The sequence below is a fragment of the Stenella coeruleoalba genome, assembly GCF_951394435.1.
Source record: "Stenella coeruleoalba genome assembly, chromosome: 7".
NCBI classification, from domain to species: domain Eukaryota; kingdom Metazoa; phylum Chordata; class Mammalia; order Artiodactyla; family Delphinidae; genus Stenella; species Stenella coeruleoalba.
In genome coordinates, this window is record NC_137153.1 from 116,967,086 (window position 1) to 117,241,402 (window position 274,317).

The window sequence follows — 274,317 nt, forward strand, 5'->3', positions numbered from 1 at the left end:
ATTTTGCTTTTCCACCTGCAATGAATGAGAGTTCTGGTTCCTCTACCTCCTCACTAGCATTTGGTATCGTTGGTCTTTTTTAAATCTTGTTTTTCTGCTAGGTATGTAGTGCATGTCACAATGGCTTTAATGTGCATATCCCTGATGGCTAATAATATTGAACATTTGCCTTCTATATGTCTTCTTGGGGTTGTTTTCTTACGGTTGGGTTTTCAGAGTTCTTTATACATTCTGGATACAAGTCCTTTATTGGGCGTGTGATCTCACAGTCTGTAGCTTGTCTTTTCATTCTCTTAACAGTCTTTCACAGAATGAACGTTTTTGATTTTGATGGAGTTCGTCAGTATTTTCTTTTCTGGATTGTACTTTTGGTGGTATGTTTAAGAACTCATTGCCTAGCCCTGGATCATGACTATCTTATCCTCTTTTTTTTAAGTTTTATAGTTCCATGTTTTTTCATATTTAGATCTATGACCCATTTGAGTCAATCTTTGTATAAGATGTGAAGTTTAGGGCAAGGTGTTTTTTTTTTGTCATTGTTGAGTTTTTGCATATGGATATCCAATGGTTCCAAGACCGTTCATTGAAATGATTATCCTTTCTCCATTGAATTGCCTTTGCACCTTTGTCAAAAATCAACCGGCCATAATTATGTGTGTCCATATCTGGACTTCCTGTACTGTTCCATTGATCTATGTAGCTCTTCCTTCACCAGTACCACACTGACGTGATTGATAACGTCTGCCGTATAGTAACTCTTAAAACTGAGTTTTGTGAGTCTGTCCACGTTAGCCCTCTTTTCCAAAATAGTTTTGGTTATTCTAGTTTCTTTGTCTTTCAGTATAAATTTTAGAACTGGTTTCTTTATGTTTTAGAGACTGCTAGGATTTGTATCGGAATTGCATTAAGTCTATAGATCAGTGTGTGGAGGATTGACATCTTTACTCTATTGAGTCTCCAATCCATAAACACAGTATGTCTTTTCATTCCTTTAGGTTTTCTTTGCTTCCTTTCATCAACACTTTGTAGTTTTCAGCATATGGATCCTATAGATGTTTTGTTAGATTTTTACCTAATTATCTCATTTTGGGGAGATATTGTAAAGCAGTATTAAAAAAATATTTTTTTGATTTCCAGTTGTTCACTACTATTGATAGAAAAATAAGATGAATTTTTGTGTGTTGACCCTGCCACCTGGGTAAACTCACTTATTAGTTCTGGGATTTTTTTGGCAGGGGGTAAATTCATTGGAATTTTCTATTCTGACAATCATGTCATATGAAAAGAAAGACAGTTTTCTTTCTTTCCAGTCTATAGCCAGCTCTCTCCCCACCCCCACCCACTTTTTTCTTGCCTTGTTATACTGACTAGGACTTCCAGTATGATGTCGAAAAGGAGTGGTGAGAGTGGACATTGTTTCCTTGCTCCCAGTCTTGGGGGAGGGTGTTCAGTCTCTCAGCAATAAGTCTGATGTTAGCTGTGTGTTTTTGTTTTTGTTTTGTAGTTGCCATTTATCAGGGTGAGTCAGTTCACTTCTATTCCTGTGGCTGAGAATTTTTTCAAGAATGGATATTGCATTTTGTCAAAGTCTTTCTCTGAATTGATTGATATGATCATGTGGTTTATCTCCTTTTTTTTTTAACATCTTTATTGGAGCATAATTGCTTTACAATGGTGTGTTAGTTTCTGCTTTATAACAAAGTGAATCAGCTATACATATACATATATCCCCATAACTCCTCTCTCTTGCGTCTCCCTCCACCCTCCCTATCCCACCCCTCTAGGTGGTCACAAAGCACGGAGCTGAGGGGCTTCCCTGGTGGCGCAGTGGTTAAGAATCCTCCTCCAATGCAAGGGACATGGGTTTGAGCCCTGGCTCGGGAAGATCCCACATGCTGTGGAGCAACTAAGCCCGTGCACCACAACTACTGAGCCTGAACTCAAGAGCCCACAAGCCACAACTATTGAGTCCACATGCCACAACTACTGAAACCTGCATGCCTAGAGCCCGTGCTCCGCAACAAGAATTAGTCCCCGCTCACCGCAACTAGAGAAAGCCCATGCATAGCAACGAAGACCCAACACAGCCAAAAATAAATAAATAAAAACACAAAAAAACAAACAAAGCACGGAGCTGATCTCCCTGTGTTATGCGGCTGCTTCCTACTAGCTATCTATTTTACATTTGGTAGTAAGACAACCCTCAGAATGCCAGAAAATATTTGCAAATGAAGCAACTGACAAAAGATTAATCTCCAAAATTTACAAGCAGCTTATGCAGCTCAATATCAAAAAAACAGACAACCCAATCCAAAACTGGGCAGAAGACCTAAATAGACATTTCTCCAAAGAAGATATACAGATTGCAAACACACACATGAAAGAATGCTCCACATCATTAATCATTAGAGAAATGCAAATCAAAACTACAATGAGGTTTTTCTTCTTTAGGCTGACCATATGGTGGGTTACACTGACTGCTTTTGAACAGTGAGCTAGTCTTAAATTCCTGGGATAAACCAACTTGGTCTTGGTGTATTATTCTTCTTATCTATTTCTGAATTTGGTTTGCTGATGGTTTGCTGATGAGTTTTGCATCTTTGCTCAGGAGAAATATTGGTCTGTAGTTTTCTTTGATTGTTTGTCTTTATCTGGTTTTGATATCAGGTTGTGTCATAAAATGAGTTACAAAGTGTTCCCTTCCCTTTTATTGGGTAGGATTTTCTCCTCTCTTTAAATATTTGGTACGATTCACCAGTAAGTTATTCGGGCAAGAAACCTTCCTTTTTGGAAGGCTTTTAAACTATAAATTCTATTTCTTTATGAGTTATAGGATGAGTCAGGTTATCTATTTCACCTTGGGTGAGTTTTGGTACTTTGTTGTTTCGGAAGAATTTCGCCATTTCATCTGAATTTTTGAGCTTATGTGCACAGAATTGTTCTATTCCTTGCTATTCTTTTCATGTCTGTGTGCCTGTAGTGACCTCTTTTCTTTCATTCCTGATGTTGATAATTTTTTTGTTTTCCTTTGTCGGTTTGTTGGCAGTTTATCCATTTTATTGATCTTTTCAAAGAACAAGTTTTTGGTTTCACTGATTTTCTCTGTCATTTTCCTGATTTCAACTTCATTGATTTCAGCTCTTATCTATTTCCTTCCTTATGCTTTGAATTTATTTTAAGTCTCTTTTTCTAGTTTCTTAAAATGGAAGCCTCGATGATTGATTTGAGACCTTTCTTTTCTAATATGAACATTTAATGCTATAAACTTTCCCCTAAACACTGCTTTACCTGCATCCCAAATATTTTGATACTTTGTCTTTTTCATTTTTCTTATTGATTTCTAGTTTAATTCCACTATGGTCAGAGAACATACTTTGTATATTTTAATTCTTTTAAATTTGTTAAGTTTGTTATGACCCAGGATCTGGTCTGTCTTGGTCTCCTAGTTGCAATCAAAAAGAATGTGAATTCTGAAATTGTTGGGTGGAGTGTTCTATAATGTGGCACAAATGAACCTAACTACAAAACAGAAACAGACTCATAGACATAGAGAATACACTTGTGGTTGCCAAGGGTGTGGGAGAGGAAAAGGGATGGACTGGGAGTTTGGGGTTGGTGGATACAAATTCTTACATTTAGAATGGATAAACAACAAGGTCCTAATGTATAGCACAGGAAACTATATTCAATATCCTGTGATAAACTGTAATGGAAAAGCATATAAAAAAAGAATGTATATATGTGTATGACTGAGTCACCTTGCTGTACAGCAGAGACTGGCACAACATTGTGAATCAAATATGCTTCAATTAAAAAAATGAAACGAACAACAAAAAGAGTTTGAAATGTCAGTTAGATACAGGTGGTTGATGGTGGTGCTCAGTTATTCTGTATCATTGCTGGTTCTATCAATTACTAAGAGAAGCTGAGTCACCACACGTAGCAGTTGCTCAAGTAGGGGTCAAAATGGCACTTTTGAAGGACAAGATGCCTGAGTCCTCACGGCTGCACTGGGTTGTTCATTGCGCCATCTTGGGAGGCAGACACACATGGGTTTGAATCTCCACAGTCCCCCTACTTCCTAAGGGAGAATTCATGGTTAACAGCTGAGTTTCAGACGTCACCTATGTACATCCAAACACACATATGCCTAGAACTAACTTTTCATTTCTTATGACATTGTTGAGGAAGGAAGTTTGATGGAGTCTGGGTATTCACTGCCTTTCCCCCTCTCTGACCTCCTAATAAACGTTTTGTTGTTTTCTCTGAGACTTTGTGGACTGATAAGGAGTGATGGTTAGAGAAGTTGGGATAAGTCAAAAGGGGCTAAGTTAAGTTGCATTTAAAAAAGAGCTCATTGCTATGAAGGAGAAAATACTTGATTTGGAAGGGAGTGAAGAGGAGAAATTTAGAGGCGCAGCTGTGAGGATGAGAGGGCTTCAGGGGAGACGTGTTGAAGGGGGACTTTTAGGGAGCTGAGCAAAATATCATGAGGTGTAATTTCCCCTCTGCCAGTACTCCAAGAGTCTTCGGTAAAGACTGACTTGACTCTTTGATGCCTTTGAGCCGCACTTGTGTTTCTTCGGGCTATGACGTCTTGCCGAGTTGGGCCTGAAGGTCAGACAGAGGCCAAGCTGTCATTCAACGCATTAATTTGTGGGACACCCTAAAGGAGCTTGGGGGAGTAGGGTTTCTTTCTTTCCAGGCACAGGAGGCACGGAACTATGCTCCCTACGCCAGCAGGGGAGAATTGGCCAGAAGTTTACACGTTGGAATTCAGTGAACTCCTTAATTTTGAAAGAACTGTATTTAAAGTGGATCACTTCCTCCAAGAGCAGGTCATCAACTCCCTCTGAGCACAGTGGTCTGGTTACTTCAAAAAATATATTTTTCCCTTTGTCAAGTTCACAGAACTAGGAGGAACTACTTGGTGGTGGTGGGAGTGGTGGTGGGGCTTTAATTAGAAATGTTTGGGGGAAAGAAAGGGGAAACAACCCATCCCAGACGTTGAACCCGCTCCCTCCAGTCACTTGCCCCCAACTCTCTGAGTGTTAAATGGGAAGGAGATAATTAGAACCAATGATAATAATAGCTTGTTGTACCCAGCAATTATTGAGTGCTTGCTGGATGCCAGACATTTCACATGCTGAGAAAGTGCCTAGGCCGGGACCTGACATTAGGAAGATGCTCAACAAGTATCGCTGACTGACTGACACTGGCCTATTCTGCCAATGATGTTTCAGTGCTCGGGGATTTTGTTCCTTTTAACTGTAAGTCAGCCGCCATCTCAAGAGAAAGGCCCATGAGGCCATCTCCTGAATAAAGCAACACTTCTCCACCTTCAATATTTCAGACTTTTGTTATAAATGGCAGAAACGCAACCCAAAAAGCCTAAACAAGAAAAGGGAACTTATCAGTTCATATGATCACACCACAGAAAGCAGGAACTTCTCTCTCTTCCTCCTTCTGCTTCTTGTCTGTGCTGACTTCATTCTCTCCTAATGCAGATGGTCTCCCCCCTGGGGGTGGGGAACATGGCTGCTGGCGTCTCCCCAACTCACAGCCTCTGAGTCTTGTTAGCCTGGAAACATGAAAGATTCTTCCCCAGTAGAAATATCCCAGGGAAGGATGTTGATTGGCTCCACTTGGGTCACGTGCCCATCTCTAGACCAATCACTGTAGCTGGAGAGATGGGACAGTATGATTAGGGTCACGTGACCCTCTTTGCTGGGGGAAGTCTGTTGGTATCCATTACCTGAAGGAACGGAGCAGTGTTCTTCATTGTAGGCAACAGAAGCTAACTTTTGCTGATTTAAGCAGTGCACCTGGGTGCTCACACGCGAGCTAGGGATTCATGCTTGGTGCTAACCAGGTGGAAACCAGCCCCCAAAGCCATCGCAGCCCCAGTCTGATAACTATAGGCTGTGGCTAGCACCACTGCCCCACCACGCCGGGAACGTGATCTTGTTGTCACTGCCACCAAGGGGCCAGCAGCTTCTTTGTCTGGCTCTGGACCCAAAGGCCAGCATGAGTGTATATGATGGGTGCAGCCCATGGCACCCACGCTTCAGCTGCAAGGGAGGATAGGAAGTCACGTCGCTGTATTTTAGTATTGTGGGTGGCCAAAACTCGAAACAAACGTACACCACAGGGTATATATTGTACATTTGTGCGCAGCCACTAACCACTTTGTTCCGGGGGATTTTGTTCCTCCAATGTAGACCTGTTTCTACTAAATGTCAAATGAGAGGTAACCAGATCTCCTTTTGCAGTGGAGTCCCCACCGCATTAAATCTTGGCACTTGCAAGTGGCTCCTCTTCATGCTAAGAAGGTCACGACTTGATGTCTGGGCTGGCGAGCATCATTTCTCTCTTTCAGATTTTCCAAACGGGCTTTCTTGGGAAGCAGCTCCAGGCATCATTAATTTAAACATCTTTAATCTGATTGCTTTTGCAATTCTCTGCCTTAATCAGAGGTCAGCTGTCACAGCTCAGTTGTTAAGATGGGTCAGTTTCCTTGATGGACATCATTTCCGTGACACCTTGGATCCTCTGCTGGAGGTTTCCTGAGGGCAAACTGAATTGGCAGGAAGTGAAAGGAGACACAGGGGCAGGGGTCCAGGGTGGTGGGAGAACTCATTATCCTCACTGCAGCGGCTGAGCTCAGCTTCACTCAGAGGCAGAGGGAGGCCCTGGCTGCCCTCCCCAGATCTCCTGGTCACTGGGAACGCCTTACTCTGCTTTTCCATCCACCCTCCTCAGGCAGCCAGGCCCTGCCTTAAGAAAAAATCTTTTTATTGTGGTGAAATACACATACCATAAAGGTCGCCATTTAAATTTCTTAAAAACATACAGTTCGGTGACAATTTGTACATTTACAATGTCGTGCAACACCACTACTGTCCAGTTGCAGAACATTTTCATCACCCCAAAAGGAAACCCCATACCCACGAAGCAGGGGCTCCCCCCTCCCCTCCCCCAAGCTCTGGGCAACCACAGACCTGCTTTCTGTCCCCATGGGTTTGCCTATGGTACTTTCTGGATATTTCCAGATTTGATGCATGTGATTCCACATACGTGGACTCACACATACGTGGCCTTTCGTGTCTAGCTTCTTCCGTAATGTTTTTGAGGTTCATTCATATTGTAGCAGGAGTCAGTACTCCATTCCTTCTTCTTATTGAATCATATGACATATTTTGTTTATCCATTTATCTGTGATGGACATTTGGGTTGTGTCCACCTTTTGGCTAGTGCGAATAATGCTGCTGTGTTGGTGTACAAGGTTTTGTTTGAACACCTGTTTTCTATTCTTTGGAGTATACACCTAGGAGGGGAATTGCTGAACCACATGGGAATTCTGTGCTTAATTTTTTGAGGACCTGCCAAGCTGTTTTCACCGTGGCTGCCCCATCTTACATTCCCACTGCCCTGCTCTTCCTGACCTGGCGTCTTTAGATGCTTTGCAGTGACTTTTCTTGGCTGTCACGCTCCCCTTCCATTACCCTGGAGACAGGCTTTCAGAATCTTCTGGTTGACAAGAGCCAGTCTGCTGAACAGTCCAAGCTAATGTACTGGGAGAGGGTTAGGGATGTCTTGTCTGAGCCAAGTGCTGTATCACGGGGTCTTCTGGAGTGTATCCCTTCATCCGTGCCACTTAACACAGAGGAACTGGAGCTGACAGTGGGCATTTAGTCCTGGTAGGAGGGGAACTGTGGCTGTGACAGGAGTGGGGGGGGTGTCCCGATTTGGGGGCAGGTGGGGTTTTATAGAATCGCTGGCTTTAATGACCCTGTCCCCAGTACAAAGACTGTCCAATTCTGACCTTGCTCTACAACCACCTGGGGGAAATTATTCAAATAATGGGAGAGTATAAATTAAGGCGAATTACTAAAGAAACCTGGATACAGCTCATGGTGTTTTAAATGTACTGATTAAGCTCGTGAGTTTATCAAACAATGAATGAAAGGGCTTGGACTCTTCTTGTTCTATCCATCCATTCACACGACACTTATTTATTGAGCTCCTACTATATGCCCGTGTGTGCTAGGGTTTGGGGACATGAGTCAAATGTGGTCCTTGTCCTTTGGGGGACACTTTCTCGTGGGTCACTTTCTACAGTGGACAATCACAGCTCTTTCCTCAGGACGCCTCAGCACCTCCTCCAGGGGCTGGATTCCAAAGGCAAAACGTAAGAAGTCTAGGTATAGAAAAATTGTTTGTTGATTCCTTTAACTACTCATGAAGATCACTGTACATGGGTTTTTTGTGTGCTGCTTGAGTAGAAGTAGTTGGGTAAAGCTGTGCACCATATGAGGGGAAACAGAAGGACAGGCACGTCACAGTGAGAATGCTTTTGGCTGCAAGTAACAGAGAATGCAATGCAATTGGCTTAACTCTGAAGGAAAATGCGTCATCACACGTGACAAGAAAGGCATACATAGGGCAGCTCCAAAGTTGTCTTCTCTTTGCTCTTTTCTTCTCCCCAGGCTGGCTTTCCTCATGGTTTCAGGCTGCAAAGTTCCAGGGGTCCTATGCAGACACGACATCACTGAGTGGAAGAAGAGGGGCTCTTTCTTCCTTGTGCCTCTTTTTCTAGAAGCTTTATAGCTTAGCTTTTACACTTTAGCCTATGAGTCATCTCAACTTAATTTTAGTGTATGGTGTGCGGTTGGGATCCAGGTTCATTTTTTTCCATACAGATATCCAACACCATTAGCTCAAAAAGACTTCCCTTTCCCATTGGCACCTCTGTCAAAACTCAATTGCCCAGGGATGTGCAGATCTATTTCAGGACTCTTTTCTGTTCTATTGGCTGATTCATCTTTCTTTTTGCCTATGTTACTCTGTCTTAATTACTGCTGCTTTAGAATAAGCCTTCAAATCAGGCAGTGTAAGACCTCTGACTTTGTTCTTTTGCGTCTCTTCCGGAGACACACTAGCAGGGTTCCTTCATGTCCCATTGGCCCGGACAGCCTCAAATGCCCATTCCCAGCTCAACCACTGGCCAAGGGACTGGGACCACACGGGTGACCTAGCCCATCAGAATTTCCCTTGGAGAGGGGAAATTCTTCTTCAAATCATGTGGAAGGATAGTAGACACCTGAACCCGAAAGTCAGGGGGGAAAGCCAGGCTTTCCAGGGAGAAGTGGGGAAAACTTTAGGGTAAGAAGCCAACAGTGCCTGCCGAAATGCACAAAGCGGTTCAGTGGAATTTTTAATTATAGGAGAGAGAGAGAGAGAGAGAGAGAGAGAGAGAGAGAGAGAGAGAGAGAGGGAGGGAGGGAGGGAGGGAGAGAAAGAGAGAGGGAGAGAGAGAGGGAGAGAGAGAGGGAGAGAGAGGGAACAAAAGAATAAAAGGGACATACAGTAAACCTCAACTCAGTCTGGGTGTTCTTCCCAGCCACTGACGACAATGACAAAGGTGACATCGTGGCCATAAGTGACAACAAGGCTTAGCATACAGCACAGTGAGCAACGACCCCTGCCAACGAGGCCAACGAGGCGGGCTCCTTCTCCCCCGACGACAGAATCAGGGGCCTGGCGACACAGGAGCTCCATCCCGGGGATGACAGGCCAGGTCTGGGTGGTGGAGAGCGAAGTCTTTGAGCTCTTGGCTCTGCCTTAGCTCTTGTCATTGTTCGTTCTTTTTTTTTTTTTTTTTTTGCGGTACGCGGGCCTCTCACTGCTGTGGCCTCTCCCATTGCAGAGCACAGGCTCCGGACGCGCAGGCTCAGCGGCCATGGCTCACGGGCCCAGCCGCTCCATGGCATGTGGGATCTTCCCGGACCAGGACACGAACCTATGTCCCCTGCATCGGCAGGCGGACTCTCGACCACTGCGCCACCAGGGAAGCCCTCATTGTTCGTTCTTGAAGGCATGGGGATGAGTAACAGCTCCTGTGACTCTGGAGCTACTCCAATATCTCTTGGGACCATCTCAAACCATTCCTTATGGTACATGGAGGGTGGTCCCGCGGAGGGATGGCTTCAGCAGTCAGTCACTCAAGTGCCTGCACACAGTTGTGCCGAGTCCCCCCTCCTTATCCTCAGTAGCTCCATCTTCCCAACTTATTTGTCAGCTCCTTCGACTCGTCGCTAGTCCTGTCCCCCGGGGCCCTCATTTAATTCTTCAATTCCTTCCAGAAGAGAGAAACAAGGCTTTGAGGCTGTTCCTACTTCTCAGGCCCTGGGCGTGTGACCACAGAAGGACGGGCAGACTTAGCTACACCATTGCTTCTCTCCTTTCGTTTTCCCCAGGCACTTTGGTGAGACATGGTAGGATACGACTTTACGGCATTTCAAAGGTGCTGAGGGTCTGAAACTTGAGTCCAAGTCCAGCCCGAGGAGCTGCCCAGCCAGGTCCACGTTAGCTCTAGAACTGCTGCTTGCTGGGAATCCTGTACAAATCATCCCCCCATGTTTCTGAAGCAGCTGATCATGGGTCCTGTAGAAAGGCAGGCGTGGATGCCAAGTCCAGCCTGGACACAGGACTTCACCTCTCTGAGCCTCAGTTTCCCCACCTGTCCCACGAAGGGTAAATACTGACCTCAGCAGAGATCTAAGGGGGCGTTTGGCAGAGTGTTTGGCGCTCGATAAGCATCTGGCAGCCGCTATCCATCATTAGTTTTCTTACTCTTTCAGAGGAATAAAGCAGTTTCCTTCAGGGAGAGGGCTAGGGCGGGATGAGGTGAGAGGTGGGTGTTAGAATCACAGAGGCTCTGATATGACCGAGAATAGGACGCCTTTAGGGAGTGGGACGTGAGGAAGTGAAAGGCCCGTTGGTTGGGAGGGGCCGCTTTTCTGGGACCAGCCAAGTATCTAGAGCCCTGGGTTCTGATCCAGACGCCCAGCTGGTCTTGGATCCCAGTGTAGACACAGTAGACAGGCCTGGATTTCCAAGCCAAGGCTGAGAGCAGGTGACGGGTGGGGGAAGCCATAACAATGCATGCCTCCTTTAAGCTGATGGGCCAGACCCACGGTGCTCTCCATAGCAAACACGTGGTATGCTAGGAAACAACTCCGCTGAGACCACTCCTTCTGGAAACAGGCGGAAAATGTGGATGATCTCGAGTTCAAAAATGTGGGCTCCCAGGAGGTCTGTAAAGTCGAGGTGGTGGGATGGAAGTTGGTCGATGAGGTTCGGTTGTGTTTTCTCTGGCCTCCCGGGCCTCCTGTGCTCAGGCTTGGCACTGTGGGCCTTGTCACTTGGGTGACTATGTTTACGTTCTTGGGAGCATTGAGTGCCAGGAAAGGCTCAGCTAGGCCATCCTGGACGACAGGTGCCTGCCCAGGGCTCCCTTCCACGGCAACTGGGGGAGGCTTTGCTACCATGAGCGCAGACGTTCCCTTGCATCCTTCTTGTGTCTCCAAGGGACCCCGGAGATGGTTCTAGAGTGGGGGAGTTGCAAGAACCACTGGGGGCCGTCTTGTCAGCCCCCTTCCATCTCCCAGATTCTACAAATGAGGAACCAAGACAAAGAGGGCGAGGACCTCGCTCAAGGTCACAAGGCTATTTGGGGACACAAATCCATGGTCCGGCTTGTTCTTGTGATCAGCCTGAGGAGAAGCATCTTGCTTTCCCTGGGACCAGTTCTGCCCTCAGCTCCTCAGGAAGAAGGTTTATGGCTTCGTGGCATCTACAGGTTGGACCCTCTGAACTTCGACCTTTTCTGAAATGCAAATTGGGACAGGTTGCTTCCTGAGGGACGGTCTTCAGTAGCTCCGCAGGGCCTCTGCAGAAACCCCAGGCCCTCTGTAAGACCCGCGGGGCCCCTCAAGATCTGGCCTCTGTCCTCTTGTCTGCCGTCAGCCTCCAGTCGCACGGGCTAGCAGTGGGTCTCTCGTGTCCTCCTGCCTTTGCACATCCTGTTCCCTCTCCTCGAATGCCCTTCCCCTCTTGTTCTTGAAGGCTTCTCAGGCTCACTGTGGCCTCTTCTGGCTCCTGGGCTCGGCCACTCCTTCCTCTGAGCTCCCAGAGCTCTTGGTAATTCCTCTATTAGCACTTAGCTCATTGACTTAGAATTATTTGTTTACATGTCTCTTCTCCCCTGGGTAGGAAGCATGTCTTACACATCTGTATGTCCCCCCTCCCCCAGCAGGGCCTGGCAGAGTGCTGGACACCCAGCTTAGGCCCAGCCAATGTATGTATGCAGAGTGAATGACCGAAGGACTCATTTGTCCTCAGAGGTCCCCTGCACGCTGCCTGAAATGTCACCGTCTGTCAGCCCTGCCTGGCTCCTGGCTCCTGTTCGCCTTTGCCTTCTCACAGCTGGGGCCTCTTTTCTGTCTCCAACAGCTGGCCCAGCCCTGCCCAGATTCTGGGGCCAGCCACAGCCTTCGCACAGGAAGATTTAAAGAGCCAGTGTTCAGAAGTGCAGGTGACTCAAACTCCCACGAGCTGCACCGTGAGTTCTACTGTCACCTGGGTCTAGGCACTTGGTTCCTACCATATCCCATGAGACAGGCAGCTCCCCGGAGACCATTTTCCCTGGACCCTAATCCTTCTTATCAAAGGTCCTTGCCCTGGTCTAGAACTGGGTCCCTGAGGATGTGTGTCACTTCTTCCCCATGGCCGGCGCCCAGACATTGGGCCTCTCTGATACCCGCTGACCCATTTAGGTGGCAAACCTTCATCGGGCGCCTACCATGTGCAGGTACTGGGTCTCTGCTGCCCCAGAGCTCAGAGTCAGGGTGGGAGGGGCAGAGAAGACACTGGTGATCAGACAAGGGGCTGTGGGGTCACAGGGCAAGGTGCCAAAGTGACCTCAGAGGCGGGGTCTGAGCTGAGATGGAGGGGGAAGGAGAAGTTATGGGCAGGAGGTGGGTGGGTGGGGGGCGCTTCCTCCTGGTGAGGGCTCTGGAAGGGAGGGGCTGGAGAAATCCACCCGCCCCCGCCCCCCATACAGACCCAGAACTTTCAGCCATGTCCATGGGGCTGCCTGTCCCTGTCCTGGGAGGATAATCTTCTCGGGGGAGGGACTGAAAAGTGAGAGGACCAAGCTGGGCTCCCTCCCGTGTTTCTCAAAACCAGGCAGGCCCGCAAAAGCTGTCTCTTCTTTATTTATTCAGTCAATATCGAGTGAGTCCCCACCACGTGCCAGGGACTGGGCTGGGGAACTGGAGGCTGACTGGGGGAAACAAGATGCAGCCCTGCCCTCAAGGGGCTCCTAGGCTGGTAGGGAGAGAGACGCAGAAATAAGCTATGAGAGCACAGGCTGGGCTGAGCAGTGGTGGGGTGCCCGACCCTCTCCAGGTGGTGGGAGGGAGCAATGTCTGGGAGGGGACGGCTACAGGCACCCAGGCAGCACCACTAGCACCTCACATGTGTCCCAGAACCCTCACATGGGATCCAGGGGACCTAGCGAGGCAGGTGGGCAGAGGGGCATCCCCCATCCTCTGGAGTCATCAGATGACCTTAGACAATGTCTGATAACACTTCAAAGAGGCAGCAGAGCCCAGGGGCTTCGGAAACTTTCTAGAGCTGGCTTCTAATCGACTCTCTACTACTTGAGAGCTGAGTGACTTTGGGCTAATGACAGCTTCAGTCTGCTCATCTGTAAAATGGGTTTAGCGTGAGTGCCTCCCTCTAGGGTTGCAGCGAGCACGCGAGGAAATAATAACTATGTGAAAGCGCTTAGCCCATAGTAGCTGCTCAACTTCCATTGCTTGATTATAATAACAGTAATAGACAATAACCGGGAAGCACAGACTCCTGAGGAAAGAAAGGGAGTTACTGTGTCTGTGTGTGTGTGTGTGTGTGTGTGTGTGTGTGTGTGTGTGTGTGTATTGGGGGGTCGGTTTTTAGGGGGCTGGGTGGAGGGAGCCACAAAAGCCAGGGCCCGTGGGCAGCCCTCCAGGGCAGGGGCAGCGTCTTTCCCCCTCCCTCTCCAGCCCCCGCAGCGAGGCGCGCGGTCGGCGGGAGGCGCAGGTGTCCAGGGCCTCCCGTGCGTCCCCATCCCTTGCGGCTTTGGCCGAGGGCCCAGCTCCCTTCTGCCGTCTGCCCCGCGTCCTCCCCTAACCTCGGGTCTGGACTGGCGAGCAGCGGGGCCGGGAAAGTTTGAGTCACAGTGAGGGGAGCGGAGGAGGCGGGGCCCGTGACCCTGAACGGGGTGGGCTCTAAGACCGCCTCGGTCTCCCGGCAGGGGGACCACGCCGCAAACCCACGTCCCGCGCGCACCGGCCGCGGTCCGACGGAGCGAGGCGCCGCGCTGCAGCCGTGCGTCGGGTGGCCGCTGGGTGCACCAGGGCGGTCGCGCTCTCAAGGCCCCGCGAGCCTCCACCGCGGCAGCCGCAGCCCCTCGGCCGCGCTCAGCAAAGATGCCCCGGGCGCCGCTCCTGCGGCTGCTGCTGGCGGTCTCGGCAGCAGCGGCGGTGGCCGGCGAGCCCGGGACGGCGCTGCCCCCTACCACGGGGGATGCCACCCTGGCCATCGTCTTAGACGTTACCGGCTCCATGTGGGACGACCTGATGCAGGTGATGCACGGCGCCTCGCGCATTTTGGAGCACAGCCTGAGCCGTGGCAGCCAGGTCATCGGCAACTACGCGCTGGTGCCCTTCCGTGATCCAGGTAGCGACCCCCCGAGCCCCCGGCGTCCGCCGCGCCCCTGGCCCGGTGTCCTGGCGCGGTGCGCTCACCCGCCCGCATGGCGCCCCGGGCGCACTGGACGCCTGCAGGCTGCACCGCGGCCCGGTGGGGGCGCCTTCTCGACGCCTTCACTCTGCCCGAGGCCGGCACCTGGGGCAGGCCTTGCAGCCGCCGGGTCCTTTCCCTGGGAACCTGCTCTCCCCTTCTCCCGCGTCTCCCAGCTTGCGTCGTCAGGCCAGTGACGGAGAGGCGGGGGCACTGCGTTCAAATGCCCCGCAGCCACCTCCTGGCTCTGCGACTTCAGCAAGTGACCTCACCTTCCGGAGCCGCACCTTCCCCCTTTAGGAAGCGGGGCGAGAACTGCCTCCCAAACTTGCTGAGATGTTGAAATGGGTCCTTCGTGTCCAGGGCCTGGCGCGCATGAGCCTCCGCAAGGTTTGCGGATTTGCCTTTGTTCATTCTTCAAATTCGCTCCCGTCGTGGGCTTCGGGGGCCGGAAGAGCCACCCAGGCGGGAGAGCTTCGCGTCTTGCCCCTCACCTGTTCGCGCGAGAAAAACAGCAGCCGCGTCGCCTCTACCCGCAGTATCCTCACTGCCAGGTCCCGCCACCTAACACCTTCTACCCTGCAGACAGCACCTCCTGGCCCGCAGCCCCCTATCTTTCAGCTAGGTGTTAGGGGCATGTCCTTGAAAAGATCCCTGGGAGACCCCACTGTGGGGAGTTTCAGGGAAAACAGCTGTGGAGCGTGCTTGGACTTCCAACTTTCTGAGTGGCAGGACTGCTTTTTCTCCAACATTTTTAATGAAAAACTTCAGACTTACAGCAAAATGGGGGTGGGTGGGAAATACATAAACACCTGTCTGCCCACCACCCAGATCCTGTGATTAATTTTACTCTGTTTTATCACGTTTCTCTCTATTAGTCACCTCTCTATCTAGTAGGATAGCTTTATAAAGCCAAAAAATAAAATAAAAATGGCAGATTCCTTGCAGAATTGCTCTGCAAAGTGTTCTTGTGCTGAAAAAATACACAATGGCCCAAGGCTGTATGAGCTAGTAAGCCCTTTTAGAAGAATTTTTCTTTATTAATCACAGCATCATTACAGATATTTGAAAAATGGGCCGCAGTCGGTGTACATAATCCCATGCAGCCCTTAGGCTGAGTGTGGAGTCCCTCTGCTTCCAGGAGTTCTGGGCTCTGTAGGGCTCTGCAGCTCAAATCACAGAAGTCAGGGGTCTAGAAAAAGTTTCCTGGGAACATCAGAAGGACAGCTCCCATCTGGGGGTCAGGGGGCAGCAAGGCTGGTGGACTTGTGAAGACGTGGGGTGTGAGGTGTGTCCTGGGGGTTTCAGCTCTGACGCAGTTCACCCTCTACCCCCCTAACTTTCTCACTCCCTTTCTGGGTCATTCTTGGGCTTCCAAAGATATTGCATTGAGAGAGCTTGGGATCATTTAATCCAACGCTTCTCTTACAATTGGAGAAACTGAGGCTCAGGACATGGATGGGACTTCTGCAAGGCCACCTGCCAGGCTGATGTAATTTCTGATTCATAACCCATATTTGTCTCTAAAATGCTTGGCTGCAGTTGTAGGGCAGGAGAGCAGCCTGTTGGAACCAGACATAGTGTCCCGGGACCCATAGTGTCCTCACTGCCCCCTCTCTGGCCATCGTCTTCATGAAGCCCTCGTGCCATCCCCAACCTCTCCTCTCTGGGCGCCGGGCACGTGCATGACTCTCCAGCCTTCACTCCATCTTCTATGAAACAAAAAAATCCCATCCTTCTCCCCGCCCCTGCTCCCCAAACCATACTCCCTACAGACCCCCCAGGTCCAGTGGAGGGGGACCTCAGCGTTTATTGAGCCTCTGCTGTGTGCCCGATCTTGTGAGGCTTCCAGTGTGAAGGGGGCAGGGTTCACACCAAGGAGCCGGCAGTCTGCTGGCGACGGCAGAGGGTGGAAGGTGTCACTCCTGACGGCTCCTGACTCGGCTCGCAAGGGAAAGGACCAACCAAAGCTCTCTGAGGAAGCATCACTGGAGCAGGACTTGAAGAAGATGAAGGGAAACTTAGCAGCTTTGGACCATTTGTCAATGCTAGGTGCCAGGGATGCAGTGGGACAGAGGTCTCCCTGAGCACATGGAACTCGCTGGGTGGTGGCTGACATGTAGGGGCAGGTGTGTGTGAGTGTGGAGCCAGGGCGTAGGAAGGGTGAAATGGGAACGCGGGGAGAGGCGAGATTGGTCCCGACCGTGACTGTGGAACTGAGGACGGAGCACTTAGATTTCCTTCTATGGGCTGCGAGCAGCCACTGAGGGCTTCTGAGCAGGGATTGGATCTGTGGTTTAGGTTAGGCTATGTCTTTTGAATCAACCAATGGAATTCCCTTTGGTGGAAGAGGAGCTGAGAGTCAGGGGTTTTAGCGGACAGTTCAGGCCCCCCCAGGGCTGCGTCCTGGGAGGGTCTTCTTAAAGGAACCCCCTACCTTCAACCCCAAAGACCACGCTTTGCAGGGCAAGTTTCAGTGGTTCTGGACTGCACATGCTTGGAGATAAACCAGAACCTGTGCTTTGGAAATATTTTTAAAAGTTTTTAAATGAAAAAAAAGTGGGATGTTCCCAAACTGCAAAGTTAGACTTTTGCTAATCGTTTTATTTTGGCTGAAATTTAGGTTGTTTTCGGTTTTTCTCTATTAAAATGTTGCAAAAAGCACTCTGGTGTGTAAATCTTTGTCTGCATCTTTGATTGGTTTTTTTCATTGGATTAAGATTTTGGAAGTGGAATTCCTAGGTCATTACAAACACACTGAGTGGGTAGGCAGACCTTCAAATTGTTTTCCAATGTTTTGGGAGTTTTAAACTTCTATCAGAGGCATTTGAGGGGACTGTTTCAGAGCAGCTGCCCCCAACTCTAGGGATTAGGATAACATTTTTTTTCCTAATTCAAAAGATGGAAAATGATATCTTCTTATTTTCATTGCTAGTGAGGTTCAGTAAGTTCTCAAGTGTTTACTAGATGTTTCTGTGTGTGAATTTCTTCTTTTGTAAATTGTCAGTTCCTTTACTCATTTTTCCATTCGGGGTTTTTAGTGGTTTTCTTATCAGTCAGTATGGGGACTTTATATTGATGATATTAGTTGTTTTTTGTTATGTGGTTAGCATTTCCTAGTCGTTTGTCTTTTAATATTTGTGATTCGTGATGTTCTGAAGTTTTAAATGTTTATGCAGCAAAATCTATTGCCTTTTTCCCTTTGTAATTTCTTCACTTTCATTCTCAGATTTTTTTCTATCACAAAATCAGTTAGGTACATGTTCTAGGTTTTTTCATTCGTTTTCTTTTTTTTCTCTTCATATTTAATTTTTTAACCTGGAATTAAAAAAAAAATTGGCACTGGTATTAAAAACAATTTGATGTAATTCTTCTAGAACAGGATAATTGATGGTACAGTTACATTTTATCAAATAATCCTTTCTTTTTCATTCATTTAGATCCTGCCTTTATCCAAAATTACTTTATATCTATTAATTTACCTGGGCTTTCCATTCTGTCCCATTGTATGACAGTTCTTGTTCCAGCAGCACATTGTTAATTATTAATTAACATTAACATTAATTAACATTAATTAATTAACATTAATTATTTGGCTTTAGAATAGGGTAAATCCTTCCTCCTATTCTTAAAAAAATAATTTACCCCCAGCCTTATTGAAATATAATTGACACATAATATTGGGTTAGTTTAAGTTGTCCAATGTATTGATTTGATACATTTATATATTGCAAAATGATTACCACCATAGCAGTTAGCTAACGCCGCCATCATGTCACATAATTACCATTTCTTTTTTTGTGGTGAGAACATTTAGGATCTACTTTCTTGGCAATATTCAAGTACATAATACAGTATTATTAGTGATAATTACTATGCTGTACATTCGATTCCAAGAACTTAGTCATCTGATAACTGTAAGTTTGTACCCTGTGACTAACATCTCCCCATGTCTCCCACTCCCTTATTCCTGGAAACCACCACTCTACTCTCTGTTTCTCTGAGTTTCACTTTTTTTTTTTTTTTTTAGATTCCACATATAAATGAGATCATACAGTATTTGTCTTTCTCTGTCTGACTCATTTCACTTAGCATAATGCCCTCAAGGTCCATCCAAGTTGTCCCAAGCAGCAGGATTTCCTTCTTTCTCGTGGCTGAATAGTATTCCATTGTGTATATAAGCTGTATCTTCTTTATCTTTTCATTGGTTGACAGCTTTAAAATTTTAATAAACTTTTAATGAGAACAGGTTTTTTTTTTTATAATATATTTATCTTTGGCTGCGTTGGGTCTTCACTGCTGTGCGCAGGCTTTCTCTAGTTGCAGCGAGCAGGGGCTGCTCTTGTTGCAGAGCACGGGCTCTAGGCACACAGGCTTCAGTAGTTGTGGCACGTGGGCTTCAGTAGCTGTGGCTCGCGGGCTCCAGAGCGCAGGCTCAGTAGTTGTGGCGCACGGGCTTAGTTGCTCCGCGGCATGTGGGATCTTCTCAGACCAGGGCTCGAACCCATGTCCCCTGCATTGGCAGGCGGATTCTCAACCACTGCGCCACCGAGGAAGCCCTAAAACAGTTTTAAATTTACAGAATTATTGCAAAGAAGTTCCCGTATACCCAACACCCAGTTTTCCCTTTTATTAACATCTTATATTACAATGGTACATTTATCACAATTAACAAACCGGTACTGATAGGTTGGGGTTTTTTTTTAAGATTTTTTTTTTTGATATGGACCAATTTTAAAGTCTTTATTGAATTTGTTACAATATTGCTTCTGTTTTATGTTTTGGTTTTTTGGCCTCGAGGCATGTGGGATCTTAGGGATCCCGACCAGGGATCGAACCCGCACCCCCGGCATCGGAAGGTGAAGTCTTAACCACTGGACCGCCAGGGAAGTCCCCATGGGTTATTATTAACTAAAGTCCATTACTTTTTTTTTTTTTTTGGCTGCATTGGGTCTTCGCTGCTGCGCGCGGGCTTTCTCTAGTTGTGGCGAGCTGGGTCTACTCTTCGTTGTGGTGCGCGAGCTTCTCATTGTGGTGGCTGCTCTTGTTGCAGAGCACGGGCTCAAGGCGCGCAGGCTTCAGTAGTTGTGGCTCACGGGCTCTAGAGTGCCAGTAGTTGTGGTAGACGGGCTTAGTTGCTCCGCGGCATGTGGGATCTTCCCAGACAAGGGCTTGAACCCGTGTCCCCTGCATTGGCAGGTGGATTCTTTTTTTTTTTTTTTTTTCCGGTACGCGGGCCTCTCACCGCTGCGGCCTCTCCCGCCGCGGAGCACAGGCTCCGGACGCGCAGGCCCAGCCGCTCCGTGGCACGTGGGATCCCCCCGGACCGGGGCACGAACCCGCGCCCCCCCGCAGCGGCAGGCGGACTCTCAACCACTGCGCCACCAGGGAAGCCTGGCAGGTGGATTCTTAACCACTGCGCCACCAGGGAAGTCCTAAAGTCCATTCTTTTTTTTTTTCTAAAGTCCATTCTTTATTCAGACTTCCTCAATTTTCCCCTAACATTTGTTCCAGGAGCCCATTCAGGATCCCATTTAGTTGTCATGTCCCTTAAGGCTTCTTTTGGTTGTGATGGCTTTTCAGACTTTGTTTTTGATGACCTTGACAGTTCTGACGAGTATTGCCCAGATGTTTTGTCCCTCAGTCATGATTTGCCGGTTGCTTTTCTCCGGTTAGACTGGGTAATGGGAGGAAGACCACAGAGGAACAATGCCATTCTCATCATATCATGTCCAGGGTACATGCCCTCATTATGACTTATCACTGCTGACGCTGACCTTGATCACCTGACTGAGGTTGTCAGGTGTCTTCACCATAAGCGTCCTCTTTTCTTTCTCCTTTTCTGTACTGTCCTCTTTGGAAGAAAGTCACTTACACGCAGCCCACACTTAAGAAGTAGGGAGTTGTGATCCACCTCCTTGAACATGGGGTATTTACATAAATTGTTTGGAAATCTTCTGCATGAGAGAGTTGATTCTTTTCCATTTATTTGTTTATTCAATCATTTATATATATATCAGCATGGACTCATAGTTTTATACCGTGGGTTATAATCCAATACTGCTTTATTTTGTTGCTTAAAATTTTCCAACTTCAGTCATTGGGAGCTCTTCGGCACACACAGTCTGTGTGCCTTTGACATACCCCTATTGTGAATTTTTTTAAAGTACTTTCTTACTTTCCGGCACTACAGGATATTTCAGACTCATCTTATGTATTTCCTGCCCCAGTCCTAGAATTAGTAATTTCTCCAAGGAGCCCTGGTTCCGTTGATTGAAAAATGGTATTAGACACCAGCATCTGAGTGCTAGGTGTGCTTGTTGCTACTGGGGTGTCACCGCTTCTGCATCTTTAGCTGACAGAGCAAGGAGATACATGTTGTATATGTAACCTTTGTGTATACCCATATCTATAAATATTTCTCTGTTTGTCTGTATCTGTAGTAAGCTGAACATGAGTTCATTCTGATGTCTCCAGCTCTCATTGATTACCACGTGGATCCTTCCAGCCTCCTATTCTTGCTTATCTATAACCTCCCACTCTGACAGTGACTAACCTGGCCCTCACCCTTCCCCACTCACTCGTCATTTACTTAATTTTCAGTTCTAGTCCACATTTATAGTGGTTTTAGCATTGCTAACTTGCGCCCCGTGGAAAACAACTTTGTTCACTAGAGTACAGTTCTTTTGCCTTTAGTCTTATAGACGCAACTCATTTCCAGAGTTACTTAGCCCTGCAGCTTCTTCATGTTCTTTTTATTCTTCTTCATTTTCAAAATATTCTTGAACATGTTTTCTTTTCAGATGAAAAGTAGAAAATGTAGTCAACTTCCAAAAAAGAAATTCCTACTGTGAATTTGCTCAGAATTGTGTTAAATCTTGATCTGGGGAAGAATTATCATTTTAAAAAATTTCATTGTTTTCCTCTAGGAGACCACTTCCTTTTTTTTTTTTTTTTTTTTACATATTTATTTCCTTTTGTAAAAAACTTATAGGTTTTTTTTTTTCCTTATAGGTTCTACCCATTTCTTTTTAAGATCATTTCTAAATATTTTGGGTTTTGTATGACTGTTTTGACCAGGAATTTTTTTCATTACCTTTTTTGCAAAGGAGTATTGCTAGTATGTTGGAAAGTAATTTATTTTCATATATTTATTTTGTTTCCAACTTTCTTCCTGAAGACTTTGTAAAGAAACTAGTTCTAATTTTTTGGGGGGTAATGTCTTGAGTTTTCTAGGTTGACAATCACAGCCTGTCCAAATTGTAATATTGTCTCCTCTTTTCCAATCAAATTTTTTGCTTGTTTGGAATGTTTTGCGGTATTTAGCACAGTGTTAAGTAATGGTGGTAGCTGAAGTCGGTCTTGTCTTGCTTCTGATTGTATATCATTGTATGATACTGGTTCTTGGTTTGAGGTTTTCTTCATCAGGTGAAGGAAGATACTTTCATTCTTAATTTTCTAAAGGTAGAAAAAAACACCCCCAAAACAAAAATCCCAAATGGGAATGGTGCTGAATTTTAGCCAGTGACTTTCTGGCTTTGTTGAGATATTTGTAAGATCTTTCGCCTGTTGACCTCTGGATGTGATTCCTTCATGTTAAACCATTTCCACATTCCTTGCATAAGCCCTACTCAGTCATTGTGGATTATTCTTTTTTTTTTTTTTTTTTGCGGTACGCGGGCCTCTCACTGTTGCGGCCTCTCCCGTTGCGGAGCACAGGCTCCGGAAGCGCAGGCTCAGCGGCCATGGCTCACGGGCCCAGCTGCTCCGCGGCATGTGGGATCTTCCCGGACCGGGGCACGAACCCGTGTCCCCTGCATCGGCAGGCGGACTCTCAACCACTGCGCCACCAGGGAAGCCCTGGATTATCCTTTAATATACAGCTGGATTCTGTTTGCCAGTGTCTCCTTTAGGAGTTTTCCATTTATTTCAATATGTATGATCAGTAAATGATATTCTTCCTTTGTGCTCTTTGTCAAATTTGGCACCACGGCTTAGCTCTTTCAGTGAATAACTGAAATTATTAAGTTTCCTCAAAAAATTATAAATTTAATACATGCTTGTTAAATGTTCGAATAACACGACTCTCAAGAGATGCAAACACTTTTAATCATTTTGTGTGCTTCCAGACCGTGTGTGCGTGTCATTCACTTGTATACATATATACCCTTAGTTTTTTTATTATATAAAAGACGGGATTATACTATGCAAACTGTTTTGCAACTTGTTTTTTCTCCCCCACATGCTATATCATGGATCTCTTTTTATGTTAGGAAATATCGATCCCCTGCATTGTTTTAATGACTACAGAAGGTGTTACAGGAGGGATCTTAATTTATCTTACCTCGATTTATCCGCCACTCCCACATTATGAAAAATAATTTGCTTTCAGTTTCCTTACAATATACACACACATTTGCAAAAACGTATCTATAGGAACGGGACTTCCCTGGTGTTCCCAGTGGGTAAGACTCTGTGCTCCCCATGCAGGGGGCCCGGGTTCGATCCCTGGTCGAAGAATTAGATCCTGCATGCATGCCACAACTAAGAGTTCGCATGCCGCAACTAAAGATCCCGCATGCCGCAACCAAGACCCGGCGCAGCCAAAATAAATAAATATTAAAAAACCACAACATGGCTATAGGATAGATTCTCAGAATTGCAACTGGTTCATTGTTAAAGCATATGAACATTTAAAAAATTTTAATTGGTATCAGCAAACCGTCCTCCAGAAATGCTATACCATCTAACCCTCCTACCAAGAGAGTGTGAGACTGCTTTTTTCCCAAACACTTGCTGGCATATGGGGACGTCACTCTTCCCTTTTTTGCTAATTTGATAGGTAAGAAATGGTAACCTGTTTTAATTTGCGTATGTCTGATAGAGAGTGAGTTTGAGCATCTTCTCTGGGTCGCCAGGTGTGCTGTCAACTTTCCCCAGGGAAGAGGTGGTTTTAGGGCCTTTCCTAGTGGCGCAGTGGTTGAGAATCTGCCTGCCAATGCAGGGGACACGGCTTCGAGCCCTGGTCCGGGAAGATCCCACATGTTGCGGAGCAACTAAGCCCATGCTCCACAACTACTGAGCCTGTTCTCTAGAGCCTGCGAGCCACAACTACTGAGCCCGTGCTCTGCAGCAAGAGAAGCCACCGAAGTGAGAAGCCCGCGCACCGCAATGAAGGGTAGCCCCCGCTCGCTGCAGCTTGAGAGATAAAGCCCGTGCAGCAACAAAGACCCAAAGCAGCCCAAAATAAAAATAAACAAATAAATTAAAAAAAATAATAAAGTATGTTCTGCTATTAAAAAAATGTTTATTAAAAAAAAAAAGAAAAGAAAAGAAACGGGAGGACTGAGTTCCGGAGAGGGGACGCAATTTGCCCACAATGGTGGCAGATGGTGAGACCCTGCTTGGGGCCCCTGCAGCGGGAGGAGGGGGTATGTGCACACCCAGAGTGGCCCCAGGGTTCAAGCCCTGCTTTCAAGGAGGTGGGAAAGGCAGGTTCGGGGAAGAGTCCTGGACGTGAGGTCTTTCTGCGACTGGCTCTCTGGCGCCTGGCTGTGACCGTGACCACTGGGACACACAGACTGGGTGACGGAATGGAGGATCACCCACGTGAAGGGCCGGGTGGTTCTTCCTGTGCGTGACCCTCATACGTCCTAGAGGCTCCACCCCCTCGTCTTATCAATGGAAAATATTTCCCTATGGAGAGGTGGTTCTGGGCCAGGCTTCTGGGGCTCATATGCTCAAGGGCAGCACAAGTGGAGACAAGGTCATGGGTTTAATCATCCCTGCACCTGGCAAGCCCTGCTCAGAGGGAACCCACGCCGCATCTGCCCAGCTGTTAGGCAGGTGCCCACCTTCAGTCACGAACCTCCCGCCCCCTCCAGGAACAGGAACGAGGGGCTGGGGAACAAGGGCCATATGTCTGCAGCTTCCTGCATGGTTGAGAGCTTGGATCTGGGGTCAGACGGACCCAGGTTTGAATCCTGTCTCTGATGCTTCCTCATTGTAAGACCTTGGGCAGTTTGCTCTACCTCGCTAGCCCTCAAATTCTCACCTATAGGGCTTCCCTGGTGGCGCAGTGGTTGAGAGTCCGCCTGCCGATGCAGGGGACACGGGTTTGTGCCCCAGTGCGGGAAGATCCCACATGCCGCGGAGCGGCTGGGCCCGTGAGCCATGGCCGCTGAGCCTGCGCGTCTGAAGCCTGTGCTCCGCAACGGGAGAGGCCACAACAGTGAGAGGCCCGCGTAAAGCAAAAAAAAAAAAAAAAAAAAAAAACCCCATTAAAACAACGATAGCTGTCATCATCATCATCACCCTCATTTTTGGAGGCAGTATAGCCAGTAGCAAATAGAACAGGCTTTGGAGCCAAATATGTGGACTTGGACATTATTCTAGATTGAACAGTGTCGTCACAGAATTCCTGTCCTTCCTAGAGCTTCAGAATGTGACCCTTTTTGGAAATAGGGTAATTGAAGATGTAATTAGTTAAGATGAGGTCATACTGAAGTGGAGTGAGCCCTTAATACAATGGGACTGGTGTCCTTATAAGGAGAGCAGAGGCACAGGGAGAAGGATTGGGGTGATGGTGTATTTACAAGTCAAGGATTGCTAGTATCACGAGAAGTGAAGAGGAAGGAGGCATGGAGCAGATTCTCCCCAAGAGCCTTCAGAGAAAGCATGGGCTGCTGACACCTTGATTTTGGACTTCTAGCCTCCAGGACTCTGAGAGAATGTATTTCCATTGTTTAAAGCCACCGGGTTTGTGATATTTTATTACGGTGACCACAGGAAACTAGTACAGTTATTGACTACCACTTGCTAGCTGTATATGACCTTCAGCAAGGTCTTGGCATCCTCAATTCTAACAGGGAGCTGTTAATAGGACTGAGCTAAACACTGTAGAATAGTAAGTACTCGATGCATTGAAGCTGCTGTTAGCATCATCACCCACGTCTACCTCCACCACCACCATCATCATCATCACCATCAGCATCAGCATCAGCATCACCATCATGAGCATCAGCATCATCATCACCATCATCAGCATCATCATCACCATCACCAGCATCAGCATCACCATCAGCATCACCATCACCATCAGCAGCAGCAGCAGCATCACCATCACCATCACCATCACCATCAGCATCAGCAGCATCGTCACCATCATCATCCACATCAACATCATGCTAAGAAGGGCTTTTTATCCAGATCCAGTCCTTCCTGGACCGGGTGAAGGAGGGAGATGGACAGCGGCTCAAGGAACCCCTCTCAGTGGGCAAACTCACATGGGGACATGTCAGGTGTCCTGCCCTGTCCTGGTACCTCACTCTGTCCTGCCGGAAGACAGGTCTTGAAATGGTTACCCTGCTGAAAACACCCTGTCCTGGGGAGCTTTGGCATGATGAGAGATGATGGTGCGGTAGGTCCCAGGAATGACAAATGAAGCCGCGGACCAGCATTAATTAACGACAAGAAGGCATCTATCTCTGTCTCACTGCCTGGAGCTGTAGATGGATGGGTGGGCAGGTGGACAGTCGGACAGCAAGGAAGACAGATGGAGAGAAGACCTCCGTGTTCCCAGCCCCGTCTGGGCATCTTGAAAGCTGGTCCAGCCCTGGAATGATGGGACTGGTCAGTAGCAACCAGCACCCAGAGCTAGTTTGGGGATTATCTGTTCAGTAAAAGGAAGAAATCAGACTAGTTTTTGCACATCAGTGCGTCTGTGTATGTAAGTGTGCTCTCCCCTGAGAGCCTTCTTTGTTCAGGGCTTGGGGCAGAGCTTTTAAAATGCCCTGCCCTGTAACTCAAGAGGAATCACAAACACTTTTGTCCATCTGGCCAGCTCTCCCTTAATACGACCAACCCCTCTGCATGCCCCAAATAACCACATTTGGTTTTCTGCCTCATTTTGGATCTGTTTCTCTGAGTGATGGGCAGTAGCGTGCTGTGGTGGGAGCGCCTGGGGATCAGGCAGGCTTGGCATTCAGGAATATTTGCTGGGTGTTGATTGTATGCCTGGCATTGTGCTGGGCACAGGATATAAAGATAAAGGGTCCTGGACTTACCTGGTGGCGCAGTGGTTAAGAATCCTCCTGCCAATGCAGGGGACACGGGTTCGAGCCCCGGTCTGGGAAGATCCCACGTGCTGCGGAGCAGCTAAGCCTGTGTGCCACAACTAGCGAAGTCCACGCACCTAGAGCCCATGCTCCGCAACAAGAGAAGCCACCGCAATGAGGGGCCCTTGCACCGCAACGAAGAGCAGCCCCGCTCATCACAACTGGAGAAAGCCTGCGTGCAGCAACAAAGACCCCATGCAGCCAAAAATAAATAAATAAAAATTAAAAAAAAAAAAGATAAAGGGTCCTGACTTGGAGCTGCTCAAGCAGTATACTCAAACAGTATTTGTTATGAGTAAATAAATGTTATTCATTTACTCATTTGAACAGTATTTATTAAGCACTTACCATGTGCCAGGCGCTGAGGTGGGCAGGAGTTCTGTGACGATGAACAAGAGAAGGGGTCACTGTTGGTGTGATGTAGCCGATCAACTCTACTGCCAGATCTTCCCATCTGACCTTGAAGGACTCTCTTCCCCTCTCTGGCCTCAGTTTCCCCATCTTTTTAAAGGTGGGGCTCTTCGGATCTCTTCATTCTCAACATTGTTATGTTTGGCACATAGGTTTGTAGTCAAATCATTTTTTTCCCCAAGCGCATTCCTTTTTTTTTTTTTTTTTACTTTTTATTTTATATTGGAGTACAGTTGATTAACAATGTTGTGTTAGTTTCAGGTGTACAACAAAGTGATTCAGTTATACATATACATGTATCTATTCTTTTTCAAATTCTTTTCCCAATTAGGTTCTTACAGAATATTGAGCAGAGTTTACTGTGCTATAAAGTAGGTCCTTGTTGGTTATCCATTTAAAATATAACAGCGTGTACATATCAATCCCAATCTCCCTAACTATCCCTCCTTCCACCCTTCCCCCCTGGAAACCATAAGTTTGCTCTCTAAGTCTGTGAGTCTGTTTCTGTTTTGTAAATAAGCTCATTTGTATCATTTTTTTTTTGGATTCCGTGTATAAGCGAGATCATACGATATTTCTCTTTCTCTGTCTGACTTACTTAGTATGACAATGTCTAGGTCCATCCCGGTCAATTAATCTATGACAAAGGAGGCAAGACTATACGATGGAGGAAAGACAGCCTGTTCAATAAATGGTGCTGGGAAAACTGGACAGCTACATGTAAAAAAAAAATGAAATTAGAACATTCTTTAACACCATACACACACAAAAAACTCAAAATGGATTAAAGACCTAAATGTGAGACTGGACAGTGTAAAACTCTTAGAGGAAAACATAGGCAGAATATTCTCTGATACAATAAATCACAGCAATATCTTTTTTGATCCGTCTCCCAGAGTAATGGAAATAAAAACAAAAATGAACAAATGGGACTTAATTAAACTCAAAAGCTTTTGCACAGCAAAGGAAACCATAAACAAAACAAAAAGACAACCCACAGAATGGGAGAAAATATTTTCAAATGATGTGACTGACAAGGGATTAGTCTCCAAAATTTATAAACAACTCATGCAGCTTAATATCAAAACAAACAACCCAATCACAAAATGGGCAGAAGACGTAAATAGACATTTTTCCAAAGAAGACATACAGGTGGCTAAGAGGCACATGAAAAGATGCCCATTCTTTTTTTAAAAATTTATTTTATTGAAGTATGGTTGATTTATGATGTTGTGTTAATTTCTTTGATACAGCAAGTGATTCATGTGTGTGTGTGTGTGTGTGTGTGTGTGTGTGTGTAGGACCTTGTGTTTTATCCATTCTGTATATAATAGTTGGCATCTGCTAATCCCAAACTCCCAATCCTTCCCTCCCCCTGCCCCCTGCAACCACAAGTCTGTTCTCTATGTCTGTGCATCTGTTTCCGTTTCACGGATAAGTTCATTTGTCTTGTATTTTAGATTTCAGATATAAGTATAGCATATGGTATTTCTCTTTCTGACTTGCTTCACTTAGTATGATAATCTCTAGGTCCATCCATGTTACTGCAAATGGCATTATTTCATTCTTTTTTATGGCTGAGTAGTATTCCATTGTATATATGCACCACATCTTTATCCATTCCTCTGTCGATGGACATTTAGGTTGTTTCCATGTCTTGGCTATTGTGAATAGTGCTGCTATGAACATAGGGATCTAAGCCCATTCTTGAAGGAGACAGGATGGTGGAGGCTATGATAGGCAGGAAAATGCCCCCCCGCCCCTGCAGATGTCCAGAGAACCTGTAAATCTCATACTTGACATGGCAAAAAGGACTTCGCAGAAGTGATTAAGTTAGGAATCTTGAGATGGAGAGATGATCCTGGATTGTCTACTTGGGCCCATTGTGATCACAAGTGTCCTTTTAAGAGGGAGGCAGGAGGGTCAGAATTAGAGAAGGAGATGTGATGACAGAGGCAGAGGGAGAGGGAGATATTTAAAGATGCTACATTACTGGCTTTGAAGATGGAGGAAAAGGACCATGATCGAGGAATGAAGGAAGCTTCCAAAAGCTGGAAAAGACAAAGAAATGGATTCTCCGCTCGAGCCTCTGGAAGGAACACAGCCCTGCCGAGGCCTTTATTTTAGGGCTTCTGACCTCCAGAAATGAATGTGTGTTGTTTTAAGACACTGAGTCTGGGGACTTCCCTGGTGGCGCAGTGGTTAAGAATCCACCTGCCAATGCAGGGGACACGGGTTCAAGCCCTGGTCCGGGAAGATCCCACATGCCGCGGAGCAAATAAGCCCGTGCGCCACAACTACTGAGCCTGTGCTCTAGAGCCTGCGAGCCACAACTACTGAGCCCTCATGCCACAACTACTGAAGCCCGTGCGCCTAGAGCCCGTGCTCCACAACAAGAGAAGCCACTGCAATGAGAAGCACGCGCACTGCAACGAAGAGTAGCCCCCGCTTGCCGCAGCTAGAGAAAGCCTGCGTGCAGCAACAAAGACCCAACACAGCCAAAAATAAATAAATTTATTTAAAAAAAAATGACACTGAGTCTGTAGTAATCTGTCCCAGCAGTAATAGGAAACTAAGACAGAGTTCTTAAAGTCCTTTCCAGGGTCCTCCAGCCCAGGGGCTTCTCCAGGGCTTCTGGAATTTCCTGCGTCCTGTGTTTGCATGCAATCCCTAGTCCTCAGCATGTGCTGGCCCAGTGCTTGGGGTCCCAGGAGGTTGCATGAGGCGGTAACTGTTGAGGAGCATTGCTGAGAGGTGTGCGGGAGTTGGAATTGGGCAATTTCCCAGAAGAATCTTCCTCCCTCTCAAAGCACAGAATATGTCAGAACGGCTTTGGCAATGGAAGGTCAGACCTTAGATGCTACGTCTGGCATTCTCCCCACCTTCCACCACAGGGCTGCTCATTTTGGGTTTCTCAACCCAACAGAGTCATTTTTTTTAAAAGCTAAAAGAAAAGAAAAGGGGGGTTGCAGAAAGCCCAGAGGGAGCTGACATAGGTGACTGACATTTTAACACCGTACACAAAAATTGTAACACCATACACATAACATTTTAACTTGTGAAGCCCGCTCTTCACTAGAGAAAGCCCGTAGGACCATGAAGAGAATCAACTCCCTCTAGCTGTTACTGTTCTGAGCGATCGTCCGCTCCCCAAGCAGGAAGCAGATGCACTGAAGAATAAAGGGTGGTCCTTCCAATTGGAGCACATTTACTTTATGATAACCCAGTTTACCAACTTAATTTTTCTCATGTTGCTGTGAATGGGAGAGAATGTGGTCAGCCTAGCGCTGGTCCAGCCTTGGGAACAGTTGGGTCGTCTGAACCTGTGATAGATTGTGATGGGAGAGGGCAGGGCCATCCAGATTCAGCACTGGGTACTGCGGAGGCTTCTCTCAGTTTCCAGGCAAGGAGAAGTTGCTGTCGATTTTTGAGCAGGGGTGATGTGGGCAAAACTGGCCCCAAGGGCGGCTTCTCTGGCAACGACAGGTAGATGGGTCAGAGGCAGGAACGTCTGGGGATGAGGACAATTATGAGGTTACTGAATTTGCATCCAAAGTCTTTACAAATGCCCTTACCTTTGGCCCAGCAATTCTGCTCATGGGCGTGTATCCCAAGGAAACAATGGAAGTAGTGCTTGAATGTAGCGGATATAAAGATGTTCTGAATAACATTGTTCATTATAAAAATTGGAAACAAAACACTATGGTCAAGACCACTATTGGTCATTTATACAAAGGAAATACTTTGTAGCCATTAAAAATTATTTTGAACTGAGTATTTGACCTTCTGGAAGGATGCTTACAATGTGTTGTTCAGTGAAAAGAGTCAAATTTAAAATAGTATGTTATTTATATTTAAATAGAAATTCTGCTTCAAATAGTGTGCACTTATATAAGATTTACAAATATGCATGAAAGTTTTGAAAGTTATATATAAAAATAAGAGTATTTCTGGTTGGTAGAATTCCCTTCTTTTTCTGCATGTGAGGAATTTCTATGTACAGTTCACAGAGAGCAGTTGTCAAGAGCTCAGATTCTGGGACTTCCCTGGTGGCTCAGTGGTTAAGAATCCACCCGCCAGTGCAGGGGACGCAGGTTCAAGCCCTGGTCCGGGAAGATCCCCCATGCCGCGGAACAACTAAGCCCGTGCACCACAACTACCGAGCCTGCGTGCCACAGTTACTGAGGCCTGTGTGCCTAGAGCCCGTGCTCCACAACAAGAGAAGCCACAACAATGAGAAGCCCGCTTTTTGCAACTAGAGAAAGCCCACGCGCAGCAACAAAGACCCAATGCAGCCAAAATTAATTAATTAAAAAAAGAAAAAGAAGAGCTCAGATTCTGGAGTTGTACAGACCTAAGCTAATATTCTAGCTCTGCTGCTTACTGACTGTGTGTCTTTGGGCAAGTTACCTAGCCTCTCTGGGCTTTCATTTCTCCTCTGTAATATGTGGGTAAGAGTTGGACTTAACAGGTGGGAGGGAGGATTCAGTGAGCTAATACACAGGAAGCATCTCAGCACATAGGCTGGTACATAGTAAGTGCTTAGGAAATGTCAGAATCATTAATGTTATATATTTTTTAATGAATGTATATTATTATGTAATAAAGAAATAACCAATGTTGAGTAAAATTATTACTCTCCTCAGTCAAACTAGTATTTGAGGACCTCATTGGAGCAAAAGACTGTCTTTGCCTGTCTGCCTTGTGTGAGATTGCCCAGCAATTGTGTGTTCAACCGACCAGAATGGCCATAATTAAAGTCTACAAATAACAAATGCTGGAGGGGGTGTGAAGAAAAGGGAACCCTCCTACACTGTTAGTGGGAATGTAAATTGGTGCAGCCACTATGGAAAACAGTATGGAGGTTCCTCAAAAAACTAAAAATAGAACTACCATATGATCCAGCAATCCCACTCCTGGGCATATACCGGGACAAAACTACAATTCAAAAAGATACACGCACCCCTATGTTCATAGCAGCACTATTCATAATAGCCAAGATATGGAAACAACCTAAATGTCCATCAACAGACGAATGGATAAAGAAGATGTGATATATATTTATATATACAATGGAATACTACTCGGTCATAAAATAGAATGAAATAATACCATGTGTAGCAACATGGATGGACCTAGAGATTATCATACTAAGTGAAGTAAGTCAGAAAGAGACAGACAAATACCATGTAATACCACTTATATGTGGAATCTAAAATATGACACAAATGAACCTATCTACGAAACAGAAACAGACTCACAGACATAGAGAACAGACTTGTGGTTGCCAAAGGGGAGGGGGGATGAGAGAGGGAAGGACTGGGAGTTTGGGATTAGCCGGTGCAAACTAGTATATATAGGATGGATAAACAAGAAGGACCTACTGTATAGCCCAGGGAACTCTATTCAATATCCTGTGATAAACCATACTGGAAAAGAATATATATATGTATAACTGAATCACTTTGCTGTAAAGCAGAAATTAACACAACATTGTAAATCAACTATACTTCAATAAAATTTAAAAAAAGAAAAGGAGAAAAAAAAAGCATTGTACGTTCAGATCAGCAGGGCCAACTCCTGCTTGCTGAGCCTTTGCTCTAACCCAAGCGAGGTGTTTCCTTCCCTGCGTTAATGGATTCTCACAATGATGGTTCTCAGCTAGGAGAAATGCATCATTTTACAGGTGGGGAAACTGAGGCTTGGGCCGGTGAAGAAAGCTCTGAGAAGCCGCACGACTGGTGGAGGGTGGAGCCAGGATTCCAGTCAGCTCTGCCTGACGTCAAAGGTGAGGGTTTGGCTGAATTAGTCACTGCAGAGTTCAGGAGGAAGCCAGTGGAGAAGGCTTGGTAAAGGCCAGAGCAGGTGCGGAAGGGGCCGTTGGATGTGGGAATAAATACAGAGCAGAGAGTCAGGGTCCTCCAGGTGGTGATTCTGAAAGTATACAGCAGAGGAGCTGGTGTCCAGACCCTCCCTTGGTAATGGTGGATGAATGCCGGATAATTCCATGTGCTTCCTTTTCTAAGAAGGACTAGGTCTGTTGACGAGTTGCCAAGTATGGGAATTTTTCTTAGGGTGACTGGAATATAGAATTTTTGAACTAAAAATAGTCCATTACTAGAGTTCACCAAGGACTCAAATGAAATATTTCCTGAAGAAATCCGATGTCCACATCATCTTGCAAAACCCGCACTGTGCACATGTCCACATGGCGAGTTGGAATTCTGGCCGTGTTCTCAGTGCACTGGTAGCCTTGTCGTATGTTAGCTGTGGCTTTCAATGACACTCTTGAATAAAAAACTATTTATTCGGGAAAATTTCAAGCATATACAAAGTAAGCAGAATAGTATAATGAATTCTTATATCCCCCTCGCCCAGCATCACCAAATATTCAAAAAAATCTGCCATTCTTGTTTCATCTGTATCTCCTCCCACCCTCCACTCCCCCACTCAACGATGATCATTTTTTACGTTTCTTTTTCTGTGAGGTAAAATTAACATACGTTGAAATGGGCAAATCTTTGCTTTACACTTTTGACAAACGGATACACCCGCGGAACCCACATTCCCATCACAATATAGAGCGTTTCTGCCTTCCCAGACAGTTCCTTGGATCTCCCTATCCCACAGACAACCTCCGTTCTGAGTTTTTTCACCTTTGATTAATTCTGCCAGTTCCAGAGCTTTCTGTAAATGGAACCGTATAGTAGGCACCCTTCTGTGTCTGGCTTCTTTCGTGCAGGATGATGTCTGCGAGATTCATCCATCTGGTTGCCTGTATTGGTAGCTCGTTCCGTTTTCTGGCTGGGTGGTATTTGATTATACGAATGTACCTCAGTTTGTTTATTCATTCACCAGTTATGGACATCTGGCTTGTTTCCAGTTCTGGGCTATTGTGAAAACAGCTGCTATGAACATTGGAGTACAAGTCTTGGTGTGGACGTATGTTTTCATTTGTCTTGGGTAAATACCGAGGAGTGGAAGGACTGTATCCTGTGGCAGGTGCACGTTTAACTTTGTAGAAACTTCCGTTTGTTTTCCAAAGCGGCTGAACCATTTTTGCATTCCCACCGGCAGTGCGTGAAAGTTTCAGTTACTCTGTATCCTTGCCAACATTTGGGATCACAGCCCTTGTAATTAATCCTGCTCTTTTCAAGTGAGCTAATATATGGATGCAGTTTCTGGAAGGTTTAGCTTCTGTGGGTCAGTCTGCTGTTGGCCAGTTGCTCTGTGGTCCAAAACTTTATTTGCTCAATTCTCTGTTTCTTTGTCTTCCCAGAATTCCCTTCCCGCTGATGCAGGGCTGGGTGGGCTGGTAGAGGGGAGGTTTCTAGGGGAGTCATAGTCACAAAAGATCAGGAACTGTGGGTCTGGGGGCAAGACTGGAGGTTTGCCCCCTGCTCCATCTCTCTGCTCCCCTGGAACTCTGGGTCCAGTTTGGAGTGGGCAGAGGGCCAAGTGGCCTGACCTCCCTTCCAGATCTGACCCTGGCAGCCCTGGGAGCTGCTCCCCTACCACTTCCCCATTTGTTGAGGTCTCTGAGGTCCAGGCCTCAGCTCCTCTCCCCTCTGATGGTGACACATCATGCAGTTGGTGCCCCAGCCCACAGGGGCTATGCTTCCGGGGGTCCAAACTCACTTGGTCCTCTCTCTCTTCCCTGCAGATATTGGCCCGGTGACCCTCACGGCCGACCCAGCGGTGTTTCAGAGGGAGCTGAGAGAACTCTACGTGCAGGTAGGCCGCCCCGCCCCTGGCTGCTGGCCCTCTGTGTCCTTCTGCCCCGTCCCTGCCAGAGGCCAAGGTCTTTGCCCCACCTGGGGGCCAAGGTGGTGCTTCCTGCAACCGCTATGACCTGCCTCCCAGCTCTGCCTGGGGCTCCCCCCCAGCTTGGGGGTCCTGCAGATTTTGTACTTTGGGGGGTTCCTTCCTTTATTCAGTGAACCAAGTACCTACAGGAGTCCCTGAGCCTGGCATGTAGAAGGTAGTTATTATTTACTGCATGGATTCAGGCTTGGAAGGAGGGGGTATGTGGCAGCTGAGGGAGGATTCAAGAGGGGTCAATTCAGACCCCCCAAAACCTGGCCCGAGACTGGGTCAGATGTCCCATGGCCTCCTCGGCTTTTGGGCCACACTGAACACCCTGGTTCAGCATACGTCTCCCCCACCCAGCTTCCTGCAGGCAGGGATCCCACGGATCGGTCTAGCTCACCGCCAAGTCCCCCAGGGCCCAGAACAGGGCCCGGCACACGGAAGGGATGAGTGAACCAAAGAGGGAAGCGTTTCCTGAAGTTACCGTGTGCACACCCTGCTTCCAGTGCTGGGTGTGCGAACCTGGGGGGCAGAGAGCTCCTGGCCGGTGGGCGGGGAGGGGAGGGCTGTGTGTTTATGTGGAATCGGTTCCAGGGCGGGTCACAGAGAGGATCTGAGGAGGCGGCTTTGAATGTTTTCCTCTGCCCACCCCTCACCTCTCCTTCTCCTGGCGACCCCTCTACCCCTGTATCCTCCAAGCCTTGGCTAACACGTGGCTTCTCTGGCGTATCTGTTTGATGTCCCGGTGGCTCCCATCCCTCTTATTGCACTGGTAGCACTCCTCACAATGGTAACTAAATGCTTGTGCTGTGCTTGTTAATGTAAGGTCTGCCTCCCATCTAGACTCTGTGGGAGGGACCGTGTCGCTCGGGCATGGGTGAGTGAATGAGTGAATGAATGAGTGAATGAAGGAATGAGTGAGTGAATGAAGGAATGAATGAATGAGTGAGTGAATGAAGGAGTGAGTGAATGAATGAGTGAATGAAGGAATGAGTGAGTGAATGAGTGAATGAGTGAATGAGTGAATGAGTGAATGAATGAGAGATGAAGCGGATTGGATGCTACACTGTGTCTCAGGGAAGGGAGTGGCTGGGGCCCTGGCCTGACCCTGGATGGGCAGGACAGAGGCCACTGGAGGGGACCCCCACCTCCCTGGGTGGTGCCCACGGCGAGGAGGTGGGCGGCGGCCGCTGACCCGCCCTGTCCTGCAGGGAGGCGGGGACTGCCCAGAGATGAGCATGGGGGCCATCAAGGCTGCCGTGGAGGTCGCCAACCCCGGCTCCTTCATCTACGTTTTCTCGGACGCCCGCGCCAAGGACTACCACAAGAAGGACGAGGTGCTGCAGCTGCTGCAGCTTAAACAGTCACGGGTGAGCCACCACGAGGGGGTGCTGGGGAAGCTGGGGTCTCCGAGGGCCGCCCCAAGCCCCCCTCCCTCCCTCCACCCCCCACCCCCCCTAACCCCCCGCCGGAGAGCTGAGCTGCTGCTTCTCTGGGTCCAGCCTCCGCCAGGAGTGCCGACCAGCCCACTGACTAGCTGGGCTGTGAAGTCCAAGTGTGTTCTCATGCTCCTGCCCCGTCTGCCAGGCCGCAGGCCTCCCTGGCGAGACCCATTTTTGATAAAGACCACACCGCCCTGCTCCCTTCACACCCCGTCAGAGCCCGGGCAATCCGTCTTCCTCCTGGCGTCGCCTCTGCATTGTCTAAGGGTCTGGAAGACGTGCTGGGGTTTTTGCTTCTTGCTTTCACAGAGAGGGGTTGGGAAGGAGATGTGTGCAGGGAAGGAAGGAGGGCCCGCCCACTGGAATCCTTGGGAAAGACCTCAGGGGCTGGGACGCCTCTCTGCTCTCCCCTCTGGAACAAACTCGGGTTCTCCAAGGTTCTTCTAGCTCTGCGGCCTCCAGGGGCCACTTGGAGCACAGTCGGTTTCCATTCCCTTCTTTGTAGATTTGATAACAGCTTGCATTTATCGAGCACCTACTGTATTCCTGGCCCTGTGGTGAACACGTGACCTGCATCAGTCCTGACCCCCACGGGGCGGGAACTCGTATCATTCCCATTTTACAGATGCATCGCCTGAGCCCAGAGAGAGGAAGGGGCTTTCTCCAGGTCACTCCTCCCTGGTTCTGGCCTTGCTACTCATACCTGTAGAAGGTGGCAGAGGAGCCATGAGCCAGGCTGCCTGTCTCTCTTCTAGGTGGTCTTTGTGCTGACGGGGGACTGTGGTGACCGTACCCATCCTGGCTACCTGGCCTACGAGGAGATTGCTGCCACCAGCTCCGGGCAGGTGTTCCACCTGGACAGGCAGCAGGTGACCGAGGTGAGCCGGCCCTGGCGTGCTGCATCTCTGGGCGGCTCGGCCCATGGGCTGGTTGCCATCACGCATGAGCGGTGCCGAGCGCTCTCACCACAGCAGGAAGCGCAGGAAGCCCGGTGCTCAGGGGTTTTGGGCATCATCTGGCCAAACCCTCTCGCTCGCCCCCAAAGCAGGTGCTGCGGGTTTCTCAGTTTCGCCTGTAAAAAGATTGGGGCTTGAAGGAGCACCCCGGGTTTTAGCCCGGGTCCCCCAGGAGGTCCAGGCTGGTAGGATAGATCTAACAAAGGCTGGCAGAGCGGGGGGGAGCTTCTCCTCAGAGTCGAGGAGCCCAGGAGTGGGTGGAGGAGCATGGGGGCGGCCATCAGATTTGGGCTGTGTTGCTGGGACAGGAAGTCGAGCTTGGGGACTTGGCAGGGAGAGGATTGCTTGGCCCTGAAGCCTGACGTGCAGGACTGCTGATGCCCCAGCGCTGACCGGGTGTCTGCGTCCTCATCTCGGTCTTGGACCAGGTGCCTGCCCTTCCTCCCCTCCAGGCTCCATCAGTTGCTCAGGTCTCTCCCCGCTTTCCCTCTGCCCAGCACGTCCATTCCTCCCCAGGAGCCAGAGGGATCCTTCCAGTGGCATGTTGGTAAATGTTTCACAACCATCTCTCTCTGGAAGGAACAAGAATGCCCGCTTCCATGGTTTAAATACTCCTACTTTGGCTGGTTTCAAGCTGCCGTCATGAAGTCACAGAGCATGGGAAGTGATGCTCATAATTGGCTTTCTTGAGCCTGTATGAGCCGGTCCTGCATCCCACTGGACCCTCTAAAACAAATCTGACCAACAGGTCCCGCCCCCTTGTCCCCTGGAACAGGTCCAGACCCTTATCTGAGCTCTGCCTCTCGGAGCCTATCGCCTGTGTTCTCCCCCTTGCCCGCTGCTGCCGCCCTGCTGGCCTCTCTGCTCTTTCTTCAGTGCCCCGTGTCTTTCCTCCCCCAGGGCCTTTGCTCGTGTGGCTTGTTTTTCCAGCGTCTCCTCCCCTGGCCCCTCATCTTCCCAGTCTTAGCTGAAATACACCTTCCTCGATTTCCCATCAAATTAAGTCTCCTATCATACCCTCTCCCAGCTCTCTGTACTGCTTTATAGAAGCATAGTTTTGCAGCTGTGCGATTATTTAATGCCATTAGGCTGTGAGCTCCCTGAGGGCAGGGCCCTTAAGTTCCTGTCTGCTACGGTATCTCCAGCACCTGGTACAGCCAGCAGCAGGGAGCAGGTGTTTGGTAAGTAGCTGGTGAAGGGATGACATGGAGTCCCTTGTGCGTGAGGAAGAGGAAGATGAGAGGAACAGCGTCTCTGAGGCCACCGCGGCCCCGGGCCAGCCCTGCTCTTGCCTCCGGGAGAGGGTATGGTGTGTTGTATGTTTATGATCTCCAGGGCCGTGTTTAGGTTAGCGCCTTCGCTCCCTGTTGAAAGATGGCGTTTATGCTTCTCTGCTACACAAGAGGATTTATTTCTTTTGGCGTGTCAGCGTGCTCTGGTACTAAGCCACCCAAGCAAGGGTGGGAGGCATTTCACAGTGGAATGACGGCTTGGTCCCTGTTTTGGCGGTGTCCTATCTGGGCAGTTGCTCGGGAACTGGGTTCCTGCTGGGGCAAATCAGATGTCAGGCATCTGGGTGGGTCGGTGGAGGACCGCTTGCTCAGGTGTGGGGCTGGACTCTCCTAGCCTCTCCCTCGAGCCATGGCACCTGGGGCGAGCCCCTGGCTCCTGGCCGTGATGCCAGCCTTCTGCCGTGGCAGCCTGGCCGGGCAGGACACGTCTGATGTGGTAGGACATCCGATGGCCAGGATTGGCTGCCCCTGGCTAGGGGCCTGGATCCCGCTCCTCCCTGAATAGAGATCTGTCATTCGTTAGCTTCATGCCTTGTACCTGGCCCCTTCCAGATGTCCCCAGACATTTGGCAAGCCTGGGAAGGTAGCCGGGGCAGCCAGGGCCGTGGTCATCCCCCCAGGAGAGGGAACAGTGTCTTTGCCCAAGCCAAGGGGGCTCCGGCTAGAAGAAGTTGCAAAAGTCCCCCAAACCCCGCCTGTGTAGTCAGTTCTTTGACCATTTCAAAGTGTGTCCAGTATGGCAGGAAAGACACATAGAGTGCGTTCCCTCTTCCCTTCATTTACCGAGCGCGTTCTCTCTTCCCTTCATTTACCGAGCGCGTACTGTGCACTGGCGCAGCTTTAGGTGCTGGGCGCCGAGAGATTATCCATCAATCTTACATCTCTGTGCTTTCGGGCGTTTAGCTTTTTCCACCTTTGAGATTCCAGCGTAACTAAAGGAGGGTGAAGATCCTGTCGCCCTGGGAGGGGTAACCTGTAGCTTTTGCCATCCTTCAGCGGACAGGGGAAGCAGGCAGCGTGACCCCTTGGGCCTGTCCCAGAGGTGTGCATTTTTAATTAGGACTTAGCTAGGTCCAAGAACCTCCTTGCCCCAGCACATCTTTCCCACAGGCTTCCCCCCAGCTCAGACCCAGCTCAACGTCCTGTCCCCAGGTCCAACAGAACGGTCAGAATTTCTGGGAGAGCCCATCATCCTGAAGCCCTCTGGGGTCCTGGGAAGTCCCACTCTGGGGGCTCAGACCCTTTCCCTGTCCAGCACCAGCAGGTACAAATATGACAAATTGCTCAGAATCTGGGCATTAACCAGGGGAAAGGTGAACTGCCCTCTAAGACAGTAAGGGGGAGGGGGAGGGGAGGTCAGATTAACAGGTGGTTTGGATTAACAGATCAGGAGACACAGGCCCTGGAGATGACCTCATCCTGGACCCTTCCCAGAGGAGGTGGGGTGGTAGGGGGTTAAGGTCACATGCTGTCTTCAGACCCCAGCTCTGCCACCTGTCTGCTGTGTGACCTTGAGCACAGCACTTAACGTCTCTGGGCCTTTGTTTCCTCAGCTGCGCCGTTGGGTTATGAGGGCTACTGCCTGGAGAGATGGTGACAAGGGTAGGAGGAAGACCTCTGCATGAGGCCAGGCACCAGGGAGCCCTGGGGGAGGGTTAGTGGTGGCCGTACCTCCAGCGCCTGCGCTTCTGTGTGGAGCGCAGAACACACACACCCCAGCTCTAGCGAAGCCCCCTCAGGGGTAAGAGCTTTCTCTGGAAAAGGTTCTCAGGAAGGTAGAGGCTGGGCCCAGTGCCCCGTGGTGCCCAGTTGTCAAGGGCCCTCAGTTTTCTGATCTGTGGTTCTCGAGGCCCATTTGACGCCCCCGGCCCCAGCTTCCCCGCTCGGTTTCCTCACCCCGACTGTCAGATGCTTTGGGAGGAGACTCGGGGGATGATTTATCTGCTGTGAACCGCTGAGCGGCAACCATCTGGCCAGGGTTGCAGCGCCAGATTCTCTCATTCTTTCCCCATCAGCAACAGAGATGAGCCCCAGTGCATTGCTGGCTCCCAGGCCCCCCTGTCCTGCTAACATCTGGAAGCCATTACCTTCGCAAATAAACATTGCTCGATGAAGGCTGTCTGCTCAGAAGTTTCCCTCGATTCCTCTCTGAGTCCCCGGGCCATCGCCAGGCCCAGAAGCCTTTGCCCCCAGGCCTGGGCCTGCAGCCGCTTGGCCTTGCTGTGGGCAAGAGGGTCAGCTCCCCCAGCTCTGGAGTGGTGATGTGCTTACAGGGCAGCCCTCGTGGGCGGGCTGCCTCCTGACGGGGTCGCTGGCCTCCTGTCTCCTCTCCGTGCAGTAGCCTGAGCTCTTGGGCATCTTCTCTCCATCAAAAAATCCTAGAAAGAGCTTGTAATGACAGTTGCAACACAGTAGCGGGTGTGACCCATCTGGGTAATTGTCAACGAGTGCTGCCACCCCCTTCTGGCAGCTTTGCTCATTTCTGATTGCCTCCTGACCCCTGAGAAGGCCTGGCCCCGGGGGGAGAAGGACAGTGGTCACAGAGCTGTTGCTTTGCTGTCGGGGAGCTGCCTCGCTTACCTCACCAGCTTCTGTCTGCCTTTCTAGCTGGGAGCCTTAGCTGCTGCTTCTGATCGACCTCCACACGGACGAAGAGCCTTGTCTTCATTTCTTAACCAAAATAGGTGGGATCTTTTCAAGAGAAACATCCCTTAGAAAGTTAGGCAGAAACAGAAGAATGGAGTAGCTCCAAATAAAAAAACAGAGGAGTTTTCAGAACACAGAATTCTCGTCCAGTGATAACTGAAATCTAGCTGTAAAATCTAGGCGCACATGTTCTAGCTCAGTCTGACCAAAACACATTCATTTTCCAAATCTCGAGCAATTCTTCCAATTCCCTTCTGTACCCTTTCCCTTCCACGGAAGATCACATGGCAGGCAGAGCTGGAGGACTGTCGTTTAGAGCAAGGATGGCCAATGTGCAGCGTGCCAGACACCGCGTTCTAATTCCAGATCCACGGCAGACTTGCTGCTCGATCACAGACCTTTTTCTAATTGCGGCTGAACGTGGCTTCACATTTCTCAAAACAGTATTCCAGGAAGTCACTTCCTGTTGATTAGAACTGGTAAACGACAGGATACCCCTATGGTGGCTCGGGTATATTCTAAAGTCATGCTTGTAAAGGCATACTTGTTCCTTTCAATTGATTTTTGCTTAAACATTTTCTGTGAGAAGTGTCAAAGATATAGAAAAGTAAAAACAGGGACTTCCCTGGTGGCGCAGTGGTTAAGAATCCGCCTGCCGATGCAGGGGACACAGGTTCGGGCCCTGGTCCGGGAAGATCCCACAAGCCGCAGAGCAACTAAGCCCGTGTGCCACAACTACTGAGCCTGTGCTCTAGAGCCCGCGAGCCACAACTACTGAGCCCAAGTGCCACAACTACCGAAGCCCACTCGCCTAGAGCCCGTGCTCCGCAACAAGAGAAGCCACCACGATGGGAAGCCCTTACACTGCAGCGAAGAGTAGCCCCTGCTCGCCGTGACTAGAGACAAAGCCCGCATGCAGCAACGAAGACCCAATGCAGCCAAAAATAAATTAAAAAAAAAAAAAGACTCCAGTGTAACCCACAACATCACCTGATAAAATGACTAGTACTTTGCTAGTATCAGCTGATGCCAAGCCCGTATTCAACTTTCCCTACTTGTCCTCAAAATGTCAAATCAGGATTTAATCAAGGGCTGTGCATTTCATTGGGTTCTTATGTCTGTTAAGTTTCCTTAAATCTGAAGTAGTCCGCCATTTTTTCATGCCACTAACTTGTTGGAGAGGTATTGCTTATACAGTGTCCCGTGTTGCGGATTCATCTGATTGTTTCCTTATTCAGGAAAATAAGTGGGATGGTATTTTGGAGAGAGAGTTACCTGTTACCTGATTTTCAATGGGACCTGTCTGAAAGAGGAAGATTTTAGAATGAATAAAAGCAGTTGTAGAAACAAAGGACATAAGATTTCTCAGTGTTGTGACAAGGGTCAGGAGGGGGCTGTCTTTGCTGTCTGCTTAGAGACATGGTCCTGCTTAGAGAGCATGGTGTCCAGGTGAGGGTGTGGTCTGAGGCCCCTTGGGCAGGGGGTGGTGAACCACATGGCTCTGGGAGAGATTCCGGATCTCCAGAGTTCATCAGTGTGTAGGAGGCATCAGGAGGGCTTCCTGGAGGAAGTGATGGGTGTCACAGAAGTTGGCCATGTGAGGAAGGAGGGAAGTCTTCCCAGCAGAGGGCACCCTTTGCTCCTTCTGGCCCAGCTGAGTCCTCTGGATGCCTTCATTCAGGTGTCACAGTTCTGAGCCCACAGGCCAAGAGGGTAGTGACGTGTGAATCGGGCAGTGGGGAGTAGGGTGGCCTCAGGTGACCTGGAAAGCCTGTATGCTGCCTAAAAGCCACTGGGGGACCGGATTTTGCACACAACTGGCAGCGTGTTAGGGACCCACCTCCTGTGGGCCAGGCACAAGCAAGACATCACGGGCACCTGCTAGTGTCAGCTTCTCACACCTGCCTTCCAGGTGCTGAAGTGGGTGGAGTCAGCAATCCAGACCTCCAAGGTGCACCTGCTGTCCACGGACCACGAGGAAGACGGCGAGCACACGTGGAAGATCCCCTTTGACCCCAGCCTGAAGGAGGTCACCATCTCCCTGAGTGGCCCGGGGCCCGAGATCGAAGTCCAAGACCCGCTGGGTACGTGCGCCCCAGGGCTGGCCTCCACCTTGGCCCTGAGACTGAGCTGGGAGTCCAGAATGGACAGAGAGAGAGGCCCTGGGGTGATAGGGGGTTTGGACATAAGGCTCCAGGAGCGAGGAGGGTGGGGGGAATGCCAAGTGAAGGGCAGGGAGGGTACCCGTGGTAGGTGAGGAAACAGGAAGGCCGTTAGCAGCCCGGCTAAGGGGAATTAAAATGATGACAGTTCCTGAGCTTCAAGGATCACATGGCATCTTCCCCGTGTTCCCTCAGTGGAGCTCTTCGGTGGCCTGGAGAGTCAGTGGGGGCAAGAATTAGTGGCACATCGTAGAGATGGGAAGCTGGGGCTCCGGGAGGTGGAGTGACTTGTCGGGTCGCCCAGGGTCAGTGTGATTTGGACCCGGTCTCCTGGCCCCATGGTGCTCTGCGAATGTCCTGAGTATTCAGGTCCAGAGGCCAGGGGTACAGCCGGCACCTGGGGAGGGATGAGGATGGCGATCAGGGTAAGATAGAGGCCCGGGTACCACCGAAGGCCTCTTGTCAGTTCCTCTAGGAAGCCCGAGGCTGGTGTTTGGAGCGCTGTGGGTTCCAGGGGACAGGGTGGGCCGCTGCCACCCCCAGGAAGTGGCTGGGCCGCTGCCACCCCCAGGAAGTGGCTGGGGACTAAGCGGTCCTTGGGGCTTCCACAGGGAGGATCCTGCAGAGGGACGAGGGCCTCGACGTGCTCCTCAACATCCCTGACTCGGCCAAGGTTGTGGCCTTTAAGCCTGAGCATCCTGGGCTGTGGTCCGTCAAGGTAGGGGGCCTGGGGTTCCTGGGGTTGGGGAGACCAGCTTCACCAACCCGAGATACCACCTCCCTCTCGCCGGGCGCTGCGAAGCTGAGAGCTGGAGCGTGGAGTGAAGTGGGCATATCAATAGAAGTAAAGGGTCAAGAACAGAGGAGGAGTATTCCGCCTTGCATCAGTGAGAGGAAGTGGAGCGGTTTGGGGTTAGTTAGGGAGCTTCTAAGAAAGGCTCACAGAAACCCCTTGAGTGTCCAGGTGGGTGACTGAGCTGTCCTGTGAAGAGTGCACGGAAGCAGCAAGGGTGACCTTGGGCTCAGAGGGACAGGACTGGCAGGGGGAGCAGGGTCTGCTGTAATCGGCAAGGTGCTGGGGGCAGGCTGGGCTCCTGACAGAGTATCCTGGGACGGGGCAGGCTGCTGCTTCAGGAGGATAGGACTCTTGCCGATCAGGCAAACATGCACGAGCCCCTGCTGGGCGCCAGGCACGGTGCTGTGTGCTGCAGGCACCGCTATCCTTCAAACTCTGAGCATCTTTGAGCCAAGAGCTCTCATGCCAAGGCAGGGGTTAGACGTGCAGGGGGACAGACCAGACCCGCGGGAGTTGGGGGCGGTGGTCGTGGGAAAGGCAGGGCAGCTTCGAGAGTGCTACTCAGGACAGTGCCCTAGCTGGGTTTCTTCCACTTCATTTGGGGAGCATCGTGCTGGGCCCCCAGGGAGCAGGTAAGTTGCCCACCTGTATGCAACGGCGGGAGAATTCCAGCTGCCGACTCCAGGCCGGGTCGGGTCGCCCGCCTCCTGCCTGGAGCTGGGGTGCTGGGTTCGGATGCCCCGGTGACGTGGGCCTGGGCCTGTGCTAGGTCTATAGCAGCGGCCGCCATTCGGTCAGGATCACGGGCATCAGCAACGTCGACTTCCGAGCTGGCTTCTCCACTCAGCCCTCCCTGGACCTCAGCCACACCATCGAGTGGCCCCTGCAAGGTACCGTGCTCCTGGCCCCAGGGCGATGCAGGGCCACCTTCTGCGGAGGTGGGGCTCGCCTTTGGGAAGTGGGGGGAGCTCTGGGGGGAGCCATGACTGTGTGACTATGGAACGGGCCTGCAGAGGCTGGGTCCAGCCTCTCTGTCACATCACCGTGAACTGCGCCCAGGGCCAGCACTCCCTCTGTCGGCTCCAGCCCAGGTGACCCTGGGACCGTTTACCTTTAGAACTTCCTCCCTGCCCCCCAAGGCCTCCAGGACCTCACGCAGTCCCGCTTACTACTCCTTCCCCTTGCTCTTTGTCGAGACTTATCTGTCCAGAGCCCCACTTCTTCCAGTGAACATCAGGCTGGTCCAATACTTTCCGAGGTGCTTGAGTGGACACCTTCCCCGAAGGGGGAACCAGTGTCTCACTCCAAGGGAACGAGCGTCCTGATGGACATTTAGATGCCCCTGGAGGCTGATAGCCTGGGGGGACGTTGGAGGCGTAGGATCAGTTTTCCAATGAGAAGCCGCGCACTGGGTTCCGAGGTTGCCTACGTACCCCATCATGACTCCACCTGGAGGAAGCTGGACCCCAGAGCAGGCAGAGACTTCTAGCTCAGGGTGCCAGAGCTTCTTGCCAGAAAATACCACCTGGCAGCCAGACCAGGGTCCCCATTTATAGTTTGGAAAATACGGTGTCTTGCCCCGGGTCCATCCGGGGGATTTTGCGAGGACCAGCTGAGCAGGGATGGGGACGACTAGACCGGGTCAGGCTAACTTTGGACCACAGAATAGTGACCCCCAAATGGTGTGTGCTGGATCCTTAGGGATTTCTTTCTAGTCTGTATCTCCTCTAATGTCTGTCATTCTTGTCAGCCCTTGTAGGTTTCCCTGCCAGGACCAGCAGTAATATCTTCAAAGTGAAAAAGGGGTCTGCGTGCTCATGTCCTGTTTGTTTCTGCCAGTGGGAGGGAGGGCCCGAGGCAGAGAAACTTAGCTCCTATTCTAAAGCCAAGAGAGAAAAGAAATCCTACATGAAGTGCTACAGTGGGGATTGAAAACTGGCCAGTCTCCAGTGGAAGAGGGTGAAGGGCGTGACCCTCTTTGGTTTCTGCTTCTGATAAAGATGTGGGTCCCAGACATCCAAAAGAGACAGAGAAACAGCAGGGCAATTGCAAATGATAAATAGCGATTGGTCTCAGTGCCAGGGGCACCAGGGAGTGGGCGAGGCTGTGGCTAACTGGACAGTGGGGGTCTGGGCCACAGCTGCTGCACGCCGTTGGCTGCTTCTTGCAATGCGGGAATGGCGCCCAGCGCTGACACATTGATTTTTCAAAGGAATCTGGTCTTCTAGATTTGTATGTGCCCCTTCCAGGTTGTTTGATACTTTTTCAAAAATGTGAAGACACTTCCTGGACCACATCCTCTGGTCCCTGGTTTATGATCAGTGAGAGGAAAAAAACAATGAAAAGCCACCTGCCAAGGGAGCGACCTGACTGTTCCCACATCAGCTTAGGAGACTATAAAACCCAAGTCCAGTTCTGTCTGTCCTGGGATAGCGTGGAAAGTACATTTCAACAAGATAGAAAAGGAAACCAGAGGAAAGATGAGCATGGGGAAAGGATGGGCAGGAGTCAGCCTTCCCAAACCGGGGCGTGTGTCTCACCTCGGCCGGTCCCAGAGCCTGCCTGACGACAGCCAGCAGTTAGTGGTGGGGGCAGGGGTGGGGGTACCCCTTCCCAGTTCTGCTCAGTGAGCGCCCCAGTCTGCACAGTAGAGGGGATGTAGCCATGGGAAGCCGTGGGTTGAAGGGACACTGGTGTTTCAGGACCACGGACAGTAGCAAGCCCCCCCCCCCCCCCCCCACTTCTCTCCTTATCCCACCCAGCATTAGTTAGACCAGGGAAGAGAAGGTGAGGGAGCGGGAGAAGGTCAGGCAAGCAGGCTGCTCTCTGACTGTGGTCCTAGAGCCCCTGCTTGGGGAGGATCGTGGAGCCCGGCGCAGATGGCAGCATCTCCTTCCTCGCCCTTCCTCTGCAGGGGTGCCCATCTCCCTGGTGATCAACTCCACAGGCCTGCAGCCACCCGGCCACCTGGACTCAATGGAGCTCTCACACAGCTCAGGGCGGTCCCTCCTGACTTTGCCCATGCGGCTCCTCTCCAACGGATCCACCCATCAGCTGTGGGGTGGGCCGTCCTTCCGCACCCCCCAGGAGCGCTTCTACCTCAAGGTGAAGGGCAAGGACCATGAGGGAAACGCCCTCCTCCGCGTCTCTGGAGTTTCCTACCGTGGGGTGGCCCCAGGTGAGTGATTGGCTCTTACCACCCCCAGCTCCCTTGTTCCCTTGGAGGCTTATTTCTTTCCGGAAGGCTCTTCTGATTAGATTAGATTAAATTAGATTAGATTAGGAAATATTTGTTCATTAAACTTCTCTGGGCAGCAGGCTCTGCAAGGCATTATGCCAAATACTGAGATCTTCAGATGTAGCTTTCAGCTGAAGGATTTGCTGCAAAGTCATCCACCCATCCACGCATCCGTCCATGCATCCATCCATCTATCTGTCCATCCATCCACCTGTGCGTTCACCATTCCTTTTGTGTCGGTCATGGTACTAGGCACTGTAGACACAGCAGTGGGCAGGGCAGTGGGTATGGGTATGCCCTTCCCTAGTCATAATTGCTATCATAGTCGAAATCATGGTAATACTCATCTAGTCACCATTTTGAACACTTTCCGTGGGACAGTCCTGGGCCAAGCGCTTGCCATGCATTAGCTCACTGAATGCTTACACAAGTTCTGAGATGTGTCCCCATTTTATAGCTGGGGAAGCCGAGCTCACCCATTTTATAGGGTTGCTCGAAGGGTTCCGTAAGCTAATGCACATAACAAGACGGCTCTTGGGTATTCAAGAGGCTGCACACAGGACGTGGGAACTGTGGACCGGGACCCTCCGCACAGCTGCTGTTACTGTGACGTCATTGTAGGTCATGTTGTGTTGGTTCCCATGTGTGTGGCTTTTGCTGGTTTCCCGTGTGTCCCTGAGGTCTCACCATCTGGGCTGGAAGCTCCCAGAGGGCAGGGCAAAGTCTTTGGCTTTCCAGATCTGCCTCTGGTCCTGGGGTGGGGTGGGGTCTGAGTTCACTGGCCATCGGCCTCCTTATTGGGCTTCGTTCCCTCTTCCAGCCCACTCCCCCCTCCCCCGGCAGTGACCGGGGAGGAGTTCAGAGGTGGATGACACTGGCACTCCATCATCAGCTCTGCTGGGGGTCATCTCACTTCATTTAAGGATGCAGGGAGGGTGCCAATGTGCCGGTGGCGACGTGGAGGACCTGGCGGACCCGAGTCGGGCAGGGTGGGGTCGGGGGCTTGGGACCCCTTCTTTCCGTCTCCTGGCCTCCACTCCCCTGCTGTGGCCCCTGGGCTTCTCCTCCCTTGGCCTTTTTTTACAGCTTTGAGGAGGAATTTTCAGGAAGCAATTTCAGCAGCCTCCGTTTCTCTCTCCTGTTCTTTCAGATGGCTCCCAGAGTTTTGAGTTTAGAGCTGGCTTTTGGTCTCCATGTCAGCTGTAGATTAAAGTGTGGAGGCGGGGTTGGGGGCGGGATGTGCCTCCCCTACTTTCCGGGTCTGGGAGGCTGGGAGTTTGACTGAGAGAGAAGGAGGCTCTGGGTTTGGAGACATGGGGGTGGGGAGGGCGGGGCCTCAGGTCCCTGGGCTCTTCGAGCTCAAGGAAGAGGGAGCCGGAGTTGGCCCGGCAGAGGCTTCCAGTGCGTGGGGGTGAGTGGTGGCTGCTGGGCACGCAGCTGAGGACGTGGCTGGATGGGCCAACGCCCCTCTCCCCTGGGATGTGGCAGGGAGCCTGTAGCATGATGTCACCAGCCACCCTCCCACCTCCAGCTCTATGCTCAGAGGAGGTCTGGCACATTGCCTCAGCCTCGGAGCATTTCTGGTGGGGATGGGGGAGAGGGCAGCGCGAGGGTTCAGCACACGTCCGTGATTGCCCAGTGAGGCATGGACAGTCCAAGACTGACCCTGGGGGACAGTTCTCAAACTTTTCCACTGAAGTAATTCCAAGAGCCAGGGAGAGAATATGTATCACCCCAAGGCCAGGGTCAGGCGAGGGGGGCAGTGGCATCTGATGGGGTTCCCAAGAGGCTCATCCCAAGCTGTGGGATTTCGTGGAAATCTCTTATTTTATCTCAAAAATGCATGTGAATTTTGTATTCACAGCCATGCTCCAAGTATGCTTACTTTTCAAAAAAAAAAGGTTTCCCTCCCACAACTTTGGGTAAAACTGACCCTCCAGGCAGACGAGCAGCCTCACAGCCCTACCCACACCCCCGGGGAGTCCTGTCTGGGGAGCATTTCGTCAGATTTCAGGGCTGGTTTGACTTCTCTGCCCCACAGACTTGCTAAAATGGTGGCACAGGCTGGTCCGTCCTGGCCAGGCTTCTCACAAACCATAAAAACCCCATGAGTTTTCATTGACGGAGCCGGTCCTGCCCCATGCATGTGCCAGGTGCTTCCCACGCCCCATCTCTCACCAGCTCCTCACAGCAACACGATGAGGTCAGTCACCCAATTAACCCCATTTTACAGAGGTGGAAACTGAGGCTTCAGGAGGCGACGCAACCTGCCCTTGGCGACCACTGGATGGTGGTGCCAGAGATTGTATCCCGGCCTTCTTTCCCCGGCTCATCCCTGTGGGTCTCTGTGTCACTGGAGGGATCCTGAGTGCTGGTCCTTGCCCACAGGTGCCCCCCTGGTCAGCATGCCCCCCAGGATCCACGGCTACCTGCACCAGCCCCTGGTGGTCTCCTGCTCTGTGCACAGCGCCCTCCCCTTCTGGCTACAGCTGCGGCGGGATGGAGCCAGGCTGGGCGAGGAGAGGCACTTTCAGTGAGTGGCTCAGGGCCAACCGTTGTTCCCAGCCCCAGGGCTCCTGGGGGCCTGATGCCCTGGAGGGATCTAAGGGGAGTGGGTGGCAGGAGTGGGACCTTGGTCTCAGTCATATTGCCCTCCTGGGCACCTCCCAGCTTGGCCAGGGATGGGGGAGGGTGGTTCCCTGAGGCTCCCACTGCTGCTGGAAGAGCCATGGGCCTTCCTCAGCTTCTGAAAACTCAACCCATGCAGGCCCAGCTCTGTGCTGGTCAGGGCAGGAAGGACCCTCTTGAGAACCTCCCCGCTATGGTTGGAAGTCCAGGGCTCAGAGAGGGGAAGGCACTTAGAGTCACATAGCATATCATGGGATTTGCATGTCCTTGGCCGTCTGCCTCTTCTTACCGAGTCTCCAGGAGGATTTGCGACCTCCCTTCTGGGCAAGATTCAGGGGACCAAGCCCCCCAGTGTCTGGACGAGGCTGGGGGACCGTCTCCAGCTGTTCGTTGTCCACAGGGGGTCAGGGAACAGCAGCTGGGAGATCCCGCGGGCCTCCAAGGCTGAGGAAGGCACATATGAATGCACGGCGGTCAGCGGGGCTGGGACCGGACGAGCAAAGGCCCAGATGGTCGTCACAGGTCTGTCTCTTTGGGCCTGTCCGCATATCCCCTCCCCACCCACTTCCTGATTTTTCCCTCTAGGATTTCCTCCCAGGGTTTCTCCATCTGTGGGCAAGCATGCCAGCCAACTGCTGGGGCCTGTCCGTCATCCAGAGTCTGATGCCCACACGGCACCTGCTTGCTGGCTCCCCGCCCCCCCCTCCCCGTTTGGGCTGTTTCACCCATGAATGGCCTGTGAGTCTCAGCTGCAGCTTGGACTGTGTCCGCCGCCACCAGCCTCAATCCCATCCCTGACCTCTTGGCCAGGCCCTCACAGGGGCCGCCGTCCATCCCGTCGTTCCCAACCCTTAACCTGCTTCCAGGTCCCGCCGCCGTGGCACCATTGAGCTCAGGGAGGCTGGCAATGCCACAGACCCTCCTAAAAATGAATGGGCTTTATTTTTAAAATAATGAACCTAAGCTGTCTTGAAGAGGAGAAAAGGGGCCCGGGGAGAGATCAGCCGCTCTAAGTGGTCCTAAACTCACACAAAATCACGCATGCTCCCTGCAGGAAGACTGGAAACTATAAACCAGCAGAAAAGCTCGGAATGACCTGTGATCCCTCTGTTCTAGAGATGACCTTGATAGCATTTTGATTTACTTTCTTTCAGACCTTTATCTATGTGTGCATTTTAACAAAAATGGGATAATATTACACGTTCTTAAAACAGCCTGATTTGTTTTCATCTAACACTGTAGCGGGTCAGCAAATATTTTACTATAAATGGTAAGTACAGAAAAGTAGAACAGTATAAGGAAATTTGCACGTGTATTTATTAGACTTAATGATTGCTAATCTTTTGCCATACTTGCCTTTTCATTTGATGGCCCAACTATTTTATTTTAAATTTTAATTTTATTGGAGTGTAGTAGATTTACAACGTTGAGTTAATTTCAGGTGTACGGCAAAGCGATTCAGTTATACATCTAACTGAATACATTCTTTATCTACATATAACTGAATATATGTATATTCAGTTATACATATATTCATTCTTTTTTTAGATTCTTTTCTCTTGTAGGTTATCACAGATATGGCTAAACTCTTTTAAACTAAATTGTAGGCATCCTGACATTTCAGTATGTATCTCTTTTAAAAACATAGATTTTCCCATATAATAGATTCTATGATTACACCTAATAAAATGAATAATAAGTAATGCCTTAATACTACTTAATTTTGTCTGGAGTCAAATCTCCCCATTAGTATCCTTGCACATCACGGTCATTGACACGTGGATGCAGCTTTTTGCCTGCAGGTCCTGCAGACTGTCCCTGGATAGACGGTCTCTGACCTGTCTCTTCTTACGACCTTTTCTTGTTGAGAGGGAGGGTTTCTTAGCTCTTTCCTCCTTTGGGGCAGTGGCCTTCCTTAGTTCCACATTTGGCTGCTACTTGTACAGAGAATCGCTCTGTACTTGTTACTCTTTCCCTCTTGAGGGTGATTTCCGAGGCTTTATCCCCCAGGGCAGAATTATTGGTTCAAAGGGTGTGAAGAGTGGTGTAGCTCTTGCTAAATATTGCAGTTCGGTGTTGTGTGGAAGGTAGGCGCGCGCGCGCGCGTGCACATGTGCGTGCGCGCGCACACACACACGCACGCGCACGCACGCACGCACGCATGCACGCAGCCTCCTCGACCGTGTGGTGGCGCCGTCCGGGCATGGTGAGCAGATGCTGGTGAACTGCTCTGCTGGCTGATGTGTCCTGAGGAATGCGGTGGGCTCCGGGGTCTGGACACCACCAGGGCATGCAGGATGGCCCCCTCCCTGTGTCAACCCCTCAGTGCCTCCTGTACTCCTGTTCCTGCAGACCCCCCGCCGCAGGTGGTCCCTGTCCCCAACGTGACCGTGTCCTCTGGAGAGACCGCCATCCTGTCCTGCCGGGTCCTGGGCGAGGCCCCCTACAACCTGACGTGGGTCCGGGACTGGCGAGTCCTGTCGGCCTCGACGGGCAGAGTCACCCAGTTGGCCAACCTATCCCTGGAGGTCAGGGACATCACCCCCAGTGACGGCGGGCGGTACCAGTGCATGGCCAGCAACTCCAACGGGGTCACGAGGGCGTCCGTCTGGCTCCTGGTGCGAGGTGAGGCTGCCGTCCTCTCAATTCAACACAATACCTAGCATTTCCCTCCAAAGTCCATCAATCCATCCCTCTGCCCAGACATCACCTCTGGCAGGCAATGTCAGCCCTTTCAGTGTTTTCTCAACCTTCAGAGGAAGAGGATTCTGTAGCCTTCCAGCCTAAGTGTAGTGGTTCTCACTGTTGGGAAGTTCATCCTCATATCTGACCTAAATTTCTACTGCTGTCGGCCAAGCCAATTTCCTTGAGTCCTGTCCTCTTCCCCTGCCATGGAACACCTCCATTACCTACCCCTCTCAATATGCAGGACAGAGATGGAACAGTGGAAACTTCCGAAAGCCCAGAGATCAGACATGCTCGGCAGGGGTCGGGTAGCGCCGCCCAGATGGGGGTGGAGGAGGCAGTGGGAAGAACCCACGTCGGGAGTGCTGGTGCCTGGATAGATACTAACCTAGGATTTAGGTCCACCCAGGATTTAGACAGGTCCTCCTCCCTGGGGTGCTATCTCCCCAAGTGTAAAAGTGAGTGTGTTGGAACAAGTTTTCTCCCTTATGCTAGTGACTTTTGATTGACTGCCTAGAGTGTGTTGAGAAGGATTCTGAGGCCGTATCTAGGCCACTGGTATGGGAGGGGCGTGTTTGCCATGTCTAGATGAGATGGCCCACGACGTCTGTTTGAGCCTGACAAGTCTGCTGCGCTGTGAGCTTTCCAAAGGCCAGGATAGAACCTACGTTTGCAGCCAATACTTGGGCAGACCTTGAGGTCCACTCAGGTCTCCAGCCCTGGCATCTCGACAACTCCCTAAGCCTCTTCAAGGCGCTCAGCTCAGAGCAGAAATCCAGGGAGCTCAGGGCTCCCACTGCGGGGGGTACTGGGAATTCAGGTCCCCGTGTGGCCTGCGGATGTGCCTGGGAGGCTGCCTGGCAACACTCCCCAGTTCCCCAGCAAGCCCCTCCCAAGGATGCAGGCCCCTTGGGACCTCTACTTCCTTTGTCTACACTGGCTGTGGCTGCCGGGAGGGGCCGGGGGCCCAGGGCTGGGTGCCTGGGACAGCACAACTGCTCTGACAAACTCCTCCCCACCTGTCTACTCTCTGAACTACAGAGGCCCCACAGGTCAGCATCCACGCCAGGTCACAGCGCTTTTCCCAGGGCATGGAGATGAGGGTCCGCTGCTCGGCCTCTGGGTACCCTGCACCCCACATTTCCTGGAGCCATGAGGGTCATGCCCTGCAAGAGGACAGCAGGTGAGGGCTCAGGGCTTGGAGGTCTGGGACTGGGAACAGGTGGACTCCCAGGGGAGCTCTCTGAGCCTCAGTCTTCTTAACTATTAATATAAATGGGGGAGTAGCATTTGCCCTGCCTTCTCCTGGGCTGATTTGAGGCTGAGGAGACACATCACTTGGGAAACATAACAGTGTGGACTCAGGGGTCAGGAGCTACAGCTGCAGAATCCAACAGACCTGTACTTGAATTCTGCCTCTGCCATTCAGGCTGTGTGACCTTGGGCAAGTCACCATACCTTTCTGAGCCCCACGAATGAAAAAAGAACATACGTAAAGTGCTGAACACACAGCCTGGCACAGAGCAAGCGGTCAGTGTAGAATGGTGTCGCCAGTGATGTCGTTAGTTGATTTGTTATTAATAAGGACTGGGGCAACCCCATGTGACCCGACCTAACCAGCCCCTTGCTGTTGAACACGTTTCATGGCACGACTCCAGAGTCCGCGTGGATGCCCAGGGAACCCTGATCATTCAGGGAGTGGCCCCAGAGGATGCTGGGAATTACAGCTGCCAGGCTGCTAATGACATTGGCACAGACGAGAAGACGGTCACCCTCTACTATGCAGGTACTCGGGTCGAGGGTATCTGCAGGAGAAGGATCTCCAGCCCATCCTCCCTCACTCCCTCCCATCCCCAGATACTTACTGAGCATCTACTTTGTGGTAGGCACTGGGGCTACAGCAGTGAACACAGGGTCTCCATCCAGGTGGAGCTTATATTCTAATGGGGAGGCACAAAGCAAACATGCAAACAGATAAATAAGGTACTTTCAGATGGTGAAGATACTAGAACGAGCGCAGAGCAGGGTGGTGGGATGGAGTGACGTGCCCCTGGGCAGAGAGGGGAACGGCTGGTACACACAGGACCAGACCCTTGCCACAGATGGGAATGGGAACAGCGTTCCAAGCAGAGGGATCGGGTGGGGCAAAAGCCTGGAGGTGGGAATGAGTCTGGGCTGCCCAAGGGGCTGCAAGGAGGCTGGCTGGAGTGAGGGGGCGGGGGAGGGGCAGGCAGCCCCTGTAGGGCCTTTAAGAACCTTGTAGGATTTCGGCTTTTATCTCAAGGTCAATGAGGAACAAAATGGGGGTTGGTCCCGGGAGTAACTGGCTTTGTAGAAACCAGCGGAGGCTACATCTTTCTGGGGTGACTGTCCCGGTTGGTGGGGGTTGGGGAGGAGGCAGGTGCTCAGCCCCACCTTGTCCCCGCCGCCCCTCCCCCAGCTGCATTCTCTCTCCAGGGAGTCTGTGGGTTGGTCCCCAATTCCCCATCTGCTCCCCACACAGACCCACCGTCCGTCTCGGCCACGAATGCCGTGGTGCTGGCCGCCGTCGGGGAGGAGGCTGTGCTGGCGTGTGAGGCGTCCGGGGTGCCTCCGCCCCGGGTCATCTGGTATCGAGGTACACTGGGTGGGGGGAGCGGCCCGTGGGCGATCCCACTGGGGCCCTGGAGGGTCAGCTTTCCAGGATGGTCGTGGGGGGCACTCCGAATGGGGTGTCTGGAGAGAGAGGACCGTTTCTGGCAGCCCCACTCCCATCCCCAGGCCAGCGTCCACGCAGCTAATGCAGGTTGGCTCCGTGGTTAGGAGAAGGATCTAGAATAGACCTCGACTTGAATTCTGGCTCCCCTGGGTGACCTCAGACAAGTGACTTGGTATCTCTGAGCCTGCTTCCTTAGCTGGAAAGTCAAAGATAGGTGGTTGGACGAGGATTAAATGAGTCCACATGTGCAAATTGTTTACCACGAGCCTGGCGCACGGGCGGGGCTCAGTGTTCTTAATGATGGTGACGATGGCGATGTGGTTATCTGGGAGCTAGCAGTAACGTTAAGAGGGCTGTTCTGAGGCTCTCCTGAGTTAACGAGTGTAGAAGGTTTGGTCTGTGCCAGACGTTGAGCCGGAGTTTGAACAGGCGCTGCTCTTGCGCCCACACCAGTGGACCTGGGTCCTGGGGCTCCCGCCTCAGACTTTCCAGGGGCAGAACACTGGGCTCCTTCTCAGGCACAGGCACCTCCCACCTGGATGCACTCCAGCCTTTGCAGCACCTGTCTGTGATCTTGTCAGAGCCTCACCTTGACACTGACAGGCAGAGTTAGCTCAGAGTTTGAGCATTTTGTCCACGGTCACCAGCTAGCAGTGGCAGAGGCCTCAGGACTCCTCACTCTGTGCTCAGGTCACTGCCTGTGGTGGCTGAGAGCTCTACCAGCCCAGCCTGGGAGCCCCTTTATAAAGGGGGGATCTCTCAATGGAATGTTGCTCAGCCTTAAAAGGGAATGAAATTCAAGCCGTACAATGATGAGAATGCAGTTACCGCTAAAAAATGGTCACGATAATACATTTTATGAGTTTTATTTAAAATTAAATTAAATTTTTTCTTAATTTGACTCCTATGGCAAAGAAAAAAAAAAGAATGAAAAAAAACAAAAACAAAAGGAAAAAAATCAGGCTCATAGCAGCTGCTGTGTAGAAATTTCCCCCTACTTCTAATTTGCCGAATGGAGAAAAAAATCTTTTATTTATGATATTTTCAGAGACATTTGCTCTAGTATGGTGTATTTAAGTAGTAAAAAAAGTAAAAGAAAAAATTTTTTCTTAATTTGGAAAAAAGCAATGACTTTTTTTTTTTTTTTTAGCAATGACGTTTTGACACAACACAGATGAACCTAGAAAACATTATGCTAAGTGAAATAAACCAGACACAGAAGGACAAGTATTAAATGATTCCAGTTATTTGAGTGGAATCTCATCTATGAGATGCCTAGAATATGCAAATTTATAGAGACCGAAAGGAGAATGGTGGTTGCCAGGGGCTGGGGGACGGGGAAATGAATGGGGAGTTAGTGTTCAATAAGTAGGGTTTCAGTGTAAGAAGATGAAAAAGTTTTGTGGATGGGTGGTGGGAACGGTTGCATGACAATGTGAATATACTTAACGCCACTGAATGGGACACTCAGAATGCTTTAAATGGTAACATTTTGTGTTATGTATATGTATGTAGCCAATTCTAAGTGTAAAATATTAAGTTGTAAAAACAGTTCAGACTCTGCGTGGTCCCTCAGGCCTCAGGAGGGGGAGGCCTGGAGTTGGGGTGGGGGAACAGTGCACGAGGGAAATGAGAATAAGGCCTCAAAGAGGCGGAACTGGGGGGGCGAGTGGTCATCTCCGTGACCCTGGGCTCCTCCCAGAGCTGATCCGAGCCTCCGTCTGCACCTGAGCAGAGGGTGGGGATCCAGGAGGGAGGCCCAGGTAAGGAGCTCTTGGGTGATGAGCCTGTCGCATTCGGGGGAACAGGCTGAGACTCACTCGTGGTCAACAAAGGGGCTCAGGGAACTGGACCCAAGGGTGCTGACTTTAAAATTGTGATAAAATTCGCCTAACGTAGCATTTACCGTCTTAAGCATTTTTAGGTCTACAGTTCAGTAGCATTAAGTATATTTACATTGTTGTACAGCCGTCACCACCATCCAAAACTAAAAATCTGTACTTATTAAACAATAGGGGTCCTGATTCTGGGGGGAAATCCTTCCCTCACCCACACCCCTCCAAGGTCCCTGCTTTGTGGAGTTGCAGGAACCCAGGGTCAGGAAGGCAGCCTGATCCCCTGGCCTCCTGTGGTAACCATGGGTACCTGCCTGATGTTTCCTCATCTTTGGTCCAGAGGGTCTCGAAATGATTCTGGCCTCTGAGACCTCCAGCTCTGGGAGGCTGCGAATCCCGGTGGCTCGGGAGAGGGACGCTGGCGTCTATACCTGCCGAGCTGTCAATGAGTTGGGCGACGCCTCTGCAGAAATCCGGCTGGAGGTTGGACGTGAGTGTACACCTTGTCCCCACTTGCCCTGCCCCTCCTGCCTTCCCCCTTCCCCATCCCCCACCACCTGCCCTATCTCTGAGCAGGGAGGAGAGGGTGGTACCACGTAGCTTGCCAGTGGGGAGTTTGCATCGTTTGGATCCAGAGCACGTGGGATGGGGATTTTAGAGGGAGTTGGTGTATGTGTTACCTCTTGCTGTGTAACGAACTGCCTTAAAACTATGTGGCTTAAAACAATAAGCATCTATTGTCTCATGGTTCTGTGACTCTGGGAGTGGCTTTGCTGGGTGGTTCTAGCTCCAGGTCTCTCATGGGATGGCAGGTAATACCTTGGCCGGGGATGTGGTCATCTGAAGGCTTGACTGGGGCTGGAGAATCTACCCTAAGTTCACTCATGTGACTGTTGGCAGGAGGCCTCTGTTCCTTAGCCAGATAGCTTCTCCAGAAGGCTTCTTGTGATGTGGGTTTTCCCAGAGAAAGTGAGTCAAGAGGGATAGAGATAGAGATAACGTCCAAGGTGGAAGCTGCAATCTTTATAACCAGTCGCAGTCTTGGAAGTGACATACCATCACTTCTGCTGTATTCTGTTGGTCACACAGACCAACACTGGTATGTGGTGGGTGGGAGGGACCACTCAAGTGTGAGAATCCCAAGAGGCCGGGGTCACTGCCCATCACAGAGGTAGTTTGGTTCCAGCATGGGTGTCGTCATCCCTGAGACCTGAGTTCCAGTCTCGTCTTCATCACTTACCATCTATGTGCTTTGGTCAAATCATTGACCCTCAGTTTCCCCATCTGTAAAATGGAGCTGACCACACTACTTCCTTTGTTGGGTGGCTGTGAGGCTTCAGTGAAATCAGATACACAATGCTTAGCACAGGGTTTGGCCCATTGTAAGTGCTTAATAAAGGGAGAAGCTATTATCCCCTTTTTACAGATGGGAGGTTTGAATCCTTCTGCGGCTGGTACATGGCCTTGGCTGTGATGGTCATGATGTCTAAGTTCCAGGCCTGGATCCTGGGCACTGGGAATTGCTCGGAAGTTGTGGGCACAGCTCCTTGGTGTGCTGAGCCGGGGCAGATTGTACCCTGAGGGTTGACTGTGGCCATGACGGGAAAGACAGGTGCTGGGAGTTCTAGGGAAGTGCAGTGAGGCTCAGTCGGGAGGGTCTGGCCCTGGGGGAGATGGTGCCAACTCAGGCTTGGGGATCCTCCCCCTCTGTTCCATCATCTGTTCCTCCAACATGTGGTCACCTTGTAGCCAGGCCCTGTGCCCCAGACCCTGTGTTGGGGCTACAATGGCATCTGCCTTTGTGTTGTTCTCGGTGTCCAGAAGAGAGATGGTAAACAGACCATTAGAATACTCAGTGTACTGAGAATTTGGAAGTGGCATCCTTGGGTCCTGTGCCCAGAGAAGGGGGCTAAGCCAACAGTGGAGGCCGGGAAGGCTTCTTGAAGGAGGTGATGTCTAAGCTGAACCCAGAAACAGTCAGGTGACGAGCTGGGGAACAGTGTTCCAGGCAGAGGGAACAGTGTTCCAGGCAGAGGGAACAGCATGTGCCGATCTCCCCATGGCAAGAGGAGTAGGGCAGCGAGTGAGGCATAGAGAGGGTGGGGAGGGGATGCTGGGGCAGCTGCCCAGTTGTGGGTCACTCCCGGCCTTGGGCTAGGGCGCCTGGTGGAGTTTGGGCTTTGTTCTGTGGAGGCGGTAAGAGGTTTCTAAGGAGGAGACTGATGTGCTCAGACTTTCCCTATCTAGAGTGCACTGTGTGGATGAGCTCTTGGGTGGGGTGGGTATGGAAAGCCACAGGCCTAGAGCCTGATAATAAAAATATAATAAGTCTTCCATGAAATCTGCCACGTGCCGGGCCAGCTCTAAGCACATTTCATGTACTAGCATATAATCCTCATAACAACCTTTTGAGATGGGTTCTACATTATCCCTTTTATAGATGGAGAAAACGAGGCACAGAGAGGTTAAGTGCCTTGCCCAAAGTCACACAGCTGCTGAGTGGCAGAGCTGAGATCTGAACCCAGGGTCCGGGCCTTTAGCCCCTGGGCTTGGTCCTGATGCTCCCAGCAAGGAGGGCTTGGATGTTGCTTCCCCACTGTGAGCCTCGGGCTCCTCACCTGCAAGATATTTCTGGATGTTGTGTGAGTGAGAGATAAGAAAGGCCTCGGACACGATGGGCTCTGAAAAATGTCACTGTCACTGTGATTAGTCAGTAGGTTCTGGGTGAGCAGAGAGGGTGCTCCAGGGAGGGCTGCCCTTGGCATTGTTACAAGCAGTCATCCTTTGCTCTGTGTCTAATCTCTGTCCAGCAAAACCTTATGTCTTTGGGGCCCAGGCTGACATGCCTGTTCCTTCACCTGTTAGCCATTGGTCTTGGGGCCATTTCCCCAGGTGAGAGGTGGCGGGGCGGGGGATGGCTGGCATCCCAGAGGCAGGCTTCTGGGGCACGGGGCCACTGGTGGCCTCTGGCCTTGAGGTCAGGGACGGCATGGACAGTGGCCCAACACCTGTGTGTCTGGGGCGAGCTGGCCTGGCAGCAGTGGTGGGAAATTCAATTTCCTGCCCATCTGGGTGGCAGCTGTGTTGCAGCCTTCCTGGCCAGGCTGGCAGAGCCTGCCAGGGCTGAGAACGCGTGGGCGCTGTGCCCACTTCCTGCTGTTCAGCTGGGAACTGGCTTCCTGGTGGTATTTGGGGCACAGGGAGGACGACAGCCTCCTCCTGTACTGCCAGCAGGTGCCTTGTTTGTGGACCAAGCCTGCGAGGTGATTTTGCGTCCCCTCTGGACCTGGCATGTGGCTGGTAAGAGTCCTGGATCAATGTCCTGGTCTTGCTGCTTGTCTGGCCAAGTTATTTACCTTACTGAGCCTCACTTTCATCATCTGTAAAATGGGGATGATACTGATAGCGGCTGTTCACAAGGTCCTTGAGAGATTTAATGAGATAATGTGCTTCCCTCAGGGCTTGAATAGAATACCTAATCAATACACGGCCTGTGGGCTGGACCAGGCTGACAAGGGCCTGACGAGGTAGAGTGAGGCGGAGTGATTATCACACGGCTGGTGACTGGCCTCCACGGTCCGCACCCGCTCCTGGAGCTCAGTGCTCTAGTACTTTTTTTTTTTTTTTTTGGCCACGCCACTCAGCGTTCGGGATCTTAGTTCCCTGACCAGGGATCGAACCCATGCCCCCTTCAGTGGAAGTACAGACTGAGTCTTAACCACTGGACTGCCAGGGAAGTCCCACTCTTTCTATTACTTCAAAACTGCCCTGAGCTAAGTTCCCTTTACCCTGCTGGATTTCTCTCTAAATGGGTGTTCACTCAGCCCTCTTTCTATCCTCTCATTTTAGTCTCTGCTTCTTATTCCCAACTCGGAAGCCCCTGATTGCTGGGTGAGTGAGCAGGGGAGCTGGGGGTGTGTTTTTGTGGGAGCAAAGACCCTCTGGCTAGCCTGGGGGAGCAGGAGAGAAGCAGAGCTGGGCTCTGTGGCCAGTGTGGTCAGTATCTGGGTGGCTTCTCTATCAGGCACAACAGGCAAGGGCCCAGAGCCTGTGATACTTTTAGGGCTGCTGGACAGGGCTCTGATTTTATTGCCATCAGAAGAAAAAAGTGAAGAATAATAAATAGATTAAAAACGAATCCGGATTGTGTTTGTCTTTATAAACAGTCATAAAATATCAGTTAAAATATTTTTTTAGGGGGCTTCCCTGGTGGCGCAGTGGTTGAGAGTCTGCCTGCCGATGCAGGGGACGCAGGTTCATGCCCCGGTCTGGGAAGATCCCACATGCCGCGGAGCGGCTGGGCCCGTGAGCCATGGCCGCTGAGCCTGCGTGTCCGGAGCCTGTGCTCCGCAACGGGAGAGGCCACAACAGTGAGAGGCCTGCGTACCGCAAAAAAAAAAAAAAAAAAAAAATATATATATATATATAGGGAGTAAAGTCATCCTGTAGCCCTGGCCAATGGGGCTATGGCTCCAGGCTCGACTGAACGATCTTTCTATGGGGAAAGGAGTCTTCCCGGGAGGTGGATGTGGAGGCCATCCCCAGCGTTGTCTCATTCACAGATGCCCTGGAATTCCCTCTAAATGCAGGGCAGGGCCTGAGGCCAGCCTCTCCCGTGGCCACCCTGCCCGGCTACACAGACTTTGGGCCTGAGACGCCGTCCCTCTTCTGACCGAATTGAGTCAGGACTGATTGGAGCTCTCCTTCCTGAGCTGGTGCATCCCCTCCAGCTCTGCCCCAGGGCTCTGAGCCACAGGAACTGGGGGGATGGTGGAGGAGGCTGCGGGGCTACAGGGTCTCCAGACAAATAAGGAGTCCTGGAACTTTAAGATACCGGAGTCAGGGTAAAAACGGTTACCTCTTTCTGGATGGGGAACTGAGGATCAGAATGGTGAAGGGGTTCATCCGCGGGTGTCCAGTGGGGCAGGGGCAGCAGGGGGGCCCTGCCCAGGCTTCAGGCTTTCAGGCTGGTGTCCCTTGCCCTGGGGCCCAAGTAAGAGGCAGGGACGGCATCACCTCTGTCGATTTCACTTTGCTGGGAAATCCCTGGGGGTGGAGGGAGTGGCCCAGCAGTGCTGTTAAACGAAGTCTCAGCTTTGGCCACACCCTCCTGTCCTGCCCCGTCCCAGCCTGGTGGCTGGCATCCTTGGCGGGGCTTTTCTGTCTTCTGTGGTGTTCCCGGTTCCCCCGCACAGAGCTGCGTCCCCGCAAAAGCGCTGCAGCTATCAGGTGATGAGACCTGTGCCTCTCCAGGGAGCGCGGCAGCTGCTGTGATGTCTGGCTGTCTCTGGGCACTCGCAGCTCCTGACCCAGAAACCTGCCCAAGGTCAAGGCAGAAAGGGCTGTGCACGGGGAAATCCGGTGGCTGTGAGGCCAGCTCACGAGCCCTCCCTACCGAAGGTCACCTGAGTCTGTGAGGAGGGGTCTTCGAGCCTGAAAGCAGAGGCGGCTGAGCCTCGCGATGGGACCCTGGAAAGGGCGTGGGGCTGGGAACCCGTCCCCACAGGATCAGGGTGGGCCCCGCCCCCGCCCCCGCCCCGCCCCTCCCCTCCCTCGGGCTTCATTCTCCCATCTGCACAACGAGGACACCAGAGGACCTTCAGCTCTGGTGTACAGGGTTCTGAGGTCCCGCCTTATTTGGGGGACTTCAATGAGGAGCAGGGGGATGGCTGCACAGGAGACGGAGTCACAGTTTTCTGGGCAGGATGTGAGTCGGGATTCACCTCTGAAAGAAGATGGAAGAGATGCCAGGTTACTGAGTACTAGTGGGTACGGGGGTGCGGTGGCTGAGAGCCTGGGTCTTAGCAGCAGCCAGACCTGGGCTCTGATCCCAGCTCTGCCACTGACTTTGAGCTGCACCGGGGCAGGTTCCTTAATCTCTCTGATCCTCAGTTTCCCCATCTGTAAAATGGGGTTGTGAAAATACCCACTTCATGAGTTTATTGAGGCCATGAGTGAACTCTAAAAGCACCATCACCATGCTTGTCACTTAGTAGGTTTTCCAAATGCTACCCTTTGTACATGTTATTTGCTTACTATTATAAGTCAGCTGTCCTCTCTCAGGGGAGGAATTCAGGACGAGGCCTGCCTGGAGGAGGGAGGTTTGAGCTGTGCCCTGCCGTGGGCTGGGCAGAGCCGGGGAGGCAGGCTCTGGGGGTACCTGGCCCTGGAGCTGAGCCACGGCTCTGCTCAGGATGGGAAGAGGGGAATAGCAAAGCTCTGCCCCCAGGGCCAAGGTTCTGCAGGACCAGTGACGCCATCTGAGGCACCTGGATGGAAGACTTTCTTGGATTCTGAGCCGAGGCAGCTGCCAGGCCCCAAATGAGGAAGAAAAGCAACTCGCGGGTGGTGTCTGAGGTTGGGTCCAAGACTGTCTTCCTCCTTGCAGTGATTTTCCAAGTTGTGCTTGTATCTCCCTGGAACTTCCCTAGTCCCTGAGGCCAAGAGGGAAATTTGATGTCATGATTTGGACGGATGGGGGAGATTTCAGGGGAGAGACAGCAAGAACAAAAGAGGTGGAGGTTTTTCCACAATGCTGGACGCAATGGGTTCAAAACAGGCCGGGGACCTTCCTGGTTGCGGGTCTGGGGACAGGGACCTGAGGACAGTGCCCAGAAGCCACAGGGAACAGGGCCTGGACCTGTCTGGCGTTGGACCTGCTTCTGGCCAGCAGAAAGGTGGAAAGGATCGTGAGCTTCTGTTTTGGGAAATAACCTATTTCCATGCCCGCCCCCCCCCCCATCATAAAAGTAAGACAATGCTTAGAAAAAAAGTTTGGAAGAAACACTACAAACCATTAACCGTGGTTACCTTGTGGAAGGTCACGGGATTTAGAGTGTGTGGAGCAAAAGTTAAAGAAATAAATCCTCGTGTGTTGCTTGGATTTTTTTTTTTCTTTTTTTTTGCTTGGATGTTTTATAACTCAGGTGAGCAGGGCTGCCCTTGTTTGCATCTGTTATCCTGGTGTAATTATTAATATGGCTCTTTTCACTCTTAAGTGTCCCATTTGGACCATAAAGTATAAGATCAAGTTCTTTATAGGCTTCTTTTGATGTTGTAGTAGAGATTTATGTGCTTCTTACAACATGTTCAACAGCAGAGAAGGATGAAGCATGGTAAAGATGAGCTAGAACCTCCCCATGAAGTTGGCTCTTTGGGAAATGGTTGCCGGAGTCTAGGAGACCCGTGAAAGGAAGCCCCCGTGGCCCAGGAAGAGGGCAAGGGAGGTGACGCGCAGAGCTGGTGGGGCTCCTGGGGCGGAGGGTGACTTGCAGCCCCTCTGAGGTGGGCTTCCCAGGAGGTGCAAAGAGCAGAAGGAGGAATGTTGCTCCCCCGTATGGCTGAGCAAAGCGGGGTCCCTGAGACCCCACGTAGGGTGTGAGGACTTCACCCTGCCAAAGGGCACTTGCTCTCCTCCTCATCCTCAGGAGCGCTTCAGGGTGGACCTGCCAACCTTAAGTTGGCCCCGGGAGCCCTGGGTATGAGTCAGGTTCGTGAGGACGCGGCTGGAAGAGGGAAACGCCCCCAGCGACCGGAGGGGAGGCAGAGGCCTCGGAACAGTGCCCTGGGGGCTGGGTGAGGCTGACTGCTCACCTCCCTGCAGATGCACCCCAGCTGACAGAGCTGCCCCAGGATGTCACCGTGGAACTGGGGAGGAGCGCCCTTCTGGCGTGCCGGGCCACGGGCCGCCCATCCCCTATGGTCACCTGGCGCCGTGGAGATGGCCAGCCACTGGGGCCCGGGCGGGGCAGCACGACTGGGCGGCCCGATTCAGGAGTGCTATTCTTTGAAAGTAAGAGATTGGGGCTGAGGAAGGGTGGGCTGGGGAGACAGAATGGCTTCTGACACCCTCAGCCCCCAGACTGGGTGGCCGGGAGCAGGGCCCTGACCCCCAGTGCTGACCATAGGTCAGGCTGTTGCAGGGTCATATTTCAGTTGGGTGACTCTGGTCACGTCATCCCACTACTCTGCACTGGTCACAATAGTGATAATGACAATACGTACCACCTGGGTTTAATAACAGGCCACCTTAAGGAGCTATTGCGTGAATAATACACGTAAATCCCTTAGCACAGTTCCTGACACATAGTGTCATATGTGGTAACCATCATCCTCACCATCACCACCATCCTCCTCACCATCCTCACCATCCTCACCATCCTCACCATCATCCTCACCATCCTCACCATCATCCTCACCGTCCTCACCATCCTCACCATCACCAGCATCCTCACCGTCCTCACCATCCTCACCATCACCATCACCATCACCACCATCCTCATCATCCTCACCATCCTCACCATCACCACCATCACCATCCTCACCATCACCACCATCCTCACCATCCTCACCATCATCCTCACCATCCTCACCATCCTCACCACCATCACCATCCTCACCATCATCCTCACCGTCCTCACCATCACCATCACCACCATCCTCACCATCACCACCATCGTCCTCACCACCATCATCAGCGTCACTACTACGGCTCCTATTTACTGTGTGCCAGGCCGGTGCTGAGTGCTGTATTTGCATTTCTATTGACCCCTCCCAGTCACACTACAGCGTGCAGTTATTGATAAGTTATCCCCATGCTACCCATGAACAAGCTGAGGCCTTCTCACCCTTCCAAGGACTGGCTGTATCCCCCAGCCCTCTCCTCCCCGCCATCCCAGCCCTCCTACCTAACCTCCGCAGGGCCAGACTGTGACAAGGGCGCGTCTGCACCTGGGGAGCTGGAGCCTGTGGGGGCTGGAGCCGTGATGTGCTCTGACAGTCAGGCCTGCCTCTTTCCTGCCCCTCAGGTGTGATTCCTGAAGACCAGGCCCCGTATGTCTGTGAAGCTCAAAATGTCTTCGGGAAGGTCCAGGCAGAGGCCCACCTCCTTGTGACTGGACATGGTTCGCTGGTGGATCTGGAGAGGAGGGTTTGGGGGGGACACCAGGCACCCTCAGAGACACCCTCCCCCCCATGACTGCCCATCCTTTGGGACAGGTGTGTCCACAGCCAGGTTCTCCAGGAGGAGCATCTGGACCCCTACTTCCTGGGCAGTGTGCCCCAAGAAGTGTGCCCTTTGACCCTTTAGGGTCCCCAATCCTGATGCTTCCACTGGTTCCCTGGGGAGGAGACAGTGGGGAGTGGGGGCCTCTGTCCCCCAGATGCCCACCCACAGGAGTCTCGTGTACCCACACTGTCTCCTCTCCCGATAGCACCTCCACAGATCGCCAGCAGTGCCTCCACCGTCCGGGTGCTGGAGGGGCAGCCCGTGTCCCTGCCCTGCATCATCCTGGCTGGGAGGCCCCGCCCCGAGAGGCGCTGGCTCAAGGCCGGCCAGCCCGTGAGTGCAGGGCCCCTCTGGGTGCAGGGGAGGAGGGCGCTGTCACGTTCACACCTCGGTCTCTGCTTTGCGGTTCCCCTGTTTCGGAATGTCCTCTTCCTTCCTGCTTCTTTCCAGAACCTTCTCTGACAACGCACTGATAGCATCCTTGCCCCTCTAGAGTCCTTGGCCAGAGGGGCTTGTGCATCGTTAGTGCTGTGGGCGGGGGCACAGACGCAATGCATTCGTCACCCCCGTTCGGATGACTCCAGGGCAGAGACGTGACCCGAGCGGCTGAGCATCTGCCCGGCTCCCTGGCACACTGCTGGGTACACAGGGGCTGCTCCGCCCATTCCCATGCATTTGGTTTTCTTTTTTTCCCTCTATTTCCTTTCTGCCATTCACTCCTTCGCCTCTCCCTTTTCCTCCATCCTTCTGGCCTATCCTCAGACATCCCGCGGTCCTTGTGTCCTGGAAGCTATAGAAGAGGTGCCCTTGTCCCAGCAGACAGCAGACGCTGGACACCCGGAGAGGCAGTGACTATGTGACCAGGTGGCTGCCCTGGTCCCGGGCCTGTTGTTCCGGTCCCTGATGCGGTGCAGACAGGGTCCAGCTCCCGGAGCAGGGAGGCTTGGCCGAGGCAAAGCCTGTGTGATTAGATGTGACCCCGAGGAGGACTGTGCCTGGGCACGGAGGCTGGGGCAGTGAGGAGCCTTCCTTAGTAGAATCTGACGGGCACGTGGGGAGGGGTGGCCCTGGGCCTTGTCCACACCAGGACAGGAAGTGGCTGGAGACACAGAGCTCGTTTAGTTCCGTGGGGATACTGGGTGGACCTGCGCCTGGCCAGCTGCCGAGTGCGAGGAGCACAGCCCCCCTCGAGCTCACTCAGCCTGAAAGGGCCTGGTACCGAGACAGCCCAGGAGCCTCTCCCGGTTCGGAGTGCAGAATGTGCGGTTGGGTTCGTGGAACAGGGACAGGGAGGCTTAAAGCGGGCTCAGGCCTGGTGGAAAGGTTTTGGGGCCCCTCACCAAGGATGGACCGGCTGGACATCTTTATAGAGGTTGCCCCAGGCCCCATTCTGGACCAGCGCCACCTGCCCCACCCCGGTCCTGATGGGGACAGACGTGGGCACCCATCAGGAGTGGCTTTCTCTGCTTCTCTCTCTGGGACCGCATCTGATGCGGCCACACCTCTGCTCCGCTCTGCATGGCTCTGTTCTCTCCCCACAGACGGGTTGTCCTTCCTCTCTGTGGCCTCAGCGTGCGAGGGCCTTGGAGCTTCAGCCCCGACTTCGTAAAGGCTCTGGCTCCAACCCTGCACTCCGGGGGGAGGCTCCCATCAGTCCCCTCGGGTCAGGTGTCTTGCCCTGGACCAGTTGGCCCTGGGAGAGTGGGGTCAGCGGGGGGCCGGGGGTCGGGCCCACCTGGCCCTGAGGGTCTGCGGGGGGGTGGATGAATATCAGGAAAGGGGTAGGAGCATCACCGCCCCCCCCAGATTCCCCCACCCTCTCCAAACACCTGGCCTCTTGGGCCAGGCTGCTCCCTGCTGGCCTGGTGGGCGGTGAGGTTTCTGGGGTGCTCTCTCTCAGCTGGCTCTGAGTGGGGCCCTCGGCCCAAGCTGGTGCTTCCTCGCCCTCACCAGCTCCCACCGGGCAGCCAGCATTCCGTCCGAGCAGATGGCAGTCTCCACCTTGACCAGGCACTGTTGGAGGATGCAGGGAGGTACACCTGTTTGGTCAGCAACACGGCCGGCTCTCAGCACAGGGACGTGCAGCTGGTTGTTCAGGGTGAGTCCCGGGGTGGTGGGGGCAGGATGCGATGGGGGAGGGCACCCGGGGGGAGCTTGACCTTGAACATCTCTGTTTAAACAAATTGCACAAATAGTACATATTCACTGTAGGAAATTTAGAGATTGGACAACCCCCCGCCTCCAAAAAAAAAAAAAAACCCCAAAACAAAACCAACCAAACAAAAAGCAACCTCCCTTAATACTAGTAGCTAAGAAGAACCAGAATAATTTTACGTTTGGGTGTGTATCTTTCATACTTTATACACACATGAGTTTGCACATGTACGTATACACACACTGTATATATTTATATAATATATACATTATATATACTCTTTAGATATGTTGTATATAAATTATTTTTGCATGATATATATTCTTTATATAAATTAGGTATAAATCCTTTGTGTACACATACATAGAAATAGTTAGAAACCAACTGGAACCAGGTAATATTACTGTCTTGCAACCTGAGTGTTTCTTGTGACAATATTTTATGACTCTTTTCTGTCAGTAATACTCAGAAGCAGTGGTTCAAGGCTGCATGTCCCCTGTTTGGCTGAGCCAGGAGTGTCTAACCTGTCCCCTAGTGTCCTGTTTCTCACCAGCATGAACACCTGGGGATAAACATCCTCATGCTTGGGCTTCCCTGGTGGCGCAGTGGCTGAGAGTCCGCCTGCCGATGCAGGGGACACGGGTTCGTGCCCCGGTCCAGGAAGATCCCACGTGCCGCGGAGCGGCTGGGCCCGTGAGCCATGGCCGCTGAGCCTGCGCGTCCGGCAACAAAAAAATCTTCATGCTCCGCCTCTGCCCACGTGACCAATTCTTTCCCTAGGATAAACTATGGTTGTGGAATTGAGTTTTGACTCACAGAGCTTGCACATTTTTAGGGCTTTTCGTGTATTTTGCCCAGTTACTTTCCCACCCACAGCGTTGGAGAGTCCCTGTTTCCCTTCACCCACCCAACTAGGTACCACTGTTCTTTTTAAGGTAAAACAAGAAGTTTAAACTAAGTCTGGTTATGTTTTGTCATTTACCGCATATGTTAATATCCTCTTTTTGTTTGTTTGTTTCACTTGTTCTATTAAAACCCCGAGGGATGAGCGGGAAGAACCCATCATTCCCCGTTTTGTAGAGGAAAACTGAGGTGCAGAAGAGGCTGGGTTTAGAACCCAGCTGTCCTGTCTCCTCGTAATTCCAATTAATAAGAGCGATCAAAGGTTGGGCTTGTGTCATGTGCCAGACCTCTGAGAGGTTGTGTGCAGGTTTCACTTAATTTCCCTAACTGCTCCAAGAGGTGGGTTTAAAAGACTCCACGCTTCTGTGACGTTAAGGAAGCTGAGGCTCCGGGATGGAGGTAACTCACCAAGTCACAGGATCAGCAGAGGCTGCCTCTGTAGAAAGCCTCACGCCCTAACTTCCCACCCTGCCGCACAGCCTCCTCTGTGCAGTGGCCATCGAGCCCGTCTCTCTTGGCTAATTTCATTTCCGTTCAACAAACGCTAATCGACTTGCTGGCTTTTGCCACCTGGGAAAATCCAGAAGGGCATTTCCCACCCTAAAGGAGCTGAGTGTTACCGTCAGAGCCCTTGGCCTCTGGCTTTCCCTCCCGGTTCTGGTTTTTCCATGCCCGTTTCCCCCTCCCCTGCTCCTCTTGGAGACATCCCCCACTCCCACCCTGTTTTAATGCCTGCAGCTCTGGATGGCGCCCAGGACAGATTTTGCACTTGTTTTCAAGTTCACTGTGTCCTGTGAACACTATTTTCTGCCGTTTCTCATCCGTCCATCCCCAGAGAGTGAGCAGGGAATTAGGGTTAATTTAGCTTTTTAGCTGACCAAGGAATACGGGTACCAAAAGATTAAGTGGTTTATCCAAAGTCCCACAGTTAAGAAACGGCACAGCTGGTTCCTAAACACAGGCTGCCCTATGTCTGGGGCATGAATTTACAGCAGTGGTGGCTGTCTTCTTCTGTTAAAATTGTTTTGTTTTTTTTTTTAAATCATGATAAAATAGGGACTTCCCTGGCAGTCCAGTGGTTAAGACTCTGTGCTTCCACCACAGGGGGCACGGGTTCGATCCCTGGTCGGGGGACTGAGACCCCACATGCCACATGGCACGGCCAAAAAATAAAAATATTTTAACAATCATGATAAAATATACATAATATAAAACTTGCCATTTTAACCATTTTAAAGCCTACAGTTTAGTGGCATAAATTAAGTGCCGTAAGTGGCACTCACATTGTTGCGCCGCCAGGTTCGTTTGCCCAACGCACAGCAAGCCAAAGGGCTGAGACGCCGAGGTTTGCGGCGGAGAAAGGATGTGTTCACAAGGCAGCCAAGCGAGGAGACAGGAGAGCAAACCTCAGGTCCACCTCCCCAAAGGCCGGGGACTTGGGGTATTTACGGGATAAGGAAGCAGGGTGGTCTTAGGCGTGGGGAAAGGTGATCGCAGGTAGGGAAAAGGTGAGGTAATTAGTGTTCTGTGCAGGCGTATCTGGGTTACATCCTTCTTCCTGGGATGCATGTTCAAAAATGGAAGCGCCTAGCATGATCTGAGGGTGGGGTCTTTGGCCCTCTGATGTCAAAATGTCATTCACCAGATACCTGTGCAGGCCCAGTTTTAGGGTCTGTGGTCCCAACCAGTCTTAGCTGGCTTGAGCTCGAACTAGACACCAAGTTCCTGGAAAACAACTCAGACAAACATCTTATTATTTAGGCTACATGAAGCTTGGAGGGTCTGCAATTTGCAACAAAACAATTAAGCGAACTTGCTAAGTGAAGGTGGGGCTCAAGCAGAGGGGTTTTTAGCAAGCTGTAAGACAAGCCAGGAATTTCTGTTAATCCCATGGGGCACAGTTTCAGGATGGGTTTTTTTAACCCTGTACGGCACGGTTTCACAACCATCACCACCGTCCATCTCCAGAACTTTTTCACCTTCCCAAACTGAAACTCTGTACCCGCCAATTCCCCATTTCCCCCTCCCCTAGCCACTGGCCACCACCCTTTTGCTTCCTGTCTCTATGAATTTGCCTGTTCTAGGTATCTTGTGTAAGTGGAATCACACCGCATTTGTCCTTCTGTGTCTGGCTTATTTCACTTAGGGTAACATTTTCAAGGTTCCTCCATGCTGTAACGTGTGTCAGATGCTTATTCATTTTTAAGGCTGAATAATATTCCATATGGACACACCACACTCGGTTTATCCATCCCCTCTGTTTGGATTGTTTCCACCTTTGGGCTGTTGTGAATAATGCTGCTATGAACTTTGGTTTATGAAACTGGTTTGTTTTTAAAAGTGCCACCTAGAATCCAGCCCACGGCCACCCACCATATCACCAATGAAGGCGTTCCGGCCTCTCTCCCCTGTGTAGCCTCAGGAGTGCCCACCCCTACCGTCACCTGGACCAAGGTAGGTGAAGCCTGTTACCACAAAGGTAACCAGAGAGGTAGGCCCAGTGCATCATGGGGAGAGGAATGATGCAAATCGCCGTGGGGTGGGGGCTCTGCTGATGCCACCTGTGACTCTACCACAGGAAACCAATGCCCTGGCCTCCAGGGATCCCCACTACAATGTGAGCAAGGATGGTACCCTGGTCATCGCCCGGCCATCTGCCCAGGATGCAGGGGCCTATGTCTGCACAGCCACCAACGCCGTGGGCTTCTCCAGCCAGGAGATGCAGCTTTCTGTCAACAGTGAGTGAGGGCCACCCCTGTCCTGGGAGAGGGGCTTGCCAGGTACTGAGGCAGGGGCATGGACAGTCTGACCTCACCTGCATCCTCCTTGCATCTCATCAACCCTGCCTCTAAATTCCTCACGTCTGAAGGGCATGTAGACCAAAGCTGTCCTTCAGAGCACTGTCCCCTGTAGTGTGGGCATGCTCTAAGAGAGGTTCCAACTCAGCCCTTTGCCACCGGATGGGGGGAAAGTGTCACATGAACAAGGCTGGAAAGACCCAAGGCCCTACACTGGCCCCCCTCCCATCCTGGCAGCCCCCTTCGCCCACCTTTCTCCCCAGCGCTTTGTGCCCAGACCCTTTGGCCTCCTTTCAGTTTCTTAAATGATCCATCCTGCCTCAGGGCCTTTGCATGTGCAGTTCCTTCTGTTGGACTGCCCTTCCCTTCCCTGGTCCAGCCTACTTCTCCCGTCAGTCAGATCTCAGTTCTCTGATCTCTGAGGCTGTGTCAAATCGCCTTGCTGTGAACTCTCTGGAATGTCCCTTTCTTAGTGCCCATCACAGCTGTGATTAAATAACTAACTGTGTGTTGAACTGTTTGGAACCAGTGTTTCCCCGGGGCCCTTGGCACAAAGGGAGACTGGGCATCATCTGATGGTTAATCCCGTTTATTCCTGAGAATAAGGGAGAGAGAGGAGAGGGAGGACAGAACCTGCCAGAAGGTCCCCAGGGAAGGGAAGCAGGATGGAGAGAAGCAAGAGGGGGACACTGGGGCAGGAGGGACCATGTCAGGGTCATCAAAGCAAGATGAGCTTCCAGCGGGAGGATGGGGTAGACATGTGGGGTGGGGTATGACTAGGGGAAACCATTGGATCCGAGCCCACCCTGAAAGCTACACTCTGCCATTATAATAGAGCCCACCCACCTTCTGCATCTCTGGGGTGGCAGTGCCACCTTGGCTTCCTGGGGGAGCCGTGCTGGTCCCCTCTGGGCCGCGACCCCGGACTCCCTGCTCTGTTCACACCCCCTGCATGATTCTACCTACAGCCAAGCCCAGGATCCTTGTGAACGGGTCATGTGACGCAGACAAGCCGCTGAGTGTCACAGCCAAGGCCAGTGACGAGGTGACCCTGGACTGCGAAGCCCAGGGCTCTCCACCCCCCCTGGTCACCTGGGCCAAGGACTCCCTCCCTGTGCCACCCGTCACCGACAGGTAACCCCGGTTGTGGGGCCTTGGGTCTGGGGATGGACAGAGCTTGGGGTTTGAGGAAACTGACCTCCAGGTGACCAGTGACCCGGCCAGTGTATGGGACCCTGTGGACACCCCCAGGGGCATGCAATCCGATTACACACACGGCACTTTTGGCCATTGACCTTTAAGGGAGCACGGATGCCCTTCAGAGGGGGAAGCCCTCTGAAATAACACGCACGCAGCGCTTCACGCACGGCCGAGGGGCGCTGCGCGCAGGATCGCCTTCCATCTGCTCAGCAGAGCAGAACTGAGCGGAACTGAGGCTCAACGATGTGGGGTGACCTGCTTGTGGTCACTCAGCTAGGAAAGAGTGATGCCACGGTTGAGACAGCCTCCTGAACGAGACGCGTGCGCCGTCCTTGCCGGCGCCGCGGACCAGGTGTCTGGCAGCGGGGCTTTCAGGGAACCTGAGAGTGGGCAGAAAGGGAGGAGGTGCTTGGGCATCCTTCAAAGCCTGGCTGCACCTCCCCAGGCAGGGGTGTCAGGTGGGGTGGTTCCAGACAAGAAGGCCTCAGACTCCTGGGACCCTTGACCCTCGAGGAGTGGGGCTGTGGCGAGGAGGCAGCTCTGGCCGGTGACCTCAGCCCTGGCGGGGCCTTTGAGAAGTTCCAGATGGAGGAGGTCTCAGAGCAGCCTGCTGTGCGAGATCCCACTCCTGACACCCACACGTGGGTCTCTACCTCTCAGAACATCTGTTTGGTGCGCCCTCCCGTCCTCGAAGCCTGCACGCCTGCACGCGGCTGGGGTCCTGGGGCTGGGCTGGCGCTGTGCTGCCCCCATCCGTGCACCCTGTGGTGTCTCTGCAGCCCAGGTCGTAGGTGTGGGAGGGAGTGGTCGTCTGGGGAGCCTGCATCTCTCCGCAGAAAGCCTGGTCCTGGCTCCTTGCCTGGGCAGCTGCCTGGCGGGTGCTTGTTTATTTATGGTTTGTTCCTGAAATGGCACACACCGCATTTCCCATTTGTTCACCCCTCCTTGTGATGCGTTAATAGATCAGCCGGGAGCCGTAAATCTGTGAGAGCTGCTTCTGCCATCCTGAGTTTTGCTCTGTCCCTTCTCCCCTGGCCCCCTCCACTTCGTGCTGGCTTACGGCTTTCTCTTGAGATTTCTGAGATTCCAGGAGTTCACCTACGTGAGGTGGGAAAATATGCCTGGAGGGTGGGGCTGGGGGGAAGGGCTCAGAGCCTGGAGTTCGTCAGACCCGAGTGTGGATCCCGGCTGGTTCTGTATTAGTCGTGTGGCCTCAGGTGGCCGCTGGTTCCTCTTGGACCGTTTCTCCATCTGTGAAGTGGACGAGGTTGAAACCCTGTTCTCAAGATACAGTGACGGATGTGCGATGCTTCGTACGTTGTCAGTGGTGGAAAATCACTTCGACGGCATTTTCCTCCTGCTGCTATAAACTAACGCATCATTTCCAGCTTTCAAAAATTATCATCATTCTATGTGTTATTTAATTCCCACCAACTCTTTTCAGTGGAAAAGCTTTATTGAGATATAAATGGCATGCTTTCCAATTCTGTGTTTTTAAGTAAATTCTGAGTTGTGCAACCGTCACCACAATTAACTTTAGAACATTTCCAGCACCCTCCTGCACAAAAGAAATCCCCACACTCATTGGCAGCCGCTTGCCATCCCTGCGCGACCCCAGCCCAGCCCCCGGCAACCACTCATCTGCTCTCTGTCTCTGGATTGATCCGTTCGGGACGTCTCACGTAGATGGAATCGTGCGCTCTGTGGCTTTCTGTGTCCGGCTGCTCTCACTTAGCATCGTGTTTTTGAGGCGCCTGCATGTTGGAGCAGGGGTCAGGGCTTTGGTCCTCTTTGTGGCTGAATAATATTCCGTTGCCTGGATAGAGCACCTTTTGTCGATTTAGTCACCAGTTGATGGACCCTTGGGCTGTTTCCACTTGCTGGCGATGGTGAATAACCTCACAGACCTTTGATTGTACTGACGCTTCATTTGCGGGCTCTGGGTCCCCGAGGTTCTTTGGGCCTCTCCCTGTGGCATCTGATAGCTTCCCCACGCAGAACAAAGCTCCCTTTTCTGCCGGACACACGGTTCCCCTTAGTCCCACAGCCGTTCAGACAGAAGATGCAGGTTTTTAAAAACCCATGGGAAACACGCAGGGAGCAGTGGTGGTGCGGGGGTAGCTTTGCTGTCTGTCTTCTCCCCTTCCCCTCTACCTCCTCTGTCTCTTCCTCTTCCTTCTCCGAGGGACCCCCAGGGCTCAGCTTCAAAGCTGCCGTTCTGGAAGCTTGAGAACTTCTTCTGATGAGTCGTGGGTGTTCGTCTACCTCCAGGTTCTGTGCTCCTTCTGCCTGGCTGAGCTGCCCCCTCTTCTGTGGTGGCCCCCTTCTCTGTCCTTAGATGGGGGAAGGCCTGAACCTATTCGGGGTGCCCGGGGCCTCTCTCTCCCGAACCTGTGCCAACCTTGGCCAAGGGCTGCGGTCAGGGTCACCAACAGACCTCCAGTACTGGTGCTTCTTCAGAGCTCCTCGGTAACTCTGGTGCGATCAGGGTTGAGAACCACAGCGTGGCCGAGCCTCTGAGGCCTCCTGCATCTCTGTTCGGGTTGGGGGGTGGCCCTCTTCTCCTGTTGGCCATCCTGGAGGTGGGTGTGTTGAGTGGCATCATGCCTAGTGCCTTGAGGGGGAAACAAGCCATGGGGTGTGGGGAACTGGGATCCTGACCTCACTTCCCGGGCTGGGCCCTAACGTGCACACCCACACACCCACAGACACACATAGACATGCACAGACATAGACAGACATGCACGGACACATATAGACATGAATACACATGGACAGGCGCACAGACAGACACAGACACACATAGACACACGGCCACGCACACTGACACAAACACAGATACACACACATGTGGACTTGCACACAGACACAGCAGAGATGCAGACATGAGAACACGTGGACACACACATATCTGGCTTCTGGGCCGAGGTCGGGCAGGCCACTGCTCTTTCTGGAGATTCTAGAGGATATTCTGAACTCAGGGAGCCTTGACCTCCGGAGTCAGAAAGTCCTAACGCAAAGAAAACATAGTAGGAGCTTGAGTACCCATGAAACTCTAAACCACCCACCTGTGTCCACGACCCCTTCCAGGGTGTTCTTGTAGATGCTTCCAGAGAATTACATTGAGTGCCTCTTCCATTCTGCCCTTATCATTGATATTTTTCCACATTTACCCATTTTCTAGATTCATCCTGGCCCACGTCATTGCTTTCCATTTAAAGGGCAAGATAACATTCCAGGGCGTTCAGCCCTCATCGTTGCTAAGCTTTCTCTGTTTGGGGCAGATGCTCCGTTGCCAGTTTTGGGCGGTAATAAATGGGGCTGTTGGAACATTTTTGCACAAATGCTTCTCTTTATCTCCTGGGTCATTTCCTTGGGGTATAGCCCTGAAAGCCAATGGCTGAGTCCAAGACTGGGAATGGTTATCGGGTGCCTCTTACCCTGTGGGACTGCTGTTTGTGAAAGGACCATCTGAGTTGTGAATTCAGAATTGAAGTCCGCAGGATTTATTGAGCATCTCCTGTGCCCAGGACTGTGCCGAAACTGTCTAGGAGACAGAAGACATGGGCTCCGGCTGTGTGTGACATCAGGTAGCAAAAGACCTAGGGTCCCATCCCAGCCTTGCCCCCAACTCTCTGAATGAACCCGAGCAAGACCCTTCCCCTCTCTGGGCCTCAGTCTTCCCGCCTGAGAAGTGAAAGGGTTGGACAGGCGATGGTGGCCAGAGAGTGCCTAGTGGCTCTGGTCCCATGATTCAGCCCAGGGATGCTGGGGCGAGGTGGTGTTGCTAGGCAACAATGTTTGTTTCTGGTTCTGATGTGTATCTGGGACAGCTGCGAGTACTCCTGGCTTCAGCACTGGCTCCCGGGGGCAGCCGGCCAGGGTCCCGCACAGGGCCAAACCAGCCGCATCCGGGGGAGGGGAGGGGACAGGGAGAGGATAGAGCACCCCGAGGATGCTGCAGGGCCGTCGGCACACCCCCTCCCTCTCATGGCCCAGTGGAGAGGTGGGGGGCTGCAGCTGGGTTCTGACGATGCAGGAGAAAAGCTGCTTCCTCCTTAGAAGCGAGTGGCATGGCACGGACTGCCCAGGGGCCCCTTGTGGGGTCTTTACCTTGGGGGATCTTCATAGCTCATCTGATTCCTGGCCTGGTGGCTGGGTGACCATGGACAGCGGGACTTCATCTCTCTGGGTCTCTGCAAAAGGGGTGATGATAGCAGGATCTGCGGTTTGGCTGTTGAGGGTTTCAAGTGACAGTGTGCACGGAAGTGCTTAGCTGTGCGGTGGCGCATAGGAAGCGCTCGAGTGTAGACAGCTGTCACCTGTTAGCACCTCTGGGTTTATGTTGCACGGGCTCAGAGGATGTGTATTCTCCCCCTCGCTCACATATTGTGCTTGGCCCTTTCCTTGATATCGGGCCCCTCTTCCTAAACTGCTCCAGCTTGGGGTTTCCGTTTGGGGCTTCCTTATAAGGGTCTATGGTGTGGGTCAGGGTCAGAGCGGCCACTGGTGGTTGAAGGTGCTGTCCAGGCTGACTGGTGCTGGGGGCAGGGGGGCTGGGCAATCCCTGCTGCAGCCTCAGATCCCACCCTGGCCCGGCAGACAAGCGCCCGGCATGTGTCTGCACGTGGCGGACGTCTGCTGAGCGCTGTTGCTCTGCCGGCTGTGGTTGAGGATCAGCTTCTGGTGGGCTTGGTTCTGCAGGGGGTGCCGTTCATTCACTTGACAGCCTCCGCCCAGAAGGCTCTGCTCACACGGTGAGGTTGGACGGGCCCTCTAGAAACGGGGGCAGCAGGGGGAGCATGGGACACAGCAAGAGGGCCTGGGCGCAGGCCAACCACAGATTCTGAGCGGCCAGAGGACGGGGTGCATTTCTTTCACCCCCGTGGCCCACCTGGAACCCAGTGGCTCTTTGTCACATGAGTGAATGAATGAATGTACGAGAAATTAGCTGAACTCGGCTCCATGGAACTCAGAGCAGGGGAAGTGTAACCTGCCTGCGCTCGTCAGGGAAGGGTTCGTGGAGGAGCTAGAGGCTGTGCTGCCTTGAACGGGGTCTGGGGGCAGGAGAGCAGCCTTGAGACAGGGTGGGGTGTGGGAAACAGTGTGAGCGAAGGTGGGAAGGGGTGCGTGTGTGGACAGGGACAGCTGGGATTTGCCATCAAATATTTATCAAGCACCTGTTGTGGGCCAGCACCTGTGCTAAGCGCTGGGAACATGGCAGGAACCACCTGGGCAACCTGGCCGCTCCCTTCACGGAGCCATCAGACAGCGACAGGTGATTACAGGTGTGTCAAATGCCGTAAAGCCTCCAGGAGTGTGTAAGTGAGAGAAGGGGTCTGGCTGGGGCAGCAGGGGCAGCTTCCCTGAGCCACAGAGGAGCTGGAGAGGGGACCCCAAGCTGGGTTACAGCGAAGGTGTGGCCTGGGATTTGCACTTTCTATCAGATGCCCTTTGGTCTCTCCAGGCAGATACATCCCCCTTGGAGCTCATAGGACCAGGGGGACACGGCAGGGAAGGTGGGTCTCCCTCCCCGTCCCCCGTCATCTGCGTGGCTGTGTGACACTCACAGCCAACAGTGAAGCCTCCAGTGCAGCGGAGGTCATAAACAGGAAATTCCCCTCGAACCTCTCCATGTTTTCATCTTGGCGCCACACGGAGCCATCTGGCTGCTCTCGCCTCAGCGGGGAGGCTGCTGCTAATTACACCACAGGCACGGGGCACACGGCAGCGCTCTCCCCGCTTCCTCCCACCTCCCCCCTGCCCCTGACATCTTTCCCGGGGCTGCAGCCCCCAAACCCCAAGGAGCCTTGGGAATGTGGAGAGAGAGCGCCCCGGGGCGTGGGGCGGGGGCGGTGCAGAAGGGCTGCCCCGCAACCTCTAGACCTCTAGGTCCTGTTTGGTCTGCCCCAGGCCCCATACCTTTTTCCTATATCTGGTCCGAGTGGGGTTTGCTCTGTGCCAGGTCTGGGCTAGGTTCTGGGGATACAAAGGCAAATAAGATGGCTGGGGATGTGTCCTCTTAGGGCCCGCAGGTGACAGGTGGTCACAAGCCGGTGCGGTGAGGGTTGTGATGGGGAGGGCTCTGCAGGCCTCAGCTTGACCATTTATAAGATGGACTTTCCATTCGTTCCGTTTCCTCCTTTGTGGTATAGCGAGCAGCTTTCCCTCTCTAGGAAATGACCTGGGGGTCATCATGAGAAAGACAAGATGCCTACATTTATTGTTGAGAATTATTTCCACTTTTGGAAGTTTCTTTCATTATTTTTTTTTAATCCCAGAAGCTCCCACTTCCTATCCTTTTAAGGGCTTGGCGAGGGAGGAAGCAACTTCTCTAAAGTTCTTAGAAGACCTAGAAGGCAACCTCTGAGATAAAGGAATTCCAGAGCAGCCTTTTCAAATATGAAGAAATTGGGGTTCAGAGACGTTGTCTGCCCTGCCTGGGCTGGCTCAGCACGTCTGTAGCAGAATTGGACCTCAGATCCAGAACTCTGGTGCTCAGCCTAGACCTCTTTTTGCTGTCCCATGCGTGCCTGCTTGGCTAGTCGAGGTTTGCAGCAAAGTCCCCTGAGGGAACCGTGTCCCTGCACCAAGTGTGACTCAGTGTGTATGTTTCAGCCTCAAACTGATTTGGCTCGTGTTTGGTGGGTGTCAACGTTATTTAACTTAAAAAAAAAATTGTGGATGAGAAAAGCCAAGCCAGGGGAGGGGAGCCACACAGGGGAAATGTTTCCTTGTCACTGAGACAAGAAAGCATCTGTGTTGTTTTTTCCTTTTTTCTTCCACTTTGGAAGATTAAGGGACCTACTTAGGGCTGCCCAGCTGATTGGGGGCTGGGGGGCGAAACACAGACATGTTGAGGGGGGCGTGGTTTTTACTAGCAGCAGGGCTGTTTATCGAGCACTTACTATGTCCCAGGGACCATGGGCTTTGTGTGCACCATGTCACTCCATACGTGCCGTCTCCTGTGATCCCAGGTGAGGGCACCGGGGCTCAGGGAGACGGAGTCCTTGGCCCAAGGTCAGCCTTCAAGAGGCCGAATGGCGGTGGATGCAGGGGTCACTTGCTGTCAAAGCCCTGTTCCCATCTGCTCCGCCGGGCTGCTTCTCAGGGCAGGGGCACTTCCCTGTGTCCTGGGGCAGTACTCCCAAGGAGTGGTCCCCCTGAGGACCTTGGTAAGACCCCGATTCCAGCCTCCCCCCACAGATCAGAGTCTCTGGACGGGGCCTGGGAATCTGTATGTTTCACATATAGCTGGAGGATTCTGATAAGAAGCCCTGCTCTACAAGGGGGAATGATGGACTCTACCCGTGAGAGCTGATGGTGTGTGAGCCTGTGGCGCCGGAGTCCTGCTCCTGTGCGTGGGGACACATACATCAGTGTGCAGAGGACTCTGGTGGTGAAAGAAAGAAAGAACGAAGGAAGGAAAGAAGAGAGGGAGGGAGGAAAGGAAAACCTGAATGTTTAAATGCCCACCAAAAGGAGAACAAATTAATCCCATTGTGGTACGATCACACAACAGACTACTATACAGCAGTGAAGAGTGAATGAATTAGCCCCACGCACATACACGTGGTACCATTTCTATAAGAGTTTTAAACGATGCAAAACTGCATTGCGTATCGTTATGGATCCACTGTCGTCACCATGATAACAGCTGACCTTTGCTGAGTACGTCTGTTCCAGGCACTGTGCTGTGAATTAGGTCTTTCCGTTCTCCGGACAGCCCTATGAGGGCTAAGTACCACTGTTGTCTCTTTTTTCCAAAAGGAGACAACCGAGGCACAGAAAGGTTAAGTGACTTGCCCAGTGTCACACAGCAAGCACGTGGCAGAACAGGGTCGGACCTAGTTGTCCCAGCCCAGTGCCTGGGCTCTAGAGACCCCTGCCTGGTATATCACTCACAAGTGTCCTCAGAGAACTTGCCCCAGGTGCCTGCTGGAAGCTCAGGGCAAACTGGACGAAGGGTTTGCTGGGTAGGGGGATTACAAGCCCACTTTACATATGGGGAGACGGAAAACCAGCAGAGCACAGCTAGTCCCCCGTGGTTGTCCAGAGAGTGAATTGCCAGCAATGTCGACCTGTTTAATAAGTGCACGTCCAGCACTTGGCCTGCACCTGCTTGGGAGATGGGGGCTATTGTCATCCCCGTTTTGCAGAGGAGGAATCTGAGACTCAGCAGAGCGGGGAGTGGAGACCGGGACTGGAGCCCAGCTGTACCCTGATGAGCATAGGCGGGGGAGGGGCTGGCCCTTGGAGGTTACCACCCCCACTCCCCGCCCCCGTGCCAGCTGCTTGCACTTGGGGCCCTGCTGTGGCCACTGGCCGCAGCTGCCCACTCAGTTCTACGGGGGCAGGGACTGCACGGAGCCAGCACATGTGGGCTGGTGACATCATATCTGCAGAGGCCCCCTCGGGTCCAGCCCAGCTGCAGGAGCCTGGCTGGGGGTCCCAGATCCCTGTGGGATGGGGGCCGGGTGACTTCAGCAAGGTGGGCCAGGTTGGGGAGCGCAGCGATGGGGGACCTCTACAACTTCCTCCTGAGGGCCCAATACAACGCCGGACAACAGGACACTGAAAAGCCCTGGGTTCAGAGCATGGCCAGACCTGGCACTTAGACGCAGAGGGTCTCTGGGCTGCAGCTTCTCCCTGGAAGCCATTGAGGGGGCCTCCAAATGAGGCCTCATCCCCACTCTCAGGGCAGGGTCGAGGGACGGTAGGCATGTGCATTAGAGGAGGAAGAGTTACTGGCGACTAGGTACCAGGCCCTGGGCTGAGCCCACGCGGAATCTGTTCACCAGCCTCGGCCACAGAACTTCTTAATATGCCCATTTTACAGATGAGGAAATGGAGGCTCCAAGAGGTGAAGGGACTTGCTTCATCCAGCTGGGAAGGGTTCAAAGTTAAACCCAGCCAGCGGACTCCTAGCCTAGTGCTCTTTGTCTGTTACGCAAGTTGGAGGGGACATGGCCTTGGCCTGGTGGTTTGGGGGAAGTGGAGGCAGGGCAGGGGGAGGAGTGAAGGGTGGGTGGCGGACACTGCCTCAGTCCTGGCAGGCTGCCTGGAGGAGGCAGCTGGTTCAAGTTGGGTCTTGGGCCTTTCTGGCAGAGGTGGGGTCGGTTGGGGTCTTACCAGTGCCCCTCACTCCCACAGGCATTGCCTCCTCCCATCAGGCTCCCTGCATCTGGCCCAGGCCCAGTTGAGTGACAGCGGCCTCTACGAATGCACAGCCAGTAACCCTGCGGGGTCCGCTGCTCGGTACTACATCCTCCGGGTGCAAGGTAAGGTCCTGGCTGGCAGCCTCTGTCTCACACCGTTCCCCCCAACCCCCATCTTCCTTAGGCCTCTCGTGCCCCTCCCCCATCTCCACTCCAGGCTTTGTCACCTCTTCATGGTCCTCCAGTGTTTCTTCCATCAACTCTATTTCCTGTCTTTTTCAAGCCTTATCTCTCCTCCTCACCCCCCTTCTTCCCCTCTCCTGAACCCCTTGGTTGAGCCCGGAGAGTCTGTTCAGAGGCCCCCTGAGAGCAAAGGGCAGGGCCCCGTGGCGTTGGAGACTTGGGCGTTGGAGACTTGGGCGTTGGGAGGGGGACCCGCGGAGGGAGTTCTGGTTCCTGGCTCAGGTGGGGGCCCAGGAGTGCATGTTCACCTGGGTGTCCAGGTTCCATTCACAGAAGCCACCCAGTGGAGTCACTCCACCAAAGAGGCGGGGACCTTGTCATCTCCAGGAGCACGGGGATGAGTTGTCTGAGACAGGGGTCCTCTGACTGCAGCCCTCAGCCACTACTGACCTACATGCCGTTTTCATGTGGCCCACGAGTGAAGAATGATGTCTACATTTTTAAACGATTGGGGGAAAAAAGGCAAATAATGTGACATATGAAAATGATATGGAGTTCAGGTTTCAGTGTCCGTAAATACAAGCTCTACTGGAGTGCCACCACACACGTTCGGTTACATAGCGTCCGTGGCTGCTTTCACGCCGTAATGGCAGAGTTGGGTAGTTGAGACAGAGACCATCTGGTCTGCAAAACGTTTTCAGAAAAAGCCCTTTCCAGGAAAAGCCAACCCCTGATCTAAGCTGACTCCCCATTTTACGGGTGGACAGGCTGAGGTTCAGAGAGGGAGGGGCTCAAAGCTTCGCTATGAGTTTGCGTGAGCATGGGAGAGAAACAGAGAAGCAGGAAGCAGGGTGATGAGCAGGGCCTCAGAGTCGGCAGAGCTGGGTTCGAATGCTGACTCTGTCACGGACTGGCTGTGTGACCTTAGGCCAGCTGCTTGGCTTCTCTGAGCCTTGGATTCTTCTTCTATAAAGTGGAGGTAATAACGCCTGTCCCATAGTTGTCAGAAAGGGTATTGATGACATCAGGCACTCAGCACGGTGGAAACTGCTGTTGTTTTCAGCAAGTGTTTTTAGGGGGGTAGTGGGCAGGGCATGTACACCCTCGTGCTCCTAGACAGTGAGGCTCTGGGCTCCGGGTGGGGGAGCTGATCTCTGCCCAGGGGCCAGCTTCCATAGATGGTCTTATCTTTGGGCTCCTACTCTGAAGCTGGGAAGGGAATGGGTGTCCTCAGCTTCCCCCGAGGGCCCAGGACACTTGTCCTCGTCTTTGAGAATTCTCCCAGGCTCATCCAGTCTGGCCCCACGGAAGCCACCTGGATTCCTGGTCACACAGACCCAGCCTTGGGGCCGGTCCAGCTCCTATGAGCCGACGCAGTGGGTGACTCTGGTCGAGTCACACAACCTTTCTGAGCCTCAGTTTCTTCATCTGCAAAATGGACATAGCATCACCCACCCCATAGGAGGGACCAACTGGGATGGAGGATGGGAAAGTTGCTTGAAAAACACAAATGCAGAAGAAACAATACCCACTATCCTCCCCAAGCCAGGAAAGGGGAAGAGCGAGCTGGGAACCCTGAGAGTGAGTCTAGCCGCGGTGTTTTAGGCGCCGCTGTGGAGCAGGCTCCCTGCTGGCTGCTCTAGTCCTGCATCTCATTCCATCCCAGGGCTTCTTTGTGAGGAGGGGAAACCGAGGCCCCAGCCAGTGCGGGGTCCTGTGGCCGAGAGGGACAGGGCTGGGATTTGAGCCTCCCCTTCTGTACGTGCTGCCGCCTGGGCTGAGTCAGTCCCGCCGCCCCCTGGGCCTCGATGTCCCCATCCAGCACTGAGCTGGTGTTTCCCAGCTGGTGGTTCTCAAATGGTGCTGGGTGCAAGCCTGGGGGTAGGGATGGGGGTGGGGGCTGGGGGGAGAGTAAGCTGAGCACGGAGGAGCGATTTTTTTTTTTGCGGTACGCGGGCCTCTCACTGTTGTGGCCTCTCCCGTTGCGGAGCACAGTCTCCGGACGCGCAGGCTCAGCGGCCGTGGCTCACGGGCCCAGCCGCTCCGCGGCATGTGGGATCTTCCCGGACCGGGGCACGAACCAGTGTCCCCTGCATCGGCAGGCGGACTCTCAACCACTGCGCCACCAGGGAAGCCCGAGGAACGATTTTTTGATGGCAACACGTGTGTTCAAGGGAAAGGCTGATTCTACTCTTGCGGGGGGGCGGGGGTCCACACGGGATGTCCTACTGTCAATCGCCCCCCACAATGACGATTTCTGCTGGTTGGCGACGGCCAGGGGTGTGGGGAGCCCTGCAGCAGGCCGGGCCCTCTCTGTAAGTCTGGGCTCTGTGACTCCCCCCACCCGGGGCCCCTGCCTTGACAGCCCTCCCCGTGGCCCTGTCAGTGCCCCCCCAGGTGCAGCCGGGCCCGCGGCTCCTGAAGGCACTGGTGGGGGAGGCTCTGGACCTGAACTGCGTGGCCGAGGGCAACCCGGAGCCCCAGCTGACCTGGTCCAAGGATGGGGTGGCCCTGCGGGGCGGGGGGCCCAATGGCTCCGTCCACTTCGTGGCCATCCGAACCTCGGACGCTGGGACGTACCGCTGTGAGGCCTCCAGCAGCGCTGGGGTGGATGCCTGGGAGCTGGAGCTCAGGGTGCTGGGTGAGTCTCCCCTGAACCCCAGAGCTTACCTCCCCACTCCTTCCCCAGCAGCAGCTTGGGCTTCTGAGCTGCTGGACCCCTTCCTTCCGCCCAGCCCCCAAAGCCGTGTCGGGCCGCTTTTGCCAGCCCGGGGGGGGCTCCGTCCTCGGGGTGGGGTGCAGGCGCCGTGAGGTGGTGATTGAAGAGCAACGGGCCAGCTCCTCCCACTTTCCTGCTGGACAACCATCGGCCAGTCATTTACACTCTCTGACCCTGTAACATGGGTCCAGTAACATGTGAGGGGTCAGTGAGAGAATGCGTGTGAAGTGCCCGGTGCATAGAAAGTTCTGGATCCCTGGTGCTAGCATTTTCACTATGATGAATTTGAAACACACTCAGAGAAGGCAGGGCAGGACGATCCTGAGCTCAGCCCCCCAGCCCGCGGGGTCGTGCGTGGCACTGTTCCGTGGGCCACCCTGCAGGGGGTGAGCTGGTGCCACGGCCCTGACTCTCCCCGAGGCTGCGGGCTGGAACGCGGGGCTTGTACCCCCTTATTCCAGCTGGGGTTCTGGATGGGAATGCCCCCTCCACCAGCCCTGGGCTCCTGGTCGGGGGAGCACCAGGCCTTGGGTTTGGGTGTGTGACTGTGGCCGCGTTACCTTCCACCAGAGCCGCCGTACTGGGGGGCCGATGAGACCAGTGGCCTGCTGGAGAGGGTAGCAGGAGAGAACGCCAGCTTGCCGTGCCCTGCCAGAGGTGAGGCTGGGCCCTGGGCCCTGGGCTGGGAGGGGGAGAAAACCCACCCGTGTTTCAGCGCCCGCGGTCACTGTGGGCAGTGCGCGTGGCTGTGGAGGCTTGTGGGGTCCCCGCTCCTGTCCAGGACCATGCCAGGAACTCCATCCCATCAGCAGCCCTATAGGATGGGTATTAGCATTAGCTCTTTTTTTTTTTATTAGGGGCAATTTAGGCCCAGAGCGGTTAAGAGGGTTGCCTGAGGTCACAGCCAGAAGGTGATGTAACTCAGGGAGTATAATCTGCTTTAACCCCAGCCCCGAGTGCCCGTTAAACCCTGGGCCCCTCTGCGCCTGGGGATTGTAACAGCTGGGGCTGAGGAAGGCCCCAGGGTCCTAGGATCGGTGCTTGGTGGCCCCTGCCTCTCCCCAAGCCCCAGGCTTTCTCACAGGGCATGGATTCACGCAGTCCTGGGCAAACCAGTCCTTTGGGACCCCCTTTGGGCTACAGCACAGTGTGGGATGGAGGTAGCCACCCCGGGTCAATTGCCCGGTGCCGGGCAGTTCACACCTCCTTTCTGAGCCTCAGTTTTCTCAGCTGTCCAGTGGGGTCACACCTGTCCCTCCGCACAGGCCCAGTGGGCCCAGTGGACGGCAGGAAGTTTAGGCCCCAGCACCGTGCCTGGCACATAGTAGGAGCTTGCGGAAACGTGTGGAATGGATTCTACTGTTCTGTGAAATCTCGCTGCGGCACCCGGTGGATCCCACTGGCTGCCAGAGTCGCTTCTGGCTGTGGGTCAAAATGGCCAAAATGTCTCCCCTGTGCATAGATGATGCTCTCTAGAAGGGCAGGTGTCTGGGTGTCTAAGAAGCAAGTGGTAGCTTACAAAAAGCCTGGCAGGAGCCAGGAGAGCTGGTTGTAGTCTGCGCTGCACCTCCTCATGCCATGGGATCCAGGGAAGCCCTTGGAATGGGACAGAGCTAGGGCCAGGTAGGAGGCAGGTGGGAGCAGACCACCTGGAGGGGCCATCGTCCCGCTCTTGACCAGGGCGCCACCTTGTGTCAGTATCTGGTAACAGCAAGGAACCTGTAGGGCCCTCCCGGGACGTGGGAGGTAGGAGGTGGGACCACCAGCCCCGGCCTCCTGCCCTGATACCCCACAGTCACTCACAACCCCAGCATCAACCCTGGTCAGCCAGGGGCCTGTCCTCTGAGCCTGGCTTCAGCCAAGTCAGCATAAGCCAGGTCCCCTCCATCACAACTGCCTGTCCCCGCCCCGCGTCCCACCCCACCCCCCTTGGCCTTCTCTCTTTCAAGCAGGTGGCTGCCCGGTGGGCAGTGTTGGGCACTGGTATTCACCAGCCATGTGACCTTGGGCTCGGAGGGCTCTGAGGGAGAAAGGAGAAAGCCTGGAGCACAGAGGGCGTGACCCATGGGAGCCCTGGTACCTGCAGTGGGTGGCGCTACCCGCCTCCTCCTCGTGGGGTGGGACAGAGGCCAGGATTTTGGACATTGTTCCTCTCTTGGTCTCTGTAAAATGGGAGTGGAGGCAAGATGAGGGGTTTTTCAGCAATAGCCCTGAGTCCCTGGAGTCTTCCCATCACAGAGCAGTGGTGCAGTTCTCTGTGGTTAGAGCTCATTTAGGAGTTAGATGTTTGCATTAAAAAAAAAAAAAAAAAGCTTCCAGGGTTCAAAACTCAATACCCCTCAGGGCTGGCAGCTCTGAAGTCCTGGTCTCTGGGTGGCGGGAGCACGGGCTGGGGCCTTTGGGAAAAGATGAGGAACTGGGAGGGGCATGTGTGTGTCTGTGGGCTGTATGTGTGTGTGTTGTGTGTGTGTTCACACCTGTGTCTCCATGCTGGGGAGCAGCTGGGACACTCCAGCAGGCATCCTGGGCAGACACAGAGGAAACGGCAGAGGGTTCTATGAGAAAACAGACACAGGGGATTAAGTACCCAAAGATCGCAGAGCATGGGTGGCCCTCCTTTTCCCTCAGGGCCAGCGGGCAGAGCCCCCAGCACTTAAGCAGGAGCAGTCAGTACAGGGTGGGGGGGGGCAGGGGCCCTCCCGAACGAGACGACACCCCGGATGCCCCGGATGTGCCGCATCTTGATCGCAGCCCCATTCCCCCCAGATAGGGTGTCTCACCCCTCCCTCCAAAGGTGAGGATAAAAGAGCAAGTGAGGCAGAGAGAACGTGCTTATAGAGAGCCCCGAGCTGCCAGGGGAGTCGGCAGATCAAGTGGGGGTGTGGTGCGTGATAACTGGTATTTAGCAACGATTATGACCCCAATGGGGAGTGATGGAAGGGCTGCAGGCTGCCTGCCCTGCAGGCAGGGCAGTGGGTAAGGGCTGCCCTTGTCCTGAGATCACTCAGCAAGTCTGCAGAGTTGGGGCTCACGTGACCCAGGCCCCGCTGCGACCACTGGGCGCCATGCCTCATGGGCACGTGTGCTGCTTGGAATGCTGGGTCATTCCTTCAACACCGATCTGAGGACCTACTGTGTGCCCTGGCCCAGTGGGGCAGCTGTTCATCCCGCACCCACCGTGCGCAGGGCCGTGTGAGCCGACAGCCTGGTGGCAGAGCCAGACGCTGCACAGTCCGACGTGAGGAGTGTCGGAGAAGGGCCTCCAGGGGGACTGCGGCGCTCACGGTGGGGCTAGGGGTGTGTGGCCAGCGGTGTCCGCCTCATGCCTGTGAGGGGAAGCACAGGCCCGGTCCACCTGGGGCCTCCACCGTTTATGCGCGGATCCGATGGGACAATATGGGTACTGAGCATGGCGGACTCATTCATTCAGGTAGCACCTGCTGTGTGCCAGGCGCTGGGCTTGCAGCTGGGGGTGCAGCAGGGAACAAAGCAAAGACTTCGGACCTTGTGGGGGGAGACAGACAATAAGCCAAAAAAAAAAAAAGCCTAAAAAAGTGCATCTTATGTACATTAGAAAGTTGGAGATGGCAGGCAAAAGAGAAAACACAGGGCAGGTGAGGGGGTTGGGAGTGCAGACGAGGTGGGGCCTCTGCGAGGGGAACCAGAAAAGGCTCTGGCCCCTGTGCCTGTGGCCCTCGGGTCGCTGGGAGGCCACGTGGACGCACAGCACTGGGTGGGGAGGTGGCAGGTGTGTGAGCAGCTGCTGCTCCTCTAGCCTGGGGAGCAAGGAGGTACCTGAGACCTCCCCCGCACCCCGAGGGTCAGCATCACTTGCACGGGGGTGGGGGCAGTGTGGGTGTGGACAGGGAAGGGGACAGGCTTTCATGCTGATGACTCTGTGCCCTCTCAGGGACGCCCAAGCCGCAGATCACGTGGCGGAAGGGCCCGTCCTCGGAGCCCCTGCGTGGCCGGCCGGGCCTGGCAGTGCTGGATGAAGGCTCTCTGTTTCTGGCCTCGGTCTCTCCCACCGACGGTGGAGACTACGAGTGTCAGGCCACCAACGAGGCGGGCTCCGCATCCAGGAGAGCCAAGCTGGTAGTCCATGGTGAGCAGGGACCCCAGAGCTGGGGAACGGCTTGTACACACCTCCCAGTGGTACGCATGGATGCCTGGGTGGGGCAGCGCCAGCTCCCCAGCCTGAGAGCTCACCGCAGGGGAGGCCACAGGTCCCTGCCCTCCCCGACCCCGTGCTTGTTGGGGAGGGCTTGAGGGTGTTAGGAAAGTGGCAGGTTGCATGGGCGTCCCCTTCCCCAGAGAGACCCCCACGGATACAGTGTAAGGAGAAGAACCTGGAACTCCACAAATGGCTCTAAAATGGTCTAGTGAATTTATTTTAGAAAGCTCACTGAGGGCAGATGAGAGTCCCAGAGCCCACCTCCCACTGAAGCTGCTGAAACTACCCAAGGTTCCTGTTCTTCCCTGCAGCAGGAAGAGCTTCCCACAGCTCCCGCCCCTGGTGCTGTGTGCAGGGGGAGGGGAGCCCTTCTCCTCAACACGGGCTCAGGGAGGGGATGGGAGAAGCAGTTTTATGGTTCCCGGGAAGTTTGTTTCAAAGACATACCTAGGCCCCATCTTCAGAGATTCTGACTCGGGGCGGGGGAGGGTACCCCCCTAGGTGACCATGACAGCGGTTTGGGTGTACAGCCAGATGGATCCCCGGGGGTCCCGCATCTTACAAAGCTGGATGTCAGAGCCCGTAGACAGTTCCTGGGCACGACCAGCGCGAGGTCCCAGGGCGAGGCCGCTGTGGCCATTCCCAGGTCCGCGTGGCTCCTGATGGCCACATCAGGGGCTGGGGCGGGCATCCTGGAACCCCAGGATCTGGGGAAGGGCGGGAGTTGGGGCTGCCCGTCCAGGTGGGGAAGAATGCCCCAGGAGGGGTCCGGGTGGCCGTGGCTGTCCTGGGAGGGGGCAGCTCCTCTGCTTCTCTTTGCTCCCAAGTGCCCCCCAGCATCCGGGAGAACGGGCACAGGGCCAACGTGTCAGGCATGGCCGGGCAGTCCCTGACGCTGGAGTGTGACGCAAATGGCTTTCCAGCCCCCGAGATCACATGGCTCAAGGATGGGCAGCAGGTGGGTGTCCCCTGGAGTGGATGGGCTGTGGGTGGGATTTGGATAGGGTACAGACCTTCTGGACGGGTTCCTGCATGTGCCAGGTGTGGCGGGGAGGTGTGACAAGTGGCAGTTGTCTTTGGGGATGCACTGGGACTCAGGGCCATGGAAGACCGTGGGCCCACGATGAAGCCTGAGGGGCTGCCTGGTGGAGAGGGCACGGCACCGTTATGGGAATCAGAAACCCTGGGTTCCGGTCACCAACCAGCTCCCTGGGCCTCAGTTTCCTCATTGCTGATGGGGGATGCGGGGTAGCCAGACCCCACTCACGAGCTCCCTCTGCCCTCTTCTGCCCAGATCCCCGAGGTGGGCAGCCACCGCCTCCTGGACGGGGCCCGGGCCCTCTACTTTCCCAGGATCCAGGAGGGCGATTCTGGCCTCTACTCCTGCAGGGCCGAGAACCAGGCTGGGACTGCGCAGAGGGACTTCGATCTCCTTGTGCTCAGTGAGTGAGGCCGAGCCCTCCCAGCTCCCAAGTGTGTCTGGCCCTGCAACCCCTCCCCTTTTAGGCGGGGCGGGGGAGGGAAACTACCGGCTGGGAGCCGGGGGCATAGAGGGGCGCATGGCAGACCTGGTCCCTGTCTTCACATAACTATGGGGGCAGACATTGGACAATCACATCATTAGCCTTGTAATGACATTATGCATTATGATGTGCTGCGAAAGAGCGCTGCCGGCAGCTGAGGACGCACAGAGCAGGGGCCGATCCAGCCAGGGGTTTGGGGGAGCTTCCCATGAGGGCCGGGTAGGAGAAGGGAAGGGTGACCAGGCAGGGGTCCTGCACGTGCAAAGGCCCTGCAGCAGGCGGGGCTTGTAGGGGTTGAGGATTTTTCTCCCCCCACCCTTTCTCGCCCCCAGTCCCACCTTCCGTGCTTGGAGCCGAGGCCCCTCAGGAGGTGCTGGGCCTGGCTGGTGTAGGGGTGGAGCTGGAGTGCCAGACCTCGGGGGTCCCCACGCCCCAGATGGAATGGACCAAGGATGGGCAGTGAGTGACCCCCGACGGGTAGTGTTGGGGTGGAGCCTCGGCCTGGGCTGGTGGAGAGGGCCTCTGGGGAGAGGGAACTCTGCAGGGTTAGAGCTCGACAGGCATTGCACGAGCCAGCCAGGGCCCAGGCAGAGGGCGGTGTGGGGCACATCCACCCCCCAGCCTGAGATCGCCCAGGTGAGACCCTGCTTTCAAATGGCAGGGTTTTCTCATCACTTAGCCAGCCTTCCTTTCACTTCTAAAATGTTTTCAAAGGTGTCTTTTAAGGTATTTTAAATTTTAAGGAATCAATATGATGTTTACCATTCCAAAGTGCACAATTCAGTACGCTGTGTTCAGTACTAAACACAGGTACATCCACAGTGTTGCGCATCCGTTGCCTCTATCTGGTTCCAGAACATTTCATCACCCCCACAGGAGGCCCTATACTCATTAGCACTCACTGCTCTGTTCCTCCCTCGCCCCAGCCCCTGGCAACCGCTAACCTCCGTCTCTGTGAACGTCCCTGTATTTCATATAGATTTCATGCAGTCATACGTATGTAGTCTTTCGTGTCTGGCTTCTTTCACCTAGCACAGTTTTCAAGGTTTTTTCATGTTGTAGCAGGTTTCAGTACTTCGTCCCTTTTAATGGCTGAATAATATTCCGTTGTAGGGATGAACCACTTTTTGTTTATCTGTTTATCCATTGATGGGCACTTGGGTTGTTGTACCTATCAGCGACTGTGAATCTTCCAGGCTTCCGTTTCCCAAGCAGCAGGCTCCCCTCTGTGTAGCCTGCCCCTGCCAGCTGGCCTTACTGACAATCTTGACCATCTTTCCAGACCTGTCCTTCCGGGGGACCCTCGAATCCAGCTGCAGGAGGACGGCCAGGTTCTCAGAATCACCACCAGTCACCTGGGGGATGAAGGGTGGTACCAGTGCGTGGCCTTCAGCCCAGCCGGCCAGCAGGCCAAGGACTTTCAGCTCAGAATCCACTGTGAGCCCAGCCCCTTCCCGGCCCCCACCACGGGCTGCCCACTGCATGGAGGGAAGACGAGGGCACAAACGGGGGCCTATGAGGAGCGAGCCCCCGGTTCAGTAAAGCTGGGGGGGGGCGGTGGGGTGGGGTGGACCGGGAAGAACAGAGGGAATCCGGCCCAATGTTTCCCAGATCCCACTGTCCCCATCTGAGCTTCACAAGTTTTCCTATTCCTGATACCACTCAGAATGATTGTTTAAATCAAGTCACTTTTCTTTACACCGAAACTCATTTATGTAAAAGGATGCGTAACACATCAAAGGGAAGTAGGAACCAGGGCTGCTTGGCCTTCGTGGGAGGAAGCTGTGAAAACAAATGCAACCAAAGAGGGATTTTGGAAACCCTTAGGCGTGAGCTGCCTGCATGTGGTAAAAAGGGCAGGGTAGAAAGTTCTAGAAAGGTTACGAACATAGTCGCAGCAAACGCACCAAACAGCCTTTTCGTTTGTCGTAATCAGGCAGGAAGGAGATTTGGGGAGGGTGTAGCTGTTCTGTTACGAGATGCATGCCCACATGCCCTGAGGGTCGGCTTGGGTACCACCCATGGTGTGTGACCTGCCCCGTAGGAACCCCGGGTCCAGTTCGGCCCCTCGTGTTACAGATGGGGGGACTGAGCCCCAGAGAGGGGATGTGACCTATGCGGGTCATACAGCGAGTCAGAGGCGAAGTGGGGTCCGGAGCCTGACCTGTGGCCCTTCCCCCGCTTTCTGCGCTTCCTGTGATGGCCGGGCTTGCCCCCCACGTCAGCGTGTCCCTGGCCAGTATCTCCTGTCTGTCCCCAGAACCCCCCACCCCTCCTCCCACCCCTGCAGTAGAAGCCTGTGACATGTGCGGTGCTTGTGGCCCACAGACAGGTGCATGGGGCTGCAAGGGATGGGACACCAGCCACCTCGGTGCTGGGCAGGCTCCCTGTGATTGCCCCCCGCCCCCCATTGTCCTCAGCACCTCCCACCATCTGGGGCTCCAACGAGACAAGTGAGTTGGCCGTCATGGAGGGCCACCCCATGTGGCTCCTGTGTGAAGCCCGAGGAGTGCCCACGCCTGACATCATCTGGTTCAAGGATGGGGACCCCCTGCTTCCAAGTGCCGGGGCCGTCTACACCAGGGGCGGCCGACAGCTGCATCTGGAGAGGGCCCAGGGCTCGGACACTGGCATCTACACCTGCAGGGCCAGCAACCCCGTGGGGGTCATGGAGAAGGCCACCCGGCTGGAGGTTTTCGGTGAGCGGCCCGGGGTCACAGCAGGAGCAGTGGTCAGCTGGGGCGAGTGGTGGGAGGGAGTCTGGGCCGGGATGGCCTCCATCTGGCTCTAAAGGTGGGTGAAGGGAGCAGACAGAGGCCCAGGAAAATGCGAATGAGGGGTTACCCAGGGAGAAGGGTCATCTCAGCTCGTCCAGCCTTCCTCAGGCGGGTGAGGAAACCGACGCCAGGGGAAGGGCCTGTCTCGGGGCCCCAGCGGAGCCGAGTGGAGAATCCAGGTCTCCCCCTCGTGGTTTAGGACTTCTCAGGAAGTTGCGCCCACACCCCCACGACCACAGCTAATAACTAACTGCTCTTAATTAGCCACTCAGGTGGTCCAGACCCCCTGGGGCTCGTCACAGCACTAGCTAGTTTAATCACGGCACAGGGACTAGGGCCCTGGTCCCCCCACTCATGGGTGAGCGTGGTGGGCTCTGGGGCTGGCCCAGGTCACCCCGCTGGGAGGTGAGAGGACCCAGTTCCTACCTCGAGGGTCTGACTTGTGCTCTGTTAACCTCAGCGTTGGCCTGCCTGGAGGGGCTTGGCTCTGAGGACATGTGAAGGACTCAGAGGACAGGGTGTGTGTAGGAGGGCAGGGATGGGTCTGAGCAGATGAAGTTTAGAAGGCAGAGTGCAGCCTGGTGGGGTCATTCTGGTTCCTCTCGAGGAATCAGCTCCGGAGCGCTGGTCCCCAAAGATACAAAGGGCTTGGATGCTGGAGTCCTGGGGACCCCAAAGGGAAGTTGAGGTGTGTGGGGTCTACGGGCAGCAGCCAACTCCGGGATTCTTATTCAGGGATCTGAGAACCTCCTGGAAATGGATGGAACATGCACGTGTGTGTTTTCATTATATTTTCAGTGGGGCTAGTGACCCAGGCAATGTTGAGAAGCCCATCCCGTTCCCTCATCGCCCCATGTCTCCTGGCAATGACTCTGTGGGCTTAGCAACCTGGGGGCCCTCCCCAAGGGGAAGAGAGAAGCCCCCCCTCTGGCTACCCCCTTGGCCATCACTGGCTGAGTTAGGAGCCCCCAGAGGCCGGGCCATCTGGGCTAGGGTCTGCTCGCCTCCTCAGGCCAGGGAGGGGACCAGTAGTAGGAGTAGAGGCTCTGGTCTTGGGCTCTGGGGAACCCATCCCTTTGGGTTCAGCAGATCTTGAGACCTACCGTGTGCAGATACTGGAGACGCACAGAGACAAGTGTCGTTCTGCTCAGGCTGAGGTCACGGGGGTCGCAGGGTGTGGAGAGAGGATGCAGGCAGTGTGGGGGGGGGGGGTGGGAATGACACCAAGGGGCAGAGGAGGGAGAGAGTGCTTCCAGCCAGGGCGCCGGGGGAGGCGCCCCAGAGGAGGTGATGTCTGAACAGGGGTTCCAGCTAGTGGAGGGGAGGAGAAGGCATTTCACATGGGTTGGGGTCTGTGAGGGACTTAACCAGGCTGCTGGTCCCTGAGCACCCCCTGCCTCTTCCCTAGTCCCACCCACCATCGAGGGCGCTGGTGGAGGGCCCCGTGTGGTGAAGGCCGTGGCCGGGAGGCCCTTGGCGCTGGAGTGTGTGGCCAGAGGCCACCCAGCCCCCACCCTCTCCTGGCACCACGAGGGGCTACCCGTGGCGGAGAGCAATGGGACGTGGCTGGAGGAGGGCGGCGGCATGCTGAGCCTGGAGAGCCTGGGGGAGGCGTCTGGAGGCCTGTACAGCTGCGTGGCCAGCAGCCCCGCCGGGGAGGCCGTGCTGCAGTACTCCGTGGAGGTGCAGGGTGAGCCCAGGCCTGCCCCACCCGAGTCACCTGGGCGTGGACCCCTCCTCCCACGCCTAGCCTGCTTCTTCCATTTCACGGACACTTCACAGCCATTAACCCTGGATAAGGCAGGGAACAGGGAGACGGGACTCCTGAGCCCTGGGTCTGGTGGGAAGACAGTGAATAAACAGACCGATCCTGTGGGGAGGCTGAACTTGGGTGGTCCTAGAAGGCCTTCTGGACAAGGGGCCGTTTATGGCAGTGCTTGAAGGGTGAGCGGAAGCTTGGGCCCGGCTCTGGCGGCACTGGGACTTGGGAGGGCTGTAGGCCGGGATTTCCTCAGCTCCAGACACCCAATGGTGGCCCCTGCCCGCAGTGCCCCCGCAGCTCCTGTTGGCTGAAGGCTTGGGCCCGGTGACCACCCTCGTAGGACAGCCCCTGGACCTTCCCTGCCAGGCCTCAGGCTCCCCAGTGCCCGCGATCCAGTGCGTATGGGGTGGTGGAGGCCAGAACTGGGGGGCTGGGGGACAGGCAGAGAGCATGCTTTGGGGGTGGGTGGGGAGGGGAGATGCTTCCCCTCCCAGGAGCATGAAAGAGGCCATGGAGCCCGGGATGTGAGGACAGGAGAGAGATGCTGCCTGGCCTCTTGGCCTGTCCTGTTGCCCCTACCTTCTCTAGCCTCAGGCTGACCCGTTCCCCTCCCCACACACCTTAGCTGGCTGCAGAATGGCCGCCCAGCCGAGGAGCTGGCCGGGGTGCAGCTGACCTCGCAGGGGACCACACTGCGCATCGACCACGTGGAGCTGGACCATGCGGGCCTCTTCGCCTGCCAGGCCACCAATGAAGCGGGCACTGCAGGGGCTGAAGTGGAGTTGTCTGTGCACGGTGAGGGCGGCCTGGCGTTCTGGGGTAATGACAGCCCGAGATGCCGGGGTGGGTGAAGCCAACCTGACAGACATGGGAAGGGCATGGAGCTGGTCTTCTCTGGACAGCATTCCTGGTCTGTACTTGCCAGCTCCCCAAAGAGACACAGGTGTGAGAGGGTGGTCTCAGCTGCTCACCACACTTGTCTACGGGCCTTCGATCCCCTCCCGAGCTTCCCCCCGACCCCAGCTCGCTCTCTCTATGCTGACCACGCTGAACTTCATTCAACTGTTTAAATACGTTGGCTTTCTTACCTCCAGTCCTGCAAATGCTGTTCCCTCTGCCTGGAACATTCTTCCTCTTTGCCTGATTAGCTCCTCCCTATCTTTCAGGTCTGTCCTAAAAAACACCCCTTCCTCCAGGAAGCCCTCCTTGATTCCACCATGGTTATAATCTGCACTGCCCAGCCTCTCGTGGCCATAACCCCCCACCTACTGTATTGGGACTTCTCGTTTGGCTGTTCATCTCCACTGCCCAGCTTGGGAGCTCTGAGGGCAGCACAGAACTTTCTCTGCTGTGTCCCTGTGCATAGTGCAGTGTGGGACACAGAGTAGATGCTCAGTGCACATGTGGATGGATAATGGATGGATGAGTGATGGATGGATGGATGATGGATGGATGGATGATGAATGGGAGAATTTGAAAGGGAAAGACTAGCTCTGCCGGCTCTCAGTCTGGTGCTCTTTACCCTAAGGCCAGGTATCTGGAGGGTTGAGTGGGGGGAAGCTAGAGGCCAGCCCTGCAAGGCCACTCCCTCCCTCCCCAGGCATTGAAGAGGTTTCTGGGTGCCCACTGCACCCCTCCTGACCCTGACTGGGCCTCCCTGCCTCTCCCTCTGCCCAGAGCTCCCGTCGGTGGTCATAGTTGGGGGTGAGGACATCACAGCCCCTTTCCTGCAGCCTGTGACCCTCCAATGTGCAGGGACTGGGGTACCTACCCCAAGCCTCCGCTGGTGGAAGGATGGTGTGGCCCTGGCAGCCTCAGGGGGGAACCTGCAGGTACGTGCCAGGGCCCCAGGGCTGCCAGGCCAACCTTGCACAGGGGGAGGGGCTGCTTTTTAGCGGCCCCGGGGAGCCCAAGCGGAGCTCTGGCAGCCTGGGGACAGGACAAACAGAGTCCACTCATCCTAGAAATGCTCAGTGGACCTTGGGGTGCTGGGTCTGAAGAAGGAAGGGAACCCTAAGCCTAGTCGAGGTCCCCGGAGTTTGAGCTCCCAGAGGGAGAAAATGGGGGGAGGGGAGTATCCCCAAGACCAGAGGGATCCCCTGGGATCTGAATGTGTGGCTCAGAACTCCAGCCGGAACCACGCTTATGCCCCTGCCTCACTTCTCCTGCGCTGGGGTCAGCAACAGCCCGGCCACTTGCCACGTCCGTGTTGCTCTGACCCCAGGCCCCACCCACATCCTGGCACACACCTGCCTTTCCTCCTCTCCACCAGATCGAGAAGGTGGACCTGAGGGACGAAGGCATCTACACTTGTGCTGCCACTAACCTGGCTGGGGAGAGCAGGAGAGACGTGGCGCTCAAGGTGTTGGGTGAGGATGTGGGTGGAGGCGGAGCCTGGACCTGGGGTGGTGGGTGATTGAGGGCCCGCAGGGCTGCCGTGGGGGGTTGGGGACGGCTGGGGGGTTCTAAAATTAATGTCACGTACTTAACTTCAGAAGTAGAAAATCATTTGCTCCGTGGTCGCTTTTGGTTGTTTTCTGCCGGATTTTCAGTGGACAGCCTTGTTCTCATTCATATTTATCTTTGCTTGTTCTCTTCATCTGGGGGCTCATTTAGGTCCTTGTGTATATGGGCAAATCCTTGCCCTTGTCGCTCCTCATGACTGTCTGGGGTCCACCTCCCCGGTGTGTCTGATGCTGGCTGTTCCCGGGGGGTCAGGCACCTTGGGAGGGCTGGGGAGGGGCACTGGGGAGGCTGAGATGAGCCACCCAGAGCCTGTACCCCCTCCAAGCCGGGGCTGTCCTCGTCTCCCCTAGTGCCCCCCAATATCGAGCCGGGCCTGGTCAAAAAGGCAGTGCTGGAAAATGCCTCCGTAAACTTGGAGTGTCTGGCTTCAGGTGTACCCCCTCCTGGTAAGTAAGACCCCTCCTGTTGGCTGAAAGCCACCTCCAGCCAACCCCAGTTCCCATCCAAAGAGGCGGGGCAGTGCCACAGGCACCACTCTGGCTGTGGACAAAGCAGGATGAGATCAGCAGGCCTTCCCCTTCCCTCCCCAGCGTTCCCCTCTTCCTTGTCAGCAGCCGTTTATGCAATGCCCATTACATGCCAGTCACTGCCAGCGCCCAGAGCCTTTGCACTGGTGTCTGAAACAAACCTGCCGGGTTTCTGCTGAGTTTGTGGCTTCACGGGGCCGCCCCAGGGCTGGCGGTGAGAACCAGGACCTGGAGGGCCTGGGCCTCTTCTCTAGACCAGCAGTTGAGCAAAGGTCTGAGAGCTACGGCTAGGTGTGGGTGCCCGGCAGACAGGATGGGCCCAGGAAGGGGGTCCGTTTCCTGTCCCCCATCTGAGCCAGCTCAATCCTGCTTTGCCTGGGGTGGTGAGCCCTGGAGGTATTTGCCCTCTGCCATGGGGAAACGCTCTTCTGGGCTGGACCCTGGCAGGAGGTAAGGAAGTTGAAGATACAATCGGTCATTACTAATTTATTTATTATCTCTTTATTAACTTTATTTTTTAAATTTATTTTTAAATTGAAGTATATTGGTTTACAATGTTGTGTTAATTTCTGCTGTACAGCAAAGTGATTCAGTTATACATATATATATATATATATATATATATATATATATACACATTCTTTTTTAATATGCTTTTCCATTATGGTTTATCATAGGATATTGAATATAATTCTCTGTGTTATACAGTAGAACTTTGTTGTTTATCCATTCTATATATGATAGCTTATGTATGCTGACCCCAACCTCCCACTCCGTCCCTCCCCAACCCCCTTTCCCGTGGCAACCACCAGTCTGTTCTCTGTGTCCACGAGTCTGTTTTGTAGATAGGTTCATTTGTGTCATATTTTAGATTCCACATATAAGTGATATCATATGGTATTTGTCTTTCTCTTTCTTACCTCACTTAGTATGCTAATCTCTGGTTCCACCCATGTTGCTGCAAATGGCATTCTTTCGTTCTTTTTTATGGCTGAGTAGTATTCCATTGTGTATATGTACCCATCTTTATCCACTCCTCTGTCGATGGACATTTACGTTGTTTCCATGTCTTGGCTATTGTGAATAGTGCTGCTATGGACATGGGGGCGCATGTAGCTGTTTATAATTGGTCCCTATTTATGAGGCCGCTGTTTTGGGGTATACCGTGTTCTCCTCTAAAGATCTCCCTCATGGGTGGTCTCCTGGCAGGGGGAGGACGTGAGGGGCTGGGCTGACTTTGACTCTCCTTGCTCCTGGCTGCCCCAGCCTGCATCCCTCTCTGCCTTCGGTTCCATCTCAGACAACGCCGCCCTGTTCTGCCCCGCCCCCCTTCCTGGGGAACACTGGCTTCCTCCAGTGCCTGAAATAAAGGCACAGCATGTGGCCACCCAGGAAGCCTCTCCTGGATGCCCATGACACAGGGCACAGTCTGAAGGGCTGGCAGGGACCCTTTCATCTCTCTTCTCTTCACCAGATATCTCCTGGTTCAAGGGCCACCAGCCTGTCTCTGCCCAGAAGGGAGTGACGGTGTCAGCTGATGGGAGAGTTCTCCTCATTGAGCGAGCCCAGTCTTCTGACGCTGGGAGCTACCGCTGTGTGGCATCCAATGTGGCAGGCAGTACAGAGCTGCAGTATGGCCTACGGGTCAATGGTGAGCTGCCCTGAGACTAAAGGGATCCTTGTCCCCAAAGTTGTCTTCCATCCAGTTGTCCCTCAGTCTGTTCATCCATCTGTGTCCATCCATCCTTCCTTCCGTCCATCATCCATCCATCCATCCTTCCTTTCATCTTTCCTTCCTTCCACCCATTGATAATTTACCCATCCATTCTTCTATCCGTGCATGGAAACACCCAACTGTTCTTCCACTGATCCAACCACCCATCCAGTCCTCTGCCTATCCCCCCATCCATCCATCTAACCTTCCATTTATTCAAACACCAATTCCTCCGTCTGTTGAGGACAGGCGTACCTCAGAGATACTGCAGGTTCATTCAGTTCCAGGCCACCACAATAAAGCGAATATCAAAATAAAGCAAGTCACATGAATGTTTTGGTTTCCCCTTGCATAGAAAAGTTCTGCTTACACTATACTGTAGTAACTGTGCAGTAGCATTATGTCTAAAGAAAGTACAGACTTTAATTAAAAAGTATTTTATTGCTAAAAAAAATGCTAACCATCATCTGAGCCTTTGGTGAATCGTAGTAGCAACCTCAAAGGTCACTATAACAAATAGAACAGTAAGGGAAAAGTTTGAAATATGGCGAGAATTACCAAAATGTGACGCAGAGACCAGAAGTGAGCCAGTGCTGTTGGAAAAATAGCACCGATAGACTTGCGCAAGGCAGGGTTGCCACAAACCTTCCGTTTGTAAAAAGCACAACATCTGCAAAGTGCAGTGAGGCGAAGCACAGTAAAACGAGGTGTGCCTGTACGTGCCCTGGGCAGACCCTGGGGCTGCAGCCCTGAGCAAGACGGACCCGGGAGCTTTCAGTCTAGTGGAGGATGCGGTAACTGGATACTTACCCAGAGTACTGTTTCATGACGATTGTGATAAGAGCTAGGAAAAGTGAGGTACAACTGAATGCCTGGAACTGGGGCGCTGACCTGGCCTGGGGGGTCCCAGGAGGCATCTTGGAGAGCTGGATGCCTAAACGGAGACCATGTGCCAAATGAGAAACTGAAAGGAGGCTGGGGGCTTGGAGCTTACAGAACAGTGAGAGGAGGGGCCGGGGTGGTGCTGGGGACCAGATGGAGGCTGGAGAGATTGGGTCTTTATCCTGACAGCAGTGGGTAGGGAGCTGGACAGGAGGCTGGGACCCTGGGTGTCATGGCTCATGCCTCCCAGATACAACTGACTCTTCTGACCATTTTCTGCCCACGAGGGGCTGTCTGGAGGCTGATACCTCTGAGTTGGAAAGCAAAACCTGCCCAGGGATTCTCAACCCTGGTTACCCCTACACCATCCCCCTAATGACCTCGTGCTGAGCAGAAGGCCCAAGTTGAGGCGCTGCTTCTGCCAGTTCCTAGCTGGTCAGCCCTGGGCAGGTGACTTCCCTCTCTGAGCCTCAGTTTCCCATCTGTGGAAGCCTCATGATGGAGTTGGAAGGGTGAGATGAGCAACCTCAAGGACTGTGGAGCGCTGCGCCCATGTTGGGAGTGGCTGTCCCTAAGCTTTTGTTTGTGGCCGTGTGCTCCCGTGTGGGTACACAGCCAGGGGCCCTGCCTGCTTCACCCCCAGCGGGGCTCAGCCTGTGCCCTGTGCCGCCCTCACCCTGCAGTGCCTCCGCGCATCACTCTGCCACCCAGCCTGCCGGGTCCCGTGATGCTCCACAGCCCGGTTCGGCTGACCTGTAACGCCACGGGAGCCCCCAGCCCCATGCTGATGTGGCTGAAGGATGGAAACCCCGTGTCCACTGCAGGGACCTCTGGCCTCCAGGTCAGTAGGGGTGGGTGGCCCTGACTCGCCTCCTGGGTGCCTCAGTAGGTGCTGGGAGCAGAGGTCAGGGCCTGGGAGTGCTGCGGGGAGAGGGAAACAGTGATGGCCCAGGATGGTCGACTGGAGGGAGGAAGGGGAGATGCTGAACGGAGTCTAGAGCCAGGTGGTCTCCAGAAACGTAATGCACACCACCAAGGTGAACCGAATATGTAATTTAAAAATTTCTAGTAGCTGCATTAGGAGGAATAAAAAGAAACAGGTGAAACCAATTTTAATAATGCATTTTAAGGAATTCCCTGGTGGTCCAGTGGTTAGGACTCCTTGCTTCCACTGCAGGGGGCACGGGTTCGATCCCTGGTCGGGGAACTAAGATCCCAAAAGCCTCACAGTGTGGCATACATAAATAAATAAAAGTGTCCTTTGGCTACTTTATTTATTTATAAATAAATAAATAGTGAATATTAAAAAAAACTGCTGTATAAAAAATACATTTTAGTTCACCCAGTATATCCAAAAAGTATCATTGCATCACGTGATCAGTATAAGAAATCATTAACCAGACATTTTTGTACAAACTCTTTGAAATCAGTCGTGCATCTTACACTTGGGGACCAGCCCTATCTCAAGGGCTCCCGAGCCATAGCCCCACTCCAGGGGACTGTTTCCCAGGACAGATGTTATTCCCCACCAGCCAGCAGAGGTCCTGGGGTCTGGGTAGAGCTCGGGGTTCCTCTGCATTGTGGCGGGCCCCGGGGGTCTGGGACAAGCTGCCCGCTGTGCCTGCTAGCAGGGCCGGACCTCACGTGGACTTCCTTCTGGGCCACAGGTCTTCCCTGGGGGCCGGGTCCTCACGCTGGCCAGTGCCCGGGCTTCCGACTCCGGCAGCTACTCCTGCGTCGCCGTGAATGCGGTGGGCGAGGACCGCCGGGACATCATCCTGCATGTCCACGGTGAGTGTCAGGCCCTGGACTTTGCCGGGTGCAGGCCACCGGCTCAAGAAGGTGGGGCCGGGCCATCCCCGGGGGTTGGATGTGGGAGGTCTGGCCTGGGACTGTGTCTGCCTTCATGTAGGGGTCAGTTGGACCCCCAGAGCCCTCTCCTAGAGTGTGAACTCCCCTGTTGTGGACAGGTGGGGGGGTGGGCCCTTCCCTCAGTGGTAACATCTGGTACAACTAAAGTACAAAATCATATTCAGACTATTGATGTTGTTATAATGCACCATCCTCTTCAGGTTTGGGGGCCTCCTCTGAAGGTCATCAAGGGAGGACGAGAGGGCTGCAGCTCAGGGGGTGGGCCCTCATCCTAATGGTGACTTCCCATCCCTGGTGGTTGCTCCCGGCTGCTGAGACAGCCCCTGCCCCGCCCCCTCCCGCAGTGCCCCCAAGCATCCTTGGAGAAGAGCTGAATGTGTCCGTCGTGGCCAACGAGTCAGTGGCCCTGGAGTGCCAGAGCCACGCTGTGCCCCCTCCCGTGCTGAGCTGGCGGAAGGACGGCCGCCCCCTGGAGCCCCGGCCTGGCATCCGCCTCTCTGCAGACAAGGCCTTGCTGGAGGTGTGCGGCCTCCCAGGCCACCAAGGGGGCCCCCACTGTGAGCAGAGCTGAGCCCTGAACAGGGCGGGCTGAGGTGCCCCCGTGAGCACAGTTCAGCTCGCTGTGACCTGCAGGCCCCGCCCGTCCCAGGACCCATCAGAGCTGCTTCCAGCCCCAGGACTGAGCCCTCAGTGGCGGGGCGGGGGGGCACTTTCCTCAGGACCCCCACGAGTTTTTCACTCCTTGTTCGAAAGCCTCCTTGCCTTTGGGCATTTAAGGCCCTTCATCTGACCCGGCAAGGCAGGGGTTAATTAGGGTCAGGGCCTCTGGAGTCACAGCCTGGATTTAAAGTTTAGCTCCACGTCTCCGGACTACTGCCCCATTGGGTGGTCGTGTTCTCACCACCCTGGCCTCTGCTCTCTCACCTGTGAGCACCTGTTGCCTTTCTTCTGGGGTGGCTGGGAGAGTCCTAGAAAATGCCTGTGAGGCCCCACCTGCCCCAGAGCACAGCTCGTCCATGTCAGCTGCGGGAGGGACGTACCTCTCCAAGGCGCGGGGAGAACCTCCACTCCAGCCTGTTCCTCTTCCTCCCACCCCTCTACATCTTGTGATGTGATCATCCCCAACTCTGAGCCCCTTTCTTTGGTTTCCTCTGCCTGGAATACCCCCTCCTCCTTCCCTTCATTCTGCAAAGCCACAGCCTAGCTCCCTCACCCCCCTAGGTCAGGATCTGACCCCCGAGGACAGGGTCCCCTCCGCCTCCTCCTTGGAACAGCACTGGGCTGTGGATGTGAAGTGGGGTGAGGCTGGCAGGGCCACCATTTGTGCCCGGTCCATGTCAGGCCACCAAGGCCCTGGCTTCCAGAAACTTCCCGGTACAAGAGGCGCAGCAGGTGCTACCACTGCTCCGTGGTTCCGGGTGGGAGGGGGGACTCAGCAACGTAAAGTGACATGCCCAAGGTCACACAGTCTGTCCGGGCGTAATCCCATCTGTGCCGCCCCCGCTGATGGGTTGCTTTTGCTCTCGGCCAGGTGGACAGAGCCGGGGTGGCGGACGCAGGCCGCTATACCTGCGAGGCGCGGAACCAGGCAGGCTGCTCGGAGAAACACTACAACCTAAATGTCTGGGGTGAGGTTCTCCTGGGCTGGGCTGGGGTCCCTCCCCCTGCCCCTGTGAGGGCTGGCTCTCAAGCCCTGGGGTTGGGGCTGCCTTGAGTGGGCTCTAGGATACAGCCCTCCTCCACCCCACCCTCTCCCCCACGGGGCCCCTTTCTTATCCCAGCCCACAACTTCCTGCCCACCTCACCTCCTCTGTTTCACTCAGTCCCTCCAGTGTTCCCCTCACCAGAGCCTCGCACCCTGACTGTGACCGAGGGGCACCCCGCCAGGCTGTCCTGCGAATGTTGGGGCGTCCCCTTCCCCAAGATCTCCTGGAGGAAGGACGGTAGGACGGCTGACCTCGCCCAGCCCTACCCTCGTTGCCCCACCCAAGGAGGCTGCTCCCTGCCCTCGCTGGGTGCCCCCATTCTAGCTGAGTTGGAGGTGGGTGGGCTTACAGCCCTAGGGGGTGTGGGTGCTGGTGACAGAAGGCCCTGCAGCCCCTCCTCAGCCAATGAGAGCTGGATTGATCCTCAGGCCTCACTTCAGATGTCTCTTCTTCCAGGAAGCCCTCCCTGACCTCCACCCCAGTCTAGGCTTCCTTGACGCCACCCCTGTATGTTAGCTCATCATATTACCCACCTTAGTCCTTCAATGTCTGCTTCTCCGTGAGCCCGTGAGCCCTGGGAGGCACTGTCTGGGAATTCAGCAGTGGCTAAGACAGTGCCCGGTACAAAACAGGTGCTCAATAAATATTTGGAATTCATTCATTTAACCAGTATTTGTTGAGAGCCTCTCGTACCAGGCCCCATTCTAGGTGCTGGACGTATGGCAGTGGATTGAGGCAGTCAGATAATAAATGAGAAGTTAGTATAGGCCTACCTCGTTTTATTGTACTTTGCTTTACTGAGTTTCGCAGATGTCATGTTTTTTATAAATTGAAGGTTTATGGCAACCCTGCCTCCAGCAAGTCTATCGGTACCATTTCCCCAACATTTTCCAGCATTTGCTCACTTTGGGTCTCTGTCCCATTTTGATAATTCTCCCAATATTTATAACTTTTTCATTATTATAATTATGTTTGTTATGGTGGTCTGTGATTAGTGATCTTTGATACTACTATTGAAAAAAGATTATGGCTTGCTGAAGGCTCAGATGATGGTTAGCATTTTAAAGTATTTTTCATTAAGTTATGTACGTTGTGTTTTTAAACATAATAGTGCACACTTAATAGACTAAACATAATTTTTATATGCACTGGGAAACCAAAAAATCACGTGACTCACTTTATTTCGATATACGCTTTTTGCATTTGTCTGGAACTGAACCTATGATATCTCCGAGGTATGCCTGTAAATGACTTAATACCTGACATGATAAGTGCTATGGAGAGAAATAAAAGCCAGGAAAGGGGAGAAGTCGTGAGGGGGGAGGGAGGTGGGATTTGCAGTTTTAAGTTGGGTGGCCAGGGACATTTGACCAAGCAGATGTGGAGAAGGTGAGGGATGGGCATGAGGATATTGTAGGGAAAAGCTTTCCAGGCAGAGGTGATGGCAGGTGCAAAGGCCCTGGGGCAGGGATGAACCAAGCATGTTTGAAGAACAGCAAAGAGGCCAGTGGGGCTGGAGCAGATTCAGCAAGGGGACGGTACCAGGCGATGGTCACCTGTGCAATGGGGGTGGATCAAAGGCTGTAAGGATCTCAACTTTTACCTTGAGTGACATGGGGCTTCTGGAGGGGTCTGGTTTGTACTCTAGATGGTTCCTACCAGCATGATGAGAATAGAGCATTGGGAGCAAGGGTGGGAGCAGAGTGGCCAGTGAGGGGGCTCCTGCAGGGACTCTGGGCAAGAGATGCTGGCACGTGGACTAGGTGGGTATCCATGAGGTGTTGGGGTGGGGGCCGTAGTCTCGATGCATTTCAAAGGTGGTGCTGGCCGGATTTTCTGACGGCTGGGATAGGGGGCTAAGAAGAAGGAGGGGTCGGGGATGACCTTTGGCCTGGTAGTCAGGAGAGTGATTCTGCCATCACCCAGATGGAGAGGCTGCAAGGGCAGGTCTGGGAAGAGAGGTCTGGACTAAGAATAAATCCCAAAGTGACAAGACAAGTCGCGATCACCAGGGGAGAGAGCGCGGACAGAGAATAGAATGTAAGAGCGAGGAAGAATGTCCTGTGGCCACCTAGTCTCCTCTGCCTGCGGGGACACATGCTGACGGATGGCCAGAGCCCAGAGGGCCGCTCTGCTGTGAACAGGTGCAGGATGTCGGAAGTTAGTGTTGAATCCAGTGCCCCTTGGTTTACAAAATCCTTCCCCGCATCGGGGTCTCCTTGCTGCCAGGTGTGCCAGCTGCTTGGTCTCCCTCCCCCATCTGTGTAGCTAGATGGATGGGTCATTCATTCGATAGCCTTCACTGAGCGCTATTATATGCCAGGCCCCAGAGAACCTCTAAGGATCCCAGGGGGAAAGTGAGGCAGGGTCTGCCGTCCAGGACAGCCCACGCCAGGGCAGGATTCGGACGTGCCACCTGCAGGCTTATCTGTGTTGGGGAGAGGCTCAGTGTTATGGGAGCTCAGAGTGGGTTCCGGGATCAGATTTGGTGCTCAGGGAAGGCTTCCTGGTGGAGGTGACATCTAAGTGGGCACCTGACGCATGAGCAGGAGCTGGCCAGGATGGATGGGAGGACAAGTACTCGAGATGGAAGGACCAAGGACCAGGGGCTTCTTTCTCATGCATCCAGGTCAGCCTCTGCCCATGGACGGGGCCGGCCTTGGGCAGCTGTCAGCTGTGGGGCGGCTGCTGTATCTAGCACAGGCCCAGCCGGCCCAGGAGGGAACGTACACCTGTGAGTGCAGCAACGTGGCCGGGAATAGCAGCCGGGACCAGCAACTGGAGGTGTTTGGTGAGTCAGGCTGGGACGACCTCAACCAGGCGGAAGGGGCCAGGTGGGGCCCAAAGGGCGGGCAGCCAGGTGCCCTGGCAGGGCAGACCTCACCCCAAAACCCAAGCAAAGACAAAACAGGGCTGATGAGAGCACTGTCCTGTTACCCCTTAGCTCTCTGGCCTTTCAGCTGCCCCCTACCCCCAGCCAGCTTCTTACAGCTCCTGACCTCAGCGTGAGAGAGGGGGCAGCGTGATCCCAAGAAGCCCCCAATGGTCCAGAGGGGGAAAAAAACACAGCTTGGAGTAGTTGGAAACTAAAGAAATGTAAAATTGATACGAAGCTCCTATATGTGATGGAAACGTAAGTTTCCATCTACTTGTCCTGCCGGGATGAAATGAAATATCTCAACCTTGTAAAAATCATTCTAGAAAATAAAACCAAAAAAATGCTGTTCAGCATCTTGGGGAGAACCCCACCTGTGGAATAATCCCTCACCCTCGGCCAGTCCTAACAGCTGTTTAAGTTCCGGGAAGCCTCTGGTTTCTAAGGAAGAAAACCCCTCACAAATCTTCAGGGCTGTTCTGTGAGCTCGTTATCCGAACGGCGGGCCTTCCTGTGATTCACAGGGTGTGGGAGAGGGGGCCATGGGGTACTTTTCTGACCCCATTATACAGATGCAAAGTGGAGGCCCAGAGAGGCGAGGTCACCTGGCTGAGGTCACCTGGCTAAGGTCACACAGCCAGCAAGGGACATGGAAGAACACAGGCCAAATGGAGGCGAGCCCAGAGCCTGGCATGTGGCGCGTGTTTGGTGCCCGGCGGCCCACTTTCCCTGACGTGCTTTCTCCCCATGCCAGTTCCCCCTCAGATCGCGGGCCCCCGGGAGCCCCACACACAGGTGTCCGTGGTCCAGGACGAGGAGGCCACTCTGGAATGCAACGCCACAGGGAAACCCCCGCCCAGGGTGACGTGGGAGCGGGACGGCGAGCCAGTGGGGGCCGAGCCTGGCCTGCGGCTGCAGAGCCAGGGTCAGAGGCTGCACGTGGAGCGGGCTCGGGCTGTCCACGCCGGGCGCTACAGCTGCATGGCTGAGAACATGGCCGGGAGGGCCGAGAGGAGGTTTTCACTCTCTGTGCTGGGTGAGGACCTGCGGCCTGCTGGAGGAGGGCAGGAAGGGGACCAGATTGGAGAAGGCAAGGCTGCTTCCATCCCCAAGCTGTGCTCCTGGGGCCACCCCCTTGTTCTGCCAGGAGTCGGACCCCTCTGGGTAGGGCTCCTGTTGGAAGAAGCTGCAAGCACTGCTTTCAAAATCAGGACTGGTTCCAAATGGCCCTCATTTCCCTCCTCCCTGTCTCCCGTGTTTGCTGTTCCCCTCCTCTGTTCCGGGCATTCTTTATCCTGCATGACTCGTATGTGATGGGGGAATTCGGGGGTCCCCGAGAGATCAGGAAGATCCTGACCACTGTCCTGGGAAGTCAGGGCAGCTTCCTGTAGGAGGTGACCTTTTAGCTGAAATGCAAAGGCTGAGTAGGGGTTCGTCGGGAGCCGGGGTGAGAGGAAGAGTGCCAGGCATAGGGAACAGACTCTGCAGAGGGCTGGGGCACGTTCACGGGGGCTAGAAGAGCCTTGTGCTTCCAATCTCTTACTGAGCTCCTACTGCATGCCTCAGGGTGGAGGCAGGGAGTGGAGAGAGACAAGGAGGGAGAGGTGGGCAGGGGTCCTTTAGGGAGGACCCTCTCATGTCTCCATCATTGCTGGGATCCCCAGCCTCGCCCACCTATCCCTGCCTGATAGGGTGTGGCTTCCTTTCTGAATGGAACTCTGCTCTGTGGATTTAGGGACCCATCTGGTGTTCCCCTTTGCTCTAACTCCCGTCTCGTTTGCTCAGTCTTTGCTCCGTGCCAGGCCGTGTGCTGAGCGCCCTACACATGTCCTTGTCGAATTCTCCTGGCATTCCAACGAGGGGTCGGGGAAACTGGGGCCCAAGCCTGTTACCAAAGCCCAGCCCGTGGCCATCACTCACGCCCTTCAGTGGGAGCAGCTCTGATCTTGTCGCTTCTGCTCCTCAGGCTTCCCTGACTGGGGGGCGGGGGTCCTCGGCGAGGGCATTGGTGGGGAGACAAGCAGGAGCGTACAGCCCCCGTCTGCATCCTGAATGTGGCTTCTTCTCTGTGTCTAGTGCCCCCAGAGCTCGTTGGAGACTTGGACCCACTGACCAATGTCACGGCTGTGTTGCACAGCCCCTTGACGCTGCTCTGTCAAGCCACAGGCATCCCGCCTCCAGGGGTCCTCTGGTTCCGAGGGGAGGAGCCCATCAGCCCCGGGGAGGACACCTACCTCTTGGCAGGTAAGGTGCCGGTCAGGGGAGTATCTGGTTATCGGGTCTGGCCCTCTACGTGTGTCCATCACATGCCTGTGACCTCTGATCCTGCACTGCCAGGCTTGGTTGGGATAACCGTTTTAGCTGTTGGTCCCCTGAGAGTGCACCCAAAAACACTGGTCAGGTGAGGTGCTCCAGGGAAAAAAAATCAGATTTAAATCAGTTTGGAAAAGGCTTCCTGTTCTGCTCTCCTGGAGACTCACAGTGACCATCTGTATAGTCAAGGTTCTGATAAGTCCTGCGGAAAAAAATTCTCACGGCACCTATGAAACGTAGCATGGAACGGTAACAAACTTTGGGAAATGCTGATCTAAGCACTTTCTCCTTTGAATATTCATCTTCCTCACAGAGTTGGTTTGTGATGGTTCTTGCTGGAATACAAATGGGGAAACTGAGGCCCAAGAGGCAATATCCCATCAGAATCTTTCAGGGACTTCCAGGCCCCCTGAAGCTTAGCTTCAATGACCCGTCAGTTGTTCCATGCAGCCAAAGCTGGGATGGTAAATAAGTTTCCCCTGGTGCACCACTTCTGAGCACTTGGTGGGGGCCGCCAGATTCAGTGTGATGATATGAATTCAGAGACTGCATCTGGGCCCAGCAGAAAGGAGAGTGGCGATCAATTAGTGATGTCTGCCCTGGGTGCAAGAAGAGCAGTGATGATGTGTATCTACCTTCCTTGGGCTGGTCTTAGGAGATCCTTGCATTCCTCTGAGAGGAGCTGGTTCACCTCTGAGAGGTCCCTGGGAGAAGGTGGCCTTTTACCAGGTCCATCAGAGTCGAATGAGGGTTCTGATCTGAGCCAGGACTACATAAACCATTGCTGTCCTTTTAGCCCCAGCCAACCCACAGAAGAGAGGGTAGCCAGGTGACAGATCCTTCTTACTAGAACAGGGTCCTCAAGTCTACCCTGGTGTAGGTCTAATGTCCAGGGGGCTCCATCTATCTGTTTGCCCTCCTGGGCCTCAGTTTACCCGTCTGAGGAATGAACATTGTGGGAGGCAGACACCTCTACCTCTAAATATAATGCCTGGCGTGCGCCTCTTCCTGGCGGGCAGCCTGGGCTCAGCTTGGGACAGAAGGCTGCTCATAGCTGTGCGTGGAGCCCACTCCCCCCCTCCCCAGGTGGCTGGATGCTGAAGATGACCCGGGCCCAGGAGCAAGACAGAGGCCTCTACTCGTGCCTGGCAAGCAACGAGGCTGGGGAGGTGCGGAGGAACTTCAGCGTGGAGGTCCTGGGTATGTCACCGCCCCATTCTCGTGGGCACCCACCAATCCTTTCCCTCCGGCCTGGGAGCTTCTGGAGGTGGGGTCTGGCACCGGCAGGAGGGAGAAGCCAAGCCTTGTTTTCTTTTGCCTCATCAGCACCCTCTTCTCTGAGGCTGCCATAGAACTTTCCAGAAACAGCTGGAACTAACCCCAGATGAAAGGGGGAAAAGATTTTCAATACCACCCAACTGCCTTCCTCTGATCAGGGCCTTCTCCCAGAGGCACTGGTACTTCCCTCAGCCAGCTGCTGAGGGTTAGGGTTGGGGCTTATTAAACTCACAGCCCCATGGAGGCAGACGTGAGGGGATGGGGAAATGGAAGAGAGGTACCATGGGCTCTTAGCTTCCTGCTCCGTGGTTGTTCAGCGTGGTCAGTTAGTGTCTGTCTTCCCTGCTTCTCCCAGTTCCTCCCAGTATCGAGAACGAGGACCTGGAGGAGGCAATCAAGGTTCCCGAGGGGCAGATGGCTCACCTGACGTGCAATGTCACGGGTAAGGGACACACGCAGTGAACTGGAAGAAGGGTAAGAGGCAGCTCTGAGAAGCAGGGGGACCCCGGAGATCTCGGCTGCCTGCCCCCAGCCCTACTGCTCCCCACGGAGGGTCTCTCACCATCTTGGCCTTTGCACTCTCTGTGCCTCTGCCCCGAACACTCTTCCCTACTCATCTGACTACAGAGCTCAGCTTCCAGGACCCTCCACAAGGAGTCCTTGGCCGACCCTCTGGGCCCATGGGCTCCTACAGGTCCCAGTACTCCCCTATCCCAGCACTGACCACACTGGACCATAGTGGCCTTGTGATACCTGTGTACCCCAGCCAAGCTCTGAGCTCCTTGAGGACCAAGGGCTGCCTTGTCACCATGGTTCCCCCAGTGCCCAGCAGAGTAGGCTCCCATTAATGCTTGTGGGCTGGGAGAGATGGATGGATGGCTGGGTGGATGGATGGAAGGGATAACTTGCCTTTCTGTCCTGCCTGCCTGTACCAAGCCATTCCTGCCCACAACCTGGGTGAGGAAAAGGCAATCAAACCACATAGGAAAGGGCCCAGGCCAGGCCTGGTGGCTGCTTCTGTGTCTTGCCCTGTTACATGGGCCTCTGGACTAAGGTGGAGAATGGATGTCCCCTAACCCATCTTGGAGCAGCCTCTGACCTCTTGTTTGAAGCATTTCACTTGCCTCTCCCCTCTGCATACAGGCCACCCACAGCCCAAGGTCACATGGTTCAAAGATGGCAGGCCCCTGGCTGGCGGAGATGCCCACCGCATCTCTCCAGATGGAGCCCTCCTGCAGGTCCTCCAGGCCAACCTGTCTAGTGCAGGCCACTACTCCTGTATTGCGGCCAACGGCATAGGAGAGAAGACCAGACATTTCCAGCTTAGCGTCCTGGGTGAGTGCTAAGCATCTTCTGGCCGCCATCGGTGCCGGCAGGCTGGTACCCAGGTGACCAGCTCCTTACAGACAGCTTCCCACAAAGCACTTTACTATTTTTTCTTCCACGTCAACAACAACAACAATAATAATAACAGCCCTATAGGCTGAACCTCTACCATGGGCCAGGCGTTTGGACAGGCCTGATTAGCTGAATCTTTTCAACAACCCTAGGAGGTGGGAGATGTGCTTGTCCCCATGTCAACAATGAAGCCCTGAGGCTTAGAGAGGTGACAAGACTCCAGGCCCCAGGGTCGGGGCTCACACCCAGGCAGGCAGTCTCCCAAGGGCCATCAGCATGAACTGTCTCGTTAGGAGAAACAGGGGTCTAGAAGTTGAGAGGAGCACAGATCTATTTCTTAAAATGCTGTTGGTAAAAGGGAGGGTCCCCAGCGAGAGCTGAAAGAGAAAATGTGGAGACCAGTGAAAGCAGAGCTATTCTACCCAGCAGGGAGTGAAACTCCATCCGCACCTCTGCTCAGAGAGTGGTAACAATTGGAACCACAAACAGAATTGAGAAGGCTCTGGTTAAATGAGCAGATTCTGGATGTTAAGAGACTATTGGGGAAACTGAGGCACAACTGACCAGCTTCCCCTGTGGTGTTGCTTAGTGATGGGGAGCCTGGGCTCTGGGTCGCCCAGGCCTGAATTCAAGCGTGACCACACGATGCGTGGTTCCTCTGAGCCTCAGTTTCCCCTCTGTGCGATGCAAGTAGCAAAAGCCAGGCACCAGGGTCTGAGGCTCTTCTGGGTCCTTGGGCCCAGGGTGGGGGATCTCCGTTCACGAGCACACTCCCTGCCCCACCGCAGTGGTTCCCACCATCCTGGGAGTGAGCGAGGACGGTGCTGACGAGGAGGTGACCGTGACCATCAACAACCCCGTCTCCCTGATCTGCGAGGCGCTGGCCTTTCCCTCCCCCACCATCACCTGGATGAAGGATGGGGCCCCGTTTGAGGGCTTGAACAACGTCCAGCTGCTCCCAGGTGATGCCCTCGGGGTGGAGAGGAGGGAGACAGGGGGCAGGTGACGCGTCATCGGGCTGGGTCAGAGGAAGGGAGCCTAAGTGAATGCCTGGGGGTGGCCCGCTGCCCCCCGCCCCCCAAGCAGGCACCCACGGGCTGCAGATCCTGAACGCCCAGAAGGAAGACGCGGGCCAGTACACCTGCGTGGTCACCAATGAGCTTGGCGAGGCCATGAAGAACTACCACGTGGAAGTCCTCAGTGAGTCAGGGACCCTCCAGGGCACCAGTCGGGTGCCCTCTGATGGTCACTGGCCAGCCAGGGCCGGCTCAGTCATTTTAGGGCCGAGGACCTAGGAGGAGGGAACCAGTGAGCTAGGACTTGGGCCACGTGGACGCCCAGAGCCACGCCAGTCCTGGCTTCCTTCTGCCACTCACACTGTGGTACAACCAGAGACCCCACAACTTGAGACCTGGTACCCTCAAGAGAGCTCCCAGAGGTCACCCCAGGAATCCCCCCACCTCAGACCTGACCTGTGCCGTAACCATCTCTCCCCAGGAGCGGGTGGGTTTCCAGAGTTCCTCCACTCTCAGAGAGCCAACACCCCGTTTCTGGGACAGACCCGGGGCCAGGGGGAGCGCAGGGTCTCAGCACCTCTCCTGCGGGCCTGCTCCTCAGACTGCTTTGTGGTTTTCAGTTCCCCCTTCCATCTCCAAAGATGACCCCTCCGGGGAGGTCGTCGTGAAGGAAGTGAAGTCCAAGGTCAATAGTACCTTGACCCTGGAGTGCGAGTGCTGGGCCACGCCCCCACCCACCATCAGCTGGTACAAAGACGGACGGGTGAGCCCGGGACACCCTGGCGGCCTCAGGCTCTCAGTCTGGTCCCCCTCGTCTGCTTGGAAGCTTCCAGAAAAGGCAGTCAAGGCATCAGGCCCCAGAGCTGGCCTGGGCCCCACCCCACCCTTTGTATTTTAATAAGAAATTCAACTCTTTATAGGAAACAAGTCTCACGAACATTAAACCCTCACTGAATTCTCTTCTAATTTTTAAGTTGTATGGATTTGGTGGTACAAAATTGTCGGAGTGTTCTTATCACTTTATGTTGTATTCCAAAAATTGTGTGAAAATAGAAGTACACTCGTCTGGGGGCTTTCTGCCCCTCACTTCTGATGTCTGTTTCCGCTCTTTCCACCCTCAGCCCGTGACCCCCAACCAGCGTGTCCACATCCTTGGTGAAGGACAGCTACTCCAGATCCAGCCCACGCAGGCCTCGGATTCTGGGCGATACGTGTGCATGGCCACCAATGTGGTTGGCGAGGATGACCAGGACTTCAACGTGCTCATCCAGGGTGTGTAGGGCCACAGGGAGGGGTGGGGCGTGGGCCAGTAGGACTGCGAGGCCGCATGGCTGGGGGTGGGGAGTGTCAGTGCTGCTGGGGTGGCCTGGTGGGAGGGCTCTGTTCTTACCGCTGTCTGTATGTGTGGCCCCCAAGCCCCTGGCCTGGGCTCTTTCATGAACTGACCTTGTGACACAGACATTGTTGCCCCCCAGGCCTTGGTTTTACCTTTGTAAAATGTGGGTGATCAAATCAGGTGACCTTGAGGGCTCCCCCAGTTCAAAAAGCCAGTGATGAGGGGCCTCTGTGCTCCAAGGCATACACTCTGGCTAACGCTTAGAATCTGGCATTCTCCTCTGAGAAATACCAGCGTGTCACAAGACTGAGTCCACTAGACACGAGCTCCAGAGAGAGGAAACTTATCCTAGTGCCCAGCATAGTAGTTGCTCAGTAAACACTGGTTGAAACAGTGAGTGAATTTAAAAACTGCCTTGGGGCTTCCCTGGTGGCACAGTGGTTGAGAGTCTGCCTGCCGATGCAGGGGACACTGGTTCGTGCCCCGGTCCAGGAAGATCCCACTTGCCGCGGAGCGGCTGGGCCCGTGAGCCATGGCCGCTGAGCCTGCGCGTCCGGAGCCTGTGCTCCGCAACGGGAGAGGCCACACAGTGAGAGGCCCGTGTACCGCAAAACAAACAAACAAACAAAACAAACAAACAAACAAAAACTGCCTTGACTGAAGGATTTGGCTCAAACGGTGGAATTTCTGTGCCTGGGGAGGGGCTGGGACGGGAATCTCTTTGAGCGGTTCATCCCCGTCCCTCAGCTGTGGGTCCTAATGGCTTTGTCCCCCACTCCCCAGTACCCCCCATGTTCCAGAAGGTGGGAGATGCCGGTGCAGCCTTTGAGACCCTGTCCCGAGAGGAAGAGGCCCGGGGTGGCGTGACGGAATACCGGGAGATCGTGGAGAACAACGCCGCCTACCTGTACTGTGACACCAACGCGGTCCCACCCCCGGAGCTCACCTGGTACAGGGAAGACCAGCCCCTCTCCGCCACAGATGGGGTGTCTGTTCTGCAAGGTAGGCCAGGGCTGCAGAGAGAAGCAGGGCATTTGCAGGCAGGCACCAGGGTCACACCCACATCAGAGCTGGTCTCCTCTGCCTTTCTGTAAGTCCTTGAGCTCTCCTGTGTGCTGCTTGCTGTGTGACCCCGGGCAGGGCACGTGACCACTCTGGACCTTAGCTGCCTTTTGTAAACCGGGGCTAGAAGTTCTTTACCAGTTTGAAGGCTAGAATGGGGTCCCTTTCTGCCTCTGGTTTTTAGAACAGAGGTTCTTATCTCGGCCGTGCCCACCTCTGGGCTTCAACATCTGTAATGTCCTGGCCCCTTTCTCTGGAGGTGTGGCCGGTTCCTTTATTAAGACCTTGTGACCCCAAATGCTGAAGAATCTCTCCCTGGGCTCTGATGACCACCCAGAGTCCAAGCTCATGGCTTATGTGACCTTTTAAATTTCTTCTTACAACTCTAAATATTTCTTTAAGGTTATTTAATTTTTGTAAACAACTGCTTTATTTCAGAATAGTTTTTTGTGGATGACTTTGAATTAAAAGGCTCCGGGGATGGGACTTAGAAATGCCTGGCTTCCCTAGGGTGGCCCACAACTGGGAGGTATTCGAGACACAGAGCCCGGATGGGGTCCTGCCGGGTCCTGCCAGGTCCTGCCTGGTCCTGCCAGGCTTGGGCCAGTTGTGGCGCTGTCCAGCAGAGGGGGATGATGTGGGCTGCAGGATGAACAGGGTCATTCCAGGGTTTGTACTTTGGTACTTGCAGAAGAAGGTTGCCCCTTGGAGATCTGGGAGAGGCAATGCTTACGGAAAGCTCGATTGACCTTTAACCTGGCACTGCCCTCTGACCTAGGGATGCAGTGAGCTCAGTCACATGCTGATTGGCCTCTGACCCTGGCCACTGACCCCTAATCCTGGGTACACAGTGGTCACAGTCACAGCTGACTTTAATTCTGGCCCTGATCACAGATTAACCTCATGTATCGAGTGACCCCTCCCCCAGCCGTGGCCGCTGCCTCCCCAAATCCCGGGTGCTGTCTCCTGGCTCTGCACATAGTGAGCCCCTGGTTCTAACCCTGCTCACAGCCCACCACATCCTGGGTCAGAGATCCCCCAACCCAGAGTCCTGAGCACACAGCGACCCTAGCCCAGCTTCCACTAGAGACCAGCTCCAATCCCACAGATGCCAGGCTCTGGCCCTGGCTGGCTCTTGTGCACAGAGGGTCCCAGGTGATGCACCCCAGTTGCCCCCACGCCCAACCACTGCCGCCTCCTGAGAGCCTCTGCCGACATTTGCCAAGCTCTCTGCCCTTCCCTCTGCCTTCGGTGAGGAGCTGGGCTCAGCACTGCTGGGCACTCTTTTTGGGAGCCTCAGTTTTTCCATCTGTAAGATGGGAGTAGTAACAGCACACGGAGTCAGAGGCCAGGGAAATGCTCAGCCCAGGGCCTGGCACAGAGTAAGCTGCCACTGCGCTTTATTTGATCCCCTTGACCTGTGACCTGAGCAGAGCAGGCGATTCTCTGCGTTTCACAGATGAGGTGGGGGAGCGGGAGTGGCCGGGGGGAAAGTGATGTGTCCCAGGTCCCCTCCAGGGGGAAGAGCGGGTTTCCTCGCCCTGGATCAGGCCTCTGTCCCCGCAGGAGGCCGGGTCCTGCAGATCCCCCTGGTGCGTGCGGAAGATGCCGGGAGGTACTCTTGCAAGGCCTCCAATGAGGTGGGCGCGGACTGGCTGCACTACCAGCTGCTGGTGCTGAGTGAGTGGCCCGGCCTGGGGGCGGGCGGGCGCGGCGTGGGCTCATGGCTACAGGTCCCATGAGGGGCCCCCTCCCAAAGGGGGTCCAAGTAGAGAGCATGTTCAGTCCTACTGTACTCGGAGGTTGGTACGGTAGGGGTTACGAGCTTGGGCTCTGAAACCAGACAGGACTGGATTCAAATTGCAAGTGAGCTGCTTCCTAGCTGTGTGACCTTGAGCAAATCACAGCCCTCTCTGTGCCCGATTCCTTAGCTGCGGCAGGGCCTGGGAGCGCTTGGTGGGCAGGGTTCAAGGAGCCCCAGCCAGTGCCCGGCACCAAGCGGTGTTCTTGCCTCGACGCCCGCCCCCCCAGGGACCTTTCCCAGGGAGGCTGCCCGCTCTTCACCCTCTTCTCCCCCCGACCCAGCCCCACCTGTGATCCCGGGTGCCACAGAGGAGCTGGTGGAGGAGGTGACTGTCAACGCCAGCAGCACCGTCAGCCTACAGTGCCCGGCCCTGGGCAACCCTGTGCCCACCATCTCGTGGCTCCAGAACGGGCTGCCTTTCTCCCCAAGCCCGTGGCTGCAGGTCCTGGAGGACGGGCAAGTGTTGCAGGTCAGGGCGACCCCCTGCTTGGGCTGAAGGCAGCGGCTGCTGCGACGCAGCGCTGCTTGTCTGAGGACCGATGAGCTGACCACTCTCTGGGCCAAATGAGGCTCTTTACCTGAAACCACGTTGGAGCCCCTGGGATTTAATTCAGCCCACCAGATAATCGTATGTGAGCAGCCTTGCTGGGCTACGCATGGCGCCTGAAAAGGACGCACAGGCGTGCCACACTTGGAGCCCAGCACGGCACAGGGCAGCCGTCCTCGGGAGTGCCATTGGACGCTTACAGAGCTGTGCCCAGCACCTAGGACCTCGGGCAGCTCCTCGGCCACCCAGTGTCCAGACACAGCCCCACGGCACCCCTGGAGTCCAACACAGCACACAGCACCCTCCTCGGGGCTGGGGGAGGGGACTGTTGTCACCATCTAGTTTACTACAGGGAATCATCCGTCTGCTTCGCATGCCCCCAGGTGTCACAGAAAGCCCTAGATGGCTGTGGGGTGAGCCCCTAAGCATTGCTCCGTGTAGGCAAAGGTGGTTTTCCTGGTCCCTGCCGTGCCTGGAATGGGTGGGAGGAACCCTCACACTAGTTCCCGGTGGGACCCAGAGCCATCCGGCCGGTGGCATGCCCCCACAGGTGTCCACGGCAGAGGTGGCTGACGCTGCCAGCTACATGTGTGTGGCCGAGAACCCGGCGGGCTCCGCGGAGAAGCTCTTCACCCTCAGGGTGCAAGGTGAGCTGGGCTGAGCAGGAAACCCCCTGGGTTCCCCAGCTGAGGAGGGGCTGGTGCTCTGGGTCTGCCCCACGCGCTCCGCGGACTCACCGTGCAGGGAGACACAGCGCCTCGGTCCTTCCAGTGTCCTGGGCTCTGGGCCAGTGCCAGCCGTACCCCAGGAGCGCATGTGGGGGACCCTGATCACTAGATAATTTTAAGCAGCTTCGGGGGCTGCCAGAAGAATGGATCTTCTGAGGCCTTACAGCACCATGATTGCGCATTTGCTGTGTACCTGGCGTGGGGCTGAGTACTTTCCCCGGACTCATAGCTGAGAGGTTAGCCCAATTTTAGGGCTGTGGAAACAGACTCAGAGATGTCACCCAGTGGGGGTCTCCCCGCCCTGGAGTCGGTCGGCCCTCTCCACCTCTGCATTCTTGTGACACATATACACCTCAGTGGCCATGAGCTCTGCCTCCAGATGTGGGGCAGCTGTGGCCTCGGGGCGGAGGGATGATGGTATTACTCAAGGTCTAGGACTCAAACCTGAACTGATATTCTGGCTCTGCCACTGAGCAGCTGAGTGACCTTGGAAAAGTGACTCTCCCTCTCTGATCTCTAAGCCCCCGTGTTCGCATCTGTAAGATGGTTATGACAGATAGGAGCTGCTGCACAGTGAGGTTTGAAGCTCCAGGAGCTAGTGAAGGCCCTGTGTCTCACTCTGTGGCCATCCGCTCCCTGCCGGTATGCGTCGTCATGTGTCTTTCTTTATCCTGGTGGCCGCGGGGACAGTCCCACCACGAATCGCGGGTCTGAACTCGGAGCAGGTCACCGCCATCCTCAACAGCAGTGTCTCCTTCCCATGCGAGGTCCGCGCTCACCCGAGCCCTGAAGTCACGTGGTACAAGGACAGCCGGGCCCTCTCCATGGGAGAAGAAGTCTTCCTCCTGCCTGGTGAGTGAACTGAGGCTGGGGACCCAGCTCTGAGGCTCTGTGGGAAAGCAGAGCTGCCTCCCCAAACCTGGGACGGGACTGGATGTCGGGGAGGGCTTTAGGGCTGTGGGCGTGGGGGCTGGGGGCTGGGACCTGTTCGCTGGTACCAGGGGCATATCCCCCACCCCGGCAGGCACCCACACGCTGCAGCTGTCTCGGGCACAGCCGTCGGACTCTGGAATGTACATGTGTGAGGCCCTCAATGCCGCCGGCCGGGACCAAAAGCTGGTGCAGCTTAGCGTGCTGGGTATGTCCTGTCTGTCCCCCCACCTGCACTGTCCCCCACTCCTTCAATCAGCCCTCACACCCTCAGACAGCACAGCCAGGAGAGGGGCAGCCGGCCCTGGGGGAGCCTGGGATGCCCTGTGCCCTCTGCTGCAGTGGTATCAGGGGGGCGTGGTGGTTAAGATCCTAGTTTTTAGCGTTTGGACATGCTTGGGTTTGAAACTCAGCTGTCCACTTATTTGCTCTGTGACCTTGGGCAAGTCACTTCCCCTCCCTGAGCCTTGGGTCTCTCAGCTGTAAGGTGATAGTTGGTATAAGGGTAAGATGATGGTATGTGAGCCCTTAGCCCAGTGCCTGGTGCCCCGTGAGCTGTGAAGCTGAGGAGGGGACAGCAGGATAACAGCCAGAGCTGGTCCAGGAAGGGCCCTTCCCAAGCCTGATGGATCACGAAGTTCTCCGCATGGAACCTTCTGGGGGGCTTCTGGTCTTCTGAATCCTCTTGGGGAAAAGCTGGCCCAAGATGTCATGAGCCAGCACTCCCTGGAGGGTTCTTTCAAGCCCTGGGGCAGGTTCATTCATTTGTGCCTGTTCACCTACTGTGCGCCCGGCACCATGCCAGGTCTTGTGGGCTCACAGCTGGGGTGGGAGCTTCTGCACTGGTTTGCTGGAGGGACATGGGCCTGTGGACCCGCATGGAGGGCCCTAACCTAGCTGGGGCCTGCCCTGTGTAGGAAAGAGCCTAGGAGGGTTGTCGTAGCATCTCCCCCGCCTGGGAGGCTGAACCCAGAGAGGGCAAGAGGCTTTTCCCAGGTCACCCAGCGGGCCCTTGGCATGCTGGCCTGGCTTCTCTTCTTCCAGCTCCCTGGGTCTGTGCCATCCCCTGCGGTGGGGTCCACTGCGTGACCTTGTCTCTCCATAGGCTGTTAGCCTGCGGCTGGGGCCAGGGAGGACACGGGGAAGGCCACGCCCCTCACTCAGCTCATCTCCTTCCCCAGTTCCCCCAACCTTCAGGCAGGCTTCCAGTGGCCCCCAGGGTGTGGTCCTGGTGAAGGCGGGGGACAAGGCCGTCCTGAGCTGCGAGGCAGACTCACTTCCCGAGCCAACCGTGACCTGGCACAAGGACGGGCAGCCCCTGGTCCTGGCACAGAGGACCCAAGCTCTGCTGGGTGGGCAGAGGCTGGAGATCCAGGACACCCAGGTGAGATGTCTGGTGGTGCGGGCAGCCGCGGGAAGCCCTGGGAATGTCACCTCCTGGTCCTGGGGAGCCGAGGGTGGGCATGGGGGGCAGCTGGGTGGCAAGATGGGGGGGCTGCTGCCTCCTTGGCCTGCAGGATCCCAATCCAAGATGATGAGCAGCGTCCGGGGTGGGAGACGTGGGAAGAGCACGGGGCCGCAGATCGGGCTCCACACTGACTCACAGAATCACTTGGAGCAGATCCGCCTGCCTGTTGCCCCAGAATCCAGAAGCCTTTGCAGGCCCCTCTGGTTGTGACTTCCTGGGAGTCTGTTCCACCTGCCCACGCCCCTCCCTGGGATGGATTAGACACTCACAAGTGTTCTTTAGATGAACATTTGCTGCTCCTCTCGAATTGCACCTGGGTTCTGTCTCCTGACTCAGCGCCATCCCCACAGTGAGGGAACCTTCTCCTCCAGGCTCCACAGACAGATGTGCAGCCCCAGGGAAGGGTGGGGTCTGCATCCTGTGCACTCACCTTCCATCGACCCTCCTGCATCTTAAGGCTCTTGGGAAAGGCCAGAGGGTCCCATCTCCCCTTTGGCTTCCCAGGCAGGACCAGCATATTTGGGGAGTCCCTGCTGTGGAAGGTTCTGGGACCTGGATGTTTTGGGGGAGCCGTAGGTATCCCCACTGCAGCCGCACACTGTCTTCATGTGCTCTCTCCGTCCCAGGTGTCGGATAAAGGTTTGTACAGCTGTAGAGTCAACAATACAGCCGGGGAGGCCGTGCGGACCTTCATCCTCACGGTCCAGGGTAAGCTGGGCACCAGCCTGCCAGCGTCGCTGCGGTACCCCTAGCAGCACAGGGAGTTGCCAAGGATGGGAAGGGCCACAGCTGGAAAGGGAAGGTGTGGCTGAGTGTTTAGGGCACAAGATCTGGAACTGAAAAGACCAGGATCCGAATAGGACTCTGCCAGTGACTTGCTCTGTGGGACTCAGTAGAGTGACTTTACCCCTTTGAGCCTCAGCTTTACCTTCAGTAAAAGGAGCTAAACGTGGTACCTGCCTGTGTGGCACCCAGGAAGTGCTCCATCTGTGGTCTGCCATGACTGTGTCTAGAAAGTGCTGGGCCCGGGGCCCGGCGTGGAAGCACTGGGACAGGAGCCCTAAGAGATCAGACCCTCGGAGTGCAGGGGCCATGTCACCCCCGCCTGAGCCCTGAGGTGCCTGCCCCAGCAGCCCAAGAATGGAACACAGATGGCATTTCATTGGGTGTAGCTCAAGCTGGGGATGAGGGAGAGCCTGTTGGAGCTGCCTAGGGAAGCAAGGGATGAAGGCTTGGCCAGATTTTCTCAGGATCAGCTATTGTGTCGGTTAGGGAATAGACTCATCTGGGTAACAAAAAGACCCCAAAATACAGTGCATCAAGTAAGAGAGACGTTTACCTCTGTCATCCAAAAGCCCAGAGGTGAGTGTCTAGGCTGGAGGGTAGATCTGTACCTACCAAGTGGTAATTTAGGGACCAGGATCCTTCCATCCTGTTGATCTCCCATCCCCTGGGGGTTGTCCCTGTCCATGTCGCATCCTGTCCCAGCCCACGAAGCAGAAATGAGCAGACGTAGAGGGCAAGCATTTTTATTTTAAGTGGGTGATGCAGAAGTTGCATCTGTCCCCTGTGCTTGTATCCCATGAGTGAGAACTTTGACAGCTGGCCACAGCAGGCTGCAGGGGAGACTGGGAAATGTAGTTTCTACCTGAGTGACCCCGTGCAAGATCGGATGGACAGTTTGTGGGGACACCAGCTGTCTGCTGCACATGCCAAACCCTGTAGCCTCTCCAAAAGGGGGACAGTGGATGGATTCAACCCTGAGCCATATTGAGTACCAGTGTTGAAAATTATTGACACCAGGTCTGCTGCTCAAAGCCCATAGCTTCTTCTCCTGGTGGCCACCTTAATGAACAGTGGGGAAGGGAGGAATGTCTGGTCCTTGAGGGAGAAGATGTTTCATCCTGAGCACAGCTATCTCTTTTCCACTGGTAGTGGCTACCTGGGATGCACGACTTCATCCTGGCTGAGCAGCAGAGAGTGTTGGGATCAATTAGTGATGTCTGCCCTGGCATAGTCTAAGGTCTGCTGGTTCAATAGCCATGAAATTTACCATCCTTGGGCTAAGTGGTCCCCGCCTGGGCTCTGCTTTGTAAATGTTTTGAAATAGCCAGCTGCTGGTTGTATTTACATTTGCGAATAAACCAACTCATATCATCATCAATGGCAAGGCATAAAATGTCAACTCCTAACCACAGGGAAGGGCTTCTCGGGCATCCCTGATCCGCCTGAAAGGAAGGAAGCAGGAGGCAGGGTCTTAGGATTCTGGGAATCTGGCTTCTCTCCTGCAGTGGCCCCAACGTTTGAGAACCCCAAGACGGAGACCGTGAGTCAGGTGGCTGGAAGCCCCCTGGTCCTGAGCTGTGACGTGACTGCAGTCCCTGCACCTAGTGTTACCTGGCTGAAAGACAGAATGCCTGTTGGTGAGTGCATTAGTCCTTATCTTGTTGGCGCCAAGTAGTCCTTTATTTAATGAAATGGCAGTGAAAACAGAAGGGGTAGTTGGTTGTTAACGGTTCTTACTTGGCAAAATCAAAAGCTGGCAGTGCCCTGTTGGTCCCATCCCCCCCGATTTGTCTTTCAACCCTGTTGGCCTTGAAATCCCAACACTGAGAACCATCTGAGTGGGGGCTCAGTGGCTTCTTGTGTTTGTGTCCATAGTCAGCTCCCACGGGACAGAAATGCAGAGTGTGTGCTGAGGGTCTAGCTGGCCCGACCCTGGGCCTGGCGTTGGCCCCGAAGCTGCTCCTTCTCCAGTAACTCAGCTCCATTCGGCCCAGCGGTCGGTCACCCCCATCCAGGCCTTCAACCTTGCCCCGCTCTCTTCCTCTCCCCCGACCCACCCACCCATCGGTCAGTAGACACCTCGTCTTGTCAACATAAATGCCTCTGGTGCCAGCACTGCTCTCCATCCATAGCCTGTCCCGTTCCAGCCACCACTGTCCACACCCCTGGGTGAGGGCAGCAGCCCCTACACTGGTCTCTCGGGTCTCCTCCATGCCTCCAATGCAGGCTCCACCGGGGCAGAAGGGATCACAAAGTGCAGCTCTGAGTGGGTCAGTTGTCTGTTGAAACTGAAAATCCTTTCGTGCCTGGAGTCCTCAGAACCACAGCCCAGGAGGCCCTTCGGGGCTGGGGCCAGCCCCCCTCTCCCTGCCCTGCTGCGTGCTCCAGACAGACCCAGCTGCTCTTGACTCCTTGCATATGCCTATGTCTGTCTGTCTGTCTCTGTCTTTCTCTTTCTCAATAACAGCCTTATTGAGATGTAATTCACATACTCTACAATTTACCCAATGAAACCATCTAAATCAATTCTTTTTTGTATGATCACAGACCATCCCCACAATCAACTCTGGAACATTTTTTTTCCAACTGTATATTTTCTTTTTTAAAAAATTGAAATATAGTTGATTTACAATGTTGTGTAAATTCTGCTGTATAGCAAAGTGATTCAGCTTTACATATATTCGTTCTTTTTATATTCTTTTCCATAATGGTTTATCATAGGATATTGAATATAGTTCCCTGTGCTGTACAGTAGAACCTTGTTGTTTATAATTTGGGAACATCTTTATCACCCCAAGCGAAATCCCTTACCCATCGCCTTCACTCCCAGCCGCCCCGGCCTTAGGCAGCCACTAACCTACTTTCTGTCTCTATAGACTTGCCCGTTCTGGACAATTCATATAACACGTGGAATCATACAACACGTGACCTCTTGTGACTGGCTCCTTCCACTTAGCATCGTGTCTTCAAGGTTCATCCGTGTTGTAGTATGTGTCAGTTCTTCATTCCTTTTTTAAGTTAATTTTTTTCTTTCTTTTTTATGGCTGAACGTTCCACTGTGTAGATATATCATGTTCTGTTTATCCGTCCACCAGCTGATGGACATTTGTGTTGTTTCCACCTTTTGGCTATGGTGGACAGGGTGCTGTGAACGTTTGTGTACAAGTGTTTGTGTGGCGTTTGCTGTCCTTCCTCTTTGATATATACCTGGGAGTGGAATTGCTGTGGACCCTGTTCTCTCTCGGCTCCAGCTCTTGGCACGCGCTGTTTCCTCCCTGAAATGCTCATCCCAGGCTCCCCGGACCACCTCCACTTTCACCTGGCTGATTCAGACTCACCTTCAGGTCTCAGCTGAGACTCACCTCCTCCAGAAGCCTGGCCTGGTCTCCCCATGCTCCGTCAGGGTTTCACAGGGCTGGGCACACAGGATTGTACCTGTGTCACTGTCTCTGATGTATTTTGAACTCCTTGAGGACAGGGACCACGTTTCACTCATCTTTGATTCCCGAGCTCTCTCGCTGTTGGACACGTAGGAGTTGCTCAATACATTTTGTGTTGAAAGACTGGCTGGACAGATGAGGATCTGGGGGAGGGCAGACCAGTCTGGACTGGTGCAGTTAGAGAAGGCTTTGGGGCAGAGGTGCTGCTGGAGAACACGAGGGGGAGGCATTCTAGGCTGGGGGAGGGGTGCAGCTTGAGCAGAGGCCCAGGGGAAGCCCCACACTGGACTTACGTTGGAGTCAGTGAGTGGCTGGTTCACCTTGATCAGTGCGGAGAGGGAAAGGTTGGAAGGAGGGTGGGAGATGAGGGCTGGGCCTGAGCGTCCACAGGAAGAGGAGCAAGTCCTGGACTCTAAAGGGAGTGGCGGGGGGGCCACTTCCCTGACTGTCCAGTGGTTAAGATGCCGAGCTCCCAATGCAGGAGGCGCGGGTTCGATCCCTGGTCGGGGAACTAGGATCCTGCCTGCCACATGGCATGGCCAGAAAAATAAATAAAAATAAAAAAAATAAAGGGAGTGGGGTCCCTTGGGAAGAAATGTCCCCAGTGAGGGAAGTAGGGAGGGGTTGGTTGTAAGGACCAGAGCAATCAAAGGAGTCCAGGCTGCGGAAGGCCGTGACGTAAACGGCTAGAGGCCCTGCCCACATCTGGGCCCACGTCTGGGCCTCAGTTTCCCTATGAGCCTAGGAAAGGGCTGGGTGATTCAAGGGTTCCCAGGGTCTTTCCAGCCTGAGTGTGGGGGTCAGGCGCCCTCTGCGGGAGTCACGAGACTTCTCTGTCTGGGCCCAGTGGTGGCAGCTGGGGCGGTGGGTCTGAGCAGGTGAGGTCCTGCCACACCCCTCCGTCCCACAGAAAGCAGTGTGGCACGTGGTGTGGTCTCCCGGGGGGGCCGCCTCCAGCTGAGTCACTTGCAGCCAGACCAGGCTGGCACCTACACGTGTGTGGCCGAGAATGCCCTGGCGGAGGCCCGCAAGGACTTCGTGGTGGCCGTGCTGGGTACGTCTCACCCTGCGCCCCCCGTGTCCCACCCCCATGCCAGCCCCAGCCACCGCCCCGGGCCTCACCACACCCACTCTGCCACAGTGGCCCCCCGGATCCGGAGCTCGGGCGCCACGCAGGAGCACAGCGTCCTGGAGGGGCAGGGGCTGCGGCTGGACTGCGAGGCTGCCGGGCAGCCACCACCCGACGTGGCCTGGCTGAGGGACGGGGGCCCGCTGGGCCAGGGCGCCGGCCCCCACCTCCGGTAAGACCCAGCCCGGGACCTCCCCGCCCCAGGAGGCAAGCCCGCAGGCCCTCACGCACCTGCTCCCGGCTCTCCCTCCCCGGGGCAGGTTCTACCTGGAGGGCAGCTCCCTGGTGCTAAAGGGCCTGAGGGCCTCGGACTCGGGGGCCTACACCTGCGTGGCCCACAACGCGGCCGGTGAGGACGCCAGGCTGCACACCGTGAACGTGCTGGGTGAGCAGCTGAGGGGCGAGGAGAGCCGGGCCGCCCCACCGTCCCAGGGCGGCAGCAGCCTGGCCGCCGTGGGGCCTCCACTGGGGCACCTGGAGGGCGGTGCCAGGGCCCGGATACGGGAGCCCTGGTGAAGCCCCAGCCGTGCCCACTCCGTGAGCCAGGCCAGCCTGACCTGTCCGGGCCTCTGCCCCATCCTCAGACTAGGGGCACAACTGCGACAGCCCAGGGGCGCAGTGGGGGAGTCGGGATAAAGGAGAGACCCACACCCCCAGGCAGTGGGCTTCATCGTCACCTGGGTGGGGCGCGGGCCTGAGACCCACGTGATGATTGCCACACAATGGCTGCACGTGGCAGAAGTCGAGGTATCGGCGCCACCTCCTGGGACTTCCCTGAGAGGAGCCCCCCTCCCCACCCAGGCCCCCTCACTGCCCCCGTTTTTCCTCTCTGCCCACCTACCAGTGCCTCCCACCATCGAGCAGGGGGCAGAGGGCGCAGGGACCCTGGTGAGCAGGCCTGGGGAGCTGGTGACCATGGCGTGCCCTGTCCGGGGCTCCCCGCGCATCCAGGTCAGCTGGCTCAAGGATGGCCTGCCCCTCGCGCTCTCCCAGCGCACCCACCTCCACGGCTCGGGCCGCACCCTCAGGTAAGGGAGCGGCTCCCCTGCCCGCCAGCCAGCGGATGGCAGGCCCCAGATACACTCTTCAGGGAGCTTGGGCTTAAAAGCACGTCTGAATGGTTTTTAGACTAAAAATAACATAAACATACAGAGGGTTTTGATGGGGAGAGTGGGAGATGAAAGGGGCCTCTGCCCTCAGGCTTTCACAACCCAGTGGGGGAGGTACAGATCCGGGTGATGACATCTGGTGGCACCTAACTCAGCCTGGCCCCAGGTAGAAGAAATCTGGGAAGGCTTCCTGGAAGAAAGTGCCTGAGCAACGTCTTCATGCATTCAGCAGCACTTAACGGAGTGCTTGCTGTTCCAGGTGCAGTTCCAGGTACTGGGATGGAGCAGTGAGCAAGATGGAGCCTTTGCTCCTGCAGCTTTGGGGAGGGAGGGGAATGGAAAATAAACAGATATAAAAGTGACATGTCACAAGGGATGTGTGCTCAGAAGAATAAAGTAGGGTGAGGGGATGGGAGGTGGCAGTGGAGGGTGCTATTTTAGGGTGGCCAGCAGTAGGCACTCAGATGAGGTGACACTTGAGCAGAGATGGAAGGCGATGAGAAGGGGAGGTGAGTGGATTCCATGGCAGGAAGAATTCCATTCCTTCCAGTCAGGAAGAGCAGGTTCAAAGGCCCTGCGGTGGGCGTGTGGCTGTGTGTTCTCGAAGACAGAGTTGGAGGGTCGGTTATGAAGGGGGAAGTCAGGTGACACAGGGCCTCGTAAGTCCTTCAAAAGACTTGGGCTTTCCTAAGGAGAGAAGGGAAGCCCTGAGAGGGTTTTCAGCAGAGAAGTCACATCATGGTGTGACTTAAATTTTGTGTATGTGGTAAAAACACATAATAGAAAATTTACCATTTTAGCCATTTTTAAGTGTACTGTTCAGGGGCGTCAAGTACATTCACATCGTTGTGCAACCTTCACCATCTCCAGACCTTTTCATCTCCCCAAACGGAGACTCTGCCCCATCGAACACTAATTCCCCACCCGCTCCCCAGCCCCTGGCACCCAGCACTGTACTTTCTGTCTGTGAACCTGCCTTATTCTGAGTACCTCAGATAAGTGGAATCATGCACTCGTTGTCCTTCTGTGACTGGTTTATTTCACGCAGCATCATGATTTCATCCATGTTGTGGCATGTGTCAAATTTTCCATCCTAATTTTTAAGGCTGAATAATATCGCCTGGTATGTGTAGAACACGTTATCCTTTCACCCATCGAGGACACTTGGATTGCTTCCACATTTTAGCAGCTGTGATTAATGCTGCTGTGAACACGGGTGTTGGCTTATCTGTTTGAGCTTCTACTCTCATTTCTTTGCGGTTGTGACTTAGGTTTTTAGACGATCCTTCTGGCTGCAGTGTGGACAGCAGGCTGTAGGGCCCAGGGCAGAGTGGGAGGGCATTTTAGGGCTGCGGCCACAAGCCAGGTGAGACGTGGCGGGGCCTGGATCAGAGCCACGTGGTGGAGGTGCTCCAGCTGGCGGTGTTTGCGGAGAGACGGGGAGGGGTTGAGCAAGGCTCTGGGGTCTCTATCTGGGAACCCGGAAGGCTGGAGTCTGTTTTCTGAGATGGGTCCACAGTGGGAGGGGCAAGATGAGGGGTGAGACCGGTGTTCTGTTCCAACCTGTTGGTTGGAGAGGTTCTTGGACGTACAGGGAAGATGGAAACCAGGCATTTGATACTCCTGTCAGGAGTTTAGGAGGTAGATGTTTGGAGATTGTCAGTGAACAGGTGGTGTTGGAAGCCAGGATGGGCTGCGGGCCCCGGGAAGTGAGCGTGGACTGAGCCTGGGCTGCCAGCGTTAGGGTGGTTATAACAGACGTTTCAGTGTCACTGGGGACGTTGACAAGGGCGGCTCAGGAGGAGTGGTCGGGGCAAAAGGGGGTTTGAGAGACAGTGAGGGTTCAGGCAGTGGAGACAGTGAGTAGAGACGAGTCTGGGAGTCCTGAAAGCTGAGAGGAATTGTCTAGAAGAAGGGGGTGGGAGTACAGGCTGTCTGGGGGTGGGCCAGTGGAGCTTCCAGAATTTGGGAAGCAGGAAGTCTGGCTGCAGAGTGAGGTGGGCAGAGAAGGCAGCAGGGGTGGGGGGTGAGGTGGGGACTCTCCCTCTCTCTCCTTCTCTCTCCCTCTCTCTCTCTCTCTCTCTCTCTCTCTCCCTCCTTCCCTCTCTCTCCCTGTCTTTCTCTCTCCCTCTCCACCCCTCTCCCCCCCCTTTCTTCTTGTCTCTCTCTCTCACTCCGTCTCTCTCTCTCATCCCCCCCCTTTGCTCTCGGGCTTCAGGATTTCCCAGGTGCAGCTGGCAGATTCCGGCATCTTCACCTGTGTGGCTTCGAGCCCAGCGGGCGTGGCCGACAGGAACTTTACCTTGCAGGTGCACGGTACGGAGCAGGGGAGTGGGTTAGCGGGTCCTTCGGCCTTAGGGACGAGAATCAAGGCTCTTGTCCCCTCCCCTCTGCCCATCTGGGTGAAACCAAGGGTTGGCCCTCAGGGATGTCAGGGCAGGGCAAATACTCAGTCTCTGATTCATTCGGTCACTCATTCATTGATCTCACAAGTAGTTGTTGGACACTAGTGTGCCAGGGCCTTGCCAGGCACTGGAATATGGCAGTGAGCAGAGGTAGCCCTGACACCAGGAAGTCGGTGAGGGAAACAGCTCTGTAAAATTAAAATTCCACGCAACTAGTGATACCAGGGTAAGGAGAGGGTGCCACAGGAGCTCAGAGGAGGGCACCTCACCTGGCCTCGGGCATTCAGGGAAGGCTTCCTGGAGGAGGTGAGGTCTAAGCTGAGGACTGAAGATGAGAAGGAATAGTCCAGGAGAAGGGCATTCTGGCCCATAGTTACAGTCTGTGCAAAGTCCAGGGGCGAGGGCCACCTGGCATTGGATAAGTTGGCTCGTGCCCACTCTTTTGCCCTGTGCAGTGCCCCCTGTCCTGGAGCCGGTTGAGTTCCAGAATGACGTGGCGGTGGTCCGTGGCTCCCCGGTGGTCCTCCCCTGTGAAGCCCGGGGCAGCCCCCTGCCCCTCGTTTTGTGGATGAAGGATGGGGAACCCTTTTTGCCCCGGAGCCTGGAACAGGGGCCTGGCCTACAGCTGGAGACAGCGGGAGTTGGCGACTCAGGGATCTACTCCTGCGTGGCCGTGAGCGAGGCAGGGGAAGCGAGGCGGCATTTCCGGCTGACGGTGATGGGTGGGTCACCTGCCCCCAGCGCCAGCTTCTCTGGGCCAGGGACGGGATGGGGGCCCTCGGGGGGCGATGGAGGCGGTGAGAGAGGTGAGCACCCTGGAGGCTTGGGGCTTAGGGAGCAGGCCTCGCCGACCTGGCTGCAGGGGCTGGGGGCCAGGACACTTCATTCTCCTGGGGCTGTGCCCCTCTGTCTTGTCCTTGGAACCTTGTAAAGCAGGAACAAAGCCATCGAAATCTTGGGGCTCTAAGTCTGAAGCACAAGATTTTGCAAGTGTGCCCTACTGGAAAGATGCGTTTCCCTCCATACTGTATCCTTGTTGTTTTTTTTTTTTGTTTGTTTTTTGTTTGTGCGGTACGCGGGCCTCTCACTGTTGTGGCCTCTCCCGTCGCGGAGCACAGGCTCCGGATGCGCAGGCTCAGCGGCCATGGCTCACGGGCAGCCGCTCCACGGCATGTGGGATCCTCCCGGACCGGGGCATGAACCCGTGTTCCCTGTATCGGCAGGCGACTCTCAACCACTGCACCACCAGGGAAGCCCTCCTTGTTGGTTTTTAAGCGCAAATCATTGTCCCAGGCAGATGGGCCCAACGTGTTTAGGACCCTCCAACACAATCACCAGCTTCCTGTTTGCAGGCCCATGTACTGTCAGCATCTGGATGGTGGGGGAGGGGAATGAACCCCACATCCTAGTGTTCTGGCCATGGCCCCCATGGCTGACCCAGGGCGGGGTGTCTTGCAGATCCCCCTCACATCGAGGACTCAGGCCAGCCTGCAGAGCTATTGCTGACCCCCGGCACCCCCTTGGAGCTCCTCTGCGATGCCCGGGGCACCCCCCAACCCAGCATCACGTGGCACAAGGATGGGCAGGCCCTGAACAGGCCGAAGGACAGCAAGAGGGCCGGGCGGGGGCTCCGGGTGGAGGGTGTGCAGGTGCTGCTGCCCCGCCTGCTGTGGCATGAAGCTGGGGAGAGGAGGGGAGGGACCCAGTGGCACTTGGCAGGGTTTGCCCAAGCTCCACTTTTATTCGGGGTATGAGGATGTGAAGAGGACCCCCCACCCCGGCCCCGGGCCATGCCCTTGGGAGCTCCCAGTCAGGTCAGACCCAAGGCTGATGCAGAAACCAGATAAATCCCTAACCCCACCAGAAAAGAACTGGTACAGTCAAGGGGGACTCCCTGGAGGAGGCAGACTCTGCCCTAGCCCTAAAGCAAGGGTGAGCCAGTAATAGGGAAGAAACATCCCAGAGAGGAGAAGGGGTTGGTGGGAAAGACAGGATGGCTGACTCAGCAGGCCTGAGGCTAAATCCTGGGTCCTCAGCTGTGTAGGAGGGAAACCAGATCAGGAGGTGGGCAGGGTGGGGCCGGAGGTAGCTGCTCACCCTGCCCCATCCCCAGGTGGGTGACGCTGGGCTGTACACTTGCCTGGCCCACAGCCCTGCTGGTGAAATCGAGAAGAGCTTCCGGGTCAGAGTTCAAGGTAGGGGGCTGCCAGAGTGGGGGCAGGAGAGGGAGGCAGGATGGGACCTGCAGGGGTGGGTCCCTCTCTCATGTCCTCCCTACCCACCTCACCAGCCCCCCCAAATGTCATTGGGCCCCAAGGCCCCCGCGGTGTGGTTGGCCTGGCCCCGGGACAGCTGGTTCTAGAGTGCTCGGTGGAGGCAGATCCCGCACCGGAGATCGAGTGGCACCGTGATGGCATCCTGCTGCAGGTGGGTGCCAGGCTGGGGACCCAGGGGCACTGCTTTCTGTTCCTCTCAGGCCCCAGACCCTGACCAGACTCGATCCCAGGCGCCGAGGGCCTATTCTGTGCCGGCCCTTTGCATACCTGCTCTCCTGACGTTTTTCCACCCCTGTTACTATTGTCACCCCCATACTGTGGATGGGGACACCGAGGCAAGGCTAAGATTTGCACCCCAGGGCTTCTGATGCACATCTGTGCTGTACCTTTGAGCTGTGCTTAGTGGCTGTGTGGCTTGGGGCCAGTTACTGCGGTTCTGTGCGCTCACCCCTGAAATGGGGCCAATTTGCTTCTGTGGACCCAAGGACTGTAGATCTGGTGGAAGCTCCAGCTCCTAGTGTGAGCATGGGTCCCCCCTGCAACGTGCCCGACAGGCAGAGCTCCAGGGAAGATGCTCTTTCCCTCCCAAAGGAGCCTATTTCCCCAGAAAGTCCTCAGCTGCGCATCAGTTCAGGGGCTGCAGGCCGGCCCAGAATGAATGGGGCAGAGACCACTGTCCGGCCCCGCTGGTTCCTTGGTCTTGGTGCGTGGGGGGCTGGCCTGGCCCAGCCCAGCGCTGATGAGGGTCTCTCCACCCTGGGGGTCTCTACAGGCAGATGCCCACACCCAGTTCCCAGAGCAGGGCAGGCTCCTCCAGCTGCAGGCCCTGAGCACGGCCGACAGTGGCAACTACAGCTGCACAGCCCGCAATGCTGCAGGCAGCACCAGTGTGGCCTTCCACGTGGAGGTCCACAGTGAGTGGCCCCACCCCACCCGCCCTGCCCCCCCTCCCTGAGAGCGACAGGGTCCCAGCACCCGCCCCCTCTGTGCCTCTCCTCCAGCGGTGCCCACCATCCGGCCGGGACCACCTGCAGTGAACGCCTCCGTGAACCAGACGGCTCTGCTGTCCTGCAAGGCAGACGGTGCGCCCCCGCCCCTTGTGAACTGGCGGAAGGATGGCATCCCTCTGGATCCTGAGAGCCCCAGGTGGGAGCTGGTAGGGGAGGGCATCAGGGAGGGGCTCAGGTACCTCTTTACGGGTTGTAAACGGAAGCCCACCTGGGCAGTTGGAGCAGAAAGGACATGGGTCTTCTCAGAACCCAAGGACATACATGCCCATTCGTTAAGGGCGTGAGAACCCCTGGTGGCTGCTGTCTGTCTGTCTGTCTAGTTTTGACTCTTGGTTGCTAGTCTGTTTCTGTGTGTGAGGGCTTCATGCCTCTCTCTCTCTCAGACCAATTTTCTACACCTTCTTTCTCTAAGAACATGGCAGGACGGCTCCCCACACACACCTCCCCCCGCCCCCCCCCACCCCCAGCCAAGTTATAGTTGCTGTGTTCACACAACCTGCAGACCCTGGTGAGCTGTCTGTGAATCCCAGTTCCAAATTCCCAGGGCAGAGAATTCCATTGGCTCAGCCTGCATGATGTGTCCATCCCCCGTCCAACCGGCTGTGGCCAGGGGCGGGGTCACACAGTACAGACATGGCCCCTGGGAAAGGGCATTTTCCGACCTAATTGAGGGGCTGTTCTCAGAAAGGGTTGGGGTACCACTGCCCTCTGGCTCTTGGGGGGAGGCTGGGCCCAGGTGGGAGCATGGAAGGCCCGAAGCAGCCCCTCTCACCCTTTCTGATGCTGGGTTGTGGTGCAGGTTACTGCCCAAGGCTGTGGCCCCATGCCCCACCCCCCCCACCGACCTTGGCCTCACAGATGCAGGACTCCTGAGTCAGCATCCTCTCGCTCAGAAAGCCAGGGACCAAGGGGAGGGTCTCGCTGGAGACACTACCAGGGGGTCCAGCTCCTCCCCAGGGACTTGCTGGTCTGCCGGTATCCATGGCAACCCCTCCCTGTGTTCCAGGTTTCAGGTTCTGCCTGAGGGTTCCCTGAGGATCCAGCCAGTCCTCGCCCAGGATGCCGGCCACTACCTCTGCCTGGCGTCCAACGCCGCAGGTTCCGATCGGCAGGGCCGCGACCTCCGGGTCTTCGGTAGGTAGAGGAGGGAAGGTGTGGTTTTTTTGCCTTCAGCGTCCACCCCCTGTCTGGACCGGGTCCTGCTCAGTTTCTGGTTCATCTTAGCTATCAGGAGCCAGGAGCAACGATCTCCAAATATTTTTGACCATGAATCCTATTAATAAAAAGTTTTGAGCATGTACACTCAAAGATGCATATTGGGGCTTCCCTGGTGGCGCAGTGGTTGAGGGTCCGCCTGCCGATGCGGGGGACGTGGGTTCGTGCCCCGGTCCGGGAAGATCCCACATGCCGCGGAGCGGCTGGGCCCGTGGCCCATGGCCGCTGAGCCTGCGCGTCTGGAGCCTGTGCTCTGCAACGGGAGAGGCCACAGCAGGGAGAGGCCACAGCAGTGAGAGGCCCGCGTACCGCAAAAAAAAAAAAAAAAAAAAAGATGCATATTTATCTTCATGCATACATTATATGCACTTACTACTATGCTATTCTACTGCATGAGAAAACATGCACGAGCTGTAGAACCCTCAGAATCACTGAGCCAGGTGCTCTGATCTGCTCTTCCATCCCATTGATCACCTCGGTGGAGGCTGCGCTGCTGGGCCCTGGCCTCGGGTGGGGCTGCCGGGGAGTTGCGCCCTGGAGGCCCCATTCAAGGAGGTGTAGTTAGGGGGATGCCAGCCTCAGGGGTGATCAAAGGCCCCATCGCCCCAGCTTTGGGAACCCGTTGGAAGATCCGCTCGGGGAGTTTCTCCTGCCTCCTCGCTCCTGCTTCCTCGGGGATGGGCTGAAGGTGGTTGGAGTATCTCCTGCTCCTGGGCTTTACCTTAGAGACCCCCGCCCTGCCCCCACCCCACACCCCGTCTCCTGATCACTGTTCTCTCCCCAGAGCCTCCAGCCATCACCCCCGGCCCCTCCAACCTGACCCTGACTGCTGACACCGCCGCCTCACTGCCCTGTGAGGCCAGAGGCTCTCCCAAGCCCCTTGTGGTCTGGTGGAAGGATGGACAGAAGCTGGACTTCCGCCTGCAGCAGGGAGCCTACCGGTACTGAGATGGTCCTTCTGGGAGCGTCATGAGATGCCTGGGGTGGGGAAGGGCGTGCCTGTCTCAGAGAAGGGGAGCCAGGCCAGAACTGAGGCAGGGGCACGCTCGGGTCTCACCAAAGCCAGCACCAGAACTTGTGTCCTGACTTCAAGGGGCCAGGAGGGTCTTTACACTAAGATACCTGGTCGGAGGTGGGGACATTTGGGACATACAGCCAAATGGAAAATATATGGCCTTTGCAACCACTTTAGTCACTATTTAAGAACCCACGTAGAAGCCCAAGTTCATGCCGGTTGAGCCTGGACCCATGGCTCCTGCAGGAGCCTCGGTCTCCCCGTTTCTCAAATGCAGCTGACCCTGAAATGATCCCTGGGAGTATTAAGAGGTCAGTTCACCAATGAATTCACCAGATATGTGTTGTGTTAGGTGCCAACTCATCGTGGAGCTTTGTGACTAAGCAGGTGTTCAGTGAACACGAGCAGTTCTGATCAGGGCTTTGCATATGGTTACTACTGCAGAAGTTATCATAGGTGGTGACTGTAGGAAATTTTTAGGATTATGGAGAAACCCAGAGGCAAACATTAAAATTGCCCACAAACTGAACAGGTAGACCTTGGGAGGTAGAAAATTCTAGGAGAAACTTCTAGAGTCGAGGCTAGGGGCCGGTTACAGGCAGGGAAAATAGTCATGAAACACATCCCTCGCCTCCAAATTCCCCGGGTAGGGAGGCCACGCTGGCTGGTTTCAGGTCAGCCCAGCCAGTCACTTAGCAGACAACCGTCCGTCTGTCTGTGCAGGCTCCTGCCCTCCAACGCCTTGCTCCTCACAGCCCCCAGCCCTCAGGATTCAGCCCAGTTTGAGTGTGTGGCGAGCAATGAACTGGGCGAGGCCCACAGGCTCTACTGGGTGACGGTTCACGGTGAGTTCACACTCAGGAGTGACTGTTCACAGCGAGGGCAGATGAGGAGGCCGGGATGGGGACAGTGCCTCCCTCTCCTGGGCGCTCTCTCTGCCTCCAGGGACCTGCACGGCTTCCCTCTGAGCCTTTCTGTGCTTCCCGGGTCACCGCCTCCAGGAAGCCCTCTCTGATCCTGCCCTCCCACACTGACATAACCCAACTCCAGCACAGTTCCTGGCCTGTGGGAGCTCGTAGGCGAGGCCTCTCCCAAGTCCAGAATGTTCTGAACCCAAATCTGGCCTTGTCATCACCCCAGTTAAAATCCCTCCCACCATGGCTTCCCACCGCCCTCAGGATAGAATGCATGGTGTCACCTGGGCCCAGAAGGTCAGCCCTGCTGACCCCCCAGGTTCAGCTCACCCCATGGCCTGCCTCACTCTGGGTTGCATTCATGCCTCTCAACTTTTTGTTCCTTACCTCGGGGCCTTTGCACATGTTGTTCCCTCTGCTGAACACTTTTCCCTTCACCCAAGCAATATCTGCTCTTCCTTCAAATCTCAGGTTAAATGCCACATGCCCCAGAGACCTTCTCTGGCCTCCCTCACTCTGTACCCCCACCAAGCCCACTTGTCTTGTGAAACGCTCCCTGAGATACCTGGCTGGTATCTATAGAAAGCAGTTCGTAACTATCCCACACGCCCAGCCAAACACATCTGAGTGAGGAAATGTGACTGCCGCACCTCCCTCCCCGGAGCTTCGTCACTGATGTCACCTTGTGTCGTAGTCTGTGTATCCTTCTCGTCCACCTGTGTTCCCCAGGGGACCTCAGCAGGGCCTCAAGCCTTGCCTTGCGTTTCAGTGCCTCCCACCATTGCCGACGACCAGACGGACTTCACCGTGACCATGATGGCGTCCGTGGTCCTCACGTGCCACAGCACAGGGGTGCCAGCCCCAGTTGTGTCCTGGAGCAAAGCAGGCACCCAGCTGGGGTTGCGGGGGAACGGCTACCGTGTGTCACCTTCGGGTAAGGAAGGGTGAGCCACGTGGGCCTGCTGCTGAGGGCACACTAAGGGGCGTCGGGCGGAGGCTGTGAAAGCAGCCCGCTGGGGCCTGGTGGTTGAGAAGATGGAAAGTTCTGGCCTGGCGCTGCCGTTCGCTCACTGTGTGACCTGGGAGAGCCCCCTCGCGCCCCACCCCCAGGCCTCAGTGTCCCCATCCACGCGCTAGAGTATTGATATCCATCAGTCAGTCCCTGATGCTAGTTGGTACGTCGGTGCTCCTTACGGCAGAATGAGGAAAATAATAGCGACGTGAGAGTTTTCATAAGCTAGTTTTAGCTCATTAGAAGGATTGGCCTTTATTCTGAAATAACGCTTTTCTTAATAATTTGGTGTTGAGAGTGCCTTTCTTTTATGAGATTAAGGTGATAGTACATGGTCATTTTTTAAGTGTCTTTGCTTGTTAAAATAAAAAGCTGGCAACTTTAGGGGGATTCTCTAAATTAAATGTATTTTTTAGTTGGTTGGTTAGTGAAATCCTAAAGTCTGTGAACCACTGGCCGGATCTGTGGTTTTCAAACTCTTCCAAAGCAATAGAACACTTCCTCTGACAAGTGGTTATGGGGAAGCCCAACACGTGAGAGAAACTAGGTTCTGGTTCCATCTGAGACTGGGATGGGGGCTGTGGGGTGGTCCAGAGTCAGGTGGGCCTCGCTCCCTTTGCCCCCTCAGCAGGCCCTCAGGGGTCCACGGGGGATGGTTTAGAAACCACCTTACCTGACTTGCAGCCTGTGGTCTGGGAAGGTTAAAATGGTATTCATTGAGCAGCCAAGGCTGAGGGAGAGAGGGCAAAGGGAGGACAGAGGAGGCAGCAATCCGGGGAGGCTTCCTGGAAGGGGCAAGTTTTGAGCAGAGTGCAGCAAGGATAGCAGGGTGAGGGCCCGTGGAACCAGGCGCGGGCAGTCCAGGGATTCCAGGCCAGGTAGTGGCAGATCCTGGCACATCACAGCCAGAAGGGTCTAGAGATCATCCTGTCTGATTCCTCATTGTACACCTGGCCCAGAGACTAGAAGTACCAGAGAGCAGAAGGGACTTGCCTATGGTAATGGTCTGAGCAGGGAGCAGAGGCAGGCCCAGGTTCCCCCGTGCTGCTTACAAATGGGCAGGGAGGCAGATTGAGTGGCCTGTAACAGAGACACCAGGGTTGGGTGTGTAAGAGCCCTGCCAGCTCCACCCCTGGGACATCTGTCCCAGGCCCCCTCACCCCTCTCTGTGCCCTGTTCCCGTCCACAGGTGCCCTGGAGATCAGGCAGGCCCTCCCCATCCATGCCAGCAGATACACCTGCATGGCCCGCAGCTCCGCCGGCGTGGCCCACAAGCACGTGGTCCTCACCGTGCAAGGTAAGCGTCCCCGAGGCCAGACAGCCATGGCTCCTGGGGCAGGGAAGCTGGCAGAGGGCTAGAGGCTTCTTTGGGAGAAAAGAAACAGCCCGCCTGTGCCCTCCTTTCCGACGTTTCTGGAACCCTTTGTTCCCTTTGGCAGCCTCTCTCTCTGGTGCTCAGACGGCCCCTGGTGGGAGAGGCCTGGGTGTTAACGGTGTCCCCAGGGACCTCTGCAGCCCTGTTCCTTTGCAGCCTCCCCCGTGGTAAAGCCACTACCCAGTGTGGTCTGGGCAGTGGCAGAGGAGGAGGTGCTGCTGCCCTGCGAGGCCTCGGGCATCCCCCGGCCGAGCATCACCTGGCAGAAGGAGGGGCTCACCGTCCCTGCAGGTGAGTCTCCTTGGCGGCCAGCGTGGGTGGGAGGATGACCGTATGAACCTGCGGTCCTCCTTCCTGCCCCCGCTTCACCTCCTGCCCTCCCGTCTCCCCTCAGCACCCCAGAGCCCTTGATTCTGCCTGAGCACTCGGTGGCTGGGCTGGGAGTTTGGGTCCGGCTTCCGTGCTCGCTCTGCCCCCTCGTCACCCTGTGGCCACAGCAGGTCACTCGGCCGGTCAGACAGGACAGCCCAAGCAGCCTTCCTGCCCTCCTCGGGGGTCCTATCGCCCCAGCGACCGGCCCCCGATTCCTTCCCGCCAAACCCAGGGGTGAGGACCCAGGTCCTAACCAGTGGACAGCTGCGGATCATCCATGTCAGCCCAGAGGATGCTGGGAACTATTTCTGCGTCGCCCAGAACAGCGCAGGCAGTGCCCTGGGGAAGACTCGGCTGGTGGTGCAAGGTGGGCCCCGGGGGTGTGGGTGGGTCTGAAGTGGACCCCAGCGAGCTAGGGGCTTTGAGGCTCCTGAGAGCCCCTCCCTTCTCTGCCCAGCCCTGGTCCCGGGCGGGGCATGTCCCCACGTCCACCCCTACTCCAGCACGGCTTGTGGTTCTAGAAAGAATTCAAGAAAAAAACGACTCCCATTTTGCACCCAAGGTCTGGCTTCAGACGGTAACTCCAGGGTCCCCTCTGCCTCCTCTGGCCCCTCCGGGGAAACTAGTCTGGTCACTCTTTGTTCATTTTGGCTTTCCAGTAGCAACAGCCATTTCCGTCCGTTTAGTCACTGTGTGTGCATGTGGGTGAATGGGTCACTCTGTCACAGCTTCTTCACCAAGCTCCAGAAAGTCCCCAGGTTATCCAGACCACAGGGCCTATGACCAGGGGCCGGTGGGGGCAGCAGACAGGGATGGAGGAAGGGGCTGAGGGTGTGTCAAGTGCCAAGGGCACTGGGGCAGGGATGGCCCACCCCAGCCCACCCCAGCCCGGCCCAGTCACCGAGGGGACCTCCCTATCCCCACAGTCCCGCCTGTGATCGAGGCTGGCCTTCCCGACCTGTCCGCCACTGAAGGCTCCCACGCTGTCTTGCCCTGCACGGCCAGCGGCAGTCCTGAGCCCGACATCACCTGGGAAAAGGACGGCCAGCCTGTGTCTGGAGCTGAGGGGAAGTTCACCATCCAGCCTTCCGGGGAGCTGCTGGTGAAGAACTCAGAGGTGAGGGCCTGGCCCCAGGGAGCAGAGGGGAATAATAGTAACAGCAGGAGCGGCAAACACCTGCTGAGCACCCCCCCCCCGAGCGCCATGCTCTGTGCTGAGCACCCCCTGTGTGCCATGCTCTGTGCTGAATGCTGTGCAGCTTCTTAATCCTGGAACCTGGGGAAGTAGGTGTTATCACCTTAGCTACAGATGAGGAAACCGAGGTTCAGAGTGTACCCAGGTTTTGAAGACATGCTATTGCCAAGAGGCAGAACCAAGATTTGAATCAGGACCTCTATGGCTAGTCCCTGGGGGAGGGAAGGAGCCCTGGAAGAGAGGGAGGGGGGAGCGTGGCGATGACTTTGTGTCCCCAAACTGCCTCAAATGTTCTTAACCTGAGCTACAGGCATGGGTGGGACCCCGGCTCCCTTCCCCCATCAGTACTCATCACGTTCTATAATTACAAAAGAAGTCGCTGTCCAGATGGATGGGTGGCTGCTGGGTGGGCACATCTCGAGGGGGCCATGGGGGTGGGGATCCTGCCCCACGGGGAGCCAGATGTGCAGTGGTGAGTGCACCAGCCCTGCTGCGACGCACCACAGAACTTCTCCCCTCGGAGAAGGCACCGAAAGCAGGGTCCCCCTCGGGGATGATGGATGAGGTGAGCACAGGTGAGCGGAGTGCAGGTTCCGTTCTGAGCACATAGGAGGTGCTTAGTAAATGGTGACTGTTACAAACGTGTGGTTAGATTATGAAGGCTGAAAATTCAATTAACAGTCAAATTAAGAAGGAAAAAAAGGGAATTTTTTGGAGCCAAGCTGAGGATTATAACCGGGGAGACCTGTTAGAAGTAAAGGCACGGTCACATACATTTTCCAGACGAAGAATCATACATGAGAATGACATACTCGTCTTTCACATAAAGTTCACCAAAGACACACAGTCCGGGTAAGCAGGTACAAAGTGAACAGCGAGTCACCATGACCCCATACAGAGCTGGGAAGGAACCCTATTCTTTTAGGAAGTTACATTGCTAGCGTCAGAGGAAAGGAAAGAAAAAAAGATCTTTACAGCTGAGCAGGCACACCCGTCCTTGAGGAGCTCTGGTTAACGTGTAATGCAGATACACACCGCACGTTAGGGATGGAAGGAGGAGGCCCAGAAAGACAGAGAATTTCATGTTTAGTTTTTCTTGTCCTGCCTTAAAATATAAATTGTATTTCATCAAAGCGCATAGCCATAGGAAGGCTGCAGGGAGGTGCAGTGGTGAAGCTGAGCTGTTTGCTAGCTGTGTGACCTTGGGCAAGTCACTTTGCCTCTCTGGGCTGGATGGTCCACGGGAACCTGCCAGGGAGCAGGTCCGCGGGGGCATTCTGGCCCATGTTGGGGTGGGGCGGTTATCAGGCTGACCCCTCCCTTTGCCCACAGAGCCAGGACGCTGGCACCTACACCTGCACTGCCGAGAATGCCGTGGGCCGCGCCCGCCGCCGCATGCACCTCGCCATCTTGGCACCGCCTGTCTTCACCAGCCTGCCTGGGGACCGCAGCCTGAACCTTGGGGACAGGCTGTGGCTTCACTGTGCGGCCCGTGGCAGCCCTACGCCCCGAATAGGCTGGACTGTCAACAACCAACCGGTCACAGGTCTGGGCCTGCTGGGGGCAGGTGGGACAGAGACCCAGGGCGCTGGGAGGTTGAAGAGGGTGGGCGGGTGGGGTGACCCAACCCGGTGAAGAGGAAGACGGTACCAGTCAGCCTGTGGGTTCTGGGTCTCCAGACTTGGCCCTGCGTTGGGGCACAGGGCAAACACACATGTGGCCCTATGTGACCAGTCACACGTCAGACCCAGCAAGAAGCCACCTGTGAAAAAGACTCAACCCTGGAGACCTCAGGGCCAGGAGAGGGGCCTGTGCTCCAGCCTAGCACTGCTGCTCCCATTGTGGGCCCCTCAACACACTCCATTCATGGGGGGCTCTCTCCTCTCACCTGGGTCCCCAGTGACGTTTAGGGAGGTCCAAGGCCCGCACAGGCCCTGTGGTACTCAATAAACGTCTGCCGAATGGATGAGTTGCTAAGTCTTCTCCGCTGCAAAGTGGTGTTTTCACATCCTCCTGTACCCAAGTCCAGGTGCTGGGAAACGAGTGCTCCACCTTTGCACACCTGTGCAGAAGGCTTTGCCTCAACCTCACTGCTTCCTGGGCGGAGAGATCAGGAGAGAGATTCAGCCTCTCTGAGCCCAGCTCTTCATCTTGAAATAGAGATAACAGGGGTCCTGAGGGTGGAACGATTTAATGCAGGAGGTTCGCCTGGCAAGGCCTCGCCCAAGTAAATGCCCCGTCGGTGTAGCACGTGTCCTTATTCCTGGTGGAGGGGCACTGTCTAAGGATTACAGGGAAAACAAAGGCTGTTAAGAGCATCTATCTCGGAACTTCCCTGGGGGTCCAGTGGTTAAGACTCTGCGCTTCCACTGCAGGGGGCACGGGTTCGATTCCTGGTCAGGGAAATAAGATCCCTCATGCAGTGTGGTACAGCCCCCCTAAAAATTAATTTAAAAATATAGCATCCATCTATATGTAACGCATGACAATATCTCTATAAATGCCACATGTTAATAGGCCCCCGAAGACCTACCCTTGGCCACTCACCATACTCGCGGTGTGGACTTGAAAATGAGAAAAGGCAGGTCTTCAACCTCCTCCTCATCTCCTGATCCTGTGCCTGCCACGATAGCATCCCACTTGCTTAGGCTTCCAGCAGGGAGGGGACGCTTTGTGCCTTTATGAAGCACCTGCTGGATACCGAGGCCTGAGTTAAGTGTTCAGGGCAGGAGGTCCCTGGCACCCTGAGCTCAGAGCCCCCTGGGGCATCTCTTTCTCTGCCACAGAGGGAGTGACCGAGCAGAACGGGGGCAGCACACTGCAGCGGATGGCAGTCACCAGAGAGGACAGCGGGACCTACGTGTGCTGGGCCGAGAACAGAGTGGACCGAGTGCAGGCGGTCAGCTTCGTCCACGTGAAGGGTAGGGAGTGACCACGTGGTCTTTCTCCAGACCTCTGCTGACCCAACCTAGTGGTTTTTCGAAGAAACTGGCCTCCTAATCTCTGAACTAGTACCTCTCCACCCTGGCTGGGCAGTAGGATCTCCTGGGGGGCTTTATAAAATACCGAGGCCCAGGTTCTACCCCCGACTCAGGAAAGGTGAGGCCTCGACATCAGTATTTTTTACCCTCCCCAGATGACCGGCTGTAGGGAGAACTGAGATCTGACTCATCAGCCTGAAGCACTGCCCTCAGCTGGATGGTGTCCATGTGGGAGGGGGATGGGGGCCAAGGTACCCTGGCACACAATGCGTGAATCTCGCCAGCCTGCCGGTTGCTCCCCACAGCCCTGCCCCCCACAGCCCTGCACAGTAACCCTCATGTCACTGTGACTTGTATGTCCAACTTTAGGGTGGGAGGGTGGGGCTCGATGGGGGGGATGAGCTGCCTAGGCACCAGGATTCAACTGTACTGTTGGTAGATTCAACCTCAGGAAACCGGCAGGGATGAAAACCAGCACAGGGCATCCAAGAGTGGTTTAAGAGTTGCATGAAATGAGAATCAGGGATGTCTTAGTGTTGCTATGTCCGACAGAGGTGTCCTAATGATCGTGTAGTCCTTGTTTTCCGAAGTACCCTGCCGCTGGGCTAATCCGTCTCTGAGCGCGAGTGTATGACACTCGTACACTTTCTCCCCTCCTGTGCCTGTCTCAGGCATCACTAATCAATCATAGCACTATCCCCACTCAACTTCAAATCCTTCTCAGCACAGTGTTCCTGGCAGCCACTGCCAGTCTAGTTCACCTCACCTGCGACATGGAAGCTGTACGCCATCCCAGATGTATTGACTCCACACAGCCGTGCTGAGCCAGCAGGAGCCTCCATAGGTTCCTGGGGTCTGTCTGGCAGGCTTTTGGGGATGAATTTATGGGGATTTTAGCCTGAAGAAAACCTCCTTTCTCTCTCCTTGTCCACTGTCACCTTGTGCAGAGGCTCCTGTCCTACAAGGGGAGGCTTTTTCCTACCTGGTGGAACCCGTTGGGGGCAGCGTCCGGCTGGACTGTGTGGTCCGTGGAGAGCCAGCACCCGACATCCACTGGATCAAAGATGGCCTTCTGCTGCAGGGAAGCCGGCTCCGGCACAGGCTGCAGAATGGCTCGTTGACCATCCGTAGGACCGAGGCAAGGCGGGGCCTGGGCTGGGGCCACCTGGGACAGCCCTCCACTTTGTCTGATTATCCAAGACGGTTCTTTAGGTTGGCACCACCCTCTACAGTCTACAAAGCATTTTCCTGCCTGTACCCAGAGATCCTCGCCTGACTACCTGGGGTGACCTCCAGCCAGTGGCTTAACTTCTCTGTGCCTCAATTACCTCATCCATCCAATGGGGCTAATAATTGTTCTACCTCGTAGATTTATAGCGAGAAATCAGTGAGATGACCCACACCAGGTGCTTAAGAGTGATCGGCCCCTCAGTAAGGCCAATATATGTTACTAATAACAACCCCGTGGAGCAGAGTAAGTGGATAAGAGTGCCTCATTTTACAGATGAAGACACTGAGGGTCAGAGAGGCCCACAGCCCGTAAGCACCTGAGGCAGGACCCCAGCCCAGGTCTCCTGATTCCTACTCCACGCCATTTCCAAAGCCTTGAGCTCGGGGGCAGCCCCTGCTTCCCTTCCCTTCCCTTCTGTGTCCCAAGTCCCAGTGGTCCTGCAGAATTCCACAGTGCGATGATGTCAAGGACTCATCTTAGGGGTCCTTGATCTTGCCCATCTTGGAGCCTGTCTCAGACTGGTAAAGGCAGCAGCAGCAGCAGCAGCAGCAGTAAGGGTTGCCGTGACCTGAGTATTTGCTGTGGACCAGGCACCGTGCCTCACGGTTAGGGAGCATGATTTCATTTGATGCTCACAACAATCTTATCGGTTATTATCCCCGTTTTAGAGATGGGGAAACTGAGGCTCCAGAGACATGGTGAACAGTGGAGCCCGGATTCGGTCCCATCTCGGACTGATGCCCAAATCTCTACTCTTAATTGCATGCCGTGCTGCCCGCTGACAGTCCCTTGGGCGTGGCCTCCGGGATATTATCTTCTGGGCGTGGACAGTGGCCTCAGGCTGCCCCAGCTCCATCTCATGGTGGTGCCGCCACTGGAAGCGAATCTGAGCCAGCATTCTTCCTGAGTCGCATCACTGCCAAGGTCGTGGATATCCTGGGAAGAAACTTCCCTGTCACCAAGGCCAGGAAGTGCTGCAAACCCTCCCCCTCTGGGAGACTCAAAGTGTGCACTCGCACAATAAAAGCCCCAGGGAGCCTGCAGTGCTGAAACCCGTTCTTGTCTAACTCAGTGTCTCGCAAACTCGCTCCAACACAAAACCCGTTTTCTAAGGAATTCCTAATAATGTGCCGTGGAGTCATAATACTTTAACGCACACAGTTTGGAAGAGGTGCATCTAAATCATGCTTCTACAGCATATAGCTCCCCTTAGAGCAATGAGTTGTCACCACCCCAAGTTCCAGGGGTGAAAGGGGCTGGATTCTCTTTGGATTCTATTGACAGGCAGCCATGGAAGCCCCTCTGGTGGCATCTGCGGGCCCCTGGCTGGTTTATGCTCTAAGCTCCTCCTGGTTAGATGGGTCTTGCTCCAGGTGCCCCTGTCTGTGCCCAGCTGTCCCCAGATGCTCCCCACCCCCTCGTCCTCCTCTCCTGAATGCCACGCCCCCACTCCCATGCCCACCCACAGAAGGACGACGCGGGACGATACCAGTGCCTGGCGGAGAATGAGCTGGGCGCGGTGGAGAGAGTGGTGGTCCTTGTGCTGCAGAGTGAGTCTCAGCCCCGCCTTTCCTGGGCCCTGGGTGGGGACCAGGTGAGGTGGGCACACAGTGAGGTGGGCGCCCAGGGGGCAGCTGCGCCGAGGCTGTGGCTGCCGCCGCCCAGGCTGTGTGATGAGAATAGAGGGCCATTCCAAATCTTTGTTCAGAACACACAGTTGAAGTCCCATGAACTGTCTCCCCAGTGTGGAATGGGAATTAGGGGCTGGTGAGTACTGGGGACCCAGCAGCCAGGCCTGGGGGCCCTGTTTATTCAGAACTCAAAACTGTCATTGAGATCATAGAGACAGCTCCTGTGTTTGCCAAGCAGGTTATAGCTAACAATAAGTCCAAATAGGGATTTAAAAAAAAATTTATTGGAGTATCATTGATTTACAATGTTGTTAGTTTCTGCCGTACAGCAAAGTGAATCAGTTATACATATATATATATATATCTCTATATATATCTCCACTCTCTTTTAGATTCTATTCCCATATAGGTCATTACAGAGTATTGAGTTCCCTGTGCTACACAGTAGGTCCTTATTAGTTATCTATTTTATATATAGTGGTGCGTATTGTATATGTTAGTCCCAGTCTCCCAATTTATCCCTCCCCCACCAGAATGAAATAATGCCATTTGCAGCTCCATGGATGAGCCCAGAGACTGTCATACTGAGTGAAGTAAGTTAGACAGAGAAAGACAAATATCATATGATATCGCTTCTATGTGGAATCTAAAAAAACGATACAAATGAACTTATTTACAGAACAGGAATAAAGAAGGATTTTTAATGAAACTTTTCATTGAAGATTCACACACAGGAGGAGGGTACATGTCACAAGAGTACAGCTCAATGAATTTTCATAACATGAACCCACCCAGGTCACCTGCACCCGGATCCGAAAATAGAAGAGTAACAGTTCCCAGACCCGCCCCCCCCATCATGCCCCCTTCCAGTCTCTACCCCCTCTTGAGGGAATCACCGTCCAGAATTTTGCCTTTTTAAAAAATAGCTGTAGGGCTTCCCTGGTGGCGCAGTGGTTGAGAGTCCGCCTGCCGATGCAGGGGACGCGGGTTCGTGCCCCGGTCCGGGAAGATCCCACATGCTGCGGAGCGGCTGGGCCTGTGAGCCATGGCTGCTAAGCCTGCGCGTCCGGAGCCTGTGCTCCGCAACGGGAGAGGTCACGACAGTGAGAGGCCCGTGTACTGCAAAAAGAATTAAAAAAAAAAATTTTTTTTTTAAATAGCTTTATTGAGACATAATTTACATACCATAAAATTCACCCATTCGTATTATTCACCCTTAAAAAAGAAGGAAACTCTGTCACATGCTACAACATGGATGAGCCTTGAGGACATCATGTTAAGTGAAATTAGCCGGTCACAAAAAGACAAATACTGTATAATTCTAATTGTATGAGGTCCCTAGAGCAGTCAAGTTCTCAGAGACGGGCAGCAGAATGCTGGTTGCCAGGGGCTGGGGGGAGGGGAATGGGAATTAGTGTTTAATGGATATAGGTTCAGTTTGGCAAGATGAAAAAGTTCTGGGGATGGATGGTGGTATTGGTTGCACAACAATGCGAATACAGTTAACACTGCTGAACTGTACACTTAAAAACGAGGAAGATGGTAAATTTTATGTTATATGTTTTTTACCACAATTTTTAAGTGAAAAAATCCACCCATTATAAGTATACAGTTTGGTGATTCTTAATAGATGTATAGCATTGTACAACCCATTTTTAGAATATTTGCAAGTTCCCTCCGCCCATTCGTAGTCAATCTCCGTTCCCACCTCCAGCCCCAGGCAACTGCTGATCTGCCTTCTGTCCCTATAGATGTACCTTTTCTGGTAATTTCACATACATGGAATCATACGCAGTTTTTGGTTCCAACTTCTTTCACTTACCGATGTTTTGGGGGTTCATCCATGTTATAGCGTATGTCAGTACATCATTCCCTTTTATTGCTCAACAGTATTCCATTGTCTGGCTTGACCACATTATGTTTATCCATTCCCCAGTCACTGTTTCTAGTTTTTGGCTCTTGTGGATAATGCTGCTGTGAACATCTGTGTATATGTCTTTGTGTGGATATATGTTCTTTCTCTTGAGATTCCTGGGAGTCTAATTGCTGGGTGACCTGATCACTGTATAGGTCATTTTTTAAGAAATCACCAAACTAGCTGTACAGTTTTACTTTCCTCCCAGTAGTGTATGAGGTTTTGGTTTCTCCACATCCTTGCCAACACTTGGTAATGTCAGTCTTTTAAATTTTAGCCATCCTTGTGGTTACAAAGTAGTATCTCACTGTGGTTTTAATTTGCATTTCCCTAATAACTAATGATATTGAGCATCTTTTCATGTGTTTATTACGCTTTCATATGACTTCTTTGGCTAAGTGCCTATTTAGGTCTTTTGCTCGTTTTTAAATTGGATTGTCTTATTAATATGTTCTAAAAGTCGTTTACATAGTCTGGATACAAGTCCTTTATCAGATAGATGATTTGCAAATATTTTCTCCCAGTCTGTGGCCTGGATTTGCATTTCCTGTATTTTGCCTTTGAAGAGCAAAAGTGTTAAAATTTGGTGAAGTCCAATAGTATTTTATGGATCGTGTTATATTTTTAAAATCGTTGTTTAACCTAAGGCCACATTGTCTTCTGTAATTTTTACAGTTTTTGTTCTTATATTTAGGCCAAATCCATTTGAGTTAATGTTTGTGTGAGATAAGGATCTAAATTCCTCTTTTTTTTTTTTTTGGCATATGGATATCCAGTTGTTCTATACCATTTATTTAGATCTTTTCCATTTCTCTCAGTGATATTTTGTAGTTTTCGGGGTACAAGTCTTGTACTTTTGTTAAATTGATTACTAAGTATTGCCTGATTTTTGACGCTATTTGTAAGGGGAATTCTTCTCTTAGTTTGATTTTTTTGGATTTTTCATTGCTAATACATAGAAATACAATTGATTTTTGTTATCTCGATCTTAAATCCTGCAACCTTGCTAAATTAGTATTTAGTTCTAGTAATTTTTTGGCAGATTCCTTAGGATTTTCCACATGTCTTCTATGAGTAGAGCGGTTTTACCTCTTCCTTCCCCCTCTGGATACCTTTAATTTCTCTATGTTGCCTATGGCACTGATTAGACCCTCTGACACAAGGTTGAATAGGAGTGGCCAGAGCAGGCAGCCTTGCCTCGTCGCCAGCTTAGGGAGGAGAGCATTCAGTCTTACACTACTGAGTATGATGTCAGCTATGGGTTTTTATAGATGCCCTTTACCAGGTTGAGGAAGTTCCCTTTTATTCCTAGTTTGTTGAGAGTTTTTGTCGTGGTTGGGGGTGAGGGAGGGAGGTTTCTGGTTCCAGGCAAGACGGAATTAGAGGCACTTCTGCTTATGCCTCTCGCTAAGGACAGCTTAAAAACTCTAGACTTTATATAGAAAACAAACACTGAAAGACTCTGAAAGGTAGAGAAAAGAAGGGTGGGCCAAGAATCTTGGGACCTATGGGATGATATGGCAGCAAAATCCCTCGTTTTTCTTCTTGCCTCATATATCCTGGGCAGGATGCTTGAGAAACCAGCAACCTGGAAATACCAATGGGCTCAGACCAAAACAAAAAAAAAAAAAAAAAATGAGGGCCCCCCAAAAGTCTGCTCTCTCTTGCTAAAGGACCAGAAAAAGGACAGCATATCAAGCTAGAAAACTTAGGTAATGACACCCTGTTCCAGCCAAACACCCATCCACAAAGACCAAGTGGGAAACCTACACTTCTGCCTTTTCCTTGCTGTCCCGAGGCACCCCTCCCCCCGCACTGCGGGGTGGGCAGGGGGTCATGGCGTCAGATGAGGCCAAGTGGGGGCAGTCACCCTCCCAGCCAGGTCTGCTATCCGTGAAGGCCTAGTGTGAACTCTGAACTGTGTGACTGCCCAGCGATGGTAAAGCACCCCTTCTTGTTCTGGGGTGTCAGTGGAGGCCAGCTGGGGAAGCGGGGTTTCTACCTTCACCTGGAAATAATGAGGCCACACCTCCTTCCCGTGGCAGCGTCAGAGGCAGCCTGTTAAAACAAAAGAACTAGAGTCTTTCAACTCAGACTTGAAACTCATTCATCATACCAAGAACAAGGAAAATCTCAACTCAACAAGGACTTGAAAGTGGCCGTGAGCAGCTGTGAACATGCGTAAACGTGAAAAAGTAGAAGATCTCAGCAAGGAAACTGATATAAAGAAGAACCAAATTAGCACTAAATTTATAATAAACAAAATTAAAAACTCAGTGGATGGGTGTAATTGTACAAAGAGGACAGAGGAAAGAATTAGCAAATTTGAAGATATAACAGTAGAATTTAACTAGTCTGAACAACAGAGAGAAAATAGACTGGGGAAAAAAATGAACAGGGCCTCAGCGATCTGTGGGACTACCCCCAAAAGATCTCACATTCATTCATTAGAGCCTCAGAAGGAAAGGAGAAAGACAGGTGAGAAGTAATCAAAGAAACAAGAGCTGAAATTCCCCAAAATTTCACCAGATACATAAGCCTACAAATTCAAGGAGCTGAGGAAAACTCAAACAGGATAAACCCAAAGATGTCTGCACTGAGACACATTGCTATCAAACTTCTAAAAATTAAAGGCAAACTTCTGAAAATTAAAATAAAACTCCCATCTTCCATCAATGAAGCGGAGCATGGTTGTGGAGTAATTCAAAGTTCAGGCAATTTTGGGGGGTGATCAGGAAAGACCTCTTTTTATTTATTTATTTATTTTTTGCGGTACACAGGCCTCTCACTGTTGTGGCCTCTCCCGTTGCGGAGCACAGGCTCCGGACGCGCAGGCTCAGCGGCCATGGCTCACGGACCCAGCCGCTCCGCGGCACGTGGGATCCTCCCGGACCGGGGCACGAACCCGCGTCCCCTGCATCGGCAGGCGGACTCCCAACCACTGCGCCACCAGGGAAGCCCCGCAATCAGTTATTTTTAAATTAAGATATATAGGTTGTAGTTTTAGACATAATGCTATGGCACACGTAATAGACTACAGTATAAACATCCTTTTTATATGCTCTAGGAAACCAAAAAATTCATGTGATTCACTTTATTGTGATATTTGCTCTATTGCGGAGGTCTGGAACTGAACGCGCAGTATCTCCAACGTGGGCCTGTATACAAAAATAATAAGATGTTTCTAAAAGCTGCCCTGGGCCTCCCACAGGTGCCCCGGTGTTCCAGGTGAAGCCCCAAGACGCGACAGTGAGATCTGGGGATGCCGTGGCCCTGCGGTGCCAGGCCTCTGGAGAGCCGGTGCCCACGGTGCAGTGGCTGCGAGCGGGCCAGCCCTTGCGGACCAGCCGGCGGCTCAGGACCCTAATGGACGGGAGCCTGTGGCTGGAGCGAGTGGAGGCTGGGGATGCGGGCGCATACGAGTGCGTTGCTCACAACCTCCTGGGCTCTGCCACAGCTCGGGCCTTCCTGGCCGTGAGAGGTATGGAACCTCCTTGCCCAGACCTTTGTGGACAGGGGTGGGATTCCCTGCCCAGCAGGGCCTAAAACAACAGAAGTATATGATCTTGTAGTTTTGGAGGGTGAAAATCTAAGATCAGGTGCCAGCAGGGTTGGTTGCTTCTGAGATATATGATAGAGAATCTACTGCAGGCCTCTCCCCTAGCTTCTGGGAGTTTGCTGGAGTTCCTTGATTGAAGAAGCGGCACCCCTCTCTCTGCCTTCATGATCACATGGCATCCTCCCTGTGCTCGTGTCTGTCTCTAAATTTCCCCTTTATATGAGGACACCAGTCATATTAGGTTAGGGCCCACCCTCACGACCTCATGTTAACATGGGTACCTCTGTACACAGACCCTACATTCAAATAAGGTCACGTGCTCGGGTACCAAGGGTTAGGACTTCAGCACATCCTTTTAGGAGGACACAGTTCAACCCATAACAGCATCCTTACTTTTTTAATGGAAACAACTAATTTGTACCTTGTGTATGTTAATTGTAGAAAGGCCAGATAATTTTTTTAAATGTGTGAAGATAAAAGTAATGATCAGTTAGCTCCCATAATTCATTTAGAAATAGCTCAGGTAATTATCTGGGGTATATATTTCTACACTTTTTCTCTGAATGTAAAGAGATACACTTCTTTCTTTTTACAAATGAGGTCAAGTGTACAAGTTGTGTTTACGGCATGCCATATTTTCTTACTCTATCATGGACAGTAGCCTAGTTCACACCTTCTGTAATGATTTCATACCATTCCATAGGAACATGTTTTTTGTTGTTGTTGTTTTGTTTTTTGCGGTACGCGGGCCTCTCACTGTTGTGGCCTCTCCCATTGCGGAGCACAGGCTCCGGACTCGCAGGCTCAGCGGACATGGCTCACGGGCCCAGCTGCTCCGCGGCATGTGGGATCTTCCCGGACCGGGGCACGAACCCGTGTCCCCTGCATCGGCAGGCGGACTCCCAACCACTGCGCCACCAGGGAAGCCCCATAGGAACATGTTTTAAACTTAATTGCTGTTGGCTTCATTAAATAAACAACGGGTTTGTGGGTTGTTTTTTTTTTCCCAGTTTCCCCTCCAAACACCGTCCTGTGGTGCACATCTTTGTGTGCTGGACTGAATATTTCTATAGGATAAATTCCTTCAAGGGACATTGCTATATAAAAGATATTCAAAGGCGTTGAGGCCCCCTAACTCTCTCCCTCCTTTCCCATAAGTCTGGGGAGGGGCATCCTGGCCTTGTGGGGGACAAGAGGCTGCTGAGTCACCTCATGTCTGAGAAGGTTGCCAGTGGCTTGTCATTCCTGGCCTCCAATTTCCTGTCCCCTTCTAAAACTGCCAGGGTCATGCTGCTGCCTTCTTATCTGCTGCTCCCGACACCTCCTTACCCCATTATTACAAGGCCAGGGGAAGGTTCCTGGCCTTTTCCTGTCCCCCCCATAAATCCCAGAGCTGCAGGTATTGACGAGAGACATCCCAGATGGGCATCAAATCTCATCCAACCCCAGCTAAGGGCTGCAGGAAATGGCGTTGCTTCCTGGAATCCAGAATTAACCAGCCCCCGATCTACCCACTTAGGATCTTGGCAGTGGAGTGTTGTATGTTAGTTTTTTGACAGATCATTGGCAATTCGTTGTCAATTTCCCCTGAGGCCTGGTGAGTGGAGAGTCAGGCTAGCTTCTGTCTCTTGCCATCTGTCCAAACGAGGCAGCTGGCCCATTAGCCAGAGGAAGCATCCCCCTGTGCCTGTGGAATCCATTTGATTAGTGCTGAAGAGCGTCTGCTAGCAGACTGCCTGGCGGCTGCTAGGAATTCAACCCCCCCCAGCTGGGCCAGCTGCAGGGCAGCTGGAGCCAGGGCCACTGATGGAATGGGAAGCGTTCAGGTGGCAGCATTCATTTCCTGGCCCGGTGCCCTGCCTCCTCCAGTGTGCCAGGCCCCCCGCCCCCATCACTTGGCATTTTAGAACCCAACAGGTCTGTGGTGCATCTGTGGTCCCACCTCCTCATTTTATAGATAAGCCAACTCAGGTGTGGCTTGGGGGCCAGACGTGCCCAGGTTTTCAAGAAGGTGATGGCAGAGCCAGAATTAGAAGCTGGTACCGTCCCTGTGTGGGGCTCCTCTTAAACGTCTCCCTTCTGTCTAGAAGCCAGGATCCCCTGAGTGTTGAGTTCATCGCCCATTAGCTGTGTGTCCTTGGGCAAGTTACTGCCCCTCTCTGAGCCTCGGTTTACTCCTTCATGAAATGGAAAACAGTACCTGCATATCCCTGAGGGCACAGAGGTGGATAGTGTCGCTCTTGTTCTCTTCCTTCCTCACAGGGGAGCCCCGGGGGAGCCGGGGCAGCATGACTGGGGTGATCAATGGGCAGAAATTTGGTACGGCTGTCCTCAACACCAGCGTGCAACAGGAGGCACGTTCTGGGGTCACCACCATCTGCAGCAGCATCAGCCACATCCCTGCGAGTGTGGGTAAGTGGGGGCCAGAGCACCTCCTGTGTCTGGGGACCCTCCGACCTGAGCTGAGTCTGAGTCAAAGTGGATCGAGGTGCAGGCCACCTCCTCTCCACCCCACAGCCCCCAACCAACCAAAATAACTGCATTTAAGATCAGCCCGAGAGTGCGAAATTACCAGTATTATGTGAATGCAGGGTCAGATTGTGACTTTTGAAACCACTGATTGCTATGTGAGGTTTTTTCCCCACTGTTAAGGCTAAGAGCTGCTACCGAAGGGAAGGGGTCACTAGCAAGGAGTAAGGGATGTGGGCTGCAGGGGCCAGAAAAGGGGAAACGTGGAGAATAAAATAAGCTAGAAGGCCCAGAGAACCAAGAAATGTCCACTTTCAAACAGATTCATAAAATAGTGTGTCCTAAGCAAATGGAATGTTCTGGAGAGACGTTACAGACGCTGCTGTAATGGACCCTGCCGTCTCACCCTGCCCAGGGGGTCCTGCATCCCCTCATGGGGGTCCAGAGCAGGGAGAGGGCAGTGTTGACAGGGGCTTTGCTAAGAGCAACCCCTCCAGAGCTGCCCTTGACCACAGACTGTGTGAGCAGTGGGGGGTCAGGGGACTCTGGCTTGCGGGTGGGGGGTCGCTCCGGGCTGGCTGTCGGCAGAGAGGGAGTGAAGTGAGACGCTGCCCAGGTGTAGCTGCTTCTTCCAGCTTCAGGAGCAGGAACCACGGAGAAGCATCTGGCTCCAGGCCGGGCGTGCCTGGCTCTGTTTAGTGGAAGCAGAGGCACAGAGAGGCCGAGACGTTTCTGCTCCCGGGCACAGGGGCCCAGCTGGCTCCTGCGAACGTCAGCCCTCTTGTACCTCTTCTGAGCCAGCAGTGTGGCTGAGAAGCTGGACCGTCCCTGGCCCCAAGCAAACAGCCTTGCCCCTTCCCCAGTCCCAGACCCCCCCTGGCCAGAGAGGAGGGCTGGGCATCGTGGGAAAAGGTCTGAGAATCCGTGTCCAGGGCACTTCTGGGCTCTTTCTTCCAAGTCAGTGGTTTAGAACCATCCTCCCTCTTCCAGGCTCTTCTGGAAGGTGTCTGCAAGTTAGGAGACAGTTGATTTTCTGCTTGGTCCAGCGTGTATGTAGTGATGGTCGATGCAGTCCCATGCTCTGTGGGGACCCGGTAGCCCTCAATATTTATTGAATTCAGTTGAATATTAAAGGCACTTTTTTGTATAAATATATTTTGCTAATTTTCACAACTACTCCACGAAGTAGTTTTTGTCTTCACCGCTTCCCACCTTCTGACCTAATTCCCGGCCCAGGCAATCACGGGCTAGGCCTGGGTCGGGAGGCAAAGGGCTGAGCTCTCCTGGGGGCAGTAGGGAGCTGCAGAGAGATCTTGGGCAGGAGAGCGGCTGCCCTCGGGGTCTGGCTCTAACCCAGCCTCTGTGTCCACCTCGTCCAGGGCCTCTGATGCGGGTGCTTGTGGTCGCCATCGCCCCCATCTACTGGGCTCTGGCCAGAGAGAGTGGAGATGCCCTGAACGGCCACTCCCTGACGGGCGGCCGCTTCCAGCAGGAGTCGCATGTGGAGTTTGCCACAGGTGAGGGGGGTCTCCCCGAGGTGGGCCAGGTGGGGCTGAGATCTGAGCCCAGGGCCTCTCCCCCGAGGTGACTCCAGGCTGGGTGGGGATGGATTGCAGGGGAGCTGCTCACAATGACCCAGGTGGCCCGGGGCCTGGATCCCGATGGCTTCCTACTCCTCGACGTGGTGGTCAATGGCATCGTCCCCGAGAGCCTGGTGGACGCAGATCTGCAAGTGCAGGTGGGGGGAGAGCCCTGGGGTGTGCAGATGGGGCGCGCGAGAGAGAGTGGCATGTCCTGCCCCAGCCCTCCCCGAACAGCCGGGCCCACTTTCCTTCCTGACTCCCCAGCAGGGTCTGGGGCGTGGCCTGGCTGGGCCCAGGGGAGGAATAACCCCACGGCAGGAGGGCGCTCTGACCCAGCTTCACAGACAGCTCGAGGGTGCCCAGCTGGTTGGAAGAAGAGCTGAAAGGCCCACCAGCCCCACACCCCAGCATCCCCACTGGGGGCAGAGGGTTCTTCGCCCCTTGGAAGTCGACGTCGTGATGTCCTCCCCGCCGGCCTCTTGCAGGACTTCCAGGAGCAGTACGTGCAGACGGGGCCCGGCCGGCTCTTTGTGGGCTCCACGCAGAGCTTCCTGCAGGACGGCCTCCTGTCGTTCCTGCGCGGCAACCACAGCATCCGGTACGACGCGGCCCAGGGCCCCCAGCCCCAGCTGGTGCAGCACCTGCGGGCCTCCGCTGTCAGCTCGGCCTTCGACCCCGAGGCCAAGGCCCTGCGCTTCCAGCTCTCCACGGCCCTGCAAGCTGGTGAGGACCCCGTGCCCTCTCCACCCCCCCATTGCCCCAGCCAGATCCTGCCAGGGCCCCCACAAGGGCCTGGGCTCTCTATCCCCGGGCGCCTTGGGCACTGGGGCCCTCGTGTCCTCAGGGTCTGTCCCCTTTGCCTAGCAGAAGAGAATGAAGTCGGCTGCCCAGAGGGCTTTGAGCTGGACACCCAGGGAGAGTTTTGCGTGGGTGAGCACGCCTCCCCACCCCGGCGGGGACGAGGGAGGCCTCAGCCTGGGAGGGACGGAGGGCTGGACGGCCCGTGAGCGCAGACCACCGGACCACTCCCCACCCCGCAGACAGGGACGAGTGCTCGGGCAGTCCCAGCCCCTGCGCCCACTCCTGCCGCAACGTGCCCGGCCGCTTCTCTTGCTCCTGCCCAGCTGGCTTCACCCTGGCCGGGGACGAAAGGACCTGCAGAGGTGAGTGGGCCCCAGGTGGAGAGGCTCGTCTTGGACGCGGCCCAGGTGTGCTCAGGGAGATTCCGGGGCTGGGACCCTGGCCAGGGGGCATATCCCTCAGGGCACGTGAACCTAGGGGTTCCCATGCCCTGTTCCCACTGAGAACTTCTTACTTTGAGGGCCACAGAGGGGAGAGGCTCAAGTACCGGGGGCGATGGGGATCTCTAAAGACACGCACGTGGCCGCCACGTGCTCGCGGCACGCACACCCGCTGAGCCTGGACACGGCCTCAGCAGCTTTCCCAGCCCTCAGCGGGCATTTCCAGTCCACCGGGCTTGGAAGTGAGCTGATGCCCATCTGGCCTGCCTGCCCTGCTTGTCCCCATAGTGAAGTTGCTGGATGATGAATCTGACCCTGAGACGCTGTCTGGACTCTGATCCCACACCTGTGTCCCTCCCTCCCACCCGCGGGGCCTGGTGTGGCCAAGTCTCTTCGGGGCACCCAAAGGGCATTATCGCAGCCCCATGTCAGATGCTCCAGGCCAGGGCCTCTGGGCCCCACAGGGGAGGCTCTTGTGTCTGGGGGTGCCGAGATGATGGACAGAGCTAGCAGGAGGGGTGGGGACCTTCCTGCCAGGGGCTTCTGGGCCTAAGGACCAAGGCTGTGTGGGTAGGCTGGGCCCGGGGACGAGTGTTCCTGCAGCCCCTGCCCCCGTCCCCCCCCCAGATGTGGACGAGTGCGCTTGGGAGCCCGACCCTTGCCGCGAGGGACGGCGCTGCGTGAACCTGCTGGGGTCCTACCGCTGCCTCCCTAACTGCGGGCCCGGCTTCCGGGTGGCCACTGATGGAGCCGGCTGTGAAGGTGACAGGGGCAGGGTGCCGGGCTGTCCCGACTCCCGGGGACCCAGTGGTTGCCAGGGTTCAGCAGAGGGCATGCTGTGTGTCACTGGGACGCTGGGCCTTCAGGGAAACTGGAACTCTCTTGGCAGAAGGAGTCGAGTGAGGCCGGGGAGAAAGCCTGAGCTGGGCTCAGGAGGTCTGAGTCCTGACCCAGCCTGGCTGCTGGTGACTCGAGTCCCTTTGGCAAGTGTCTTTTCCTTTCTGGGTCTCAGGCTTCTCATCTGTCTGATGAAGGGGGACCAGGTCAGGGATGGCACATGTGTGCTACAGCTACTGCCACTTCCCCTCTTTCCCCTCGTGGGTCACGGTCCAGCCCACAGACAGCCTCTGAATCCTTCTTAACACAGCTTCTCCAGCTACAGCGGCTACTAGGAATCAGTGGCAGTGGGCCTTTGAGACAAAACCTAGGTGCCACCCCTGGATGGGTGACCTCTAGGGTCCTTCCTGTTCTAGAATTCTAGGCTTTCATGACTGTGGGTCCTCCTGGTTTCCCCAAGAGAGGCCGTCAGTGGAGGGGGAGAGCGAGGTAAACTTGGACTCAGAAGAGGCAGTCATCCCACTATTTCATCCCATTTCATCCCATTTCTAGGGCTGCTCCTGCCTTCCTCCCGCCCTCCCTTCCTTTCTTCTCACCAGTGTTTGAGCCCGGCCCATAGACCAGGGTCCTAAGCCCTTCAGGTGCATATGGTCCAGTTTTCTCCCCATGATCCCATGAAGGAGTCCTATCGTGACCCCTTTTTACAGATGCGGAAACTGAGGCTCAGAGAGGGACAGTTACTGGCTCAAGGATCAGGAGACATGGCAGAGCTGAGTCCAAACCCAGGACTCTGCCTCCAAAGCCCACCTTTTAAGCCCCTTCCTTCTTTTGGACCCAGAACCTTCTTACCCTCCAAAGCTGGTATAATTAGGAAGGGTGGTGGCAAACGCTGGCAGTCCTCCTGGTGGCACTGAAGTTGGAGATGGGGACGCAGATGAGGCCCAGATGCGGAGACGCGTGGTATGTCCTAGGGGGAGGGACTGTGGGCTCAGCACCCCCCCGCCCTCTCCCCTGCCTTTCCAGATGTGGACGAGTGTCTGGAGCAGACGGACGAGTGTCACTACAGCCAGATCTGTGAGAACACCCCAGGCGGGCACCGCTGCGGCTGCCCCAGGGGTTACCGGGCCCAGGGCCCCGGCCTGCCCTGCCTAGGTATGGGGAGAGCCACGCCCTCCCTGGGACCCTGGTCAGCACCCACAGCTCACGGGCAGGGATCGGTTATGACGGGTGGCACTGAGTCCTGTGAATAGAACAGCAGCCGACAGCGATTGCGTGCCCAGCACATGCCTGATCCGTGCTTTGCCTGCTGTTCCCACCGAAACCTCACCCCCTGCCCGGCCAGGTCACCTTCCCTGGGAGCCCAGGAGGAGGAGGCGGGTGGAGAGAAGCGGGTGGGTCTCAGAGAGGCTTTGCAGGTGGAATGGACCTCACCAGGAGGCTGAAGGGAGGGGTGCTGAGGGACACTGGGGTCCGGAGCCCAGAGCTGGGGGCGGTGGGGGGTCCCCTCTGAGCAGTAGAGGCTGGAGAGGGAGAGGAGGCTGGGGGTGGTCCAGGAGAGGGAGGGCTTGGGGGCAGGCCTGTGTGCACGGGTGAGGCAGCTGGATTCTGGGGAGGGCCGGAGAGCAGCAGAGGCGGCTGGAGCCCGGTGGAGCGGCTGCAGCGCGCCCTGAGCCACCTTGGCACCCTGCCTGGCTCTGCTCCTCTCCAGATATCAACGAGTGCCGGCAGCTGCCCCGGAGCTGTGCCCACCAGTGCTTCAACCTCCAGGGCAGCTACCGCTGCCTGTGCCCGCCCGGCCAGACCCTCCTCCGAGACGGCAAGACTTGCGCCCCGCTGGAGCGCAGCGGACCAAACGTGACCACCGTCAGCCACCGGGACCCCTTGGTGGCCTGGCTGCGTCCCCGCGCCCCCATCCCCGCTGGGTCCTACCACGCCTGGGTCTCCCTCCAACCGGGCCCCAGAGCCCTGAGCACGGGCCGGGCCTGGTGCCCTCCTGGCTTCATCCGGCAGAACGGCGTCTGCACGGGTAAGACCGAGCCCCAGCCGTGCCCACCGGGGACACACCCCGCTATGTTGTCTCAGGCTCCTGGGCTGGGCGTGTGGGTACCACACCCGTGTTCAGAAACCCAGGGTTCACAGGCAAGCGGGGTAGGCGGTGCAGGCAGATGGAAGCCTCCTTGCTACAAGGTTTCTTGGAGTCCTGGCTGTGCTCATCGGCGAGGGGCTTCCACAGCGGATGGAGTCCTTTCCAAACCGTTTGACTTCAGAACACTTTACCCAGAGGGAGGGCAGATGTTCCCAGGAACCCACTTTGAGAACATGCCTCTTGGTGTGCAGAGGTGAAGTAGTCAGGCAGGGAAGGAGTATGTTCCAGGTTGACATGAGAATGTGAACAGGGACCGGGGGTTGCTACAGGGGCAGGGGGTCTCGAGGAGAGTCCCTGGGCCCTGCGGAGACTGGCGCCGGGCTGCAGAGGTGCGAAGGGGGAGGGTAGCCTGGAGGGCGGATGTGCTTCAGCGTTGCCACGTGGGCAGAGGGTGTCCTGGAAGCGCTGTCTCCACCCCCCATGCCTTGGTGCGCATCAAGTCCAGGGAGTCTCCTAACCTCGCAATCCAGGGTTGGGTGGGGCAGGGCAGGGAGAAGGCCGGGTGCCTAAGGCAGGGACTTCCCTGGCTTGTCCCGAGCCCTGCGGTTAGTCGTGTGGCCACCTGGGCGTCTGTGACTCAGTGTTTCTCTGTCCCCATCCCCCCACCCCGCCCCCATGCCCCGGGCCAGACCTGGACGAGTGCCGGGTGAGGAACCTGTGCCAGCATGCCTGCCGCAACACCGAGGGCAGCTACCAGTGCCTCTGCCCCGCTGGCTACCGCCTCCTCCCCAGCGGGAAGAACTGCCAGGGTGAGCAGGAAGGGGCTTCTCTCACCCGGTCTGCTCTCTCCAGCCCCTTCCCAACCATCTCATGTGAGGGAGGGGCAGGGAGGGGGTAAATGCCACCCCCAGGTGGCCAGAGCCAGGCCGGGACCCACACTCCAAGCAGGAGCTAAGAAACTGCATGGGCAGCTCTGAAAACAGCCCTGGGGGTCGGCTGCTGCTCTGCTGTGTGTCACTGGGCAACTCACTTCACCTCTCTGTGCCTCAGTCTCCTGGTGAGATGGGGCTAACAGAGGCCTCCGCTAAATGTTGGGGAGAGACGTGTGGAGGCCGGGCACAGAGCCGGTGCTCGCAGCAAGGCAGCTGCTGCTGGGAGTAGCAGGGAAGTCCTCCAACTCCCAGGCCAGTGTATTTTCCCTAACTAAGGTGCTCTGGGGTCCGGCCAGCCATGCTGCTTCTTCCCTGTAAAGCGGGAATCATGTCTGCCTTGCCAGTCTCCATCCCCCCCCCTCTGTCACGGGGGTCAGTGACTGTCCTCTGAGAGAGTGGGGCTCCTCCAGGGGGCAGAGAAGGATCACGGGCAGTGGTTCCTCTGGGTCCGAGGGCAGCCCTCATCTCCCCCAGCCTCTCCACCCCAGCTGTAGCCTTAGGAGGCCCCCAGAGTGCCCACCTGGGGAAATGGGGAGGTGCTAGGAGACTGCCGCCTGGGCTATCATGGGTCAGGCTGGCTGGGGACCAGGGAAGGGGCCGTGCACCTCGCTGCCCTCGGAAGGCATCTCTCTGCCACTTAACCCTCCCCCCACGCCTTCCCTGGCTCCTTCTTGGGCCCCTCCCCCTTTGCTCCATCTTTTTACCCCCCATCTCTTCACCTACTTCCCTGCCCAGACATCGACGAGTGTCAGGAGGACGGCATCGAGTGCGGGCCCAGCCAGATATGCTTCAACACCCGCGGCAGCTACCAGTGTGTGAACACGCCGTGTCCTGCCACCTTCCGGCAGGGCTCCAGCCCTGGGTAAGGGCTGAGTTGGCAAGGGGGCGAATGGGGAGGATTCCCTGCCAGGATCTGGGCAGCCGACACTCTGGCTCCTGTATAGCCAGGAGGAGGAAGGAGGGCCTCCAGGAAGGCCCTGCCTCGGGCAGAGACCCTCTTAGGGTCAGTGGGTCAACCCTGCCAGGACTCCTGGGTGGGGCCCCTGAGCTCACGGGGCAGTGTGCCCTCAAGCACTTTCCTGCAGCCACTTGGGGTGTGAGCTCACCTGGACAGTATCATTCCCTGCACAGTGATGCTTGGGCCATGCATGGAGCACAGGGGGCTGGGAGACGCCAGAGTCGGGAGAGAACTGGAGGGAGGGGTGCTGGGAGATGGACACACAGGGACACACGGGAACACATGCATACATTCAGGAAACTCTGGACACAGGAACACACGTGCAGGTGCATACACCCCACCCAGAATCCCACACAAAACCCCAGGGCTCAGACACGCACAGCTACACAAACACAAAATACATTTCTCTCACTATGGCTACAGACACTCCCAAACGCGCACAGACGTGGGGACGGGCCTTGGCTGGCGCCAACCGGCTGCAGCTGTTAGGGGAAGGAACCTGGGGTGGCGACTTGCCCCGGACTCTACTAACCAGGAAGCCTAGGCTGAGGTGGGGGGAAAGAGGGAGTGGGCGCCCTTGGCAAGGCTGAGCACGAGTCTTTGAGCACAACCCCACCCCCCCAAATCCAGACCCCGTGACAGCTCTGGGGCTCCGGGGGACATGGAGGGCTGTAAATTTTATCACCTATGGGGGGGACCTGCTCAGATGGGAAAGGGCACGTCTCTGGCTTCCTGGGGCCTCAGTGTGCCGCTCTCTAAAATGGGCTAACAGTGGCGCTTGTAGAGAGGCACAGGGCGCGTGGGGTGGGGGGTCGGCGCATGGTTGAACTGCGGGGGTCGGGGGTGAGATCCGCTTTATGCGACCGGGCACACTCAGATGGCAACCCAGAGTCCGTCGGTCTGCCCCGCCCGCAGGACGTGCTTCCGGCGCTGCTCGCAGGACTGCAGCGCGGGCGGCCCCTCCACGCTGCAGTACAAGTTGCTGCCGCTGCCCCTGGGCGTGCGCGCCCTCCAAGAAGTGGCCCGCCTGGCCGCCCTCTCCGAGGCCGGCGTCCCCGCCAACAGCACGGAGCTCAGCGTGCTCGAGTCCGACCCGCGCAGCCCCTTCGCCCTGCGCCCGCTGCGCGCCGGCCGCGGCGCGGTCTACACCCGCCGCGCGCTCACCCGCGCGGGCCTCTACCGGCTCACCGTGCGCGCCGCGGCGCCGCGCCACCAAAGCGTCTTCGTCTTGCTCATCGCCGTGTCCCCCTACCCCTACTGAGGGTCGCGGTCGTGGGCAGCGGCTCTGGGGCCAGCGACCTCCGGGGATGGGGGGGTGGAGAGGCCCCGGCCGCACCGCCCGGGTGGCCCTTGCCCACGCCACCTGCTGTGGCAAGCGACGTCATCTTCTCCCGTCCCCGTGCGTCAGCGAGATCTGCAGCAAACACGACCCTGCGCGCAGCCTTGACCCTGGGACAGCGAGAACCCGAGCTCCCCCTAGTCCCCCGCGCCCCCCCCGTGGGGGTGGAGCCCGGCAGGCAGGTGACAAAGGCTGCCCTTAGGTGGCAAAGGGCAAAGGGTTGGGGTGAAGCCTGACCAGCTTCTCCAGGCTTGCCCCAAGCCCCAGGGGAACCTGGCCCGGGACACAGGGCACCAAGACACCCGAGGGGAGGGGCAGACCCTACCCTGTGGGGACGGCGGCAGTTGTCACCCGCCCATACCTGGCACTGTCATCCTGACCCGGTGTGTGTATGTATACTATAAAAACGTTTGCTTTTACCAATTCGATTTCTTGATCCAGTTATCTTGCTTTGGTAAGGAGGGGCTTTGACTGGGAGGGAGACCACCACCCTTCTGGTCCAGGAGCACCAGAGGAGTCGTCCAGGAGCCTCTGCTCTTTATTCGTAGGACGGCTCTGGCACCTTTCTGGACTCAGTTCACTCATCCAAAAATATGAAAATACGACAGTGTCCCCACCCCCAGGGCTGTGGGGAGAATTAAATGAGAAGGAAATTGATCACACAGACAGCAGCTATCCATGGTAGCGAAAAGTAATGCTTAATTAAGAATAAGTCCTAATTATATTTAATGAATTAATTAAATTTCATCATTCCGTCATCCACCAAAGATTCATTAGGTCCTGCTTATGTGCCAGGCAGTGAACGTAAAAATCCCTGTGCTTGTGAACTTACGTTCTTCGAGGCGAAGGGTTTATAAACAGCAAGGAAATGAAGAGTGAAATGTGTACTCGTCCGTCAGCGAGGGTGCTGGGGAGAAAACCTAAGCTGGGAAGTACGGGTTAGGGGGCAGTTTTTAATAGGCCGCCAGCGTGGGCCTCACTGAGAAGGCGGCATCGGAGCAGAGACCTGAGGAAGGTGAGGGAGACAGCCGTGCAGACATCTGCGGGAAGGGTGTTTTGGCAGAGGGAACAGCAAATACCAGGGCCTTCTGGCAGGAGGATGCTCTGGGGTGGTGGTCTGGCAAGGAGGTGTTGGGGGGGGTAGCTGGAGCTGGGGGTCGGTGGGGGGAAGGAAGAGGGAGGTGTGATTAGAAAGGTAAGCAGGGTGGGGCAGATCCTGGGAGCCTCTGGGCCTGTGTAGGGCTCTTGGCTTTGACAGGGGGAGCTGGGGAGGGACACGATTAGAATGTCTATTTATGTATTGACCTGTCTCCAGTGTGCTGGGACAGGACTCCTGAGAAGCCCAGCGCTGCTTTTCCTCCCACTGCCCGCCGACCCTGTCCCTGCCCTCCTGCCTGGGCTGCCTGCAGCCCCTGCCAGCTGTCCCTCAACACAGTCTCTGGCAGAAGGAGGCTGTCTGTCTTGCACGTGGTTCTGGAGAGGAGGGATCCTTTCTTCCGGCTGTCTTTGGTCAGTGTAACTCTGTCACCTACCCCTTAGCATCCCCGTCTCTCATCTGGGCAACAAGGAAAGCTGAGTTATCCCACTAAGGTATGAATGACCATCAGACTTCATAAACGGAGCCTTCCAGCAATGCTGGGGTGAACAGAGAAGGAATCTCTGTGTGCATTTTACAGATGGAGAAAAGGACGCCCAGAGGGAACATGGCCCAGTCACTTGCTTCATAGGTGACCGGTTAATGGTTAGACGGGGACTCCTGACTCCCACCAACAGCCCCAACTGAATCTTCCCCAGGGCACTCCCACTTTCAAAGTTGGTTTCTTTTGAATCAGAGGTCTGCAAACATCTTCTGTAAAGGCAGATAGTGAATCTTTTTGGCTTTGGGGAACATATTAAGCTACTCCCCTGGCCGTTGCAGGGCAAAAGCGGCCACAGCAAACACACAGAGGAGGAGTGTGGCTAAGTTCCAGTAACACTTTGTGGGCTCTAACTTCGAATTCATGTCATTTTCATGTGTCGTGGAAGTCTTTTTTGATTTTTTTTCAACCATTTACAAATGCAAAAACCATTCTTAGCTTGCAAGCTTTACAAAACCAGTTAGGGACCATAGTTTGCCAATCCCTGGTTTAAAGCACAGAAGTTACCAATGGTGAAATTTCAGGCTGGGTGGGGAGAGATTCCAGGAAGGAGGGAAGCAGGGAGGGAGGGAGGGGCTTCCCAGTTCCCCCTCATACGCCATTTGTCCAGGGCCCAACCTGTAGAGACTTTACTTGGACTGAACTACCCTCTTTGTGCAGCCCTAGGGGCCATGGGTCACAACTTGACCCCTGCCGTTTGCTGGGCTGTTAATATTTTATGGAGCCAGGGACGTTGCAGCCCATGCAAGTGCCAGCCCTGGGGCCGTGGCATCGAAGCGCTGAGAACTGCTGCTCTCTCCTGCCTCGTGCTCCCCAGACTCACCCTGGCCCTTCACGTTTGTCAAAATACCATTTGTAGACTGTTCAATGCCCTATAGACCTGAGTTTATTTAATTCTCCCAGGAACTCCAGAGGCAAAGAATATTATGTCCATTTCACAGATGAGCGATGGGGGCTCAGAGAAGGTGAGCCACTTGTCCAAACTCACACAGCATGGAGGGGAGGGGAAGAGAAGGACTCGATGCAGGCCCATCTGACTCTGCAGCCCAGGCCTCCAGCCTCCAGGCTCCCCTGCCTCCATTCTCCGAGGAGGGAAGATGGGGAGAGAGGAAGGTCCAGGCGCAGAGGCTGAAAAGGAGGGACATCGGCAACTCAAGCCCGGAGGAGCTGCCCAGGGAGTGTGCGTTCCGTCGGCCTCCTTTCTCTCCCACCTTCTCTTAAATTTCCCATTTGAGGGAAGTGAGGCAAGTGAGAAGGAGCGATTGCTCAAAGTCCTACAGCAAGCCAGGGGCAGAGTTGGCCTGGAATCCAGGCTGTGATTCCGAGTCTCGTGCTCCCCACTCCCCCCACATCCACAGGATGGTTGCCGAGGAGGGGAGGTGCCTCCCAAGGGGGCTCAGCTCCAAAGGGGTGTTTTCCACTCTGCTTTTCCAGCTGCTGCCACCATTGGCCAGGGCCCCATCCAGCTGCCCGGCCTCTGAGGCTTCTCTGAACCATCAGGGCTGGAAAACAGCCCTGCAGGTCACTCATTAAACTCCCTGATGCAGCTTTTCCAAGAGCCCACACTGGACTTTATGTTCCCTCTGGGCGGGGACTGGTAACCTGGGGTCCAGCCCAGAGGGCACTCTTTGTTTCTGGGGCCAGTGCCCAGGCCTGCACAGCAGCAAAGTGGCTTCTGGTGCCAACCATGAGATGGTTGCTGGGTGAGGTGCTTGGGGTCCCTACACACCCTGGGCCCTCCACGACCTGTGAGTGCAGAGCCCTTGAGTGGCAGAGGAGAGACGGAGGATAAGAGGGACCTACTCCACGGTTAGGTCCACAGGCTGCATCTATGTTTTTAGGTTGCCAGGGGACTTAACAAGGTCACATCCATTGAGTGTGCCCTTCAGTTCAGACAAGTTGACCCCTCAGTCAGAGCTGACCCTTGGAAAATGCACCCTGGCTGCAGTGTGGAGGGTGCATTAGAGCGGACAGGAAGACAGGTGAGGTGTCTCCTGCAGAGGTACGGGTGAGAGGTGATGGTGATCTAAGACCACAGCAGTGAGGGGAATTCCCTGGTGGTCCAGTGGTTAGGACTTGACACTTTCACTGTCGTAGGCCCAGGTTCCGTCCCTGGTTGGGGAACTAGGATCCCGCAGTCTGCACGGCACAGCCAAAAATAAATAAATTAATTAATTAAATAAAAAGGGGAAAAAAAAAAAGAAAGACCACAGCAGTGGGGAGAGGGGGAGGGGACCAGAGCCCTCATTTTCCTCTCTTTTGTTGCCGGAGATTTCAGGAAACTCTTGTGTGCCAGCCGGAGAGACAGCATATGACAAGGGACCAATGTGGTGGGAGGAGGGGAAGGGGTCAGAGAAGCATCCCCAAGGAATAGTATGTGCAAAGACGGTAAGACAAGGAAGAGGTTGGCACATTGAAGAAACTGCAAGCAGGCCAGTGCAGCTGGAGTGCAGTGGGTGAGGGCAGAAGAGGAAGTACAGGGTTCTAGATTTTATCCTAAGAATGATGGGGGACCATCAAAGTCTTCATAGAAATCATTTCAACTCATTAATATTTCAGAATTCATTATCTCTAGACTTTAAAGAATATTTTTAAAAAAGATATCTACAATACCATTATCATACTTTAAAAAATCAACAATAATTCCTTGCTATCAAGCATCCTGTCAGTGTTCAAACTTCCAATTGCTCATAAAGACGGTATTTCTTTTTTGCTTAACAAAAACCCCCAGGATCCAAATAAAGGCTACATGTTATGATTGATTACATCCTCTGCGTGTCTTTTAACTCAAAGTTCCCCTGTCTCTCTTTTTTTTTTTCTTAAAAACAAACTTTATTGAGATAGAATTAGTCTGGGAATGCAAGGTTGGTTCAACACCTGAAAATCAAGCAATGTAATTTACCACATTTACAGAATAAAGAGAAAATCGTATCGTCTCAATAGATGCAGAAAAAAACATTTGACAAAGTTCAGCCCCTACTCATGAAAAAAACATAAAAGCGAACTTCTTCACCTGTGAAAAACATCTAATAAAAACCTACAACTAACATCATACTTAATGGTGAAAGAGTGAATGAATGATCCTCTAAGATCATGAACAAGCCAAGATATCCACTCCCACCAATTCTATTCAACATTGTACTGGGGTCCTCACCATTGGAATAAGGCAAGAAAAAAGGCACAAAGATAATACAGGGAAAGGGTAAAACTGTCTCTATTCACAGTCAACATTATTGTCTGTATAGAAAACCCTAAGGTATTTACAAAACTCTACTAGAATTAATCAGCAAATTTAGCAAGTGAAGAAGACAAGGCCAGTAAACAAAAATCAGTTGTGTTTCTATATATTAACAACAACTGATTGGAAAATAAAATTTTAAATATTATTTACAAGAGTATCAAAAAACTTAAAAGACTTAGAAATAAATTTAATGAAAGATAAGCAAGACCTGTACACTGAAAACTATAAAACTTTGCTTAGACACCTGAGTCAAGATGAAGCTTTCGGCACTCCTATTGAAATGAGGACATTTGTACCACCCATCAGAGATGCCCACATGCCAGGTCTTCGTCTTCTCTAAACAAAAGGCTTGGGCATTTGCCTGAGAATAGGCTGCCACCTGGCAAGTCATCCAAGGTGTCCAATAAAATATCCGTTTCAAAGCCGGGCTCTGGAGCAGCCATACCTCTGACCCCAAGAAGCCCTATCTCTTCTAGCGCCAGAGGGGACCTGTTCACACTGATGCCACGGATCCCAGCCCTTTCCCGGAATAGCCACACATGCTTTCCCAAATGGAGGACGTCTACTCTCGCCTAGTCCATTTACAACCCCTGATCACCAGCAGGGACCTTTTTTTTTTTAAATTAATTTTTATTGGAATATAGTTGCTTTACAATGTTGTGTTAGTTTCTGCTGTGCAGCAAAGTGAATCAGCCATATGTATACATACATCCACTCATTTTTAGATTTCTTTCCCATTTAGGTCACCACAGAGCACTGAGTAGAGTTCCCCATGCCATTCAGTAGGTTTTCATTAGTTATCTATTTTATACATAGTAGTGTATATATGTCAATCCCAATCTCCCAATTCATCCCACCTCTCCTTCCCCCCTTGGTAAGCATTAAGTTTCTTTCTCTACATCTGTGACTCTATTTCTGCTTTGCAAATAAGTTCATCTGTACCATTTTTCTAGATTCCACTTATAAGCGATATTATATGAGATTTGTTTTTCTCTTTCTGTCTTACTTCACTCTGTATGACAATCTCTAGGTCCATCCACGTCTCTATAAATGCCACTATTCCATTCCTTTTTATGGTTGAGTAATATTCCATTGTATATATGTACCACATCTTTATCTATTCCTCTGTCAATAGACATTTAGGTTGCTTCCATGTCCTGGCTATTGTAAATAGTGCTGCAATGAACATCGGGGTGCATGCATCCTTTCGAATTCTGGTTTTCTCCAGATATATGCCTAGGAGTGGAATTGCTGGGTCATATGGTAGCTCTGTTTTTAGTTTTTTTAAGGACCCTCCATAGTGTTCTCCGTAGTGGCTGTACCAATTTACATTCCCGACAACAGTGTAGGAGGGTTCCCTTTTCTCCACACCTTCTCCAGCATTTATTGTTTGTAGGGTTTTTGATGATGGCCATTCTGACCGGTGTGAGGTGATACTTCATTGTAGCTTTGATTTACAGAAATGTAGAACAATGGAACAGGATAGAAAGTCCAGAGATAAACCCACGCACCTATGGCCAGCTAATCTATGACCAAGGAGGCAAGAATATACAATGGAGAAAAGACAGTCTCTTCAATAAGTGGTGCTGGGAAAACTGGATAGCCACATGTAAAAGAATGAAGTTAGAACACTCCCTGACACCATACACAAAAATAAACTCAAAATGGATTAAAGACCTAAATGTAAGACCAGACACTATAAAACTCTTAGAGGAAAACATAGGAAGAACACTCTTTGACATAAATCACAGCAAGATCTTTTTTGATCCACCACTAGAGTAATGAAAATAAAAACAAAAATAAACAAATGGGACCTAATTAAATTTAAAAGCTTTTGCACAGCAAAGGAAACCATAAACAAAAGGAAAAGACAACCCTCAGACCGGGAGAAAATATTTACAAATGAAGCAACTGACAAGGGACTAATTTCCAAAATATACAAACAGCTCATGCAGCTCAATATCAAAAAAACAAACAACCTAATCAAAAAAAGGGGTGGAAGACCTAAATAGACATTTTTCCCAAGAAGACATACAGATGGCAACAAACACATGAAAAGATGCTCAGCAGGGACCTTTTGGTTGTTTTTTTTATATATTTATTTTTATTTTTGGCTGCGTTGGGTCTTTGTTGCTGCGCACAGGCTCTTCTGTAGTTGCGGTGAGCAGGGCCACTCTTCGTTGCAGTGCACGGGCTTCTCATTGGGTGGCTTCTCTTGTTGCAGAACATGGGCTCTAGGTGCACGGGCTTCAGTAGTTGTGGCACTTGGGCTCAGTAGTTGTGACTCGCGGGCTCTAGAACGGAGGCTCAGTAGTTGTGGAGCACAGGTTTAGTTGCTCTGCGGCATGTGGGATCTTCTCAGACCAGGGCTCGAACCCGTGTCCCCTGCATTGGCAGGTGGATTCTTAACCACTGTGCCACCAGGGAAGCCCTCAGCAGGGACCTTTGAAACTCTAGCTCTTGTAGCTCTGGGTCCTGCTGGTCTATATCCTTAAAAGAGCCTCACCTGAGATTTCATGTCAAATAAGGAGCTGTTTTGTGACACCTGCTATATTTCAACATTATCTCAGAGATACACTTCTGATCTAAAGCACATATTGAATTCACCACAAATGAAGACCATCTCAAGATGTAGACTGACCTGAGTTTCTTTCTCATTGCTCATATAAACAGCAATTAATCCTTTTGAATAAACAGTTTTAAGTTTTGGTATTTTTTAATGTTGGGAAATTTATGAAGATGTAAATTAATGGAGAGATATACCACGATCATGGATTGAAAAACTCAATATTGTTAAGATGTCCATTCTCCCTTAGCTGATATATAGATATATTGCAAACCCCAATCAAAATCTCAGCAGGTTTTTTATATAAACAGACAAGCTCTTCCTACCATGTCTATGGAAATGCAAAGGACCTGGAATAGCTAAAATAGTTTTGAAACAGAACAAAGTTGGAAGATCTATACTATCTGACTTCAAGCCTCACGGTAAAGCTATAGCAATCAAGACGGTGTGGTATTGGCATTAGGATAAATAAATAATGGAACAGAAGAGGGAATCCAGAAATCGACCAACACTTACATGGTCAATTAATTTTCAACAAAGGTGCCAACACAGTTCAATAGGGAGAGAAAAGTCTCCAACTAATGTTGCTAGAACAATGGGGAACCGATATGGGAAAAAAATGAACCATCTGAGTTCAGTCTCTTCTCACCTTGATCTGTGCCCCTGGGCAACTATCCACCCTGGTGCCCAGTGGGCACCTGTTTTCCTCTCAGGAGAGCTGTGACCTCACTGCTCCTCACGTAACCAGTGCCTATGCTTCAGGAAGGGACAGTCCTCTGGGCTGGAGCCATTTCTGCAGCAGGGAGTAAAGGTCCCCACAACCTGTGGCCCTGGAACTGAGGCTCTGGCTCCTCCACCAATTCAATTTAAGCCTGAGCTAGAGTAGAGGGTTTGGGCTAGAGCTCCAGACCCTGGGTTCTCATCCCGCTCTGCCACTTACATGCTGTGTGGCCTTGGGGAAGATACACCCTCTCTCTGAGCTGCAGGGTCCTGTCGGTAAATTGGGGATGACAATGATAGTGACTTCATACAGGGTAGTCGTGAAAATCAAATGAACGTAAGCATAAAAGAGTGTTCAGTGATAACCGTGAGGGTTGTGGTTATTATGGCCCAGATCCAACCAGACATCCTAGGGAATGCTGACTTATCTCTTCTTCCACCCCATGCCCCCCACCCATCCATCCTCGACTGGAGGGGCTCAGCCCTCACCCCACCCTCTTCCTAAAGTCTGGGTAACAGGGATTCTCTCTGGGGCCACCATGACTTTGGGGAGCTTGGGAGAACATTAGGTCTTCCTGCCCCAGGTTCCCTCTCCACTTCCTCTGCAATAAGTCCAAGGAGGCGGCTCCGCTCCATCCATGCCTTCCCCAACTTTCTCGAAGGGCAGTGACAGAGGAAGAAACAAGGACAGAGCACAAAGCCAGGGGATGGAGGCTTAAAGACAGGGCAGAGGGGATTCCCTGGTGGTCCAGTGGTTAGGACTCTGGGCTTCCACTGCAGGGGGCATGGGTTCGATCCCTGGTCAGGGACCCTTGAGGGAGTGTTGTTTTGTGGCTGCCCCTCTCTCGCCCGCTGCTAGTGTGGAAGGCCAGGGGCGGCTCTGCATGGCCCCAAGGTGGCCCAGTGAGTGGGCTAAGGGGGTTCAGCCACCATCCCAACCTCCTGCGGGAAGGTGACTCAAGTCACCACAGTCACCCAGCCCCACTGGGCTCACAGGGGCCCCCTTGCCATCACGGCCACTTCTGGGGCTTGGGTGCCAGAGGTTGGGGGGCTCACAAGAAGCTGCGGCTTTGCTTTCAAGTTGGTTTGATGCTTTCTCCCTCCTGAAGGACTCACAGCTACTCATCTGGCCGAGGTGCTTGAGTGACTGGACGGGAGTGTGCGGCAGGGGGACAGGGGACTGGGCGGCAGAGGGACTAAGAGTGACTAGACCAGCGCCTTCACCCCTCTCTGCAGAGGCTCCCTTTCTCTGGCTGCTTCTTGGTTGCAGGAAGGGGCCTGGGACAGGGCTGCCTCCTTACCGTGACCTACACCCCTGCGTCTTTTCCATGATGGCTGGATGGCTAACCTGGCAGGGCTGCCTCAGGGCTCCCACCTCCAGGGCGGGTTCGGGGCTTGGAGGATTTGGGAAGCCGCCCTCTGGGGGTCAGTCCTAACCGAGGTGTTGTCTTGGACAGGTTGGGACCAGCTGTTTTACTGGGTTGTGGTTGCAGTAACTGGTGCTTTGGGGCCTATAAACCAGGCTGGAAAACTTCTGACACAGAACCTTCTGGAGGCCAGACTGGGGACACAACTCCCCGTTTATTTTGTGAACCTCAATTTTCCCTGCTGTTCAATGGGTTAGCAGTGGGCCAGTCTTCTATTCACTATTTACTGGGTGCCCTCGGGAGTTTGGTCAGGTGCCAGGCTCTGGGGAGACAGCCAGGAACCAGCCCTGGACTGAGGGATGAAACCCCGACCTTCTAGGGCCACCTCCACCTCAGTTTTCTCACCAATACAATGGGCTCCGGCTCACGGGGACTAGGGGGGGGAGGGAGGGGCTTTGAGGTCTGTAGAAAGGCCACCATGACACAAAAATGGGCATGAAACTCACGAGCTTAAGGGGCTTTTATTCCACTCCCACGGCGAAGCGCTTGAGCGTTCCCCACGGGCCAGGCGGCAAGTGTGGCAGGAGGGCTTGTCACCCTGTCAGTCGCGAGGATTCCAGCCACTACCGCGCCCAGGGGAGCCGCCAGCCCGCGGGCCGGGGCCGCCAGAGCCTGGGGCCGGGGCGGGGGCCCGGCCGGGAGGGTGTGTCGGCAGCCGGGTGGGCAGGAGGGAAGGAGGGAAAGGGGCGGGGCGAGGAGGCGGGGCAAGGCCTGGCCCCGACCCCCGCCGGCGGCCGCCAACGCGGAGCCGCTCCGCGAGGGGGCCGGGCCCGGGGGCGGGGTCTGTTGCTCTCTTCCTCCGACTTGTCCCCGGCCCCCGGCCCTGCCCTCTGCCCCGTGCTTATAACCCGGGATGCGCGCCGCAACCAGCCCTACTCCACCGTCTGCCGCCGCCGCCTGCCTCCCGGTAAGGAGTCCCCTTCCCACTCCCCAGCCTAGGTCGCCCTCTGCCCGGACCCCACCGAGAACGAGCCGAGGAGGCGGAGGGGACCGCGCGCCCCGGGCTCGGACCTGGACGGGCGGGCAGGGGGCCGACGCCCGGACTCCTGTTGCTCAAACGCTTGGCGGCCGGATTCCTGGCTCCCTTAGGCCGCGGAGAGGGGGCCGGGGCGCGAGTCCGGGGGTCTGAGGGGCAGGTCGGGTTACTTGTCGCCTTTGCAGGCCGAGGTCCTTTCTGGATTTTCCTTCTCCGATCCAATTTCCCTTATGCCGCGAGCCCCACAAGTGGAGACCTTGGGAACCCGGAGGGTGTGAGGATTCCCGATTCTCTCGGCCCCTCTCTGGCCCTGGTCTCTTGTCTCCGCCTCTTTTCCTCTGCCCGCAACCAGAGGTCCAGCCTCACCGCTGCGCCTCGCGCGCCCCCGGGGCTTGGGCATCTCGGCCCCTCCCACAGCCCCAGCCTCAGTTTCCCCCGGGCGGGTCGCTCCGGGCTCCGGGTGGCCCACCCCGGTGCCTTGGGTGTGGCTGTGCTCCCTCCCCTGCAGGGGGCGTCAGTCGCGCGGCTCTGCCTTCTGAAAGGGCTCTGCGTTCTCTGGCCGGTGGGGCGGGGGCCTCGCCTCGCCGCGGTGCCCGGTTTCCGGCTGGCACTGGCCTGTGGGAGGGACCGCTCGTCAGGAAATGTCAGCCGTCCTGATGCCTGTTGCCTTTGGCCCCTGGGACGGCCTCGCCCTCCGGGGAAGGAGAGTCTCTGTGAAATGCAGGAAGCTCCTCTCCCATCCTGCCAGGGCTCTTCCCGAGGAGGCCCCGTGACCTGGCCGCCTCAGTGCTCCTCTCTGCAAAGTGGGGCGTCTCCTCCCGAGAGCAGCGCCGTCTGGCTGCACATCCCGGGCAGGAGCAAACCTGTCCTTTCCCCAGGGATGGATCAAATCGGCCCTGGGCTTTGATCCCTCCCCGCCACACCCAAGCTGGTGACAGAAGAAGGCAGGTTCTGGAGGCCCGCAGACCCCAGCCCAGAAGGCAGGCACAACTCCACAACTGGGTGAGCCTTCGGGTCAGCCTCCCAGAGTCCTAAGCCTCAGTTTCTCCATTCGTCATGGCTGGCACAGGCTCAGGGCTCAGGAAACAGTAAGGGGATGTATACTGTTGAGAAGGGTGCCTGGGTCCGTTCACTCCCTGTGTCTGGGGAGTGACTCACCGGGTGCTACCGTGCTGGGCGTTCAGAACAGGAGACAGGGTCCCTGCCCTCCTGTCTTAGGTTCTGGTGGGGGAGGGAGACAGCAGAGGCAGAAACAGCCACAAAGGGCATGGGAACTGGATAGGGACTGGAGGAGTCTCCGTTCCACACTCCCTCCCCCCGCCCATCCCCGTCTCAGAGCCAGGGCAGGGGGTCCCGTCCCGGTGGAGCCACCTGTGCGTTACGCTGAGAAGTAATTCTGGCTCTGCTGAGCGCTGGTGAATGAGTGGTGAATGCTTCCGGCTGAGCGCCTAGATCCCAGGCCAGGCACAGGATGCGGTGGAGGGAGGCCCCCACTCAGCATAGTCTGAACCCCCCTGAGTACCCACAGGTGCCCCCGTCAGCTGCCTGCCTCCCCTGGGCATGTGTGGTCAGTTGGCTCTGATGGTAACCGTTTCCCTGGCCCAGGGCCCCAGGAGCCTGACTTGCGGGGGGGCCAGGCCCAGACTCACCGGCTGGGCAAGCACTTTCCCATGCCCCATCTCGCCCTCGTCCTGTGGGTCCTGGGAGGCAAAAGCCAAGACAACCAGATGCCTTCATCCAAAAGCTGAGCGCACAGCCTCTGAAGCGAGCGCCTTGCCTGTGGGCATCCGTGCCGAGAGAGATAACCTCTGGAATTCAAGGTCTACGGCTCTGATTTCTGCTGAAACACTTTGGGCAAAGTTGATCTACCAGGGCTTCGCTCCTTCCTGTGGGACAGACGCCCTCCGCAGACTTGGGGTAGGCCAGGCACCCGTAGGCATTTCAATATAGTAAACAGATGAATGAACTCATGCTTTCTTCCATAACCAAATGCTCTGAAAAGGGTTTAAGTGCCTGTCACTGGGGCCTGGTGAGGTCCACTTAGTCTTCCTACCTCCTGCTACCTCAGGACATTCTCGTCGAAACCGGAGACCCAATCTTCCTAAGGCAGGGCACTCCCAAAGGACCCCCCGCACCGTGGGCAGAGGAGGTTCGCTGGAGCGCTGGTGTCCCGAAGACAGCCTGGCATTCCTGATTTGAATCTCAGGCCCCAGGAACTTGCAGCTGAGAGCCAGCTCAGTATGTAGCCTAGAGCACCCCTACTGCCCTCAGCTTTCTCATCAGACACAGAAATCCTTCCTCTGTGTCTCACCAAGTATGCAAATGAAATGAGCTGAGTGTGTCAGGCAAATGTTCAGGCTGAATCCTGACACTTTGACCTCCTGGTCAAAGTGTGGAATTGCCCCCTAGCTCTATCAGACACGAATGAGGGCAGCAAGAGGATGAGAGTTGCAGTCCTAAAATGAGCAAACCCCTAAGTCAGGGAGAATTCTATGGCCTTGGTGGAGCTAGGCTTTTTAGAAACTATAATGAACTCAGCTCGACTGAGTTAGAATGGGAGCGGAGGGGTTCCAGGGGAACATTCGTGTTGCCGCAGCACAGAGAAATAGAATACTGACTGGTGATGGTGCGTTGAGGATTTTGTCTTCTGGCAGACAAGTAACGGGAGGGGGAGACGGTCTGTGGTCTCCTAGAGACCAGAGAGTGTAGGGCAGAGAGCAGTAAAGAGCAGGTGGTCTGCAGTCAGCCTGGGTTTCTATCCCAGCACTGCCATCCGCTAGCTTGAGACCTGGGCAAGTCACTAATTTTTCTGAGCCTCGGGTTCATCATCTGTAAATAGGTGGTAATAACAGTCCCCGCCTTGAAATGATGCACGTGTGGCACTACACAGAGTAACTGCTCTAGTCATCCTTCTAGCTTTGACGTTTTAGAGCCGCATGAATTTTCTTAGTGCCGAGCAACTGCCCAGGCTGGCCTGGCACATTCACTGGGAGCTGGCGGGATGTCTGCGGCGAGGGCACTGGAGAATGCCCGCTGCCTTGCCAACTAAGGCCAGACTGGCAGGCATCTTGGCATGAGGCTCTCTTCTTCCCTTCCCAGGTGTCCCTCTTCTGGAGCAGGATGTCTGGGCTGGCCCCGGGAGCTGGGGGCATGAATGTTCTTGGCAGTGGTCATGTGCCTGGGAGCTGGGGCACCTGCCCTGCGCCCTTCGTGGAGGGTGGGGTGGCGGCAAAGCTGGGGCCGCGGGAGGCCGAGACTCAGGAGCCCCAGAGCCCCAGGAGTCCAGCCCCCCTGGGCTGGGGGAGGCCGAGTCCTCAGGCAGGAAGCCCGGTGTCCTGGGGTGTCAGAACCAGAAGGGCTTTCAGGCTTGCAGGTTGTTGAGCAGGTGGTGATATTGATGCCTAGAGAGTGAGGGGCTTGCCCAAGGTCAGCCAGGACCCAGTGGTAAGGAGAGCTTGGTGGGCACAGGTGTGGTACCCAGCTCTGGGCTCCTCCTGGAATCTCACGGAATCCACGGTCGCCTGTGGAGGGATGGGCTGTTCTTGATCCCGTTTTGCAGGTGAGCAGCTGAAGCTGCTTGAACCCAGGTCTGGAGGACCCAGCCACTGTGCTCTGCCCCTCGTCTTTCCCACTCTCCGTCCCCCAAATTGAGGCCTCAGCTTCCTTTAGTTTCTGCCCCACGAAGTCTGCCGGGACCTCACTGGCAGGGACCTCACTGACTGAGGGAGGCGGGAGCTTCGCCAGGAAAGGTGGAGCAATGTCAGTGTCAGATCATATCATTGTCTCAGCCCACCTGCCCAGCTAATCTCTGGACGTGCACACGTAGACTCAAACGCCACACACAGGTGCATGCATGCAGTCTCAGGCACATTCTCCCCAAGAAATGCAGGCACACGTATGCATGCGCACGCACGCACACACACACCCCTGCACTCAGGCACACACTCCTGGGTGCACCCAATCCATCACGTGTCTCAGGCCCAGAGGCTGAGGCCCTCTAGCCGTGCATGCATGTGGCCTGGCAGGCAGGAGGGGCTCACAAGTTTCCGGATGAGAACGTGCATGGAATTCCAGACTTGGAGGGGATTGTAACCCTCTCTTTTTTTTTTTTTTTTTTATTGTGGTACGCGGACCTCTCACTCTTGTGGCCTCTCCCATTGCGGAGCACAGGCTCTGGACGCGCAGGCTCAGCGGCCGTGGCTCACGGGCCCAGCCGCTCCGCGGCATGTGGGATCTTCCCGGACCGGGGCACGAACCCATGTCCCCTGAATCGGCAGGCGGACTCTCAACCACTGCGCCACCAGGGAAGCCCTAACCCTCTCTTTTTATAGGTGAGGAATTGACCTCCAGGCCGCAGAATCAGCAGCCTTTCTCTGAGTGCCTGCCATGTGCCAGGCGCTGAGAGGTGGTCCCTGTCCGCACAGAGCTCACAGTGGGCAGCGGGGGCAGTGAGAATACACTGTGACTGTGCTGTGATGGGCCATCAGGCACAGGGCACAGGGGCATCGCTGAGGCAGAACAGGACAGGCCCAGGAGGTCTGTTCCATGGAGCTGCCCCTCCCCCGCCCGGTGCCCATCCTCTGGCCCCAGGGCCTTTGGGAGGTGGCACAGCAGGGGTGACTCTCGGGCCCACATCATCTCTCCCTGTCACTCCAGGGTGTCTGAGCCACCTGTGGCTTCCCAGACCACACCTTGTCCAGGGATCCCCTTCCTTGCACCTCCCAGAGAGGGGAAGCCTTGTACTTACGAGTCTAGCTGATCTGGGTGTGAATCCGGGCTCTACCACTCACCAGCCAAGCAAGGCCTTGAGCAAGTTCCGTAACCTGAGCCTCAGTTTCCCTGTCTCTAAACCGGGGGTAACACAAATGGAGGACTCAGCTTATAATGGACACCTTCATGATCTTGACTGTGGTGATGACCTCCTGGCTGTAGAGACGTGCCCAAACTCACTAAATTGTGCGCTTTGATATATGCGGTTGATTGCACGTCAATTATATCTCAATAGAGCTTCACAAATACGCAACATTACCCCCCACCCGACCACACCACCAGCCCCTTCGCACACGAACACAGGGCTGGGAGCACGCACGCTGCAGCAGGGCGCTGGACGGGGCTCTGGGGCTCCTGAGTCTCCCCACTCAGCGAGGCTGCCCAAAGGGGAGTCCAGGGGCTGGGTAGGCTGGGTTCATGGCCTCTGGTGTCACCCAGCTGCCTGCATTTGCAGGGTGGTTCGCTGAGCCATCAAGACAGATTCTGGAAGCCCGCAACCCGCACCTTCAGCCCCAGCCACTTCCTGCCATAAGTCCTTCCTGCCTCCCTCCCACCTCCTCCCCTCCATCCTGGGTGGCCTGTTGCCTGGCTGCGGTTGCCGTGGGCATGTCTGCAGGCCCCAGCTGGCCTGGGACAGCCTGGCAGGTGGCTGAATGCCCACTGAAGGGGGGAATTGTGGACACCCATCCATCAGAACTGCCCCCAACCTCACTGTTCCATGAAGTGTTTCCCCTTCCAAGTCCAAAAGGCAGTAGAAACATGTGAGCTCTGGGACTGGCTGGAAGGTGGCCTGGTGAGATGCCGGGGACGGCACATAGGATGTGTTCTTGTCCCTCGGCTGGGCTGAGTTCTACTGCAAAGGGCTGGGTGACCACTTTGCCGCTAAGCCTCCAGGCACACGAGAAGCCTTCAGTATACAGGAGCCTGCATCCTTGGGGAGAGGCCCTTCTGGATGAGGCCACATGGATCTGTGCAGTGATGTCCACAGCCTTTCCCAATAGATTCTATTAAGGACCCTGACTTTGGTCGGTCTCCAGTGCAAATGCTCCCACCAGACACAAGCACACACCCAGGAAATGCAGGATGCTGGGGCCATGTCCATGGAGGCTGGAGACAGATGGACTGGATCCAAATCTGGCCCTGCCCCCTGCTGACCACAGGACCTCAAGCAAGTGACCTCGCCTCTCTGACCCTCGGTCCTCTTCAGCAAAGTGGGCACATAACAGCACCTACTCTCAGGGCCATGTGGAGAGTGGGGGGAAGGCAGGGCCTGATGCAGCCCTAGGGCTCAGGGAGAGCCTTCTGGGTAGAAGGAACAGTGGCTGCAAAGGCAAAAGGAGTGAGAGGCTCTGGTGCTTTCTGGAAGGTTCAGTGTAGCTGAAGAGAGGGAGGGATAGCGTGGGGCACATCTGTCCTGCTGCAGAAGGACAGATCTACCATCTGTACGTCCTGGTTACCTTCCTCCTCTGGGCCTCAGTTTCCCCCTCTGCACATGGGGAAGTTGGTCTCTGAGCTCCTCCCAACTAATCATTTTGGAGCTGGGTTCATTGAGGTGTTTGGGGTCTCTCGTGTTTCCCCTCTCAGAGGTACTTTCTTTTAAAAAGAACCTAAAGTCCCATTGTGTGAAGGTTCACTGGGGCCCAGGTGGGAGAGGTCCAGGGGGGCATCCTATTCCCTGTAGAGCTGGGAGGCAGCCCTGCACGCTGGGAAGAACCCAGGTTCTGGAGCCAGACACAGACACGTGCTCTGTGACCTCGAGCTGGCCACTGACCTCTCTGAGCCCCAGTCTCTGCTGCCCCGACATGCATGACAGCTCCTACCTCATGCGGTCATAGTCCGGGTGCAGGGTGATCTATATGAGTCCCCCAGGGCCATGCCTCACTCGCACTGGCCCAGCCTAGCAAGGAGCAGTTCTGACTAGAGATGTGTGGGCTGCCCGGGCCTCAGGGCCACGGCCTCTCCCAAGTCTCCTGACGCTGTGCACCCCTTTGCGTCTTGACCTTGACCCCGTCGTCTTCTCTAGCTGGTGGGGAACTGGCTCTAAGACATGCCTCCACCTGCCAGGCCCCAGTGTGGTGTGTGTGCGTCCCCTGAGAGGGTGTCGGGGGTGGAAGGCGTGAGGCTGCAGGAAGGAGCAGCTCCTCAGCTGGTCCTGATGTCAGACGAACATCCTGTTTCACACCTCACGGTAGCGGCCTGTCCAGGGGATAAGGCTGCCCAAGGCCGAGGTCGGGGCTGGGGGACAGGCCAGAAGGGAGCTGTCGGGAGGGGCTGGCAGAGGAGGAGGGGGCGGGGCTGGCTCTGGGTCACTCACATTCTTCCTTGTGTCCTCCCTCCAGACGAGATGTCCGGCAAAGGCTCCGTGGTTCTGGCCTACAGCGGGGGCCTGGACACCTCCTGCATCCTCGTGTGGCTGAAGGAGCAGGGCTATGACGTCATTGCCTACCTGGTGAGGGAGCGCCTGGCATGTGTGTCTTTCTACTGTCGGCCCTGCTGTCCATCCAGCTTGCCCACCTGCCCATTGTCACTCATCCAAACCCAGCTCCCCCTCTCTAAGCCTGTCCTGAACTGTAGGAAAATGCTTCTCGTTTACTGCCTCTTTCTCTTCATCTGTCGAGTGAACACCTTGGAAGTCCCCCAGGTCTGAGATGCCCCAGATCACGGAGGAGCCGAGCCTCCATGCGAGTAACTGGACAGGGGGCACAGGAGTGAGCGTGGCAGAGCTGCTGGGCCAGCCTGCCTGGAGAGGGACCAAGGGCTTGGATCTGGTGAAGGCCCCGAGAAGGCATACAATCTTCCCCTTTCCCAAAGCCCTCAATAATTCAGCAAAGAGTGTAGGAGGCTACACTGGCTAAACTAGACGAGCCCTTGGAGATCATCTGATTCTGGCATAGCAAATAGGTCACGGGCCATAGGTTATGTATGATGCCATCCCCCATCCAGGGTCCGTAGCAGACATCCCTAATTAAACCAGCTCAACTTCTGAGAAACCTGGACGTAACCTCTGAATCTTTCTCCGTATGACTGTGCAAATTCTAGAAACCCAGCTTAAGCCAAACAAAACCAAAAATAAACAAAAAAGAAAACCAAAATAATACAGTTCTTCATGTAACTGAGAAGGCCAGGGGTGTAATGGCTTCAGGCAAGGCTGGATCCAGGTGCTCATCCAGATCTGCCTCCATCTCTGCTTGGCTTCATTTTTGGCCTCTCCACGGGGCAGGCAAGGCCCACATCATCATATCCAAGTTTTCCCAGAGCAAGGAGAGCTTCCTGCAGAGGCTCTGACAGAAGGGCCAGGGGGGACTCCCATTGACTGGCCTGAGTCCCTGCCCACCATGCATTCGTCAGTATGGCTGTGTCCCTACAGTGAGCAGGTGATGTGATGTGCTCTCACCCATCCCTGTGGAAAGAGGTCCCAGGAGAGAAGGTTCTCTTTGCAGAGGAAGTGAGGGTGGCACTCTGGACAGGAAAAGTCCAGCTGTTGTCAAGAACCGTTTGTTTGCAGTTGAAGTCAATCTGCCATCCGTAACAGTGCTGACCCCATGTTCCTCAGGTGGGGCAGGGGAAATGCCTGGCTCACAGTTGCCTGCTGAGAGAGAGCCAGGGCTTTGAGCGGATGCAGAGAGCCTGGGGTGTGCGCACCCTGTCCTCAGCAGCAGCGGTGGGCCGTCCAGATCCCGGGCTCCCCCCCCCGGGCAGAATTAAAAGCTGAGTGACCTCAGAAAAGCACCTGCAGCTGGACTCTGGGAAGATTCCAGAGTCTGTTGAGCAGAAGCCAGGGCCAGCGTCTAGGCAGGAGGCCAGAGTGCAGCCAGCAAAAAAAAAAAAATGCCCGTGTCTAGATGGGGATGTCGGAACCAGAGGCTGCGCTCCAGCAGGGGGACAGCTGGGTGCCCATAGCCCAGGCCTCAGCCTCGAGCCGGCTCAGGCGCCCTGGGACAGTCACGTTGCTGCACTTGGCTGGGGAAGTGAGCTGAGAGTCGGGCAGCTGCTGACTCTCCAACCTTTGTACTGACTTTGGGGGAATTGGGGTAAGAGTTAGACGAGTTCAAGGGAAGCCTTAGACCTTCAAGGCAGTGACAGCAAATGTTGCAACCTAGCAGCCTGGGTGCACGGGGCCAGGCTCGGTCCGTCCTTCAACCAAGTATTAGCTCTGGAGAGTGTTACAGCTTCTCCAGACCCTGGTTTGCGCCCTTTCTCCTTCCTACTTTGACCTCAGCGATCCCGTCGAAACCACTGCCATCTGAGGGCTGTTGTGTGTGAAACACACTTGCCCACGGCTCACCCCAGGGTAGGGGAGGGGCTGGGGGGGACATTCTTCTCAGCTCTTCTTTCTTCCCCTGGGTTAATGGGTCCTCTCTGCTTCTGCTCATCAGGCCAACGTAGGCCAGAAGGAAGACTTTGAGGAAGCCAGGAAGAAGGCGCTGAAGCTTGGGGCTAGAAAGGTACCACGCGGGAGGCAGGGTTTGGGGCTGGAAACGGCATTTGACCTGGTGGGGGCAGCTGTGGGGGGTCCTGTCCCAAAGCTCCTTGTCTCCCCCACGCCTTCCAACTGGTCCTCTTGCTTCCAGGAGTATAAGGTCAATTCCTTCTGCTTTTGGTGTGCAAAGGGCATCATCTTCTGGTCTCCCCCGGCCACTCTTCTACCCAGTCACCTCCCCAGCCCACCTCCCCATCCATCTGTCTTTTCCTCATCCATCCATCCACCTGCCCATCCCTCTTTTATCTTGCTGTCCATTCACACATCCACTCACTCATCCATCCCTCATCCATCTACCTGTCCATCCCTCCTAGCTCTCTGTCCATCCACCCATCCTTCCATCCATTCAACAGAATCAGTGCATTGATTGAGCATCTAATCATGGGTGAGCAGGCCCATAAGGTGAACGTGGCCAGCGTGGTCCCTGCTCACATAGGCTAACAGTGCAAAAGAAACGCAATATCTGCAAAGCACACTAAAACGCAGTAAAACTCACATCAGAAGTATTAGGAAGCTGTCAAGTTCACGGTGTCAGATACAAGTTTTCCATAATTCTAACTCTTACTGGAAAGCTTGGCAACAAATTCAGTTTTCCTTGAAGTGATAGGGTCACTTCATTCTTATGAAAATGTTGGCCAAAAACCCAAGTCTGCACTGACCCTGTTTTGTCCGTCGGTCCTTTGTTCAAGGACGATGTTCTATGAGAAAAGAGGCTAGTTGAGCTAATAACTCAACTGAATTATTCAGCATATCTGAATGCAGCAGATATGCTTCGTGTATATTTCATATTTTGTACTCGAGTCGAGATATAACAAAAGTCAATCATTGTTTACTGCATTTTCAAGACCACTCTTAAGAGAAATCTGCGCTGTGAGAGCAAGGCGTGAGGAGCACCATGTCTGAGGAGTGTGGTGCCTCTGCCCTGATTTGTGCTAAGGTGCCAGCCCCTTCCCCCATCATCACTTCTGCATAGTCAATGTGAATGTCAACAGAGTGAAAAAGGCAAATATCAACTGAGTATCACAAAAAATGTTTTCAGTCTCCCTGAAAGGGTCTGGGGAACTCTAGGGGTTTACATTCTGAGAATGATTCCTCTAGATCAGGGTTTCTCAACCTCGACACTGTTGACATGTGCCTGGCTGTCCTGTGCATTGTAGGATGTTTAGCGACATCACTGGCCTTTACCCACTAGAGGCCAGAATGACCCCCACAACCCATCAGTTATGACAACCAAAAATATCTCCAGATATTGCCAGCTGCCACCCGTGGGACAAAATAATCCCTGGCTTTTGTGGATTACATCTAGATTTAGATCTTAGATTTAGATCTTGTTTCATCTCAGGCCCAGAATGCTATGTTGGGAGGGATTTAAGGACCACATCCAGTTTCGCCTGGATGGTATATCAGGATCGATTAGTAATGTCTGCCATGAGTGCAGGAGGGAGAGTATCCGCACTGTATGCTGGATTGATTTATGATGTCTACTACAGATGCAGAAGGAAAAGTGGAGGTACAGCTCGCCCGGGGATCCATTAACAGCGTCTGCCTTAGATGCAGGCCACTCGAGGCCCCTGGGACTCTGCTTTCTGATGCATCCCGTCCCTGCCGAGGCTCGCTCTCATGGGCTCCTCTCCCCATAGGTGTTCATCGAGGACGTCAGCAAGGAGTTTGTGGAGGAGTTCGTCTGGCCCGCCATCCAGTCCAGCGCGCTGTACGAGGACCGCTACCTCCTGGGTACCTCTCTCGCCAGGCCCTGCATTGCCCGCAAACAGGTGGAGATCGCCCAGAAGGAGGGAGCCAAGTACGTGTCACACGGCGCCACAGGAAAGGTGAGACCAGGATGGACGGCTGGGGACGGAGAAGGAGGCAGGGGGCCTGCGAGGGGCACACAGGCAGCCAGGCAATGGACGGTCCTCAAGCAGTTGTAGGTTCTCCCCCAGCACAGTCAGGTATGCAGAGGACAGACTGGCCCATCCAGTCTGAATAAGAGGAATGTTTTTAGTAGCGAGTTAGGGACGGCTCTGCCCTGTACCCCGAGTGTGTGAGTCCCGTGTGCCTGTTCCACATGTGGTTTGAGCAGTGTCACCCCGTTTTGCAAATTTGCTGCTGAGGTTCAGGGACCAAGGTCACTGTGGGAGTCTCCGTTTAACGCAGTGGGCAGGGTCAGAGACCACGAGGTAGCAAAGGGCTTGAACCCCAGCTGTGTGGCCTTGGGCGAGGCCCTTGCCCTTCCTGAGCCTCAGCTTCTTCATTTGCAATATGGGGATGAGGCCTTGTCTTAGTTTCCCGGGGCAACAGCACCACAGACTGGGCAGCATCAACACCAGGAACGGATCCTCTCACGGTTCTGGAGGTTTCAGAAGTCCAAAATCAAGGTGTTGGCTGCCATGCTCCCCCAAAGGTGCTAGGGAAGGGCCGCTTCCGGGCTCTCCCCTGGCTTCGGGTAGCTCAGGTGTCCTTGGCTTGTGGGTGCATCACTCCAGGCCTACATCTTCACGCGGCCGTCTCCTCGGGGCGTCTTCACATCGCCTGCCCTCAGCACGTGTCTGGTTGTATGTCCAAATTTCTCCTTTTTATCAGGACACCGGTCATACTGGATTAGGGCCTGCCCTAATGACCTCATCTTAACTTGATTACTTCCGTAAAGGCTCTATCTCCAAATAAGGTCACATTCTGAAGTATTGGGGGGGGGCGGTTAGAGCTTCCACTTATCTTTTGTGGGAGACACAGTTCAACAGATAACACACCCGCTACTTCTGGCCCTTGTGTGCAGGAGTGCAGACTGAAGGACGACCCTGGGAATAGAAGGCAGGAAAGCCCTCAGCCCCTGTCCCGCAGGTGGCAGGGCTCAAGAAACAAGATTCCTAACGATGTAGGTGACTGTAGGCAGTGTTACTCTGGAGTCATGAGCTCGCAGTTAGCGGACACGCCGCCAACAGCTTGCTCCAGGTTGGGGGGCAGGGGGCCTACCTCTCAGCACGCATGTCCTGACCTGACCCAGGCCCGCCCCCCGCAAGGCTGGTGGAGGCAGTCGGGAGTGGGGGAGCAGGCCCTGGCTCAGTGTGATGTAGGGACGCTCACGGCTCAGACTGTGACGGAGGAGGTGTGATTTGGGGGTGGCCTTGCAAACAGTCGCCCCGCCAGGCGGTAGTGGTGTCTTTGGAAGCTCACTCCTTTGCTTGGCGCTCGGTCAGCCAGCTTGTACTGGCGTCTGTACAGCGCTGAGTGCGTGCTGGACACGGGAACAGTGTTGAACTTCGCGGGCCCTTTTTCCTGCCCTCAGGGGACCTGTGTCCTAGCGAGGGAGAGAATGGATGCAGGAGAGGGTGGCAGTAGGGCCAGTGCCAGGGGAGCCAAGGGGAGCCGAGGGGGCAGCAGGCAGAGGCCGAGGGAAGGCTATCGTGCAGAGCACGGCCCTGAGGGAGGAGGAATGGGTACAGGAAGAGAGTGCCAGGCGGAGGGAACAGCCTGAGGAAAAGCCTGGAGACGAGGGTCCTGAACACGTGGTGGGAGCTGTAGCCTTGGGGGAAGCAGCAGGGCCAGGGCTGGGCCGGGGCCACGCTGCGGGGTTTGGCTTCAAACCCCCAGGTTGGACAGGGGTGGCCAGTGGCCCTCCCCATCCCCCCATGGTATGTAGGGGATTGTTCTGGACGGAAACTATGGGCTCCTGTAAAAGGAGCAGACTGGTGAGCGTGGCCCTAGTTTTCACTAACACCCTAGTCGTGAGCACATTTTGAGCGGGGTGGTGGGAATCATAGGCGGAGCAGTGGGTGGACCGGGCCGTTTGGGCAGAGACCTGCATACCGCCTTCCGCTCCGGCGGTAGGAGAGAGTACAGAGGAACCCAGAGGTTCAGGACTTGGGACTCTGGGGCCAGTACAGCTGGGTTCAGATCCTGGCTCCCCTGCTTTCACACTGTGTGACTTCACCCCATGAGTCTCAGTTTCCTTATCTATAAAATGGGGATAAAATAGAACCCGCTCATGGGGCAGTTGGGAGCTGTGAGTAGGAAGTAGGGTCGTGCCAAAAAAGAGCTCAGCAGAGACCTGACACATCGTAAACACTCAGAGAGGGAAGTGCTCTGCTCACACCATCATCAGACCTGTGCTGGGGCTTTGAGAACAAGCATCAGTGCAGAATGAACCTCTGAGACATCTCACCTGTCTGTGCTGAAATCAGCCAGACAGTGAGCTCCCTGTTCCAGGAGGTATTCAAGCTGAGGCCAGGAAGTGAGGATTATGGAAGGGCTCCTGCCTGGAGAAGTTCCCCCCAGAAGTACCGTCAGAGGAAGGGTGGCTTTCAGGGCTAGTGGAGTGAATGTGTGTGTGGTGGGTCTGCCCCTGGCCTGGGAGGCTCTTGGGGTCCAGGGAGAGACCGCTGCCCCCCCCAACCCCCCCCCCACCTCGCACTAGACTAGCTCACATGCAGCTGGGAATAGCTGCCAGCGGCTGTGTGCGCTGCTCCGTTTGGCCACAAGAGGGCACCAGAGGTTTGGGTTTGAGGCCTCCCGAGGCTGACCCTGCAGGGAAGCGGCTGGAGGAGGCCCTGGCCACCCAGGGTCCCGTTTCCCACTCTGGTTCTGTGGGGCTTCGGTTCTGAGAAGAACACCCTCCGCGGCAGTTCCGTAGCCTCTTGAGATTCGGGGACGTCCCTGCAGTTCATGCTCAGTGTCCGCAAGAGGGACACTCCGACTTGAAACAGCATTGGGGGGCCTCCAAGACCAGCAGCGGGAAGGCCACAGGGGATGGTGGGGCCCGGTGCCCCCCACCCCGAAATCTCCCATCTCTTCTGTGGGTCGATGGGCAAGGCGTACTCCTGTGCCTCAGTTTCCCCGTATTTAATAGGACCTGGGGAAGCCCCCAACAGCCTCTGCAGACAGTTTCCTAGAAGAGGCGGGTGTGAGTGAGGAGAAACTAGAGGGCCTGGACTGGGGTCCGGAGGGATGCCAGGCTTGAGGCGGGGGGGGGGAGGGAGGGAGGGGCCAGCTACCTGCAGGGACCGGTGGTCTGCTTGGCTCGGGGGGAGGGGCTGGGGGGGCGCATCAGTGACTTTACACGTCAGGAGATGGGTGTCCAGAGTGAGTGAGTGTGGCCTGCAGGAGGCTGGCACCCAGAGGCAGATCTGGGTAGGACACTCGGCCAAACTTTCTGCAAGGGGTTCGCAGTGAAGAGAAAGAGCTGGGTGTAAGCAGACTGCAGGGGGGCTTCCCCAGATGGGGAGATTCTAGCAGGGACCGTCCTGAGCCCCCGGCCTCTCCCAGCTTCTGGCTCCCGAGTCGGGCGATGGAGAGACCCAGGGCCTCCGGGCCCTTGTTCCAGCCCCGCCGATGTCGCCTTCATGCATTGGCTCACTGAACGCCCCACTGAATACCTACCCATCCCTGGCTGTCCTCCACACACTGGGACACCCATACAGGGGACTTGGGAGCCCTGAGCCAGCAGGGGGTGACGGTGATGCTGAGACCGGAGGAAGGGCATCCCAGGCCGCAGGAGCAGCTTGTGCAAAGGCCTGGAGGCCAGAGGCAGCTTCTCACCCAGGGCCCAGCCCAGGCGGCACCTGGTGCAGAGAGAGCGGGGGTCCACCCCTTCACACCCCTCGGGGACCCTGCATCCTCCCCACCAGAGAGCTGCCCAGAAGCTGGGATGGCCCTTCGAGGGCCCCCTTCCTCCCCCCAGTTTTGGAAGACGGGCCTGGAAATAGGAGCCTGAGGCTCAGGAAGGGGTGTGGCGGCAGGGGTTTGGAAATGACGCCATCTGTATGGTGAGGCCAGGAGCAGATGGGAGCCCCGTGCAGTCCCTGAGGGCGCGGCACCCGCACTCACACGTGGGACCTGCTGCACCTCCTCCCCGGCCCCCGGGGAACCTGCCAGGGCCACCCTGGGGCTGGGGCTCCTGGGGTCAGGGAGGGAAGGACTGGACAGGCCTCGACTCTTGTCTGGGACAGAGTTTGAACCTGGGGAGCCTGTTTGGCTTCTGCGAGGGTCTCTGGCTCGGGAACAGATGGGTGTCCCCATGGCGATCCTGATGGGCAGACCCCAGCCCGGCATGCCCGTCCGAGGAGGCACAGGCTGCCATTGTGCTAGAGGAAACTTGAAGCCCTGGAGAAAAAAAATCACCACGATATGCAACACTGGACCATATGCTTTACGAATCGAAAATAAGTCTGCTTGGTATTGTAGACACCATTGCTCCAGGAACTGTGCTGGTCACTGGCCCTCGGGCAAGTCTTACAGCCTGTGCCTCGGTTTCCCCATCCGTGAGATGGGGATAATAATAGAACCCACCTCAGGGGCTGCCGTAAGGGTTCAATGAGTTATGCGTGGAGCTCAGACCCGTTACCTGACTGTGAGCTATTAGGATGGGAGTGGTGCCTGCTGGCTGTGTGTCCCTGGGCAAGTGACTCCACCTCTCTGAGGCTGAATTGCCTCATCTGTAAAACAGGGTTAAAAATCCCGCTGGTGCCAGGTGGCTCTCCCGTGTGGCAGCCAGGGCATGGTAGGTGCTCACTGAAGGGATGGGATGGAGGGTGAGTGGGGTGGCTGGTCCCGCACAGCCTGTGGCCCCGGGAGATACCAAGAGAGGAGCGGCCTTGGCCCCTTAGCCCCTGGCTCCGAGCAGAGGAGCTGAAACCTGTATTTCCACGTCGCCTGACAAGGCTCTGGAAAATAACATGTTATTCCCGCCGCTGCCTCGCTGCGCCCGTGCAGTTTTCACAGTAGGCGAGAGGTCCCTCTGATATTTCCGCAGCGCTTAAGCCTCCCTCCAGGCTGCCGAGCTGATGGGAAGCGGGCGGGTGGCTGGCAGCCATTGTCTCTGAGGACAGGACGCGGGCACAGGGAGGCAGGGCCGCCTGCCCAAGGCTGGTGGGGGCCGTGGGGGCCCAGTGCCCGGGCTTGGCTCTGTGCCCTTGGACTTGTCCCTTCCACCTCTGGGCCTGTTTCCCTCTCTGTGCAGAGGAGCCCTTGGTGGTCACCTGGATCTACCCCTACCCCAGCCAGCCACTGTGTAGACAGGGAAACTGAGGCTCCCAGAGGAGACAGGACTCCCGGTTTTCTGGACAAAGCACCGTGGAACCGTGGGAGTGGGGCAGGCGGGGCCAGGCAGGTGGGAGGCCCTCGGGAAGAGGCTGACGTGTGGGCAGCTCGGGGGCTGCCTGGAGTCTCGGCGGGGACAGGCCTCCAGCCCTGCATGTGTGTGCACCCCCTGAAGTGCAGACACACGTGATGACCCGTGTGCACGCCCCCTCACACACCAGTGCACACAAGGTCACGACCATCACAGCTCAGCACACAAGGGGCACGTGGGCATCTTGCGGACACATAGACACACGTCCTGCACACTTGAGTGCCCGCACAGCTCAGCTCTGTACTTGGGGAGCCCTGGTTCAAGTCCAGAGCAGAAAGCCCTCTCCAGGAACGCCCAGTCTTCATCTTTCAAACAGGCTCGTAGGACCCACCTCAGAAGATAGTGAGGTTGGAGGTGAGCACATGCGGAGAAGGGAGCCACCCAGGGGGTCCGCCCTGAGTGGCTCTCGGTGCATCGCTGAAGGTCATGCGGCATTGCCCCCGCCCCCGGCCCCGCCCCCCGCAACTGGTCCCTGTTCTGTGGCTCCTGACCGTCCCGTTCCACGTTTCAGGGGAACGACCAGATCCGGTTTGAGCTCACCTGCTACTCACTGGCCCCCGAGATTAAGGTAAGATGTTGCTCCTCCCCCTAGAGGGTGGGCGCTGGGGGCTGAGGCCCCTGGGGGTGTGGAGCATGGGGTTCTGGGAGGTTCTCCAGACAGGGACCTTGTGGTGGGTGGCGCCCTTCTTTCCCATGGAGAGCTCCCTTCACTCACGCCAACTGCAGGGTGACAACACTCTGTCCCTGACCATTTGTCCTTCCCGAGACACTGCCCAGGTGCCTGGGCGGGTCAGGCACTGGAGGGAAAGATGAGGCTGCCCGTCCGCCAGGGTCCTCGCAAAGCCGGGTCTGGCTTCCCGGGTGCAGATTGGAACCATTCTGAGACACGGTTGGCCAATATCTGGGCTGATCACAGCCCTCTCAGCCCCAGTGGGGGCCACCCAGCTAAGGCCCTCCCTGTCCCGGCTGCCTGAGCCGTGACCCCCGGGGTCTTGGATTCTCTCCTGGAATGGGAGTCAGTAGGATCAGGCCCCTGGGCATCCAGGGCGCGAGGCCGAGCCATGGAAACACACTAAATGCCACAAACACAAGGCCCAAGGGTGACCGCGGTTTTTCTAGTGGCCACGTAAAAAAAAAGAAAAAAATCAAGATAAAAAGCAACAGGTGACATCATTTTACTATGGTTTATTGAACCCTGTGTATCCCAAGTGGTACCGTTCAGCATGTTATCGAGGTAAAAAAATTACTGAGATGTTTTACATTCTTTTGGTACTAACCCTTTGAGACCCACTGTGTGCTCTGCACTTAGCTGGGACCGGCCACGATTCGGGCCGTGGTGGTCACACGTGGCGCCCGGGTACCATCTTGGACGGCACAGGCAGGCGTGGGTCCAGCTCCTTTGAGCCCACTTCGGGCGAAAGCTACAGAAAACGGGCCCCTCCCAAGCCCACAAGGGTCCCTCAGGGGTTTCATTTTTTTTCTTTTAAGTGGAACCTCTTTCTCTGTCCCTTTAACCAGCCAGCAGCTGCTTGGGGGGTGAGAGTGGCCTGGAGGTGAGCGGTAATGAACTCTAATGATCTGTTTTGACCCCAAACACCAGGCGGCAGAGAAGCCCCCCGGAAGGTAGCTGCCTGTTGATGCTGTAGGCGGGTGGGCGTGAGGCCCTTCCCCGACCCCCATTCTCTGTTCCCCCAGCAGCTTGGGGGGCCAGGGTGTCCGGTTTCTGGGTCTTTGTCTGCAGAGGCCAAGGCCATTGGTGGGATGGGGCTGGGGACAGGGCCCCGGGCTGGTCTCCGGGAGCTAGGATGAGGCCAGAGGGAGCTCCGCGCCCAGGCGTTGCTCATTCCAGGCCTGGGGGACCCCACTCACGCCACTCTCATCAGCTTCCCAGCCCGGGAATCACACCGGCTTGTCCGTCTAGATGACACCCCCACCCCCATTAGGCTGCTGTCGGCAGAGGCGGGGGCCTGGCTGGCTCCACGGCTGAGCGGGAGCGTTTGCTGGGGACTTGTCCCCGACCCCCCAGGCTGGTGGGATGCATTCGGTCCAGCTCCCCTCCTTTCCCCAGCCAGAGCAGCCCCGGGGGAGGGGGAAGGGAGGGGAGTAAGAGGGGTGGGCCAGGGGCCGTTGCAGGTCGCATGGGCCTCACTGCCCCGCAGCAGGGCCAGGCGGTGTAGCTGCAGCAACGTGAACCCCTCCTTAGTCACCAGGGGTGCGGGGCCCTGGCCCTCTGGACAGGGGTGCCATTAGGAAACTTGAGGCCTACCTAGTTCATAGTCTCAGTTGGAGAGACTGAAGCCCAGAGGGGCAGGGACCCGCCTGGGGACGCACGGCCATTCTGCCACAGAGCTCGGGCCTCTCCAAAGCCACCCTCTAGGACGGCAGGCCGTGTCATTCCCCTGCCCACACCCCGTGGGCTACACAGAGCCCCCACCCAGGTGCCCAGTGGAGCCTCAGGCCCCTTACCAGAGCGGCCAGCTCTGCAGCTTAAAGCCAGGAGAGGCTGCCCGGGCCTGACTCCTTGCCCCACATCCAGGTCATCGCTCCTTGGAGGATGCCCGAGTTCTACAACCGGTTCCAGGGCCGCAACGATCTGATGGAGTACGCGAAGGTATGGCCAGACCCCACCATCACCCCGGCCCTGACCCAGTGCCCTCCAGGCACAGCCCCCCAAGGGGGTTGTCTGGGCCAGAGGCACGGGGCTGGGACTGATACCCACGCCTGGAGACTGAGCCTCTGCCCTGGCTGCTACCCTCCGCCCCGTTACACCTGTTCCCTGGGCCGGCTCCGCTGAGGCGTGGTCACTGCCAGGGGCATCTCCCAAGGGAGCCCCCAGTCCGCCGAGCAGGAGGGCGACGGCCCCCTCTGCTTCCTGTTCCAACTGCCACCTCTGCGGTGTGTGTCGCTCAGGGGATGGGCGGATGGGGGGTGTGGGCCCGGCTGTTGTGTGCCCCTCCGTTACCTAATTGTCCCCAGTGCTTTCCCAGGGACAGGTAGGCGCTCCGAGGGGCAGAGGCGGACAAAGACTTCTGTCGCGCCAGCGCTTTTGAAGTACAGTTGTAGTAAACCATGTTAGAAGTTTTGCATCAGGATCCGTAGCCACTCCCCAGGGTACCTTTCTTTTTAGCGACTCAATGGCAGCCCCTGACAAACAGCCTCAATCAGTCAGACAGGGGAAAGCAACCCCGTGCGCACACCAGAAAATTGCTCGGGGTTTTAAACAGCAGTCACCAGGGCTGGCTGTGAGCTCCTGCTGCGGCCAAGGGGCCGCGTGGCAGGGGACGCGGCGGGGACGCAGCCCTGCCCCTACCGCCAGCATCCCATTAAGACCTGGAGAGCTCGGAGGAAAGATCTCCTCTACCATCTGTTGTTTTATTATTAAAAGGGGAGTTTACAAGAGCAAGTCCATATGTTGCCAAACAAATTTTCAAATAGCAGAGCTATTAAGAGAACAAGGTTACAGGCTTTTTTCCCCTCCTTGGTCTCCTTGATACAGAACACGAAGCACGTTTTATCTTTAAGAGCAATGAATGGAGACCCCCGCCCGTCTACATTCTTACGCCTGCAGTTCTGGTTCGAGAGAGGCCTGACCCACACGCTGCCCTTCACTTCCGTAGCTCCCAGACAAAAGCGGCCCCTGGTTTTTCCAGAAAAGATGAATTTCGGCGGTATTGTTGTCCCTCCTTCCCAGATTTTGGGGAGAAGCCCCTTGGCCCAGCTACTGTCTCAAATAAGCTTTTAAACAGGAAAGTTTGCCCCGGAGAGATGAGTCCGTGTCTCCGGCCACCGACCCTCCCTCGGAGGCTGGGATCAGAATTGAGCTCTCGGCAATCTGACCACATTCCAGGACGGAGGCAGTGTCCCTGCACCCGGGGAGTGACCAGAATGACAGAGCAGCAAGCAGGCTCTGTCCAAAATTCAGAGCCAGGCAGCTGCTTCAGCTGAGACGGAAATCAATGGGGCTTTGAAAAGCCCTGCTTTCAGGATTCCTAAGTCGTCAAGGCCACAAGGTGCTGTTAGGAGACTCATCGGAAACAAGCATTAGCATCGCTTTCCACCTCCCCGCAAAACCGTCGTCCAAGGGAAAAACACTTAGAATCACCCCATCCCTATCACTGTCATCATAATTCTTTTAGAGCCAGTGTGCAAGGTCGGGGGCTGGAAAGCAGGGCAGTCTCCTGTGTACATGCTGAAGATGGTTTTGTTTTCTGTTCTCAACTGCATCCAGAATTTTCAGTGTGTGTGTGTTGGCGGGGAGCTCAGGATGGAGAGGGGAGGGGAAACAAATCTCTTTGGTTGAGGGACTATGTCTGGCATTTGTATATATCTCACTGCTGAGGAAGGGCTGCCCATCCTGTTCCTCCCTCCTCCGCCCCTTACCTCCCGTTCGCTCGGATGGAGCCCCAGTGGGAAAGAGGAAAGGCAAGAGTGTTTCCAAACCACCCCCCAGAAGAAAGGCTCCAGGGAACCCGCCTGCTGGTTTTCTCAGCCCCCAGCCCGGGGAGTCCTCTCTGAGGGGATTTCAGCCCATCTGGCACAGGGTCCTGGTCCCCACACCTGGCCACTCTACCTGGAGACGGCACAGGGCGAGCGTGTGGATTTGACCCTGGGCAGCTTCGTGGGGCACAAGGAGCCCTCTGACGTTGATCGGCCTCTAAGTGAGGTGCTCCACTTGCCCACGTGGTTTGCATTGAAGAGTACGCAGATTTTAGGGTGGGTGTGGGCTGTTTCTTTTAAAAGGAGCCTCTGGGTAAAGCTTGACAAAAATCAAGAGGGGATAACCTAATTCATTTTGAAATTTTAAGGTTCTGATGACGGAAACAGCGGCTCCCTGGAGGAAGCCTCTAGAATCTTAGTTGTGGGCGTGAGCTGAGCCTGGGCAGAGCCCCATTAAGGGAGACGGGGCGATGCTGGTGGAGGCTGTGGGACCCTGAGCTGGCCAGGTTGGGGGACCCACCCAGGGGGCGAGGTGCTGAAAGGGGGCCTGGGAGGCGGAGCGGACGATCTCGCTGACTTAAAGGGGGCCCGGCTGGGCCACTCCGCTTTTGTGTCCGGTAAGCCCAGGAGAGGAAAGCAAGATGTAATGCACGTGCTGGGTCCAACCAGGTGTCAGCCAGGGCAGCACGGGGCAGCTCAGGAAGCCAGCCGCATCTTTAACCCGAAAGACCTTCCAAGTGTCACCTACAGCCTTTCAGGCCCAGGGTCTCCGGAGGGATAACTTTTCTCCTTGGACCAAGGCACGGATCACCTGGGAAGCAAAACATAATCAGAACCAACAGGGAGGAGGGGGGTCTTCCTTTTCAGGGCTGCAGAGTGATGTGTGTGGTGACTGCTGGGCAGTGGGGAGAAGCGGCCCCGGGAAGCGCCCGGCCATGCCCCGTAAACAAGTGTCCTGAGCGAGCAGCTCTCGTGGGCGCCTCTCGCTTCCTTGGGTGACTGTTAAGCACCTCTGGGTGCAGATGAGATCCACATTGGAAGTTGGGTCCATTCCAGCTCCCGGCTCATAGGGCCACGGTGGGGCTCAGCCGGTGGTGCTGGGAGACCCTCGGCACACTGCCTGGCACACTCTTAAGTGCTTCGGGGGGCACTTGAAGTATAGACTCAGAATCTTCTGGAAGAAACCTCCAAGGCCAGCAGCCACTCCACAGCATCTCAGACACAGGGTCTTATAGTTTCTGCCTGGGCATGTCTGGAAATGGGCCCTCACTCCCTCCCTGAGCAGCCTGGGGGAGGGGAAGGAAACCAGGGGTGCGTCCAGGGCCTTGCCTGCGTGGGAGCCAGAGGTTGGGGATGTCTCTGACCTTGAAAGAAAACCAAGGCAGCTGGGCCTGACCCTTGTGTCTACTTCAAGCTGCCTCACGCCAACGCGGTGTTGCCTCTTACCTGCAGCGACATGGAATTCCCGTCCCAGTCACCCCCAAGAACCCGTGGAGCATGGACGAGAATCTGATGCACATCAGGTAAGACGTCGCCCACCTGTCCACTGCTCTGCTTAGCGTCAGTGGGCGCCTGTCTGCGTCGGGCCGGGATGTAGTCGTGGCCCACACGACATGTGGTCCCTGCCCTTAAGGAGCCCGGGGGCCTCGAGGAGGACAGGCCACCTCATTCCCAGCTCTCGCTGCAGCTCTGCTGAGTGCCAGCCGTAGATAAAGGGCACCTGGCCTCTGCTGGGGTGTCAGGGAGGGCTTCTCTGAGCAAGTGGCATTTGAGGTTAGAACCTTAAGGATGAGGAGGGACCGGCCGGGGCTCCGGGAAGGGCATCGAAAGCAGAGGGAACAGCATCTGGGAACAGCCCTCTGAGAAGGCCCCCTGGATCTGGCGCCCTGAAGACTGAGGGAAGTGTCCCAGGCCCTCGCTTGTAGCCTGCAGCTCCCACGGCCAACTGCGGTGGCCCAGAAAGTTCCAGGCGGGCTTGGTAGCGGTTGCTTTGGCAGAGATAAAAGGACAGACCGGACTTACGTTGGGGGTAGGGGTGTCAAGGCTGTGTCCCTCTGCCCCCCTCCACTGACCCTCATCTTTCTTCTCCCCTACAGCTACGAGGCTGGAATCCTGGAGAACCCCAAGGTAATTCCCCATTTCCCCAAGCCGGCTGCCTAGCGGTGGCTGCCCTGTGCTGACACTGTCTGGTGTGTTTGTAGCCTAATTTGAAATTTCACGGGGGGCCAGGCGTGGGGCTGGGGCCGAGTCCGGCCTGTGTTCCCCGACCCTCCCCACCGGGCGCCCCGCCGCCTGGCCACTCCACACTGCGTTTTAAGATCCACCCCCTTCTCTGATGCTCTTTTTCTAATTGCTGTTGGGATGAATAGGAGAAGGAAATATTTCAGGGCAGCATAGAGCCAGAGCGTGATTGTGAGACAATAAAGAAGCAATTAGGCAGATGAGACACTTGTGGGAGGGCCCAGCCTGTGCCCTCTCAGGCCGCTGCTGCCATCGGGGGAGGTGGCACAGATCAGAGCCTCAGGACCCATTCGTCTGGGCCTGTGCCCGCCTGCGTCAGGCCGCCCTGATGCCCCTGTCCCCAGCCTCCCAGGCTGGGCCTCGGCCGTGTTTGAAGTTTAGGATTTCTCTCCCTGGGGGGTTTTCCTTTGTATCTCCCCCCGCCCGCCCGCCCGCTGTGGGAGATGGAGGAGATCTACCCTGGGAAGAGAAAAGTCTCTTTGTCCCTGAAGGACTGTGTCTCCGTTGCCCGGCTCAGCCCCCCTGCACCACCACCACCCCCACCACCCCCGGCGGGCTGCTGCTTTGGGGGTGGGGTGCTCGTCTGATGTTAGGGGAGAAGTGTGCTGGAGGCCGGGCCTCGGGGGTCCGGGAAGACCAGCTGGAGTGGAGGAGGCTGGGTGCTTTGGGGGAGGTGGGGTGAGCTGGAGCCCTGCCTGGCCCCGGGTGGCTCCCCACAGGCACCAGGCCTCTTGGTCGGAGTTGACAATAATATAACGCGTACCAGTGACCGTTTCTGGAGCCCGGCCTGGCATCGGCATTTTCCCCGCTCACTTTCCTCCGCTGCTGCCTCTGAGCTTCCTGGTTTCGTGGGTGAGGAAACTTGAGGCCCAGGGAAGTGACTCGCCCCGGGGCACCAGCTGCTCAGCAAGGGAGCAGGCCTGGTGGCCGTGTCGCCCCATGGCAGGAGTGGCCCTCCGGCCTCTGTGGTTCCCCAGCGACCCGCACCTCCCTTCCGCACCCAGCTCAGCACAGCCCCCTCGCTCAGGAGAGCCTGCGCCTTCATCCCCTGGGGGCTGCCTGCCGGCCCCGGGCTTTTCCAGTTCATGCTCTGCCGACCCCAGGGCACTCGGGCCAGCCACCCCTAATTAGGCAGTCAGCCAGTGCCGTGTGGGTGGGGGGGACGGAGGGGGCTGAGCGCGGCAGGCAGCCAGCTTGCAGGTGGGTGTCCCCCAGGCTCCAGGCCCGCTGGGCAACCATCCTACCGCTTCTGTAGCGGCCTGTGGCGCTCTCACCTCAGGACTGGGGGAGCAGAGCCAAGGCCAGAGGGGAAATTGCCTCTCAGGCAGTGCCGGGCAGTGCAGGTCCCCTCCCCTCATTAGAAATGAGGGTAGTGGATGGGTAAGTAAGTGATAAAGAGTGCATTTTTCAGGATTCTACCACCCAGTCAAGGTGGGAAAGTTAGTGCTTGGCTCCCAGAGATCTGAAACCTGGGTCTGAATCCTGACTCTGCTTCTATTGCTGTGCAACCTCGGGCAAGTTACCCAACCTCTCTGAACCTCTGACTCTTTATGCAAACAGTGGTCAATCACAACACCTCTCTCCTGGGGCATCGAAAGCACTTGGCCTGTTCCTAGCACAGGGCAAGGCCTCAATCATGGAGCCAGGGGTCCTGCCCTCCCTCCTCAAGCCAGCTAAGATTATTTGGGGAGGAAGGAGCCAAGGTTCCCTAAGGACCCCTCTCATCAGGCAGGAAAGGCTGGGCTGCGTGTGAGTCGAGGGGGAGACAACATTCCCGCTGAGAAGTGTAGGGCCAGGCAGAGGGACCCAGGGTCTGGCCCCTGTGGCCCTGCTTTCCCAGGCAGCTCCGCTGCAGGGTGCAGGCCAGGGGAGCCTGTTGTCCTCCCATTGCCACCAGTAGATCCCAGGAATGAGGGGGAAGCCGCTAGGGGCCCGGGGGCACTACTCTCCACGGTGGAGGAACGCTGTACCCCGGGCAGCCCCGGGCCCCTTGGAAGGTGCCGGGGAGACAGAGCTTCAGGGAACCGGTGCCCCCTCCCCCTCTCCAGAAAAAGCCCGAGACCTGCTGAGGGGAGGGTTCGAAGGCAGATGGCGGAGCCATTTTCTGCCTCCATGAGGGCTGATTGAAGGGCAATGAGGCAGCTAATGCGAAGAAAGATAGAAATTTACTTGCTTTAACTTCATACAGCCCACAGTGAAAGAGTGCATTCAGTTGCCGGCCCGCCATATCTGATGGATGAATAAACCATTTGCAGCATCGATCATGCCTGTACATCATGGTTTAGTTCATGGGCCATTTGCTTTCAATTTCTCCTTCTCGGCCCTGTTTCATGCTTTCTTTCGCCCTCTCCCCATCCCCCCTCCCACTCTCTCTCTCTCTTTTTTTTCTTCACTCTCTTCCCTCCCCCAACACCCCCCCCTCAAGATGACATTGGAAGTGAGCCCTCCCGCTGGGATGGATAAATAGATGTTATTGATACTCAGCAACAAACTATTTGTCATTTGAACTGGGCTTTTAGGAGGGAGAGTAAAAAGGAGGCAGGCGTGCGCCACCTTGGAATGCAAAGCAAATGTCTCTTTATTTCTATTTAGTTATTTTATTTAATCGGTGCCGTCAGGGTGTCAGAAGCTCCTACTTCCCACTGCAGAGAGCTGGGATGCTGGTCCCTCGAGGGCTTCCCACCTCCTCTCTCCTCCCAGTGCAGACGTTCTCATCCTGTTCGTGGCTCCGTCAAGTGTTTGGGAACTGATGGGCCGGCAGGCGCAGAACAGGTGGAGGTGGGGGGGAGGCGGCCTCAGGTGGAGGCGCCCGGGCTCTCAGCGCTGGTACCTGCTTTGAGTTCAGGCTGGGCTGGACAGCCAGTGAGGAGCCCCGGGCAGGTGGGAAAGGAGCTCTGGAGTCCTGTTGGTCACCCGGAGGTCCCAAGCCCTGTTTCACTTTGCCTTATGGCCAAGGATGGCCCTCGGGCCCGTCTGTTCCCAACGAATGTGGAGGTCGGCAGGACCCGGTAGGGCCTGGGGAGCCGGGCATTGCTCTGAAACCAGCCTGATGCCCGAGCTGTCTCTGGCCACATCCCTGGTGCTGTTTCTTGGCGGAGCGGCTGGGAAACAGCATGGGGTGATGGAAAGAGCACAGGATAGGGATTCTGGGGTCCTCGGGGCTGAGTCCCATGCCGACGGGGTGGGGTGGTATGATCTGGACAAGCGGCTTCTTTGCCTTTAGTTTTCCAACTGGTCCATGGAGGCATCGGGCTGGAGGTCCCTAAGGACCCTCTTCCTCCTTGGGTCTGTCTTGGAGGTCCGTTCTGGGTTCTTGTTCCTGCCCCATAAATGGAAACAGATGAAGGGATGCAGCTGGCCTCAAGCCACACAGCCCTTTGGAGGTGTGAGGGCTTCATCACCAGACCCATCTGGGCTCAGAAGTAAAGCTAGAAGGATCACATGTCCCTGTTCGCCCAGGACTGGGGGGTTTCTCAGGGTATGGGAACCGGGATGGTTGGTCACGCCCTGACATAGAACCAGCAGGCAAAGTGACCGCAGATGAGGGATCTGAGGAACTCCTGGCAGCCCCACCTCTCCTGGAGCAGCTCTTCTCGGAGGGTGACATCACCAGGGGGCTGTCCCAGCAGTCCTGTCGCCACCAGGCCCTCTCTGGCATCTTCTCGGGTGATTTTCATGTCCAGTAAAAAAATATAAAAGTTGTCTATACATTTAAATTGTAAGGCAGTCAAAGGCAGGTATCATTTCCCCCCATTTTACAGATGAGAAAACCGAGGCTCGAACGGGTGAAGCAACTTGCCCAAGACCCCATAGCCTGAGGTCTCGACTCCTGGCTTTGGGGGTATTTTCCACCACTCTGAAATCCAACACATCATTGTTGAGGGCCTCGTGGGCTTCCTGCCCTGGGCCATGTGGCCCCCCACCTCCACACAGCATACAGGGTTGCACCTACAGTCCCCCTCCGCCTCTAGTTCTTCCTCCATAGGTGGGGTAACAGTACTTGACCTTCTTACCAAACGGGGCTACAGAGAACACAAAGGAAGCTGCAGTTGCAAAGTGGCATGGGAATGTTTGCAGGGTTTTGAAAGGCAAGATTTAAGGGACTGCACTTCCCAGGATGTCCGCAGGTGGATAACAGTGCTGGGCCCTGGCCTGCCCCCTGGGACGGACTTGAGCAGTCAGGCCCTAAGGGCCCCGGCCCCCACCGTGGCAAGTGTCCAAGCCACAGCCTGGGGGCGGGGGTGGGGGGTGGGGGGGCCGGTCAGGGCCTCGGGAGCGGGAGGCAGGAGGGACTTGGAGGGTTCCAGGCAGCCCGTGGTCCCTCCGCTGCTTCATCAAGACGAGGGAGAGGCCCGTTTTCCAACACGCCCAAGAAAAAAATATACATAGAGGTTGATGTGTTTTCAAATAGGTTTTTGCTTTGCTCTTCTCTTTTCTCCCTGTGAGTATTAACCTCGGGGACCCCGGGGACGGCTCTGCTCGCCAGAGCACCTGCTGGGGTCACGCGCAGTCATTAGCTTTGCGGTCACTGCAGAATAAACCCCAATTCCCGGTGCCCGGGAGAGCGTGTGCGCCTGAGCCGCTCCCGGGAAGCCCGCCTAGCGCCTGGCTCCCCCAAAGTCACGCTTTTCCTGCCTGACTGGCTCCTCCCGCTATTCTACCTCCAGCTGCGGGGGCGTCAAAGAAAAAGATGAGATCAAGTTGAGGGGAAAAATTGTCTGATTTCTTGAGCCCTTTGTTTCCCAGGCCCCTGGCAAGCGGGGCTGGCTCCGGGTGGGGGGCTGGGAGGCCCGCCGGACTGGCCAGCCGATGGCAAGCGCCAGCAGCGCCCTGGCTCTGGAGAGGGGCGCAGGGGGCTGCAGGCAGGGTGTCCGGGGGCCGGCATGGCACGGTTTGGCTCTGGTACACCGCCCTCCAACCTCTTTCTGTCTTTTGTCAGAACCAAGCGCCTCCAGGCCTCTACACAAAGACCCAGGACCCGGCCAAAGCCCCCAACAGCCCAGACATCCTTGAGATCGAGTTCAAGAAAGGTAGGTGCCCGCCTGTCGGGACTCCAAGGCGTGGACTCCTGGGGCCCTGGCTCTTTTCCCCTCTTTGCCCGGGAGCCTGGGCACGAGTCCTCTGCATCCCTCCTGTGTTCCTGGAAGCCAGGGTCCGGGCTGGGGCTTCAAATGTTCCCCACTGCCGCCTCCCCAGATGGCGTGATCTGTGGAAGCCTCCAGGCTTGGGAAGAAGCACCCTCTGCTGGTGTCCATCAGTTCGTGGGCACCAGGTCTGGAGGGAGCATTCTAGCCCCTGAGCAAACACTTGCCGACTGCTTTGGCCCTTTGGGCAAGTCACTCCACCTTCCTGGCCTCAGTTTCCTCATCTGTAAACTGGGGATAAAAGAGTATCCACTGCCTCGTGTTTTCATGGTATAGAATAAGATCTGGATGAAGTGTATCCAGCGCAGGGCCCTGCACCACAGAGGTGCTCAGCCAGTTATGAGTCTTACAGAGCCAGCCTCGGGGGCCCCCTGACCCCATAGCTAGTCCTGAGTTAGCTGTTTGATGCGTCTCCCTACCCCCCATCCTGGGTTCAAAGCTGCTGCCACTCTTGCTTGTGTCCTGATCTCCTCATCTTGTCTGCTACCATCAAGAAGTGTTTGCTGGCCTGAACTGAGTGCCTAGCCTTGAGCCTGGCACCAGGGACAACCCCCTTGCCCTGAAAGATGGAGGGAAAGAAAGGCATGCTGGGTAATGGAAGGAGCAGGACCAGGTTCAAGGTGAGGGCTCAGAGTGTCCAAGGAGAGGACTTTTCCAGGAGGCTGCAGAAATCGGAGAGGCAGAGACGGAGGAACCAAGAGGGGGCGTGAGGGCATCCCAAGCCCAGGCAGGGAGGCTGGCCCTTCTGTGCACCAGGCAGCTGCAGGGAGGGAGCAGAGGGAGGGGGCTCTGCAGAGAGGCCTTTCCCAAGGCACCTCGGAGACGGAGGATGGGGAGGGGCAAGCAGGGGCCCGGATAGATGCCCTGCTCTCACCTGCCAGTGTGACCTTGACAACCAGCTTCACCCTTCTGGGCCTCAGGCTCACTCGCCTGTAAAATGGGCCACAGAAAGGATGCTCGCAGGTGCCGAGCACGGGGTATGGAGTGAGGCGCTGGGAAAAAAGCCTGTTGGTACTTTAGTAAACTGCCTCCTCCCGGCCTTTCCCAAGAGCCTGACCAAGTCATCGGGCATTTTCATCGCTCCCCCCGCACCCCGCCCCGCCGCTGTCAGTTCAAACCCTTGAATTTCATGCCCCCTGGGGACCAAAAGGCCCTTAGTCTAAGGTCCCTAAAGGTAGCTGGAGCACTAAGTCCAGCTTAGGCGCACTCTCTCTGCCCCAGGGCTGTGCTGGCGTGGGGCCTCTTTGGGCATCATCTCTGAGAAGACGGTGAGATGAACCCAGGCTGCACGCCCCACCCCAGGTCCCCCGGAAAACTGGGAGGGCGGTGAGGGTGGGCAGGAGGCAGCGTAGGGTCCTGAACACAGGCGCTGAGCCCGAGAAGAAACGTGATCCATTTTAATGATCTGGGGACTGTCTGGAAAAAAAAGAAAAAAGTAGACGGGAGGAACCCTCCTCGGCTACTCCCCATTCACTCTCTAGTTAATTTATTTGAAGTTTTAATCTAATTATTAACTATTTTAAAGGCTAAGAGGCTTTCTCCGGCAGCAGCACCAACAATGTCCGCTCCTCTCTGGGGCAGGCCCCATCCAAGGCCCCGCGAGGGCCATAATAGGACCCAGAGGGAGAGAAAGGGAGAGGGGAGAGGCGGGGGGTGGCGAGAGGGGCTTAAGGTTCATTATTGGGCAGACTTACATTTAATAGCAATTTACAACCAAGTTATAAAACCCCTGGAAATGGGGGTTAAGAATGGTGAGGCTGACAGCCCCTGAGCGCAGCCCCTCCAGGCGGCGCCCGGCTAATAAAGACTCGAAAGCCGCTATTGAGGCCTGATTGGCACCCGATGGCCGGCCACATGGTAATGAGCTGGGCAGATGGGTGGGGGATTAGCCGCCAACTTTGAACAGCTTTTCTTTGTCACTGTTACAGCTCTCTTGTTAGTCCTCTAATACATTTATTGCTCATTTCACACCGCTCGAGAAAGCGCCCCTTGCTATTCAGAGTCAACCCCGAACCCACACACTGCCCCCCTCCAGCCACCCCCCCCTGACTCGGCCCTTCCCTCCCCGAGCGGCTGCCTCCCTGCTGCCCTCCTGCCACCCCAGACCCAACTTCTCAGAATGCAGACGCCTCCAGCACCTTGCCTGCTGGCGCGGGCATCATTTCACCCCCATCAATCAGATGGCTGTGTGTGGGTCTGGGGTACAGGGTTGGGGCTTGGGGGTCCGCCTGACAGACGTGGCCGGGGGCCGTGTGTGTGTGTGTGTGTGTGTGTGTGTGTGTGTGTGTGTGTGTGCGCGCGGGTGTTTGTGTGCGTGCATGTGTGTGCGTGTGTGTGTGTGTGTGTGTGAGCTCAGCCGCACCTCAGCCAGGCGCTCCCCCCGCCCCGTAACTGGTGGGACAGAAGGTACTCCCGGTTACTGCCTCGTAAGACAATGGTGGAGCGTGAAATTCAATTAGTTCAGGGCCTGGTTCCAATTTCACAGCCCCTAAATGCAAAAGGAGCAAAGAGAATGGGAAGGGTGGGGGAGAGGTTTTTATTGCATTTTCCCTTTCATTCTGGGGGGCTTTCTCTCCCCTTCTCTCTCCCCAGCAGGCCTCAACCTGCACAGGGCTTTTCAAGGAGTCATTTGGAGTCCATATCTGTCACATCCATTTAAGGCGTTTCGGGTGGAGGGAAGGGGCGGGGTAGCAGGCACAGGCTCGTCCGCTGAGCTCCAGCCACGGGCCCACTGCCCTCTCCTCCTGCCCTAGGGGTCCCTGTGAAGGTGACCAACGTCAGGGACGGCACCACCCACAGCACGGCCTTGGAGCTCTTCCTGTACCTGAATGAAGTCGCGTGAGTGCCCGCAGCCCTGCCCGGCCTCCTGGGAAGCCACCATGTTGGGCAAGCACCAGCCCGGACCACTGTGGGGGGGCTGATGGTCCCAGCCTGAGGCCGAGGGGCCAGGGAGGACAGGCCAGTGTCCCGCAGTCAGCCTCGGCACGGCCCCATAGCCATGGGGTCCTCTGGTTCCGTGGGAGAATCCTGGTGGCCCTCAGCCTTGGAAGGTAACAACCCCAGGGGTCTACTGCCCCCTAGGGACGGTCCAGAACGTCCAAGCTCTCTACTGGATCTGAGACCAGGGTAGAAGGAAAGACGAGCAGTGGATAGGGCTGGGTGCCACGTGAGGCCCAGGACAGAGATAAAGGAAGTTGCACGTTGAACTCGCTGTGTGTCCTAGGATAGCCCTTCCCTCCTTGGGCCTCAGCTTCCGCATCTGTCCAATGGGTGGTTGGACCAGGGGTCCTGGCTCACACGTCCTCTGAGTCTTGGATCCCGAGCTGGTGCCTGACGCCCTGCCTGTGACCCCGAGTGGCCGGTTCTCCCCACAGGGGCAAGCACGGTGTGGGCCGCATCGACATCGTGGAGAACCGCTTCATCGGCATGAAGTCGCGGGGTAAGTCGCTCGCCAGCCGCAGGCGCAGGCCTCGGCTCCCGGCGACCCCTGGCACCCCAGTCACATGTGGGCGTTGCTCCTCCCAGGCTGACTTTGGGCGAGTCCTTTCACCCCGCCAGACTGTTTCCCTCCTGGGACTGATGTCTGAAGGCATCACGAGAAGAGCAGTCCCAGGAGCAGGGAGAGGCTCAGAGGAGAGAGGAGACGGGCGCCAGGCCTGGAGGTCGTGCTCTCCTGTGGCCCTGGGGCGGGTCGGCCAGGCTTAGAAGCAGACCATGCAGGGCTGATTTCGTGGTCATTAAGGCTGCGTTGAGGAGGCCAGCTGGCCTGGTGGGGTGGGAATCCCGCCAGGGGTGGGCGCTGTGAGCCAGCCAGGGCCTGAGGGCCTGTTCCAGGGTCTGGCAGGGCGTGGGGACGGGGCTCTGCCTTGGTGCTGAGTGGCTGCCACCTTGGCTAAGCTGCCCGGCCCATATCCACCTCTGGCTGGGCCTGGAGGGAGGATAAGCTGGTCCCCAGGCAGGGGCTCTGTCTCCTCTTAGTAAGCAGAGCCCCATGGGTCCCTATGGGTCACTCATCGTGTTGTCTGGACCACACCCTCTCCCCATCCATATGAGGGGATCTCCTGTTCCCCAGTGGTAAAGCAACACCGCGTGCTTCCGGACTTCAAGATGGAGGGGCAAGCTTTCAGCGGTCAGAGTCCCTGGGTTGGGCACTCGAGTCTCTAAGCACCGGGGGTGGGGTTGAGGCCTCTTGTGTGGGCAGGTGTTTAACTCGCTTTGCTTAGGGTCAATTTAGAAGGATGACACAGCCAGATAAAGCCAGGCCAGTGTATAGCCATGGCCCTTTGTCTTTCAGGGTGTTTTTACTAAGATTCTAAACTCCAAAGAGAGCCGATGGCTGGATTTCAGCGGTTAGAAAGGGCACTGGTCGGGAGGCAGGATGCTGGGGCTTTCATGCCAGGTTCGCTGTGTCTTGCTAGATGACCTTGGACTTGTTACCTCTGGGCCTCAGTTTCCCCAGGTGTAATGCGGTAGGCATGGGGATGGGAGCAGGATCATTCTGGCTCTGACCTGTTTGAATTTATCTCAAAAGGGGGGGAAGGAAGGAAAGTGGCTTTCCCTCTTTCGTGTGTTTTTTCCTCTTAGACACACATATACTCTGTGAGAAACAACCTAATTGAAACTCTCTCGGGAAGGCCTTGTGGAGAACAATATTACTAATTAGCTGCTCCCTTTTATCCTCACTTACCTTTGTATCTTACCTATATTAACATCTGATTAAATGTCGCTTGGTCTCAGTCTGCCCTTGGGAGCCAGCACAATGCAAACTATGCAAGGCAGACCCTGGAGGGACCTTGGGGAGCCAGAGACCAGCACCCTCATTTTACAGGCAGGGAAACCAAGGCTCGAAGTCACAGGCACCAGGACCAGGACTGATGTCCAGACACAGAGAGGCATGGAGTGGAGGGCTGAGAGCTTGAACTCTGCTAGATCGGGGTTCTAGCCCATGTGTAACAGCAGGAAGTGGCCTAGGGGAGGAACTTCATAGATGGCAGCAGCCCCACAGGGATGCTGAAAGGGCAAAGGCAGCCTATGCCCTCTGGGTACCGTCCGAGTGGCTCAGAGGTGTCCACTCTGCGCCTATTGTCACGTCCCTCCCACGCCCAAGGCAGGCATCACTAATTGATTGTGGATGTGGATCAGTGCTGCTGACCATGGAAAGATAAGGGCTGGCCTGAGGTCACTCTGTGAAATGGCACGCAAGTGAACTTGAACGGAAGGAGGTAGTCATAAAGGCGCGAACTGGGCTGATCTGGGAAGACATCCTGAAAGAGGTGGCAGGAGAATAGGCTTCAACTGGTAGAACGTGGAACAGAGTGGAGTGGGAGCCTTCCAGCAGGAGTGGTAGAGAAGGTAGGAGGAGCCCCAAGTGGCCAGCTGGGTGGTGGGTTGGGTCTGAGGCTGACTGACCCCCTGGAGACCTTGGGAAGGCACATTGAAGGGCTGGTGTCAGGGGCCAGGCCCTGTGTACCACCCTTGACTCCCCATCTTGGCTCCATCACCGTTGGGAAAGCAACATAGCCTCTCTGAGCCTCAACTTCTTCATCTGTGAAATGGGTTGTGGTGCAGATCAGAGACCTGTTGACCCATAGCAGGAGCTGTGCCTGAATGGTAGACCTCCTACCTTTTCCCCAGAACTGGGGGCGTCATCACCACTGAAGGTGGGAGTCACGAGATTAGCACTCGGTTCCAACTCCCTTGGCTTCTGACCACCCACCTGAGGAAAAGATTCCTGGAGCACAGCCCTCACTCTACCCAGGTACTGTGTGTGTACCTTGGGGGGCTGTCCCTAAAAGCCTAGACTTTAGCCTGAGCGTGGTACAGTCTTTGGGGAAGACAACCAGGGTTCTAAGTCCCAAGAACTTGCTGTGTGACCTTAGGCAAGTTGCTTTCCCTCTCTACGACTCTCACCAACAAAGATGGGCACACTAGGTGATCTCCCCATCTCCCTCTGGAAGTTCTAACTTGCCTATTTTCTGACCTGGGTTGGGGGGTGAGAAAAGGAAGTTGCTTCATAATTTTAGGGAGAGGTCTTGTTTTTTATTTCTCCCAATAATCCACTGTGAGAAAGAAAGGGTCGGGGTAATAAACGAGGACGAAGTGGATTCACCCACAGGTCTACGGTCACGGTCATGGGAGAAGCCATTAATTGTCAATTATATTGAGGGCGCAGCAGGAAAATGCTATTGCCTGTACCTTGGTATACAAGGGGAAAATGTCATTTGTATTGATTTTACAAAGCTCGCAATTGAAATTCGTTAAGGGCTTGGGGTTTGGGGGTGGGAGTGGGTGGCGGTGGATGGGTAGGAAGTTGGGCAGTGCTAGTGCCCTGGGTCTGGGGTGGCCGGGTCGGCAGCACTCGGGGCCATGGGGTCAGCGGGCCGGGGGCTGGGGAAGCTGCAGATGGAATAGCTTTCGCTGTATTGTGGCTGTTCACATCGTCATTATCACATTATCTTTTTAACTCTGGAGGGGGGCTAGTTAAGTGAAGTAAATGTAATCAGTGGGGAGGAGAAGGGGGGCAAGGAAGGCAGGAGGGAAGCAGGGAAGGAGGCAGCACGGGCCCTTCCCTCGCCTTCTCTCCGGCTGGTTCCTCTCCTCCCGGCCCTGCCCTGTGGGGCTCACCACCGCCTGCCGCCACTGCTTCCCTCTGCCGACCCCCTCCGCCCCCTCCTCACTGCCTGCTTTCTGTTCTCCCCTCCACTCCCCCCTTTCCTCCACCCTTCCCATCTCTCTCCCACTCTCTCGTCCTCCCTCACTTCCTCCTTACTCCTCCACTTTCTGGCTAAGAAGGAACAAGGGTTGCCGCCCACCTGTCCAGGCCTCCCAGAGGCTCCACTCAGATGGAATGTTCCAGAGTGGAGGGAGACCTGTGAAGCAAAGGTGTTTGCATTCCCAGAAGCCTGGAATGGCCGGACTCAGAGGCCTACCCTGGTTCCCAGGATGGGGCCTGTGGGGTTCCAGGAGCATAGAGGATGGCTAGAGCCCCACTGGGACTTGCCTCCCCCTCACCATGGCAACCGCCTCTATCCTTGGCCCTGGTACCTAAGAGGGGAGCCCTTGGGCTCCAGCCAAGCTCCCTTCCCCTGGCCTTTCCAAATCCCTCCCTCTGGATACTGCTTTCCCAAAGGATCAGAGGCTCTGGTCCAGGTGCCCTAGCCCCCAGCTCCGCCCCCGACCCCCAGCTGAGTTGGCGGGTCCCACTCAATTCTGCCAAATTGCTCAATCTGGGCTAACCTGGCAGCCTCAGGAACAGGTGAGAAGGATTTAAGCGGTGGCAGCTGTTTTGGTCCCCACCTCTTCCTCCTTGGTCCACTCTCCCCCAACCTCGGCCACCCCCCAGCTCCTCGCCCTTCTTCCCCACCCGCTCCTTGGCAGTAATTACGGTGTGATTGAAGCTGCTCCCCGGAGAACCGCTGACACCTCTGTCTTTTTCCTGTAAACACGGAGAGATGAAAATAGACACTTGAATCCGCTGTGCGTGTCACTCCGAAGATGTCTGCTGTCTCTTCCACAGCGACACGGAGACTCACCTGTCATTTCCTCCTTCTTTTTGCGCAGTGGTTTGTATGCCGGCTGTCAAAAGCCCCAAAGCCATCGTCTTTTAGCATCAGGATTCTGTCACTGGTTTTTTTAAAGTTATTTCCTTTTCCAGAAGAAATACACAGAAATCATCTGTACCCCCTACCCCTGTGGAGAGGAGAGGGAAGATCTTTAAGATACACACACACACACACACACACACACACACACACACACACACACACATCACAGCAGCAACCTGAAAAAACAGGCTTTTTGATCAGTCACAATTAACTTTAACACCTTCTAAGAAAAGGAACAGGAATATTAACTGTGCTGGTGTGTTTCACGGCTGCGGCATTTCTTCTTGCCTATGACTCTTCCTGCGGCGGCCTTGGAGGGTTGACAGCTGTGAGGCTGGTTCTGAGGGCTCAAGAATGGGTGACTCTGCCTGCCAGGCACTCTCTGCTCTTTTCCTGGGGAGCCTCTAAGGTGGGGCAGTAGCAGGGGCCCTAGGGCAAGCATAGCTCTTCCTCCGTGGGAAGTATGGATGCCCTCTCGCCCTGCAAACCACCGGTGCTCTTCCCTCTCTGGACTGCAGGGAAGTGGTGCTAGCGAGCTGGCTGCAGCGTTCCAGAGACAAGACCACCAGTACGCACTGGGGGACAGTGTCTGGGTGCCCACCTTCAGGCAGGTCTCGGTGGAAGTTAGAAGGAAAAGCAGCAGACACTTGCAACCTTCTCCTTTTCCGGACAGGTGGCCGGGGCCTCAGAGGGGAGTGAGGTGGGCCAAGGTCACATAGCAGAGCTGAGCTGAGCACCCTCCGTAAAAGTATAAGTTGCGAGGGACTTCTGGTCTACAGCTCCGGCCCTACAAATACTCCTTGCACCCTGCCCACAGCTGGCCAGATGAAGACAGGAGAGCAGGAGGCAGCTAGGTTCTCCAGGAGCTGAAAATGAGGAGGGCCCCTGCTACTGGCCTGCCGTTGTATGTACCAGCGTAAGGAAGGTTTTGAAAGTTTCTGAGTTTTTACAAAATGTGGCAAAATAATGAGGGGGAAGCAGAAGGCCCATTTCTAGTCCGATCTATATTGAGTCCTTAGTATATACTAGGATGAGAAGACAAATAGGGCTTTGTTCTTGTCTTGCTTCTGGTGGCTCTTGGTGACAAAGTTTATGGGGTAATTGAAAACTCGCTCCTTTCGCATTGCGGTCATTTCTGCCATTTGTGGGGAGGCAGATATTTTCAAAAGTTCTGCACATCTCTGTCTTTGGAAACACACTGCTGAAGCATCAGGCCTTTCTCAGTGACCTGGGGCCATTGGGAGCCACTTGTTGGTGGCACCATACTGTCCCCACAAGGGGCAGCCCCAAATCCTGTGCTGAATTCTTGTCTGCTTTTCATAGTTTCTTTTGTGTCTCCGCACCCCCCCTCTCATGCTGTCATTTTCTCGGCCACCCATCTGACTCCAACCCCATCAACCTTTCTAAGCCCTTTCTGGGTTGTGTCTCTGAGCCGTTTTGCAGAAGTGGATGACGGAGCCTGTCTGAACCATGTTTATAAGGGTAACGACGAGGCCTAGTGAGGGCCTGAGGAACTCCCCAGAATCGAGGGCTTGGGCTGGTGCATAAACTTGGGGATGTGGGTGTTTTCCTACTGGGGAGGCATTTACTCCCACAACTGATTCAGGACAGCAGAGGTGGCCCAAGAGCTGCGGCCACACGAGTGAAACAGGACAGGCACATTGTAATCACATCAGCTCCTGGTCTCTTTGATGTGCATGTCCCTCGAGACCAGGATATCAGGGGTTTGCAGAAGAGAGACTCACCCCCCGCCCCTGCCAAGAGGCTCTTTTCCACTAGGGGACACCTCGGAGCCTTGGGAACAGCCCAGGGTCTTCCTCGGCCACAGCGCCTCAGACCTGGGTGTCCTTTTCATGCCTGGTGAGCACTGGATCACTTGGCAAAGGCCCTAAGAGGCAACCTGGAGCAGAGATGGAAAACCTAGATGCAGGCTCCACTCCCCCTGGGCAAGTCACGTCCCTCCCCCAGGCCTCTGTCTTCCCATCTGTGCAATTGGTATGTTGGGCCAGATTAGCATTTTAAGGACTGCTTGGTGGAGCCCAGGGTTTGCAGAGGGGCCCCTGCTCCCCACAGTGGGACATTGTTTTCGACTGTACATGCCGAGCTTCCACCTAAGACTGTTCGAATACAGCATTTGCAGCTAAGTTAGGAGAACGCAGGTGATCCTCAAGGGCCCTGACATTCCTGTGGTTCCCAGACTTAAAGATTAAAGACCAGAGAAGTTCTCTAGGGCGAAAGTTTCTGGCTACTCACATCAGACACAGTCTTGCCCATGTCCCCTTTGGACTTCAGAGTGGAAACAATCTCCTTTCTGGTTTTGGGGTTTTTTGAAAGCATTTTTCTAAATTGTAAAATATAGAAAACAGAAAGCTTACCATTTTAACTGTTTCGAGTGTACAGTTCAGTGGCCTTAAGCACAACATTCGCGTTGCTGTGTAACCATCACCGTCCCCCACCTCCAGAGCTTCTTCATCTTCCCAAAGTGAAGCCGTTTAACACTAGCTCCCCATTTCCCCTCCTCAGCCCCTGGCACCCAGCATCCTACTTAGTTCCTACGAATCGGACTCTTCTAGGAGCCTCACGTAAGTGGGACCACACAGCATTTGTCTTTTGGTGACTGGTTTATTTCGCTGAGTGTCCTGTCCTCAGGGTTCACCCGTGGTGTAGCGTGTGTCTGAACGTCCTTCCTTTTTAAGGCTGAACGTTTCATTGTGTGTAGTTATCTCACTTTGTTTCTCCACTCATCTGTTGATGGGCATTTTGGTTGCTTCCACCTTTTGGCCCTTGTGAATAATGCTGCCATGAACCTGGGTGTACAAATCCTTTCTGTGGAAAGACGATGGCGGTACATTTTGAGGATAACTGAAAGCTTGCCCCTTTAACGCTGTTAGTGTTATGTGGTGGGAAGAAAGGGACTTGGGGGGGTGGCATTTGTGGGGACGGGGTGGTTATTAGCCCTCCATCAGGACAGCAGACACGGGGCAGGTTTATCCAAGGTGCTCACCTGAACTTGATTCACGAGGCTGCACTGCTGGGAAGAGAGAGCCCGGCCATGTGCCCGGGGGCCATCCTGCCTCTTGGAACCTTAGTGCCCCCGAATCTGGGGTGGTGCTACTTACAAGACCTTCCTCTCAGGGCTACACTCAGCCAGGGCCAGGCGCCCCTTGTCACTTGGAGACCATGCAGTTCAAGCAGATTGTTTAGCAAATGGAGGATTTGGGCCTGAGATCGTGGGGAGGGGACCTAGCAAGACCGTCTTCCCATGACCTTCTGGGTTTGGCCCCCATCACCTGCTGGTCCACAGGGCAGCAGACAGCGCTGCTCAGGGACTCGGGGGCCTAGATTCGGTTCCCAGCTCCACTTCAGCCAAGTCCCTTCTCCTCCAGGGCTCAGTTTTCCCGGCTGTACAGTGGGGTCAGCACAGGTGACCAAGGCAGTCAGGATTTCTCTGCAGAGACACAGCTGCAGGGGAGCCGCCGGCTGAAGGTGGCATGTGTGTGCACACGTCCACGCGCGTGCATGCGTGTGCACAGCTGTCCCCTCCCCTGGCTCCCTGGGGAAGGCAGGAAGGGACATCCGGGACCCTGGGCTCCACCAGCCTCGGTTTAATTACAGGTTTTCAGCTGCGGGCCGGTGGGCACGAGTTGGGAAGGAGGGGGGAGCAGCTCTGAAACCCTGTTATTTTCCAACGTCTGAGGGCCTCTTCAAAGGGGGGCATCTAGACATTTTCTCCACAAGCTGCAGAGTGGACTGTCGTGGCCCCAGCATGAATATAATGACGGATGCATTTTGCGGCAAGCTGGGAGTGAATGGGTCCGACCGGCTTGTCTCCTGTCAGACGAGTCATTATTATTTTTTTCTTTTTGTCATTTGCTGACACTTTGGGTTTCACGCGTTTCTCTCTTTTTTCTTCTTCTCCCCCTGCCTGGAAAAATGGCTAGGTATCTACGAGACCCCAGCGGGGACGATCCTTTACCACGCTCATTTAGACATCGAGGCCTTCACCATGGATCGGGAAGTGCGAAAAATCAAACAAGGCCTGGGCTTGAAATTCGCCGAGCTGGTGTACACGGGTGCGTTGACCCTGCAGCTGCTCCCCTCCCCTCCCTCACCCAGGGGCACCCTCCTCCAGTCCCGCCTTGCCCACTGCCACTTGCTGAAGAGCCCCCGGAAGATGCGGGGTGAAGGGGGGGTGGAGAGAGGGCAGGGGACGAGGAAGCGAGGAGGGGACGTCGGGACCTGCCTTGTTCACAAGGTGTGGAGGGAAATGCACCAGTTCCCCGGGCTGTCCGGCTGCCTCCGCCGCCTGCGACCCGCATGACGGCCGCAGGGCCAGGGAAGCATCTTGTGTCATGCCAATGGCTGCCAAGTGTTATCCAGCACGTGCCGGGTACCTGGCACTGTGTGGGAACACAAGTCATCCTAGGGGGCTTCCCAAGTTTCCTAAGAGAGCTGTGGCCAGAAACTGAGTCTCCGAGCAAAAGGAGCTTATATAAAGTTACACAACTCGATGTAGCCTAGCTGGGTTTGAGCCCAGGTCAGCCTGTTTCCAGGCAGAACCCGGAGCCGCTACAAGAACCGCCGCAAGCAAGGGAAAGCCTACCTTGACCAAGAGCGGGGCCCCGGGCCTGGGCATTGCCTGGGCCAGATCCCTACTGGGAAGCCACCGGGACGGCCAAATGTCCAGCCCATGTGTGGAGTGTGGGCTGGGCTCCAGACTGAGTTTCCGTGCCTTACCTGCTGCCACAGAGTAGAAATCCAGTCCTCCCGACTCCAGATCCATCCCCCGCGTTATACCAGGGGTGACCAAATCCAGCCCGTTGCCTGTTTTTGTTCAGCCCATGAGCTAAGACTGGTTTTTACATTCTTCAATGGTTGGGGAAATTTTTTTAAAAATAATACTGTTTCATGGCACGTGAAAATTACAGGAAATTCAGGTTTCAGTGTCCATAAGTCGTTTTTGGGCACCACCTTGCTCATTCGTGTCCGTGTTGCCTGTGGCTACTTCAGAGCTACACTGGCAGAGCAGAGTAGTTGCTAGAGAGACCACGTGGCCTGCAGAGCCTAAAATATTCACTATCTGGCCCTTTCCAGAAAGGGCTGACTCTATTCTATGACATTAACATCTCCCTAATTTGAGAAATCACATCGAACAGCCCCTCGGAGCTGTTGGGGGGGACAGGCTGCCGTCTATGGGGACCTGGATGTCAGAGGGACCCCAGGAAAGTTAATAGTAACAGTAACTGCCTGGTAGAAGCCTCCACCGCCCTCATCTCTTCCCCTCGTCCCCCACTCGGAGGTTTTGTTTCCTCTGAAACCTCCTAATCGCTGGAACTCATCTCGGGATTTCAAGGGGACATGGTGGTTATTGGCTGGCATTATTTTTCCCTCCCATTGTTCCCAGGAGCTTTGAAGCCCAGTCCCCCCCTTCCCAGGTACAGACAGGTGTTTAAATAACATTGTCTCCTGTGGGCTCTCTTGCTCAGCGGGGTTTCCACACTGAAAGGTGGATTTTGGTTACAAAGTGGCGAGAGTCGTTACGACGCAGCAGGCTGTGATGGGGGGACGGCACCTGGCCGGGGCTGCTTCTGCTCAGGGGGCATCCGTGGAGGCCGAGGGGGGGCCAGGCCGCCAGCCTCCCTCCCCACGCTAGATCGGCTGCCACCTCTCTTTTTTTTTTTTTTAATTAATTAATTTATTTATTTTTAGCTGTGTTGGGTCTTTGTTTCTGTGCGAGGGCTTTCTCTAGTTGCGGCGCCGGGGGCCACTCTTCATTGTGGTGCGCGGGCCTCTCACTATCGTGGCCTCTCTTGTTGGGAGCACAGGCTCCAGACGCGCAGGCTCAGTAGTTGTGGCTCACGGGCTCTAGAGCGCAGGCTCAGTAGTTGTGGCTCGCGGGCTCTAGAGCGCAGGCTCAGTAGTTGTGGTGCACGGGCCCAGTTGCTCCGCGGCATGTGGGATCTTCCCAGACCGGGGCTCGAACCCGTGTCCCCTGCATTGGCAGGCAGATTCTCAACCACTGCGCCACCAGGGAAGCCCGGCTGCCACCTCTCTTGCTGCCCAGCCCTGAGCTGGGCACTGACGGGTATTATCTAATCTTAGCTGCACAGAGGTGAGATGAAGACACTTGCCCAAGGCTTCACAGCTGCTGAGAAGTGGCTTGGAGCCCAGGACAGGCCAGCTTCAGAGGCCAAGTTCTCGGCCACTCCAGCAGATCCGAGGTGGGTAGGAAGCTGGGCTGGGGCCATGAGCAAGGGGCGATCAAGGGGCGCAGTGGTGTGCACAGGGCAGCCCTGGGTGTCAGGAGCACAGCTTGGCCCTTGGTGTGGGGCCAGGCTGCCTGGGTTGAGTCCTTGCTCTCACCCGCCGAGCCCTCTAATTCCCCAAGTATTACAGTGATTAGGTTTAAAAGGAAATAAAATCTCAGAGTGGAGGCTCCTCCCAGGTAGTTGTTAGTAACATTAACTTCGCCCAGGTGCCTCTGCCGACCAGGCTCCCACAGATGTCAAGGTCGGCCTCTGGCAGCAGCCCGTCCCCACCCCCCAACAGCTCAGGGGGTCGGTCTGTTTGATGGGATTTCTCGCATTTGGGATGCATAAAGGCTAGCGAGCAGGAATTCGCTTGAGCAATTTACTTGACCTCCCTGTGCCTTGGTTTCCACATCTGAAGAATGGGGATAATTCTGCCTCTCTTATAGTGAGGCCTCAATGCATGGATATTTGCAAAGCCTCCAGGACACTGCCTGGCATGGTGTCTGAGCATGGATGCAGGAGAATGGGGCCTTGCCTCTGGCTGGCTTTATGATCTTGAGTGGGTCTGTCTCCTCCCAGAGCCTCAGTTTCCCCTCCTGTAAAATAAAGGGCACAGGTCCAGGTCCCTTCTCCATTCTGTCTAGCTCCCCAGTTATAGAGCCACCACTCTGCTATGGCACTCAGCTTCCTCGGAGCCCCTGTGGTCTCGGGGCCCAGGGAGACAGAGGCCCGGGGAAGCCCTTCTGCCTCGGTCCCACTCCTAGCTGCCCTGACTACTGTGAGTACTGTCTGCCCCTCCTCTCACCCCATCCCCAAATTTCCTGATCTGCCTTTATGAGGTTTATACAGAACCCCTCCCTCCAGGAGCACACTGGCCTCACCCCACAGGGTCATTCTGGCATGACCCCAGCTTCAAGACCCATCTCATTTAGGGGGTATAGCTCACCTCTCCCCTCACCTCAGTTTCTTCAGCAGTAAAATGGGTATAATGCACAGAGGGTTGTTGTCCTGATGGGTACAGAATTTGGCCCAGCTCCAGGCCCCACCCACTGTGCATCCCCCAGCCTGGGACACGCAGGCTCTCCCCAGTGCGGCACTCAGGACTCACTGCCCTCCACCCCAGATTGGGTCTGCTGGGAAGAGATATCTGAGCACAAGGCCCCCATGGCGGGAGGGAGAGATCCTGAGATAAAGCCCAGGCCAGGCACTCCCACAGGGGTCTCTGCCCCCATATCTCTGGCTCTATCTCCCACCTCTCTTCCCGCCTGGGAACCTAATGGTCTAATTATCCTGACTTAGAAAGATGGCCAAGCCACTGGGGCATGGTGTGGGGGGGCATCAGCGTGCCCTCCCACGGGGCTCTGGGCTAGAGTCAGGAGCACTCTGGATCTCGCTGTGTGGCTTTGGAAAGGTTCTTTCCCTCTCTGGGTGTCTGTCTCCCTGTATACAGTGAGGGCCGGCAGAGGCCATGTTCAAATCTTGAAAGCAAAAACTCTCACTGAATCCACACAACCCCCCAGAGAATGGTTAGTATTACCTCCTTGTGCAAATGAGGAAACTGAGGCACAAAGAGATCACGTGGCTTGTCAAGGTGGAACCAGAGGTGAACTCAAAAGGCAGGACATGGGAGAGTGAGGACGCAACTCCTTCTCTCCCTGCCCGCCCCTCCCCCACGTCTGGAAGCCACCGGACCCGTCGTGGAGAGGCCTGCTCCCCTTTCCCACGGAGGGCCTCAGCAGGTGCCCCTGGAGGCCAGTGCTTCCAACAATAGCCGCAGAGCCGGGGCTGACCCGGCCCTTTATCAGGGCAGGAGATCGCGCACCATCTGGCCCCACAGCTGCCCAGGTGGGCTCACCTTCCCGGCTCCGTTTCAGAGAAACCCTACCCCTCTCGCTGTCCCTCCCCCAACCCTGGCCACGGCCCCCCTGCCCTCGGCAGAAACTGAGAGGAGCCACTGTCCAGACCCTGGGCAGACGGGGGACTGAGCACGCGGCCCTCTTTGGCCTGAGGGATCTGGGGGACAGATATGGGTAACGGGGGATGGGGGCAGCGCATGTCTCAGGCAGCTCGGGGATGTCGCAGATGTAGACAGGGAAGCTCCAAAATGATCACATGAAGCACAGTTGTTAGAACTGGGGCCGACTGAGGTCAGGTCCAGGCCCCCACTACAGCCTGTGTGATCGCGGAAGAGTCTCTCAAATTCCCTGAGCCTAACTTCCTCACGCAGAAAAGCAAGAGGCTGAGAGAGGTTTTTCTCCTGCGGCTGGGAGGGTCCAAAGAGCTGGCCCAGTAAGGAACTTAGCATGGCGCCTGTGCTTCATCTGTAGGAATCTTTGCGTGTGAAAATATTAGCAGTATTTTAAAGACAGGTCACTTATTTCCAAGGGGTCTGCCTATCCTGAGGGGTGGGGCTCTTCCCAGCAGCGTTCACAGCAGCCCCTGAGCCCAGGGCCTCCATGTACAATAAGCCTGCTAGTCCTGGGAGGGCGAGGCAGTGTCATCCCCACTCAGCAGATGGGGAAACAGAGGCACAGAGAGGTGAAGGCCCCACACACCTGGTCTTTCTGACCCCAAACCCACCACTCCGCTGGGCACCCCCATCGCTCGGCCCCGGTAACATATGTCTGAGTCTTGCTTGAGGTCTCCTGCCCAACTGTCTGCTGCCCTGATAAAACAGCCCCCTGTGGGCAAAGGACGGGGCCCCTTCACCACTGAATGTCTGTGGTGTGAAGCAGCAGGTTAGATCCCCTGCCCCTGACCCTTAGGGGGTGACTGCATTGCAGGGTGTAGAGGTGCCTCCTTACCCCCAGGAGCCCTACAAGGTCACAGGACAGGGGCAGGCGGGCTTGGTCCTCACTGTTGTCATTTACAAGTGCATGTCACACCAGAACTCCACAGTGAACAAGGCAGATGCGGGACTGCCCTCCCAGGCTCACGTCTGCCATGACGGGGTGAGGCACAGGGTGCCTTTCCTGGACCCCAGTCCTCCCCACGTCCTGGCCCGAGGCAGGCACACGGTGGGCCTCCCCGGCACACTCGCTTCTTCCTCCCTGCAGGTTTCTGGCACAGCCCCGAGTGTGAATTTGTCCGCCACTGCATCGCCAAGTCCCAGGAGCACGTGGAAGGGAAAGTGCGGGTATCCGTCTTCAAGGGCCAGGTGTACATCCTCAGCCGGGAGTCCCCACTGTCCCTCTACAACGAGGAGCTGGTGAGGTAGGCGCCCCACCCCTGCCCCCAGCTGGGCACAGACCCTCATGTCCAGTATCTCCTCCGACTGGCTTTCTCAGCAAAGATATGCCCAGGCACATGTAGGGTATGGGGGAGACAGTCCTGAAGATTATCCACACCACCTCTGCCCTCATCGAATGTACAGGCTAGATGGGGAGAAAGGCCCCAATCAAAGGATCACCCGAGTGCAGGATTAGGGAAGGAGGTGCTGGGCTGTGGGGAGATACAGGATATTTGGGCTGGGTATAATAACGGGGGTGTGGGGAAGTTTCCCCATGGAAGTCATTTCTGAGCTGGTCTCCAAAAGAAAGGAGTGAACCAGGTGGAGAGGGGGCAGGAGAGTCTCCAGAGAGACTGTCCTGTGCAGAGGTTCAGAGCCTTGGAAGAACCCAGAACATCCCAGGCACTACAAGAACCTGGCAAGGGTGGACACAAGGGCTCCCTGTGGGACGTGCTGGTGGCTTGGGCCAGGCTGCTGGTCCTGGGGATAGAGAGCAGCAGATGGATATTTAGGAGGTGGGATCGAAAGGGCTTGGCTGGGGAGGGAGATGGAAAGGTTCAGAACCACCCTGGGTTTTCTGGCATGAGCCGCTGGGTACACTTTGGTGGCGATGACTGAGTTGAGGGAACGGGGGGTGGAAATCATGCATTTGGATTTGGGCAACTGCAGGATGAGTTTCCTTTGAGATAGGCCAGGAGAACTACAGTCGGCCACTGGACACACAGGGCTAGAGGTGAGGAGGAACGCGGTCTGAGGACACTGGATGATGGGGCCAAGAGGAGACAGCCCAGGGGAGCGGCAGAGCCAGGAGGGAACCTTGAGCTGCCTCCCGACGGGCCAGGCTGAGAGCGCTGAAAGGACGTGGGAGAGGCTGGGGAGCCCTGGCAGGCTGGGTCCAAGGTAGCAGTTGCCTATTAGCTGCACCTGTGTTTGCATCCTGAATGACAGACTGGCCTTGACCGAGGAGCAAGGTGTTCCCTCTGGAGTTCACCTGGCCATACAAGAGGTGGGGACAGGCAGCCCCACCTGATACAAGTCCCAGGTCCAGCTTGGCTCACGCTGAGGCCAGCTCTCCCCTCCCGGAAGCCGGTCAGGAATTACAGTACGAGTTTTGTTTAGCGGTCAATATTATTTTTCTCTCTCCCTTCTCTTTCCCGTGTTGCGTTTCTCTCCCCCCTTCAATCTTCCTAAACACTTTAGAAGCCATAAATATAGCCGAATCAGTTTAGATCAGTCGGGGTAAATGTCAAATTATCTTCTCTCTTTCTCTCTCTGGCTCTTTCTTCCCTCCCCCTCCAAATCAACAGCCTCTAATAATCTGTCCAACCCTTCATTAAGCCTTACAGTCTCACTCAGGGAGATTAAATGAATAAAGTAAAAAGGGAACGGGGAAAAAAAGAGAGAAAAGCAGGAGCATTTATTCTCACTGTGTCTCCGACCATTTCCCTTTTCTTTCTGATTTCTACATCGCTGACTTGAAAGCCCTTGAGTGACAGCGTCACAGGGACCAGCGAGGAAACCGCGAGAGGTAGCAGAACTGGAAATGCCGCGGCACAGTAGGTAGAAAGTACCGTAATTATAGAGCAGGTCAGAGCCACTCGAATGAACAAAAATAAAAGCACAGAGGTTTTCTGTAGACCGTCAGGGGAGGTAAAAAAAAAAAAAAAAATCATTGTAAACTTTTTCCACCGGTACCCCCTACCCCCTGAAACCACAAATTTTAAAAGAGGTTTTTCGGTTCCCGAGAAGCACCTCTGGGAGTACTTCAGCAGTCCCGTGGGACAAGTTTGTCCCTGGCTGTGGGCCTCTCTTTGCAGGGGCTGCTGGGGTGGTCTGAAGGGCCTGTTTGGGGGCAAGGGGGTAGCAGAGTTTGTTTCGACTCGTGAGAGACGGTGGCGAAAGGACGGATGCACGCGGGGAGCAGGAAGGGGGTCCAAGCCCTGCTTTCTCCCTGGGCTGAGCGCAGGGGCCCTTCCAAAGGGGACGAGCGCCTCAGACAGCGGGAGCAAGGCCAGGAGTCCGAAGCCGAAGCCGTGTGGTGGTTCGGGATGGGGGTGTGGAGGCGCAGGGCGGGGTCATGATAAGCTTCGTTTATCACCCCAGCAAGGTCTGCAAAAGCGCTTTAGGTGGGTCCAGCCTTTCCCCTGCCTGGTGAGGGGTGCCAAGCTCAGCCCCTCGGATGTCTGACATCTTCTCCCTTTACAGGGAGCTTGCTAGTCGATTCCTGGTGGCTTCAGCCACCTGAGCCCTGGAGGGGCGGATGGAGGTGAAAAGGAGGGAGCATTGAGAGCGTGGGAGTTCCAGCTTCAAGGTCCCCTGGAGGTCAGGGCGAGGGCGTGGCAGGGGGAGGCACAGAGCCCAAGTCCTGACAAGCTGCGGGGCAGCCGGGCGTAGAGACCCCGTGTGTTGTACAAAGCCCACAGTCCACAAAGAGCCGGTCAGAGGCACAGCCTCAGGGTCTCAGAAAAACGGCAGAACCCCTCTGCCCTCCCCCCCGATCTCACCTCTCTGGAGAAGGCTCCTGAGGGGACAGGCCACCCCCTTGTCCTCGAACCTTGAGACTGCTTTGTCCTGAGGCTGGAGTTCTGCAGACATGAAGACAAGGGGCTGATTCAGAGCAGGACGCAACAAGGGGCCCGTGAGAAACGGGAGGGACCCCCTTCCCCCAGGGGGCTCAGAGGGTGGCCTCGTGGAGTCAGATCTGAGACCACAGCGCCCTGAACTTGTCCTCAAAGAGCATATCACAGTTGTAATGATCGAAGGCAGAAGGATGATTGATTGCTTACGTCTGCACTCGCCACCCCACCACCCCCTGCCCCCCACGTGGGTGTTGCTCCCGTCTGGTTCTTGTTTCCTCGGCACCTGGCACAGCGCCTGGCAGGTAGTAGGTGCTTAATAAATACCTGAGTAAATGAATGACTGAATGATGTTAGTAAAGCTGAGTGCTTACCTGGTGCCAGGTGGCAGCTACATCATTTCACGTGGAGCCAGTGATGAGGCTGAGAGCCCCATCTCACACGTGAAAGACTGAAGCTCAAAGTGCGAGAATATTTGCCCTAAGGTCTGTGGCAGGGGTGGAGCCAGGATGCTCACCCAGGTGGCTGGACCTGGCTGACTGTGGTTGGGGAGGGTTCCAAAGCGCAGCTAAGTGAGAACACCCAAAAGATGAAGGCTGTCGAATCTGGAAGATGGAAACTGCAGATGGGGGGCAAAATCTCTTCCATTGAGTATAGCAGGGGTTGACTGGGCACTTTTCAAAACCAGCTGGCATCGGGTGGGTGCCCATGTTTGAGGATGGGTTAGAGTGATGGGTGCCCATCACTCAATGGGCAAACAAGGTGAAGAAGACTTCGTGGACAGATCTTAACTGCTGGGAACTCTCTGCAGCTTGAGGGATGCCATCACGCATATCTGAGGCTGTTTGGTGTGTAACTCCTGGCCTCCCAGGCCTTCAGGCCACTGGACACCACCAGCTGTTCCTGGTTACTCGTCGAAGCCCTCCACAGCCCGAGGGCAGAGCTGGCTCCAGTGCATGTCCTGAGGTTACAGATGCAGTGCCCTGGTTCGTGGGAGCAGTTCACTGGGCTGGCGCTGGCTGGACCAGGACCCAACCTGCCCGTGTGCGTAGCAGGGATACGGCTCCCTGCTCTGCAGCCCCGGCATGATCCCCGGCCCCGGGTAGGGCTCCCTGAATTGGAAGGAATGGAATGAAAAGCCAAAGTGCAGGGAGTGTTGGATCAACACTGAGGAAATGCCTGGGGGTCTGTGAGGCTGAGGTCCCTTGGATGCCAAGGCCAAGGCCGGGGGATGCTGACGAGCTCCTACTCTTTTGCAGCATGAATGTGCAGGGACAGTACGAGCCAGTTGACGCCACTGGTTTCATCAACATCAACTCCCTCAGGTGAGAAGCTCTGGGCCCTGATGGGTCCTCAGACCCTCCAGGTGCGGGGCGCAGGCTCTGATGGGACCTCAGTGCTCTGACCACTGCTCTGCCCTAGACAAGCGCCACCTTCCTGTCCCTCCACCTGCCACATCCTCAGCGCCTGCTTTGGACCCAGCCTGCTCCCATCCTCTGCAGGGCCCCAAGGCACACTTGTGACAGCAAAGAGCAACAGAGGGTCCTGGGCACTTGAGTTCCCGGTTTCTGGGTTCGGCTCTTTGCCTCTGACACTCACTCCCACCCTCTCCAGCCACTAGGAGCCCCTTTCCTGGGCAGGTTAGCAAGGGGAATGGCCGAGGAGTAGAAAGAAGCCACAGAAGGTCATCTGGCTGGCTCCTGCCTTCACATCCACATACAGGAGCTTCAGGTCTAACTGGAACCATGGATCTCCATGGCCCAGTGGGGTGATACACGCCATCTGAAGCCACTCAGACCTGGCTTCGAATCCTGCCTCTGCAGTTGGGTCTCGGAACCCTTCTGAACTTCTGGAAATCATAGGATGTTAACCATACCTGCCTCACAGGTGCAGTGAAAGTTTGATCTGAGTCCGTGGAAATCAAGCATTCTGCCCAGACCCTGGCACCCAGGAAGGGCACAGTGCCTAGCAGCAGGGGCTCAGTGGGGCTGAGTCCAGAAGGCCTGTCTGTCCACCTCTGGGTTCTTAATCCCCATCTTCCTTCTCCTGGGGCTTGAGTTTCTCTCCTCTCGCTGATAACACGCCCCCAGCACGAAACCATTTTCTCTCAGAGCCAGCCTCCTGTCCCTGGAGCCGAGACTGGGAGAGACATGGATTCCAGCCCGACAGTCACCTCCATCTCCCCGCCTCCTTCACCCCTTTTGTGTTTTATGACTCTATAAACCCTTTTAAATGGCTCCGAACACACGGGGTTTTCATAATGGCCTCTTCATTTCTCCCATTGCCAGTTTAACGCTTTGTCTTAAACAATGGCAAGCAATGTTTTCCCCCTAAGATAAATTAATTACATTATCCTGATTGGAGGGCAGGAGGGGCCAGGGCAGGAGAGGGAGAGAGGGAGAAAAAAAGACAACTCCACACACATCTTAGCAAACAGCTGCCCCTGCCACCCCACCTCTGCCTGAATTAATTGAACTGAGTGCATGTTGTTATTGTTAATTTACATTTTTCTTTGTTTTGAATCTGGTTTACAGGCTGAAGGAGTATCATCGCCTCCAGAGCAAGGTCACCGCCAAATAAACCGGCTGATAATGGGGAGCTGGGCCTCCTCGCTTTGCCCATCTCCCAAGTGCAGCCGCTAATTGTTGTGATAATTTGTAGTTGTGACTTGTCCTCCAGGGCTGGCAGTGCAGTGCGGGTGCCAGGCCCCGGCTTTGTTCCCTGGTCCCCTGGAGCCTGCAGAAGTGGTCAGCAAACGGACGGGGTGGGGGCCGGCTGCAGGCAGGAGCTGTAATATGACGATTAAAAAAAATGATACATTGGTCTTTTGTTTATTTCTGCAGAAAGAGGAGTAAGAGTGTGTGTGTGTGTGTGTGTGTGTTTGGTGAATCATGCTTTTCTTAGACCAACCTTTGTGTTTTCTGACTAAAGCACTGCCGAAGGCCACCTTTTGCCAGAGAACCTGTTTATCTGGAAGAATCGACCCCTCTCTCCAGCAAAAAGCATGGAATCCGAAAGCACCCACCCGCGTCATCCCCTAGCCCAGAAGCCTGGCATTTTGTTACCAGCTGTGCCCCTGTGGTACGTGCCAGGGAAACCAAGGCGAGTTTAGGTGACAAACTTGGGGGCAGTCGTGCCCGCAGCCCGCAGTGAACTCCCGGGAATGGTGGCCACGACTGACCACACCAGGCTTCCCCACCGTGGCTGGGTGGCCTTAAGCGTCCTACATCAAGGAGGAGAAAGAACCCAAGTAAGAGCAGCCTGAGCACAGAGGACAAAAACACAGACATAACTTGGTGGTGGTGGTGGGGCATGTTTACCTGCCTTACACGGTTCCCTCCACCCTTCCTCCACAAACCACGGCCCAAAGCCGCCATGTTTGTACTTGACTCCACCCCTTTGGTCATATCTGATTGGACCATGGCTGGGCACCTGACTAGAGCTGGGCCAATCAGAATCTCAGTCCCAGTAATGGAGCCCAGGGAACCGGCCGGAAGCGAGGACACGGGAATTTAGGCGTGGTGGGATGCCCTGTGGCTGGAAGAGCAGAGAGGGAAAAGGGAGTGATGGGAAGAGTGGGCGTCCGGTTTAGAATCCCAGTTCCCATCCCGGTAGGCCTCATGGAAGCTGGCGGCATTTCTTAACTTGGATTCTCTGAGACACTGGTGTTCTCATAACCAATTACCATTTAGAGCTTAATTAAGCTGGTGAGAGAGTTTGTGGTATTTGCAGACAGAAGCACTGTTACCGGGAAGCCTTGAGTGCTGGTTGCTCTGGTTCTGACCTCCACTCCATTGCCTTCGTGAATGAGGGTTTCTTTCAAAAGAAATTTTGTTTTTAAAACTTGTTTCCCTCTTATTGTGAAGGTTACAAATGAATTATTCAATGAATCTTAACTTTGTGCCAGACACTTTGCTACACACTTTATTCACATTATCTCTTTGAATCTTCACAATGACCCTGAGGTAGATGCTTTTATCTCTGTTTGGTGGAGGAGGCAACTGAGATGCAGAGGAATTGCTTTGCCAGCTTTCAGTCAGCTAGCAAGTGACAGAGGCAAGAACCAAACTCTGGCCTGGCTGAGCCCCCAAATCTTGTGTGTTTATGTCCTTAACCGTCATTGGCTGCATCTTACTAAAAAAACAAAACAAAACACAATCTTATAGAAATAACTATCACCCATCATCTCACCACGCAATTATAAACACTGCTTATACTTAGTGAATTTCTTCTCAGTCAAATTTTTGTACGCTTATAAATATTTTTACAGAGTTATTTAGGATAAAGTATTCTTTTTTCTTTTTGGCCGTGCCATGTAGCAGGCAGGATCTTAATTCCCCCACCAGGAATTGAACCCATGCCCTCTGCAGTGGAAGTGGGGAGCCTTAACCACTGGACGGCCAGGGAAGTCCCTAAAGTATTTTAAAAGCAAGTGTTTTGCCCTGCTTTTAAGTTAACATTACATCATAAACAGTTCTCTTCGTCAAAAACTCTTAAACACTTTCAACAACTATGTAATATTCTATTATATTGATAGCTGTTAACTTAACCTTTCCCCATTTATAGACTTAGTTTTTCACTCTATTTTCCTGCCTTTCGTTGGATTTAATTGAGTATTCTTAGTAGCTGGTTTATTAGCTATGCTTTTTGTCTTTTCAGTGGTTTCTCTAGGGTCTACAGTATCCATATATCTTTAGTTTACAACGGGCTACGTTCATTAATGTTGTACCGTCTCATGTGTAATATGAGAATCTTACAACAATACAATCTTAGAACATTTCAGTTTGTGCTTTTGTTGTCATACATATTGCTTCTACAGTTGCCCCACAATATGTTGCTATTTTTTCTTTAGGTAGTCAAATATCCTTTTTAAAAGATTAAAAATAAAAACGGTATGTGTTTTATATTTATCCTGTGTAGGATTGGCAATGTTTCTTTCATAAATATCTGATAGAATTCACTAGTGAAAGCATCTGGGCCTAGAGATTTCTTGGCAGTGCTTTTAAGGTATAAATTCAGTTTCTTTTAGTTATATTGGGTTATTCATGTTGTCCATTTCCTCTTGGGTCAACTTTGGGTAATTTGTGTCTTTTGAGGAATTTGCCCATTCCATTTCGATTGTCAGTTTTATTGGCATAAAGCTTTTCATAATATTTTCTTCTTATCCTTAACTGTTTGCAGGATTGATAGCAATGTCCCTGTTTCATTACTTACCTTGGTGATTTGTGTCCTCCCGTATTCTTTTTTTTTCCCCCCAGGGATTGCAGAGACATGCAGAGATTTTTTTTTTTTTTTGGCCATGCCACGTGGTTTGTGGGATCTTAGTTCCCCAACCAGGGATCGAACCTGGGCCCTAGGCAGTGAGAGCACAGAGTCCTAACCACTGGACTGCCAGGGAATTCTGAGAATTTTTATTTATCACATATGTTACTACTTATTTTTACTTGTAGAACAGAGTCACAGAAGAGCAGGCTGTTAGTAGGTGTTAGTAGAGCTCAGGGGTCTAGCATAACATCTAGTACATAGTAGGTTGTCCTCCCTTATTCTTTTTTTTTTTTAAACATCTTTATTGGAGTGTAGTTGCTTTACAATGGTGTGTTAGTTTCTGCTTTATAACAAAGTGAATCAGCTGTACATACACATATATCCCCATATCTCTTCCCTCTTGCCTCTCCCTCCCTCCCACCCTCCCTATCCCACCCCTCTAGGTGGTCACAAAGCACCGAGCTGATCTCCCTGTGCTATGCAGCTGCTTCCCACTAGCTATCTATTTTACATTTGGTAGTGTATATATGTCCATGCCACTCTCTCACTTTGTCCCAGCTTACCCTTCCCCCTCCCCGTGTCCTCAAGTCCATTCTCTAGTAGGTCTGCATCTTTATTCCCGTCCTGCCCCTAGGTTCCTCATGACCTTTTTTTTTTTTTTAGATTCCATATATACGTGTTAGTACACGGTATTTGTTTTTCTCTTTCTGACTTATTTCACTCTGTATGACAGACTGTAGGTCCATCCACCTTGCTACAAATAACTCAATTTCGTTTCTTTTTATGGCTGAGTAATATTCCATTGTATGTATGTGCCACATCTTCTTTATCCATTCATCTGTTGATGGACACTTAGGTTGCTTCCACGTCCTGGCTATTGTAAATAGAGCTGCAGTGAACATTGTGGTACATGACTCTTTTTGAATTATGGTTTTCTCAGGGTATATGCCCAGTAGTGGGATTGCTGGGTTGTATGGTAGTTCTATTTTTAATTTTTTAAGGAACCTCCATACTGTTCTCCATAGTGGCTGTATCAATCTCCCTTATTCTTTTTTTTTTTTTTTTTTTTTTGCGGTACGCGGGCCTCTCACTGTTGTGGCCTCTCCCGTTGCGGGGCACAGGCTCCGGATGCGCAGGCTCAGCAGCCATGGCTCACGAGCCCAGCTGCTCCGCGGCACATGGGATCTTCCCGGACCGGGGCACGAACCCGTGTCCCCTGCATCGGCAGGCGGACTCTCAACCACTGTGCCACCAGGGAAGCCCGAGCTTCATTTTTTTTAATAGTTGTCTGATATCTTTTTTTTTAATTAATTAATTTATTTAATTTCAATTGCGGTGCTCGGACTTAGTTGCCTGGAGGCATGTGGGATCTTAGTTCCCCAACCAGGGATCGAACCCTAGTCCCCTGCATTAGAAGGCAGATTCTTAACCACTGGAGCACCAAGGAAGCACCAAGGAAGCTTCATTTTGTACAGTATCTGTTGCTATGTGTTCAACTTCATTGACCTTCGACACTATCAAATCTGCTATTAATCTCATCAAGTGTATTTTTCACTTCAGGTATTTTTGTCATCACTATATATATATTTCTGTATATCCAATTTCATGGTTATGTTTTCCTTTACATCCTTGAGCATATGGAACAATTCATAATGGCTGCTTTAATGTCCTTTTCTGTTAATCCTATCGTCCCCGTTACTGCTTGGTCTGCCCCTATTGACTGATTTTTCTCTTAACTATGGGATTTTTTTCCTACTTCTTTGTATAGCTCATAATTTAAAAACTTTGACCCTGGGCATTGTAACGATGCATGGTTAGGTTTTCTTGTATTTCCTTAAAGAGTATTGGACTTCTTTAGAGAAGGCGGTTTAGTTACTTATAGATTAGTTTGATCCTTTCAAGATTTGTTTTTAAGCTCTTTTAGAGCAGCTCTAGTTTTTATTCTAGGGATAATTTAGCTCTACTTCTAAGGTGTGGCCTTTCTAGTGTTCTTACTTGATGACTTGTAGTCAATGAGGTCTCTCTCCTCTAGCCGGAGGACTCTTAAACAATTCCCAGTCCTGTATGAGATTCCTAGTAATTTTTCTTTCCTTGAAAATTGTTCTTGTGTATGCTCGTGGGATTTTGCCTGAAGAGAGTGGCACCCGCCAAAGTCTCAGCTGGACACTATGCAGATGACTGGAGCTCTTTCTCTTAGTAACTCCCTCCTCTCTGGTCATCAGTCCCATCAATTCCAGCCGCCTTGGTCTCCCCAGATCCCGTCTGTCTTCTTAGCTCAGTAAGATCACTGGACTTTTTTGTCTTGCCTTCTCCATTCTGCATTTCGGGAATTATCTCCAGGCAGGAAGCTAGACAATAGTAGGATTCATCTTGTTTTTCTTTTTTTCACAATCCTGTGCTGCCTGTGGTTGAATGTCTGAAAATAGTTGTTCCTTGTGTTTTGTCCAGTTTCTATTGTTTACGATGGGAGTATAATTCTAGACCACCTTACTGCTTCATGGACAGAAGTGGAATTTGATTTTTTTTTCAATTTAACAATAATACAATCCAAATACCCATAGGCCACCCTGGCCTGGGGTCCCATTTACTATCTTATTAACATAAGTCACATAATTTCTCATCCTTGTTGAACCAACACCCACCCACCATGGCTTCTGTCTCACTCAGCATAAAATCTAAAGTCCTTACTGTAGCCAGCACCAACTCCCTGACGTGGAAGTGCATGGGAACCTCCAGGCCCAGGCAAGCCATAAGATGACAGTAGCTGCTTAAATGATCCCACATGAGACCAGCAGAAGAACCACCAGACTGACAACCTATAGGTACATGAGAATGAAATAAAGTTCTGTTCTATTGCACTAAGTTTTCATTACTTATTTTGCTGCAACAGATAATTGACACACTTACTATGACCTTCAAATTCCTTCATGATCTGGCTCGCTACCTCCTCTCTTTCTCACCTCCCTTCACTCTCCCTCTTACTCTGCTCCAGCCCACTGTGTTACTTGCTGTTCCTCAAACAGGCCAAGCTCTGCCTGGAGCCTCCTCCTCCCTCCCCCAGATATAGCCACGAGGCTCACTTGTTATAGAGCCTAAACCTGGCATATACCCTTTACCCTGCCTTTCTCTTCTCCATAGCACATATCAGCACCTGACATTATGCACTGATTTGCTCTGTGTGTCTAATAATTTTTTACTGGGTGCTGGGCATTGTTGAATGTCTCTCCCACTAGACAGGAAACTCCACGTGGGAAGAGACTGGCTCTGTCTGGTTCACAGCTGTGTCTCAGGTGCCAACACCATGTCTGGTCCATAACATTTACTCAGTAAATATTTCTTGAATGAATGACTATCAGTCCAACCTTTGCTAGCTCAGAAGCCACGTCCAAAGAACTTCAGGAACACACACTCCCTCCCCCCACTTCAGGGCTTTCTCTGCTCTAGAAGCCCAAGGAGCGGTGCGTAGGTGTTCAGGGGCCATTCCAATCCAGTCCTCATGCCACAGCCCAGGACCTGCCTTCACCCACCTCCCTGTCCCTCCTGTCACTCCACTTCAGCCCCTGCCCATGCACTGGCTGCTGCTCCAGCCCTCAAGACCATTAACCCCAACTCCACGGAGAAGTGGGTAGGAATCCACCACTTGGGGGATCTGGAGTAGGGTTGTTTGGACACCGAGAGGTTAGAACTCTTACTTTTTCGTGTACACAGCCGCTCTCCACCTGAGCGTGCAGGTGTCACCAAATCGTCTGGATTGGCAGTAGTTTCAATCAACACCCCCCAGCTGCCGCTAGAACCACCTCGTCCCCCAGCTAGCAGATCCTATCGCAGGGGTTAGCTGGTCTGGACTGATTCTGCCTTCTCAGGGTAGATTCTGTCCTTGGGAGACCCTAGATCTCCCCACCCCTGGCTATAAGGCTTTTATGGAGTTGCCCCCAGACCATTACAGAAGGCTGAGTATGTCTGAATCAGGTCACTCCCAACGCTGGAGATCTTTTTCTGGGCGTGTTCTTAGCTCGACTCAATCAGGAAATGCAAATAGATATTGGGGTATAGATGGGGGTGTTGGAATCTCACACCATTTTTTACCGGGGCTCAGCCAGACTGTCCTAGTAGAATAATATCGAAAATTACAGAAACTTTGGAAAATCATTAGGAAAAAATTTCATTTCTGAATCCAACATGTTAACCAAAACATTTTGGTTAATATTGTTATGAGTTTCCTGCTAGCCATGTTGCATGTGCAACATGTTCTCACGCAGGTAACGTAATTTGTTTACGTTGTGTACCTGCTCATTTGCTTCTTTTTCTCCCTTTTTACCATAATAATGCAATTAATTTTCCACATTGTTAATAGGCTTCTTAACAAACTTAAATTGTATCCTTAAAATGGGTGAATCTTGTATGAGATATAAATTGCATCTCAATAAAGCTGTTAAAAATAAATAAATTTTTAAAGATAAGGGGTAGGGGGAAGAGGGCCAGTGTTAAAGAAAGGAATGGAAAAGAGCGTGGGCCAGGAAAGCGCTGGGCTGCAGCAAGCCTCTGACATGTACAGAGAAGATGTTCGGCCAGACTGGAGCAGCGGATCCTCGAAAGGCAACTGTGGGCAAGCAGGTAGGGTGGCAGGGCAGTGCGGGGGATGGATCCCCAGCTCGGGGACCAGACTGAGGCTAGACTCATGCTAAATCCTGGCTACACCCCCTCCATTGTGAGAACTTGGGCAAGAACTTCACTCCCCCTGAGCCTCAGTTTCTCCGTTTGTAGGATGGGACCTTAAGGGGCCCTTCCTCCTGGGATATTGCAGGTCCCACTGAGGCACCCAGCGGGACATCAGAGACAGAGCCTGGTCTCAGTCACCACTCCACATACAGGCACGGAAGCACCACAAAAATCTCGTCAAGGCAAATAAAAGCTGTCCTTCATGTGTGCCCTGGGTGGACAGTTCAGAAGACCCTTTCTTTTTCTCCTTTATGCCGTGGAAAACCATCGCGGTGAGGGAATCGGGGCGGGGAGTCCCCATTTTACAGGCGAGGCTGCGCGGACCTGAGTTCAAATCTTGCCTCTGCCGCTTCCTAACTGGGGACCTGGGTTGACTTCTTCAGTTCTTCTGATGGCCCTCAGTGCCCTTGGCTATAAAGACAGGATAACAATAGTGCCCACCCTGCAGGAGCACTTTTTTATTCAGCAACTGTTGGTCTCAGGGCTCCTGGCTCCTCACCAGTGTGACAGCCCGTACAGCACGCTTAGAGGGAGCGGCCGCTATCGATGCGAGTTTGGCCTGTGTGACAGTTCAATTTTTTGTTACAAAGTCACAACATGGCAGTTGGGTGCACTTTGTTTATTGGTAGCTGCTGCCTCTGAGCTGGTGAGCCTGGGCCCTGACAAGGGTGACCTTCTTGGCCTTTGAGGTTAGAAACCACGTCCTCCAGCTTTCCTTAAATGCCCAGCCCTGGACCTGCCTGGGATGGATTCCACTTCCTTGCAGGCTGCAGGCAACCCTGGGAGCAGTGGCCATGTCTGCTGTGCCCACCACAGTATCACCTGGCACTCAGCACAGGGCTTAGCAGGTAAGAGGCTCTCAATGGAACTGTATTGACTGAATGATGGGATTCTCCCATCCCCTCTTGGTTATCATTTTATTATTTTCTTTACTGTTTGTAAATCCCCCCCCTCCTTCCTCTAGCTCCTGGCTGGGCAATGGGGGGTTTCTCATGTCTGGGGGAATCCTGAGAAGTCAGGGGCGGGGAGGCTGGGCTTCAGCAGGGTGGGTCAAGCCAGGACCCCAGGACCCTTCACCTTCGGTGGCTGGGGAGCCGAGGTGGGGTCCAGGCCACCGGCCAGCCAAACCCACCTTCCAGACCCCTCCTGCTTCCCTGGAAGAAGCAAGACATTCCTGTTCAAAGGCGGAAGATAGAGTTGGCTTTTGTTGAGGTAAAATATGCATACACAGACACGTGCATATAAACATGTACACATACGCACATACACGTGCACACGCACACACGCACACACCCGCATAGACGCGTCCACGCACAGAAAAGTGCATACGTCTGAGGACAGCTTGATAACTTTTCCCTGTGTATCCACCTGTGTAACCACCACCCAGGTGAAGCTACGGAAACTTTCCAGTGCCCAGAAGGCTCCTTGGTGCCATGGTGAGACTGGTGGAAATCACAGGGTTAAAAACAGAAAAGGGGAATGCCTTTCTTCTTTTAAAAAATGTACGGGGGTGTGCTGGGCAAATAAGAAAGCTTCAAGCCATCTGGGCTGCGGCCGTCGCAGTGCCCGTGGATGGCCTGGGCCAGCGAGAGCATCTTGCTTGTGAGAGGAGAGCTCTGATTGGTTACTGCCCTGCAGGAGTCCACAAATGAGTGCATGCGTGAAGGAGGCTGCGCCTGCCTCTGACGCTCAGCTGATTTCTACTAAGGCATTCCACCTCTCAAGTGGGCAATGCGCCCAGCCCCGTGCCGTGGTGGGGGCGGTGTGGCGGGGTCGGCAGGGAGGGGCAGACACAGCCTCTGCCCTCAGGGAGCCTACCTCCGGGACCCAGGCCCGTGGGCATCCCCTTTCCATTTCCGGTGCTCCAGCGCCTGAACCGAGGGAGAAGGAACAGACCTTAGGAGCTGCCAGCAGGCCAGGCTGCCTGGAGAGGGGGCTGGGTTCTCAAGGGGCAAAGGTGGAGTTGAGGTCGTGTCACCTCCTGTCCCAAAGTTTGCACTGCCCACCCAAATGCTGGCATCAGGCCGTCCTCCCCCGCCTGCAGCCTGGCCTCCTGCTTCTCCCTCTCCCGGGCGCCCAGCCAGACCTCACTCTCGAGGTTGCCCCCTCCCCATCTCCCTCTTGAAAGCAAAGAACCTGTAGAACTCAGGCCTTGGCCAACCCAGATCAGCGCACCTGGTGGGGCTGCTGTCAGCTTCCCCTGGATCCTGAGCACACGGTGTGTGTGTGTGTGTGGCGGAGGGGGGGGGGGCTGCAGATAGGAGGCGGCAGGGCCCCGGCAGCCGCCGGCAGTGTGCAGAGCTGATCTGCACGCCTCTCAGGCTGGGGAAAGGGCTCACCTGGGGTCAGTGCAATCGATATCTCATCTGCAGCTCTCCTAGCGGAAGTGATGGCTATTGGAACATGGTAATGGGTGTTGTCTAGTGGAAGAGACTAATCTTCCCAGCTGTGGCGGGCTCCGCAGGTGGCCCGCACCGCTAGCTGCTGCCACTGGGGCCGTCCAGGCACTTTTAAAGCCACAGCAGCCTCGCTGCATGCTGGTGTCCGTCCTGGTTTCCTGGCAGCTTCCTGGCGCAAAGCCTCAGAGGTGACCATGACCCAGTCCTTCTGGGCGTGGTTGAGGAGACTGAAGCCAGTGATTCACCCAATGTCACTCAGTCAGCCAAGGACCAGAAATGAATTCTGGTCTTCAGACTCCTGATCCAGTACTACACAGCATGCTGGCCATGGCAAACCCACGGCCACGGGCCACACTTGGCCTTTAGGTATGTCAGTGCTTTCCATTGTCTGGCTCGATGCTTCTTGAAAAAAACTGGGATTCAAAGGCCATCACTGTTGGCCACAGTCCCTACCTCTCCCTAATGTCTCACACTCCACCCGCTTCATACATGTAGTTCCCTGTCCGACCTGGGATCAGTGAAACTGAGGTCTTGGCATAGAGAGGTGAGGAAAAGGAAGAGAATCAGCTTGCTCCCCTGGAAAAGAGGAGCCACTGCCTAATCTTCCTTACCCTGGCTCACAGGCCACGGAGGCCTGATGGGCTGTAAGCCCCATAACAGCAAGGGCTGCGTCTGTTTTGCCCACTGCTGTAGATGATGTTCAGTGCATATTTCTAAAATATTAACTGAGCAATTTCTATATTCCAGGCCCCGTGCCAGGCTGGAACACATCAGCCCAGCTAACACAAAGCCCTTTATTGTAACGGCTTCATGTGCGCCTGAGAGAACTTGGCAGTAAGTACTAGCCCTCCAGGGATGGAACCCCAGACACCTGTTGCCCCAAGCAGCTTGACATCATGGAAAGTTGTTGAAGTGACTCTACCACTAACGTGCTGTGTGGCCTTAGGTAGGTCCCTTAACTTTAGGGACCTTAGTTTCCCCAAATGTAAAACAAAGGGCTTAAGTTGCACGACCTCTAGGTTCCCTTTCTTTTCAAATGTTCTTTTTACAGCTTGTGAGGCTGTGAGAGCCACTCCAGCATCCTCCCCGTGAATCTCCAGGGTCCCAGCTGGTGACAGCCTGGAGAGCTCAGTGAGAACAAGTCAGAATTTTAGATGTGGTTCCAGCCCACTTGTCTGCATTCTGGACGAGCTCAGGGAGGCCGATGAGACAGCGCTCTGGGCTCATTTCCTGTGTGACTCCTGAAATGGTAGAGCTGTGTTTTGCCACTGGTGGTGCGATGTTTCTTGGTAAACAGGCAGATTCCTGAGTTGGGCGCTTCTTGTCTGTTTAACAAGCTGCCTCTGTGATTCACTGAAACTTGAAAACCATAGGCCTGGAGAGATGGTGGCTGATTGCATCCACCAAGGGGGAGGCCTGATGAATGTGTTCTGTGGTGATTCCTCTTTACCCGTCTCGCCTCCGTAGGATCTAGGTGGGACCAAGTACCTGTGTGTTTAACCTCCCTGGGGAAGAGGGCCAGAGCTGCCAGGGCCTCTGAGGGCTCCCTGCAGAGCCACGGTAACAGTGGAGAGCACAGTGGCTGCAAACTCCAGGTAGAGCTCAGGTGGACCTGGATTTGGAGTCGATCACTTCATCTCTCTGAGTCTCAGTTTCCTCATTTGTGAAATGGGTCCATTTTGAGGCTGGCCTGAGGAATAAATAACGCACTTAAAGAGCTTAAACCAGGCCAGGCCCCCTGGTAACTGTCCAAGAAACGAGAACTGTTGTTCTATTATTATTAATGATCACAACTCCACCAGCACCCCGCACACTCCCCCTCCCCCACACCCTGACCCTGAGGGTGGGCACAGGCACCAATTGTGACTAATCACGACGTTAGTCACCTCCACTGGGGCTCCTAGGGACCCAGCCGGCCACTCAGTTAAGACGGTAATGAAGCGGCTATGACACAGGATGCCGTCCCATCTGGGACCCCGGCTGACCCGACTCCTGCCTGAGGTTTGAGAAATCACTTTGTGGACTCCAAACCCCCCAGGCCGGCTGTTTATGCCTGGTGTGATCATTTATTTACGTCCGTGTTACACAGGCACGGGCCCGGTTCCCACCTCCCATTCGTCTTTGCTGGCCTTCCCCTGGGCCTCGCCCTGCCCCTGCCAGGCCCCGATCATGAAGACAGATGTCCCGGCCATGGCTGTGGAGAGGCCCCAGCCCTTCAGCACCACTCAGAGGACAGGGTGGGTGATGAGACAGAGGTAGGGGCACAGGGACCTCTCCCCTTTCCTGCGGTGGGAGTGGCCCAAGGGCGACACTCTACAGCTGTGGGTGGGCGATTGTGAGGCCCTAGAAAAGCTTTGGGATAAACATGGGCAGGGTCCAGGCCCTGGCCTCTGCTTCCACTCGCTGGGTGACACCCCCTCGGGGAAGAGGACTGCTTCTTCTTTTCCTTTTTCATTTTTTTATTGAAGTATAGTTGATTTACTATGCTGCGTTAGTTTCTGCTGCACAGCAAAGTGACTCAGTTATACACATTCTTTTTTATATTCTTTTTCATTATGGTTCATCCCAGGGTATTAAATATAGTTTCCTGTGCTCTATAGCAGGACCCTGCCGTTTATCCCTTCTCTACGTAATAGTTGGCATCTACTAAACCCAAACTCTCAGTCCAGCCCTCCCCCTTGACAACACAAGTGTTTTCTCCATGTCTGTGAGTCTGTTTCTGTTTCGTAGATAGGTTCATTTGGGCCATATTTTAGATTCCACATGTACGTGATGTCACATGGTAAGTGAAGTAAGTCAGAAACAGGGCTGCTTCTTTTATTCAACAATTATTTACTGCCCATGTCCTAGGTGCTTGGCTGTTCTAGATTCTTCACTGTTTTAGGTGAGGAAAACAAGCTCCCCCCACCTCCACTGTGTCCTGGAGGGACGTTGAGAGGGAGAATAGGCTTCCCTGGTGGCGCAGTGGTTGGGAGTCCGCCTGCCGATGCGGGGGACGCGGGTTCGTGCCCCGGTCCGGGAAGATCCCACATGCCGTGGAGCAGCTGGGCCCGTGAGCCATGGCCGCTGAGCCTGTGCGTCCGGAGCCTGTGCTCCGCAATGGGAGAGGCCACAGCAGTGAGAGGCCCACGTACCACAAAAAAAAAAAAAAAAGAGAGGGGGAGTAAATGGGATTTGAGGTGGGAGCGGGGTTGGACAGGAGAGCCAAGGAGGCCTCCGAGGATGGCAAGCAGGGGGCAGCCATGTGAGAAGTGCTGGGAAGGGCATTCCAGGCAGAGGGAACCACACGTTCCAAGACCTGAGGTTCAAGCATCCGAAAGGGCTGAGTGGGTTCAGGAGAGAGAGAATGAGGGCCTGAGGAGGCGGGCTCAGCCAGGTCACCCACAGCCTTATGGGCCTTGGGTTTGCTCTAAGACCATCCAGGGTAACGGGTGGCTTATGTGGTTGAGAAGAGCACCCCCAAATCCAGGAGCCCTGCTCTCAGGGATCCAGGCCACGTAGTCCCACCCTCTCTGCCCTCCTGCGCCCAGGACTCAGTGAGGCTGATGCCCTGCCCCTGGGAGCAGCTGGCCCCATGCACCCGGGAGAGACCCTAAGGGGAAGGGTCTCACCGGAGCGGTTGGCGGGGGGGGGGGGTCCCTGCTCTCTCTGAACCCTCTCAACAAGGCGGCTTTGTCTGCCAGCTCCAAGGACCCCAGGACTCCTCCCCGGCCCCCTACAGCGGCCTGAACGAAGCTCTGAAAGGCAGCTTTATGTGTGTCTCGGGGCAGATCGCTGGGAAGCGGACGGCCGGGGCTGGTACGTGGGCCAGGCGGCAGCCTCAGCCTTGACTCCTGAGGCCGCAGATGCAGAAAGAGGCCGGGGACAAACGAATGCCCTGGGGGGGCAGCCTGTCAAAGCTATCCCCCACCTCGGAGGGGGACAAGAGAACTACACAGGCACCCTCTTGCAATCTGGTCACTCCATCGCACTGGTCAGTGACACGGCCCTTTGTGCAGCCCTGCCCTTTGGGAGAAGGGAGACAGGTGAGGCTGAGCTACCTGTAACCAGATCTCCTGGGCCCGCTCCCCACTCCCTCTCTCTGGTCCTGGGAAGCGTCAGGGTGGGAACAAGCAAGGAGGGCAGTCTTCCAAATGAAAAGGAGCCTCTAGAAAGGCCTGTGCCCTAAGCCACCATCCGGCAGTCTGGAGATTAGGATGAGAACCAGAAAGAGATGCCTTCCAGCTGCATCTGTCACCCCTGCTTAGCCCTGGTTAATGTTGACCATGGCAGCCGTGGTGTCCATGACGGGCCTCCTCGGAGATTACCTCTGAGGTCCACGAGACCCTCTGTGGCAGAGGATGGCAGCCCTGTTTCACAGGTGTGGACACAGCAGCCGAGAGGTTAGACTCTCTGCCTAAAGCCACCCAGCTGGTGAGAAGCAGAGTCAGGATTCAAACCCGGGACTGTCAGAGGCCAGAGCCCAGGCCCTGAACGCCAGGCCTCCCGGCTGAGCTGGGTCTGCCCACCAGCCAACGTACTTCACTCCATACAACAACCTCTAGGTCCATCCGTGTTGCTGTAAATGGCATTATTTCATTCTTTTTAATGGCTGAGTAGTATTCCATTGTCTATATGTTTAGTGCCTTCTGCAGGTGTGTGCAGAAGCCCCACATCAGCTCCATCTGTGGACACAGCAGGTGTAAGAATTGGGAGGACACCTGGTCATCCTCCTGCAGGGGACCAACTTAACTGCTATTATCTACTTACTTGCCCTTATTTCTTTAAGGGACTCTGCTCTCTCTGATAAAAAGGGAGATTATTAGCCCTACAGAACTGTACACTTAATGGTTAAATGGTAAATTTTATGTTATGTGTATTTTACCACATTTTTAAAAACAATTTTTAATGTTCAAACATGTTTTTAATTAAAAAAATTATTATTTATTTTATTTATTTATTTTTGGCTGTGTTGGGCCTTTGTTGCTGTGCGCGGGCTTTCTCTAGTTGCAGTGAGCGGGGGCTACTCTTCGTTGCGTTGCGCGGGCTTCTCATTGCGGTGGCTTCTCTTGTTGCAGAGCACGGGCTCTAGGCGCCTGGGCTTCAGGTGTTGTGGGTCATGGGCTCTAGAGCGCAGGCTCAGTAGTTGTGGCGCACGGGCTTAGTTGCTCCACGGCATGTGAGATCTTCCTGGACCAGGGCTTGAACCCGTGTCCCCTGCATTGGCAGGCTGATTCTTAACCACTGCACTACCAGGGAAGGCCCCAAACATTTTTTAAAAGTAAGTTTAGGGCTTCCCTGGTGGCGCAGTGGTTGGGAGTCCGCCTGCCGATGCAGGGGACATGGGTTCGTGCCCCGGTCCGGGAGGATCCCACGTGCCGCGGAGCGGCTGGGCCCGTGAGCCATGGCCGTTGAGCCTGCGCGTCCGGAGCCTGTGCTCTGCAACGGGAGAGGCCACGACAGTGAGAGGCCCGCGTACCGCAAAAAAAAAAAAAAAAAAGTAAGTTTAGCGAGGATTAAAAAAGCACTAACCATATATACAATGGAATATCACTCAGCCATTAAAAAGAATTAAATAATGCCATTTGCAGCAACATGGATAGACCTAGAGGTTGTCATATGGAGTGAAGTAAGTCAGACAGAGAAAGAGAAATATGACCTCGTTTATATGTGGAATCTAAAAGGAAATGATGCAAATGAACTTATTTACAGAACAGAAACAGACTCACAGACTTAGAGAACGAACTTATGGTTACCAGGGGTGGAGGGTAGGGGGAAGGGATGGTTGGGGGTTTGAGATTTCCATGTACACACTGCTCTATTTAAAATGGATTACCAACAAGGACCTACTATATAGCACAGGAAACCCTGCTCAATATTATGTAACAACTAAAATGGGAAAAGAATTTGAAAAAGAATAGATACATGTATAACTGAATCACTTTGTTGCATAACTGAGTCACTTTGCTGTACACCTGAAACTATCACAACATTGTTAATCAACTACACTCCAATATAAAATAAAAAGTTTTGGGCTTCCCTAGTGGTGCAGTGGTTGAGAGTCCGCCTGCCAATGTAGGGGACACGGGTTTGTGCCCCGGTCCGGGAAGATCCCACATGCCGCGGAGCAGCTCGGCCCGTGAGCTGAGCCTGCGCGTCCAGAGCCTGTGCTCCGCAACGGGAGAGGCCACAACAGTGAGAGGCCCGCGTACCACACAAAATGAATAAATAAATAAATAAAAAGTTTTTTTAAAAAGCCACTAAAGACAAGTCAACACCAACCCAAGTCTCCCTGACATAATGAGAAGGGTTGGAAGAGAATTGAAAGGACAGTATATTTATCACAACAGGGTCTGATGTTATTACATGCAAAATCCTAACAGCTTGTGGGCCTCCAGCTGTGCCTGTTGTTTTGGGGAAACACCAGTCATCATACAAATGGGGAGACTGAGGCCCAAAGAGAAGATGCAGTGCAGGGCCAGTTGTAGCAAAGCCTAGGCTGGAACCTGGGCCCACTGGCGTCTGGATGAACCTCACCCGGAGGGCTGGAGGGTCCAGCAAGGACAGTTAGTGTCGCCAGGAGGCAGATGCCCCAGTCTTCTGCATTGCATCTGTGCCCTCAGCCCACCGTGTTGGGCACCAGGGACCTGCAGGTGAGATGTCTACCTCCGGAGGCCCCCTTGGAGGGCAGCTAGAGCGGTCCAAGGCCAGGAGCACTGAGTCATCGGGGGAGGGATGCTGAGGTCGAGGAAACGGGAAATGGGATAAAGACAGCAGCCATACTCACTTCTCCACCCCAGGTGCTGCTAAACTTTTCACATTCGTAGAGGTAAGTCTGGGGAAATGGAGGCTCAGGAAGGCGAACTCCCTTGCCCACATCCACGCAGCAAGTCGTGGGCAGAGATGGAACTCAAGTCTGCCCGGGAACTGTGAGGTGATTGTCTGGGAAGATGGTGGGGGCCAGGAGTGGTGCTGGGAGGGAAGTTTAAACCCCATCATCCATCAGCAGCCCCCGATGCCCAGGCGTGAGCCTTCGCCACACCCACGCCCCATGAGCATTCCAGAGCAGTAATCGCATCAGGCTGTGCCCCTCCCCACCCTGAGCTGACATCCCCCTGCGGCTCCTTAAAGAGTGAAGCTGGTCTCTGGCCACCTCTGGGGCCTCACCCCCACTTGTCTGGACCTCCTTGTTTTTTGTCCCCCAGCCAAAGTGGCCCTTTTGCAGATCCTCAAAAGCTCTGCCACCAGCGAGCTGAGCCAAGTCTGAGCCCAGTTTCCCCACTGTCAGAGGAGGCCAGGAACCCCACCCCCTCGGAGTCTGCTGCAACAAGGACAGGGCGTGGAGAGTTCAATGCAAACTGTAAAATGCTGTGACCCCATTCTATGATGACAGAGGAGAGCAGACAAACCCAGGGACGCTGGGCATCTAGCCACTTGGGCCATTGTCTGTCACTTCCCTGGCATCTCCTGCCTCACCTCCCCCTTGCCCCTGTCCACACAGTCCCCACTGTCCCCAGGGGAGGCAGATCCACTCCCAGATTTACTCGGGCATGTTAAGAACATGGTTTGAAGCCATCTCTGAGGTCATGAGGTCATGGCAGTGTCCCATTGATCTATTTGTCCCTCCCTTGGCTGGAGCCCTTTGCCCCTGCCAGCCCCCAGAGCCATATCAAACTTCAGCGGCCTCCCCCCAGCCTCGCTGCTCCCAAGCTAGGCCCCAAGGAGGCAAAACACAGGGCAGGGCTTTAAAACGCTGCCCCTGGGCGATTTACCAGCTGGGCTGCCCAACCCCTGACCTCGGGGTGGGTGGGGGGAGATGTAATGCATCTAGAGGATCAGCGGTGCTGTGAAAAACAGCCCCGAGTGGGCCAGTTAGGACAGCAGAGAAGGCCCCCTTCCCCCAGAAACCCCACCGTGGCAGCCACTGAGCTGAGGTCTGCGTGCACACGTGGGCGCAGGACAGCTCCAGGCTTGTCCACCAAAGTGTCTCAGGCACGAGCCCGCAAGAGCTGGACATTGCTGAGCCCAGCCACCTAGGTTTCAGATGGGGAAACTGAGGCTGAGGGAGCTCCTCAAGGTCACAGAGCAAGTTCAAGGAGGCCTCTGGTTTTTCCTCTCCCTGCTCAGCACTTCTGCCTTTTCCTGTGGGCAAGGGTGGCAGTCCTGGTATTTGGGGTGTCACTGGCACCTTGGAAGGCCAAGCTTGTCTCTCCCACAGCCTTCAGATCGGACCTCAGTGGATCCAACGTGCCACCAGGAGGGAGCTCCCTGCCCTTGACTCCACGTGTAGAAACCAGACCTCAGGACAGTCTTCTGTCTCAGTTGAAACCATCCCACCAAGGGCAGAGGCCAGAGGCACCGAGTCACCCTGTGTTCAGACCCTCTCACTCCCCAGACAGAACAGTGACCTTTATTTAGGGAGGAAATTTACCAAAAGCTGGAGGGCCTTGAGTCCAAATTTTCCTCAGTCATTGTGAGAATTGCCACCCTCACCAGTGGGGCCAGCAGGAAGACGGGGTGTTTCTCCAGTCTCCTACACCAAGCAGGGTCCATGGACCAAAGGGGTCACCTGGAAACTTACTAGAAAAGCAGAATCAGGGGCCCATTTCCCTAGGATGTACTGATCAGAATCTGTATTTCAGCAAGACTCTCAGCTGATTCACATACATGTTAAGGAATGAGAGGTGCTGGTCTCATAAAGTTAAATAAGTAGGCGTGTGTGTGGAGGGGGACTGTGTACATATCAAGATCTTTACCCTAAAGAAAGAGCCTAAAGATGAAGAAAGAAAGAAGGGAGCGAAGAAGGGGGCTGGGTTGAGGCTACTCTTTTGTGTCCAGAAGTATTTGATGTAACTTCAGAACAGCACATGGCAACTCACTTGAAGAAAAATGAAATAAGGAATTCCCTGGCTTCCCAGTGGTTAGGACTCGGTGCTTTCACTGCTGGGGCCCCAGGTTTGATCCCTGGTCGGGGAACTAAGATCCCATAAGCCGTGCGGTGTGACCAAACAAACAAAAAAGAAAAACAAAACAGATCCCACCCAAACAAAGCAGAGAGAGGTGGGGTGGCTGAGACAGGGGTGGTCCCAGATGGGTGGTAGTTTGGGCAGGACCCTAATCGCTCAGAGTCTCGGGCCACTGGAGGATTTTGGAAAGGGGTGACATGTTTTGATTTAAATTTTTGGAAAGATGGTCAGCTGAAAAGGGCTACCGCCTCTGCTCTCTAAATGCTGCCCAAGTAAGTGAGATTTTCTGCAAGTGATGACGAATAGGGAAAGAGGAGAGAGGATGTCTGACACTTGGAGGGAGGCCTTGGTGGTCCTGAGTGCCTGGATAGATAAGAGAAGATGGTGGGTGGGAGAGGAAGGGAGGGATAGAAAACCAGGGCTGGCCATCCACTGTGCTCGCCAATGGAAAAAAAAATTTTTTTAATTTAGGTATAAGTTACATACGATAAATTCCACAAATCTTAAGTGTACTTGATGAATTTTTACTACTTAATACACCTACATAACCACCACCCAGATCCAGAAATGAACATTTCCAGCATCCTGGAAGCCCCCTTATACCCTCTCCCAGTCACTCTCCTTCTGAGGGTGTGTCAGGTACCTATCACGGCGCAACAAATAATCGCAAACTTAGCAGCTTGAAACAGCATCCACTTATGATCTCACAGTCTCTGCGGGTCAGGGGTCTGGGCACAGCTCTGTGACCCTCTGCTCAGGATCTCCCATGGCTGCAGTCCAGGCGTCGGCCAGGCCGTGTCCCTTTCTGGGGCCCAGAACTGTCTTCTGAGACCTCACGGTTGTTGGCAGCATCCAGGTCCTTGCAGCAGTAGGACCGAGGTCTCTGTTTTCCTGCTGGCTGTCAGCTGTGGCTGCTTTTGCCATGTGGCCCTCATACAGGCAGTTCACAACACAGAAGCTTGCTTAAAAAGGAGAATCTCTTTTTAAGGCTTTTGCCTGATGAAGTCCGGCCCACCCTTTGGGTGAACTCAAAATCCAACTGATTTGGGACCTTAATTACATCCACAAAACTCCTTCCCCTTCGTCACAGTCTATCAGCTAAAAGCAAATCACTGGTCCCACCCACAGTTAAGAGAAGAGGATTATACAGGATGTAGACACCAGGAATTGTGGGGCTCATCCTAGGATCTGTCTCCCAAATGGTAATGACTATCCTGACCTCTATCGTCATCAATTTGAACTTTACATTAAAGGAATCAGTGTCTCTTGGTGTAAGCCTCCTTTCCCTCAGCATTGTGTCTATGATATCTATCCAAGTTGTTGCCTATAGAGCAAGTTGTTTCTTTTCACTGTTACATAGTAGCAGTGATGTAACTTCACTGTTATCTATCTATCCATGTTGTTGCCTATAGAGCAATTGGTTTCTTTTCACTGTTACATAGTATTTCATTCCATGAAGGTACCATGATTTATTCACCCGTCCTCTGTTAATGGATATTTCAGTTCCTGGTTTCTGGCTAGTCAAATCGAGCTGCTAGCACCTGGGATTCTGGTTTGGATTCTAGAACAGTAAAAGGACATTGATGGAAAAACTGGTAAAATCAGGTCTAAGTCTGATTTAATAATATTGGACCAATGTTCATTTCTGAGTTTTGACAAATGTGCCGCGTGGTTCCATGTGAGATGTTAACTGCAGGGTGGGAAACTGGGTGAAGCACGTGGAGGAACTCTCTGTACTATCTTGGAAAGTTTTCTACAGAGCTAAAATTATCCCAAAATAAACATGTTACTTAAGAAGCAAATGAATAACGCTGCTAGCAACCATCTGCTACTGGCCATGGCGGAGTAATAGGTACCAACTAACCCTCCCACTATAAACAGCCATAAAACTGGGTCAAATATATGAGGCAGTTATTTTCAGGAAGGTCAAGACTACAATCCCTGGGAGAAGGGGAATCTGCGAGGTGAGCTCCGCACTCACCTGGCCCTCTGCCTGGGGCCAGTGCCCCAACCACAGACCGGAGAGCTGGGGTCCGAGCTGAATACAGTCATCCCACTGAGCTGGGGAGGCAGAGGTCAGAGTTTGGAGCTGCTAAAGCAGCTGGAACCTATGGGGCTGGAGGAGAGGTTGCTGCACAGCGATGGGTTTCTCAGCAAGTCCTTGGTCCAGATCTGAGCTGTATGTGCTCAGGACAAGACCCCTTGGGTCTGCCCAGAGAGCAGCTGCTATAGGGTGGGGAGTGGGACGGAGATACTGAAATCAAGCAATGCGGGGGGGATGTTGGCATTCTGGTCCAGCCAGAGAGGAGAGACCTCATTAACATCGTGGGCCTCCAGCTCTGACACCTGAAGAGTCTCCCCTTAGGAATGAGGACTGTGTCCTACAGTAAGGTCTACATGTCCTAGTAACAGAAAAACAAACCCTGACAAGATCCACAGGGGAAGCAAAATTAAGAGTTTCACACCTGCCAAGTTAGAGGGATTTGAGAAACACCTTGGGCTCTCTACAGACCTGCTCTAACAAGGTACAAAACCAAGCATGCCTGAGCCCAAGGTGACCAGCTAGCAATGAAACTGCCTGTTCCAATAAGAACCAATAGTCTTCCTAAGAAGATAACAGACAGAGTCTCTACAATGCATCATTACAATGTTCAGTATATAATCAAAAATTACTAGAGGCACAGGTGTAAAGCTCCTTTGAACATTCTTGTACATTAGCTTCATAGGCACTCATCTATTATTACTCAGGAGTGGAATTGCTGGGTCTCACTGGTTTTATTAAAATTATTCATTCAGCTGCTTGAGAAGTTAAGAGGAAGGAGCCCCAGACCCAGCCTGTCCCCTAGTCTTCAGACTATTTTAACGTGTCTACGAGGGGCAATCAGCACCCAACTCTGGGGTCCATAGCCTGTGAGTTTTTACCAGGAGAATGCTGGGCAGGGCCCTTGAGGGCCTCCATCTCCCTGACGTCTCTTGTCTCTCCCTCAGTGTGGGCTGGAGTCGGTGCCCTCAGATGAAACCCAACATTTTTGTCATTGTTGTTCTAAATCTCTCCTGCATCACCAGAGTCAGGCCAAGGAGAAGGAAAAGAAAATCACACCTGATTCATCTGGACAAACTATCCGAAGAAAAATAAAACCTGTGTTCCCTGACCCGCAAGCTCTGCAAGTGTCCATCCCCCTCTACCCACCGCCTGGCTTCCTTATCTCACTCACACGGGATGATAGCAAGGAACTCGTCACAGCCAGGCTCATCTCAGAAGCCAGGGTGGCAGAGACCAACGGGAGGGAGTTCAGTTGTGGCACAAGGCACTGCACACACTGGGCATTGATGGGCTGTGCGCCAGCTGTTGGGCTAACCCTAGGGGGAACCAGAAGGGACAGAAAGGAATAAGATCTTGTCCTGATCCTAAAGGGGAGGACAACTGGGGCAGAGCAGGAGTTAATAAACATGCACTGAATAAATGAATGAAAGAACGAACGAACGAGGCTAGAGAAGCCACCCCCTTTCCGGCTCTGACGACCAGAGAAAGAGGGAAAGGAAGGTGGTGGAAGGTCAGCGTTTGGTCCAGCCACAGTCATTCTGTGAACTTCCACTCCACCAGGCGTTGAGGATGCCCTGGTTGGCAAGCCAAGTTTTTATGCCTATGGGGCCCACACTCAAGGCGCAGGGGAGCAGATCACAGACTTGGAAACAAATAGCATAAAATGTCACATGACGATGAGGGCTAGTGGGATACATGAAGCAGAGCAAAGAAGTGGAGAGTGATGGTAAGGGACTATTTTTTTTTTCTTTCATTGGGACTTGCTTTATTAGAATGAGCTCCATGGCAGTGAATGCTGGCATTGCCCTCTCCCCTAGAGCCATGACATTACTTGGTAATTGAAAATAGCATTTAAACCATCCACTTGTTTCCACATTAGAGTCTCAAAGAATGAAAATATCTGCTCATAGGTTAGAGGCTGCATTTCAGGTATTTACACCTCCTAGGAGTTCTACCCATGGGAGTACCATCTGCTGTATTTGCATACCTGATTGAATTTTTATTTTTAATTGTGGTAAATACATATAATGTAAAATTTAGCATCTTCAAGCGTACAGTTCAGTGGCATTAAATACACTCACGTTGTCACGCGACCATCACCACCATCATCTCCAGAACACTTTTCACCTTGTTAAACTGAAACTCTGTGCCCATTAAACAGTAACTCCCCATATCCCTCTCCCCTCAAGCCCGGGAAGGGGTTATTTGAAACAAGGCAGTGAGGGAAGCCTTTCTGAAGTGGTGACATTTGGGGAGCAACCTGAGCTAGCCCTCCAGATGGGGGGTGGGGGAGGGATGTTCAAAGTAGCAGGTGCAAAGGCCCTGAGGCGAGAGTGAGGTCATGGGTTTAAAGGGCAGCAAGGAAGCTGCTAGTGGGGAAGGGGGTGGGTACAGGACAGAAGGGGAGAAAGACTAGGGGAGGAAGGCAGGGAGAGAAGAGGAGAGAGACGGAGGGCAGATCATATAGTGTCTTGTGGGTAGAGAAGAGGACTTTGACTTTTTTTTTTTTTTTTTGGCTGTGTTGGGTCTTCGTTGCTGCACACGGGCTTTCTCTAGCTGGGGCGAGCGGGGTCTACTCTTCGTTGCGGTGCGCGGGCTTCTCGCTGCGGTGACTTCTCTTGTTGCGGAGCATGGGCTCCAGGTGCACAGGCTTCAGTAGTTGTGACTCGCGGGATCTAGAGCGCAGGCTCAGTAGTTGTGGCGCACGGGCTTAGTTGCTCCGTGGCATGTGGGATCTTCCCAGACCAGGGCTCGAACCCGTGTCCCCTGCCTTGACAGGCAGATTCTTAACCACTGCGCCACCAGGGAAGTCCCAGGACTTTGACTTTTGCTCTGAGTGAGACAAAAGGCACCAGAGGCTCTTAGGCAGAGATGTGTCACGGTCCCTCGCTGTTCCCCCGCTGCAACGGCATGGTCCCCACTGGCTGCTGAGAGAAGAGCCTGAGGCAGGAGCTCAGTCTGGAGACCATCAGGAAGCTACTGCCAGGTCTGGAAGATGCATGATGGGGGCTTGGGCCAGGCGATAGAGCGGCAGTGGTAGAGACAGGGTTGGAGTCAGGATTGATTCTGAAAGTGGAGCCAATAGGATTAGCTGATGGACTGGACCTGGGGGTGGGAGGAAAGGGGGCCCCAAGGTTCTGGTCTGTTGAGTTCTGTGACTTTTGACCTTTTCTTTCAGCAAATACCTGTTACTATTGTAATGAGAAAGAAAAAAGAAAGTACATCTTTTACTGAAGGGAGAAAAAGGCATCCTCTTTGTTGAAAGCGACCCTGAGGGGAGTGCGTTACAGGGGGCGCCATCTTTCCCCAGGTGCCCCTTGACGATGGTTTATCCAACTTAGGGAACTTTAAGCAGGGCGAGTCCGAGCCTGCCTGTTACACACGTCGGTCTCTTATTCTCCTTGTTTGTTCTATGCCCTTCCTGTCCTCCAGCCTCTGACCAAGGCCCGCAGGGATGCACAGAGCAGATGAAGGCCCAGAACAGAGGCCTGGGGGGTGGGGCGAGGAACAGGGGCCGCAAGAAGGTTTTGGTGAGTTGAATGAAATTCTTGCTTTTGATAAAAAGAGCGTCCTTCTCCTCCATCAACTACATTCCCAGCCCAGACTGTGTTCCCCTCCAAGGCCAGTTCCTCCTGGGCAAGGACTGTCCTTGGCATCTCCCTTCATCCGGCCCTCTGTCACTGCCAGTGTTTACAATTGAAACGTGGGGAACAGAGACCCATCCTGGTCTCACCCCTGTGCCCAGGCTCACATGGGCTCACTGGCCCTCCGTGTGTCCCCTCCCACTCCTCAGGCCTCTGTCCGTACTCAGAGCCTTCTCACTACCCTTCTGCTGCCCAGATGTCTCCTTTCCTTCCCTCTCTGCCCATCTGAGGCTCTCAGTGTCCCCCATCCCCCTCCTCCTGCCCCACTTCCCAGCACCGCCCCCCCCAAGGTCTCTTCCTCCAGGCAGTCTTCCCGACCCTCCACCAAGGTGCCCCACAGGTCAGTGCAGCTTCTCCACAGAGTACACGTCACAACTATAATTAAGGATTATCTCTGGGATTTTTCATTATCATCTGTCCGTCTGCTAGCCTGTGAGCTTCTCGTTCACTCTGTATTCCCAGCCCCTAGTAGAATGCCTGGCCCATAATCCGGGCTCAAAAAATACTTATTAAATGATCTATAACTCAAATAGAGGTGAATGGATCTGAAAAAGAGCCACCCAGGAGCTAGCATGCAAAATGGGCTTTGAAAGTAGATAAAATGTCAATCAACAAAGGTGGAAAGATGGGGGTTTCCAGGGAGAGAGCTCACTATGAAAAAGGAATGATAGTAGGAAAGTGTATGTCAGCCTCAGTACTCAAAGCTGTATGGACAGCAAAATAAAATATTTTTAACCTTTATTGAACAAAAGTGCTTGTTAAATGAATGACTGTCCATCTGGATGGATGAATAATTGAGTGGATGGATGGATGGACAATGGGTTAAATCAAATCCTCTCCTTTTAAGAAACAAGACCTGGGAGAAAAGAGGATTAATAAAGATGGCTGGGCTTCCCTGGTGGCGCAGTGGTTGAGAGTCCACCTGCCGATGCAGAGGACACGGGTTCGTGCCCCGGTCCGGGAGGATCCCACATGCTGCAGAGCGGCTGGGCCTGTGAGCCATGGCTGCTGGACCTGCGTGTCCAGAGCCCGTGCTCCGCAATGGGAGAGGCCACAACAGTGAGAGGCCCGCGTACCGCAAAAAATAATAATAATAATAAATAAAGATGGCTGCATTGAATTGAGGTTAAGGAAAACTGCTTTAACTCCAGACCATATCCCACTGTCTACGTACCCTTGTGTCAACTGCCTGTCTGCCACACTCCTTCCTGCTCCCAGGACCCCTGCCCCCGACTCCAGCATCCCCTCACAAGCAGCTACTTCCTTGCTCACTACTTCTTACCAAGCCTAGAGCAGAAGCCCTGGGCATGAGGGTGGCCAGGAGATGGACCCTTTGTCCAAGCCTCAACCCAGGTAGGGGGCTCCCTTCTCCCCCCTCCCTCTGCCATCTCTCGGTGACTTCTGTCCTTGGATCGTCTGCGCGATCAGAAGAGGTTTCATTCTCTGGCAACTGGGCGGCCATTAGGAGGAGGCGGACGCACTACCCTCTCACCGCACAATGGTTGGCTAATTCAGTTATTCTGTTTCACCTGAAGACTGTCTTTGCTGCCTGAGCCTCTCCTTCGGAGCAGGGCAGGCCCCATCTGTTGGACAGTTCGTTCCAATGTCTCTGGCCATTATGCCTCCACTCGGAGGACGGGTGCGTGTGCAAGCGAGCGAGCGTGCCTGCCTGTCTGCACTCTCTTGCTCTCGTCTCTTTATCATTCTCCCAGGGCTAAAGAGAACTTGTTTCAAAGAGCGCTGTCAGATGTGTGCCAAACAGACCGATAAAACCTAATGCATTTTCTCCCCTTAGTCTGCCTGTCTCTCCTACTGAGCATTTCCCACTCAGAAAGCCACTTAAAACACATCAGCAGTAACTCCACAAAACAGCCACTTGTTGGCTAATTGTGCTAAGCAGCTGCTGGCAGGGCTGGGGGAGGGGTGAGGAGGGGACCTCTGTGAGCAGCCCCTTTGCTCCCAGCCCAGCTCCTAGGGAAGTGTCCTAGCCCAGGCATCGCCTCCCTCTCCTGCCTCTGCACCGGGAGGCTCTCGCTAGGAGAGAAGAGACAGGGCTCGCTGGGTGGGGGGCAGAGAAGAATACAGGCCTGGGTCGGGGGACAGGATTCTCTCCCGGCACCCCACCAACTTGCGACGGGGCCCTGGGAGGGGGAGGGGTCACTGCCCAACTCTAGGACTCAGTTTCCGCCTACGTCCCTGGAGGGTTTTGGACCGTGGCGGCTAAGGTCTCTCCCAGCTCCCAAAGCCTGCCTGGTGTAGTGCTCCAGAGCCTGGGACAGACCCGGGTTCAAATCCTCACTCTGCTCCGGACAGGCCATGTGACGCGTAGCCCCAGCCTCTCAGAGCATCACTTTCCTGGTGGGGAAAGCAGGATAGCTGCAATGCCAGCCCTCACGGATGCTACGAGGATTCACTGAGGTGGTGCCTGTTTGGATCTTGGAGTCGTGAGCACAGGCCCTCCCCAGCCCTCAGAGAATCACAGTCTGAAGGACGGGGGCTGCTGGGGACCATTACAGGGCACCCTGACCCAATCTCAGAAATCAGGCAGGTTAAGTTGAGACCTGATGGTTAAGAGCTGAGCCTGCACACTGTGTGGGCAGAGGTGAGGTGGGGCGGGACCGCAGTTGGAAGGAACGGTATATGCAAAGGTCCCGAGGCAGGGCTGAACTGGAGGACCGGAAAGGAGCCCAGGGGAAAGGCTGGCGAAGTGACAAGAACCGGGCCAGAAGGACCCTGCGGGACACAGTAAGGAGCTTGGCTTTATCTTGAGGGCAATAAGGAGCCACAGAAGGGATGAGAACAGCAAGGTGTTCTCATGAAATTTCTCTTTTTCAAAGACCCCTACTGGCTTCCAGGTGGAGAAGGAGTTGGGAGGCAGGGGTTGAGAGCAGAGGTAGGGAGCTCTCCCTCCGCTGCTCCAACAGCCCAAGCAGGCGCTGGCTGGGTGGCAGAAGTGAAAGGTCCTCCCTGGGATGGGAAGAGGGAGGAGCCAGTGTCCCCTGCTCTGGATCCTCAGGACCCCCAGCTCGCTGGCCCTGCTGGTGTGGCCGCTGCCCAGTCTGGAGAGGCAGGGGTTAAGCGCCACAGCCTTGCAGAAATCAGAGGATTACAGGGTTGCGGGTGACCTGTCCATTCTGTCAGACAGGTGCGACGCACCCTGCTATCTCTGGGCTCAACTGTCACCACTGTGCACTGTATCAGGACTCCATTAAGGGGCCCAGGCACTGGCTGGCAGCTGTCAGGCCAGGGGTCTTGAGGATGGCAAGTCCTTCCCCCTCTGCACCTGCATGTGAAGATAGCCCTGTCCGCTGGGCCACGCTGTAGCCTCCACCTGCCGCCTCCCCAGAGGCAGGAGAGCCATGGGTGCAGGGAGCACGTGTGGGCTTGGGTCTGAGCAGCCCCAGTCTGAAGCCTGCCTCTGCAGCTCCTGGACCTCCGATATGCTGCTCAGTCCTCTGAGCTTCAGCTCTCTCATCTGCACGGTGAAAATGGTGATGGCAGCCTCCCCAGGAGGCCACGGAGAGGTCTCCACGAGGCCCTAGGCTTCAAGGAAGTGCCCAGCACGCCGGAGCTGCTATCATATTCCCTACTTCTTTTGCCTGCCTTGCTACATTGTGAGATGCTGGTTATCATTATCACCTGGTCTTTCGCTTCTGCCAGTTTCCCTTTTGGCCATGTCTTTGGAAGCTCAAAGTCAAAGTGAACCGTTGGTCAAAATAACTCACTCTTCCCAGGTTCCTGGTATAATTACCACCGTCTTCATCATTGCTTCTGATGCCTCCTTTAGTTTTGCTTTGCAAATTTTAACCGTCCTTGGTGCGTGTGATTTCGGAGGCACCACAAAAAAAAAAAATCTTGCAAATGAAAGTAACTTAATTGCCTCCCTGCCCTTGACTGTGGGTGGTCACTTCCAATCCTGGGATGTGGGCCCTGGAGGCTGCCCAGGATGCCTGTGCTGGGGGCAGCATTAGGGGTGCTTCCTCTTGGCCTCCTGCTCTGCCTCTGGGGGTCCACCTTCTCTCACAGCAACTACAAGAGGAGCCCCAGTTCCATCCTCATCTCCCGCTGTAGAGTCGCTCACACCGGCATCTATGGATTTTGTGGCCTTTCCTGGAGATGCTTGGGCTAGGGGGTCCCAGAGAGGCCCGTGCTCCCCCCACACCTCTGCTCATCACCCCCAGCCCCAAAGACCCCCCAATTCTTCTCCCTGTGCTCTGCAGGGCACCTCCTGACACCCCTGATGTCTTGGGTCCCTCCTGGAACTCTCATCCGGCCCCATCTCGAGAAAGCTGCCGCATGGTTTGGCTCGGAGTTCCAGTAAGTCTGCCCCTGCGACACATTGCTTTGCAACACTGATGCTGGATGAAGCTGCGCAGTAACCCACATGGGGTACCACGACTGGGGAGCGTGCTTCCCTCTGGAGGAGCCGCTCTGCTTCTCAGCGCTGCCCTCTCTACAAAGTATGTCGTCATGGGCGCTTTTAGGGCATCGTCTCTCCGCACAGGGAGCTCATTGATCTTTCCCAGGTTGTTCACATCTTTCTTTTGAAGGGGAAAATAATTCTTTAAATGCTAGTGGAATGCTTATTTTCCTGTTCCCCAGATATGTCAAGTTTATATACAGTCAATAAGCCTGTTAACAACTGCCCATCTTCATTTCTCATAAAAAACTATCCCCTATGTTTATGTTACAGCTCACTTTTGCAGTACGTGGGTGAGAAGAGGCCAGGAGAGTGACTTCGGCAATTTTTCATTGATTCGTTAATTCGGCAAATATTATTGAGCTCCTGTTGTGTGCCAGGCAGACCCTGTGTTATGTGCTCGAGATATAACTTTGAAAAGGGCAAACCAAGGTCCTGGCCTTGGGAACTCACAGGCTAGTAGAGGGATTAGCCAGTTAGTATAACAGCCTCAGGGAAAGGAGGGGAGCATCCCTGAGGAGGTTAGGTCTGGCTGGGACCTGGAGGAGAAGGAATGTTAACCAGACCAAGAGGAGGGGAAGGGTGTTCTGGGTAGAGTGAACAGCACGTGCAAAGGCTAGGAGGTCAGAGAGCCATAGACCTGTCTGGGGACCTGACAGATCCGTGTGGCTGGGGGAAAGTACCCAGCCAGGGTGAAGGGGCTCAGGGGGGACAGGAGAGACTTGAGGGAGAAAATGAAGGCAGGGGTCAGGTCTTGCTGTCCCCTTGGGCCGAGTTCAGGAGTATGGAGGCCATGCAGGAGGATGATGCAAAAGCGCGGCCCAATTCAGATGCGTGATTAGTGGAGGAACGTTCAGGGTCTGGCTTCAGAATGGTTTGAATTCAAATCTCAATTCTGACACTAACCATTGACCTCGGGCAAATTGCTCAAGCTCTGAGCCTCAGTTTCTCCAGCTATAAAATGGGGACCGTCCTAGGTTCTACCACCAGGAGGTGTGGAGAGGAGTCACTGAGACCCTGTGTGAAACCATCAGCCCAGGACCCACATGCAGTGGGCACTCCATGGACGGTGTCTTCTGTGGGCAGCTTTCTGCTTGACTTGCTCACTGCTGCATCTTCACACCCGGAAATAATGGACATGCAGTAAATACATGTCAAGTGAATGGACAAGTAGACAGTGGATTGGAGAGGCAAGCAGGGATCAACCAGGGATCCCTCTTGATTACGGAAGACAAGAGGATAAGAAAATAAGAAATAAAGCTAATTCAGTCATCAAAATGCTATAAGCCGGCACAAAAAGCTAAGTAACTTACACACAATAGCATCTTCCCTGTGCACTTACAGGTGAGGGCACAGAGGCTCAGTCAATTGCCCAAGGCCACCCAGAGAGAGAGAGCTCTGAGGCTGGAATTTGCATCCAGGCCCTTTGACCCTGAACCTTTGAAGAGCAACTATGATGCCATGGGTCCTACCCATGTCCTGTTCCACTTGATTTGCTTACGTTTTGGCTGCCCATACACAGCTAAGCTACATGCAGGCGTAAGAGGGGACTGGTGGGCACAGAAATCAATGGTCCCCAGAAAGGGCCTTGTCCCAACGGCCTTTCAGTCCATCAACAGCTTTTTTGTTTTTTTAATTTTTAAAAAAATTTTGACCATGCCGCGCGGCATGTGGGATCCTAGTTCCCCGACCAGGGATGGAACCCGCACCCCTGCGTCAGAAGGGCGGAGTCTTAACCACTGGACCGCCAGGGGAGTCCCCGTCAACAGCTGTTTACCCAGCACCTGCGCTGTGCACTGCCCTGTAGGTACAACAGGGAGCACGGTCTGTCCGCACGGGGCTTACAGCTCGTGGAGGTGATGGACATGAAACCAAGAATGACTAGTGGGTGGAGAGCCGCGTTGGACAAGGGCAGGCAAGCTGTTTTCACTGGCAGAAATGGTGGGTGAACTATGGGGATGTGTCTGTGTCCATTTCCGTCCCCTGGGACCCACCGCACATGCCTCGCCAGGCCCACTAACTAAAGAGTTAAAGCTTGCCCACCTGGGGGTCTCCAGGCCCCCGCTGCAGGGCTGCGGTCAGCGCCCATTGTGATTGGCTGTACCTGGTCCATGCAGCCATTCAGGATTTTGTGTGGTACCCCCAGGTGCAGAGGCTACAGAGAGCTTTGAGGGCCCGCCCTGATGGCGGACAGGAGTGAGCTGGGAAGGCTGCTTGAGGAGGGGACATTTCAGGGATACCTGAGGCTGAGTGAGAGTGAGGTGGGTGAAGAGAGACAAGCCAGGAGGAAGGAGACACAGCTGCAAAGGCCCAGGGTGGGAAGGTGCTGGGAGGGGATGGAGAGAGACTCCATGATGAAGCTGGAGGGAAGGAGGCCCTTGAGGGGTGGGAGTGGGGGGAGATTTAGTTTTTATCCCAAAGCCAGGCCAATGAAGGGCTTATCCCAAGGTCAAAGAACCAGAAGAGGTTCAAGGAAAGAGAGGGTCCTGGCTTGGTGGGAGGGACCAGAAGGGGGAAGGGAGACGGGTGGAAGGGGAGGCTGGGGCCATGGTGAGGAGCAGAAGGCCAGGAAAGTGGGCTGGAGAGGAAGGCACAGGCCCCAGTCAAGTGAGAGGTCAAATGAGCGGTCAAATCCCCCATAGAGCCCACCCACCAGGGTCCTGGAGCCTGATGCTCAGACATCATTCCTTGGACCCCCAGAGCCCCAAACGGAGCTTTCTGGAACCAGAGGCAGCTTCCAAGTCTCAGAGCAGGCAGGTGTGAGCGCTGCAGCGTCTAGGCCCGGCTCCCTGGAGCACCAATTCTGAAAATGACAAATGGAGACCCAATAAGAAGGTTGGAAAATGGGCACCTTGGCGCCTCCCTGTGTCTATTGCAGGGTTTGGAAACAGCTGAGATGAAAAGAGAGCCGCAAGGCGGGGTGCCCACTGGGCAGCTGGGAGGCCAGAGGGAACTGCCGCCACTGGTGCAGGGCAGGAGGCCGAGGAGGGAAAGGAGGCACAGGGAGGATAACGGAACAGCGCGATCGGACACGATCGGAAGATGGAAAGGACAAACGTCAAAATGGACACGCACACAAAGACCAGTTGTGGTGTGGCCTAAGACTGTGGTGTGTGTGTGTGTGTGTGTGTGCGTGTGTGTGTGTGTGCGCGCGCGCGTGCGACGCGGGCTTGGAGGAGCAATTTCAAAAGCCTCCAGCCCCTTAGCCCATCTGAACACCCCCCTACTCTCTTCACTCCCGACCACAAAAAAAAAAAAAAAAAAGAAACAGAGAGAGAGAGAGCACGAGAGAAAGAAGGAAAACAAAATATCTACAGTTGTCGAGACAAGAGGAGAAAAATAGAGGCAAACATCGGTAATTTTCTCTGTGGGGCTTTGAGGTAATTGAGCCATTTGGATAAAAATAAAGGCAGCAGGCCCCGTAGGTAAGAAGAGCTTTTGCAATCTAAGAAGCTTGAAATATGCGTCTTGTGTCACTTGAAATCCCCCCATCTCCCCCCTTCCCCGGGCAGCCCAATCCACTTTCCCTTTTCTTCTTATTTTTTTAAGTACCCTGTCAAATGTCGTCTGCAGAGCAGAGAATTTCAGCTGTCACAACTAATTTCAATTTTTCCATGTGCTTTTCCCCCCTCGGTGTCCCAGGGGAGGGGCCTGGCTGAGCCCCCGTTCCCTCCCTCTCGCATCCGCTCACTCTTTTTATTTATCATTATTGTTATTATTTCGAAACCAGATTTACATCATAAATTTGTTTGGGGAGTGTTTAAGGACTGTGGTTTGCTTCTGTGGGAAACTGGGCCTGGCCTTGTAGGTTTCCAGCTTCCCCCCCCTCCCCCATGCACACCCCCAGGTCCACCACCTTGAGTCCTCGAGGACTCCCACCATTCTCTTCTCGCCACCCACCCCGACCCCAACCATCCACCAGAGAAAACCCAGACCCCAAACACAACACTGATGCTTGAGGTTCCATCAGAAGCATGGGAACCACTCACGTCTCCCCTGGTAGAGGGAGGGCCAGCGGGGACAAGTGACCTTGATTTGGCCCACTCTTCCCCATTTCTCTCATCTTTCTTTCCTTCTTAATTTATGCATTAATTCAAGGGACATTGAGCCAGGGCCGCCTCCTACGTGCCCATCCTGCCAGGGTTCTGGACACATGAAGGTCAGCAGGCACAATCCTTACCCTTGAGGAAACGACAATCTGGTAGAGTCAGGAAGGCAGACAGATTGGTACAAAGCATTTGGTGTGCTGGCCGGTGGCTGTGCAAGGACAGTGGGGTACAGTGGAGGCTAGGTCACACTAGGAAGACTTTGCCAAGGAGCGGTGCTTGAGCTGACCTTTGGAAGCAAAAGGAAGCTTGCCTGCCAGACAAGTAAGGGAAGGGAGTGCCACACAGAGGGAACAGCATGGGCAAAGCCTAGTGTTATGAGTTGAATTGTAACCCCCAAATTCCTATGCCAAAGTCCTAACCCCCAGTACCTCAGAATATGACCATTTTGGAAATAGGATCCTCACAGATGTAATTAGTTAAGATAAGGTCACATAGGAGTAGGAGGAGCCCTAATCCAACATGACACAGACGCACACGCAGGGAGAGAAGGACGCGAGAAAATGAAGGCAGAGTTTAGAGTGACGCTTCTACAAGCCCAAGAGTCCAACGAGAGCCAGCAAACCACCAGAAGCTGGGTTCTGCCTCACAGCCCTCAGAAGGAGCCGACCCTGTGGACACCTTGATCTCAGACTTCTAGACTCCCCATCTGAGAGACAGTAAATGCTGCTGTTGAAGCCGCCCAGTTTGCGGTGCTTTATGACAGCAGCCCCAGTAAACTAATACGCCTGGGGAGCATGAAACAACATGTTCTGAGAAGTGCGTGTGATTCAGCAAGGTGGGTGCTGGGAGTTTGAAAGGGGTGGGGCTGGAATACAGCAGGGCCAGATCCTGCAAAATTGGAGACATTATCTGGAGAGCGGGGTGGGGGGGGGGCACGAGAGCATTTTAAGCAGAAAGGGGGTAAGATGGGATGAACATTGTTTTCTTTCAATTTTTTTAATTGAAGTATAGTTGATTTACAATGTTGTGTTAATTTCCGCTGTACAGCAAAGTGATTCAGGTATACATATACATATTCTTTTTTTTTAAGAATTTAAAAAAATTTATTATTTATTTTATTTTTGGCCGTGTCAGGTCTTCGTTAGGGTATGCGGGGTCTTCGTTGAGTCATGCTGGATCTTTCGTTGAGGCATGGGCTCTTCACTGTGGCACGCGGGCTTCTCTCTAGTTGCGGCGTGTGGGTTTTCTCTCTGTAGTTGTGGTGCACAGGCTCCAGAGCGCACGGGCTCTGTACTTTGCGTCACGTGGGCTCTAGTTGAGGCGCACGAGCTCAGTAGTTGTGGCGCATAGGCTCAGTTGCCCCGCGGTATGTGGGATCTTAGTTCCCTGACCAGGATCAAACCCACATCCCCTGCATTGTAGAGCAGATTTTTTACCACTGGAACACCAGGGAAGTCCCTCTTTTTTTAAAATATTCTTTTCCATTATGGTTTAATCACAGGATATTGAATATAGTTCTCTGTGCTATACAGTAGGACCTTGTTGTTTATCCATTCTATATATAAAAGCTTACATCTGCTGACCCCAACCTCTCACTCCCTCCCTCCTCCAACCCTCTCCCCGTTGGCAACCACCAGTCTGTTCTCTATGTCCATGATTCTGTTTCTGTTTTGTAGATAGTTCATTTGTGTCATATTTTAGATTCCACATATAAGTGATATCATATGGTATTTGTATTTCTCTTTCTGACTTACTTCACCTAGTATGGTAATCTCTAGTTGCATCCATGTTGCTGCAAATGGCATTATTTCCTTTTTTATGGCTGAGTAGTATTCCATTGTATATATGTACCACATCTTCTTTATCCATGCAACAGTCGATGGACATTTAGGTTGTTTCCATGTCTTGGCTCTCGTAAATAGTGCTACTATAAACATTGGGGTGCATGTATCTCTTTGAATTATAGTTTTGTCAGATACATGCCCAGAAGTGGGGACTGCTGGATCATACAGTAATTCTATTTTTAGTTTTCTGAGGAACCTCCATACTGTTTTCCACAGTGGCTGCACCAACTTACATTCCCGCTAACAGGGTAGAAGGGTTCCTTTTTCTCCACACCCCCTCCAGCATTTTTGATTTGTGGATTTTTTCGTGGTGGCCATTCTGACTGTGTGAGGTGGTACCTCACTGTAGTTTTGATTTGCATTTTGGGATGAGCTTTGTTAAATGCACACCCTGGTTACAAAGAAAGCACTGGGGGTGAGACATCTTTTTCCTCCCACTCCCTTACTTTCTCTTCCCCTTCAGCGTGTGCTCCAGAGTCAGGCAGGCCTGGTTTACTCACCAGTGGGTTCTGGGGCTCACAACGCCGCCTGTCCCTCATGGGCCCCCACCAGAGTCTGTCAAGAGAAGAAACAGGTCAGCTAGCTCCTGGTTCCCCAGCTCTTCCCCCATTGCCCCCTTGGTTAATGGCCCTCCCAGAGCACCTGGTGTACAGAACACTGTTTAGCTGAGGGGGCTGAGTGACAATTCATCCACTCTGGGACACGTCCCACCACGCAGCTGGTGTGTCAGCACAGAGGCTGCAGAGAAGTGGCCACCTTGGGACCAGAGTCACCAAATGAGGATGGACGTGGATGAGGTGGAGGGCCAGCCCCTACTTCTCAATCCCCTTCTTCCTCCTTGGTCCACCCAGGCTCCTAGTGTGAGCTGCTTGGTTTTCTCCTGTGTTGTCCTGCTTTCCTCTCTTGTTCTGTCCCTGGGAGAGAGCAGAAAAGGGCCTAGAAAAGGCCAGGGCCCTTCCCCAGGACCTGAGACACAGAGAGGTTACATGACCTGCCCCAAATCACACGGCTGGTAAGAGATGGAATCGGGGAATTGAACCCAGGAGGTTTGGGACACAGCCCTCACTCTCAACACACACGGCCCCCCACAATACCCATTTGTTTAACTCAGCACTCACTTCCAGAAAGGCAGTGTACCTGGTGATTAGGGCATGCTCTCTGAAGTCAGGCTGCCCACAGCTGAATGTCAGCTCCATCCCCTCCCAGCTGAGCCATAGGACATTCCGAGCACTGGTCTCCTCAATGCAAAATTGGAACACTAATGGCTCCTACGAGTGGCAAATACTGGCTGCTGTCCACCAAGCTGTTTCCCTTTTCCTCCCAGGCACTCCCAGCCAGACTACATTTCCCAGGCTCCCCCTGCAGGTGCCATGTGACAGAGTTCTGGCCAATGGAAAGTAGGAGGAAGTGATGTCACAACTCCTAGGCCTGGCTCCTAAAACGTCCTGCACCATTCTTCCCACTCTCTACTCTGGGCCCATGAATGACCACGTGGAACAGAGTCCCCACCCAACACCCTTGCCCCACATTGGACTATGAAATGAGCAGGAAATGAGCTCTTATTGTGGGGTTATTTGTTAAGATAGTTAGCCTGCTCTTATGAACACCCTCCCCATCTAGCTCTCATGAGGACTGAAGGGTGAATCTCTCCAAAGTGCTCAGCACAGCGCTTGGTGCTTATGAAGTTCTGGTTAATGAGTTACCATCATTGTTCCACAGCTCTGTCCTGCTGGAGTGTGAGCTGCAAGGGCCCGACACACAGCAGTTGCTCATAAATACACATCAGATGCCTTGTGTACCTGCATCCAGCATTCGGGTCAGTGTCCCCTTCCCAGGCCTCCAGTCTCTAAGAGCTGGGCTCCCTGTCATTCTGTCAGGGATAGCTCAGTCTGGTGGCTCCTGGCCTCAGTAGCCTTCCTCCCTATAGCTGTAGACTCAGCCCTGCCTCCACTCACAATGTGAAAAAGATGTGTCAACATTCACTGCAGGATTCCCCAAACTATGGCCATGCCTCAGACCCCAGGCTCAGAGTTCCTATGCAGGGGTCTAAGGAGGCTTCCCAGGATTTGTCTTCAGAGGCCCTGAGAACCCCCTGAGTCAGATGCCATAGCTGGGCAGTGTCACCCTGCCTCCTCTCTCTAAATGTCTGTGTGAGGGGTGCCAATACCACACAGGACCACACCTGCTGGCCAGCCCTGCCTTCCTACCATTTAGGAGATCCTCGGGGGAGCTTTGTGATTTTGGATGTGCACCTTAACCTCTCTGAGCCTCAGTTTCCTGCTTTGCTGCTCCTAGGGCCAGGCTGCTGGTTACCATGCACAGAGTAAGTGCTCAACCGATGTCTGGGGTCAAGGCTCTGCCCACCGTTCTCATCCCAGCAGAAACTGGGAGGATGAGTCTTGAGTGCTGAGATGACATCTCCACAGGCAGCATCAGAGCAGACCCAGGAAGCCAAGCCCCATGCTCTGTATTGGGGCTGGAAGTCATGTGGCTGGGAAATCACTTGTCCACAAGCCCAAGTCTAGTCACGGAGTTGTGGTACCACAGAGGAAACTGCCCTATATATGAGTCCACGTGCAAGCCTGGGGAAAGTGATGCTCATGAGCAGATAGCGGCAGTCCTTCCGTGCACAATGTTTTCAGCTTGTCTGCCTTCCAATCACTCCTAAATAATATGTTTTATTTGGTGTGACTGTTCACAGGGGCCCTGCTCCACACAGCACTGGCGGCCAAAGCATAACATTTAAAGTCTCATCTGCTTTTCATTTGTAATGAACAAAATGGCTTTCAGACTCCCTCAGCCAGCTTGCCCAGTGCTGAGAAGCAGCTCTCCCCAGGATACATTTGGGCCAGGCCCATCACTGAGCAGACACCAGCATGGCCTGGAAGGATGGACAAGAGAGGCCAGCTGGCTGGGAAGCAGCATCTCCTGCGGCAGTTCTGGGTCCAAACCTTGAGGCCTCCACTTCCTGGCTGTGTGGCTTCAGTAACATTGCTTGTCCCCTCTGAGCCTCAATTCTTCATCTGTGGAAGAAATGATGAGGTCTTTGCCACCAGGGGTTCCCCTAATTCTGATTTCTCCAGCAAGGAACCGGCAGGGGGAGTTCTTGGTTTTCCCCGCACCACCCGCCATGACAAAGGCTTCAAAAGTCAGCTTCTAGGACTTCCCTGGTGGCGCAGTGGTTGAGAGTCCGCCTGCCGATGCAGGGGACACGGGTTCATGCCCCGGTCCGGGAAGATCCCACATGCCGCGGAGCAGCTGGGCCCGTGAGCCATGGCCGCTGAGCCTGCGCATCCGGAGCCTGTGCTCCGCAACGGGAGAGGCCACAACAGTGAGAGGCCCGCGTACCGCCAAAAAAAAAAAAAAAAAAAAGTCAGCTTCTATATTTGCACACCCATGTTCATAGCAGCATTATTCACAGCGGCCAAAAGGTAGAAACAACCCAAGTGCCCACTGACAGATGAATGGGTAAACAAAATGTGGGATATACATACAGTGGGACATTATTCAGCCTATAAAAGGAAGGACATTCTGACACATGCTGCAAAATGGATGAATCGTGAGGACATTACGCTAAGTGAAATAAGCCAGACAGAAAAAGACAAATATTGTATGATTCCACTTATATGAGGTATCTCAAGAAGTTGAATATTAATATAGACAGAAAGTAGAATGGTGGTTGCCAGGGGCTGAGGGGAAAGAAGAATGGGGAATTAATGTTTAAAGGGTCAGAGTTTCAGTTTCGCAAGATGAAAAAACTCTAGAGATGGATGGGGGTGATGGTTGTAAAACAGTATGAATGTACTTAAGGCCAGTGAACTGTGCACTTGAGAATGGTTACAATGGTAAATGTTACGTATATTTCACTACAATTTAAGTTTTTTGTACATTAGAAAGAAAACTCAGCTTCGTTAAAAAAAAACTAAAAAGGAAGAAAAGAGAAAAACAATAAATATAAACATTAGGAATGGGAAAGGGAATACAATGATGGAGGAGATTTCAAAAATGATTGGGGGGCTTCCCTGGTGGCGCGGTGGATGGGAGTCCGCCTGCCGATGCAGGGGACGCGGGTTCGTGCCCCGGTCCGGGAGGATCCCGCGTGCCGCGGAGCGGCTGGGCCCGTGGGCCATGGCCGTGGAGCCTGCGCGTCCGGAGCCTGTGCTCCGCGGTGGGAGGGGCCACAGCGGTGAGGGGCCCACGTACCGCAAAAAAAAAATGATTGGGGATTCCATGTACAGATCTGGCTAGTAAAATTGAAAATCTGGATGGAATGAATGATTTACAGTTTCCAAGACATTATAAAATTAGTAAAATTGACTTTAAAAGAAGTGGAAAACCAAATAATACATTAACTGTGGAAGAGGTAGACAATTTTGTCCAAGAATTCCCTCCCCAAAGAAAGTATCCAGGCCCTGATAGTTTTATGTCTGGATTATTTCAGACATCCATGGAATCAGTAATCCCAAGATTCAGACTCTTCCACAGCAGAGAAAAGAATGGAAGCATCCCAATTTATCTTATGAAATTTGCAGCAACTTCATTGTCAAATGGTAACACAGCACAAAAAAAGGAAATCACAGACTATGTGTCTTACAAATACAGATGCAAGAGTCATGAATTACATTCTGTCAATTTTAATCCATCCATATATCATTGTCACAGAATCAGGATTTAGCAACAGCCATTTCTACCTTTCCTTTAATAACTTGCTACGTGTGTAAATCAGGAATTCATCTTCAAAAAGTTTTTAATTAATTTTTATCGGAGTATAGCTGATTTACAATGTTGTGTTACTTTCTGCCGTACAGCAAAGTGATTCAGTTATACATATACATATATCAACTCTTTTTTAGATTCTTTTCCCGTGTATTGTAGCCATTACAGAGTATTGAGTAGAGTTCCCTGTGCTATACAGTAGGTCCTTGTTGATTATCTATTTTGTATATAGTAGTGTGTATATGTCAATCTCAATCTCCCAATTTATCCCTCCCCCTCCCTTTCCGCCTTGGTAACCGTAAGTTTGTTTTCTACACCTGTGACTCTATTCCTGTTTTGCAAATAGGTTCATTTGTACAAAAAAAATTTTTTTTTGATTGTTCAGTCCTTTTTGTAGAAAGCATGGGAGGGATATAAAAATGTGAACTGTAAAGTTCGTTTGATAGCTCAGCTCCTGTAGACACAGGAGCTACTGGGAACCCCTTACTCCTTAGAGATAAAACCAAGGCTGCAAAGATAAACCAGAAAGACTTAGAGACGTGCCTTTTTGTGGGTGTTAAATGCTGAGACCTCCCGAGAGAAGGGGGAGCCTGTGTGGACTGGGCTGTCACAGAGAAGTCTTCATTTATATACTCATACATTTATTTATTCACACGGGAAACATAATTGAGTGCCCACCCTTCTTGCTCCGCTAAAAATAATCCCTGAGTACTTACTGTGCCCTGGACACTGTTCCAGGCACACGGCTACAGTGCAAACTAGAGAGACAGAGTCCCCGCCCTCAAGCTCCCATTCTCAGAACCCTCAGGCAACAGAGGCAGGCCTGGTAGGGATGGGAGTACCTTCCTGCTGCGGTGTTACAGGCCCCGTCCTCCCTGGTCTCTGCTACAGAGTGGAAATGCTCACAGTTCGGGGGCTCGGTGCTTGCTCAGGACCCAACCCACAGCCTCATCAGTGACGCCAATCCTAATAACGGGCACTTCCGAGCATCCTCTTGCCATCGTCTGCCGGAGTGCTCTGCAAGCATCCCATGTGCGCTCCTAGAGCAGCCTAGGAACGTGGCCATTTTCCAGGCGGGATGGCTCAGCTCAGTCAGAGACTTAAGGGACTTGTTCAAGGTGACTTAGTTACTAAGTGGCAGAGCTGGGATTGGAGCCGGCTCTGACTCCAGACCCTGTGCTCCTAGCCACTGGGCAACCCTGCCTCAGCCCAGGTGTGGCACCTGGTGGAAGTTTCCAACCAGCTCAGGACCCTCGGGATTCTTGAGGCTTCACCCCACAGGGCTCCCAGCACCTCTTTTCTCTGCCCTGTCTCTTTCTCCTCCTTCTTCTTCCTCCCTGCCCCACTCTCATCGCTCTCCTAACATTCTTAGACGATAAGGGAGTCTGAGTAGCAGGGGAAAATTTTTACCAGATGGTGTAACATTGTCGTTAAAATTTGAGGCTGTGAAGTCCAGCAGACATGGCCTTGAAATCTAGCTCTGCAGTGTACTAACCTTGGGCAGATCCCTTCAGCTCTCTGAGTCTCAGGTTCCTCATCTGTAACACGGGAATAATTAACAGTACCCAACTCATAGGTCATAAAACTTAAATTAGATAAAGCTGCCCCTAGTTCAATAAACTCAACCTCATCATCACCACCGTCACCATTGTCACTTGTTATGATGAGGAGCAAACAACAGGCAAATGTTCATTTCTATCCTGCCTTTATCTGACCTACAATATATTTTTCACCTGGTTAGATATTCTCACTATGCACTAAAGAATAAGATCTTTTTTCAAAATTGATTTTTAATTGGGAACTATATTCAATGTCTTGTAATCACCTATAATAGAAAAGTATCTGAAAAAGAATATATATATAATATTCAGTTATATATACATAAAACGGAATCACTTTGCTGTACACCTGAAACTAACATAACTTTGTAAATCAACTATACTTCAATTAAAAAAATAAAGGAAATATCTTTAATTGACTGTTAATTATATGAGCAATGCACAAATATATACTACTTGTTTTAAAAAAAACTACCATTATAGGTAAGACTAAAGTCTCTTTTTTTTTTCATCTTTATTGGAGTATAATTGCTTTACATTTTTGTGTTAGTTTCTGCTGTACAACAAAGTGAATCAGCTATATATATACATATATCCCCATATCCCCTCCCTCCTGAGCCTCCCTCCCACCCTCCCTATCCCACCCCTCTAGGTCATCACAAAGCACTGAGCTGATCTCCCTGTGCTATGTGGCTGCTTCCCACTAGCTATCTATTTTATATTTGGTAGTGTATATATGTCCATGCCACTCTCTCACTTCGTCCCAGCTTCCCCTTCCCCCACTGGGTCCTCGAGTCTGTTCTGTACGTCTGCATCTTTATTCCTGCCCTGCCACTAGGTTCATCAGTACTGTTCTTTTTAGATTCCATATATATGCGTTAGCATACGGTATTTGTCTCTCTCTTTCTGACTTACTTCACTCTGTATGACAGACTCTAGGTCCATCCACCTCATTACGAATAACTCAGTTTCGTTCCTTTTCATGGCTGAGTAATATTCCATGGCATATATATGTGCCACATGTTCTAGGTAAGACTAAAGTCTCTTCTGAGTGCCTGTCCTATAGGCTCCGCCATCTTCTCATCCCTTCCCTCCCCACCCCATCCTTCCCCATCGTTCTCCAAAGGTAATCTCTATTATCATTTGCTGCCTCTGCCTTGGGCGTTTTTTTTTTTTTTCTGTGCGTTTGTCAGCACATGAATTTATGTGTGTGCAGTACATTTGATTTGCTTTTTACATAAAGGGATCAGACCGATCATATCTTTCTACTATTTGCTTTTTTTTACTCAATAACACCTCTTTCTATTTACTAATGTCAGTGAGAAAGGAAGAAGGATGGGCATCCTAGGTCTGGAAACTTCAGGACCAAAGACTGCAGCTCACAGACTAGTCATTCCACTGGGACACTTGAATTTGCTGGGCTCACCTTTGCTCTCCCTGTGGCTTATCTGTTTTATCTTTGCAAACAAACCACAGTTGTTCTCTGTCTGAATCACCTGCAAGCCTCAGGTTCTAAAACATGAAAACATCTTTCTCTCCACTCAGTCGGACCAGAGTATCCATCCAACCCAGCCAGTGGGTGGGAGGCTTTCTTTACAAGATTATGAAAAGACAGCTCAGGGTCTGCGGCTACGAGGCCCAGGCCTGTTGTCAAGGCCTCTTTTCTTGAGCCCCAAGTTTTTGGAAGCTGTGATCATCAACAAGAAAAACCAGAAAGACATGTGTCACTGCGAAGCATGGAAAACACACCCGAATATTGCAAAAGCAGCCTGTGATTTGACCCTGGAATCAGACCTTGTCCCAGGCATTGGGGTGAGAAAGGATAACCCACCACCTGGCCTTTAAGACTTTTTGACCCTTGAGGCAATCCCAGCCACTGATTTTGTCTTAGGGATGAAAGGCCCTTAACCAAGAGTGACATTTTGTTGAAAATGCAGCCAGGTTACTTCCTGCTTCCACATGGGGTAGAATTTTCTTTGGAAGTATCACATTTTTCCTGCTTCATGGCAGCCTGGTCTAGTGAAGTAGTCATTGTTTTTCCCCCTGGCCTCCAGGTCCAGAGCTGAGTCAAGCACCAAGCCACAGATAAAATAGACAACGAATGAGAACCTACTGTACAGAACAGGGAATTCTCCTTGATGCACTGTGGTGACCTAAGTGGGAAGAAAATCCACAAAAGAGGAGATATATGTATAGCTGATTCATTTTGCTTACAGTAGAAACTAACACGACATTGGAAAGCAACTATACTTCAATAAAAATTAATTTAAAAATAAATAAATAAATAAAAAACAAACAACAACAAAAAAAGTTAACAAAAACAAAAAACCAAGCCACAGAGCAGAAAACTGGTGTTCCTAAAATGGACATAGAATAGAAGCAGGACACCTATGTGGCTGGGAGAGAGAAGCCTACCTGCCTGCCTCTCTCTTTTCCAGATACTTCCAGGCTCAACCAGATTCAACACACACGCGCGCGCACACACAAACACACACACACACTTTTAACTCTATCCCTAATTTGTGGGACCAAAAGGCTTGAGAATCTCTAGAAATCTCTGTGTAACAAATAGAGCATATGTTCTGATAGAAAGTGTTCTTTTCCTTTACAGCAAGCAACTCAGCCTCCGCGCCTAGTTTACTCTTTGCAGTGTTCGTCACTGCTACCACCACCCCTCCAGCCCATTTCTGTCTGCTGACTCATGTCTCTTTCCCGTCACAGATATCAATTGCAGGCTTTCTTTATGGTTTGGTTATCATCTTGTGTTCCTTGCAACTCCTTCCTGGATTTCATTTCCAGCCCCCATCCTAGCTATCTTTTTCCTGATATCATGCCATCTTGGTGAAGATGATTATTGAAGACAAGGGCCTTTCAGAGACCATACCTCAATAATCCATCCACAGGAAGAGCCTTTGTTGGAAGGGTAGATGGATGGATGGATACATGCGTGGATGAATGGTGAATAGACTGATGGATGGTGGATGGATGTATGTATGGATGGATGTATGGATAGATGGTGATAGATGGATGGATGGATGGTGGGTGAATGGTTGGATGGATGGATGGTTGGAAGGGAGAAAGTTTAATGTAACAATCCCTAGCAGTCATTATTTACTCTCTATGCAGAAGGAAAAGAAACAGTTTCATAGGCAATCAAATGATTTTGTGTTGGTCTAGCCAGGAAAGAAGAAAAGTCCATCGAAGTCTTAGCTAAGGATGAGGGAGGATGGATGTGACCAGCGGGGCACATATAATTTACTGAAGTATAGTTGATTTACAATGTTGTGTTAATTTCTTCTGTACAGCAAAGTGACTCCTATATATATATATATATATATATATATATATATATATATATATATATATTCTTTTTCATATTCTTTTCCATTATGGCTTATCACAAGATGTTAAATATAGTTCCCTGAGGGCACATATATTTTTTAATGCTGTCTGAGCATGACCCATTTGACTGCATCCTCTTTCAACCAATCTGTTTCTTCTCCCACATGCTCAAACTGGTTTTGTGTCACCATTTTTAGTGGACAAGAGTTGTTTATTTCCATTGTATCCACTTTTCTTCCGGTAACAGTTATATTTTCCTCCATCCCTTCATTCCCTCTCAATATCTATGGCTCTGAGATCTCTGAGCTCTCAGAACTCTATGGCTGAGGTCCATGACTCAACTTCCTCCCGGCAAGATGGCTTATGTAATCTTTTTTCCAACATATTCCTATGAAATTTTCAAACCGAGCAAAATTGAAAGAATTCAATAGTGAACACCCATTTACCCACGCCCTAGTTTCTACTATGAACATTTCACTACATTTGCTTTATCTCATGTCTATCCATCTATCTGTCCCTCTGTCAAGCAATTAATCCATCTTATTTTTGTTGCATTTCAAAGTAAATTGCAGACATCAGTACATTTCCTCCTAAATGTGTATCATTGACTAGAGTACAATATTTGTCTGCATGTTTTTTCTTTCATTATAAAGTTTACATACAATAAAATATGCAAATCTTGACATATGCTGAATTTTGTATATACTGTGTAACCCAAATTCCTATCAATATATATAGAATGTTCCCTCATGCTCCTTTCCACTCAATCTCCTTCCTCAACTTTCAGAGGCAACTACTGTTCTGATCTTTCCACTTGGGCTGTTTCCAGTTTTAGGCTATTATGAAGCTGCTATGATAATTACCATACAACTTTTTTTATGGACACATATTTTCATTTCTTTTCAGTAAATATGTAGGAGTGGAATTGCTGGGTGAAAGAGTGGGTATATTTTTAATTTATTAAGAAACTTCCACTCTTTTTTTCTAAGTGGCTGTACCATTTTATGCTCCTAAGAACCACGTGTTAGCATCCCAGTTGTCCCATACTTTGTCAACATTTGATATCTTTTCAGTTTTAGTTTTAGCCATTCTGGTGGGTGTGTAGCGGTTCTAGCTTGCATCTGCTTAATGACTAATAATGTTGAGCACATTTTCTTGTGCTTATTGACCATTTATTCATCTTCCTTTGGAATGTGTCTGAATTTTTTGCCCATTCGAAAAGGTACATGCATTGCAGCACTATATACAGCGAAGACATGGAAACAACCTAAATGTCCACTGACAGATGAATGAATAAAGAAGATGTATATTTATACAAAGGAATATTACTCGGCCATAAAAAAGAATGAAATAATGCCATTTGCAGCAATGTGGATGGACCTAGAGATGATCATACTAAGTGAAGTAAGTCAGAAAGAGAAAGACAAATATCATATGATATCACTTATACGTGGAATCCAAAAAAAAATGATACAAATGAATTTATATACAAAACAGAAATAGAGGGACTTCCCTGGTGGCGCGGTGGTTAGGAATCCGCCTGTCAATGCAGGGGACACGGGTTTGATCCCTGGTCCGGGAAGATCCCACATGCCGTGGAGCAAGTAAGCCCGTGTGCCACAACTACTGAAGCCTGCGTGCCTAGAGCCCGTGTTCCGCAACAAGAGAAGCCACTGCAATGAGAAACCCGTGCACCGCAATGAAGAGTAGCCCCCTTGGGCTTCCCTGGTAGCGCAGTGGTTGAGAGTCCGCCTGCCGATGCAGGGGACACGGGTTCGTGCCCCGGTCCGGGAAGGTCCCACATGCCATGGAGCGGCTGGGCCCGTGAGCCATGGCCGCTGAGCCTGCACGTCCGGAGCCTGTGCTCCGCAACGGGAGAGGCCACAAGAGTGAGAGGCCCGCGTACTGCAAAAAAAAAAAAAAGAACGTTCACAATGTTGTGCAACCATCACCACCATCCATTTCCAGAACTTTTTCATCGTTCCAAACTGAAACAGTACCCATTAAACACTAACTCACCATAAATGTACACTTACCATATGATCCAGCCATGCCTAGGTATTTACCCAAGAGAAATAATAGTATATGTCCATAATAAAGACTGATATTCAACTGTATTTATAACAGCCCCAAATTGGAAACTGTCCAACTATCCACCAACAAGTAAATGGATAAACAAATTGTGGTATACCCATTCAACTGAACACTATTCAGCAAGGAAAAGGAGTGAGCTACTGACACACAGCATCCCATGCGTGAATATCAAAATAATTATGTGACGTGAAAGAACTCTGACAAAAGAGTGCATACCGTGTGCTTTTATTTATATAGAATTCCAGAAAACACAAACTCATCTATAGTGACAGAAAATAGATTGGTGGTTATTTGTGGATGAGGAGGCCAAAGGTGGGGAGGCTGGAGAACGGGGAGGGGTGGGATGGAAAAATTAGAAGGAGGCATGAGGAAACTTTGGGGGTGTGTGCATGTTCATGACTTTGATAGTAATGATGGTTTCTTGGGTGTATATGTAAAACAGTGTCAAAGTATACACATTAAATATGTGCAGTTTATTGTATATCAAAATTTTTTGTTCTGTATTATATATCAAAATTTATCAATAAAACTGTTGTAAAAAAATACTGGATGTTAGAAGACAATGAATGATGACTTCAGTGTCCTAAAGGAGAATTATTTGCAATACCAACTTCTACAACTATCTAAATTGTTAATTGAGACAGCAGTATGGCCCCAGAATATTTACTGCGTGTACCCTCATAGGAACTTACTTGAGGATGTAGCACTACTCTATGAAGAGTAGGGTGGCATGAGGGCAAGACTGGTACTCTTACTCTGATGGTAAGACACAGGGTACCTGTGCCTTAACGTTGCTCTAAGGAATGTCCTTATTCCTCATCAGTGCTGGAGATCCTTAGTAACTCTCCTTGATTTTTAGATTTGATGCTGACATGCTCTTTAGTCTGCATTTGAAATTCCAGTGGATGTTTGACCATAGAAAAGGGGGTCTATGAAAACCTCTAAATGGAGAACACCCCACTCACAAAGAGTTACTGCTATGAATTCGTTCTACCTCAGAGAGAAAGAAAAACAGTGCAGATCCTGCGATAGGAATGCAAGCCTTCCCCAAATTACAAATGACCAGATGTCAAGGAACCTTAGGATAATGCATACTGGAAATACCCGTACTACATCCTTCAGGGTAAGGGTCTACTATACAACATTCCCATATTTTGTTCCTCTTAATTTCTTTAGAAAATCATATCACTGTTCAGAAATGTTCGCCTTTTCTCCCTGGAGGTGGATTATATTTCTCTGCCATTTGGCCAATTCTTGACCACTGGCTTGTTTTGGTCAATGAAGTGTGAGCAAATGTAATGCATGGCATTTCTGAGGTGAGGCAGGAGCTTTAAAACACAGTCCGTGCTTTACCACACTTTCTCTTCCCTTTGCCTCAGTGACGTTTAATGTTTGAGACAGGCTGCTCTATCAGCTTTGGTTGAAGAGTGAAGGCAATGTGTAGCAGAGGCACAACCTACCAGCGATGTTCATCACGTAGCGTGAACGTTCACGTTCGTGTGAAAAATAACCTTTCTTGTTATCAGCCACTGATATTTTGACGTTTGTTACTCAAGCATAACCTAGACTCTTACAGATAAAATTTCATTTTAGAGTGGCTTCTAGTTGGTAATATCTAAGGAAGCATTTCAATGTCATCAGTAATGGACCTCTAAATCCCAGGGTGGGATGGCTTATTTAGGTGACAGTCTCATATGCAAAGCGAGTCACAACCAGAGTACGTGGATTCTTTTTTAACCTCTGAGAATCTTTTCCTAACGAGTTTGGGCAAAATCATTCTCATGCATTCATTTCAGAAATATTGAGAGCCAACAAAATGCCAGGCATTTTGTTAGGTACTGGGAACAGCAATGAACAAGGCAGGTGCGGTCCCTGCCTCAACAGAGGTTTCATTCTAGTGGAAAAGACAGACAATAAACAATTACACAGTGATTTAAAAACAGTCACGATAAATGCTAAGATGATGAAGTCTACGGTGTTAGTAGAACATAGAACACTGGACCTGACTGGGTCTGGGTCATCCTCCTCTTTGATGTCCCCAGAAATAAGTGAGTTGCCCAGAGTTACTCAACAACTAAAAGGGGGAAGAACCAGAACCTCATCCTCTTACTTAGGCATTCTGTGATCTTTGGACCAAACCTTGAACTGTGCCTTATATTTGGGCCAATAACCCTGTTTTCACTCATAGGGAGAGCCAGCTGGAACTTGGATGAAACAACATACTCACCTAAGATTTTTGAAAGTATTCAAAACTCAAGTATCACTGATACTGGGTCAGCAGAACCATCCCTGTTTGGGAAGTTTGATGCCATATCCTTGATTTTTACAAGGATAGCAAATTAAAACACGCAACACACCCAAGCCGGACCACAGATAGATATGTTGGCATGTGTCGGTCCTGCCTCACAATAGCACTTCAACAACAGCAACACCGCCAACTATGTGCTTTCCTACATGGCTCGAAACATTTTGTCCAAAAGCGATACTCTCCAATATTGCAATTTTGCCAGATTCTTTTATTTTACCATAATCTAGGAATTAATCCGATTTGGCTTTATTCAATTCAAAATAAGTTTCCTAAGCACCTAGGGATACAGGGGAAAATAAGACTCAGTCTCTGCTCTAAAGGAACTCACAGTCTAGTAGTGAATCATTAACAAATGAAGAACTGCTCTTTGATTATTGGCCATTTATTACTCATACTACTTTCCAAAATCTAAAGTTCTCCTATCATGCTGACATGAGAGCTCAAGAGAAGTCACATTGGATTTTACTCCTTTATTTCCCCTTTCTTAGTGCTCATCTTCCTTCATAACTTCAAGATGGGCATAAAATAGTTGACAACATGACTCTCCATTAAATTCGATTCCTTGGCACCATAGAGCTTGGAAATATTAATCATGAGGGCAATCTTGTTAATCCAAAGAGGGGCACCTCTATTTGGAACTGCCACTGGCAAAATGTGTGTCAAGCCCCTAAGTCTTGTTTCTTGGTGGGGGTGGGGGGTAGCTGTTTGCTCATTTGTAAAATCCACCTCAAAAGCTCAAGTGTGTTCCAGCGTTAAGATTCCTTCCCTTGCTTTGAAATATCTATATCTAGTTACCATCATTTTTAAAAGTTACTTAAGCATTCCAAGAAGCCCTCTTGCAATACTGTTTTGACTCAGCAGGCAGGGAAGCAATGATGGTCCCGTGGTATTTCCTGTATCCCCAGA

At 53.8% G+C, this 274,317-nt stretch overlaps 2 protein-coding genes across 3 annotated transcripts; both read left to right on the forward strand.

Annotated features, from left to right (window-relative positions):
- The first annotated feature begins 14,209 nt into the window (after positions 1-14,209).
- On the forward strand, positions 14,210-163,984 carry HMCN2 (hemicentin 2). The gene is made up of 98 exons (XM_079927125.1): positions 14,210-14,568; positions 34,822-34,892; positions 36,179-36,337; positions 37,165-37,287; positions 43,216-43,387; positions 44,077-44,183; positions 45,031-45,151; positions 47,176-47,439; positions 49,888-50,032; positions 50,528-50,649; positions 52,480-52,752; positions 53,854-53,995; positions 54,471-54,598; positions 55,316-55,429; positions 57,686-57,835; positions 64,949-65,137; positions 66,153-66,248; positions 66,558-66,685; positions 68,306-68,450; positions 71,752-71,864; positions 71,989-72,148; positions 73,177-73,342; positions 82,562-82,689; positions 85,136-85,390; positions 86,039-86,125; positions 89,379-89,573; positions 90,470-90,600; positions 90,937-91,084; positions 91,498-91,624; positions 92,448-92,602; positions 93,586-93,864; positions 95,351-95,632; positions 95,991-96,099; positions 96,330-96,499; positions 97,382-97,536; positions 97,977-98,073; positions 98,521-98,616; positions 100,172-100,348; positions 101,977-102,134; positions 102,961-103,084; positions 103,510-103,685; positions 104,697-104,793; positions 104,989-105,108; positions 107,501-107,662; positions 108,501-108,782; positions 109,823-109,990; positions 111,146-111,259; positions 111,693-111,779; positions 112,481-112,672; positions 113,524-113,697; positions 113,822-113,935; positions 114,372-114,514; positions 114,873-115,023; positions 115,871-116,089; positions 117,716-117,829; positions 118,235-118,422; positions 119,051-119,147; positions 119,919-120,080; positions 120,253-120,366; positions 121,340-121,542; positions 122,253-122,334; positions 123,918-124,049; positions 126,763-126,906; positions 126,994-127,153; positions 127,242-127,366; positions 127,826-128,009; positions 130,309-130,406; positions 130,951-131,217; positions 131,954-132,144; positions 132,609-132,690; positions 132,786-132,922; positions 133,544-133,685; positions 133,773-133,917; positions 134,788-134,915; positions 135,781-135,937; positions 136,735-136,856; positions 137,695-137,859; positions 139,127-139,234; positions 139,469-139,603; positions 139,917-140,051; positions 140,611-140,801; positions 142,212-142,425; positions 143,666-143,800; positions 144,808-144,998; positions 146,560-146,641; positions 151,849-152,118; positions 154,459-154,608; positions 156,045-156,182; positions 156,282-156,403; positions 156,734-156,971; positions 157,116-157,178; positions 157,289-157,411; positions 158,117-158,251; positions 159,350-159,478; positions 160,035-160,352; positions 161,102-161,221; positions 162,080-162,206; positions 163,218-163,984. The coding sequence occupies exons 1-98, from the start codon at positions 14,319-14,321 to the stop codon at positions 163,561-163,563; spliced, it is 15,219 nt and encodes a 5,072-aa protein (XP_079783251.1). The 5' UTR covers positions 14,210-14,318; the 3' UTR covers positions 163,564-163,984.
- A 9,858-nt stretch (positions 163,985-173,842) lies between these two features.
- On the forward strand, positions 173,843-224,870 carry ASS1 (argininosuccinate synthase 1). Of its 2 annotated transcripts, XM_079927141.1 has the most exons (15): positions 173,843-174,139; positions 181,318-181,427; positions 183,355-183,423; positions 185,099-185,287; positions 191,093-191,149; positions 193,118-193,192; positions 196,471-196,541; positions 197,115-197,145; positions 202,199-202,289; positions 205,157-205,241; positions 205,778-205,842; positions 213,949-214,080; positions 219,315-219,471; positions 223,323-223,388; positions 224,598-224,870. In XM_079927141.1, exons 2-15 carry the CDS (start codon positions 181,323-181,325, stop codon positions 224,641-224,643), a joined length of 1,239 nt encoding a protein of 412 aa, XP_079783267.1. In that variant the 5' UTR covers positions 173,843-174,139; positions 181,318-181,322; the 3' UTR covers positions 224,644-224,870. The 2 variants fall into 2 exon arrangements, with proteins under 2 accessions (XP_079783267.1, XP_079783268.1); XM_079927142.1 differs by lacking the exon at positions 183,355-183,423.
- The last annotated feature ends 49,447 nt before the right edge of the window (positions 224,871-274,317 follow it).

Excerpts from the sequence above, each read along its gene's own strand:
- ASS1 (XM_079927141.1), top strand. The coding sequence starts at position 181,323 with ATGTCCGGCAAAGGCTCCGTGGTTCTGGCCTACAGCGGGGGCCTGGAC. Across the intron at positions 205,843-213,948 it reads CATCGGCATGAAGTCGCGGG|GTATCTACGAGACCCCAGCG; the intron begins GTAAGTCGCTCG and ends AAAAATGGCTAG. Across the intron at positions 214,081-219,314 it reads CGCCGAGCTGGTGTACACGG|GTTTCTGGCACAGCCCCGAG; the intron begins GTGCGTTGACCC and ends TCCTCCCTGCAG.
- HMCN2 (XM_079927125.1), top strand. The coding sequence starts at position 14,319 with ATGCCCCGGGCGCCGCTCCTGCGGCTGCTGCTGGCGGTCTCGGCAGCA. Across the intron at positions 50,650-52,479 it reads GGCCCAGATGGTCGTCACAG|ACCCCCCGCCGCAGGTGGTC; the intron begins GTCTGTCTCTTT and ends CTGTTCCTGCAG. Across the intron at positions 154,609-156,044 it reads CCACATCCCTGCGAGTGTGG|GGCCTCTGATGCGGGTGCTT; the intron begins GTAAGTGGGGGC and ends CACCTCGTCCAG.